This window comes from Lineus longissimus, chromosome 11 (genome assembly GCF_910592395.1).
Source record: "Lineus longissimus chromosome 11, tnLinLong1.2, whole genome shotgun sequence".
NCBI classification, from domain to species: Eukaryota; Metazoa; Nemertea; class Pilidiophora; order Heteronemertea; family Lineidae; genus Lineus; species Lineus longissimus.
In genome coordinates this window covers 10,814,260-11,029,205 of record NC_088318.1, presented here as the reverse complement: position 1 = coordinate 11,029,205, position 214,946 = coordinate 10,814,260, and the positions used below count along the sequence as shown (strand labels likewise).

Sequence of the window (214,946 nt, the reverse complement as noted above, 5' to 3'; positions counted from 1 at the left end):
TCTTGGTCTACATGTAGACGGCATTAAACAGGTGGGGACGATGCATTGGAACAAAATAACTGAAACAGTCAAACTATTAAGCTAGGTAGTATATAGCATTATTTCTCCAAGGGAATTTTTCGCTGCCCAGCCCCAGGACTCGGTGCAAAAGCCCAGCTTTCTGACGACTGCTACAATTAAATGCTGGCTTCCGAAATCTACCCTGTACATGTATATGGTACATCACTTTCAGTATTTCCAAAACACAATCTGGCACGTTGGAACAAGACAACTGCTTCCAAGTAAGTTAGTAAGTATGAAGTAAGTAAGTTTATTCACTCCAAGCATGCATGCTCGAGATGCGACGCCCTCTATAATGACGATGTCATGTTTGGGAGACCGTTGTATTATGTAGATATGATGATATAAAAAGCAACATGTACATGCGTGGCGTATCAGGTTTTCATGGAAACTTCATTCACAGACTAGAAAATGTTTTCATAACCTCATTTACATGCCACGTTTTCATTGAAAAACTAGGCACATTAAGGTGGTCGACCCCCTCCTCCAATCCCCTGAGGTCATTCCATCATGGATTCCATGATGGAAATAGGCTTCATCATAGATTCTCTGATAGAAATAGGCTCCATCATAGATTCTATGATTCTATGATGGAAATAGGCTCCATCATAGATTCTATGATGGAAATAGGCTCCATCATAGATTCTCTGATAGAAATAGGCTCCATCATAGATTCTATGATTCTATGATGGAAATAGGCTCCATCATAGATTCCATGATGGAAATAGGCTTCATCATAGATTCTCTGATAGAAATAGGCTCCATCATAGATTCTATGATTCTATGATGGAAATAGGCTCCATCATAGATTCTATGGTGGAAATAGGCTCCATCATAGATTCCATGATGGAAATAGGCTTCATCATAGATTCTCTGATAGAAATAGGCTCCATCATAGATTCTATGATTCTATGATGGAAATAGGCTCCATCATAGATTCTATGATGGAAATAGGCTCCATCATAGATTCTATGATAGAAATAGGCTCCATCATAGATTCTATGATGGGCCATCATAGATTCTATGATGATCATCCATAGTAATAGCAGGACTCTGGTCATAGGTTCTATACCGGAAGCTTGCCTGTGTATATTGTAAGTACATGTGCATTAACTACCCTGCGACTGGCATGAAAGTAGCCCAAGCCGCCACTGACCAGCTGACTCCTGCCTTTATCATTGCGCAGAAAAATCTGAGCCCTTGTTCTGAAGAGTCTGCCGCGCTCGGCTGCACGAGCCAGTCCATCAACAGAGATGCTCCATTAATCGCTGCCTTCACAACCCTGGCCAAGACACATCCTGTCAGGGGACAGCACGATCTTTCGCCGTGCTCGGCCAACTTGCTATCCAATCAATGTTAATTGCCAGTAAAATGGTGCGTCTATTTGTATTAAAGACACACTAATGGGCCAATCGCTGGTGATTTTCCTCCGCCAAATATGCTCTTCCTATCAGCGTTTTTGCTAATTCCTCTCCGGTTATAGATCAAACGAATGGTGACTCGGTGAAGTTGACGCAACATATCAGTGTTGCGGAGTGCGCGCTGTTTTTCACTCGCCATGGCTACCCTCAGTCAACATAATAGGTCCATTTATCTTGCCGTGCCATCAATATTAATTAAGTCATCTCCCTGAACCGACCTTCCGAGTCTCATCCGCTGGTTGCTTAGTTTATATTCATATAAAGACATGTAAAGTCACTCTGTACATTTCCTGTCGTTGATTTACTAAGATTCTGCCTGGAAGCCTCCTGGAAGTTGTTAAATGTTGTCATTTACTGCGACTGACCTTTGCACGAATCATTAGCCGCTGTCTTAAAGGCGCAGTTCTTTCGTGTACAATGTTTACACGTGTCCCACAGGTAATGGGACGTGCAACCACGAAGAAAATAGCGTGAGCGTTCCCTGAGGAAATCTGGGGTTAAAGTTCGCTTCTGCGGCCCTCCTGTTTGCAGGGCCGGAGAAGCGAACATTAACCCCTGATTTCCGCAGGATGATTTCTATATTCCTGCACACAACACGGGACACAAACGTATACTCAATGCTCATTCATATGTACATCCTTTAAAGTGTCAAATTCAATTCAAATTTCAAGTTTTGCACGCCTATAACCTGGCCTTGATGAAGGTTACGAGGCGCAAGCAAGCACTGACTTTGCGCCCCTTAACCTTAAAACCTGCCGCCGTTACATGATGTCATCTTTCTAGAGAGATCTATCTTTAGATACTCAATATACATGTAGTTTCAATAATTTAGTTGTGCTTTCTACGCTTATGAGGAGATGGTATTTTGATGAGGTCCTGAAATCCTTATAATATGACATATGAGTACCCAATGTCGCGAACCAGCACGGCGTAGAATCACATTTAAAGAACTTCCGATGTATTGTTGAGAATAGCTTTCATTTATCACCATCCAATATTACATAATATTTCTGGAAACTGGCTGTCGGTTGGGGTTCTACATGTATACCTGGCCCGTCGATGTCATTTGACGAGGCCTGGAGTAAATTAACCTGCTCCTGCAGGTTATCTGGATAAAAAAGAATTATATAGCCTACATGTTTTTCTGTAATATGAACATGACCAAAGGGCCAATTGATGCACAAATCGATTTGAACACCGATGTCGTCGCGTGATCTATACAACGTCGTTTTCATCATCACTTCCGTTTCCGTCGCCTGATAGTCGCCGCTTACATCAAAAAACAATCACTGTTTTTTTACTCCCTGCATGGAACTCATCCGCGTTGCTGATGAAAAAGAAGAAAATGTCATTGATGCAGAACGACATTGAGGGCAGATGTTGTTTTCTGTAATAGACACATTCGAATGATCCACATCGAGAGGCGTGTCCGCGCATTGTGCGCAATCAAGTCATGAAGATATTTTGCATTGATCACTGGTAGAAATTGTAAATCAAGAATTAATAAAGACTATATAGTCTTTATGAATTCGTTATATGATAGATGGTTTTGATCGAGGCGATACTTATCGAGACAGTTATTATCGAACTCGGTCCGCGCTAATTGACCTGAAAATGTCCGGACAACCTCTGAAATTCATTACCTTCACAAATGTGTTGGCCAACTGTGGAAAGAGTTTGAAATCGGTGGCGTAATTTTGCTAAACTGATTTAACTATTACTGAAGATGTTAAATTTAAATGAAAAAATGATAAATGGATTTACGGGGAATTGATGCCTTGGCAATAGCTTTACATTATACTTAGTCGGCGCGGCTTTCGCGTAGAGGTTCTTCACGTGATGTTACGACGTGACGTTTTGACGGCCACCTGCCAAATCATTTCCTTTACGTCGTGAACACGTGTGACGGCCAATTATGGCAGTGCAACAGTGAAGAACCTCATTGTGATCCAGAACGATAACGAGGCTACTTTTTCTCTGATTGACGTCTTCAATTCAAGTTGAATGTTTTGTATCATTGTTTCTCTGCATACCAGACATTTAACATGTTTAAAACAGGCTGTTTCCTTGTATTTCTGACAACGGGCAACGTGATATCGGTCGTCAAAATGCCGGCTTGTCCTCTTTCACGTTTTCTGAAAATCTCTGAATATCGATTTGTCGCGGTGTCCTTTTGCTCCACCCCCAGGCTGGGTCAAATATGTTAGCCGTATCATACTCTAATTCCATCGAATGGACACTCACCAAGGCAAGCGTGTTCGTGCTGTCATAATTTGGAGGATGGATAACTTCTTTTGTATAACTCAAAAAACATTTCCTTTTAATGAAAATTAGAACAGAAAACAACTGAATTCATAATCTACTTAACTCAGCTTGATAAATGAACAAGTCGTGTAATGACGTCCGTCGTGATTACGTCCATCAAAAACAAAATTTGAAAAAGGGAGAAAAATGAAGATATTTCTTAGGTGCGCTTTCACCTGGTTAGCGATTCAATAAATGTTTCTTCCTCTAAAAAATATTTCCTTTTTCTACACATTAAAACAGAAAACATTAAATTCGTAATAACAGAGATATCCTGGATAATGCGAGTAATTACGTCCGCCGTGATGTCTCCTCGTTATTTAATGTATCAGGGTTGTAATGGATGATACTGTCAATGTCAGCTTGCGCTAGGACACACCCACCAGTGGCAACGTCATGAGATAATATATTCATTAAGCTGAAGCTTTAACAATCTACCGCCCCGATTTCCGAAATAAAAGGAGGGTTGTGTACACAAGTCGCTTATATCCACCGGCACCGGATTAGGAAGGTCGTTTTGTTGTTTGTCAACAGGAGCTTCCTTAGGACCGAAGATGACGGAAAAGCACCAACTCACTCAGGTAGGCCATGGGGAGGAAGTGTGTAGGGCTAAATTGGGAGGGTCAACATATTAAGGGAAAACTGTTTGCGAGCTGTCAGGGGGCTCAAACTAGGCAAGGATCTCGTGCGTCACGTAGATTGTCTGTACTTGCCGGTATTTGTCTTTGGGTGATTATTTGGCGGGTTGACGGAAAATACCCGGCGAGTGTATATAACTTGGCTAAATGATAGGAGATGGGTTATCTCGCCTGTTAATTATCTTTCCACCAAATGAACGAAGAGTAGGTCACCAACTTATCGGGCAAGATCTTAAGAGGAAACTGTGCTTGATTGTCACAAGTAGGCCTATAGGCATAATTAGGCGTACAACGTCTTATGGAAGAAGTAAATTATGTGAATATTCTCCTTTTGCAATTTAAAGAAAACCTCAGCACCAATATTTGAATATTTTGCATAAAACCTTTAGGCAGGAGTCAGTTACATGTAGTTCAGATTAAGTTACGTTCAGATTAAGTCGCCAATAAGGATCTCACCTATCTCACAGTACATCAAAATTATTCTTGGGTGTACGAGAAATATATTGGATGTTGAATTAAACACGACCCTCTCCTTAAACTGTTCATGAAGTAGTCATCAGCATGAAAACTACCTATTTGACACGAAGTGCTAAAGAATGTAAAATATTTTCTAAGCAGGCGCTGTACAAAAAATATTCACTATAAAATAGTACAATACATCTATTTATATGTTAGTCCGTGATATAAGTTATTGTTTTCATCAGGTTGACACGCGTGGTGACCTGTACATACTGTATATACATGTACAGCGGCAATGTTTATTTCTATTAAAGTCAAATACACGAACGTACATGTATTGGTCTTTAAAATCTATTCCATCTCAACTAGAGCAACGGTTGTCATGTGCTTTGACCAAGATTCATGAACGCAAAACTATACATTGATTCTTACACAGTGTAATTGCACCCCAAGTGATTGAACTGCATCTACATGTGCCTATTAAACTGGCTGAGACATAGGCATGCCCAAGTCACAAACCACGAGACAATTAATGCTAGCAAAAACAATACTAATTGTTCACGAGAGGCCTGCTTAGTGGTAAGTTCCGCAGCAGGCGCATGATTTGTCTTAGTGCCGGATGTTGGTAACAAGTGGCATCTTCCTGCGTCCCTTGTTAAGTCATCTGCACCCAGAAGATAAACCGAGCGACGGCCTGAAAACAACGCAGCAATTAACTGCAAGAATATTGTCAATTAGTCAGAACATCTTCCGTTATCAACAACTATTGCCATACGTTGTGAAGTTTGAACCGGTTTAGGTATTAAAAATAGTGAAAAGTGTGGAGAATTTTATATATCAAAGGACTTTATATTTTTCCGATTTAATCTTCACTGAGATGGTAAGTGTTGGGTAACGAAGGGCAACACCGTGGTTTCGTCGTTTCAGTTTAAATTACCAGTTTGATGTTATGTAATATACATGTTTTCAATATTTCATTCAACTTACATAACTGTATTTGACCAAGGGTTTGCTGGTTTGCTGGTTTGCTGGTTTGTGGTAAAATGCGATTTCTCAGTCTATAGGCCTATATATAAGATGCCGAGTTCCTCTAGCTCAAAGTTCCCTTTTCCTTCATGCTTTCCTGAATCAACATTCCTCGGATGTTGTCGAATCCGGACCGGGACAGCACCATGAACATCACCTCAGCGAATAATAGCGTCTGTCAATGACCTCTTAAGTAGCAAACTTATTAATTGACATATTTTTCTAGAATATATAATGTGACAGGACCATTGAAGGGCTTCTAGGATCATTCAAAAATATGGAAAGTCAAAATTTGGAAATAAACAATGCCGTTGTGAGTGTAGATTGGTATACAAACTCTTTGCTCGCTACAATAGACAATCATAATTTCTGTACAGTGTCACCGATCACAATTCTGTGGAATCTGGCACTTTAAATACTGGTCATTTTCATTTTCATTTTCATACAAATGTTATAAACGCCATGTTTCGGCGAACTCACAGTATACATAAAAGGCTAGGAAAACGATGTGGCAGTCTATAAAGATGCTAGTTGGGAGGCTATAGGCAGGGCTATGAAAGAGGTCAAATTGGTTGTCTTAGGGTGAGCTATCGGATAGTCCCCAGTGGCAAATTTGTGTAACTTAATTTGACTTACGTTGGGACTGCTTTTATAGATGATATAGTCTCCCTTTAAAGCATGATTCGTGTGTGTTGTCAAGTTTCGTTTTCCTAGATATTTTCCTGTATTCATCTCAAACCAACAATACGGATATTGCCGAATCCGGCCCGGGGAAGCACCAACATTGCCTCGGTCAACATAGCTCAATCACTAGCAGTCAATAACGTGGGCGATGGAGTGACTTGGTGATGATATTGCAGAGCGGGATACAGTGTATGGAGAATGGTTTATGATCATGCTATAGCAAGCTCTTAGGTGTCTTTGGCCAAATAGTCCCGAAGCTACATGCAATAAGAAAAGCCTATAAGGCCTAAGTGAAAGCGATGATACTTGTATTTACACAAAATTATATTGATATGTCAGTCCTCAAATTGTAGCCTGTTCAAAATGCATGGGTGATTTTCCTCAGTCACTGATTTTCTAATTTTGATTATAAAACGAATTAATAATGCACGCAGTGTGTTTGTAAATGTCCTTTCGCTGTGATCAAGTTTGATCAAGTGAGAAAATTATACATGTAGAAAGAAGGGCTTTTTCCTGCCAAATCTTCCAAAATGTAATTTTTTCCAGTTATTTTAGTAGTGATTGTACTCTTTGGATACTCACTTTATTCATTAACTCGACGTGCTTTTCTTGGTATTATTAGTTCTTTAGTCACTGTGTAATTGGTCATTGTCCTGACCAAGGCAAGAGGAAGTCAGTGACAATGATGCCATCATTAGATATATCATATCATTTAATTGCACTTTCATGTTTCGTGAAATCATGTCGCAAGACAAAACACACTTTGCACTTCCTTGAATTTTTCCTAGTCCTATGACTGTGCTAATAACGTTATTGGTCAAAAGAAACGCTATACGGCCCAAAAGTATATCTAGATGACCTTGATCTTGCCAAAAGGGCGTCTGAGGTGCAAAAAAAACTATCAGATGAAAACAAATGATGGGCGACATTAAGCTTCAAGGACAATATGCAGAACTCGCAGTTGATTTCGGGGCATCCATATCTGGAAGCTCATGAATAGAGTGTATTTTTCAGAAACCGAGATTTCGAATGATCCTTTAATTACATTGCACAAATAGGCCTAGCGAGTGGAAGATTTCAACTTCTTCCCCTGTCAATCAAGCCAGGCCATCTGCCCCTTCATGATAGTACCACTTAAAATTCTCAACCATTTACAAAATGGAATTTCCAAGTTAAAAGCGTCAAGCTGTCTTCTTTGATTGCGCCTTCCTTACTTCGTTATCGCGTGACACCTGCGCGAGAATTGACGAGACCGGCTATGGCGAGGACTGGAGCCAACCCAGAAGAAAATTGAAATCAAACCAAATTACTCTTGGTTCCACTAAAGTTGGCCTGTATCTAACTGTGCGATAACTGTACATCATTACTGGTGCACAATGATTCTCACCAAGGAGCGTATGGTGAAATAGAAGATTGCTTGAAGCATCTGCTCGGAATGTCGTGATGATTTCGTGTGTGTTGAACGAGTTTGTCAGAAGAAAATACCTATATCAAAGATGTGTATTTTTTCGACGTGACCGGCTTCTCCACTAATGCGTACATATGCTTCTGTATGATTTGCTTTCGTTGAGGGTGACCCGCTTACATTTCAGTTTAAAGGGGTCATTACTGGTGGTCCAGTTAAGTAGAAATCCACAGTAATTCACAATACCGTACTGCAGTTATTATTAAAACAATTTTGTTGAAACTTTGTAGTATTTATAGTACAGTAGTAGGGAACCTCTTTATTAAGGACACTGTTAGGATTGACAAATGCTGTCCTTAATAATAGAGAGATGTCCTGATAAGAGAGGTCAAATTGAATGGAAACAGCCAATTCGGGACCAAAACTGTCCTTAATAGAGAGGTTGTCCTTAATAGAGAGGTATCCGCTAAGAGAGATTTCACTGTATTTGCATATCTGTCAACAGGAAGACATTGCTGAAATTTATATTTAGTATGTATTTACGCAATTGAGAATTTTCAAATTCAATTACAAATTCAAAATTTTTAACGATCGGCGGAGGCATTTAAACTTAGGTCCTCGTTCCCACTGTGTACATAGTACGACTCTCATATGTGGTGGTTCGTTGAAATGTGTTCAGTTAAGTGGCAGCATTATCAGGCCTAAATCAGATAATTACATTGCTGTTTGACACAGATACAAAAACGTATATACATGTACCCTTCTTATTCAAATTGGAAAATAACATACTGTAGACTACACAAATCAATTTTAAGTTAACAGCGCTTTGGTGCTATCCAGGGGAGTAGATATCTGCACGCGACCAACTCGCGAGCGGACAGACAGGATCGGCCAAAATTATTATTATTTTATTGTCTGAGATAACATCCTATTAAAACTCGCACCACGGTCGTCGCGGGCCCCGAAGACGGGAGCACTCCGCACAATCATGCACTAGCGTGATTTCACCAATTACCCCCACGTGCCGATTCCGCCATCCCATAAATGACCGACCATCAGTACCAGTCGGTAAAATCGCGATTAATTTACCCATAACATAAACAAATTACCCCTTAAACGATCTCTTTGGTTCGCAACGGAAACTAAACGGAAGGTTAATGAATAAATTCATTTTCTCCATCGCGTCTCGTCCTGGAACGTGGTCCTATATAAATTTGTATCTGTCCGTGAAGCTAATTAAATCAGTCCAAATCAACTCAACGCGATTCTGACTGCGAGAAGTCATCATTGCTAGTATTAGGCATTCAGAGTCTAAGCGATACATCTCGTGTTTTTATTGTCATGGGACGCACTTTGATTGCGAACAATAGGTTGTTATCGTCACATAGTTAAAACGGTCGCAAATAAGACCATGTCACTCAATGATGGGCCATACCTATTTTAAGACATCTAGAAAATAAGGAATCTGAACGAACGCCAAGTTCATCCTTTTATTTACCAACACTCAATACCATTGTTCGGGTTACACACTAGTAATTCAGTGCGCGAGACTAGGTTGTATAGGTGGTATAGGAAAAATTGAATTTGAATTTCTGATGCATGGTCTCAATCACCAGTATGGATGTGTTTTCATCATAAATACGTAATTCTTTATGAATTGTGAATTTTTTCTCTATAAAAGGAAAATAATGATGAAGTTCTCACGATTTTTATTTTATTGGCGGATTACGAAATTTCTCTCAGTTTTTCCAATAAAAACAAACATTTTATTTTTTGCGAATCGATGTTATTCGCGAAATCCACGAAAACTAGGTGACTTATGTTTAATAACTACATGTGTACGTAGCCTGCTCTAGTTCTGGTTTAAATACAGAAAAATTGACGTGACCAATAACCAAAAGAGAAGCATTGAACTAAGCTGTCCTAATGCATTTTCCATTAACCTCTTTCGTTGTTTTTTTCCTATTCTCTCTAATTATTGCACTTGACCACCTGTTTTTCTAGCATCTTTGATTCCTTGATGCATGTAGCATTGTGACCCGATGGCTGTTTTGGACTAATACTATACAAATGAAAATGAAAATCATTGTTCGATACACATCATGTTCATGTACAAGGTATCGTTCTGTCCCGGTATAAATGAGCGATTAGAATGAGCTGTTCTCGTTTCAATGACGTGAATAGCAGAGCTATATTATAGTTGCCAGTGCACAACAGCCACGTAGACGTCTACACTGGAAGTGTGGTTGGGTCATATGAACAAGCTACACTAAATGTGTGACCATGAAAAGAGTATATGTTGAAATTGATAAAGACAACACTCTCTCATTTTAAACACGCTAAATTCAAATAATGACAAATCTCAGTTACACCTAAATCTTCCCTTAGCAAGCTAACACCTGCTAGGTTAGCTTACGTGCATTAAATTTCCATAAAACTATAGAAATAAAGTGTGCCACACACCGGTAAGTGCAAATATTTAGCATTTCCCATTCGGCTGTGACATGCCTTGATATTGATGAGGGTTTTAGCACCCATTAAAGATATCGTGATCGTAGAGAAGGGAAGATTTGAATTTGTTGAGTTTTTTCATTTGGATGCGTGGTAATGGGGTAGGGTCTTTCATTAAGATGTGTGGTAATGGGGTGAGGTCAGCAAAGATGAAAACGCTGACTACAAACCATTTGTCAGTGATAAAATATTGAAACAGTTTCACGCAATGATATCAAGAAAAAAGTCCGAGCGAACACATCCGGCGGTTATCGACATATCGGTCGGATATTTACCATACGAACATCGGAAGTTTTTTTGTGAATAGTCAGAGTTTTTTTAAACATCTTTTATAAAGAGGGAGGAGGAAGGATGGGCTCGTATCTCAACTATCCAGTATCTTTGATCGTGCTATAGCAAAAATAACATACGGATTAACACATGCTTCAGCAAATGTTCAGTAACATGTTATTGACATCAAGAAGGCTTTCGACTCCATTGTCATCCAACAAAATTACGGAATTCAAGAGAATGCAGTGAATGCCTTTAAAGTTCTCGACATGGACTGAAAGTGCTGTAACAGTCGATGGCGGCATATCTAAGACATTGGGATGTCACAATCGGCGTCCCACAGGGGAGTGTCCTTGATCCATTCCTATTTATCATCAAGATGGAGAACATGCTGAAAAGGCTGCCGAAGATGGGGAGAGTGACGTCACAACGCACCCACCTGTTTCAAGGCGGCATCCTACCAAGCACTTTAATGACCCAGACTTCGCACTCCTCGAGTCCCTAAACCCCTCGTTCTTATGATAGAGAGAAGCGGAGAATAAGTTTAGCGACTGACACATCTCTGATGGATTCTGCTAGCCAAAACTTCAAATGCGAACATCACGTGAGATTTTTCTGATCACGTGGTCAAATCCTTTTCATTAGCCTCGTTCCAGAAGTAATGTCAGTGCACCGCCTTTTAAGACCAGTTCCCGAATGATCATCATTTCCGAACCTGCTGATAGTCAATTCTTCCCAATTATTCAACTTAATGTCCTTGGCCATCTAACGTATCCGTAATTAGTAATATGTTTCCCGGGTGTTTCCGTACAACATCACCGTATAAGCAGAAGTTTCTGCCATAAACCACGACAAAATTAACAGAAATGCGGCAATAAATTTGTTGGTTTTTTTTAGAGTGTTTAAGTGAATTTGATGATGCCTTAAAAGTTAATCAGTATCATTCGTCGTGACATTTGTAAGCCAACGATTCATCTGATGCAAAAGTCGGTAGAAGAAAAAATATCTGATTTCGTGCTGATGAACCATTGTCGTACTTCCCGAGATTCCGTAGTGATCAAACGTCAATTTGGGTATTGCTAGGTCGACGGCCATCTATATTGGACTGGGCTATCGGCCGGCGCTTTTTTCCAGGAATTCCCATGCCGATTAATCAAAGTTGTTCGTTAGTCCGCTCTACTCCTACTAAAATACTTCACAGGACTGACGATCAACGCCGATAAATCGCCAATGGGAATGTGGGATTTGCGATCAGGTACTGGCCTATCAAAAGATGGTATCATGCTTTTTAGGCTAAAAAAGCTTGGACATTCGAGCTTATTGATTGGCCGGAGTAGCTGAGCGGGAGTCCCAAATTCTTGCTAACGAAAGTAGCGAATGAATTTTAAATTGATGTCCCGAGATGATTGGTTATAGATTTCTATTGACTTGCATTTCCTCTCTGTATGTTTATCTGTAAACCTCGAGGTCAGCTTTGCATATACGGCAAAGTGCCATTTCGGATCGTTAGAGAAGATTGGTGCAGTATTGGAGGCTACCGAAATTCAAATCGCGCATTTAAAGCCTGGAAAAAGTGTTCGAATTTATTGAACTTGCTCTACTTCGCTTCATGAGGAAAATCGGTGTAAATTCATAAATTGTGTCAATTTTATCGCAGGACATTGCATGATATAGCGTCATATCATCTATTAATTTTCCAGTAACTCAAATCGGGCTAGGACACGTGCCGGTATCATCTGCTGAATTCACAAAAAGACTGCACCATGTCGCCCACCCGAAACAAAAAGTAAATATACGAGAGTGTGATTCATTTAAAGGTAACGGTGTCTTCAATACTAACCGCGTGCGAGTGTAAAAAAATGGAAAGTTGAAATGAAAATAATCTTCTTCTTCTTCAGCATTCGCTCTGCACTTTGAGGAGATTTTCTCCAGGGGGTATTCACCCTTCAAGGCGGGATGAGCGTTTATTGGGCTTGTGACTCCGACTTCGGCGAGAGGTTGAGTCCACGCAAGCTACTCATGTTTCTCACTTAGTGGAGTCTTTAACCTGGCATGAACACCAAACACAGGGGACCCCGGTTTTAAGTCTCATTCGAAGGACTGTGAAGCGGCAGGAATTTTAGTTCCTTGAAATCCACACCGGTTCATCCAGAAATACAATCCTGGCTTCTCCTCGGGATCGAACCCGTGGTAGCCAGCAGTGTTAGCCACTGTAGGCTGTGACTAGTATGAGACTTAAAAATGTTAATAAGATATACGCAGTGGATACCATCATGGCCATTCCATTACTTTTATTGAATTAAAAAAGAATGCTGTCCTGGATTAAGGATCGATCAACAAAAAAAACTTCCGAAAAACACACATAACCTTGGAAATAGAAGTGTGACGTGTATACTATTTTCTGCGCATGCGCAGTAGTCGAAATAAAATGTTCCTTCCTTGGTAACCTGGTGCAGAGAAACGCCTGCAACTGACAACGGACTTCCCCATGTGAAGAGGACATCGTTATCAGATGTTATCACCTGGCCATGCCCTTATTGGACCTGTGCATTAGCCCAGTTTAAACATATCAATAGTACCACTTAGTGAGCACAACTGGTTGAAAACATTATGCATGTACCGTAATAATGATAATTTACAAATTGCATTGTAAATATTCGCGGTTTCTGTGTGAACGGTTTAAGTGGAGAAAGCTGTTGGCGATGATGATAAAGTTTCGTTTCAATATTAGATTTTCTATATTTGTAAAATGTTCAACATCGTCACACTTACGTTTTACGACGAGTTCAATTTGGTAAGTATAGAATGTCACTGATGCCTTGATTTTGACGACAAAGATCAGATACATTTTTGCTTTTGGTGTATAGGCCTACTACCACATTGATTAATCTATGCTTGCTAACCCAGTTGCCCTTCCCCTTCCCAATCTAATGAAACGTTTTAAGCATTTACACCGTGACAACGCTGGCTACGTACATGTAGATGGACAAGTTACTTTGACCAAAACCGAAAAACCCTGTTCCACTAAAACGTTTTTCCGCTGCTATCGCCGCCCCAGCTAAACTGCTTTCGGCCGCAGAGCGGGATGTAAAAGTAATTTCGTCGGAGCAATACAATGAATGAACCAACCGCACCAGCGCGGTACATTCGGACTTAGCAAATAACCGCTGGGGCCCCGCTCGGGTCGATCGACCTACTTTAAGGTGGAGATCAAAACAATTATCGTAAAGTTTAAAAAGCCCAGTTAAAATGACTGTAGACTTCCGACTTGGTCATACGCTCATTCTCATGAAAATCAAAGAACGCTTGATTAATTATTTTGATAAACAAAGCCCGCAAAAAGTTCAGTATATATAGTGCACACCATGTGTTCAATTTTTTTCCCAACGATTTCGTTGATATTTGGGTTCATACTCTATTTACATTGGACATTGAATACTGGGGGAAAAAACCTTTGGGTTCAGAAACACTGTTCAAAGGTTGGTGAAAGAGTCTTTCTTGATATGCATGTATTGCATTGACGGCTGCCATGAATGTTGAGGGGAGGTACATGTACATCTCCTGATACTCTATAGTCAATGGTAGTAATTGTAATACACAAATGTAGTAGTAGTGTTGACTTGTCCGATCCAGGACCGCCGGACGTCCGAAAAGCTGGCCCGACACCCGGCGGATGCGATCTCGATTCCGCTCTCTGATGGCTTTATCGCGCTGTTCCGCTTCAGACCAGTCGAGAGTTACACATGAAGTGACATTGCAGGGAATTTTATTTTCATTCAGCATGAGAAGACGACTACGGTGTACGTCGTCTTTGGTTGCCATTGTTGGGTATACATGTATATGTTTTTCGAAACATACATTTTCAACCCATGTTCGTCAGCTTGCGACTCGGCCGTTTGCCAATCTGCATTTGGATTCACACCTGTTAAAACTAAGTTTGATTTTCAGCATAATGGCCTCCAACTGACTATATATAGGTTGCCTACTGGCATGATCGGGAATAGTCGTATCGTACCATCCATTACCCCACCCCACCCCCTTAAAACCACCTTAATAACAGACAGTCCCTATAGAAATCGGTCAAGAAACTTTACGATCGCTGTGTTTGGAATAGACAGTGTCTCATTTTTCATGTGTTTAAATACTCGTTATTAATTCTATTTTCTGTAATTTGCTTTCAGGATGCGCTGGCACCCAAATCACCGCAGCTCAGCAACATAGGAGGGCAACAAAATGTTCCCTGGGATGTCCAGTCACGTGGCCAGGTTGGGAACAGTACGCCATTTGCAATCAAATCGGAAGTACAACCAATGCCGCCATCTTGCGACGGGAAGGGAAATGACAGAACCGAAAAGGATTTCCACTGGCCGATGTGGAACCCTGGGAAGGATGATATTAGAAATCAATCTGCTTACATCAATCAAATGATAGACGACAGACCGAATCATTCGACGCCAGAAATTTCCCGCCAAATTGGACCGTCTGCTTTTACGGATCCTATGCCGTCAACTGGCGGGAAAGAAGTTGCTCCTGGCCAAAATGTAAAACAATTTTATCAGCCAGATTCTTACAAAATGTGTAAAAGTGTCAACAATGACGGGAAGCAGCTATTTTGCGACGACTCCGGCAACAAGGAGAAATATTCAGGTGATATGAAATTGGAACCCCTCGGAACGCACGCGTCAATGTCAGGACGGGCGGACGGAGGTCAGACCGGAAATGGAGTAGCGCAGAAGCGAGTGTACGTCCCAGCCGGTAAGAAAACATTTACTTCATAACGTTAATAATGCAGTATTTTTTTGGAACCAACCTTAGTATATAAGTACTTCAAATATTTCAAACCATCTCATTGATTTAGTCTTGGACTGGAGAATTAGTTGTCCGAACAAACCGACGGCGAAATACATTTCGCGTCTCCTTTAATTCACAATCATCATAACAAAAACATATTTGCTCGAACAGAACCGGTGAAGGTATATTGAACAGTTTTAAAGGGAAAACTTGGGCGTGAGATGTAGTTGACCAGGAGGATAATACCCCTCATGCCACCAAGCGCCGGCACGTGTAGCATCTCCACTAAATGGTTTTCGCTTGTATTGCGAGGTGGTTTTGGACATGGCTTGCAAAGTTTAGGTTAGCCTATATGGTTATATTTCGTTCCCGTGTTACTGTTTATTGCAGTTTAAGGAGTTTTCAGTGATCAAGTTTTAAGAAGTCACGGCTCTGCTAGAAGCCATTTTCGTATGGAAAACCAACATATCTCATGCCCAACCTTTCGTTTTAACAAAACCGCCAAATTTATTTTTTCAAAATACAGCAGACAAGCATTGGTCTCATTTACCACGATGAAAAGAAGCTCTTTTGCACCTTTTTGTATTCGTCATCTTCAACTAAACTCGCCTTTATTTCTAAGCCGACCTTGCACCTGCATGTACACCGGCATACACCCAAGGTTGCCACCAGTCTATTATTACTGCTTTCTTCTAATCAAATATTCAACAATGCTGCTATCACTTTCTTCGATGTTAATTGCATCACTGGACCGAGCTAATGACGAATATAATCGAGCCGCGGGGTAGCCAGTCTTTGTTTTACTTGTTCTCCTGGACGAAAGGCTAATTAACGGTGCTTTGAGATTGACACGCAACCTGCGCCGAAACTATGGATATCAACACTGTGGTTAATGGCCCGTGACAGGCGCACGCGAGGCCCCGTAGGTCCCCGTAGTAGCGCGTGCATGTTGACGAAATCTGAAACCGAATGTCCGCTGCCCCCTCAAGCAGATAGATTGGCGGTATGCAGGGTGATATGGCTTGTTGCCACGACGCTTGTCTATATTTATGAGTTTGTCCTGAAGGGGGACTGACCAAACAAATAATTTACAACGCCTTTCGCAAGCGATTGCAGTCATTTTGCGACAACTTTTGATATACATGTACTCTTGTTTCACCGATGTGAGACCATATTTGTATGTTATAAAGCAGGAGATTCCATGTTCAGGATCGGGCGATGGCATTTAAAAACGTCCGATTTGGATGGACAATGGGTTGGTAACACCCCGGGGCGACACAAAGTTGTCCAGTGGTCGTGACGTCATGTTCCGACTTGTTTTGTTTATTTCGCACTAATTACCTCCTGTAATGAAGCTGTCTGGGATCAGTCACGTCGGTGAAACCAGCATATATCATGATATTGGGCAAAATTGACCGACGGGTATTGTGCATTTTTTGGCGGAGTCAGAAGTAAAGTTGGCGGCGAAAGATTCGCCATGACAGCGCCTAAAACCAGCGAAGAACGTCGAGCACTTAATTCTTTGGGCCCACGGCTTCGAAATCCGCTAGACCAGGTAATCTCGAGGTTACGTCGTCCGTCCAGCTAACTACTTTGTAATTGATTAAATGGCAGATACTTTTTAAAGAGTCAACTACGAGCGTCTAGAAGCCATTAATCTGATAGCGGCGCCATCTGCTGGTCGAGCGCCTTATAGATGAGGTGCCCGCGTTGATACGCTGTTGAGGGTATTATATACTTGTGCCGGCGAAAGTTAGTACCATGTTCAATGGAAATCAGACCAGCCCATGCATTAGTGCCAGAAACACATTTCGAAATTGGGCCGGTTGCCATAATGGTCACTTTCCACTGCCCCTAACGCAGATGGGAAATGTCCGTGGCTTCCGCCGAACTGCCCTTGGCTGCTCGGAAGTTAATTTCACAGCCAGACAGGATTTCTGACGTCCGTCGTCTTCCCATCATCGAGGCAGGAACAGGAACAAATGCTTGTCATACCGCGCGCAAAACATCGCATAAAATATTCACGAAACAGTGCTGGATATTCCTTTAATTTTTAATAAATCCGCGCAAGGCAGTAATAGGAATTGTAGCGCGCAGATGACTGTTCAGAGCTAGCAGGTGATTCGGCCACAATTGATGGGATTGCGTGTAGAGCTGGCAGTTAGTTAACAGGCCTATTATCGCACGGGGATGGCGATCATTTTCCATTATATTTCCGAGACCTATGTGTCTTGGAAGCAGCATGCGATCGGAGGAAGAATCCATGAAAATGGAAACAGACTCGTAAATTTTAGGAAATTCCGTTGAAATTAATTATTGATGATAAATATCTGTCGAAATACATATTGGTCGACGCGTCAGCTCTATCGGCTGGCTTTTTTAATTTGCACCTTTAAACATGCGATGAATCATCACGCGGGATCGCATAAATCCTAAACTTCAATTAAGATAAATGAAATACCGGTACTTAAGAAATAATCAACCAAAAAACCGGCATATAACTGGAGTGGTGGACTCGATCCATATTTAGAGACAAGCCAAACCATCTACCGGGACACTCGCTAAAGATAGCCAAGAACAAAATAACAACACGCAATTACGCAAATGATTTTTAAAGAACTTTGGCAAAACGAAACACACGCTTGCAGAACCTCACAAGTTTGCCGGATCAACGACCCGGACAAACGAATGAATCGAACTCTGATTGTGTGACCTCAATAAACATGCATTTTCACGCTCAATCATTGTATCTAAGATGAAAAGTTTTTTCATTTTCGGCGAAACTTTAAATGAGCGCAATGGAATATTGGTGTTGTACAAGTTGATAGAACTATCTTTTTCTAGGGTCCACGCCCAGTGAGTGTTCTTTTTTTGTACAGTTACTGAGTGAAACTCGTCGCCATAAGGCCTTTTTACGTTTACTCGGAATCTTGCGGGTTTTCAACGACTCTGGCATGACTAAAATTCGAAATTCCAATTGGCAGATTCATTTTGTGTGCTACAACAATTGTTATTCGTCAACGGAATTTCAAGAATTCTCGTGATGATTTTATTCAACGACGGTTAAGTCAAATACTTAAGGGACTCTATGGGCAGGAGTTACATGTAGGCAGGCAGGATTAAGTTACCTAAAGTCGCCGATATGTATCTCTCTCACCATACAGTACATCGAAACTATTCACACCGATCTTTAGGTATAAGAAATAGAATTATCGCAAAAACATAAGCCAAGCCCCCTACTGGTCATAGAAAGACTTCCATCTTGACCCCCTAGCTCCTGCCTATAAGTCCCCCTTTAAAAGAGGAATGCGGAGTGCGTCACATCAGGATTCTTGAGTAGTCAAAACATTAGATAGGTTTCGCAAGCGTTACGAAGAGCTACGAATGACGTACATGTGATATAATTTGAAAAACACAACCATGCGTTCTCAACAATGCACTGGTACCTATTGTTGGTAAAGTATATAACGTTTCTTCCAATGACGAACCTGAACATGTTGCACGATAGCTATCAATGTATTTCAAAAAATTCCCCGATTCCTCAATTTTCAAAAAATTCCAAGTACAGTACTTGATGACACCACAGACCTTCGTACTTCGTATGTCTTGCGAAACCTGCCATGTTTTGCCCGTAACCTATTCTCATTATACTATAGGTACAAATATATGACCAAACCATTTCATCGTTGCTTCACCTATCAGGCCTATGATGCATTTTTAAACCCTAAAGTATATGTATATCTTTTGCCCAGTTCATGGTGGTAAATCTGGCATGTTAACGATGCAGTCTCTGTACAGCGCCGTTTGGCGAAATACCGGTCCACCCCATTATACGCTAAACAACCCTTTTATAAGAAATTGCCTCTTACATTCAGCACTATCAAAAATTCCAAATCTCTTTGAAAAGCGTCATTAATTGCCACTGGTTTATGTGGGGGACCAGGTCCCTATGATTATGATCTCAGTCCCAGGCATACCTCTTACGTAAACCCATCCTCCCGCGGGCTCCCTGATTCATTATCGCCCGAAGACTCCGGCCCCACGCCGTCGGGACTGCCCTGCCCCTACCGCACCCAGCCCGCAGCAATATGCTATCGTCGGGCAACAACAATACGGTGCTAAGTGGTCGCCTATGTTGACAGTGCGTACTTTCTAAGGGCACTTAATGATAGTCCTAATGATTCTCACGTTATCATAACCATTCAATTCGGAGTCATGCTATTCTGACAAGTGTCCGCTGAAGAGATTGGCCAGGGAAATCACAATTTTCGTTCTACTCTCACGCGTTATGTAACCGATGGGCTAATTTGGCACAAAGAGTCTCAATGGTTATGGCTCAAATAGATTTTAATTGCTTCGATTGGAAGAAGCTGGTTGTAGTTTTGGTTGGAAATGTCCCTGACCGCATGTCTTACGCTCACGCCGCGCGCCAGGATGGTTTGAAGGAAGGAAGCAGAACTTCCGCCAGAGATGCCATGAGAATTGTGGGTAACAATGACGCATCTGGTCAAAATGAGAAAATGCTAAATGGTTTTAAAGAATTTCTGTTGCTTTGATGCTCTTTTTTACGGTGGCAAACATATTCTCCTTCGGGAAAGGATGATATAATGTCCGTTAGCATCCGCCAAGGAAAATAACTTTACCATGATGAAGTAGTCGTATAGGTGTTGGTTTAGAAAACTGCAGCGCTGGAAAGTTGTATTGCTATACATTCAGCCCCCGCGATGGCGGCACTGAAATATCCAATCACAAAGTTTCTGCCACGTGTAGCTACGCCTATCAACATTTGTTTGATCTCCCTACCTGCACGAGTTTTTGCGCAATAGGCTTTTTTTTAACACTTCTGCACCCGAATTATTTTAACTCAATGACACAAATCGACTCTCAGACCACAATAATGCATGTATAGTGCGTCCATTGGGGTTTGAGGTTCTGTAGGTGGCGTATAATGGAGGTCTTGGTTGATCCGACAAAAAGGGAGGCAAACAGCTATGTTCTACCATCAAAACAATCATGAGGGAATGTTTCTGCGGTGGGAGGGGTCCACTGGCCACCAATGACACCTGAAAACCTGCTCGGGTGCAGAAGAAAATGTGAATGTCTATTGCGCAACTAATTCAGGTAACGGGGCAAACAAACTGGGAAAAGTACATTGTATTGATCTCAGCGCAGTTGTAAAGATCTGACAAATATCGAGTCAGTCAATATTATTTGAGTGTTATTCAAAAATTTCATTTGTGTAACCCAGTATATAGGTCCGTGGTGACACCATATAGACATGCACCGTGTAGCTACGTAATTTGTGCCGTGTACATGCATCTTCACTACTTTACACTCTGTAATATCGCTGCATACAACTAACGCCGATGGTTGTGCCCTTGGGGCCACTCCCAAAAGAAATCTAAATAAGCGCTCTGAGTCCATGTATCATTATTACTCGGAAACGTTTTCGCCGAACACAAATGATACATACCCAATGCCGTTGCATTTCATTTTCATAAAGATTTCAACAGGTTCAACACTTAAAGCAAATAAATCAGCCTCATCGCCGCGGCAGAGAGTTATTCTTTTACAAAAACCCTCAAAGGGAGTAAAACTAGCCATCGTGTAAACGAATCGACACGTGGCCAATGTTTTTATCAGCTATCCATCCAATAATTGACTTTTATTCGCCATAATTAATCAGAACGAACTAATCCGGCAATGGATTGACGCTGCCGTGGCCCCTCGTCTGCGGCAATGCCCCACCTCGCGCAGCGCGTGTTTCTCTCTTTCTACAAGCCCCGGGCCGCGCGAGACACGGCACGAGATCTGCACTTTGACACGCCACGCGTCATCATATTCATTGGGAGAATATCAAATTATTGCCATTAATGCCTCTATTGCCTTTTTCAATCAACCTTTTGAGAATATGAACATCGGTTATGATAATCCTAAAGAAAATGGCGGCCGCACCTGCGTGGATGACATGTCCATTCGGAGGCAAAAATGGCTGATGAATCTATTGGGCAACGTGACGGCTGAAAAGAAAACTCATTACCTAGACGGTGAAAGAAATGAATAGATGGGCAAGTTATGTTTCCCGTGATTCATGTGATGGCCATAAAAGATTTAATGATGCATCGCGCTGGACCTCGTGGGTTTTTTTGGCCAGTTCTGAGCATTATCATGATATGCTGTAGATGAACTCTTACAAGCGTGTTGTCATAATACATGTAGTTTGTGAGTTTTACGTTACGCTACCATAACGTGTATATGGGAACTCAATGAACTGTCCTGCAATGTTACTGCGATGAAATTGTCCAAGGAAATTGTTGACCACATCAATAATCTTTTTGTAACTATTTCTAAGTCAGCAGAATTTCTGATTGGTTATTTTTCCAATCCACATACCATTAAAGGGGCACGCCACTCGTAATTACTGGTGGTCCAGGAAAATTGAAATGCAGTGCTATAGTGCAGTTACAGTGCATACGAATCTGCTGAAACTTGGTATTTAAACATGTAGTATTTGTAGATCTATCTACGCAACAGCATCGTTTAGATTTGTCTCTGGTACGTATTTACACAATTTGTAAGTTTCAAATTCAATGACAAATTTCAAACGAACGGCGTATGCCTTTAAGACACTTGCGAGAGATGACACTGCATGTGTGTTGTGACGACTATCTCTCTATCTTTCTAATGTAACATGATGTCTAGGACATCAATAGAGGAAGATATAGGTGACGACCATCAGACTAGATATATTTCTTAGGACTTTTGGTGATTATGTCAAAGATTTACATCGTCCTGGGGCACCTCAGGTCTCATAGCAACCGGATCGAACGCGTCCGGCGGGTCTAAATGCCCATCGACACCTGCGAAATTCTAGTCGTATGGCCATGGGATCGGTGCCCCCTGATTAATATTACAAGGCCATTGGTAATATTCAAATAAAGAAATGAAAAGTGCAAGTCGTAAACCAACCTTTCGTTTGACCTGGCCCAGGGCCCTCGGTGCAGATGATCAGCCGTTGCACGAGGCGCATTGTGAAGTATGGCTGGCGGCTTTCATGAGATCGTCCTTCGAGAATGCGGTTGAGCACGTACTGTATTGATAAACATATCAAGATTAATAGAGTGCAATGATTGGTGTCAAAATAATGTCTCTGCCTGCCATTTTTTATGGTCAGCAACTTTTCTTAGTAATTTTATGGATGTTATACTTCGGGAATCGAGATTTGAGCAAAACGATGGTCAAGATGGAGTGCATAGTTGGGGGCTAATGTTGGACAAAATGGCCGAATGTTCAAGTGACAAGCATAGGGCGAATCGGAAGTTGACCAGTTCCGGAGCAAATGCATTTTGAGACGCTAATTGGTCGAAACTATTGTTGTGGCACGGTCCAAGCAGATGGACACTGGTCGGTGTTTTGTCAAGTTCCCGAGTTAAGAGTGCTCTATTCTCCCAACCCTGGACAGACGTGCTTTGACCATTTTGTGTTAGTCAGTGATACTTTTAGAAGATCCGAATGGTCAAATATCAACGGTCATTTGTTGGAAGAGATAACTGTTACTGCATACATGCCTTGTATCCCTGGACGTGATTTAATAGGGGATGGCCATGTTCGAAACACCTAGCAGCGAAGATGGAGTATCCCGTCTCATCGAAAACGGTCGTGAAGCAGCAACAATGCGAGCAGAACTTGTGATAAAAAAGATGAAGTGCAACTTCCCAAATGTACTACGAAAAGAGCAGTTGATATTGATGTATTTTATAGTGTGTAGGATCAATTTGGTGAATATGCCCCTAATGTACGACACTATCAGATTAAGATAACTTTTAATACTAATCGGCGAGTCTCAGTTCTGCTACTGTGCTCCATTTCTCCAAGAATTTTGTGTTTTCCAAAATGACAGGCTATATGTAAACGTGTGATGTGTTGGTCGCTGGGGAACCACATCCCCGCCCCATTCCATGTATGAGTTAATGTAACATGTCTCGGAAAGTAATCCAAATTATCAAGTATGTCAACAAGAATAGGATAAGAACCACGACAGATGTCCTGACATGATGAGCCCAATCATCGACCGGCTTGAAGTGCTCATCAGCAGTCGTCGAATTCCAATTCAAACTAAACTTATTGTCTTCTTCCTGCAACAGTGCTCATCGCCATACATTTGCATGTGAAGAGCCGACGGTGGTGACGTAACAGTTAAGGCGGGAGACAATCGCGGATCGTGTCGACCAGCTGGAGATGTCAACTGGGAAGTGAGGTGTTAATAGGGGGATTGGTGTCCTGTGGAAAAAAACTAGTGTGGTGACAGTCATTGCACTGCAGGTGCGACACTTGTCTGGAAACATTGGCCATACATATTGCTCTTTTACGCTCGGGGGTCAGTTCGTTGCATTGCCTTTTTGAGTTGACAATTTTGTTGATCGAGTAGTCAGTTGTGGATGACTAGAGCCCGACGCATGAGACTTTTGACATTCGACAATTGTCAGTTTTAAGAAAGTTACATGTAGACCCATATCTATACTTCATGCAAAAACCTAATATGTTTTGTATGTTTTAGAATATTTACTCAAGATATCCTGATGAATACGCGAATTGGCAATTCTATAGTGATAACCGGTTGATGAATAAATATATTTTTGCTGGTCAGAAAGACGTTTTTAACAAAACCTTACTTTTTTTAAATCGATAGAAATAATACATAAAAAAATACGTAACAATGAATGTCCTCTCCCTCCCTAAAATTACGTGAATGCGTAGTTTATACCGTCTGCAATGAATATGATTGGGCCGAATGATACAATTTGACAAGAACGACAGGCCAATATCAGTAATCTGACTTTGATGTAACGTTCCAACACCAGGACACAGTCAAAGAAGCATAGGCCAAATTTCACGTTTTGCCTCTGGACCATATATTATTGAATTGACCTCACTATGCTTTCACACGTCTGAAGTCAGATGACATCTTGAGCCCTCAATTTCTGGTCACCACGACCCTCATGATCACTGTTGTCGCACCATTTAATATGTTTAATTAATTGTTTGTCTGTAAAAATTAGAAAGGTCAGTATTAATAATTGCTATAATATTTACCATTGTCTCGTGTGTGGACGGAAGATGAACCCCTGTTGTTATTTTTCATGGGTCCTTATGACCCCTCGTTGTTTTAGACGTGAGTTTGATGACACGCCATGAATGGTAACTGATGGGTGTGTTTGTCTGACAATCGGATGTTGAATGTGAAATCATTGTTATGTATACACGCCCAAGATGACTTTTAATTAGAGCATACGGCAGCATGAGATACGAAAATTCCATTCAAAACATGGTCCTTAGAATGGATAAATGCCATTAAATAATCGCCCTATGATGGGAGTGTTCAAGTCAAGTCTCCAATATTATTTCAAAGCAACTGGTTCGCTTCCGTGATACACATACTCAGGCCATCCTGAGATCAGGTTTTTTATACTCCTACCTCGTGTACAAAATGAAATACACAATTTGAAATATCGCGAGGCGGAGTATATTTAAAACCACTGGTTATGTCATCAAAACCGATGCTTCATTTATTACAAATCCCGTAGGTTTGATTAAACTTTAGCAGACAAAACACTGACACGTGATTGTGACGTAAGGTTTTTTTTACAAAAAAATCAACACATGTCTTTTTCTACATGCCCATGCGCACGCACATAGGCCTACAGTTTGTAAAACACGTCATTAGTTTAAGTTTTATCTGCAATACTGTTTGGCCCAGAAAGTTAGCCGGCCAATTTCCTTCAATATCATATTGCCCAGTGTGTTCCCGGGAGTGATCACCCACGGGGTTTCCCTTTGACCCCATGTTGACTTAGTCTTGAGTTTGATGACACGCTATGAATGGCGTGTCCTCAACCAATCTGTTGATTTAATTCCTATACATCTTACGATACAGATTTAAATGTTGTTTGGATGGAAATAACGAACTTGTTCTGTTTTGTTAATATTTGATAAGCGATTGGCGTTGGAGTTTAGGGCCTATGTAACAGGAGACCGGATTTGGCTTTTCACTGGCAAGAAATACTAACCATCCCATGCATCAGACCTGTGGGTATTGCTCAACTTTGTTTTCTTTTAAGTTTAATAGATATGGGGGTAATCCGATGGCAAACGAGAATGATTCGGTGCTGCAGTTTGAAATAGAAACTCCTGATTTTAAAAAAGAAATATTAATCGTATTGCGTATACTTCGGAATGAAAATGCGTTTAGATTCTGTCCGCTGTTACAAAATATTTGGTTTTTTGGTTGAATTGGACAGGATGTACCGTAAGGATCAATCATGTCATATTCTAGTATGAACATTGTTGGCTACAATGTATATACATCGTATAGCCTATTTTCGTCGTTTGCTCATACCGACTAATTAACATTGGAATTGTGTGGCGATCGGGCCCCGCCTCTCCTTTCCCTCGGGTCCGATCTGCGCGGGTAACCTGATATGTAACGGACGAGCGGCGCAAGGAGGAATCTCAGTGACATCGGCGCTATCGGTGACCCGTTGCTGCGGGAGGTCAAATGTCAGGTCTTACTGGTTGCGATGGCATTCGATAAATTACAATTGATCACAGCAAAAATGTAGTTTGAGGAGCGCTGTTTTCAACAGGTGGGTTCACAGTCGAAGGAATTTGATAACTATACCCGGTACATTTGCTGCGATCGGAAACTAATAAGGTTGCGATGCCCTCAGCATTTGTCAAAGAGTAGGTGGGTGAAGTTGTTTGTCAAAAGCTCGAGACCGTAGCACTGCATGGTAACAGGGGAAAACGTAAATAAAGCAAAAAGACAATGCTGGAAGTGTTAGTTATAATGATCCATGCTTCCAAAAATCAAGATATTACGTCAGAAACTTTATGAAATTCAGCAATTACATGCAAAAGCCCATCTTTCTCTCCCAACAAGAGTAGTCTCTTTACGACACAGTGACGCTCACAACCAACACATGTAACTTGAACGAATTTGCAGTTTAGCATGCCGATGCGTATTTTCCATCCTTCTTGAGAGAAGAATTGTCGTTCACCGCCGATAAGTCGGCATGCAATTTATAGAGATAGAAGCACTTGGAAAATGAAATTTCAAAAAGTGTACCAAAATTTCGATTCTCCCTACGCGTTTGTGTGTTACCGTAGCACGCAACATTGCCTCACTGCGGGTCACTATGCTCCCCATTCTCACTCGCCATGGACCTTCATTCCCCGAACGCCTGTCTAATTTGTTAATTGGCTCGCGGGACCTGGTCCGCCGGGGGAGGTCGACACGGAACAGATGGACGGGGACTGAGTCGATGACATCAGGGTTAGAGGTGTTTGTTTGGGTTAGGGTCGTGATTTTGGGAATTTCGGCCCGATGTTCATATATTTGAACAAAAAAAGATAAGCCTTTGGGTGACAGAACAGACCCAATGAATTCTCTTTTCCGCTTCAATATCATCAACCGCGTATTGCTTCCTTCTTGTTGCATGCTGCGGCATGAGTCAAGTCTTTGACTCCCATCTTGAGGGTCAGGTTTTTGATACTCTATGTCGTATGCAAATCGAGAGGCGGAGTAGGCCTATATTGAAAACAACTGGTGCCATGATGTTGACATCGGGATTTGGCTGCATCTTACCCCCCAATTGAATCTGATCCCCACCTTAAAACAGTCCGTACTGAGTGCGTAAGCCGGTTGAGAGTGTCAAGAATATTTGACTGATAATCGGCGAAACTGCCGTTAGAGTGAATCAATCGTCGTCTTTTCCTTGAATTATATTATATATACATATTTGAATTCCCTGTATATGGACGACACGAACGGAGAATGCTAATGCTGAACTAAAATTGACATCGGCGATACAAACTGCTTACATTGCTTCCTGGCTTTCCCGCTAATAACTACATCACTGACTTTTATCACAAGTCCGACCGAGGACATTTTCGAAGCAGCCAGCAATTAGAATTGACTAGTGATATAAATTTATGTGCCTTCAAGTCCCAGTGAACATACATTTCAAAATTCAATCAAAATTGTACCAATAAAAACTGATCAATTAAATTTCGTGGCAACTTTATCAGCAGTTGATAGTAGCGCGATAAGTTTGTTTTAGAACAATTTCTTATCGAAAGCCCGCAATGATCCGAAAATAATTTACCAAGAAGGTCCAGCCCGGCACTCCGGGGGGTGATGTTTGAGTCAGATCGGTCAAAAACACCACCGGCCCACAGATGCGGTCAACCGCACCGGACTCTGATTGGTCAAAAGCCCCAGATCGTTCCGGCACGTGGCCGGTCCATTGCAACAGGTACCTCGGGCGTATTTAACACGTGGGGCTAAGGAAAACTTCGTTAGTTTTCGGAAACGAGCAGTACTTCCGCGTGTGCGACTGAGGAAATTATCTCATCCTGTGTAAACTGTTATATTGACTTATTTTCTACTGTGGACAATTTATCAACGTGCAAATATCGAGGCAAAAGTTAGTTCATTGACAGTGGATACCCAAATGAAAGACTTTTTGACGACAGGATTTCATTTTCATTCTTTCATCATTCCCGCTTTGTTGCTGCTCTTTCCAACCCAGTGATGACATTAGGCGGGGAGCGACAATTGTATTTATCACAAACTCTCGCAAATCGTAACACAGATCCCAGTGCCATGTATAACAAATCGTGTTTTCAAACAGATCCCTCCCTATGGACGCCGGAACATGTGCGCCAGTGGTTGGAGTGGGCAAAGAAGGAGTTCAGCCTGCACGACGTGGACATCAAGAAGTTTCAGCACATGCACGGCCGGGAACTGTGTCACCTGGTCAGGGATGACTTCAATCGGCTCACCAATCCGTACCATGGCGAGATTCTCCTGGCGCATCTCAACTTCCTTCGTCAATGTAAGTATAAAGTAATTTCAGTCGTCTAATCAACTTATTTCCAGCTTACATTTGTGTTTTCTCTTGATGGGTCGCGGACCGGGGTGGATGGCCAAATCAAAATATTGCAATAATATTATAAGAATAATTGCTTTCTTTAGAATTCAATTATTCTTCGGATATTTTCATAATAACCAAACAGTACAATTAAATGTAAGGTAGAATGGGGTAGAATGGGGGTAATTGTAGCCCCTGCCTATAACCAGTCTGGTTACTCTCACCCTCAGGTCTGAACCATTTTCTCACAAAAGTAGTTTCATTGACACCTTTGTGAAATTGATATAAAATTCACTATCTATCATTTTATTGTAACTTGCCGATTTACCAGGGGCATTTATCAGGGACAATTTGTCATAATTTGTCACTCAGATAATACTTTTTCGTTTGATTTGTTTTCCTACGCGAATGTGTAAATAAGATAAAGGGGTTATGCGGTGCATATCATCCAAGGGTAGGGTATACCCAGACTCAAAAGATAGGTCGATACTATGACACGATATTTCAGGCGAATTAGGGAGGGGCGCTTTGTTTTTTCTATGAATAGCAGGTCCCGTTCACTCGATCGACCTTTGGTCGTCATTTCCCCCGAGGCAGACACGAGCCAACAGGATCTCGGACAGGATCTCATCATCGGCATCGTGAGTGGGAGTACACTCACCTCACCTCATCAAATCAATCTCTTTATCTTTTGTTTTGTCAGATCACGATTTTTATATAGCTGGCCTATAAAATACGCAGGATTTGCCTTAGACTCGATGCAGAAACTGACATGAGGCAGAACTTTAAAATTAAATGTCGCTTGATTTAACTTTGAAAAAAAATTTTTTTGCCAAACAAATCATCATTTTGAAGTAATCGTAACCATGATGAAATGATGGTTTTTGTTAGGGTAACCAATGTGTTCATTATACTCATACAGCCTACAAACTTGATGTCAGACTAGCGTTGATCTGTTGATAGGCGCATCAGAAGTGCTTTGTTCAGAAACCCGTCAAAGCATTTTCCTCATTTTCTTGGACTCTAATCCCTCGCCCCCGACCTGTGACGCAATTGGTGATTATACGCAACCAGTAGGGTAGCAACACCTTCCAACGTTATCTGGTTACCATGATGGAACGTTTTCTCAAATTTGCGATATCTGATTTTTGAACTGTTGTCATGTTCGCAGTATGATGCACTTATGACGTAATGGATAATGGTGCATCCGCTAAGTCATTTGATCATTTAGTGAATCAATTACTAGTATCAACAGGGATTCAGATAATGTTTATACATCAACATCTTCCCAATGGACTTAGTCTGTTTATTTTAGGACTGAAGCCAACACGTGCCTTGCAGCGCCATTTACGCATGACATTTGATACTTGTTGAAACTCGTTTTTACACTTGGGCGTGTGCTTTATTAGTTGCCCATGAGGTAAAACCTATGTTCGCCGCCATGCGCCGCCACATGTATAGCAGCATCACACTGACGTTGACCCCTAATACATAACTTTCGCTAGTGTCACGATGGGGATGGCTTGCAAATTTCAGATTAGCCTCACAGTCGGGTTATATTTCGTTCTAGTGCTCTGTGTATTGCTTGATTCTTTAATAATCGTGTGAGGAGACGTCACTGGAAGCTATTTTCGTACGGAAAATCAGCATATGTTAAGTCCAACCCCCCCCCCCCCCCTCCCTCTCAGAACGCTTTGTGCGGACCTTTTGAATAAAAAAAAACCGCGAGAGTATGGATGTGACAACAAGAATAAACCACTAGAAAAAGCAATGAAAATTGAAATGGAAATGATGAAATAGAAATGGTTGTGATCCATTGCTATAGGACGATTTGGTTAAAATTAGAGACTGGTCGACAATCCCGCGGTTTTCTTTTTACAAAGAAAATGTCAATACGTTTTGTACTCACGTTCAAATTCAAGAGGAAATTTTTTGTTCGATAAATGTTTTGCTATTCTTTATCGGCTGGTTGACAAATCTTGCTGGTTGGCCTATTTTCTGATGTCTATACATGTACATTTTTGTCTTTCTCTATTCAATAGTGTTCCCTGTGAACTTTTTGCACTAAACGGTCGTTGTGCATATTCATCATAGATAAATAGACTTTGTTTTCATTCGCCAGTGTGTTTTGTTACCAGACCAATTATACTTGCAATTGTTTCATCTGGCGGTTGTAATTGGTCTTGATGCGTTTCTCGACCGGCAGTTGACTGACTCGAGACAAGTCAACGAGATACATCCGCCACTCGAATCTGAAATTGAAGGACGTTCAAGTTGTAAGAAGTTACGTAAATATAATATGAATTTCAAGGTTTCGGTTCGCAAAAATCTTAAATTTATTGAAAAAAAGACCAATGCTTTTGCCATCAGAGAAATGAAAGATTAACTGTGATAAGAGGGGAATCCTTAGAAAATCTGTCCCCATCGCAAACTACAATCCGTCATGCGCTCATGATCTCAAATATGTCAGTCGTCTAAAGGACTGAACATAATGCTCCGAGATCGCACGTTGGGATTGAGGAAGTAGGCTGAGATGTTGAACAATGTATGCGGTGATACAAAAAAAATGCGAGTCCGGATTCTGATGTGTTTGTTATAATGCGACTTGACTTAAAGAATCTAATTCTAATATGCATTAAATGAAGAATTCCGCACATACCTCACAACCAAAACTATTCCGACAGAACATGCCGCAAGTGCGAAGTTGGCCGCCGTTTTATTTCGACCAAATCAGATTCAACTTTGGCGATGAATAATCATCATCATCGTATCAGGTATCTTATTGCTTCCACATCTTCATCACCGTCTGCCAACATTACCCCTCAAAAATTTGTTCAAAATTGGCGATGACATATCTCAATTCGAAATCGACAGATTTCATGCTATTAGTCGCAGGGACTTTTTCTCGAAATCATGATGATCAGAGTGTCCGACCCAGACGTCAGATATTATCAACTTTTTATCAGATAACTTGAAGTCGAAGTCAAAATAGGCTAATGGTCATCGAAACTGACCATTGCTCCAGGGGTCGACTGGACACTTTGACCAGCGCCCAGGGACCAATTTTGGTGGGTGGCCCTTTGGCAAGAAAGTGTCATGAGGGTTTTATATCCCTGTACATGTATCTGCATGGCTCTACGGTACTCAATAGGGTTCTTTGAAGCTGACGGGTCAAATATATTGCGCATACTTTAACTTTAACTTTAACATTCCCGAGTAAGGCCGAAGCCGAGCTCTCGGGAATGTTCGGTATGTGTATTCGGAAATGCAGGGATGGGATATGATATAATTTCTTTGAAGATATGCGGGTAGTTGCAAGATTAATTTAAACAAATTTCATAGGCAGTGTCATGCAATCCCATATGGTCTAGTGGTTAGGATTTCTGGCTCTCACCCAGGAGGCCCGGGTTCGATTCCCGGTGTGGGAACGCGATATTTTTACATATTGTATAGTATTTAAAATTAATCTCCTCACTGGGAACGCAAAACTTTTTACAAACGATGAGAAAACGCTACAAACACGACACATCGACCACATCAGGCCAGGTCATGATTGAAATCGAGCACTCCAACGGATCCGTATTGCAATCCGGCCGGCGCTGGCGTGTCCGAAAGGGAGCCGTCCTATTGTGAAACCCTGTTAGACCACCCGTGTCAGATCCTGCAAAGTTTGACAAATTAGTCTAAACGCTTTGTCCAGGTCGCTATCAAAATATTTGGAACATTCAGGAAATTCTCATTAGGGTCGCTCACAAATGTAAAACACTTCGTTTTTATCGCGTCAAGAGTGAATTGGAGGCTCCGCCTCAAATTCCACATATTGTGCCGGTGGCCATGTTTGTGACGTAATGACCCCGTGGTCCGACATGCATGCATGCGCACGGCGAACCAGCATGTGAGAAATTAGTGAGAGAGGGTGTTTTATCATTGGGATGAGATGTCCGGGGCGGCGAAAACACCGATTTTTCATGACTCTGCCCAAACAAGCCCTTGGTTCTCTATACAGCCATTTTTTGGTGACATTAAGTTCTAATCCTCTCCTTTTCTCACTACAGCGGTTATATCCAATCCATCCGGTGGTGAAGAATTTGACATGGGTCTCCAAAAGATGACGTCGCGAAAGACAGAAGCCTCGTTGTCGCCATGTTCGTACAGCTGTAGTGTCCCGGATGTTCCAAATATCAGAAATGAACCAAAAATCGGTAAGTTCGATAATACATGTTAATGTTCTTAAAAATGGTACAAACTGATGGGGTTGTACAAGTACAACAGAAAAAATGATGTAAGGGTGGCATCCAATCCATTATAGTGAGGATGAAAATATAGAAGATTTCTCTGTGCGTCCGTGATATTCAATGCCGGGTAGTCGCAATCCGCGTGTAAATGCTGTGGCAGATACGCTACCGAGAAAAAATAACAATAACATTCAGTTGGCCTTCTCAGTCTAATAAATGTTTATTCTTGGTATACACATGAAATTGATATTTTCACGTGGCGCCCCCCCCCCCCCTTCCATTTCTTTGTAATGACGCGCATCGTTGCTACGGCATCAAGCCATCGACCACATAAACACGGCGTTGGCCCCGCCCCTTCCTCCGCCGAGGACAGTGAACGGAGAAACTTTATTGATTTGTGAGGTCTGGCCACATCCCTGGCGATAACATAATTTGTCGAGAGAGCCCTCTGGCAAAGAAAGTTAAAATCATCGTTTGAGCGCAAGCTGTTCTCCAAGTTCTCAGGTCTCAGTTCCGCCTTTGCTTATATTGGGACATAATTCGATATTCAGAGACACAAAAACAGTATATTAGGTCGATAAAATTACATATAATTTCATTGTCAATTGTCAATTGAAATGAGTCCATTGAACCAGCTTCTGTTTTCAGTTCAAAAATCAAGAGTATGCCTAAACCGTGCGCATTTTGGATCATTGTGGCAGCGGTGTAACACCTGTCAGTGTTTCCAATATTTCAGTGTTTCCCTTACTTGTCCCCTAATCGCAGATTAGGCGACTGCTGACCAAACCGCAACTATCTGAGGCCTGATCTTTAGTGTTGGGAAACACTGACACGCAGAAACACGCACATGGGAACCGGCAAACTATCCCAAACAGAGGTATCCAGGCTCGAGATGTTGTAGCGAGCTATATCAATACAAAAGTAACAAACGTGTGCAACGGCCCCAACCAAATAGAAAAAAAATGATTTTATTTGTTGACAACAACCACAAACGCATTAGGAACCGTAGGTAAACATGCGCCAGTCTTATACCACTCGATAAATCGTAATATCATTACTGCCATTGTAAATAATTATAAAAGCATATAAGTCAAATCGAAATCCCAATATTGATAAAATAATGCGTGATAAGTGTTTGTAATCATTCGGAATAAAACGCGAGGTTTTATCCATTTGAGTTATAATCCTCAACAGTTGGCCGTGAAAAAATATGTCCGGCGTGACCCAATGATGTACGTCACGTGAAGTGTGAACGATGATCGTCCGGCCATGTCTTGGCGAATTAATAGATTTTAATTGTCCCTTTTCCAGATTGGAAATGTTACTTTTATTTCGAGTGATACGTTAAAAAAAGTCCATGCCCAGACATTTTCGAAAATCCAGAGTCTGTCGTATCCTCCTCCCAAGGCTCGGTCGATAGTGCCGAGTGTTGGCCTGAGCTTCAGGACGATGCGCAGCGAGATAGAAAATTATGAAGCTTCAGTAATTTTCTTGACCAATGTTAGCTTAGTGTTCGCTTAGACATGGGTTAAATTCGCATCGAGGACACGTATCAGAGATGGATTGAACCAACCTGCCAGCATGTTTTTAGTGCAAAAATAGAAGTTTTAACATCAAAATTAACTTTTTTTAAACATGTATTGACACCCTGGAAACAACACCAAATTTCTATTGTTGTCTCTGTGTCAAAATTGATATACGTAATATCATAAAGGAATACATTTGGAATAGCCTAGTGTCGGACAATTAATATCACCCATGTTTCCCGCTGTTTTTTCCTGATCACAACCTGTCAAACGAACAGCCGGACATTGGGTTTGTGTAAATACATTATTTGTAATCATGCGGTCCTTTGATCTTTCTCATATATATGTTTACACAAATCAGATATATTTAATGCAATTTGAGGGTCAGGAGACATAGAAGAAATTGTCTGAAACATGCACTACCGGTAGTCAAGAGGATACTGTTAAAGGAATAGTGACTTTTATTGGATTACTTAACACCTGATGTTGACCCGTACACATTTCTAAATACGCTAATATATTTATGTGTACTCTTTGCATGAAGCAGTAAATGTGATATAGAGTTGATTATGTATTTAACTTAGTGTTGTGTGGTCAGTCACCGGCATGCTTATTCCCGTGCAGTTCCTTTTCTGGCGGAAACAACCGATTTTATGGTTTCACTTCTGCCGGTTCCCTTGGTTTAAAAATTAACACTAAAAATTATACTGTAATTGCCCATTGTAACTGTGCCAGTTACAAAAGGCAAGTTGCATGTTTATGGCAAGCCAAAGCGGAATTTATTCAAGACTTTAGAATTGCCATTCAAGAAGTTAAATATAAGTTCAAGAAGGAAATATATGTTCAAGACTAAAATATGTTCAACCTTGAATCAAATGTTTTCAACCTTGAATAAAATATGTTCAACCTTGAATAAAATATGTTCAACCTTGAATAAAATATGTCCAACCTTGAACAAAATATATTCAACCTTGAACAAAATATATTCAAGACTCACGTGACCATATTCAAGACGCACGTGACCACAAAATTGATGACGTAGAGCGTAGAATCTGTGGTACTTCTGATGCGTTCTGTTTCACGACATGATTGATTGCCTGTATAGCCTAAACACTCAAACATGGCAAAAGACAACGAGAATCCGATACAGTGGTGTCGGCCTTAAGAATGAAAGGTGAGAGGCATTGCGCATTTTGAACCTATAATTTGCCTGATATGTCTGTGAAACATGTATCGACTCTGACATTCACTCGGCATCCATGTCATGATGTGTAGGATTACAGTACATGTCAGGTGTAGGCGGCTAGGTACGTGTACAACCATGTGTCAAAACCTCGTGCGAACAATTCGAGCTCCGAAACGCAACACAAGTACCATGGGTTCGGGAAAGTCCGGACGCGGGTTCGGGAAAGTCCGTAAAGCATCAAAACATGAGCAACTACGTCATCAATTTTGTGGTCACATGCGTCTTGAATATGGTCACGTGAGTCTTGAATATATTTTGTTCAAGGTTGAATATATTTTGTTCAAGGTTGGACATATTTTATTCAAGGTTGAACATATTTTATTCAAGGTGGAACATATTTTATTCAAGGTTGAAAACATTTGATTCAAGGTTGAACATATTTTAGTCTTGAACATATATTTCCTTCTTGAACTTATATTTAACTTCTTGAATGGTAATTCTAAAGTCTTGAATAAATTCCGCTTTGGCTTGCCATACATGTTGCTAGTGTGAGAAATGCACATTGCGAGTTACTATAGAAGGACGCCGATTTGCGAGTTACATAACTGAGTGCAAGTTGCGAGTTTCGAAATCCGAGATGCGTCGAGTTACAAAATGCAAGTTGTGAACTGCGGTACAAAGCCAAGATGCAAACTCCCTCGCTTATTAGCAAAGAAATACAAGCCCATCGGCGACAGGATTCGCACTACATAATCGCACCCGAGTTCGGCGGGATAAATGTATCACTGTGAATGAGTGGTTTTTTTAATGATTTGACAACATCTTAAAGTCTAACAATCACAGACAGTTTACTAATATTTGTAAATAATGAAAAAATATACAGCTTATCTGATCGATATCCTGATTTAGAACTTGAGGTATGATTACATCAATACATGTAAATGGATGGCTAGTTAATAGTAGGAGTTTTTTTCAGGAGTACTTATCGCTCAAAAACCCCGGATTTTAATTGTCTTCCTCGACCATCAGTCCATCAGTTTAGTTATACACATGATACAGCGTGCAAAAGGCGCATGCGCGTTCACAGATCGTCTGCTAGCTCTGCTGCTACAGAGGTCGCCAAACCACTCAGTCTCAATCAGAAAGTCACCTGATTCGGTTGTTTCCTGGCCGGGACGACATTTCCTGAATCAGCGCCGCCCGGATACAGTTTGCATCCCGATAACGGAAGCGGTATTCAATTTTGCCGTGTCTCTAAGCTCCTTTGCAATAATCACATTAACTACTCTCTTGCTTATCGATTCACCTCAGCCGCTCATTTGCTAAATCATCCTATTTAGAAAACCGAGCTTTATGATGGCGATAACCAATACCCCCGTCCACAGGACTCAATGACATTTCGCCCAATGTCGAAGTGGTATGAGAAGGCGCGTCACAATCCTGGATATGAGGGTCCTTTGACGATTCGGAATCGCATTTGGACTCGTCGCATTCATGTGTGTAATCAAGTTACGCGGTCGCCGCGTACTGAGCAAATGTTCAAAGCGAAAACATCAAAAGCTAGGCGAGGGAGTTTGCGAAAAGTAAATTTGCCTTCTATAAAAGGTGTTCAATTGGCATTTGTTTACAAATGTTTAATATTGTCGAGTCGAAAAAATGTTACTACTATATCAAAAGCAAAAACGCTGCTCCGCAGTTAATCTCACGTCGATATGTTATTGGCAGAAAATCAACAAAGTTCAACCATTTACTCGGTTGACAAAATCAGACTGTAAACTTCATTAGGGCTATTTAAGCCCTCGACAGAAGTCAATCGGCGGAATTTAATTTGAATAACGGGCCGGCGATTGTGCAGCGTGGCATCAGAATCTCAATCGAAGAGCAAAAACTGGCGCAGACGGACGCGAAGCGGCACTAAATTTGATCACCGCTCCGGGAACGCCAAGGGAAGTCGCCTGCTCCGACCGGATATTATCGTCGGCGATATATAGTCGGAAGTAAAGTATTGTCATCAATATTACTCGGGCCCAGGAAGGACCAGACAACTTTCTTCAGGATCCGATTTTTTTCGCGACCGCATCATGGAGAAGGAACTATTAGCAATGCATTGTCTTAAACAGTCGGACTATATTAGAGCAACGTGTTTTGCAGGATTCCAGTCTATGTTTCCTGGTAGGCCGTTTTTATAGTTTAGCACATTATAGTTTTTATTTGGGGTAGTTTGTAGTTAGGAGTTAGGATTTATTGTTGTTGGTCACAGGATAGCTGCGAGAGCCGGAGTCGGTTGTACACCCATTAGCTTAATTATTTACTCGGCTCCTGCCGTAAAATTGGTCAAAACACGAACTGAGCCATAAAAAAGGAAGCTTTGCTGATGTGAATTTACAAAAAGATTGTTGGGATGTAATATTAGTTTCATAAGTTTTATTCTGCGGTAGCTTTATAGTAAATGCAAGTAGCCCTTATCTTTTAAAAAAAACAAACAGATAAAACTATTGTTTTATTATCTGACAGCACAGTTTTTCTAGTCGTTATTATTTTCCTGGTTTTCTCTTGTAGTAACTTCGCGAGCTTCAGACTGGTGATGACATAAAACATTTGGCCATCGTTAACGTCAGAGTCTTTCAAATAAATAATTTGTATTTGAAAGACTCAAATAAAAAATATGGTTTTCAAATGAATTATTTGAGAGACTCTGGTTACGTTCATTTGTGGGTTTCACAGTTTGGTTTTCACCTGTTTTTATAGTGTGTCTTTAAATGGCTCTTGATCATGAACAGTTTATCGTTTGTGTTTTTCTACAACTGTTTCAGCACTGTTGTGATGTCGATCTTGACAACACTGACGTTTTCGTGTTTTCATAACAATGTAGGTCCCTTGCCCTACAGGCCTCTTGGTGATACTGTCGTTCATGAGAACGTGCATGGGTCCCGTGCTTATACTGTCATCGTGACATTTTTTAATTTTGCGAAATTGTTTATGATGTGTTTTAAACAACTGCAGTAGGTGGATCTCATAATGACACACGCTTTGAAAGAAAGGTTTACGAAAAAGTTTAAAAGTTTTCAGCCAACGACAACTACGCAACCCGTAGAGGTTTTTCGGTAGGTTAACGTGATTCTGAAAAACCTCTTTTCTTTCCACTGGAAACATCTATACGGCTGCTTATAATAACAATAATGTAAGGTCATTTTCCTTTCACACTACTTTCATATATTGTTTTTATCACATCCACCGCCTTTACAAATGGGCTGATAACGGACACTTTTAATCTCCCAGCTAATGGGAGTACCGGGGCATAAGCCGCACTTACACCACCTGAAAATGGACCACCAATCTTGGTTCGGGAACCAATGCCGCACCATCGAAAATCCACCAAGCGCTTACACCAGCGCTGCAGCTAGTTATAAAATCCGGCTACAGATGGCGCGCAAACAATAAATTGCATGCGCAGAAAGCGCCATTTCGAAAGCGCCGCCTGGAGCCGAACCATCTAACTAGCTAATTGCCGAACCATTTGCGCTTACACCACGACAAAGCCGAGCTTTTAACAAGCCGGGCGAATTTGGACCATCAAGCTTGGTGGGACAAATTCGCTCGGCAATTTGTATCGGCAATGGATTGCCGAACCAATTTGTCGCGGCAATGTGGTGGTGTAAGTGCAATTGGTCCACCAATATTTCGTGGTGTAAGCGCAGCTATAGATATCAATCTTACTTTTTTCCATTTCCTAACTATAACATAATACTGCAATGAGGAAGTACTTTGAACAAGTATAATCTGGTAGGAAATACATAAGAAGTGGTAACACCATCCCTGGACGTTTACATCGGCATTTTATCATCTCGTAACCGGTGGCTTTCAGTATACTCCGAATTCGGTCATTCGTTTCTCTTTTTTAAGAAGCAAGAATAAAAAATCTTAGACTGTTTATTCTTGTCGTTAGCGACCTCTTATTTCTCTAAAATTACTAAGTCTTGACGTCACAAAGACGTGCCATTTAGTCATGGCGGTAATGGGCAGGCACTTGTATGAAACCAATCAAATCGCGGTTTAGTTGCACGGAAAATAGTTCAGTTTGAAATCAATGCGTGGTTTCACTATACCAGTTGAATGGTAATTTCCGTTTGAAATATAGTTCTTCTTACATTGTGAATTAGGTGTGTTAAAAATGAAGAAAATGTTGAAGTTTCTGTCTTACGTGGTTTTGGGGCTCAAAATAAACCGTCGTGGACAAAAAGCTGATTCGCGGGTTAAAAGCCGTCAAAAATACCCCCCCCCCCCTAACTTCAGACCCCCCCCCCAAACCCTGAAATCATCATGCATAACGTACAGCACAAATTTCTTGTTTCACAGGGTAGGATAGACCAATTTAGCTCTGAATGTGTTGTCTCGGAAAAGAATTTGAGCATGTAGTTTGATGTTTACCAATTCAACTGGAAAACGGCTTAAAACTTTATTACAGGTGCGTGACCTGATGGAAACGTTCGTGGGAAGGATGCAGGACGCGCGGAGAGCGAAAGTGAAAGCTGCTGCGCGGAATCGCCCCGCGCATTATCTCAGTCCGATGTCTTTCAGCAATCACTCTATGAAGTCTGCTCATATAAAGAAATGAATGTAACTCTCTGACCCATGTATTTATTTTTATGTTTTCAGACCCTCTGCACGCGAAAACAGTTTGGTCATCACCCCCTCCGCCAACACATCAGAGTCAAGGTAAATAGCGTTCTCTTTTGTCATGATTTTCTTAACGGACCTCCGGAGTTATTAAAGGCATGACTACCAAGCTGTTGGCTGCCCAGTCACTTTACACACTACACTTACTGTAGTATTTTAGTGTCAAGGGGGTCATATCGATTACAATCATGTATCTTTGATACCATACACAGACGGAACTCCAATAGAGTTATCATTTCAAGAGCATACTATTCTGAAAGTGGATGTCCATCGCAATATGACATAATTTCTTTGAAGAAATGCGGGTAGTTAAAAGAATATTGAAATAATTTTCACAGTTTTCGGCATGCAATCCCATATGGTCTAGTGGTTAGGATTTCTGGCTCTCACCCAGGAGGCCCGGGTGCGAAATTTTTTTCTGCAGGATACTTCTGCCATAGTGTACATCTGACAGCCAATCAGAATTCAAGGCAAGCACGTGTCTTTGTTGACATCATCTTTCCACATGGCGCAATAATGTCAACAATGCCACGTCTTCTGATAATCTTGGAAAGAACAAGTTAGCAAATGGTTAGAGGAGTATATTAGCTAAAATATATTTATTTGCAGTATCTTAACATGTATTTTCATTGTCGAGTGGACTGTATTTATTGGACTTGTCTGTTAAAGGCGCACTGTGCTCGGCAAAATAGCCGAGGTTGAATGTTTATCTGTCAACCGTGTAACTAGTTCTGCTGTATATGCATAGGTGGCGCCACCATTCAATTTATTTTGTTTGCTTGTCAAAATGTGTTTTATACAATGGCCCTTCAACAATGTTCAAACTACCAAAATAGGCCTGATACCTTCAACAGCAGACATCGGATACACTGTCCCTTTAATAATTATCAACATTGGCAACACTGTCAGTGTCACTGCCCCTTAAAATTTCACAAATCGCGAGACATCGGATACACTGTCCCTTTAATAATTATCAACATTGGCAACACTGCAGTGTCACTGCCCCTTAAAATTTCACAAATCAATGCATGCACTGCAATGTAGCGATCAGATCAGCTGATGCCTCTTTTGTACGCATAATATCATCAATTTTACAATGAATCTGCGCAATTCATTCCTAAACACTACGACACAAACCTTGAGTTGAGCATAATTGGGGTCAGACAATGAACTATTGTCACATTCACAGTTGAAGTGGCACTCGGCATGCGACTCAGTATCGTCCATTGTATTTGCATTATCATGCATAAATAAACAGTGTGACGTCAAAGATCGCGCCAATTGTGATTGGCTGTCAGATGTACACTGTGGCAGAAGTATCCTGCAGAAAAAAATTTCGCGGCCCGGGTTCGATTCCCGGTGTGGGAACGCAATATTTTTTACACATATTGTATAGTCAGAGTCAAGGTAAAAGTTATCTTGGTCATAATTTTTCAACGTCGAATCAAGGGAGTTATTAAAGGCATAATTACCGAGCTGTTGGCTGCCATTCATCTTCCACTCCATACTATTAGTTTCCATCATCAAGTTGAATATAAAGTGGGAAAAAATCTAACTCTTACCAAATTACCAGGGTGTTCTGATTTTTATTCAGAGTGAGCCCTCGGTGCAGCTATCTTTTTTGTGCGAATCGATGCATTGAGGACGCGCGGCGCGAAATGCATGGAACAATATCATGACGTCATTGTGATGTCCTCGATTGTCGATTACCCCGATAATACGCATACAACGACACTGGTAATTGATGCGACCATTAGTTGCAATCAAGGTCTACGGTGCTCCGATTTTTGACAAGTCCACCATTGATTTTTTAAGCCTTTTAGCAATTAAATTGTCACAATGTTTGACCGCGTCGCATCAAATACTGCGTGGGGTTGTGAATCTGAAATTTTGATATGATATTCCGGACAGTCGGGCAAGTAAATGGTGAAAAGTAAACTGGTAGTTGACCACGGAAATTTTTTGATAATCGACAAATTGGACAGACGTTGATATTTCCACTCTTTTCAGCCAACTGGCAGAAAAATCTCAAAACTTGCCCCCTATTGCCAAATTAGCAAAATTCAAAATTAATTTTTTTCAACAAATAATTTCTTCATATCTTTAGACTTGCCACACCAAATATCTTTTCAACACCTCTCCAAATATGCACTTGACAGTTAAAAACATACTCGCGTCTAATTGATAGGTCAGTATCATCTCCAACCTATGAATATTCAATGGTGGTCTTGTCTCATGGTGTCATGTTGGTACATTATCCTCCTTGCCAGGTAAATCACACGCCAAAGTTGTCCCTTTAACTACTTAAGGGGTTAACCATCACAAAGCAGCTACATTTATTTCCATCAAGTCATCAACTGATGTTTTCCCGGGATTAGATGATGCCCTGGCAAACGCTGATAGATATTACCCATACTCCCACACGCACACCGGAACTCAGAACCGACAGTGCGTGCTGACGAAAATTTCACGACAAATTAAACACAGCGGCAAATTACGAGAATTATCGCCGCGACAGGAGGAATATGCAGTCATTGTAGTCGGCGGTTAATTTTATGGCCTGCTAGACATCCAAGCATGTGTAAAGTGTGATAAACCCCATGTTTATTTTTAGCACATGCAAACAATACATGAATCTCATCCTCTATCTTGTGGAAATCCCGAGCGGTCCTCGCTTCTCGTGTTTACCCGTCAAGCTATCATGTCTATTCCGCCTGGATCCCGCCGTGGCCTCAGCCAACACCACACGGGACGAAAGTCAATAGGATTTTCTATTTACCGGTGACAAATACTGGTGTAGTGATCCGAAAGATTGACACTGTCCACAGTGGCTCACCATTGTGTGGTGGATGAACAAGATAAACGGATCCTGGACGCACTGGGTCCGTGTCATCTTAAAAATGAAATTAGTATATACATGTATACCATTGGTGAACAGTACCTATATGCTCAGGTGTTACTGGCAAAATTCACGGCAGCGAAATTAGTGAAACAATCGCCCGGGCCGACATTGAGCCGAAAGTACATGTATGGTCCATTTTACAATCAGAAAGTGCTGAACGACTTTCTTCCAATAAATATTAATGTGGCTCTTTTTCTTTTTCTTTTGTCGGTGATCGGTTGAAATTCGGCAAGGTTGAGGCATGGATATCAACACGTCACCAGTTGAAACCACTCCCGCCACGTGGCTTGTTATATGTTTATGTTTATAAATGTATATAATCTCAAAAAATTGGCCATTTGTCGATCGATCTAGTGACACTCTTCAGCTGAATTAATGCGGACGAGCCGGATGATTCATGTCAAATCATATAACATTCAGGGCGTTAGGCATGTTAGATACAGGATAATTCTTTCAGCTCACTCTATTGGTTTACCGGAATGGTTATCAAATTATTTGTCGATTCCCTGGATGATATTTTCATGGCATCGTCACGGCCAGAATGTCATGAAAGGATTCGCGATTCAGTTTTCTTGCTGGGTCGTTTTCAGTGATTCATGAGAGAAGCGAGGCAAATTCATTCCTTTCCTGAAGCAATCACGTGCGCTAAGTTTCACTGAAAGAATCTTCGTGATTGGTTCCGTTCTAGTCACTAACTCGGTGCAGCAGGATTGCGTGCTCTTGATTGGTTGATTGGTCACTATTAACTCGGATGAGGAATCTTGAACGCTTTCGATTGGACAAAAAGTCGCCATGAATAGTGCTGCTCCAGAATTTGGACATCACCACCTTCCCATATCTTTTAGTTTAGAGAATTTTAAGAATTCTTGCAGGAACAATATAAAAAGTACCACAATATTTCCGTCCTAAATGGTGACTATTCTTTTCTCGTTTCAGCTGGTTATTTCCACAGTTGTATGACCCAACAGAACAGAGATATTGTACACCAACACTGGCGAACACAAGGTAAGACATCGATCTGTGTGACATTTCGAATAAAATCGAAGCAACGTGGTTATATAAAAAAGTACTCAGAAGAAAATAACATCACTTTTGGGGGTACATGTAATTTACATTTTGATGTGCAATTTATTTGAGGCCTACATGTAGGTTAATATTGTAAAGGGGGGTCTTAAAAAACCCTCGCCGTCCATGGGACATAATGCAATTTGCTATTGGCTTTAAGGAGGGAAAGGTTGAAAGAAACTATTATAGAAAACCTTTTTTGCTAACTTTTTCTTTCGAGGGTTAACGCAGAACTATTCAAAATGAATAGTCACGATTTAGTTGACTTCTGCCTTAACAAAGTGACCGTGATCACCACGTATTACGGATTTGAAACACGATTTTCAAACAGCGTCCATTGGATTAATGTCGGCGTGAGTCCCATGGCAAGCGCCAACGCCAAACCCGAGGCGAGCCAGGCGAGAATGATTTAATCAGTTTTGCGTTTACACTCGGTAGGATTCCCACGTCTAATTGAAGATTTAAATTGCCAGTGTTTGTTCAAATAAAGCGTTTTACCTTCCTCGATATTTGATTTAAATGTTTGAACAACTTTGAGTTTCGAAGGAGATTTCCTCTAAAGGAAAACAGGGAAGTTGCAGATGGATTTTATATTGACTTCAGTATCCGAGAAAAGATTGCAATATTTCCTCTGCCTTTCCTGTAGTCACCTGATTTAGTATTCGTCTTAAAGGGACAACTTGGGCGACGAGTTTTGGTGCATATTGTTGGAGGATAATACCACTGATCGCCACCATGCGCCGACATACACACACGATAATGTTCATGCGGAGCAGATTAAAGCATAGATTCTTCAAGTACATGCGCTTCCCCTTCTAGTGCGCTGTTTATTTTAAATTTTCACTTAAAAAGATTAACAATCCAGTTTGAAGAAGTTGCGGTCCTGATGGAAGCCATTTTTACGAAAGAAAAAATTACATACACATCATTATAAGCCTATACCTCGCACTATTTGTCCCTTAAATCCTTCAGGAATTGGGGGTCATCTATTTATACATGTAGAAACAATCATGACGTAAAAGCCGAAAATGTTGGCAGTCTGTTTTTACGGCAGCACGCGTGGTCATCAGTAACATCTAAACCAAAAGAACGGATGCGGTTGTAACTTTTTCATCATAAATGGCATCAGTATCAACCAAACACTCCTAAAAATCATTTCTTTTCTTTTGTTATATCTCCAAAAATTCGCATGACCTTTCTGGCTCATTCATAATATCATGAATCAAATTCGTCATTTCCACTAAGCACGAAACTAGATTAACCCGTTAACCAGTGATTTGGTTCGTTGCTCACGTGGTGTCCTCAGGGAAGTGCTTCGAATGGATGTATGCCCCAGCATTTGGTCGGTTTTCACAACAAATAAGTCCATTTAATCGTTTCTTGTAAGCTTCATGTCCATCTGCTACGCCCTAGAGTTAGAATGATCGGAAACTAACATTTACTTCACGGGGAAAGACCACAACACTTTTTTGCGTTGATCCAAAACGTTTTTTTTCGTATTTTGTACCCAAAAATAAAAGAAATTCTCAAGTGTACACCAGTAAAAAACGTCCGCTTCGTGTATAAGGGGCCTATTATCAAAAAGAGAATTTATCATTCTTCTTGACCGCTGGAAAGGATCGATATTGCCGTGTTGCAGACGGAAAATGCCTGCATTTGTTTGCTACGCGGCTTGATACGCATACTTATGTGATGAAGTCCTATTAGGCACTGCCATTTTACTTGTGTACACTCGACGTGGATATCGTCACTTGCGAGCATTGCAACTGATCCATTGAGACCAGGGTTCCTTCTCGTCAGAAACCCCAGAGAAATCAACAGGAAAGCCCCCTTGTTAACCTGCCAATAGAGAAATCGGAAGCAGTCGTGTGAGGTGTTGTCGGAAAGTCATTTTACGCCGTATATCGCGATTCAATAATCATACATGTCGGCCAAATCGGGCAGGTTAATCTGCAAATGCGTGGCATATCAATGGGGATGGAGATGCATTTTTCAATGGGATATCTGTCCAGTTCATTTTAGTGTTGCAAATATGGTATACACCTTACTCGATTGTATTCCAAAAAGGAAAATAATAGAGTTCCCGATTTACGAGTATATATGCAGTTTCTGCTTTCACGAATATCTTTTTAGCGCCGAATTTAGGAATATTGCTGGGTGCGGTCATAACGTTCGCGACAGAAACCCGCCGATCATATCATTGATCTGCGCCATGGGACTCGTCCAATCATCATCACAATGGCAAGCAGACGATATCTCAATGAATTATCTCCTGTCATTGTCAGCGCTCCTTCTGCGGTGAGAGGTCTCCCGCCCCGGGCACTCTCCATGCCTAACGCATCCCCACTTCTCTCACAGCTCATTTGCCAGTCTTTGCAAGCCACCCCGGCTTTTAATTTACCGAGCAAATCGGATTATCGGATATCCTGATGGCAAGGTTTTGTTTGAGCTTCCGAAATTTAAGGTCAAATAGCGTTGATCGTCCTGCGTAATTTTGAAAGTATTCGATTATCTGATCTTGACTGTCGACTATTGACATGAAAGTGGCGCTCAATCATTGGCACATGCCGCCGTGATTGAATCAAGCCTTTAAGGTAATTACCTGCAGGATAGCGGCCGGCAGCAAAAGTCGCCGGAGAAATCACTTAGAACATTTTCTTCGTCGCCGAAGTTACGGGGATGCGATCTGATTTAACGATATTTACCGCGAGTATTTGTCGGTTTTTAATTCGCCGCCGCTGGTAATGAACTTTGTTATTCTGTCGACGACGGGTTGACTGACTGACGACAAATGGCCAGGGATGATGATGGGAAATCGAGAAATGGATGTCAATCGCATGAGGAAGCAGGGACAAATACCTCCTCCCCACAGACGGTACTGAAAAATATTGCCCGCATATCCTTATACCCCCCCCCCCCGAAAAAGGATCGCAATACCCCGTACGTCCGTGCCACTTTTTTCAGGGCCGATGACAGCGCTCCCGGTGGCGAAAAATCGAGTTTCCGGCACTTAAATTTCGGCACCAGACAAATCGACTGTTGCATGACATCAGACTCGTGTCTGACGTCAGCTTTTGCACCTCTGACCAAGGAATGTAACACCCTTTCATCCAAAACATGCAACATGCCTCTTTTTTCAATGAAAAATTATTTGCTATTTTGCTCACCATTTTCCTGTGTTTTTCATTGCAGATCCATATCAGTTGTTTGGGCCTATATCAAGTCGGCTATCGAATTCAGGTAAGGCTACTTTCCAAAACAAAACTCAGGCTTACCTCGCAGCATAACATCTCCACATTTAGTACACGGGAACTTACATGTAGCGGGGAAAGTCGGCGGGTCAATTGCACATAACCATGCGGCGGTGTGTTTTTCTTGAAAAGTTTGCCGGTTACAGCTTTTCAGATTTTTTAAACGTTTGGGTTCCTGACACTTCCTATGCAGTAACCTAAAAAAGAATGCAGTTGACGCAGTTGACATCCGGATCGCTGCACTTGCGCTGAAGTTGATTTTCGTTCAGCGACAGCAGTTTAAAAATCAATTGATCTTATGCCATAAATATTCCAACAGGTATGGCAAGTTGTTGTTAGAACAAGTGGCGGTTTAATTTTTCTTTGCAAATCGACATGGATAAAAAAATTCGAAGTGAAAACAATGTGGCCACATTTTTGTTCAGATGGTCGATTTACATGTATGCTCTTTTACAAACACATCCGTGATGCTCCTGGCCATCGACATTCCGACTCGTCGGCGACGAGAAATCGCATCAGGCCTTGGCGACGACCCTGTTGGAAGGGTATAGTGACTCTTGTGATGGCGATAGTGTCGCTTTTTGAAGTTTGTTCAAAGTTATTGCTCTTCTTATTTCAGGAAGTGGACAGATCCAACTGTGGCAGTTCCTCCTCGAGTTACTCAGTGACAGTGCCAACGCAAGCTGCATCACGTGGGAAGGAACGAACGGGGAATTCAAGTTAGTCGACCCGGATGAAACAGCAAGGAGGTGGGGCGAACGCAAAAGCAAACCGAATATGAATTACGACAAACTCAGTCGAGCGCTCCGGTATTACTATGACAAGAACATCATGACGAAAGTGCACGGGAAACGATACGCCTATAAATTTGACTTTGCTGGCCTTGCTCAAGCCCTGCAGCCTTCTCCAGCCGACCCAATGTCGTACAAGTACCAACAGGATCTTTTCATGTCTAGCTACCCCTACAATCAATCGTTGAATTTCATGAGCGCGCATGCGTCGATGCCGACCACGCGCTCGGACTTTTTCGGAAACCCAAGCTCAACTTGGACCAATGCCAGTGCCAACTTGTACCCGAATCTTCCCAATCACACGATGCTGCCCCAACCTCGGCATATATCACCACACTTAGGTTCCTACTATGCCTGAGGTTGAACCGAATATCAGGCCAAGACTTTGTACATAAATAGAAATATTCGTGGCATGTGAAAATTGTGTCGTCCGCGATTTCATCAGACGCCACCTAACGATGAGTCAAGATAGCGTCTTCAAGGAAGGCGTTCGACATATATTCTCAGGCGAATAACTTTCTGAAAATGTGCCTTAACATCTGAACATTGTTAAATTCTCCGTCACATAAAGACAGTGAAAACCAACTGACACTTCACCAAAATGTTCTTGGTGTCCGTTGATACCCGCCAGTTTCCGAGATTCGGCAAGCATACGAAAGCCCAGAAGGCTCATTCCAAATTCGAATTTGGAATGAGACTCGAATTTCGAAATTGGAATGAGCCTTCTTGGCTTTCGTACAACAATGTTTGAACGGTCAACAGGACATACTCACGTATGGATGATATTGACCAATCAGATTTCTTTACTTAAGAGTTGGGTGCTCATACACATGTTGACACTCAAGGGCGGGGCCGCACAGACTTTTTACCGAACATTTCCGAAAAATGAGGGATTAGTGGAAATGTGCCCATGTTCACCAACAAGTTTTGACTTTCGAAATATTGGATACACAACAGCTGAGCTTCAGCACCTCTGAAAACATAGGTTTGTCCAGGCATGCCTGTGGATGGTCCAAGTATTTGACCTAAAAGCCTACGCCGTTCGTTCAAATTTGAAATTGAATTTGATTTTTTTTTTAATTGTGTCAACACACACTAAATATAAATCTCAACATTACTGTTGCGTACACATACTGTACTCTATGAGTTAGTATTTTATCACATTGACATGACTGTCTGGTTACTGTAGGGAGGCAATGTTGTTGTTTTTTTACTTGTGCACGAGAAAAAACAATGAGCACGAACAGTTTTGGCCTTTAGGTAAATCAGGCTCGTTGATTGACCAATAATACCGAGTTTCCGCAAATCTCACGAATATTAATTACGAATTACGAACTTATAATCAAAAAAGGAACTTGCGTTCCATTTTGCAGTCAGTCGTATCTGGTGTTATGAATTAGAAGTTAATGTTTTCATCCAGGTCCGGTCTTATTTAAAAAACGGACGCTGCGACAATTTATACTAATTCGTAAAGACTCGACCAGTTCGTCACAAGAATTCAAAACTCGCTGCGTCTAAGAAATTACAGTGGATTGGTGAGAGAACATTGGATCCTGAGTCACGGACCCTTCCAATGGTAACAGACGTTGACCAGCTTAGAAACCCATGATCTTATGGTTTCTTCCGCGGATAAATAGCAATTCGTAATTGATGAGATTTGCGGAATCTCGCTATTCTTGGTGGACCAACCAGCTTGAGAACTGATCCAAAAGTATACTTCTCAGAATGAAGGCTGATCCGCAGTTGACCAACGAAAATTAGTGATTTGATGAACATTTATCAGTTGACACGTATTAGTCGTATACATGTAGTTAAATCTCCCAGTTTTCAGAAACTCTCTTTATTCTACTGTTGATTGAAAATCCAAGAGGGTCCATCAGGGTTGGGCACTGATCTAATTGATATCTATATTCATGATCATGACTTTGTACATAAATTGATTACCGCCGGTTAATTGTTATAGTGATCTACTGAGAAAGAAGCACGTGAACGAAACCGGAGTACACAATATTGCAAAACGTTCTCTGTTTCTCGTGGGCAGTTTTTCAATGCGAATCGACAGTGAGTTTCCGCATCACTGACAAAATACGATCCACGAAGACGAATTCCTTGTATTAGCGGTTGTAACCGGTTCCTGAATGAAGAAATCGTAATTCGTAATCGTTGTTCGTTTAGCGACGCGGAAGCTTCTTAATGCCGCATAAGGTAGCGTGTATGAATGAGACCTCCTCGTCCAGAAAAGGCAGTTCTGTTATTTTGGTGAAGGAGCGTCTATCAAACCAAAAGATCGACAAAAGCGAGTGCCGCGCCCCTCCTTTGAAGGAAGTTGGTCTACAATGTTGAAATGACGCATCACTGTATATTTTATCAAATGTTTATTTTCACCAAAAAAAGTTAGGGGGATTCTGGCTTTTTGAATACGTCCTTGACGCAATAAATCACCATCGGTGGGTCAAACAGTGTGCGGGTGATCCTCCACCAACTCCCGGGCTGCACGTTCCCGCTAAAAACGTGTCGGAAAGAAAATTCAACTCAGATTGCGGCTGACCACAAAAAGCGCCCGATATTTTTTGTAGGGAATGTATCGGGACTGGATCCCCGCATCACCCATGTCAGATCCCTTTCAGACTTTCCTTCCTGAAACTTTCCCTGTCAAATAATAATCACTTGAGTATTCAACGAGTTCGTTACATGTACTTTCTAGGGAGTTCTTGAAGACGTCAAATGAAATGACACGTCGGCCCTGCTTAATGTGGCAAAAATGACACTGCCTTGAGTCAAATACAGACTATATTTTCGCAAAGATTTTCGTGAAAGATTTCGTGAGGCAGAGTCGACCGAGGAGTCAACCATATTGCTCCAAAGGCAAGCCCACAGGGGAGCTTACTCATTTTATCCATTCTAGCGGCATCAAAGACAAGATTTGGTTATTTCTTTACAAATATTGTTAAGGTGATGATTTCGCCCGAGCGGAAGAGATTGGATTTCCTCTGGTTAATAGGATATTGAGAAGCGATTGTACAATATAGCAACCTTTCATTCCAAGCGCGACACGATCGGCCCACTGAGCGACGACACCGGGTATTTTAAGTTTCATAGTCGGGAGTATGTTAAAGGGGAAACAGTCGTTATAAATAGGAGTTGACTTGTTTTTCCCCTGAAAATCGGGAAGTTTTGGTCCACGATCTCAGATCAGGTTGTACATGTATGATACTATAACAATATATATGTACATGTAATTTCAAAAAAAGGTCTAGAAGTATCTATCATGTAATTCACGATGAGTCGTTCATGCTCGTCATGTGCGACTAAATGTAAATTAAAGTAAAACGCTCGCTATTTATAGCATATCGTTGTAATAAACATTTCCGTGTAAATATCATAGCAGTGTTGGGTTTTTTTTGTATTAATGCCACCCTGGAGAACCAGTGGCCCAGCTTGCCGAGAATCAGGCAGGCTTTCGAACTTGCCGAGCTGGCCAGTCCTAAGAAAGGAGAAAGTCTTTCAATACATTGTAGCAAGAATAGATAAAGACAAGCCTATCGGCGTCAGGTTCACAATGGGATTGATAAGACCACAGGCTACTGAAACTTATGTAACATCGAGGACCACAGCCAAAGTGAGGTCAAAAGGACAACAAAACAGATCAACTCCCTTCTTAAACCCAATTGTCATGTCATGTCATGGAGTTGTCAGAAAATGGTGCTCTTACTTCGTTTATGGCTACTTAAAGACAAAGTAGATTAGAGCCACACTGCTGTATATAAATGTTGTAGTTTATGATGGGGAAAATGCTGTCGAGTCCCTCCTGAGCTGTTCCGCATCCCTAGCATCCTGGGGAAATCAAGGAGTGGCAGTAGCAACCCCTGATTTTCTCACGATGCATAGTGCTAGTACCAATACATGTATCTTATTACTGAGGAGGAATCGCCATTTTGCAGGTGGCAGCACTTTTAGGGAAAATTAAAAAGCTTTCTCTGAGGCTACCCCGATTAACTGCAAGGACAGGAGCCGCTCCATATTGTCTAGTCCCACAGGACTCATGAGCTGTTCGGTGTTCCAAATCACTACTGGGTAGACATGGTAGCATCCTGAGGAAATCAGGGGTTAATGTTTTCTTCTCCGGCCCTGTACCTGAGCTCAGTAGTGGTGACGCCGGCAAACGCATGAGAGTCAGGATGCAAACGCACGAGAGGGTGTGGATACTGCAGAAACCATTCAATGATGAATCATTCATTGTTTTACGCATGTGTTGATCGAAGTGTGGACCTGGAGTTCGGCGAGACCGCTGCATGTAGGTCTATGTATTGTTTTTATAGCCTATGTCTTATCAGTTGTCATGTATTTATTGTTGGGCCATGGAAAACCCAAAAAGTGGTACCTATTTCTATGCCTATTCAGAAACACGATGAAATGCATCCAATTGGATATCGGGAACGAGGTCTACTACGTACGGTAAGGGAGTGTTCATTATTTGGCTAAATACATTTACCACACAAAATTTGCCATGGATAAACGCACGAGGACGCACCTATAGCTCCGATAGGTATTTTCTATTTGTATAAAAACGCTAATCCTAGAAAAAACTGAAGTAAGGGTACCACAATCAACGACTTTGGCGAGGCAATAACAAACCAGCGTATTGCCTTGGTTCCATAATATGTCGTAGATGGCGGGGTGATCGGTAGACTGATCCCGCAATCAGCACCTGGTCCCGTTGATCGGCGAGACTGTACGTACTTTTCTCCATTCTCCAAGCGTCGTCAATGGTGATCATCGTTGCCAAGCCTCACTCGACCTACTGAGACTAGGTGAGAAATTCAATGGATGTATCTAAAATTTCGACAATACGGGCCGAAGACCGGGAGATTGACTTATCTCTCCTTCTGGGAGCACAGATTCGAAAAAGCATCATGCATTTATTTACTTCAAATGAAGAAATGGAAGTAATGAGTTTTTTATATAGGCCTACTCGAGTTTCGCACGCCTTACGTCCACTGCAGTAAGCCATGTCGGCTACGTGTTCATTTTGGTAGGCCCACGACGGCAGTAAGTTTATTTCTTGATTGACCAGTGTCAACATGCCGATCGACTTATCGGCGGTGAATATCAGTCCTTTCACCGCCGATAACTCCCGCCAGGTAATCTGTCGGACGCACCATCATAAACGGGTGGCCAATCAAATTGCTCGACACAAAGTAATTGAATGACTGCCTGAATTGATAGTGCCAACCTCACCCTGAACACCTGGTCTTCAATTCTGATGGCTTTCAGCGCGTGTCTCGTGCGACAACCACTACAAACTCGCCCCAGTGCCGAAATTTAAAAATTTCGTTGTAAGGAACGAAATCAGCGCCTCTAGTGTCAAGATTGTAACCACGAGTGAGTGTAATGTTGTGTTGTCGCGACATAGGACGCGTTGGAAAGGAAATGAATGCAGGGAGACTACCGATAAAGTAACAGCCCTTCTGACGGCCGATCAGGGGGAGTTATCGGCGGTGAAGGATGGATATACACACAACGACGCAAACTCGCCCCAGTGCCGAAATTTAAAAAAATCAGTAAGGAACGAAATCAGCGCCTCTAGTGTCAAGATTGACAACGACGGTGGATCGACATGAACCTCCCTAGCCAGTGGTGATCAGGTCGAGATTGCACTAAAATAAACTATAGTTCTTCAATCTCGAGTGATTACCATGGATACAGATGGGCCCACTCTATCCCTATTGCTACTTGTTCAAATGTAAATGTAGCCTATTTTTGTATAAAAGATTGAAACAGTCGTCAGTTGGCTTTCTAAAGGTGATGAGTAGATGTGTATGAATTTTTTTTTTCACCATCCTTGTAAATCTTGAAGTTATAAGGCATAAAGGTGAAATTTTTCAAATTTACCTTAAAGCGAACTGGAACCGCCGAGCCAGTTCGTATGACCTCGTTTTCATTTCCCGCGTATCGGGTGATCAGAACGAGGCATGAATGAAACATGGCGCCTAGCTGTCAATCATTGAGTGACGTCACTACTATGGAATTTACTACGAAAACTCATGAATGAAAGATCGCATGACTCACGTGATTCTCACATGATTTTCAATGATAACAAATTGAACTGCGCATGCTCGGGCACTGGGGGCGGAGCTACAAATTTGAACTCGAATATGAAGTTGGAAGTTCGACTTTCTCGGGCGGTGAAAGTCGAAAAGTTGAATAAATCGCTCGGCGGTTCCAGTTCCCTTTAACATACAGGGTGTCTCATGCATTGTGCTGTATCAGTCTATGCATGACTATATGTCTAGACGAAGTAGAAACTTGGCCAGATGTATTCTACAAGTGACAAGCTATTCAGAACTGTATAGGTTTGTGTCGAGTAAGGTACTGCCAAGTCTACAGCCCTTGGAACAGGCATGAAATGACGTCGCGTCATTTTTGGAGGCAGGTAGGCCTGGCCTCCTCACCGGCTAGTGAGACCTGACCTTCAGTAAATTCTAATTTCCCGCCAAAACTTTGCCACTACCAAAATTTCCCGATACAAAATAACATCCACAAGTAAACATTTTTCCAGCTAGCATTATGTCAATACTATTGACTTGTAAGAGTAATATTTTTCTTTTGACTGTCTTTTAAATTTTGATGAGGAATTTATTCACTCCGTTGCACGTTTGTTTGAAAATGGCGGTGTTCGAAATTTTTGCGCAGCCGGAGCTAAGAAGATACAAAACACATGCCTGTTCTAAGGCTGTGGTGTTTCAAATTTTTGTTATACTGTTGACTTACATTCCCCCTTTACTGGTCGCATATCGTAGCAGAGGTAAAACACCTTATATGGTTGTTTTCAGTCAGTTTTAGCTGGTCGAAAATTAGGTGGTAATGGTTGCCAACCAAATGCATACAAAAATGTACAGCCCAGCATGCAGTGCACAGTGAACTCGAAATATTGGCACTGACTGAGGCCATGCGTACATACATCCATGGTGGAGGCAGTGCGCCTAGTCTTATGTTAAATTCTTTGAAGGGTTGACCATAGGTACCGCGATTTTGGTAAAACTTTTCCAAAACGTGGTGTAAGTGATTGCTAATACTACAATCAAGATGTACAGACCGGGGGAGCTGGCGGTACGTACCCATAAGTCTTTGCGGTAGTCTCGCGTGTACCGGATATAACCTATCAAGCTTTTCTCCTTCAGAGAAATACTGCGTTGCGCTCAACTGCCAATTATGTATTAGTCTGGTGGACACGAGGTTGGCCTTAAACTTGCTTGAAATCGAAAATTTGGACAACACTCGTGTACTACAGCGCAAACGGCAGCATTCTGACATATAGAAACATGTGGTCTGATTCTATTTTTACTTGTCACTAAGTGATCACGCGTCCAACCTCGTATGCAGGGTAATATGGCTTTCTCATTGGTCGAACGTTAATTTTGTTCACAGCCTTTTAAGGCACTTGAGCGCAACGCAGTATTTCTCTGAAGGAGAAAAGCTTGATGGGTTATATCCGGTACGCGCGAGACTACCGCAAAGACTTATGGGTACATACCGCCAGCTCCCCGGTCTGTACATCTTGATTGTAGTATAATACTATAACTATAGGCAAAACTGTTAATAATAGGCGCCCTTTAGGCCTTTTCCAGATAGGCCTACGCCTTCTTTGACTTTACAATAGATCTTCACGGTCAATGATGCTCGAGCCATTGTCTGGCATCTTTTACTGTGAAGATCTATTATAAAGATGGTTTGTTGGTCCGACCCTACTATAGATTGTTGCACTTGATTGGGAACAACGTTTACAAAGACGTCGCATCATGTCACGTTACTGTAATGTAAAACCATCAGAGTTGCGATACGTCGTTACGTGATGTTGTTCCCAATCAAGTGCATGAATCTATAGGTGGTACCGCTGTATCTGGAAAACGCCCATTTCAAGGGCGGGAGTCTGTTCTTTGTCTTCCAGAGAACGGCCTCCCATGATTAAAATGAGCATTCACTACGTTTTGAAGGAGTTCTAATTGTAGGATTCGGAGGTCTAGCCAAAATGGTGGTACCTATGGTCGACCCGTAAGTGGACTATCTGCAAATGATTTGCAGCCGTTAGATAGGTGACCATCCTGAGGAAATTGAGGGTTATTTTAATGCCAAAAGTGGTAGGTGACGGGACTGCACTGGGAACTAGCCAGCCAGCCCAAGGCCAAGGGCAATACCAAGGCCACCATCAATTGAACATTAAAAAATCAATAGACGACAATAAAGTGGTCAATCATGCATCAAGCTCACGATGGCGATATTCTATTTCCATGTCGTGCATTTTATCGCAATTTACATCATGTCCTGACGTGAATTCACAGCAAAAAAGGCGATATTAATGCACAGTCTTCCCACGATGTAACGATATAACAATATAGTGCAAGGTTTCAGCCACTCTATTCACTGTAACTCGGCCCATTTCTGATTGGCTCATTTTTTACAAGCCATGGACTCATTTTGGTCATGGACGCATGTTCATTTATCTTACCATTGTCTAGGGTTCTGGAGAAAAACTGACAACTACCGGGAACAGATTCAAGGCCGGTTTGAGCACCAAATGCTTCTGGTGCTGGACACCGGTGTGAATGGGGAATATGTGACATGGAGTACTTATCAGAACTACAACCAGATGCAGCAAGCTCATCTCAGGGTTCCACTCATCAAGGTATACTAATTTAGGCTAGTTTTAGTGGGATTCTCTACCGCAAGGTATTCCTCAGATCTGCTTATTGCTCGTTATGATGTAAGGGTTGAGAGATGATCAGGCTCTAACTTGTGGATTACAGCTCTGAGCTGTTATGACGAAAACAAATTCTTCCACAGATTTTCAATTGATGCACTAATTATTGTCTCTCATGCAAATGGAATGCGACCAGATTGGAGATCAAACTTGCATGTACCGAGTATTGCCCTGTACTGTGTGAGTAATTTTAATTGCTCAACTCTTTTACTAGTATTCAACAAGAACCAGGTATAATGCATGTCGTTTGGGACTTTGCCTGTCATTCATAAAATTTAGTACTAAATATTACCTAGACACATTGAATTACAGTAGAACCTCTCTATTAAGGACACCCATGGGACTTGCAAATGCTGTTCTTATTTGAGAGGTGTCCTGATTAGAGATGTCAAATTGATTGGAAACAACCAATTTGGGACCAAAACTAGTGTCCTTAATAGAGAGGTGTCTGTTAAGGGAGGTTCCACTGTACTTTGAAGTAATGTCTTTTTAATAGTTCAAGTAAACAGTATTATTTTAGGATAAAATCAAGTAGGGAGTTCCTATCAAGTTGGCAGTGTTCTCCACAAGGCCATTAGTCAGGGTGGCCCACCCTACCTTGGCAATGGCAGCTCATGTCCTTGTGGAAAACCCACACTACCTTGTGTTGCACACTGGTAAAACTTTTTGAATATCAAAGGTACCACCACCCGACCTTACGAAAACCCTGCCTGACAATACTACAGTGTCATAGCCTGGCATTTCATCGAATCATACTGACAATGTGTTGATTTTCAGTCCAGGGAAGTTGATGTGAATGGTGATGGTAACCGAGACTTGTTGGAAATGAATGTGGAGGTCCCTCTAAAGGACACTGAGAAGGTCTATGGAGTGAAACTGATGCTCTTCTTCTTTGTACATCTCAGTGTAAGTATGGCACAATGCTGATATTCAAATTAGATGCTCAATTTTACCTGCCAGCCCTGGGTCCCTCTCTTCTATTAGAGCAGACTAGGTATTGGCCCGTGCTTGTCCCTGGATTATGGAAATCACCCAGTGACAATAGTTAGGTAGCATGCGCCTTATCCCAGTCTCTTTAGATGGGTCCCTGAAGACTGGAAGACACCATTTTGGAAACAGGCTGGCCACCTTTATAACCTTGGCAACCAACCAGTCAAGGGTGAGGAGAGGTAAAACTGATGTAAAACCTGTGCGGTAAAAAAACAAGTCATATCCACTGAATTTGGCAGGGCTAAAGTTGGAACAGTATGCCATATCACCCTCACCTCAGCTTCAGGAGTGCAGATTTTACATTCGCTGCAGTGTAGCTGATTATCATCGGGAAGTTTTGGAGCTGCAGGATGTTTTCGCGCTTAGGGTCAAGTTCTCTGCTGTTTTGTGAGGGTCAGACAGGCTGCTGGCAACGCCATAGTCCTTCATATTTCAGTTAAAACTTGACTATCATCTGCAGCAAAGGAAAATAACTAAACAAATACATGTATGTATATTGATGATGCAGAAGACTGAATTGAATTGCCTTTTTCAGACTTACTCACAAATCGATATCAAGTCAATGGGTTTGATAAACTATGATGCGTCACGACCAGGGGCCGAGTTGCGCTATATAGGAGACCTCAAGTTCAAGCAGAAAGAGCCAGTTATGGTCAGGGGGACGGACAGAAGATACGACGTAAGTACAGTGGAACGTTCCTTAGCGGACACCTCTCTATTAAGGACAACCTCTCTATTAAGGACAGTAGTTTCGGTCCCAAATTGGTTGTTTCCATTGAATTTGACCTCTAATCAGGACACCTCGCTATTAAAGACAGCGTTTGTCAGTCCAGAGGGTGTCCTTAATAGGGAGGTTGTACTGTATTATCGTCCCCTCAGTAACATGCTCCTCACATAGTTGAACCAATGTAGTCACCTTCCACTCTACGGAAGTTGTTTTCATCATCAAATTTGACATTAAATGGAAAGATTTAAAATGTAACTGAATTATTCCACTGTTTTGATTTTGTGATCCCCACAACTCCTTCGCAAGTACAGTGGAGCCTCCCGTAGCGAACACCTCTCTATCAGGGACAACCTCTCTATCAAGGACACTAGTTTTTGTCCCAAATTTGTTGTTTCCGTTCATATTGACCTGTCTAATCAGGACACCTCTCCCTTATAAGGACAGCACTTGTCAGTCCCAAGGAGCTCCTTAATAGAGAGGTTCTACAGTACATGCAAGTGATTTAAAGGGAACTAAAACCACCAAGCCAGTTCGTATGACCTCGTTTTCATTTCCCGCGTATCGGGTGATCAGAACGAGGCATGAAATTTACTACGCAAACTAATGAATGAAAGATCGCATGACTCACGTGATTCTCACATGATTCTCAATAATAACAAATTGAACTGCGCATGCTCGGGCACTGGGGGCGGAGCTACAAATCTGAACTCGAATAGGAAGTTGGAAGTTTGACTTTCTCGGGCGGTGAAAGTCGAAAAGTTGAATAAATCGCTCGGCGGTTCCAGTTCCCTTTAAAATTTAATTCTGCTTTGTCTTCTTTTCTTTCAGGGTGCAATTCTGTCGAATAGTATCCATGCTGAAGCCTATGACTTCTACCGGATTATTAGAGATTATCAGAAGAGGAATTGTAAGTTGAATAAAATAGTGACTGTAAGAATCAGCATGGCCAATGTAGGAAATTTTGGCAGCAATAGTAAAATAATTCTTTAGGTCACTACAAAAGTATGTGAAAAGCTTCATTTCTACCTGTTCTACCAGTGTTCAATAGGCAGATTGAAATAACTGTGGGGCTCAAATTTCTGTTCAACATAAGTTTTGATCCTATTGGCATGTTGCTGTTGCAAACATTTATGCATATTTCAAGCTAAATAATTCTGCCTCTCACTAATCTCTGGGCCTGATCTTCAAGTAATTTATTCCTCTCCAGTGACTGCCAACTTAGAGAATGCCTACCCACTCTGGGTGACTGGTCGTGCAGCTGGACAACCTTTCGTGATCAACGCTACTATCAACTATGTCGACTCAATAGTGGAGTATCCTTTTCATGAACAAAACATCACGTACATTAACTTAGATTTAGAAATGTCATCAGTGGCCGGGTAAAGAGAGATAATCATTGCTGCTGGGATATAGGTTATTAGGGCAGCGGGAATGATATGTGTTGAATTCACCTTTCCGCTCAACGTGACTAATCTGTATTATTCCAATTCAAATGGCAGCATCGAAACTTTACTTAGATTTTAGTGTCTGGTTTACTTCCCTTTAAGGACACAAGACTATAATTTGCTGCTGAAATCAATGTGAAATCAAGGCCACTTAGCCCATTTGTGTTTTAATTGTCCACAGTTTGTGTAATATCGAAGATAATCATTGATAATGTTCACATTGGCCAGCAGGACCGTTTTCATGGGACCGAGCCAATCTAGATCGATCCAGATTGGTCTGCCGTGTAAACGTGCACAAATGTGCTCTGGTCTGGTCTGGTCTGGTTCGATGTACACAATTACGTCAATACGAGATTTCATGAGCAATGAGATCTGATCTGGTCTATTCTAGTTCGGTGTGGTCCCGTGTAAACGGCCCTCATGTGACTGTTGATTGTTAAGTGGTTAGATGTTATACAATCATTATCGAAGGTCAGGGCTCCCGTAGCTGTAAATCCACTCTTCCTTTTTCCTTAACCTGTCTCAGATACCACCCAGGACTCTGGCAACTCTTGAAATGGGCGTGGATCCAATACCTGGCTATTATGATCATCTTCTGGTGGGTGTTCCGCCGAATCAAACTCGTCGTCTTCGAGAATAAACTTGTGAACACCGTCGTGGAGAGGCCATGGAATGACAAGAAACATCCGTTCTAGGAATCTTGGACTAGCACTGTTATCGGTATCAAATATTTATCCTTTTCTGAAAGGACGAGGCTTTCATCTTGTAAGGATGAATTTCACACGCATGTAAACTGTCATGGCAACTGATTTTGTTAACAAGTTGAATTAAATCTGCAACCCACCCAAAGAATTTGATAATTTGCCGACGGTCAGAAAAATTTAATTCTAAGTTTTTTGCTATTATTTATTAAATATGCACACAAACATCTTTAAAAAAACTGAGAACCGACAAACGTCATTGACATTTCATCCTGACATCATTCCGCAAATTTCAAGGTGATACATGTATCTCGCAATGGCAATGCAGAGTTCTCCACAGGGTTTTCTCAAGGTAGGGTGTTACCCTCGATTTTCATGAAGGTTTACCAGTGTGCTACACAAGGTAGGGTGGCCAGCAATTAAGGGTAGAGTGGCACTATAGAAACCCTTTACCTATTCTAGAGCAACGGTAGGGTGGCTCTTCCAACATAGGGTGGTAAGCTGCCAAGGTAGGGTGGGCCACCCTGACAAATGGCCTCGTGGAGAACACTGCAATGGAATGCCATCCATCCTCTTGCAAACAGAGCCAACAACACGACTTCTCCTTCCGCATGAGTGAAATGGCCTGATACTGCCTGGAACACTATCTTACATCAGGATGAATGCCATCAGGATGATCTCACAATGATGCCGGCCCGACAGTTGAATATTTTGCTTGTGCAGGCAAAACATGTAAAAGCCTGAAGATGTATTTCATTGTAAATAGATGTATGTTGATGAACTTAGTGAGGTACGAATGCTGTACCTAAATGAGATTTACTTAGCGAGTTAGATTAATTTACTGATTGGTGCTTGGCACGTAGTTGAGATCCATAGGAAATATATGTTATGGCTAGGAAGTTTTTATAAAATAAAATGTACTCTTTGTTAAGGCTTTATGGCACAAGTGAGCTGTAGGGAAATTCCAACGTGTGCTTAGCTGACAAGGGATTTGACCTTCGCCGAATTCGTCTAGACAACTGCCTGTAGTTCAGTCAAGAGTAACCTGGGCAAAGTCTCCGTAACCCACACACCAAATGTTTACAGGTGGCTTTATTGGGACAAAAACAATAATGCTACATATACATGTACATGTATCTCTTTTCTGGGGTGGAGGAATGGTTTATTCGAATTCTCGGCCAGTCCTTTGTATTTAAACAGTGGTGTCTTTAGCTCTGTCCTTTATCCTCAGAACATTTTAGACCTAGGCATAGCTTTTGTAATATTGTTGTAATTGTTGTGCAGTTGTCCAAGGTTGTTTAAGGGTCATGCTGGTCATTACCTGTTCTGTCAATATGAAGTCTTCAGTGCAGTGATTCAAACTATTATACAGATATGGGGCTGCCAGAAATTGACTACAGAGTGCCGAAATCCTGGGCTGGTGAAATTGAGGGACGCTTTCACGCCTTAATGTCCACAAAGCACTCCACCTAGTTTCAGTTTCCAGCGGTTGCAACCATTTATTATTTTTGAATCACCACTCTAGTTTTGATTGTTCTAGACTTCAGAATTAGATCAACTGCAACCCTGCAGTCTCATTACTCACCCACCGTCCCCTGAATGTCATATCCATCCAGTTTTATGCACTGTGGCTTAGTATACAGTAGTGATTTCATGAAACCTTTTCTTAATGCAACTTCATTGTCATCATATCAATAGCATTCCGCGAAGTTACTATTTATAGCTCACAAGGTCATTTGCATAAGATATTGATGACGTTTTAGTCACGTGACAGTCGGACGTCGACACTTATTTCTGCGCATTTCGCTTATTTCAAAGTCAATTATCTTTGACCCCTGCATTGTTTTTTAGCATGAATGATACCATAGAGTCGGAGAGAGAAATATTCAGAACAATTATGTAGTATTTCCAACACTCGGACATGTGCCAGTTGAATCCAACTGCCCTAGTTAGAAAGCCTGAATCCACTACGAAATGGCATGTTTGTCCGACATTGCCTGTAATTCAGCGATGGGGAAATAGAGGGCAGCAGCTGCAGTGACGTCATCTTCGCGGAATGCTATTCACAAGTACTGGGTGTAAAAAGATAGTTTCAAAGTTGATTTTTTTTCTTTGAAAACTAGTTGGTTAATCAACTTTAAAACTACCAAGACTATTTTGAAACACCCCATACTTGTTTATACTGCAAGCAAGCAGTAAGATAAGAAGAAGAAAACGGTTTCTAGTAGATTTGGTAATCATGTATTGTATTTGTATTGTAGATAAATAGGAACTGTGAATAAATTTCTTATTTATATTTTCATTAAAAAATTTTGCTTATTCAATCCGATGAACAGTACCAACCTCTCTACAGGGTGGCCCAGAATTATTTTCCTTTGACCATAGAATTCTACTGTGTATCCATTGTGTGAGGGAAAATAATTCTGGGCCACCCTGTAGTGCGGATGTACCCATGGAACTGGAAGTTGGTGTCTGTAATAGAGGTGTCCTTAAATAGGGAGGTTATGCCATCATTGTCCAAAGTGGATTCTTGTGCATGAACATAGGAGTTGTCAATCCTACATATTACATATTCAGATTAGGAGGGGGACTGGAGTTTTGATGAAAACTTATCAGTGTTACCATTATTCAAATGATTTGATATCATTTACATGCGCATGCGAAATAACTTCATTATAATACCTTATAATCTTTCTAGTGGAGGTTGTAATTTTAATTGGCCAACCGTGACGAACAGATATGTCCCTAGTGCGGTGGTGTCCGCCTGGCAGAGGTGTGCGGAAGGGAAGGTTCTGTATTCATCCAGGGCAATAGGGAAAGACCACCATTTCTTTTTTCTTTTTTTTTCCGGGGGGAGGGGGAATGGTCAACTTCATTCCAGTTGAAGTGAACTCCTTCCAAAACAACCAATGATTGTGAATGAATATGCATATTCAGATAACGACTGTTGTAACAACGATGATGAAATTCTAAGAATAGGATGTTTGGGATGCTCTGAGATTGCTTTTAACCAGGTTTTAAAATACCGAGAGGTGGAGTATATTGCAGCCACTGGTTCGGCTGTACCAGGATAATGAGTATTGCATGATGACATTTTGATCTGACGCTGGCAACTGATGACAGCAGGCTGTACGTGAACGTCAACCAGCTTATCAACAGAACAAACATCATCTCAAAGATGGACTTTGATGTTTTCCAAGCTCTCAATAGATGATTTTGCTGGATGATTTCGAGAAAGAAATTATGATTTGCTACCTGAGAAGTGGGGCCACGTAGTGACCAATGTTTGTATCTCATGATGCCCATCACATAACTTGGATTCTATAGACGTGATGAAGACCTACTTCACGCCACTACTGGTTAGGGTCTTTGCAAGGCAGGGCCATATTGAACTTTGGGGGGGGGGCATGACATGGATGGACACCCAAAGGGCCCCAATCGGCATCAAACGGCGAGCAGTGATTGAATGGCTGATATCTTTAATTTCTTCGATCTCTCCAAGGATTTAAATAAATGGAGGTATTTTGTGGCTGTGTTGGCCCAAACCGAAAACTACCGTGGTCAAAATTAATGGTCGCTCCCCCATTTCTTTTGTTTCGTTGCGTTGCGCAAACTCCAGTAAGCCATTGAGAAGTACTGAAACAACGTAAGGGAAATGGGAGTTGATGTCCCCAGAAAAACGCACAAAACTTGCAAATTAGTGAAGTTTTTTCAATTTATTTTGTTGCAGATTGTTTTTTCATCTTATCATTTGTTCACCACGAAAAAATTGAAGTTCAGCAATTTTACGAACGTATTGGCTGTGAATGTGGATGTGAACAACGACTCTCCTTTTGTGTCCCTTATTGCAAAATTGGTACTTCATTTTCCTTGCCACCACTTCTCATTGAAAGTCAAGAACTTGTTACGAACAAAAAATACATTCTCTTTGCTACGATTTGTGATTCAGTGTAAGAATTCAATAATGAAATTAAGGCAGAACCTGTTATGAAACATTTATCGATAGTGTTTGTCCTGGTACTTCCAAAAAAGTTATTGCCCAATACATATGTCAGTATGGTACAGTCCATGTACAGTAGGCTGTAGCGTAGGTTGTGCATGTTATACGTGCATAATTACTGCATTGTCATGGTCATCACGCTAATGGCTGTATTGAGGTTACAATGGCCTTTTTCATCAATTCAAAGCCCAAAAAATAAATGCACACACTCTCAAGGACGAAGTAACTGTGAAGTTCCAGGTGAAACACATGACTTGCCAACGCCCAAACAAACTTCTTCGGAAATGTCCATAGACACTAGACAGGTTTCAACGAGAACCTGACTCTGAGCCTGAGGCAGAAGGCAGCCTGAATAGGAACTAAGAACACATCAGACAAATGCTGCAAACTCCCGACTTGTCGGATGGTCGAAGCCAGCCTGGGAAGACATACTAAATTTGCTTTGAACAATGCAATGTCTCAGTCCTCCTTCGCTTCATTTCATGACTCAAGACTGGTCAGAGCAAAAAAACTTTGTCGAACTCGTCTCCTTAAATTACACAAAGAAAAATAGTAGGGACCTCGCAGACCATCTTGAGGTTTCTACACTTTATCGACAATACTATCATGTGATGTTTCTTCTTTCACTTTCAGTCTGAAGATGCCACTTGCACCCGGTCAGAGCGTACTACTGCTCTGGGGATCATCTTCACCACCAGAGAATGTCCAGGATATTGTTGCCAACCTTCAAAAAGAAGTGACTGACACTGGCGCCATTCAGCTTGAACACAAAGACAGATTACTATTGTGTAAGTTACCCCCATAACGTTTAGTTCAAGAATGTCATACTTGCGTAAACATTTTTTGTATTTATCCAGAATTCTGAGTCAATCGGAAAAAATGTTGTCAGACCGTTTAACATTAGCAGGATTTAAAGAGCTAATGAATGGTTTAGAAATTCAAAAATGGTTCCAATGCCAGTACATGTATCATTATCATAATTGCAAAAACACAATAGAACCTCTCAAATAAGGACACCATTGGGGTGACAGATGATGTCCAAAGATGAGACATGTACTGATTAAAGAAGTCAAAATAAATAGAAAATTGCCAATTCGGACCTCAAGATTGATATAAAAAACAACACTACAACGTTTTATGAAATAGACGACGTTTCGGATATTTTGATTCCTTTTTCAAAGTCTAATGTACAGACAGGAAATATATGTTTATATACAAGTACATGTACAACAGAAAACGTGAGGTGATGACGGACGTCATTAAAAACCGGGACTCCCCGTCCACGTGTCCATTTGTTGACATCTAAAATAAACAAAGTCATTGATTGGCCGGAGGGCAGGGGTCAAAGATGATGGCACTGTTGAGTTTACGCTTTGGGAGTTTCCGGAATCCGGACCTCAAATCAGTTTTTACAATAAGACCAGTCTACTGCCGATAGCGATGAAGAGCTTCAACTATAATGCTATTAGCTTTAAAAAAGTGTTCATTCAAAGATTTGTTTCAAATCGTATTTCAGCTTCTCACAGTGGTTCGAGTTTTGATGTAATCCAGTCCGGTGTTCTCCCACCAGCTTGCGTGGTTCACACAGATGAAGTTCTTGCCGAACTGATACGCATCCTTAAACCAGATGGGGAGCTACTGGTACGAGAGGCCGTTGGAATTGGCGAAAAGATCCAAACAGCAGATAAATTAATGCGTGTGTTGAAATTGTCTGGATTTGTCGATATTTCATCCGTAAGTATTGCAAGCTGAGTTCTCAGAATCAGATGCGGTAGATCATGACAGTGCGAGTCAACTGCCAATTTTCACAACCTGGCTTGTTTTGGTTGTTGATTTCAAATTGGTATCAAAGTCATACCGACCCTTGGTATAGCTATAGCTATTCCTTAGAGCAGGGAGGCTGTAGGCAGAATGTAGGCAGTCTAACTTATGTTCTCTTCTGGTGACTGTTGCTCTGTTACTGCTCTGAAAACATTGTCTGATTTGATTCGTGTGGTAACAATAGTGTTCGTATAAGTTCAAATAGTGATGTGCATTGTGAGACAGTGGAGGCAACTATTAGTGTCTCGGTGTAACTTAAGCTGCCCCACTTCGTTCACACCTATTGCCTGCGTTTAAGAGCGACTTGATTCAGTTTGTATGGATTTGATGCGACCAGCACTCTTGTCTTTATCATTATAATAGTGTGGTACACCAATCAGTAAGACCTCAAATTTTCAAATGGTTACTTCATGTTCATTCAAGAGGGCCTAACAATACACTCAGATAAGTCCATGATCCATTCTCATGATTGCAGCCATCTACTGTACAGCTCAGTGAGAGTGAAGTCCCTGGTCTGAAGAGTGCTTTGGGAGTAGACACTGATGTCAAACTTGTAGAAGTCACATCACGGAAGCCTGACTATGAACTTGGAGCGTCAACGCAGCTGAAAATTTCATTTGCCAAGAAAGCTGCAGGTACAGTGGAGCCTTTTTTAGCGGACACCTCTCTGTTAAAGAACTACTCATTGTTAAGGACAACCTCTCTATCACTAGTTTTGGTCCCAAATCGATATTCGGTGTACAAAGTACAAGCAGTTGTTGCAGGTTATTGAATGTGATATGGCAAACTACAGTGGAACCTCTGTTAGTGGACAGCTCCTCATCAAGGACAACCTCACTATTAAGGACACTAGTTTTGGTCCAAAATTGGTTGTTTCCATTCAATATGACCTCTCTAATCAGGACACCTCTCTATTAAGGACATCCTCACCATCAAGGACACTAGTTTGGACCCGACTTGGTTTTTTCCATTCAATTTGACCTCCTGATCAGGACACCTCTCTATCAAGGACAGCACTTGTCAGTCCTAAGGATGTCCTTAATAATAGAGATGTTCTACTCTTTTTGGACTTTTTGATGTTGTGTTTTTTTGGTTTCGAATAGTTCCCGTAACGTGTTGAATGTCCAGGTGTCCTGCTCGAAGACTCTTTGATATACAAGTAAAAGGCTCACCTGACTGCTTCAGTTCATTGGCACACAGACAGTAATTTACAGGGAAATTTTCATTGCGTGTATTTTTGTTGCAGCGCCACCAAAAGTAGAAGCAAATGCTGCTGCAGTGTGGACCCTGTCTGCCAATGATATGGGAGATGATGACATAGACCTTGTTGATGAGGAGGAACTACTGGATGAAGATGACCTGAAAAAGCCAGATCCTGCTTCACTTAGAGGTGAGGAAACTATGTTGGTCATGATACAGTAGAACCTCTCTATTAAGGACACTCTTGAGACTAACAAGTACTGTCCATAATAGAGAGTTGTCCCGATTAGAGAGGTCGAATTGAATGGAAAGACCCAATTTGGGACCAAAACTAGTGTCCTTAATAGAGAGGGTGTCCTTAATAGCGAGGTGTCCATTAAGGTAGGTTCTACTGTACATCAATCTTAGTACCAACAATTGACATACTGGATCATAATCAGGAGTTCATTGCGTTGACTCTGGGAAAAGTTGGTTTTGTCTGTGTGTCCTTGGGTAAGATGCCAAACCCTACATTGCTAATTCTTTGAAAGGAGACTTAAACCCAGTGTTCGTTGTACACAAAAAGCTAGCGATAATAACCGAACCACTATAGAGATTAAACGAATCCTTGTCTTAGGGTATGGTACAGTTGTATTGGAAAATTGTCGAATTCTATTACAAAGCAGGGCAATAATTCAAATTCTCTTACACCTGATCCCGAAAGGCTAGCGGTTAAGATGTCGACCTCGTGAACAGAAGGCCGGAGATTCAAGGCCCGCAAGTAACCTCTTTCCGATGCAGCCAGTTGGTAAGCTGCCACCTGGTTAGATACAGGGTACAAACTGCCTTCTCGCCAGGCGTCTGGCATTACAGAGAGGAGTTTGGAAGTAAAGAGTGTCTCATAAGCAAAAAGCTGGCTGGCCGTTTCATTCAGGGGTGACACTAGAATAAACAAACTTTCCTTTTACAGCTGAATGTGGACCTAACTCCGAGAAGAAAAAGGCCTGTAAGAATTGCACTTGTGGTTTTGCTGATGAGCTGGAAGCTGGGAAAACACCAAAACAAAAGACTCAGGCTGCAGCCTCTGCTTGTGGTAGTGTAAGTATCAACTGTATCAAATGTTCTTTCAGTGACTGGACTGAAAACCAATACATGTACATACAGTTACAATGAAAAGTCCCTCCCAGTTCCAGCAAAACTAATCGAATAGTGACTGAACTGAAAACCAATACATGTACATGCAGTTACAGTGAAAAGTCCCTCCCAGTTCCAGCAAAACTAATCAAGCAGTGACTGGACTGAAAATCAATGCATGTACATGCAGTTACAGTGAAAAGTCCCTCCCAGTTCCAGCAAAACTAATCTAGCAGTGACTGGACTGAAAATCAATGCATGTACATGCAGTTACAGTGAAAAGTCCCTCCCAGTTCCAGCAAAACTAATCGAATAGTGACTGGACTGAAAACCAATACATGTACATGCAGTTACAGTGAAAAGTCCCTCCCAGTTCCAGCAAAACTAATCGATCATCATTCTAAAATACCTTGGTACCGTAAAGTCAACTTTTAAATGGAAAATGCATAAGCCTCGTTCTGAGAGTGGAGTGTTTTGGACACGCAACCAAGATGCTCTACCAAAGTTCCCTCGGGTTGCACTAAAATGTGGAACCATGCACACAGCTCACTTCAGAAGTTTGAGGCTCTCAAAACACTGCTTCAAACACAAATCAGCCAAGGAAGCATCAACCACCCTAAGTTTTTTAATGAGCACTACACATATTTGCTGAGAAAAACGCTCCAAATAGCCCATTTGCGCGGATTTTAGCGTCACTTGAGCGAGCCGATCCGGACTTCCTATACGGGCTGCCGTAACATAATGTAAACAACGGCGCTACCGGCGCTCCGGGCAGGCGATGGATGGAATTTGCCAAATTCGCACATATTCAAGTTATTTCGTGGCCTATCTTTTTAAGTTTGAGGTATTTTAGAATAGAAATTGAACCCTCGGCTTCGGACCTTGGTTGAGTTACCAAGACACTCTCGGGTGGAGCTAAAATTTCGTCCAAACCCTCGCCTGTCGGCTCGGGTTTGGACTGTATTTTAGCTCCACCCTCGAGTGTCTTGGTAACTCAACCAAGGTCCTCCGCCTCGGGTTCAATTCCTTAAACATACAAATATTGTCCAATTGTCTCATTAGAACTGTCTCATGTAGTTATGGAATGAGCTACCAATTGGACTGACATCTTGCACTGACCTCAATATCTTCAAGGCCCTTCTCAAAACCCATCTTTTTTGGAGGGCCTTCAGTTTATAACTGTACAGCGCTTTGAACATACAGACTGTCTGGAGATTGCGCTGTATAAATATAATTATGTACAGTGGAACCCCGGTCGGCGACCACCTCAGTAACGCGACCACCCCGCGAACACGACCAAAATTCTCCGGTCCCGAATGGTTTTCTCTCTAATTCTCATTAACTGGCCCTCGCTAACACGACCACCCCGGTACCCAGACCGCGACCACCAGCTTGGTCGGTCCCAAACTGCAAATTAACCCCGCTAACGCGACCATGAGGCCTAATTGCCGTAATCAACCATGACCGCATCGTATCAATTGGCACCTTCTCGCAAATCCGTGTTGATAGTTAGCACCTCGAACACAATGACCATGGGAATCCATATGAAAATAAATGATGTGTAAGTGAGTTTGATCAAATGTAAGCGCAAATAAAATGAAGAATAAACTTTCTTTTCGACTCACGGTTTGTTTTTCATCATTTAGTATTAAATGATGTCAAGAGGCATGCACACGTAGTTTTTAGGACAAATAAATTATGTTGATTAGTAAGAGTACCGATACTCAAAGTAAAGAATGCTTACTACGTCGTAATATTGATAAAATACGTTTTTAAAAAGATGATTTAATCAGTACCAGTTCAAATTGGCTGAAGTTAAAGCAGGAAGACATCAGGAAGAATTCTCAACATCTTCTCACATCACCTCTCTCAATGTTAGCGGGAATATTAGCTTGACATCAAGAAGGGCAGCTGCCGATGGTGTGAATGACATGCTTGCTCTAATTAGCATGCTCAAGTTTTAATGTAATGTTTGGTCTAATTAGCTCTCGTCAGTTTATTTACTCATTTACATAAGTTGTAAATTAAACGCAAAACACTCAAGAAAATGATTTTTTATTCGTGATATACACACAAATTATCGAATCACCCGGTGGCGTAGTCATTAATGCATGTCAATGTACACACAGCATATCTGCTAGGACGATGTTTTGGCGGGAAAACCTACTTATGATTCTTAAATTCACTAACGCGACCACCCCGGTAACACGACCACTTCGGCTTAGTCCCTTGGGAGGTCGTGTTACCGGGGTTCCACTGTATGTAATTATGTATAAGTTTATAGCTTTTGCCTTAGATAATCATGTAGCTACTGTTTAGCAAGGACGTCTCTTGCCTAACCTATGTGTGGAGGCCAAGTTCATGTACATCTCCATGCATGTCTCAGATATGAGTGTGGTAATTAGATCCGTGGATGTCACTGCAATGATATAATCTTCCCATTGGTTTCGTACCAACTGGTTCCAGCTGCTATTCCTGGTCAATTTATCCTGCAGCCTAATTGGCCTCATTCCTGTTTTGACTTGCGTAAAACTTTCATTGTCCTCTCTTGCAGTGTTATCTTGGTGATGCATTCCGCTGCGCTAGTTGTCCATACCTGGGGATGCCAGCATTCAAACCAGGAGAAAAGGTTTCACTATCCAATAGACAGTTAAAGGCGGACGCTTGATCGACAGGATTAATTTGATACCAACAGCATCTTTGTGAGTCGCATGTCGCTCCGAGCTTGACAGGTTGAGACGGACTGGTTGTTCATTTCACTATTGACTGCCTTATGTGAAATCTTAGTAACGTTGCACGGAATTGTATCCCAACTTCTGCATTGTATCGCCATTTACGTAATAGTCTTGATTCCAATTAAAAAGTTGCGATATAACGCTGACTCTCACGACCTGGCGATACAATATCGCGCAATGTTACACGAATTTCTTCTATCATGTCCTGGTGTCATTTTAGGCTCATCTTCTGAACGACATGCGACTCATTTTGCCGTGGTGCGCCACATTTTTCATGGACTCGTATAAAGGAATGTAATATGAGAGTGTATCTAACACCATTCTCTGGTGTAGTACTTGTACATAGGGAGCATCATACTCCCTGAGGGGGAGGGGGTCTATGAAAAACCGTACACTGTGCGTACAGGGGGGGAGGGGGTATATAGTCTTGCGTACGTATGTGACCCAAGAACCGTTTTCTGAACAAAATCAAGGGAATCATTTTAGTATTGCACATGAGGCCAGAACTTACACGCAATAAACTTGACTGGGCTCTGATGACACCCCACTACGAGGTTTATAATTGCTGTTTCTCGCGCTGTTTTCCCACGTGTGTGCCATGTCAGTGTTAATGCGCAGTCCGCCCACCTGTGGCGCCGCAGGAAGGAAAATAGGCAATTCATCGCGTAATAAAGTGGTCTCTAGGCGTACGCTCGAACATGGGGAGGGAGGTTTGAGGCAATGTGTACAAGGTGCACACAGGTCAGAGGGGGTCTAAAAATCTGCGTTTTCGTGCGTACGTACTTAATGGATGCTTCCATACGGTACTGTGTTGAAGCAGTTACGGTAAGCCATCGGAAGGACGCCAGTACAAAAGGTCCTACTTTGCAAGAATTAGGCCAATATGCGACAGGTGCGCCAGAATCATGGATGGACTGGAAGCATTTACTGGTTCTAATATTGTGCAAACTATGATTATTGCTTGTAAATGTAGTGCTTTGTCATGGATGTATTTAAAGAATATAAATGTGTCGGATATTTCAAAATTCTGTTGCAGTTCTTTTCTTCAGTTAAATGCTTTTCACTACAACATTACTTGATGATAATGTTGTCCTGACTTCAATCACCCATGAGTTTTAAACCTTTAGACCCTAGAACATTTTGATGTGTTTCCTTGATTTCCCTGGAGGATTTCAGCAATTTTCACCCAAAAAGACCCCCAAAAGCACCCATGTACAAGCCAGCTACTAAATGTCAATAATATTTCATTAAAAGAGCCCTTAAACCAGTCTTGGTAAAGATGGCAATGGTGTCGCTTGAGAATAGGTATGAACTGATGGGCGTTTGGTGGCCGGTTTGGGATTTATGGATGAAACTCTCTCTGGCAGAATATGAGCCGGTTCGCATATTCCTTGAGCAATGAAGAACATAATGTCTTCAAGGTAGCTTTGGCACATCCAAGGCACAATTGTAAGAGATTTTGAAAAGTTGCCTTCAATGTGGGTATGACATCTGAAGATATTGAAGAGACGTCTTCAGGATGACCAAGGCATATTTGCTACTGAAGGACATCAAAAAGATGTCTTTGGATGGCCAAGGCTCATCCAATTTTCATTTTCGACAGACTAAAAAGTTGTCTTCCGCACAATTGGGACACATCTTAGTCCCACTTGCTCATGGGATATTGGAAACTTGTCTTCAGAATGGCTAGGCGCACCCAGGTCGCCGCCATCCCTGGGGATACTGAGAGGTCATCTTTAGCTTGGTTGGGGCATATCTGTGTTGCATGAGCTAGGGATATTGAAAGCTGTCTACTGGATGGCTGGGACACACGTTAGTCTGCACATTGGCTGTGGATATTGAAAGGATGCCTTCACAGTGGCTGAGGGACATCCAAGTCGCATTTGCCGGTGATATAGAAAGGTTGTCCTAAACAGCTTGGGCACATTCAATGCAAATTTGTTATAGAGATATTGAGCGATCTCAAAAGCTGTCTAAATTTCTGGGGCACATCCAAGTCACATCGGATATTGAAAGGTTATATAAATGAGGCTGATGCACATCTAAATCAAGGCAAGCATTTGCCAGGGATATTGAAAAGAGGTCTACAGCATGGCTGATGCACATCCAAGTCGCATTTGCTACCAGAGCAGACACAGAAAGATTGCATTCGCTGAGGCTGATGCACATCATCTAAGTCATATTGACCGAAAGATTGGCTTCAGGGTAACAGCAGAGCCACAGTCACGCTGGAAGACCACCTTTCAATATCCCCAGTTTAAAATCCACCTTGGATGTACCGCAGCCATCCGGAGAACAACCTTTCAATAGCCCAGGCAAATGCGAGTTGGATGAACCACAGCTCTCCTGACGAGGGACAAATCACGTGCGACTAGGGTGTGCGTCCGAGCAAACCTGACGACTGCTTTTCAATCCCTAGAAATACAAGTTGGATGTGCCTTTGCACTCCTGAAGACAACCTTTCATCATCCAATGTGCATCCGCCGAGGCTATTGAAAGAGCGTCTTCATAGTGGCAGGGGTACATGCACATCCATAGAGCACTGGATAGAGAAGGGTAAAGGTTGTCTTCTGAATGGCCGTGGGACATCTTGCAGCATTTGTTAGGGGTGTTGAAAGGTTGTCTTCGGGGGTAGCTTGGGCACAACTATGTCACATTACCTGATGATGTTGAAAAGTTGTCTTCAGGATGGCCAGGGTACATCCGAGGTACAATTGGCTAGTGACAACGTTGTCTTCAGTGTGGCAGTGCCTGTCGAGGACCATATTTCAGAATTATCGTCATGGGTACTGAAAGGCTGTCTTCAGGTAGCCTACTGGTGCACAACCATGTCTTATGCCCAGTGATACCAATAGGGTGTCTTCAGAATGGCTTGGGTACATCCACGGTACATTGGTTGGGATATTGAAAGTTTGTCTACAGCATACATTGAGCATCCTTTATGGATTAGCAAGGGATAATGAAAGGTTGTCTTCGGGATGACCAGGCACATCTGAGTTGCACTGCCAGCCGGCCGGCTAGGAATATTGAACGGTTGTCCTCAGGGAGGTCGGAGGGGACACATCCATGCCATATTTGCCAGTGATGAAATGGAAGATCGTCTTCGGGATGTATTTTCCAGTGATTGAAAAGTAGTCGACAGGTTTGCTGGAATCCATGCACAGGGACGTAGAAATAAGAGCTCAACATTCCCAAATCGACTGACAAACGAGCTTTTATTTCGACGTGCCTGTGATCCAAGTCGAACTTGGCCAGGGATATGGCAGATAAAACTAGCAATTGCTGGGGATATTGAAAGATTGTTCTCAGGGTTGCTGGGATACATCCAATGTACATTGACTAGGGATATTCATTGGGAGGTTGTCTTCAAACCGGGACGGGGCACATCCAAGTCAAAATCCCGGTGATGACGAAAATCGTCTTCAGGATGGCGCAGCACATCCATGTTATATTTCCGAGCACTGAGAGTAATCATCAGGTTTACTGGGACACGAATCCGAGTCGCACCTGCTGGATGATAAAAACCTGTCGTCAGGATAACCGTGGCACATCCTACTCGCATTTGCCATGGATATTTATCTCAGGGTGGCTGGGGTACATGCAAGGTGTATTTGCTTGAGATATTGGTTGTCTTCAGAATAGCCGAGATCCATCCCTGTCGCATTGGCTAATGAAATTGAAAATTGTCTTCGTGGTGGCTACTGTGCACCCGAGGTGCAGGGGCTGGTGGTATTGAAAAATTGTCTTCAGAGTGACAGGAGAACACACCAAAGGTACATTTGCCTAGGGATATTGAACACTTGGTCGCAGCGCATCCGATTTTTGGATTCTCTCAAGAAAATGGAAAAGTAGCAGGGGCACAACCATGTCTCAGTGCCTAGTGATAGTGAAAGGTTTCTTCAATGTTGTCATGGTAAATCCAAGGTACATTTAGGGATGTTGAAAATGGACAATAAAATGTTGTCTTCTGACTTGCCATGGCAAGAAAACATTATGCAGCATGTGCTTGGGATGCTGAAAGGTTTTCGTCAGGTTAGCTTATTCACAGCCATGTCACATTGCATAGACTATCTTCATGGATGATAGGGTACATCCTGGTTGCATTGACTCACAATATTGAAAGAGTTTGTCTTCAGAGTCCCTGGGGTACATCAATGGTGCACTGGCTGGTGATATTGAAATGTTGTCCCCAGGACCGGGGCCAAAGGACATGAAATTGTTGGTATGTATTGAAGAAATGAGACTGAAGACTGTCTTCAAGATGGCTCGGCACATGGAAGTCTTACTGGCTAGGGATATTGAAAGGTTGACTTCGGTGTGGCCAGGGACATTCAAGTCGCCTTGGCATGGGATATTGAGAAGTTAACTTTAGGATGGCTGGGTCACATCCAAGTCCCATTTGGTAGGAATAGTGAGAGGTTGTCTTGAGGACGACTAGTTCACATCAAAGACACATTTATGGGAAATCGTCTTCAAGATTGCTGTGGCACATACAAGTCACATTGGCCAGTTACACCGAAGAATTGTCTTCACTATTATCAGACCACTTAAAAATTGCATTGTCTGGGAATATCGAGAAGTTCCACCTCTGAGGTGCGTTTGCTGGTGATATTGAACACCTGCCTTAAATATGGCTGGGTTATTTACAAGACACATTTGCTAAGCTATCAAGGAGTAATCACCACCTTGGGTAAAGGTATTGGTTTACCTTTGCAGCACAATAGAAACAAGGCCCTCCCATTACAGTGTTGGAGGGGTACAATCGGATAAAGAGAATAACTCTGGGCCTTACGCCCCTCAAAATGTACTAATCTTTTGTAGGTTTCTTCTGCGTGGTGATTTCCTCTCCAGGTAAACACGTATTCTTCTTAAGCAAACCAATACCTTTAGTCACCCAGGGCCCGGTTTCACAAAGAATCTTAAGTCTGTTTTGGTGACTTAAGTATGAGAATTTCTTAAGTTTTGTCTTAATTTGATTCACAAAGAATCTTAACTCACCTAGCCGACTTAAGTACCCCAAAAACTTAAGCACGGTAGCTACCGTACTTAAGTCGGAATGAAGGACACAAGATGCTTTGAGATTCGTACTTAAGTTTTTGACTTGGCTTAGTCAAAATATTATGACTTAAGACAAACACTTAAGATTCTTTGAGAAACCGGGCCCTGATCACATAATTCCGAATAAACTTGACAGTACAATAAAAGTTACTCGAAGCATTTTTCTTTTTATTAAATAGAGTTTGATCAATATGTACACACAAATGTATTATCCATGTGAAACGGCCTTGGCAAGTCGATTCACACAATTCTCATTATCACTTATCAAAACAATTTTAATACCTTCATGAACATTTTATGATGGATGATTGAACCATGCAACTATTTAAAGGGGTACGCCATTCGTAATGTTGTCCAGTCAAATAGAAATCCACTAATACACAATGCCGTAGTGCATTTATTATGAATACAAATTTGTTTAAACTTGGTATTCATAGTATTTGTATATCAGTCTACACAACAGCAATGTTGAAATTTATATTTAGTACGTATTTCCGCAATTGGACATTTTAAATTCAATTAAAAAATTCAAAGTTTTTAACGAACGGCGTAGGCCTAAAATAATGTGATGCCATGAACCATTATGTAAATGACATGAATTGCAAACTGATCACAGGATGTCTCACACATCAACTTTCAAGTTCAGTCCCATATCCCTGAATACTTCACAGTGGCCGAATGCTCCGCCAGTTCCTTGAACCACTACAAAATAAGAAGCCCTGCACCCATTGTCAAAATGTCCTGGGGACATTGTGCTCACCTGGGAATGATTAAGTGCCAGATGAAATGAGACATGGAGGTTAAATAAACATTATAATATGACAAATTGTGGCACTATCTATGACACTTTTAGAGTTTGACCTGCCAGCCACTGTTGTCATAAGACATCCACACACCAAGTTTCAACTTCCTAGACTCAACAGTGAGCAAACGTGCTACCATTGTTGTCGGACGACAGACAAGAGGTGATGACATAAGCACCCCAGGTGAGCTAAACACCCCAAAAACTGTCGCGACATCATCACACTGTCGAAAGACACATACAGTAAACTCAAAAATAATTCTGGCCATCATACTTTTGCACTTTCATGAAATCACATCTTTGGTGTACTGGTGACTTTAAAGGGACAACTTGGGTGCAGGATTCACCAAGCCAGGAGGATAATACCCCTTCTGGCCACCATGCGCCGCCACCTGTGGCATCACACCAATGCTGATCTCCAATAATGATTTTCGCAAGTGTTACGAGGCAGTTTTGGACTTGGCTTGTGAATTTCACCCCGTTCTAGTGCATTGTTTATTGCAGTTCCACTATTTTTTAATGATCCTGTCTGGTGATGTCACGGTCCTGCTGGAAGCCATTTTTCTATGAAAAACCAACATATCTCATACCCAAGTTGTCCCTTTAAGTTGACATTCAGACAACCCTCTAAGCGTTTTTTTTTCGGCCATATATTTTTGTGATCATTTATTCAAAGGCGAAAATAAATGCACACATTTTGGCGTTTACCATATTGCCTTATTATAAGAAATTCAAACGAAACTACCAAATCTCAAGCAACCAGCCGACAAGCATTTTGAGAGTAGAATCAGTGTCTACTGAGACATGATTTTGAAATGGACTCAACCCACACCACAAATTTAACATACATGCGTTTTCATGTATATCGAGATCATTTTTCACAACAACGGTGGTAAATACTATTCTAGCAAGGGATGCAATTCTTCACGCAATCTTTATTTCCAAATGGTAAGGTGAAGTGGTACAATTATCCCTGCTACAATTAAAGCACTGACAGTGCAGAAAACAGTTGGCAGTAAACATCATATATACACAAATGCTATAATTGTAATATGGTTGTAACTGTACCACCTTACCAAATAAGGAAAATACAAGATTCATGATCATTTTATCTCATCTGACACCAGGGCCAAGTAGTTTAAAAGTAGTTACTGCCAGTCACTAGCCTGGTGTAAACTCCAACACCAAACAGGAAGTCACTAACAAGATGTTAACTTTGACACCAAACCGGAAATCACTTACAAGGTTTTAACTTTAACACCAAACCGGAAGTCACTAACCAGACGTTAACTTTAACACCAAACCAGAGGTCACTAACCAGACGTTAACTTTAACACCAAACCGGAAGTCACTAACCAGACGTTAACTTTAACACCCAACTGGAAGTCACTAACCAGGTGCTAATTTTAACACCAAACGGGAAGTCACTAACCAGACGTTAACTTTAACACCAAACGGGAAGTCACTAACCAAACATTAACTTTAACACCCAACCGGAAGTCACTAACCAGATGTTAATTTTAACACTATGCAAGATACTTGAGTCATTCATCAGGGAGGCGTTCCTAGAATTCATGGTATCATCTGGTCACCTGAAGCCATCAACACGGCTTCCTGCCGAGGAAGGGGTGTCAGACAAACCTCATTGAGACATTTGATGACATCACTCAGCGACTAGACAACAAGGAGCCTGTCGATGTGATCTACGTCGACTTCAGCAAGGCGTTCGAAACAGTGCCACATCGTCGCTTGTTAATCAAACTGCAGGCCATGGGTGTATGCGAACAGTTGTTAAAATGGACACGGAGCTTCCTCACGGACCGTACTATGTACATAACAGTACAGGGTGTAGCGTCGGAAATGAGTCCAGTGATGAGTGGGATCCCCCAAGGCAGTGTCCTGGGGCCCATCCTATTCGTCCTGTATGTCAACGACATACCACAGATGTTCGACTCAAGTGGAAAGCTTCTGGCAGATGATTTGAAAATCTATAGGAGTATCAGGAGGATCCTGGACAGTCTTATCCTACAGGAGGACATTGACAGGCTGAGTCGCTGGTGCCTGAAATGGCTACTTACCCCGAACCCCGTCAAATGTAGTTGCCTACATATCGGGTGTAATAACCCATGTGTGGATTACTCAATCGGACTAGGCCATGCGAGGACGAACCTAAGAGCTAGCGATGCCGAGAAAGACCTTGGGTATAAAGTCACTCCAAATCTCTCTTTTTCCCAACACGTCACGGACACTGCAGCAAAGGCAAACCGGATCCTATGGACAATTAAACGTAACGTGTCATCGAGGAGTGTGCCTGTGATAAAGACGCTTTACTCTACGCTAGTGCGCCCTCACCTTGAATTCTGCAACCAGGCCCTGTTCTTAAAGCATAAGAAAGATAAGAGCACCCTAGAGTCTGTCCAAAGGAGGGCAACTAAACTGGCCACAGCGATAAGAACCCAGCCGTATCATCAAAGGTTAGAAACGCTGAACCTCCACTCTCTGGCCTACAGGAGAGCTAGAGGAGATATGATTCAGACCTTCAAGTATATCCAAGGACTTAGTGGTGGGGATGTCGAGAAACTGCTCCCCCCTGCCCCAGTGAACTTACGGCGGACCAGGGGCCACGACCACAAGCTTCAAAAAATGAAACGGCCAGGGGCCATTGTGCTCACCGTAAGTATTTTTAGTAGACAGTTACAGAAAGTGCTACAGTATGACAATGGTGAATATATTTTTAACTTTGACCTCAGTGACCCTGACAGGTAGGTCAAATAACAAACCAGGGTGATATGTGATGTAGACACATCCACCTGACCATAACAATTTCATCACTCGTTACACTACAGCAATCGGCAAAAAACGATTTCCAAGATGGCCGCCTAATTAAATCTATGGCACCAAATAAATCAAATAATGAAGAAAATGTAAGATAGAACTCAGAAAAGAAAAAAGGAAAAGATGAAAAATAAAAATATTTTTGGCTGTCCTTGACCGGGGTTTGAACTCACGACCTTTGGATTGCCACAATACGAGGAAAAACCCACAAAACATGAAATTTCGGCCATATTTGAATTCCGATCTGGCTGAAACTTGGCATACAAATAGTGGCTTCTTAGATGCATCATTACACAAAATTAAAACCCTTTACATTGAACAACAACAAAACGTACCAAGAACGGTAAAGTTTTCAACTTTGACCTCTGTGAACTTGAAAGGTGGGTCAAATCAAAAACCCATAAGATATGTGATGTATCCTTGCTAGGAGTACCTAACATGAAACTTTTATCAAAAACAAATCAGTAATAAGCGAGAAATCACACTTTTTGAGTTTTGAGTTTGGGCCCCCTGGTGGCCAAGTCAATAATCAGACCGAACCAAAATTCAGTGTAAAAGGTCAACTGACCTAGGGGGTCATTTGTTCAAAGTTTCAAGTTCATTACTGTTGCGGTTGAGAAACGTGCCATAGTTACACTCAAACGGCAAATTTACGCCATTTGACCTCTGCGACCTTAAAAAGTAGGTCAAATCCGAAAAATCGTGCAACATCTGAGGTAACCTTGCTAGGGGTCCCTGCCATAAAAATTTCATCAAAAACAATTTGCTAATAAACAGGCTATTGCACTTCTTACTTTTTCTGTTTTGGCCCCCTGGTGGCAAAGTCAAGAATCAGATCAGGCTGAAATTCAGCACCAGAGGTTATCTGATATAGGGGGTTATATGTACCAAGTTTCAAGCTAATAGCTTTGGTGGTTGAGAAACGTGCCATAGTTACACTCAAACGGCCAATTCACGCCATTTGACCTCTGCGACCTTGAAAAGTAGATCAAATTAAAAACCCGTAAGATATATGATGTATCCTTGCTATGAGTACCTACCACAAAAATTTTATCGAAAACAAGTCACTAATAAGCGAGATATCACACTTTTTAGATATCCACATTTGGCCCCCTGGTGGCCAAGTAGAGAATCAGATCGGACAGAAATTTAGTGTCACGGGTCATCTGACCTAGGGGGTCATGTGTTCAAAGTTTTAAGTTCATAGGCCTAGCGGTTAAAAAACGTGCCACTGTTTTTGAACTAGGATACGACGGACAACGACGACGACGACGACGACGACGGACGACGGACACTGCGGTGTTGTATAGACTCCCCTACGGTGAGCCAAAAAGGCGAGTGAACACCGAACTGAGGCGACTGAGTTTCTGTGAGCGGGTCGTGAACCCATGGAATAACCTGCCAGGTGATGTTGTCGCAGTCAAGACAGTACAGGGCTTCAAGGCCGCCCTGGACAAAACTTGGCGAGACCTTAGATTTGACTTTTAAGGGAATTAACGTTGGCTAGGCACCTCATTTTTAAAACTGCCTAGCGAGAGAGTCAAAGGACAATGTTTTAAGTTGTGATCTCACTGCAATGAAACATACTGTAGAACAAGCTCAACACCAATCACACCTGCGCGGCTCGCGTTTCAAAAGCATTTGCAAACCGTCAATATCCATATCCACAGGACACTGCCTTAGATATTATTGATGATGATGATGAACACCAAATGGGAAGTCACTAACCAGGTGTTAAGTTTAACACCGAACCAGGTGCCAATAACCGGACGTTAACTTTAATTCCACACAAGTCACTAACCAGGTGTTAAACTTAACTCGTGCCTATTTTTTTCCGTTATTTTTTTTCTTCACAAAAATCACTCTTTGAACTAACGCTCATGCCACATGGTCATTATCTTACAATGGCACCTAAATCACAAATACGGTACAGTTATTCACCACAGCTCAGTCACCATCTTGAAAACTATCGATTTAGTAATGTTTAAATAACCGTTTATATGCAAATACAGCATTTGCAAACATTACCAAATTAATCTGGTGTTTGCCTCCCAAATTTGAGAGGCAAACACCGACTTGAAATGTGCAAATTTCAACTCTAATGCATTATCATTAGATTAAGGCAGCGAACATAAAATTTTGTCTTAAAAACAAAATTTCATCAACCAATTTCATCTCCGATGATATGTCAAAGCAAAGACCAAATCAAGGCCCTGACTTTATTGATATGTTTAAATCACAAAACGGTTTCTCAAATTAACTCCAGCCAAAACGATACTGTAAACCCCCTTTATTTCCTGGCCCTCAAGTTTTAGAATCATGACTTGGAGATTTCACAGTGATGAATTTCCATGATTTGGATTTATACGAAGAGAAAACTATTACAAAACTAGTTCTTGCACCATTCGCATTTCGACCCCTTAGATGAACATATAAGGCGTACACAGATTAAAAATTTAACACAGAAATGAATTTGATTCGCTAATGCTAGAGATCAGGTCGGAATCAAAATCAGACCTCTACACCCTAATCAAGGGCCAGTGTTCTAGGAATATTTCATCCCGATTTTGACCAGTGGAAAATAACGTCTCCTATCGAGACAGCAAATGCTATAATCCTTCAGTTTCGTCTGTAGTTCTCTGCTTTAGTGATTGATATTTTCCATTCAGCACAACATCCGTGTCATGGATAGGACATTCCTCCACGTTACTATTGGCAAAGTTCACTTCACCTGAATTTGAGGACGCGTCTTGGTCAGTCAGAACGACTTGTGATTGGTTGGTTGGAATAACCTGCAAGAACCAAGAAAAGATTGAGACCTTTCGAAAAAATGGTCATGACAATAGGTTTCGACCATTTTTTACTTTCCAAAAACCTGTGATGAGTTCCTGTGTCCAATTACTTGCTACAACTGACACAATCACTCCTCACATAGTTCACTGGAAATTCACGCACAATAAATTCATTCACGCACAATAAATTAGAGTTCGCTGCAAGATCATTCAATATGGCATCACGCAGCACTTCTTCCCTCAATATTCAAGGTGCACAATCTTAAAGGGAGACTATAGGCAGGAGCAGCAGGGTTAATTTGGCCATCTTCGGGTGACTAATATGCACAGTAAAGACACTGGGTCATGTTAGATTCAGCTCTTAATATATTCCTCGTACAAACGTGAATAGTTTTGACGTAATGTGAGATTGGAAAGACCCCTATTAGCGATATTGTGTAACTTTATCTTGCCTACTTAGCAGCTGCCTATAGTGTCCCTTTAAACCAAAAGGTGTAAAATTGCAACAAAAGTGTACAGTTTAGTTATTTTTTAAAACACTGCACGATTTTCAAACATTTTGATCTAATTTAAGTGCACTCAGATCTCAACTCAATATTTTAATTTAACAATGTTTTCAAAAATTCTTTAGCATAATCTGTCAGATTTAAATGAAATTCGTCATTTGAACTGATGCAATCTTTGTGTACGATGGCCAAAAAAAGTCGACATTGTAACAGCTCTGGGCATGCCACAGGAGGATTCTCGTGATCTAGCCAGCCAAGACAAACGACAAACCAAGAAGATAAATCTAGGCTACCAAAGAGTTAGGATGTTATGTATACTAGGATGTTATTGAGACATTTCCACACATGGCTCAAGTCCAACGGGTGACAAAGATTGTCTGGATAAGGCCCGAGTCCAATCAGTGACAAAGACTGATCTGGTAAGGCCCAAGTCATTGCGTGAAAAAAAGTGTTGGGCTGAAGGTTCCACTCACAACAGAGTAATAAAATTTACACGAACGTCAATGGAATACAAAGTGCAGGATCGCAACACAAAGTACAGGATCGCAACAAAAAGTGCAGGATCGCAACACAAAGTGCAGGATCGCAACACAAAGTGCAGGATCGCAACACAAAGTGCAGGATCCCAACACAAAGTGCAGGATCGCAACACAAAGTGCAGGATCCCAACACAAAGTGCAGGATCCCAACACAAAGTGCAGGATCGCAACACAAAGTGCAGGATCGCAACACAAAGTGCAGGATCCCAACACAAAGTACAGGATCCCAACACAAAGTGCAGGATCCCAACACAAAGTGCAGGATCGCAACACAAAGTGCTGGATCGCAACACAAAGTACAGGATCCCAACACAAAGTGCAGGATCGCAACACAAAGTGCAGGATCCCAACACAAAGTGCAGGATCCCAACACAAAGTGCAGGATCGCAACACAAAGTGCAGGATCGCAACACAAAGTGCTGGATCGCAACACAAAGTGCAGGATCGCAACACAAAGTGCAGGATCGCAACACAAAGTGCAGGATCGCAACACAAAATGCAGGATCGCAACACAAAGTGCAGGATGACAACGCACAACAATCACCACTATGATCCCAGATTGGTTTTAGTATTTGCAGAAAAGGGAAGACAGACATACCACACAATATTCAGTGTACAAAGTACTAGTAGTTGTTAGAGGTTATTGAATGTGATATGGCAAACTACAATGGAACATCCGTTAGCAGACACCTCTCTATTAAGGACAACCTCTCTAAGGACACTAGTTTTGGTCCCAAATTGGTTGTTTCCATTCAATTTGACATCTCTAATCAGGACACCTCTCTATTAAGGACATCCTCATTATTAAGGACACTAGTTTTGGTCCCAAATTGGTTGTTTCCATTCAATTTAACCTCTCTAATCAGGACACCTCTCTAATAAGGACAGCAGTTGTCAGTCCCGAGGGTGTCCTTAATAGAAAGTTTCTACTGTACAAATACATGTATGTCACTAGTCTAGAATCGGTAAAGATTTATGTGGTGCAGCCAGTCAATGGTGTGAATGTCAAAGAGAGACCAAATTCCAATCCATATCTTGCAGGAATTGCACATCGTGCAGGCCAAGCGAGAGGCCACCTTGCCAGGTGAAGAGACATGGGCCAGCAAGATACGAGTTAGCGAGCCCCAGCTGATGAAGACGCGCTATCACAGGCTGAGTTCGTGACCCAATTGTCATAAACCAGATACAGTGGAACCTCCCTTAGCGAACACCTCTCTATTAAGGACAACCTCTCTATTAAGGACACTAGTTTTGGTCCCAAATAGGTTGTTTCCATTCAATTTGACCTGTCTAATCAGGACACCTCTATATTAAGCACAGCAGTTGTCAGTCCTGTGGGCGTCCTTAATAGAGAGGTTGTACTGCTGGAACACTGAAGAAGGTTTGATAAACACAAAGTGAGAAACTATGTGTTTCTTTTCAAATCAAAACCTCGTCTCAAGTTTCTACTGGTTTAGAATATGTCATACGTTAGTGCTAAAAATATCACAGTCTACGCTAGGTGGGGACAGTTGGAGAGTTAGCACATAAGTCTTACCTGTCCGTTGGACCCCAGTTCTATGGGCTTTTCAACTGGGTCATATGTCTAAACAAAAAATCATTTGTATCAGACATTGCATTCCAGTAAGAAATTTCCCCTAAATGTCAGTTGGGCACCCACAACCACCATTTGACTCCGAGAGAAGAGTATTTTTTGACAGGAATGGAATTCATTTCATAATTATCAAAGGAATTCAAGCGCGGCACAGATGATTTAGAAGAGACAAGAGAACATCGCAGGAGTGGTTGTCTTGGTTGGGAAACCAACAAGACTGTAGGTCAAGTGGGTTTACAGGGTGCAAGACAACCACATATGTGACCTGCCACAGCAAAACCAGGCGCATGTCGCACAGAAGATGAGCCTAAATGACACCAGGAGTTAATGAAAGAAATTGATGTGCTCATATTTCACAAAAGGCAGACAATAGAGAAATGAACAAACAGTCCGTCTCAACCTGCCAAGCTCAGAGCAACATGCGCCTGGTTTTGCTGTGACGGATCACATATAGGACATTGCCCATAAAAATCCTTTGCAATGATGTTCAACCAACAGACCATCAAATAATCTCATGTTTGGTATGAAGGAGACGCTGTGGTCTAGACTAGCGCTCAAGAGATCCCGAGTTTGATCCTCACGGTTGGCGTGAGACTTCAGGCAGGTCTCTTCGTTTTACTTGCCTCTCCACACCCAGGTAAACAAATGGGTACCGGTCAGAAGGCACAGATTATAGCGCTGATTGAGCAGCTCATCTAAGGTCTACTGAAAGGTTTCTGGACAGACTGGGGTTAAACTGACAGTCGGATGATAACCTATATCGTAGTTGAAATCAGACTATAAGCCCTAAACTTGGACTTTATTTTCTGCCACTCTTTTGTCACACGAGGCTTAGAGGTTTTGAGACAGCTTTTTGGAACTCCTCGATAGAGTCTTGGCATGGGACTGTGAAGAACCCCCTCCCCCCACTCTAATTCCAAGTCCTTCCAACAAGGATGCTTTAGCATAACTGCCAAGCCAAAAATCGATCAATTTGTCAAATTAACCAAATGTCATTAAAAGTAGTGCTTTTCAAAGAACTTTCGGTATTCAGAAGTAATTATCTAAAATCTGAATAGTATTATCAGTTAGTACAGTTTACATAGCTTATATATACAATATTTTACACTTATACCAACTTTGACGAATTTTTCAACAAAATTAGAAGAGACATGTGGAAATGGTTGGCAGGTATGCTCTGGAAGTTTCATGTAGATCTTAAAGTCACTTTACATACCGATTCAGCAATTACAAAAGTTTGAGTTTCACAACGGAGAAATCGTCGCACCCTTTCCGGCAAACAACAGCAAATGCGATCACAGAGGGGGTAGATTAACCTCCTATCGACCTTTTTTCTTCTATTGAAACCTGAAAAAGAAAACAAACTTTAGTGAACAAGTCACATATTCAGAGAGAAATTGATTTCATCATTGTTCGATGAAGCGGGGGCTGATCATATCATCCATGATTAGAATGGCATTCAATCACATCATACCTTCATAAACCCGAGTGCTGACCACATCATAGCATTTACCCTATAGGGAGACCAGTGGACCAGTGGCATGGCCGTTAGAGCACTAGGCTCATACCGTAGGCCATTGTGCTCACCGTATAGATATTTGGTGGTTAGGAATTCATCCTGGTTAAGAAACATGTACATGACTGTATAGCACATACGTCAAATCAAAGTCGGTATGACATGTGATGCATCCTTCCTTGGGAGTACCTACCTTCTTACCTTTACCTTTTTACCTTTACCTTTTTAGGAGTACCTACCGTTAAGATATTATTGAAAACTAGTCACTGATAATAAAATGAGATATTGCACTTTTTTACCTTTTCCGTTTTGGCCCCCTAGTGGCCATCATAGCGAATCATAGTGAAATTTTGCCACATGAAAAATAAACACTTTTCACTTCTGAGAGCATAACTCAACTTTGGGAAAAAGAGGAACTTGGCACCTTTCTATGTAAGACCTTCGACAATTCTGGGTCAATCCTATATTACCAAAAAAAGATTCTGGACAAATGAAAGTAATTCCATCTTACCTGTCATCCAACTAACAAGAGGAGCCACCAAAAACATCACAATGATACAGATAGGACTGTAGTATAAATAGGAGATTTTGTAGATATCACTATACCTGAAGTGAAAGAATTAATAACTTTGACACACAGAAAATCCTTCTTTATTTCATTAACACCTTCAGCGCCGAACCACGTAGACCTACGTGGTCCAAATCCCCTCTCTTTGAGCTGGTTATCGGAGTCTCACGGACTTCATGAGGGAACTACGCCATCGCCATCTTCAGGGCAGGGAAGGAACTGAAGACCAAACCACTGCATAACCAACTAAAGCTGTTCCGACACCGGGAATTTTTAGGGGGGTCAGGGGGTGTTGGAAAAGGGGGTCATTTTAGTCATTTTTGGTCATTTTTCAACCAAAAAATAAAATATAGTAAAGGAGCGTAGCTAACATTACTCTATTGATTCAAGAAGACCTCGTCTTGGAGAAGTTACTGCAAAAGACCTTATGCAGCCATCTCTTATACTTTTTTTTTCTGGGGGTCTGAAAAGGGGGTGTTTGGGGGTGAAACACCGGCACTGAAGTTCCGAGCATCTCGTACTCTTGAATCCGAGGTAATTTATACATACCCTGTGGAGGTCGTTGTTGGCAGGACAGAGATTGTCGGACTTTCTGTGGACATGGTTGTCAAAATAGTTGTCATGTTTTCGAACCCATTCTCAGTAAACGAGGTGTTGACAATGGCACATGAATTGGTTGATACTGGAAGAACCGGCAGGGGATGCTTGACTACGACAGCTCCGATGCCCAACCAGAATGATGTGACAATGCTTAGGAAGAAACCGACCCCGGCACCCTGGAACATAATAAAAGACACCCTGGTAAGCTTATGCGACAGTTTTCTTCTTTAGAATTCACTCTGCACCCGGACGAAATATTCTTCAGGGAGTATTTCTCCTCAAAAAGGAAATGAGCATTAGGAATGAACCTTTTTGCATGCCACTATGGTTACAAACCAACCAAGTCCTAGGCCTGGTGGTTCCTACTTGGCTTTGGCCAGAGGACAGAGTATCCATCACAAGACCCCTCACTATCCAACATGCCATCCATTTGGATGGGATCCTTTACTTGCTTCCACCTCAACCAGCAGAAAAACAGCAGTTATCCGTCTGGGATTGAACCCACATACAACATCTTAAAGGGGCATGCCAGGCAGGAGCAGTGGGGTTGAATTGGCCATCTTCAGGTGACTAATATGCACAATTAGGACAATGGGTCATTTTGGTTCAGCACTGAATAGATTCCGCGTACGAGCATGAATAATTTCGACTAACTGTGAGATGGGAGAGACCCATATTGGCGACTTTGTGTAACTTTATCTTGCCTACCTAGCTGCTGCCTATAGAATCCCTTTAATCAAGTGAACAACTTATCACCACTCAAGATCATTCACCTTGAGATCATTTTAAAATTGGCCAGAACTTTTTTCAAAACACTAAACTTAAAAAACATTTTTCAAAATTGTCAGACTACTTTTCGCCATATCTCTAGTCTAAAGTAAAACTTGACTTTATTATTTCATGGAATCCCTGCCACTGCACCATCACACGTTGACACTTACCCAAGAATTAACGAAAGGAAGAAACATGCCCACCGTGAAGACAGCGAGTATCGGCCCGCCAGCCATGCCGAATATACTCAGTGAGATCTGTACAAGAGTGGAAGGCATCAACTTTGCGAGGAAAGCGAGACCCAGCGTGGTGAACCCAAGGACAACAGCTGGAAAAAAACAATCAAACATTTTACTCTGACACACAAATGACACATGATTGGTTAGTTTCGGAAGAAGCGTACACTTTCAAATTTTCTCAATTTTCTCAACACCAACCAGTCACTGATGGATTTAAAGAGAAGCTGATCACCTTTAAAAATCTCAGCACTTTTTAGATTAAACACAGGCACCTCCTTGTGGTCTTATTAAAAAAAGAAATGGTCAAGGCCATTGTGCTCACCTCCCTCACAGACAGTTCAATATATACAGTGAAACCTCCCTTAGCGGACACCTCTCTATTAAGGACAACCTCTCTATTAAGGACACTAGTTTTGGTCCAAAATTGGTAGTTTCTATTCAATATGACCTCTCTAATCAGGACACCTCTCTATTAAGGACAGCTTTTGCCAGTCCCGAAGGTGTCCTTGATAGAGAAGTTCTACTGTGTATGATAAAAATTCACCAATGATCAAGCCCTTAGTTTCGATTTTGGTGACCATACCAGGAATCGAACCGGACCGAAATTTAGTCTGCAACGTTTCATAACATAGGGCTATATATGTACCAAGAAATGTTAAGTCAATAGCTTCAGTAAACCTGCCTCTGCTAACGGACGACGACAACGGACGCTGCGTCATAAGATAAGCTCACCTCTCTGGAGATGAGCTTACCAGTCAACAGACATACCTCCAAGCCCTGAACCACGGTCCCAGGGTCATTAAATACATCTGAACAGTATAGGTCTCAGTGTTTACATGCATTACACATATATGGAAATTACATGGGCACAGGATTTTACTCATTGAATATAAAGAAGGTATCAAAAACAATGGCATCATAGGATTTCGCTCTATATCACCCTGCAGTAGCAATCTGTCGAAAGATAATAATCACAGTACCCAGGGTAGGCCTGGGTGATCTGTCTATGATCTAAATGCGCTAGAATCCTACCTAGAATCTTTGATATAACTGTTGCCATTCCCTCCTCCATGTTGAGTTCTTTTACCCTGTAGTATATTGGCTTGATGAGATCTTCGAGAAAGACAGTGGCCAGTGAGTTCACCCCCGAAGACACAGTGCTGCAAGAGACGGGGGAGAATTTGTCACAACCAAAGTCAAAGGCGCTTGCAGCTAATGCAAAAGTCAATGTAGACCCTGTACCCCCCCCCCAGCAGTCAGGTTTCACCATTAATTTAGTGTACAGTTAGTGTGAGTGTGAAAAATGTGGTGTACTCCAGAGAACTTTCTTTTTAAGTCCTACATGTACAACTGTACACTATCGTGTCACATCCTGGCCTGAGAACTCTCAACTACATGTGGATCGCCTGACTAGTGGGGATACAGGGTTTACACTGACAGTTGCATAGTTAGGCATTCGAAGATACATACTTTTTGTATCATCACCGACCGTACCACCCCGGGTCGACTCCCAGCACTTCAAGCACCATTAATGGAAGGAGCTGGTCCCCTCGCATCACAAAAACCTGTTTAATTTGATCACAATCGTGAAAAATATGTGTTCATGATGATAAAGTTCCATTAGACACTTACCTTAATGCAGCACTGAAGACACATGACATCACCAATCCAGCCAACCCGGGGTAAACTCCGAGCACTTCTAGCACCATTAATGGAAGAAGCTGGTCACCTCGCGTCACCAAACCCTGTTTAATCGGATCACAACCGTGATAATACGCGTACATGACGACTCCCGTCAAACACAACAGGACCAAAAAGAGGAATGTCGCAATCATGGCAATGTACACCGCTCTGAAAATAAAACAATTACCAATATCAGTAACAACAGATTCATGCCTCAAAGATGCAGACAAAACATTTATGAAATCGACTGTATGGGTACATTTCCCTCTGGACAGCATGCGGGAAAGGTTCACGGGACTTTTATTTTGGTGTTTACAGGTGATCTTCAAGGGACAATATGAATATATGCAGCAGCTAGGCAGGCAAGATAGTGTTACATGAAGTTGCAGATAGGGGTCTCTCACATCTCACAGTATGTTGAAGTGATTGACGCTTGCACGAGGACCTATAAACATGTTCCAATTAAGGTGAATTAACCCCAGTTACAGATATTACTACTCTACCAGTGTGCATCCTATATCTTCAGTACTTCTGGAATTCACACAGTATATGATTGCTATCATACTTAAACAATCTAGGTTATACTGTGCCACAGTTTATTTTCTGCAATTTCTGTAAACTGAGATATGTTCATCAAGTCAAAAGTTGAAAAACTTTCGCAAGTTTATTTGGCAGAAGACTTAATTTTTCGAAATTTTCTCGAAGACGATCAGAGATAACTATCTACAGGGTGGCCCAGAATTATTTTCCCTTGCACAATAGAGTTCTATTGTGTATCCATTGTGTGAGGGAAAATAATTCTGGGCCACCCTGAAGTCTAATCCTTTATACTGTCACAAATCATACATGTAACTCGGGGCACTTCTAGTGATGAGGAAAGCATAGTAGAAACAATTCAGTGCACGAAGGGTGATATTTTTCATGCAAATTACCCTCATGAAATGCAAATTAGGCGAGAAAGGTATTTTGGGAGACTGACAGCATTAACCTAAGCTTTCTAATGATACCTTGATCGTTTTCACAGGTGCAAGCAAAGAGTAGACCTAGCAAGGGCCGCATGGAGGTTTGTTTCTCCATAGCGAATCACATATTTCAAAGCCACTTACTTTTGAGCATCTTCTAGCTTGCGCATACTAAGGTATCGTTGGATCATGGCTTGGTTGGAGCCATATATTGACAGGACTGTGAACGTGCCACCAAACACCAAGGTCCACAGAGTATGGCGCTCGTATGGACTCGGGTTGAAGCTAAAAATGGAAAGGATCTCTCCTGATATGATCTGCACAGGGCTTTCCTACTAAGGAGGTTGTTGGGGCGACATGCTGAGAGTGCAGGGGACACCAGAAAACCGACAGGCTCCCCCAAGGGCTGAGTTTTTTTCTCAAATATTTTTTCTTGGTTTTTGACTCCCCAATCACATTTTAACCAACGGACACAGGGCATATTGCAATAAGTAGAAACAAGTTTATTTCAGCGTCAAATTTTTTCTTATTAGGACAAAGTAATGCATGCATGCAATCAATCCCCAAAAGTGTGTTCTGGGTCATCGCACGTTTTTCACAGCATTATCTCGACATCAGAGACAACCCGCCCTACAGAGAAGTTGGAAAGCCATGGATCAATAGGATTATTCAGCATATTTCACAGCCTTGAGTTTAGACTTTAAGAGGAGGCATTCTCCGGTGACATCAAAGCCAAATCGAATATTCACGTCTAAAGACATCTCTGAGTTACATCAATCATGCTTCCATCTAATCACGGCCGGTACAGAGCCAAATCCAATATCAAGGCCTGTATACTACGTCTGAGCACACATCTCTGATTTACATCAATCATGCTTCCATGTAATAGCAATGATGTTGTCATGATTGATTTGGAATTGGTTACCAACTTTTAAATCAATATCTACAAAAAGCTGACAACATTTAAGCTCTGTACACACTGACAGCATTTTCGGGAACATTTTCGGAAACATCTCGGCAACACATTGGTGGCAACTCACCACACCAAATTAGGCAGAAGATGCCTTAAATCTGGTTAATATTCTGGGTGTAAAGTATAAGAGTTTTGAGAAATAAATTACAGATTTGTTTATTCTATCTTGACCAAAAATAACTTCAATTATAAGTTATTAAAGTACAAACAACAATTTGATTTATACACAACAGAAAAACCTGTACAACAAGGATGCAACACCAATTACAATCATGTGAAATATGAAATCTTTATGAAAACAATACATTTATGGTTAACAACTTGAGCAATTTCTATCATGTTGACAGCAGTAATGTTGTTTTCGATTAAGAATTCGGCACCATAAAACTGACAGGCTCCCCCAGGGGCCAACTGGCTTCCTGAGGGGAAACCCTTGTAAATAGGATGACACACCCAGGAAGGACACTGGTTTGGGAGTGTGGTAAGTCATTTCCATCAAATCTGACCTTTATTATCATGACACCTCACTAACTCAAACTGTCATGTTCAACAAGATTATAGGATTTGTAAAAAAAAACAAACTAATTTTTCCAAGCTGTAGCGGCTGACGATGTCGTGATGAATGGGACATGCCGGAGTGATCACAAGTGACGACCTGAATATAAACTGACTTCATACTCAAACACTTTCAATAAATCAATACTTGGCGGCCGTACATGGAAGAGATTAGAAAATGTCAAATGGGATTACAAACGTCATCAAAAGAGATTTATAAACTGGATACTGGTACATGAACATCCATATCATGAGAGCAACAGTAAAATGCTAGATTTGACATGTTTTAGGGGTGAATATGGCGAAGAAACGATGAAGGGCATTGGTGAAGAACTTAGACTCTCAAAAATAAAGACATTTGGGCTGTTTTCAACACAAATATGCATCCAGTAGAAGGTTTTCAGCATAATGAAAAACCCTAAAAAGGTCTATCAGAATCTCAAAACCTTTAGGAGTTTCTAATTTTACCAAAAAGCTTTAGAGGATGCACATTCGTCCTGCCCAAAAAATATTTGAGGTGGCTATCAGGACACAGTACTTCCAAGGAATTGGCCCCGTACACCAACAAAACCACCTATGATGATCACTCCCTGGATGACAACAACAAGCAGGCCCGTCCCCCCATGCAACACCACCACTCCGAGTACAACTGAAGATTACTCACTCTATGAATTTGATTCGCCCACCCTCCAGGGCTCGGTCCCACACCTCACCAAAGCCACCTATCATGATCACTCCCTGGATGACAACAGCAAGTAGGCCCGTACCCCCCATGCAACACCACCGCTTCGAGTACAACTCGAGATTACTCACTCTATGAACTTGATTCGCCCACCCTCCAGAGCTCGGTCCCACACCTCGCCAAAGCCAGCTATCATGATCTCTCCCTGGATGACAACAGCAAGTAGGCCCGTACCCCCCTTTTAACACCACCACTTCGAGTTCAACTCAAGATTACTCACTCTATGAACTTGATTCGCCCACCCTCCAGGGCTCGGTCCCACACCTCACCAAAGCCACCTATGATGATCCCTCCCTGAATGACAACAGCAAGTAGGCCCGTACCCCCCCTTTTAACACCACCACTTCGAGTTCAACTCAAGATTACTCACTCTATGAACTTGATTCGCCCACCCTCCAGGGCTCGGTCCCACACCTCACCAAAGCCACCTATCATGATTACTCCTTGGATGACAACAGCAAGCAGGCCAGCATAGACAATCAACATTTGGAAGACATCGGTCCACATCACAGCCTTCATGCCTCCCTAAAATCATCAGAAGATTTTCAATTCTTAATTTCTGATAAACGAATCTACATAAATTTCTGATAAACCAGGGTCCATTGGAACCTGACCATCTCGCTTGTTCATGTTGATATGTGACCCGCCATGACAAAATGAGTCGCATGTCGCTCTGAGCTTGACAGGTTGAGACAGACTGGTTGTTCATTTCACCATTGTCTGCCTTTTGTAAAATCGAAGCATATCAATTTCTTCTATTATGTCCTGGTGTCATTTTAGGCTCATCTTCTGTGCGACATGCGACTCATTTTGTCGTGGTGGGTCACATATATTGTTTTTGTTCAGATTGTCATAAAAGGGCCGACCATCATTGAATATTTCCTTGAATATTTTACGTGAAGTAGTATGCCCATGACAACAAAATCTTCTTTTTTTTGACTGACAATTACACCCTGTATAGTAGATCAATTTTATATTGTTATTACAGGTATGCTGCAGAACAAAGATCTTGTTAAGTGTCCTTTAAAGTACATCTATACTTTTAAAGTACACCTATACTTTTAAAGTAAGTTGCACAACAATTAAGACAATTTACATTCTTTTATTCGGAAGTAATTCTTACTTATTCGTACATGCACACCAAAATATTGCATAATCATCTCCTTGTCATGAAAAATGATACATGTTGTGGCTGTTAAATGATGATATAAACTAAAAATTTCAAGAAAATATTAATTATTACCTACCAGCGCTGTATAAAATGTACAGACGAGCCCTATGCTTAAGACGGACACCCACATCGGCAGGCCACTCACTGCAAATAACACCCAACATTATATGAAGTTTGAAACTGATTATTTGGTATTACCAAAAGTGGACAAGCTTCAGTCGAGTATTACAAGTTTACAAATATTTTCTTACGGTACATACACACTCAGTGCCCTGCACAAAATTTCATTAAGAAGAGAGTAGCGCGCACCATCCAAAAATAATTTTCAAAGGGACATTATAGGCAGCAGCTAGGCAGGCAAGATAAAGTTACATGAAGTCGCCAATAGGGGTCTCTCACATCTCATAGTATGTCAAAAAATTGATTTACACTTTTACGAGGAATATATTTAGTGCTGAATCTGACATAACCAAGGGCCCTTACTGTTTATATAATTCACCTGAAGATGGCCAAATAACCCCCTCTGCTCCTGCCTATAGTCCCCCTTTAAGACTTTTTCCTCCCCTCAAAAGTTTTTACATGGTTTATCTATAAGGACAGACTCTCTCAGTAATTCCGCTTTGTTGCACAGCAAAATTTGAAAATTGTCCAAAAATTGCCAGTTTATGATTTCAACGCCAATGAGAAATCAGCCAAAATTCAATTGGGAACACTGGCTGCCCGTACCATTTTGCATTGTATGGTAATTTTATTCATGAGCTCTAAGTCTGACTGATATGCAAATGTGTTTAAAACATCTGCATTCAATACCAAACCTGCATCATTACCTCACAATCAATTGTGTGTATATTCGAATGTAAATTTCTTAGAATTGTGTATTTTACTATTTGTTTCTTTGAAGCCGATTGCTAATACCTACCCTGACTAAATGCTAAAGCTGGAGCATATATCACTATTGCCATGTACAGAAGCTGAAAGGAGAAATGAATACAATATATGGCACAAGTCTGAAAAGATGATAATAAATCACTCATCCATAACTTGAATTTTTTTAAGAGGAATCACTTCACCCAAGAATTTTAGAATAAATACTTGTCCAACTGCAATCCCTGTCCTCATCCTTCACCACAGCAGTGACAGTCTAGTTCAGTTTAAAATACATTCAAAAATCACTCAAACAGAACCAGTGTGTTCACATGTATGCCCCCCCCCCCCACCATCCCCGCCCCAGCATACACCAACACTAACTAGTACCTTTAATAGCAGAATAACTGCATATGTACACGGATGCAGGTTTTTAAACAGAACTGCTGGTAGAAGAATATAAAAACTATAAACTTATCAATTTAACATAAAACCTCAATTACACTGCCCACGTACATGTTAAGTATGTAAATATTTGTCAGACAATACATGTTGCCCAACTGCAGACAAAACCATGCTATCCAATTTTTTATGATTCTGAAGGATTTGACAAAAAGTTCAAAGAGCTCCATTTCCCCAGTTGATTGAATCATCTAGCCACAAAATAAAGTGGCTGTGCTTACCATTTGGAGAATAAACACGGCAGAGACAAGAATTCTTATGACTCGGTTGAACCTCAGCTCAAGATACTGAAAATGAAAAGAAGGCTATATCATGGGGGATTATGTACGTCATGGCGTTGAAAAGCCCAGGAACCACAAAAACGAGGTTGGAATTGGAAACATATGTACACTAAATGTCAACAGTGTAGTCTGTACTGGAGACCTTTCTTTGTACCCTTTACTGCCGCTTGTCCAATTTGAAATTTTAACACAGAATGTCGCATCTAGTGACTACCACAAATAGTCTCACTGAAAGTCCTGCTAAGTTGTAATTTTCTAGGAGATAGTCCACATAGGCCCCTTGCCAGATACACATAAACCACCTATTGGGCCAAAATAAAATATCTTTGCAATAGAGATCTATGGTCAAATATGCCAGCCAATGGCTCTAGAGGCAAAGTAGTCAAGAAATTCTTTACTCTTGATGAATGGTTTTCCTAAGATTTGAACATGGAAATCTTGGAAAACCATAAGCGTGGTCAGTTTATCATTCAGTTTAGCTTGCTGGCAGTGATGTAATCTAAGCTAAATACATTGGGTGACCAGAGGCAAAGAAGCCTGACATGGGTTAGGGTTATCATCATGCAATTTCATACTCAGCAATACATGGATTTGGCCATAACAATCAACATTTCCCACCAAGCTCACCCTCACTGGCCTCAGGTGGAAGCTAAATGATATGTACATGATTTGGTAAACAGCCTCCATGTCCTGGACACCAGGCCAGATGAACAAAGGATGTAATTTTACAGGCTGGTGGTATTCTATTATACCAATCAGTGTTCGCCTTCATTCACCTTCCACCTGGGTGCGAACTTTTGGGTAATGTTTGATTGTTATGGTAAAATCCATGATCCAAGTAGGCCTATGTTCTCAATATAAAACATGTTTATGTCTGTAAGACGGTGTATGACCAACTCGGCCTATTACCAACTCGACCTACCAACTCGGCCTGGGTTATAAATCATTGGTTTATTGGCATAAGTTTTTCTTATATTTTTTTGTTTTTTGTTGGTATATATAGGCCTACTATGTATTCATTCCTGTTGGAAATTTGAAGAAAATTTATTGGGATTTGAAGGAGAAATCCATGAAATAACGGCGGCGAGTGTGGAAAAGTCGCGGTAGCACTCCAAATGCACATTCATGACTGTGATTTCATGGATTTATCCTCCAAATCTTGATGAATTCTCTTCAAATTTCCAACAGGAATGAATAAATAGTAGGCCTATATATATAGCAACAAAAAAAAACAATATAAGGAAAACTTATGCCAATAAACCGATGATTTATAACCCAGGCCGAGTTGGTGGGCCGAGCTGGTAATAGGCCGAGTTGCCCCGTAATCTGTAAGACATCCCTCTTAACAGCTACCTCAAACCCCAACAGGGACGACATGAACTACAAAAAATTGCCCCCATATTAGCAAATTGGCACAATGCTAAACACGTGACATATAAGTATAAAGGGTATCAGGCTGTTTCGCTACATTGCCAGTTCGCTACCAGTCGTTTCGCTACATGTGGCAGTCGTTTCGCTACATGGTAGGTCGTTTCGCTACATGGGTGGAGTCGTTTCGCTACATGTTGGGTACGGTCGTTTCGCTACATGGAGGACGTTTCGCTACATGGGTGGAGTCGTTTCGCTACAGGGATGTAGGTCATTTCGCTACATCGTAGGTCGTTTCGCGACATGGGTGGAGTCATTATTTTTACTCTATTTTACCCTACTATAAATTCCCGGTGGTGACTACAAATTTATTATAGCACAGTTTGCCGGTAAAAAAACTTATACGGTTTGATGGCGCGCAAGGGGTTCTTGTCGTCCTGGCCTGGGTTAGGCCACATAAAAAAAAGAGTTGGTGATCGTCCCCGCCCGCCCCTACGAAAAACGCCCGGCCCCATTTTTTATTAAAATCCTAAAAAAGTTGGTATATTGTTCTATAGGGTCAGAATTGCACGATTTATTTCTTTATTTTTATTACTTGCTTAGAAATATCTGTAGGCCATGCACATTTGTCTCTTTTACTTTTTTGAGGGCCCTGAAAAGGGCCGTATATCAATGCTGCACCAAAGGCCTAGCGCCTCCTAAGGATACCGCCCCCGGATTTCTCGTGCCAGTCTATGTTGTCCGTCGTCGTTGAGATGCACACCATCACTCTTCATCTGCGACTGCCGGTGGATAGACTTAAGTTCGATTAAGTCGATTCTCTTATCTTTTCTCAATAACGCGTTGATCTTGGCGACACATTTGTTGTACTTCTCTGGGACTCTGTAGCGACTCTTGCTTGTGTTGAATCTTTCCATAAGCGAAGTTATGCTTGCTCGTGGCCCCTGCTTCTGGCACTTGCCGACCAGGTTCTTCAGTCGCTTGAAGACTTGTATCGGCTGGGGGCACATAGATAAATCGTTCCCGCCGATCGCAAACAGCTTCAAGCTTTTCTCCTTCAGAGAAATACTGCGTTGCGCTCAACTGCCAATTATGCATTAGTCTGGTGGACACGAGGTTGGCCTTAAACTTGCTTGAAATCGAAAATTTGGACAACACACGTGTACTACAGCGCAAACGGCAGCATTCTGACATATAGAAACATGTGGTCTGATTCTATTTTTACTTGTCATTTAGTGATCACGCGTCCAACCTCGTATGCAGGGTAATGTGGCTTTCTCATTGGTCGAACGTTAATTTTGTTCACAGCCTTATAAGGCACTTGAGCGCAACGCAGTATTTCTCTGAAGGAGAAAAGCTTGATGGGTTATATCCGGTACGCGCGAGACTACCGCAAAGACTTATGGGTACGTACCGCCAGCTCCCCCGGTCTGTACATCTTGATTGTAGTATACTCGAGCATTTTTTCCCTAAATTCACAACAAATATTTAGCCCGGAGTTTAGCACAAACTTGAAAAAATAATGACTCCACCCATGGAGCGAAACGACCTACGATGTAGTGAAATGACCTACATCCATGTAGCGAAACGACTCCACCCATGTAGCGAAACGTCCTCCATGTAGCGAAACGACCGTACCCATCATGTAGCGAAACGACTCCACCCATGTAGCGAAACGACCTACCATGTAGCGAAACGACCGCCACATGTAGCGAAACGACTGGTAGCGAACTGGCAATGTAGCGAAACGACAGTAAACCGTATAAAGTACCTCATGAGCACTGGTCAACTGTAATTTGTGGAACATCGGTAGATAGATCTGGGCTGCTATCGGAAATGTTATGAAGTATGATATGAAGAGCATGACGTATAGTGTCCCGAACGAATATATCTCAGACGGTGTCCCCAGAACCGACACTGCTGACATGAAACTGGCTAAAATAGACAAGGTCACTGGCAAAAGTTTCATGTTTCTGCCACCAAGAAAAAAATCTTTGGTGGTTTGTTGTTGTTTTGAGCCAATAATGCCATAGTAAATTCCGATTGCGGCGCTCACTAGAAGCACTAGACCGAACAGAAGGTAATCGGCCCAGTGAAATCGGATTATACGGTCACTTTCCATCATGAAAATAGGTTTTTATCGGAGAAATTTTCGACGAGGTAATCTTCCCCACGACATGCCCGCAGATGCACATGCTGCGATTGCAAAATATATGGAGTGCCACCGTGGTCAAAAATATAGTTTTGACCCCAGAAAAACCCTAAAGAAACCACTGATTTGCAATTTTTTGGCGCACAGATGCCAAAATCTGAGGCATGATTGTGTAAAATTCATTTCATATCAGTTTGCCTAGTCCAAATTAAGAAAGAATGTTTGCCAAAGATTTTGGTAAAATTGGCTACCCATAGAAATGAAGCCCCAGAACGAATTGGTCTGCAGTCGAATAATAATTTCAAGATGGTGGACAACATTTCCGAATTATCAATTTTGCATTAGAAAAACCACTTATAAGTCAACATTTGTCGAATCATCTTTATTGAAAATCAGTTGAGAACATACAACTAGTTACCATGTATGCAGAAAACCTCTCTTACACGTTGTTTGCGAATGCAGCAATGGCTGTGGTGGGGTTTTTGGTGACTTTTCACCTGATCCCAAGTCTGGGCAACATGTTCATCAAGGCTAACATGTTTGGCATGGATCTGAATAAGGCCACAAGGCTGAAGGTGTAAGTAAAAATGAAAAAAAGTGAATTTAACCATTGTGTAGCCTAAGGTATTGCAATACTGGGGGCGGGGGGGGGAGTGATACTACTGCACTGCCACTTGGCTGACTGGCACTGGAAACAGAAACCACAGCGCTTTGCCCAGCAAATTTAGCGTGGTAGGGTAGGCAGCAGATTGCATCATCCCACCATCTACTTATGTGCCAAGAATGAACGAGAAATATCCAGAAATAAAATATCATACTTCGCTAAAGAATTTTTTTTATTTCTGCCATAAAAAGAATACTTTAGGCCTACCCCTGAAATCTTGTTTGGTTTTTAGGCTAGGTCTAGGATCAATAAAAACCAAACGTCAAAGAAATCTGACCAGTAGTTTTCCCTTCAGAGCCCCAAAGGATGCGGGCATAACATTTATGAATGAATGGACTACAGCAGAAATACTTCCGCTGGCCCTTGCTGAAATGACCTACTCTGTTGCAACCGAAGCCTACTCACTGGTCTACTGTGGGATGTCTTGTCCTGCATTCACCATTTCTTCCAAATAAAGCCAAAGACATCTAGTTAATGACCTCTGTACAGTTGTTCTGGCCAATGCTGGTATGCTGTATGCGATAGCTGCCTCAGTGAAATGGTTTATGGGATACATTGACATTTTTTTTAATGTTTTTTTTAAAACAAAACAAATCTAGGCTGTCCTTTTAATGCCCAATAAAGTTACGCACTGCCTATATTTATGCTGAATATCCTCCAGGTCTCCTTTGTTAAATTACTTATTTTGCCTTATGAATGCTTTCAGCCCAGAAGCCCAAGGAGTGGTGTGTGGAGCTGTCTTCCTCATCATCATGTTCCTGTTCATCCCAGTGGTATTCATGAGGCAGCTTGCTGAAACGTCTACACAAGGATTTCCACATGATAGAGTGAGATTCTTCTTCTTCTTCAGCATTCGCTCTGCACTTTGAGGAGATTTTCTCCAGGGAGAATTCCTTTTCCAAGGCGGGATGAGCATTTATGCTCATAGAGTGAGCATTTGTAGAAGACGATTAACTCTATGTTGCTTATGCATATTGTTCAAACTTCTAGGCCCTTGTTGAGTTCAAAGGATCTTCATGTCAAAAGGTGTAGGCCACATCACCAAGCCCTGAATTAGTAGGCATGTTATGGTATGTCCCTTATGATTTTGTTAATTCAAAATCACACATCAAAGTCTGGTGTCTACATTTAGTCCTACTGGAGGACAGTACATAAAGATTTCTTCATCACTTTTTGTTGACTCCTTTTACCGCGAGCCATGTTTGTGAAATTTACAGAGTTGCCCTCTTCACTCTGCCTTGTCTCCGTAGAGTTGGTCCTGTTGGGTGACACCATTTGGCCAGATTTCTAGTCTGAGGGCTTTGTGCAGCGGGGTCAGTCCTCTATTGCCTAGTACCTAGAGAGCCACCTATCGGCCGTGATCACGCACTAAATTTCTAGGTAGCCACGCCTCCGTCGAACCTGAGCCAATGAAATTACAGATAAACAACAAACCCGAACACGATGAGAAGTCGCGGCTGACTTCTGTTAAGACGTAGCGTAAACTATAATCTCCGTTCACAGCAGTATATTACCTGGTTGATCAAATTTGTAAAGTCATTCATTGAAAAGTACCAATTAAACGAAACGTCTGAATAGACTAAGACTGGAGATCGTAGCATTTGTTTATTTCTCCCCAAACTCTAGTACCTAGAAGGACATTTTTAACTCATTCACAATTCATGTCAATCTGATTTTCTCTTTACAGTTAGTGGAATTCATCGGGGCACTTCTTTCAATTTGTTGCATGATCCTGCTCGGCTTTGCTGATGACGTCCTTGACCTGAGATGGCGCCACAAGCTACTCCTTCCTACCATAGCCTCCCTTCCATTACTGATGGTCTACTATGTCAATTTCGGCTCCACTGTCATCATCGTTCCAAAACCTTTGAGGCCTTTTTTTGGCCTTGATGTAAACCTAGGTAATTTTTCAAAAGATTTATAGCCATTTCATAGTAGAGTAAATATGAAGGGATAGAAAAACTTCAAGTCCTGAAGTCAGACAGGACCTCGAAAAAGACAACATGTGGACTGTCCAATGATGTCCATAATTGAGAGGTGGCCTTACTAGAGGTTGTATCAAAATGAAAAGATCAACTTAGGAGTGATCTTTGATGTGCGGAATGGATGTGTCTTCCTGTCATCAGAAGGTGTCCATGGTGAGAGCTGATTCCTGTTGCTGATTTCTCTGGAACATGAAGTAACATGGCATTGGTCCGCCATCACGAATCCCAAACTTACAAAATCTTTTAATTGTATAATTTCGTCCTTTCAGGGGTGTTATACTATGTCTACATGGGGATGCTGGCTGTTTTCTGTACCAATGCCATCAACATCTTGTCCGGTATAAACGGACTGGAGTCTGGTCAGAGTGTAATCATCGCTGCCTCTGTCATCATTTTCAACACCTTAGAATTAAATGGTAAGTAGCAGGTAACTTTGGCAGGTTCACCCTTGACCTATGTTCACTTAGTAGATGATCAGATATTTGATTTATATCTCAAACTTTAAAGGCCTGAAGTGTGTTATCTGTCATAGTTTGCGTCCCTCGCACACCTATGCAGATGGGCTGGACAAAGGCCGCTACGTGTCAAAGTCAAATATCCGGTCAACCACCAAGTGTATCTATGGCCAGTGTGATGACGATGCCCAACAGGAAAGGCAAGTGGTTCACAACTCCCATAGGAAACCAGTATTCTCGGATTAGCTATTCTGCTGACCCACCACCTCCGATGCCCAACAGGAAAGGCAAGTGGTTCACAACTCCCATAGGAATCCAGTATTCTCGGATTAGCTATTCTGCTGACCCGCCACCTCCGATGCTCAACAGGAAAGGCAAGTGGCTCACAACTCCCAAAGGAAACCAGTGTTCTCGGATTAGCTATTTTGCTGACCCACCCCCTCTGGAGGTTGGAGGCGATCAGCTGACATGGATATCTGTCTTATTTTCTGTGTGTCAGTCCATTATGTATAACAAAGTTCTCCTTGCTTTGATTACAGGCCCAAACAAGACCGATCATGCATTTTCTCTTCACTTTATGGTTCCGTATGCAGCAGTCAGTTTAGCATTACTATACCATAACTGGTAAGTGTTTACTAGGTGTGAATAATGGAGATGTGATTTCAATGTTAAATTTGGATATTCTTTCAGTGTGTCCACTAGGATGTTGTAGTACATCTCAAAAACAATTGAAAACGCCAGCCAGCAGTACCATATGATAATATGAGGCTGGTGCGAAAGTTTCAAAGTGTTAAGTTTGTCAAGTTGCCACATTGAACATGTGCTGTAGGTCTTTATTGCTTCAAATCTGACTCGATATCTTTTGTATTCAAATGAGAGTAAAGTTTAAGTCGGATCATACCCTGAGCCAGAAAGCTCAGCCGACTGGAGCTTATCTTTTATCATAGACCATAAGTGAAGTGGTCCGGCAGACAAGGCCGTGAAAACCTCCCAAAATGCCCAAAAAATCCATTCAAATTCGACCAAAATTACGGACAGTTCTCCAGGGACCGGCTTTGATAAGACAATGCGGCTTATCTTGCACAAAGTGACTTTTGGTTCGTGTATTAATAATCAATCTTAGCTTATTCACAAACATATTTCTTTATCATTTTTCAGGTACCCATCTTCTGTGTTCGTCGGCGACACGTTCTGTTACTTCTCCGGGATGACATTTGCCGTAGTCGCCATCCTTGGACACTTCAGTAAAACGATGTTACTGTTCTTCATACCGCAAATTGCAAACTTCATTTATTCCGTCCCACAACTGTTTCATCTGGTGCCGTGTCCTCGACACAGATTACCGAAGTAAGTACAGTAGAACCTCTCTATCATGGACACCCTCGGGACCGACAAGTGCTGTCCTTAATGGAGAGGTGTCCTAATAAGAGAGGTCAAATTGAATGGAAACAACCAATTGGGGACCAAAACTAGTGTCCGAAATAGAGAGGTTGTCCTTAATAGAGAGGTGTCCGCTAACAGAGGTTCCACTGTAAACTAAAGACTCTTCCATTGTTCATAACACTATCACAAAATTCATAGCAAGTATAAAGTCCCTTGGTTCCATGATTAGCAGCAGTTAGATAAATTGAGGAGTCAGAGTATCATACAGGGGGGGAATGGGGAGGACATATCCCCCATTATTTGGGCATGGGGGTATATCCCCCCCCCCCCCATGATTGACACGATTAGACACCTTTTCTATAAATCATCAGATAGTTTATGAGTAAAAAAACAACGAAGATGTTTACTTTTACTTTAAAGTACCTCGAATATGTCCAACCTCATAAGGCGGAGATGACAGATCTGGTGCTTTGTTTTGATGCCCACTGTTGGTGTGAGCGTCTGGGCAGGCCTCTTTGCCTTGCATACCTTACTCCAAACAGATGCATCAATAGGAAAGGTACCAGACTACCAACCCCAAATCTTTAAACTTTAAATGTAACTTTAAGGTACGGGAGCCCTGATGCATAGGTTCACATGAACAACACAGTTCATGTGTATCAATGTGAGGTAAGGTGGTACAATTACTGACCTGGTGCAATTGTATCCTCCGTGTGCATAATTGTATATTGCCGTACCACTTTTACCTGTCGACACGAATTCACGCATGCCTTCTTTTTGTTTTTCCAGATATAATCCAAAAACTGATAAAGTGGGAATGAGTAGGTCAAGATTCAAATATTCCGATTTGAACATCTTGGGAAAATTAGCTATCAACATTTTCCGATTATTCAAAATTATCGACGTCAGAGACTCAGTCGGCGAAGATGGAGAGTACATGGAGTGCAATAATCTGACGCTCAATAATTTTGTACTCAAATTATTCGGATCAATGCACGAGAGGCGGCTGTGCATGGTGATGTTGTTTATACAGGTAAGATGAAGAATAAATACAGACTCATGTAACTTTTTTGGTGCCGAAACCATTTTTGGCCAACGCTAGCCCATGCAGACCAGTGAAAAGCAATGCTGAACAGTGCTTTTTATCAAAATGGCCAAATAATTTTCAAAAGTGTTGCCATCTTTAGTATTCGGATCTAATAATGCTTCCTGTGTGCGTTTTGCATGTTTAGATAGAAAATAATGCACTTATAAGACATACATGTACGGTAGAACCTCTCTATTAAGGACAACCTCAGGACCGACAAGTGCTGTCCTTATTAGAGAGGTGTCCTGATTAGAGAAGTCAAATTGAATGGAAACAACCAATTTGGGACCAAAACTAGTCTCCTTAATAGAGAGGTTGTCCTCAATAGAGAGGTTGTCCTTAATAGAGAGGTTGTCCTTAATAGAGATGTTGTCCATAATAGAGATGTTGTCCTTAATATAGAGGTTGTCCTTAATAGAGAGGTTCTTCTGTACCTCACTTATCCATCTTCTTCATTACAGATTTTATGCAGTGTGGTTGCCTTCCTCATACGATACCAAATTGCAAGAATCTTCTACGACGTTTGATTTGTTAAAGGGAGACGCATTGTCGGCAGGACTATGAACACTGCATACTGGTCACATGAAGACTGCCAATTTGACCCACTAGCTCCTGCCTATAGTCCCCCTTTAAAGGGCCACTTTCACCAAGGAGATTTTGTCAGAGAGATTAACATAACCAAGAGAGATGACTGCTTTTACTTAAAGGAATTCTATAGCGAAATGCTTATAGAGATGGGGAGTTTTGAACAGCCCGGTTAAAACCTAAGGCGGGAGTAAGCTTCCATTGATAAGTCCAAAGAGATTCCTCACTTAGTGTTTTAGAGTGATAAAAGTTTTTTTAACACAAGCAGAGGTATTTACCTCGTAAATATTTCGTCCTTACACTAACTGACTGACAGCGGTAGCTCTGCTGACGTCAGCTGACCTCCATTGATGAGTGTTAAAAGTTTCAAGTTCCCCTCAGGTTGTTGATTATATAGCCAATGAGCTGCATAAGAAGTAATCACCAATTCAGTTATTTTTACCATGTTCAGCTAGTCTAAATAAACACTTGTACCAAGACTGGATCTCTTTAACCTTGGAATATATTTTCAGTCACCCCATGTCGCAAAATCAAACGGTTGTAATCATGATGGGAGCTATTTGATGCTCCATCATTACATAGCTAGTCAAAGAGAATGAAGCCCTCTCTAGTCATTCAAGTTATGCAAAACATCATTCTAATTTCTGTAGCGAAGTTTATATCAATTATCATCAGCCTAAAATATTGCTTATCCTACAACTTGACAAACTATTTGTCAAATCCGTCTTCCTTGTGCAGTAGAACCTCTCTATTAAGGACACCCTTGGGACCGACAAAGGCTGTTCTCAATAGAGTGGTGTGAATCTTTTTTTTTTCTTCCTTCTTATTCATGGAAGGTTCCTTTTCGGGGGGATTTCCTTTGAAACCAAGTCTGAGACGAAATATGTCACACGCATCCCACAACCAGCACCTACTGATGGGTGAGTGTCATGCCCAAAAAGTCCTGGCTAGAACCTTGGTGACTGTTGGTCAAGAGGCTTTGAGTCTGACCAGTACATAAATGTAAAAAGTGCAAAAAAATCCCAGAAATATCAATTTTTCAACAAAGCGTGTAATTCTGACGTATTATAAGTAACTTGACTATGGTAATATTTTGCTTAATATATATGAATATTTGTGTAATATAGCATTGCTTTTGCTCGAGACATGCTGTTCAAGAATGTTTTAGCGTGGTAAATCATGTAACGTACTTATGCAGTCCAGCAATAACTACAGTGATGTATTTGTTGATTAAGCCATATTAATTGAATATTGTCCAGTGCTGTGTGTAGTTTGATCTTGTGATTGAAGAGAGTAATGTCCATTGTGATGTCTCATATAATAGATATATCATTGTGCTATCAATTTGTATTAGTTTAGTTATTCAACTTACCCAGTGCAGACTTTATTAGTGTTTACATTAGCCCTTAGAACCCTGGGTTCCCCAGAGGTACCCACCTTTGTACCCTGGGTTCCTGGGGTATTGAGAGGGTATTTGAAAAGAATCTAGAATAAAAACTACAAGAGAAAAACCTTCCAAGTAACATTTGAGATGTTCCTCTAGTTCTCCTCTATCTATTAAAAAAGAGTCCTGAATGAAAGAAGACGCCCCCATTTCTTTAAAACGGACGCGAAACTGCAAGTGGTGGCCACTTTTTGACGTTTTTACTAAAATCGGCTCTTTCCCAGTCCTAGGCACCCTGCTGGGCGGCCTATGAAAAGATCGTCTGGGGTCAGCAACACATTGAGGTATCCCGTAGTAGGTGGCTGAACTAATACTCGTTCATTAACTGATAGCAATGGGCCTAACCGTTCGATACCAAAACCGGCCACTCGGGTATGTGTGCCTCTTGTCAGTGGCGCAGAAACCGGCTGCTCGGGTTCTAGGGGTTAGGACTCTGTTTACCGATATCGGATGACAAACTTGGTCTTCAGACATTCCATTAGTGTCCTAGTGTCACAACGTAGCAAGGATTTTGCTGGTGCCAGGACAACAGCCTAGCCATGGCGGTTGGACTGCCCCTCGGTGTCACATCTGTACAACCATGACTGTGTCTGTTGGTGGGAAATATCACAAGGTTGACAAAAATACAAAGCTATATTGCAGTACAGGGCCCGGCTGTTCCAAAGTACAAAAGTCACGTTATTTCAAATTAATGGCTACGTTAAGTATCCTCGAGGATGTTAAACCAGTTGAACCCATTAAAATGTTCACATTAGGACTTAACGCTTCCGTTAAAGCCGACATTGTTTTTAACAACTCTGCCCAGGTTTCCACGCTTCTGATTCTTTTGTCCGATGAGATGAATGAAGACACATACTGCATGTGGCAGATTGATTTCTACTTGTCAAACTCTAGTATGGAATGGTCTATACACCTTTCCAGAAATGGGGCGCTGAGTGTCCGAAATAGTGATGTCATAAGGGGAAATTAGGCCTTATGGTGGAGGGACAAAGGAGATAGTCATGGTTGACCAACACACTTGAATGCCTTTGATGACAGACAAGGGGAAAAAAGTTAGTTCCAATGCAAGCCACCAATTTCGGGAAGCATGTATACAAGGTAGCTTTGTTCACTTGTCCACTTGACGCAAACAAGCCAAGGGTAGGATTTGTGCCTTGGAGTTACAAGTGAGCAACCATGTATCGGTAAGTCTGGGAGCTGGAAGGACCCGGCCTAACCAGGAGTTGCCCTGGTGTAGACTGTGGACGGGGGAGACAGTGCTCCGGGGTCACATTCAAGGAACCATGCATGTCGGGCAGCGAGAGGGACACATCTTTGTCCAGGGGTATACTCTATCCCAGTGTCACATCCAAAGGATGATTGTCTTGCATTGATTGGGACACATCTTTGCCTAGAGTCCAACTGCGACCCAGTTTTGCATCAGGAGGATCATTTATTTTTGGCAAGGTACATAACTTTGCCTAAGGGTTGAACTGTACAAAAGTGTTTCACCGGAAAGACCATTGATGTCTGGCAGCAAATGAACCACATTATAGCAGAGGGGTTGAAATGTACCAAAGTCTCTCATCTGAAAGACAATTAATGTCTGACAGCTGAAGGTACACATCATGGGGCGGGACTGTACCCCAGTGTCACATCCGAAAGACGATTTATATCTGGCAGTGAGAGGGACACATCTTTGCCTAGGGGTTGGACTGTGCCCCTGTGTACCCCTGTGTAACAAGACCATTAACCACCAGACCTGAAAGACCATTAATATTTAACAGCGAAAGGGACACATCACTTCCAGGGGATGGGCTGTACTCCTGTGTAAAATCTGAAGGTTCATTAATGTCTAACAGTTGAAGGGACATATCATTGGCTGGGGGTTGGACTGTACCTCTGTGTAACATCTGAAAGACCATTAATATCTAACAGCAAGAGGGACACATCATTTCCAAGGATTCAAATGTGCCCCTGTGTAATTTCTAAAAGACCATTTATATCTAACTGAAAGAGGGACACATCATTTCCAAGGATTCAAATGTGCCCCTGTGTAACATCTGAAAGACCATTAATATCTAACTGCAAGAGGGACACATCATTTCCAAGGGTTGGACTGTACCCCAGTTTCACATCCGAAAGACAATTTATATCTTGCAGTGAAAGGGACACATCTTTGCCTTGAGGTTGGACTGTGACCCTGTGTAACACCTAAAAGACCATTTATATCTAACTGAAAGAGGAACACATCATTTCCAAGGGTTGGGCTGTACCCCAGTGTCACATCCGAAAGACAACTTATATCTGGCAGTGAGAGGGACACATCTTTGCCTTTGGGTTAGACTGTGCCCCTGTGTAACATCTGAAAGACCATTAATATCTAACTGCAAGAGGGACACATCATTTCCAAGGGTTGGGCTGTACCCCAGTGTCACATCCGAAAGACAACTTATATCTGGCAGTGAGAGGGACACATCTTTGCCTTTGGGTTAGACTGTGCCCCTGTGTAACATCTGAAAGACCATTAATATCTAACACCAAGAGGGACACATCATTTCCAAGGGTTGGGCTGTACCCCAGTGTCACATCCGAAAGACAACTTATATCTGGCAGTGAGAGGGACACATCTTTGCCTTTGGGTTAGACTGTGCCCCTGTGTAACATCTGAAAGACCATTAATATCTAACAGCAAGAGGGACACATCATTTCCTAGGGGCGGACTGTACCCCAGTGTCACATCCGAAAGACAATTTATATCTTGCAGTGAAAGGGACACATCTTTGCCTTGAGGTTGGACTGTGACCCTGTGTAACATCTGAAACGTCATTAAAATCTAACAGCAAGAGGGACACATCATTTTCAAGGGTTCGGACTGTACCCCTGTGTAACATATGAAAGACCATTAATATCGAACAGCAAGAGGGACACATCATTTCCGAGGGTTGGACTGTGACCCTGTGTAACATCTGAAAGACCATTAGTATCTAACAGCCAGAGGGACACATCATTCCCAAGGGTTAGGCTGTACCCCAGTGTCTCATCCGAAAGACAATTTATGTCTTGCAGTGAGAGGGACACATCTTTGCCTTTGGGTTAGACTGTGCCCCTGTGTAACATCTGAAACGCCATTAATATCTAACACCAAGAGGGACACATCATTCCCAAAGGTTGGGCTGTACCCCAGTGTCTCATCCGAAAGACAATTTATGTCTTGCAGTGAGAGGGACACATCTTTGCCTAGTGGTTGGACAGTACCCCTGTGTAACATCTGAAACGCCATTAATATCTTACAGCAAGAGGGACACATCATTCCCAAGGGTTGGGCTGTACCCCAGTGTCACATCCGAAAGACAATTTATGTCTTGCAGTGAGAGGGACACATCTTTGCCTAGTTGTTGGACTGTGCCCCTGTGTAACATCTGAAAGACAATTTATATCTTGCAGTGAGAGGGACACATCTTTACCTATGGGTTGGAGTGTGCCCCTTGGTAACATCTGAAAGACAATTAATATCTAACAGCAAGAGGGACACATCATTTCCAAGGGTTGGGCTGTACCCCTGGGTAAGATCTGAAAGACAATTTATATCTTGCAGTGAGAGGGACACATCTTTGCCTAGTGGTTGGATTGTACTCCTGTGTAACATCTGAAATACCATTTATATCTAACAGCAAGAGGGACACATCATTTCCAAGGGTTCGGCTGTACCCCAATGTGAAATCCAAGAGACAATTTATATCTGGAAGTGAGAGGGACACATCATTTCCAAGGGTCGGACTGTACCCCTATGTAATATATGAAAGACCATTTATATCTAACAGCAAGAGGGACACATCATTTCCAAGGATTGGACTTTGCCCGTGTAACATCTATGATCTTTAATATCTAACTGCAAGAGGGACACATCAATTTCAAGGGTTGGGCTGTACCCAAGTGTCACATCCGAGAGACAATTTATATCTAGCAGTGGGAGGGTCACATCTTTGCCTCAGGGTCCGACTGTACCCCAGTGTAACATCTGGTCTATTAATGTCCAACAGCTGAAGGGACACATTATTGGCTGGGGGTTGCACTGCACCCGTGTAACATCTGAAGGTCCATTCATGTCCAACAGCTGAAGGTACACATTATTGGCTGGGGGTTGGACTGCACCCCTGTGTACCTGAAGAATCATGTATGCCTACCAGCCACATCCAACAATTTAGTCATTGGTTATGTCAATGTGCCTCTCCACCACAGTGGATCTTGGCAGAGACTATGATACAATGTCACAACCAACAAACCAAGATGTCTACATACTCAAAAGACACACTCTTGACAAGAGCATCTTAAAGAATGTCACAACTTCAGTCTCTGGCCATTCTTCATCAACTTACATCCCTTTCATAGATGGTAAACAACCACAGTGAAAACAAGTGTAACAAAGAGGATTATTCAATGTTGTTTTATTTTTCACAAAAGATCACAGATGGACAATAAGGCAGTGAGGAATATATGACAAAACCAGGAGAAATCTTTCTCAAAATAGATCTGCATCTATTAACAATTTTGTGGACATCAAAAAAAGAAAACGACAAGAAAAAAACCGCTGTGAAGCGCTGTCATGTTGAGGCACTGATCAATGGTTTAGCCAACACCCCCAAAAAAACCCGGCAGCTTATTTGCACAGAGTATCGAAAGAAAGGTGTTTGCTTGGAGCAATTGAGCTCAAGTTACAACTCACTCTTGCTTTTTGAAATTCAACATGGAATAAATGCCATGTTTCCACGGCAGAACCTTGTGAAATAGGGAATAGACCTCATACCCTTTGTGTGCTCCAGGCCAATTTGCTGCGTTTTTGCATATCTCATGGATAGCAAAAACTCTGGCAATTCAGGGACCAGAGATGTGGCTTAGTTCAGCCAATTTTATTTGTTTCCGCCTGATTCTCATAAATTCTCATGACTGTTACAAAACTTTCTGTGGCAATGCATAAGAATACTTGTAAACTGCTTACAAAACAATATCAGTATAACAACAAATGCAAAAATATATATCACGTATAGATGGGTACAAGAGTACGTAGAAATTGAGGTCGATCATAAGTTGACATAAGTGACTATGATCTTGGGCAAATGTAGCAATATTTTGAGTGAATATTTAAAGAAAGTTTCATTTTGGACAAAAATTGTAGACTTATCCATGTTTGATTTGAAAAACATCAGGAAAGCAAAGTCAGGGGCCTTGTCAAAGACCTCTAAAGACTGTAATATTTCGAAAGAATTTTAGAAAATACTTAATTTACTGAACATAATGCGACTGAGGTGAATCACAATGAATGCCCCCGCTCCGTGGGCACCAGTGTCCAAAGGCCTGTCACCAAACTGGTTCTGAAGCTATGGGGTGAAAAAGAAAGATGGCAGCCTGGCAGCCATATTGGATTTTGTCTCAGGTCATAAATTGATAGGTAAGCTTCCCTACGCTAGGCCATCACATCATAGAAGCTTCAGGTCTGTCACTCACTCAGTTCTCGAGTTATAGGGTTGAATGCGAAAACCAAATGTGGCGGCCTGGTGGCCATCTTAGATTTTGGGTCAGGCCCAAAATCGATAGAGAACTTCCCCCACACTTGGTCATTACATCACAGAAGTTTTAGGTCTGTCACACACTCGGTTATCAGGTTATGAGGCGAGAATGCGAAAAACAAAGATGGTGGCCATCTTGGATTTTGGGTCAGGCCCAAAATCGATAGGGAACTTCCCCTACACTAGGTCATCACACCACAGAAGTTGCAGGTCTGTCACTCAATCGGTTCTCAAGTTATGGGGCAGAATGCGAAAAACCAATATGGCTGCCTGGCGGCTTGGATTTGGGTTCAGGACCAAAATCAACAGGTTACTTTTGAGACACTAGGCCTTTATGCCACAAATATTGTAAGTCGACCAGATGAGGGGTTCTTAAGTTACTGAGCGGAATAGAGTGTGGATGAGAACATAATGACCCCATCTCAACTTCGTTGAGCGGGAACATGCTAAAGGCTATTAGCCTTAAAGGGAACTGACACCGCCCAGTGGTTTAGCCAACTTTTCGACTGTCACTGCCCGAGAAAGTCAAACTTCCAACTTCCTGTTCGAGTTCAGATTTATAGCTCTGCCCCCAGTGCCCGAGCATGCGCAGTTCAATTTGTTATTATTGAGAATCATGTCGAAAGTTCGCGTAATGGGGCGACCAAAAAAGGTCTCAAAAGCCGATCATCGGCTACGGATTTCGCGTGAGACGCTGGTGATATGGAAAGTAATACGGAAGGAGTTGTATTTGAAGACAAATGATGAAGTTGCCCAACAATTGGCCGACTTGTACTCCGAGAAAACAGCCGCGAGTCATGCGATCTTTCATTCATGAGTTTTCGTAGTATATTCCATAGTAGTGACGTCACTCAATGATTGACAGCTAGGTGCCAGGTTTCATTCATGCCTTGTTCTGATCACCCGATACGTGGGAAATGAAAACGAGGTCATACGAACTGGCTGGGTGGTGTCAGTTCCCTTTAATCCATTCTTGGTGAAACTAGTACCAAAATCGTCAAAAATAGCTACATTTGACCAAACTAAAGTGGGAATGTTACAACAAGTGATTGTCCATTTTCGTACAAAACACACAACACCAGCAAAATGTGAAAGACAGTTAAAGGCACGATAAACTTTAGTGGAGAAAAAAAAATACCCCCGAGTATTGTAGAAACTATACTAACGTCATAAATTCTTATACATTTTTGTATTAAGGATTGACTCAATTACCTTAAAGGCCTCCTGTCTGCTAAAAAATTTGAAAACTGAACTTGAATATTTTCCAATAGAGTAGAAATGTACTGAATGAAACATTTCAACAATGCCATTGCACAGTCTCACAAGGTCTGTCTCATAACAGAACGTAAGGGACGGACGGGAACCAAAATCAACGTCCATGGACGCGTAGTAGGATTAATCTAATAGGCCTTCACATGTCACGTGGAGTACGTTTGCGTTCCAAGTTCTGAATGGAGGCCGACCATATAACAATGATCTTTGCACTGAATAATTGCATTCAATGGCAATAGACCGCCCATATGGGAAGGTTCATGTAATTTTCCTTTATTGTGCGTCTAGCCTTATCCCGGTGGTGACATGATTAGACACGCATTGAAAATGGTCAATAAAATATCATTCCTTTGTCCGAAATTGAATTGATTATTGATAACATTTAATTGCCATGGTTTGTGTTGGCCAGCAGTCGCTTGGCCTCAAGCTACTTTCACCATGGAGAGAATTAGGATGTTTTTGTTCGCTGCTCCGCCGCCCATACCACCGCCACCAGTTTTGCTTACACCAGCATTTCATAATTTAGAAGTGCGTCCGCCTCCGTTGCCTCCAAGACTTGATGAAGTTCTCACCAATCAACCAAATGGTCCATACGTTGGTAACGACGTCTTTACCAGGATTAGAAACCACCAGATGGACTTTTGGTATCTATCAGGTGAGACAGTGGCCTCTTTCAAGCACCTCGTAGAGGACATTACTCCCCTTCTGGAAAACAGGCCAGGACGGTACCGAGATCATTATTGCTGTCGGTGGAGAACCGTTTACTACTTTTTTTCTATTGGATCAAGAAATATCCGGACATTGTTGCGATGAGTGCAATGTTTGATATCAGCAAGCAATCTGTTTGCAGGGAACTTTATTTTATGACAGATGTTTTGTGGACTTATTTTCAAGACGGTATAACATGGCCGACCGATGAAGAGTGGGAACAACTGCGGGGCAACTGGTATACTATTCCAGATGCTGTTGGGGCGATAGATGGAACGGTACACGCAATCGAGATCCCAAAGACCGAGGATCCCCACCTTATCATAGTCATAACTTGTTACTGTTACTCAGCCACAGTCCAACAATGAACCGCTTTCTTTTGCATAGTAACTACTTAGATAAAAAAAGACACTCAATTTGGTTAATACGAGCCAACCAGGCTTTTATCAATAATTGACCGCTTGTCTATAACAAGGCCTATTCGGTAACATCGGTAACATCGATTTCCCTTCATTGACAGTTAACCAACGCACGTTGTCAAAAAGCTATTGTATGTATAGGTGGGCGTTCCTAATGTGCTTTGGTGACCACCAATCAGAAGAAGGACCTTACATATGTATTCATCACAGCAGCGCAGCCCTGGTGGTAATGCTCGTGTAACCAATAGCATCAAAGTTAACAAGCATGGTACGTTGAATTAGGTACTTCTTAGGTTCCCGTCTGTCCCTAACGTTCTATAATGAGACAGACCTACAGAAACATTAGAACTACCAAGTTACAGTGAAATTGTGTGCATAATAACTGCATGATGACAATTTCTATTTACCGGGAAAATGGTGTAGACCTTTAATGAACAAGTCAGCGAGTGTACTCTCAGTTCTGGGTGGAAGCCAACTGTGGTCTCACATTGCCCCCATCTGGCTCGTAAAGTCTATGTTATTGAAAGTTTAAAAGGACACTGTAGGCAGGAACTAGGGGGTCAAATTGGTAGTCATCAGGTGACTGCAGAAAAGATTACAGAAGAATATATTTACAATGTCATATGTATACCTGATAAAAAGTCACATTAGAGCAAAATACAGCAAGAAATATAGAGCAAATTTTGGACAACAAAAAATTTCCACAACGCAGTCGACTTCTGGCTCTCACAACAGGACGAACACCACAAATAAACAATTTTTCTTCTGTTAACCGTGAAATCTTTGCAACGCAAAAAGTTGGCGAATTTGCTCATTTTTACTTGAAGATAGACAAAATATCGCATTTCCTGCCGAAATTCGATGGTTAATGGATTAGGGCTAAAATCTTCACGCTTTTAAACTTCACATTTGATGATGCATTCACGAGAATAAACTGCTCACAAAAATTTCCCGGCTTACAGTAATAGACGTGTGGTCAATTCTAGGACCAATAATTCATTCAAAATGCAAAAAGGTGTGGTGTACCACAAGTTGAAGCATCATGCCAGCAGGGCAGGGCGGACTGCCAGTCAAAACTGACCTCACTGCACAAGCTCTAAAGAACCTGCAGAGATCCTCCAGCCGTTCTCGACACACTTGTTCTGTCTGCTTTACTGAACTCTTAAGTCCCAGTGCTCCTTTGAACTGAACACTAACTACAATCATTCGACTTTACCTACAGTCCTTCAGCACCAAAGTCCTTGGCACAAGATCCATCATTCTCAACAACTTGCTCACAACAATAAATCAACAAATGATAACATTCTTGCATCCTTCTCCTCGAACTCGCATGTCCTCGTCTTGACGTCATCTCTCAGAACAATTTTAACCACCTTGCCACCGAATCCTCAAACTTGACTAGTCCTCTCTTCGATATATTCTCTCTCTCTCGGAATGGTTGGGTACGACTTCTTCCTGGGCTGGCTGCAATCAGAAACAAAAAGTTAACGAAAAACTTGATTGAAATGTGTAATCATGAGAAGTTGTTGTTCTTTTGACTTAAGGTCTACAGGGATCAACAGTAACTTCACCATCTTGATGTCTTGATCTTGAACTTAACCCTTTTGCTACGGGTGACGTGTGTAGCACGTCATGTACATGGTCCCATATTGTGCGGATGATGTGCATAGCACGTCATGCCATCTAAAACACAAATTTACCAGTACATAGTTGTACCCTCTCTCTCAACACGCCAAACACACTCAGAGATAATTAGTTTCAGCCTGATTGTACAGATGACGACACTTTTGAATAGTTTCTATCGTTCTGATAAAAGTAAGCTCCACTGTTCATCACTGGTATCGGCCATCAGCACATGGTGGCGGCAGTCGAAAAATGGCTGCCGCAGTGAAAGGGTTAATCTTGCAGTGATGTAAACAGAAATGAACAATTCGAGGTCTATACTGTCTACTGCAGTTTTCACACTCAAGTGGTAGCAGGTCAGAATTATATCAATATAATACACAATGTACTTGTAAGGCACTATCATTTTATTGTTCTTCTGCATGCTCAGATGGAGAGTTCTGTCAGAGTGTACAAATGTCATAAACTGTCATAGTTTATCCTCAAGTGGTCCTCCTTTATTTAGCTTGTCACGGACAAAGGTCACCGATGAAAAGAGCAAATTTAAAAAGAGCACATTTAATCAGCCGAGGCACCTCCACAGAACCTGATGCCTAATGCAACACTGAGAAAGTACCACCTGGTCTTAGAAGATCCAAACACTTTTCCTGCAAGAAGTTGCTCTTGATGTTTAATGGTACTCACTCGAAATGTATAATCATACTTACTCTAAATGTTTTATCCAAACTCCATCTTGCATCTTCCCACTAGTCGGTGATACCAATTTAGTCGACGGTGCTTCGGGGGCCGATTTTGTCCTCGTAATCAAAATCGGTGTTGGCGTTGTCGAAATGGATGTTTTTGAGGATGTTGGAGATACCAATTTCGTTGGTTGTGTTCCCACAGATGTCTCTGTTTTCGGAGGGTTGGACTCATTCATACGCTGGCCATAAGATGGCGCAACCGCCATGGTGGATTTCATGGGCATCGGCGTAGCAGATATAGGACTCTTCTCACCTATCTGTGACAACAAGATTGGAGAGTCACCCTTACCGTCACCTACGCGTATCCCATTCGTTGGTGCAACTACTATCGAAGATTTCCCCTTTGTCATCAATATAGTCGAAGTCGGTACAACTGATGCTGATGACTTGGCCAATGTTGAGGAAACCCCTTTAGGAGACTCCCTTTCCGGGTCAGGCATGCTTTTTATTGGCGCCACCATGATGGGACTCCTTCCTCTCATGTTCAAGATAGAAGTTGGTGCAACTGACGTCAACGTATTTCCAGAAGTATTTGCTTGTGTCAGTTCTATAGAAGTTGGTGCTATTGACATTGCAGCATTTCCAGAATTATTCGCCGATCGGCCTTCTTCGGCGGCATCCGAATCCGAATCCTCTTCACTTGACGATGAGTCTGAAGGCGGTGCTAATGTCACAGGAGTATTTACAGGCGACGGCGATTCAGGTATGGGAGAGAACTGGTCACAAACGCGGGTTCCATAAATCTGTGATGAAGAGACTGGCGGTTTGGTTTGTATTGGTGGAATTAGAATTGGTGGGTCACCATAACTCCCTGTACGCATCCCGTAAATTGTCCCATATATCTGTGAGGGGGAGACTAGTGGTTTTGTCTGGCCCGAGAATGGACCATCACCATAAGTCCCCATACGTATCCCATGAGTGGTCCCATAAATCTGTGATGAGAAGACTTGCGGTTTCATATGTACCGGCGGTATCAAGATTTGAGCATCATCGTAATTGCCCATACGCATATCATGAGCCATTCCAACCGTTATTGGTGGCGATTTCGACCGTGCAGGTAAAACAAAACCCGAAGAAGTACTAACTGGTGATTTTGCAGTAGACTGTACCTGCCACTGAGGCAGGTTTTCATCATGATCTGATGCGTCGTTCTGGGGCGACCTCACAGATGATGGTGTCCGCCGCCCTGGGTGGTTTTCATCAAGAAGACGTATCTGCATGTCATGATTTGATGCAACGTCCTGGGGCGACCTCACAGATGATGGTGTCCGCCGCCCTGGGTGGTTTTCATCAAGAAGACGTATCTGCATGTCATGATTTGATGCAACGTCCTGGGGCGACCTCACAGATGATGGTGTCCGCCGCCCTTGGTGGTTTTCATCAAGAAGACGTATCTGCGCGTCATAATTTGATGCAACGTCCTGGGGCGACCTCACAGATGATGGTGTCCACCGCCCTTGGTGGTTTTCATCAAGAAGACGTATCTGCGCGTCATAATTTGATGCAACGTCCTGGGGCGACCTCACAGATGATGGTGTCCACCGCCCTGGGTGGTTTTCATCAAGAAGACGTATCTGCGCGTCATAATTTGATGCAACGTCCTGGGGCGACCTCACAGATGATGGTGTCCGCCGCCCCGGGTGGTTTTCATCAAGAAGACCGATTTGTAACTCGTGATTTGATGCTACGTCAATAGGCGACATTGCACCAGGGAGCGACCTCATAGACTCGTCCTTATCAATGAAACGACTCTCCACCTCGTAATCTTCATCCGAGGACGCTTGTGCAGAAGATGGTAATGGCCTTCCTGGGTGGTTTTTATCAAGAAGACGTATTTGCATCCCATGATTTGGTGACCTCGCAGATGGAACAGGTGATCTGTCGGGGGGTACAGGTGACCTTGAAGGGGGTACAGGCGACCTAGGAGGAACAGGCGACCTTGAAGGAGGAACAGGTGACCTTGAAGGAGGAACAGGCGACCTTGAAGGTGGCACAGGAGATCTCGCACGTGGCAGCGACCTCACATGAGGATCATCATCAAGAAGGCGCATTTGTATTCCGTGAGCTGATGCCATTGTCATGGGTGATTTTGTAGAAGAAGTTGATGGTACAACTCGGGATGTATTTTCATCCAGCAGACGAATTCGCATTCCGTAATTAGACATTCCGCTTGAAGATGCTGCGAACATCATGGCGGGGTTATCTTCAAGAACACGTATTCGCATTCCATGACTAGAGGATGCCGCTTGGTGGGATTTCACGGAAGTCGAAGGGCCCAACATGATGGGCGAATCATCGGCACTACTGGCGCTAGCACCGACACGCTTTCCATAAGTTGGTGACATCACGACTGGCGACTTAGCAGGTGCCATCATGATGGGCGACTGTCCATCTCCTAGATCTATAGTCCTTGCACCGTTCGGCGAACTGAATTGTCGGACTTTTGTCAAAAGTGGCACCAACGAATCTGGTCGATCGCCAGTTATATTCGTTGTGAACACAAAGTGTCCATGATCTGGTGGCGAATTGACACTCGTCGCTGAACCCGCGGCACTGAGTATTTTAACGTCATCGTCATCAAAGGGGCACATGACTTTCTCCTCCTGGAAATGTGCCCCGGCCACATCGTATTTAATGTGCTTCTTGCCCTTGTGGTAACACCAGTAGAACACAAGCAGGATTAGCAGTATAGCCAGCGAAGCAGCGCACACTGCCGAGATAGCACCTGAAGAAAAGAGGATTGTGTGAGTCGGCACTGCTGCCCAAACAAGCAATTTCAACAGCTGTGACTAGCAACATTACCATATACGGCAAACATACCCAGAAGTTAAACCCAGGCCAGGAATTTTGGAGGGACAGTTAAATCTTCCTTAGCAGACACCTTTGTTGGAAGGACATCTTCTCTGTCCTGCGCCATTTACTCATTTTTTTACAGAATGTGCCATTTCGATCCAAAGTGGCCTTTGTAAATGTGTAATGAGGTAGCATTTGTCATTCCTAAGGATTCCTTGATACAGTAGTTCTACTATCCTACGAGAGGTGAACTGGGTGAAGTCTAAAACTTAAAGGAAACCTATCACGAAACGCTTATAAAAATGGAGAGTTTTGAACGGCCCGGTTAAAACCTAAGGCAGGAATAAGCTGCCATTGATGACTCTTAGAAGTTTCGAGTTCCCCTCAGGTAGTTTATTATGTGAGCTGGAGAAGAGACCGGCCTACAGTCTCACGCCGACAGTGGGGATCGAACCCGGGACCTCTTGACCGCTACACCACAGCGGCTCCATGTGACACATACCTGGTCTCAGTGGGCAATCCCTTTCATCGGACCAATCAGCACACGAGTTGTATCCGTCACATCTCTCCCAGGGTGAGTAACAGTTCCCATTGTCACAAGTCTCTTTGTTGAAACATTTCTCTGAAACAGAGTGACGATATTGGTTAGTTGGTGACTATCTTCAGGTCACATGCCGATAAATCATGTAATGCTTTAAAGGGGTACGCCGTTGGTAATTACTTGTGGTCCAGTTAAATAGAAATCCACTAATACACAATGCCGCAGTGCAGTTATTGTGAATACAAATAAACTTGGTATTCATAGTATTTGTATATCAGTCTACACAACGGCAATGTTGAAATTTATATCTGGGATGTATTTTCGCAATAGGACATTTTTCAATTCAATTACAAATTCAAAATTTTTAACGAACGACGTAGGACTTTAAATATGGTTTTAATCATAATAATATTAGTGATAACTATAGCAACAGTAATAACGATAATATTAACGATAGCAATATTATTACAAAGGATTGCTGGGCGATTTCGCATAGTGGCTGTTAAGTCATTTTTTCAAAATATCAAGGTAAACTCACCACATTCCCTGTAATCATCGACACATCGGCCATCAGAGCAGGTATATTCTCGACAAAGAACAGCTGAAACAAAGAACAAAATACATATATGACAAAAATAGCCAATAACACAACACAGAAATTGATCCCAAAGTAACTATAAGAATAGAGAAAACCTATCAACATGACTTATCTGCTCAATGAGCACTAGGTCTACATCTAGTTATGCATCCAGAGGAAATCAAGGTTTAACCTCTTGAATCCCGGTGACCGACCAGTTGGTCATTTTGAAATAATGTTTTTTTCCCAACGACCGACAGGTCGGTCTCAGTGATATTTTTATTCCCTTCAGCTGGGACGCTAGTTTATTGCTTGTTTTAGTGTGTTTGATGTACAGTAGTGTCAGTTAGAGCATGCCTGGGTTGATGGCGCCGCGATACCGGACTTTGGTGGTTGTAGGCGGGCGTTACACATCATGAAAGTCAGACCCAATGTCGCAACCACGTGACCACCCTGGGACCCCGGGATTTTCAAGTTTTGGGATTCAAGACGTCAATGTTTGCTTCTCTGGCTCTGCACACAAACCCCTCAGACATTCGCCCTCATTTGGTGAAGGCGTACATCACCTTTAAGTCAGCACCGAGATTAAACTCAACCTCGGTTCTAGTACCGTACTTCTAATGATATGTATGAATGGAAACTGCACTCAGAAATCTTAGAATGAGGTTGCAGTGCGTACCTCGGAGGAGACAGTGCTCTGTATTTGTCAGCATGATCAAACGACCAATGAAAATGCGAGTTTGGATAACGTTGCTGCTACTTTCTTGAAATTCCTCAACTCAAATGTAAGCGACGCTCTGATTGGGCGCACTTACTTCTGCGCTGGCTTCTTCACCAAATGACGGCGAATGTCTCAGGGGTTTGTGTGCAGGGCCGGGGAAGCGAACATTACCCCCGATTTCCTCAGGATGCTAGATATGGGGCCGGTTCAGTTACTAGTAAGTACGCACAATTTTCCCATTTTTCCGGACTCCCTCCCGAGGGTCTGGTACAATGCCAGAGCCCAGACCACCACCTGCATACATTGGTACACTAAAAAACTTCAGTCAATACTGGTGTATGTAGTCAATGGCATAGTTGATGTCACCGTGCTGCATAATAAATGAAACCCATTTTTGTACAAATGTAAGGTTGTACAGAGAAAATCAATAAACCGTTATAACTTCCAATCTGAAATTCTCATCTTTTTCACTCTTAGTGTTTGCAAGTATAGATTTGCGATTAAAAGTGTTCAAATTTTATTTTTAATCATCCCACACCTGCGTACAGGCGTATTCAAATAGGACCTTAAATCTACAAATGCCCTCAGTCATGTGTGTACCAAGTGAACTATTCTGTGAACATAATTTACAATGTCACATGAATCATACATTTTCTGATGGTTTCTCTAAGTAGCAATTCAACTGTTCATTATTTCTGGAGCAACCTTTGTACATTTAACACCATTCCAGTGATCTATTTCTCGTCTAAAGTCACTGTAAGGCCACTGAAAGTGCATTCACGGTTCGCGTCACCGCCCTCACCTAATATTTAGCCTGAACTGAACCCATATTCACCACTTTTACTCATTTTTTTACAGAAGTGAATGGTATTTTTAAGTATCAATCAATATTTCCTCAACCAATTCTTGAAAGTGTCTGACGAGAGAATGATGATATCAAATTTCATTAGCCTGGGGGGATATGTCATGTCTGTTTCCATCACCTGCACGCAAGATGAAAACAAATGATATGCCGTATTCACAACATTCGTCCTCGAGTAAGAGACAGAAAAAGCTCGACATTTGAATCACCTCATATGTCAAGGACACTCAAATTTCCTGGAAATGCTGACAAAGACGGCGTTTTGAATGACTATGTTGTGACCCTGGGGATAAATGCCTGCAGTGGGAGGATGTATATCAACAGATAATATCATGGGCTGTGAAAGTAATTATTTTAACAGCTCATCATTTTCCAGTGATTTGATGCGTCAACGAAAAATAATATGATCCTTCTACCCACAGCACAGTTGTAAGAAAACACAGTTTTGGTCCTAAATTGGATATTTCCATTCAATTTGACCTCTCTAATCCGGACACTTCTTTATCAAGGATAGCACTTATTGGTCCATAGGGTGTTCTCATTAAAGAGATTCTATACACTTTTTCGTCCGGTGGGTGTCCGTATAAGAGAGGTTCTATGTACTTACGACAATGAAACGTCTGCTCCATTGATTTGATTACACATTTGCCTCGGTAGTCCGGACAAGTCTCTTCATATCTGTCTCCCATACTGTTGACGTAGCCACATGGTCGAACTGCGGAGAGAAAAGGATCATGAAAGAGCGTGCGGAGAGATTAATGATCTCAGAAGGCAATGGCCGGTGTTGATAAGACCCTAGTCCCATCAGAGAAAGTCCAGGGAATAAAATATTTCATTGTAAAAGAGTAAATATAAAGGTCTCCGAAAAAAGGACAAATTCTTCAGGGACTAAATTTAAATATTTTTACACTGGCTATCACATAGAACTGCCAACCCTCACGCATGTTAAGGACTATCGGAACTATTCACAATTTTGTTTCAACTTAATATTAGGAAACTTTTAACACGATTGAAAATAGTCTGATCAAACTCGATGTTGGGTGTGACAGAGAATCTTTTCAAAATACCGTTAATTGAACAGATTCCTCATTTACTTTATTGTGTAGAGAGGGAAATAAAATCAGGAATGTTGCAGCATGCCTATATATGGCATAATAGTAGTAATGCAAGTAACTATATACTACAAACACAATTATGACTAATGACACAATCGCTGATAAAAACCCCATCTCAAACAGTACCGACATCACAGAACCTTCAACCTTTTCATTTGAGAAAAAAAAGAACAGCCTAAAGGCCGATTCATCTGGTGTCATTGACAGTAGTCTCATTTACAAGTGACAGTGTACGTCTGTGTGAATGAGTCAAGGTGAATGCAGGATGGATCTCGCCTTCTCATCATCCAAAAGACCCTGTACTCCATGTCATGAAAAATTGGTATTCTGAAATTTGGTGATTTCGCACAGAAAAACGCATTATCTGAACAAAAGGTTAACTTCAAAGTTCCAAAGGATCTAAGAGAACTGACATGTACTTTGCCGGAATCGGAAATAGCGTGACCAAGACTGGCCATTTGAAGCAAATACTGACAATTGTCCCCAGCCATTCCAGGCTTTTTATGGAGGCAGTGAAATTTTTCGTGAATTGAAAAAGAAAATTGTTTGTGAAATGGACAGTCCCGAGCATGGCTACTTGGATACATGTTGGACCGAACCCTCCACGACTCATGCCCATGGGTGTTCCATGTGAGGGAAACATTGATCCATAGAGGTACTCGGACCAATCCTACTGATATCATCTTACAAGATGTCAACAGTGATGGATTGAGCAACTTCCTATTTAAGCAGTAACGAGTGGAAAACCCCCTCATGTATACTCAGAGCTCCTCAAGCCAATCCTACTGAAATCATCTTTCAAGAAGTTATCAGAGATGGCCATGGCAGTGACTTCCTATTCAAGCAATGCGAGTGGGAGACCCAAACCATACTCTCATGTTTACTCGACCACAGAGCTCCTTAAGCCAATCCTACTGAAATCATCTTTCAAGAAATCAACAGAGATGGCCATGCCAGTGACTTCCTATTCAAGCAATGCGAGTGGGAGACCCAAACGATGACTTGTGCGACATACATTGATTTTTTTAATTGTAAAGGTCGCAGCTCTCCCTGCAAATAGAATAGGAGGACGTACAGGAATTGACGCATGTAATCCTGAACGACTAAAGTTCACCCTCTGAAGCAAAGTGATACACCATTAAGAATAGTGACACAATGAACGATAAAAGTATGATCATCTTCATGCACTTTCACCCACATTACTTCTGAAGTTTTCATTTCATCAAGATCTGAAAATATCCACACTGATATACCGGCACTGTACACGAGAAGTGTACCACCAGCCGGATTCAATTGGCTTATGAGACACACTTTACTTCCAAACTCCTATCTGTAATGTCAGGTGCTGCTGGGCAAGCGGTTCAAACCCTACATCTTAAACTGACCGACAGCCAAACAACCAGCTGCATAGACCCGAGGCAAGACCACCATTGATTTTTTAAGCCTTTTAGCAGTTGAATTGTCAATGTTTGACCGCAACGCATCAAATACTGCGTGGGGTTGTGAATCTGATATTTTGTAATGATATTCCGGACAGTCGGGCAAGTAAATGGTGAAAGTAAACTGGTAGTTGACCACGGAAATTTTTTGATAACCGACAAATTGGACAGACATTGATATTTCCACTCTTTTCAGCCAACTGGCAGGAAAATCTCAAAACACCCCCTATTACCAAATTAGCAAAATTCAAAATTTTTTCATCAAATAATTTCTTTATATCTGTAGATTTGCCACAGCAAATATTTTTTCAATACCTCTCCAAATATGTACTTGAGAGTTGAAAACATACTCGCGTCTAATTGATAGGTCCCGACCCTCCAACCTATGAATATTCATTGGTGGTGTTGTCTCACCCTTTCACAACAGGCGGAGGAAGCCACTGCTGGCCCAAACAAACCTTGATATAGGCACAACAAACAAAAGAACAGGTCTTTCATTTGCTGCTTGTTTGTTGTGGCCAGCAGTGGCTTTTCCTCCACCTGGCGTAAGGGCCTCTATTAAGAAGTGCTACCAATGGGACTCAAACCTTCGACCTACCACTCACAAGGCAGACACCTTGACCACTTTGTTATTGAGATTCATACAAGCAGTATTACATTGAGACACACTCAGATTTCAAAGTGTTTGCGTCAAACATATATCTTTCCCACTAAAACAGGTCTTTTTTGTATAATCTTGATACTAACTTGATCATTCATGCATGAAGAAAGTCGTTCTCCAGTGGATACCAGCCCACTGCAACATCAAGGGGAACGAGAAGGCCGACCATCTGGCCAAGGAAGGAAGCCAACTACGCCAGAGCGACCTGTCCCTAACATATAAGGAGGCAAAAACCAATATCAAAGCTGCCTACTGGACCAAGTGGAAGGAAGAGCACGAGGGATATGATGCTAATGACAATTACAACAAACTCACCAGAAGAGGCCAGGCCATCATATTCCGACTGCGAACCGGCCACAGCAGGTTACGCCATCACCTGTTTACATAGTTACGGATCGGAGACAACGACTTGTGCCCATGTGTCACAGAACCGATGACCGTGGCACACATCCTGACAAGATGTGCGAGATTGGCAGCTCTGAGAAAAGACATCTGGCCAGAAGGTACCAGCCTACAAGACCAGCTCTATGGAGACCTCCAACAGCTGCGAAACACCACAGAATATATCAGAAGATCAGACCTGACTGTCTAGAGCGAACGAGAAGAAGAAGAAGAAGACTTGATCATATATTCTAAAACACCCGAGAGAGTATATTTCATTTTCATGATGTATAATGTAAGGAAGAATGGGGTAATTGTAGCCCCGGCTAAATTGTAGCCCCTGTCTATGATATTGATTGATATCCCCATGCATCAAACAATGCAGGGGCTTTAAATAAACAGGGGCTACAATTACCCCATTCTACCTCATATAGCCTCATTTTCACCACAGAGGTTTGGGTGAGACATTCTAAAATACCTTGGTACCGTAAAGTCAACTTTTAAATGGAAAATGCATAAGCCTCGTTCTGAGAGTAGAGTGTTTTGGACACGCAACCAAGATGCTCTACCAAAGTTCCCTCGGGTTGCACTAAAATGTGGAAACCATGCACACAGCTCACTTCAGAAGTTTGAGGCTCTCAAAACACAGCTTCAAACACAAATCAGCCAAGGAAGCATCAACCACCCTAAGTTTTTTAATGAGCACTACACATATTTGCTGAGAAAAACGCTCCAAATAGCCCATTTGCACGGATTTTAGCATCACTTGAGCGAGCCGATGCGGACTTCCTATGCACGCTGCCGTAACATAATGTAAACAACGGCGCTACCGGCGCTCCGGGCAGGCGATGGATGGAATTTGCCAAATTCGCACATATTCAAGTTATTTTCGTGGCCTATCTTTTTAAGTTTGAGGTATTTTAGAATAGAAATTGAACCCGAGGCGGAGGACCTTGGTTGAGTTACCAAGACACTCGAGGGTGGAGCTAAAATACAGTCCAAACCCGAGCCGTGGTGCAAAATGTGGAAGCATTCAAAAGTATTTAAAACCACATTATTCGATCTTTAATTTGAGATATTTTAGCTCCACCCTCGCGGTTTGGGTGAGACAACCAATACCTCCAGTTCGATATCAATTCCTTTGACGACATTTAACCATTTTTGACCACCAGGAAGCGCTTCAGATCAACCCCTCACACACCAAAACATCCTATTTGATTATTTTTGGCAATTTCAATGACCCCCCTCACGCCCAACTTGGACACCCTTAATTTTAAGCCCCCACACCAACTGGTGTTATTGGAAGGCTTTGAGTGTTTTGTTGATTTGATGACAGCTCCATGAGAAATCAACTGCTCTTCTTGAGAAAACCGAATAATAACCCTTTCAGGACAAGTCTCGCGAAATTGCGAGCACTGCAATACCTCCGTTCTGGACGAGTCTCGCAGAAATGCGCGATCGACGATCTTTTCTATACATCGGTTTTCCAGTTATTTCTAATGCCAATCCGCATTTTTTAACTGCTCCGAGGGGATTCCCGACATCCTGGGGAATACCTTTTCTATTCATGCCAACTTCATAGCGCTTCTTGCAAAGCCGATATTTTGCTTTCAAAAACTTTCGATTTTGGACGAAAAAACTTGAAAAATATCAAGTCCAGAGCGGAGGTTTAGGAAAAAATATTCAGTCCTGACAGGGTTAAGCTAGCACAAACCCACTAGTCTCTCCCTTACTTAGTGCTTCGAAGAGTCGTTGACATCATAGTTAGTCAAAGTGTCCTCAAAATGACTGCCTATACATCCAAAGAAGACTTTCCTATTCTTCTTCACGTTCACTGCTTAAAGTTTCCCATGAATAAATGAGCATCCATGAAAACCCAGGTTATCGAGAATAACTGCCCACACGCACACATATTCAAACAAGAGAAAAAGAACTCCATGACAGAATCACATGATGTCATATGTGTGGGCAGCATCTGGGCAAGGTAAGCGACCCATGAGGTGGGTTAATCTTACGTTTGGAAACCTGGATTTCCGGGAAGTCTTTCAGGGCAAAAACCTGATATTCCTCATGTCTTCCCAGAAGGAGAAGCTCATCAGAAGTGGATCCGAGACTCTGTGCACCTGACTTTTCAGAATTTCATTGTAAAATTCTTAAATCCTTTCGAAAAGTTTAAATTTGTAGTCAACCATGAAAATATTTTTCTTAAATCACGGGACACTGGTATTGCCCCCCCCCCCCTTCAACCTTGGATATTCGTGCCTGCTCAAGTTACAGCCACTGTGAAAAGAAAGTGAGAGCCTTTGACTACAAGCAGAATGTTCCGTTGTGGGCCAGTGCCTTCACAGTATTTCAAAACTTCAAACCCTACACAATGACAACACATTGATAGAGGACAGTGTTTGAAATCCGTTTATTTGACGTTTGATTTTTTCTTATTGTATGCCTTTAATCCTAGGTATTAAACTGGCCCCAGTCTTTTCCATGACTTTGATTTGAACACGTCAGATCTATCTCAGGTAACTGGCCCCAGTCTTTTCCCTGACTTTGATTTGAACACATCAGATCTATCTCAGGTAACTGGCCCCAGTCTTTTCCCTGACTTTGATTTGAACACGTCAGATCTATCTCAGGTAACTGGCCCCAGTCAATTCCCTGACTTTGATTTGAACAAGTCAGATCTATCGGCGTTATATCCAGTTTTTGGCACCAATACCAATTTTGCTGTTGGATACTTTTTTAGAATTGGTTTCATGGACTTTAAATGCGTAATAAAAGGTTTCCGAGTCATAACGGTGCATTGTGTAATGATTGAAATTACTCAGGGAGGTCTTAGGAATGATTTCTGAAGAAAATAAAGTCAATTGCAGAAGTACATCGACTCTCCCCCCCCCTAAATTTGGGCCAACTTGGGGTAATTGAGAAGCCAGCCAGACTCTTGGATCCGCCCACATGCAACCTCTCCTTATCCATCTGAAACTTGTAGTCTTTGTAGGCAAGGGCAGTCAGTGCATGCATAAGGGTTGACAATATGTACCGCCATTTTGGCTGGACCTCCAAATCCTAAAGCAATTAGAACTCTTTCAAAACATAGTGAATGCTCATTTCAAGGGCTGGAGTCTGTTCTTTGTTTTCCAGAGAACAGCCTCCAGGGTTTTAAATGAGCATTCACTACGTTTTGAAGGAGTTCTAGTTGCTTTAGGATTTCAAGTTCTAGACAAAATGGTGGTACCTATGGTCAACCCTTAAAGTTGACATTGCCAAGTAGGGACGAAGTCGAACTTATGATAATGTCTCGCTTTCAATACGTGCACTGGGGGTAATGGGTATATTCAGTAGAAGATCCAAATGCACATCACAAACATTCCCAAGAGCTCAGCTTTGGTCTTATTTGACCCGACAGCTTTAAGCCTTTGCTGATCAAGACCTGCCACTGTAAAAAAAGCCATTAATCTTTGCAGTGGGCGGCAATCATTATCAGATCAGTGACAGCCAGAAATTCCCTCCAGCCATGCTCAGCCATTTAGGCATCAATGTAATTGGGAGTTATTCTTTGAACAGACACCGCAATGTGGATACAGCCATTTCTTCCCACATGTGAGCCAATAGGAAATAAAGATCTAAAGTAATCAAGAGACTAAGGCCTCAAACCATGTGCTAATGCAGGCTGACACATTAGGAGGTGTGATCATGGTTTCATATGGGGGGGGGGGACATATCCCCCCATTATTTTGACATGGGGGGGGGGGGTATATCCCCCATCATCAATTTAGTTTTCAAGATTCATTAATTTTCTGAAACTTATGTTTTAAAGTCTAAAGTGGCATTTGAAGATACTAAGAAGCAGATTAAAGCATTTTCAGATGAAATAAATGCTTAGTCCCCCCATGAAAAAAGTCCTGGTGGAAGCCCTGGTAATCTGAGGCACTCCAGCCCCATCCTGCCCCTAAAATATCCTGCAAGAGAGCTGTATTTCACTGCCAATGTTATCATGGTTTTAAGGACATTCTTCAGGTTTATACAGATTGTTGTGGTACGGAGAGAGTTTTGATTCTCCAAATCAAACTCATGGGAGTGAAAAACAGCTCTCCAGCTACTTTCAAATACGAAAGCCTACTTATGCATCACTTTCTTCGACGAGACAGACGGTTCAGAAAAGATCAAGGGTCACTCGCAGGTGTTATTGTAACATGATCTAAATATAAAGTGACAAGGTGTCAGTATCTTATTTCAATGTGACTCGATCCAAAGAAGGATTGTCCACCCCCAAAAGCAATATCTCGTCTAACTGATTTTATTTTATTCCTAAAGTGAAAACTGACAAGGATGTAGGCCTTCTCTGCCTCTACACCCTTAGTGTGCCCTATTCCGATTCCATACCTATTTGAATAATATTTCTGTAGGTCTACTAAGCCGCATCTCATTCCTGATAGTCTTGGCAAGAACTTCCATTTGAAAGGAAAAACCCTGGTTAAAACATCCACCCACAGCTGATGTTGGAATTCAATTTCCATTTGTAGTTTCTTTATGGTTTACTCTTCTCAGCAAAATAATTCTATTGCCTTTCAGGCCTAGCTAGGTGTTCGGAAAATATTCATCTTGACATACAAGGCTTTAAGGGGTACACCGTTCGTAATTACTTGAGGTCCAGTTAAATAGAAATCCACTGATACACAATGCTGTAGTGCAGTTATTATGAATACGAATTTGTTGAAACTATGTATTTATAGTATTTTTCTACCTGTCCACACAAAGGCATGCTGAAATTTATATCTAGTATGTATTTACACAATTGAAAATTTTCAACAACAATTTTTAACCAACGGCGTAGGCCTTTAAGATTGCAATGTTTACCCTTAAGTTACAGCTGCCCGCTTTAAAGGCATAAGGTGGGGATTGGACTTACTGCAGTAAGAAGAAAACATTTGGCCCTCCTGCAGCTTTGGTACGGGACCTATGCCTTCACGATTTGTCTTTGCATTTCAATGTTTTAGTGATGAATTTTAGGGAATGTAAAGAAAGCAGTTATGTCACGTATAAAATCCAAGATTCTTGTTCAACATTCTCTCTGCGCTTTGGGTTAGTCTCGCGAAAGAGAAAATATGCTGTTAATTTCGGATGTGCTGTACCGTGTTGTATGCCACTATATTTATGCTCCAATTAGGATCAACATGGCCTATAATAACATACATCTCCAAAAACCTCAGGGTAGATTTTGAATATTGAAGAAAAAATGCAAAGAATTGGAAGAAATAAACTTCCATTAAGTTTTCTTCAAAGGAGGACTCCAAATTTTGAGAGTAGGGAGCATTTCCTATTGGTCTGGAGGTTCACATCAGACGAACATGTTTTTAAGCACAGCCTAATCTCCATTCTGCAACAGCATTCTTCACGATTTCCTTTATAGCCTTGCAAAGAATTGTAAAGACATTCGAGCTAAGCTAACGATATCATTCGATACTGTATTGCTAATGTACTGCATTCTCAAGAGACTAATTATTCCCAAATATCAGAGGTCAATCGACATGATACTGATAGCATCCCAGCAGGACGCTGGTTTCACTATCGTGAAGCTCTTTTAGCACGTATGCATTGCAATATAACATGTACTTTCTACCGACGAGAATGAGGGAATTTTTTTTGACAAATCCATAGACATTGATTTTTGATGAACCACCGAAAGGCAAAGTTAAATAATACACTCATTGCTACATGTATAATGACATAATACTATTCAGGCCTTCTAATTGTATTGTATTTTTTTCACGATTCAACCAAACAAGGGACATTATGTCACATAAGTCTGAACAAAAATCATTTTTTCAATCTCTGTTTTCTGTCCTAATTTGGGAATTGATGTTCATCTGCCGCCAACTTAAATGGTCAAACATTGTGAAAACAAGGCAACTAAAAGAGATGGGCTATCAACCAACACAGTTAGCAAAAGAGAAAACAATCGACTTTAAATTCACCAAAGGGGCTGGTCACACCAAATGCACTGTGCATGCCACACTTTGCCGAAACCGAATTTACAAGGGCGTTTTAACCTCATTCATTGATTTTGGATGTACAGTGGAACATCGGTTAGCGAACACCTCTCTATTAAGGACAACCTCTCTATTAAGAACACTAGTTTTGGTTCCAAATTGGTTGTTTCCATTCATTCAATTAGACGTCCCTAATCAGGACACCTCTCTATTAGGGTCAGTCCCGAGGGTGTCCTTAATAGAGAGGTTCTACTGTATTCCTGAGTATATTGATCAACTCTCACTGCATGGGAAAGATATGTGGCAGTCTTGAATTTCAATTTTGGTGTGACCGCCCCGCCACTTTAACACACTGTACTGCTACCTGGGCGTGAAGAACACTTACACCAATATAATCAAAACCACGACAAGTGACAAATCGTGAAATTGACACGTGACATCACTGACACGGCACAAATCTTCGTGAAATCCACCACATGACGGACAGCGACCACACTGATGTACATCACTAGACGGCGATCTTGTAGTATGCTTACTGCAACTCCTGTCACTGAACACGCAGTTCCCTTCCGGGCACTCGTACCCATTGGGACCCTGACACTTTTTTGTGACCATTTCTGAAAAGAGAATTTATTATATTCATTCAAAACGCCAAAAAACCCGATTGAATACAGTATACCAGGTAATATTTGACTATTTTTGCTGATTTTAAGGATTTGGGTACCCACTCACCCAGCATTTCTAACCACTGGCACAACGGGGGCCAATTTTGAAGTATCGTCAAAAGAAGGCACTGACGGCCCGTTTTCTTGGATCGACCAATCAAGCCGCAGTATGCGGTTAAGCTTTCGCCCCTGCAAGAAGTTTTTCAATTGGCTACTGGTTCGCAGACACTTAAAAAGAACCACTTGTTGGAAAGCTTCTTTATTGATTCCTGATAAAGCAAGATACCCCACTAAGAAAGGGTAAATGTTAGTTATTCAAATAGCGAGTTTCCGCAAATCTCATGAATTACAAGTTACAAACTACGAATTGCCATTTATCCGAGAAAGAGACCACAAGATATTTGGTTTCGAAGCTGATCCACTGTAATTTCTTAGACGCAGCGAGTTTTGAATTCTTGGTGAAGAACTGGCCGAGTCGTTACGAATTAGTCTACATGGTCACAGCGTCCATTTTTCAATAAGACCGGAACTGAATAAAAGAATTTACTTCTAATACACAACACCAGATAGATACAGCTGACTGCAAAATGGAACGCGAGTTCCATTGTAATTATAAGTTCGTAATTCGTGAGATTTGCCGAAACTCGGTAATGACACACGAGGTCACAGTTAAAGGGTAACTCGTGTCAAATTTCACCATGATTATAATGTTTTAGCTGTTTTTGACAAATGACTACGTCACTTTCTCATAAATCGGTACGGTTTTCAAATCGAAATGCACATTTTCTAGAAATTGATGGTTTTATCCCGCCCGGATGGCTCGCCTCGATGCCGTTTTCGTTGATGACGTCACAACATGAACATTTTCGCGGTCGCGGTGGTTTACATTCAGCGATTTTATAATAAATCTAATCAAAAATGGAAAATTTGAGCTTTACATTTGTGATCAACAATTAAAAACGGACGTATTTCCGCAAGGTTGTAAATCACATCATAGTATCACTTTAAGATAGAAGTTTATGAATGTAAAGGAGTCGACAGCATTTTTCCTCACATTCATAATGAAGTCATTGGGGAAAGTTTGATCTCAAGCATCATGTCCCCTTTCTCATAATGGAAGGGAGTTTTTGTGTGCACGCAGGAGACATAATCCATTATCAGAGTTTAAACAGGTTACACCGCCCACGCGTGAGTCTTTTATCATCAAGGGGGTGACTTAGCTATTCAGGGTGCGTAGGCTACACGTATTGATCTTCCCTTTGCACACAAACATGGAGTCATTGTTAATCACGTTCACCATGTCATCATGTCACAACCTTACATACGAAATTCTGCCTCTTGTCTTTTCATTGACTGTTGTCTGTGTCAGATGTCCCTAAGTAGTCCCTGCACATCTCTTTTTTTATCACTTCCAAGTTAAACTTCATACCTTTTTTCAAGTTTTAAAAATCATGAAGATTATTCTGATAATATTTTAAGTTCATATATAGTGCTTTTCCATGTTTCCCTGTTCAAAGCACTTTGGGATACCATATTTTATTACCCTGGTCTCCTCAGAAATCAATCATGGGTTTTAAGAAGTAGCATGACAGCACTCACTGGAACTCATCCAGTAGGGGAACCAAGCAGTGATTTGACCGGGAGTCAAACCCACAACTTCTCGATCATGAGGCCGAGTCTCTTCTACTCTGCTACCACTGCCGCATACATGTAGATCCTTTATCCATTGTCCATTATAAGAGTTACCCGCTATAAAACTGCCTTTCACTTTCTTCATTTACCTCCCCTAAAGAACATTTCAGTGCACAAAAAATAGGGCACCAACGACAAAAACAAGATGATTTTTTGCCTACCTGGACATCTGGTATAATAGGTGACACAGGAGCCATAGACACAGTGGTAATCCGTTTCTCCACTGCAAATCATCTTGATAGCTGTTTCAAATCAGAATCTGGAAAGATAAGAATCAATGCAAGCTTAGTCATCATTGAGCAAAAACATAAAAGGTGCAAACAGTTTCAAGGACTTTCCATCACATTGGACATGGTCAAGGGGACACAGGTCCAGGGGAGGTGTCCCAGGCAAGGTAAACAGCTGGCGTATCTAGAAATCAGGCCAAGAAAAACAAGATGCCATTTAAGAATCAAATATGTATTTTCCATGCATCTGAGAGAGCATCTGAAAATTAGAAGTACAGCAGAACCTCTCTATCAAGGACACCCTCGGGACTGACAAGGGCTGTCCTTAAAAGAGAGGTGTCCTGATTAGGGAGGTCAAATTGAATGGAAACACCCAATTTGGGACCAAAACTAGTGTCCTTAGTAGAGAGGGTGTCCTTAATAGAGAGGTGTCCGCTAAGGGAGGTTCTTCTGTACAGCAGAATATCTCTCTAAAGGACAACCTAAGGGCAGAGAAGTGCTCTCCTTATAGAGAGCATTCATGATTAGAGAGGTCTAATTGAATTGAATCAAACATTTCCAAATGACACAATGTCTCAGTATCAAAAAACAACTGAAACAGTGAAAGGTAGCAAAAACCAGAAAACAAATGCCCATTAGAGGTAGCTTGGAAACACTAGCTCTGGCATAATTGGGTGGGTGTTGACTTAATTGAAGGGAATGCTGAGGGGGCAGCACCCATGAGAAATTCAAAAGCCGATAAAAAATGTGTTTTAAATGCGACTAGGATTAGATATAGTGAATTGATGATCAATATCGAGATTGCTGAACTCATTATATCCTCATGGCTAAAAATAGACCATTGTTCACTGACTGTATCATCAATGGCAATTTTACTACACTTGCTTGACGATAGATTTATCGATAGGTTTGTCAGACTCAGAGTATCTCCAGTTCAGCAGGAAAGGCCTGACACGCAACTTCCAGGATGCACCAAGCTGACAAATACAGATGTAGATGAAACGATCCTCTCTCGACTGAGCTACCGCCTCCGACTTGGTGGACACTTGAGAACACATCTCCAGGCCAGTGAAAGAGTTGTGTGTTTCCCCTGTGCTGGTTCACCTCCACTGGCTACCAATCAAGTGCACATTTCAGCACAAGCTTCTGCTCTTTGTGTTCAAGTCAATCAATGGCTTGACTGGGGAGGCTCGGCATTCTCAGATCCATGATTCAATTAGGAAGGATTGATCGCCAAGGCCTTGGATCTGGATCTGTGATGTTCCTTGAGGTACCTCACGTCAAGTGCTAAGCTCTCATTCCTCCGTGGCAGCTACTCCAAAATTGTGGAACCAGCTACCATCGGTGATCAAGGTTTTCGAAACACCGATTAGTGATTCCCTCCAGACTTTCAAGTCCCTCCTTAAGCCCCATCTATTCGCAGAGCTCTGCCTTCGGGAAAGAAAGCGCTCTAGAACCCACCTGCTGAGTAATGAGTGCTAATATTGATTGATTGATTGAATGATTGAGGACACCAGGACTGCAAACCAAGAAATATTTGCTGCCATTTCATTTTGTCATTTTTTTAATTGCAACTTGCATCAATCTTTAACATTTTAAAAGTGTTTTGACAACCCCATGACACTCATTTCAATCAGAGTTTCTTTTTCAAAGCCATATTTTCGCGTTTATCTGTTAAGGCGAAAAATCCCAAAAAATAAAAGGAAATATTTTCACTTGAGATCCGATGCCAGCAAATCATTTTTTCAGCAGTAGCTGGACATGCAAGTTCTGACTCTACCTGAGCAGTGCCAATTTATGGCATCACCATAATATAGGATTTGTTAATGTCTTTTTTGCATGTTTTGACTTATTCTGTTACGCCATTTAGTCAATGTGAAAGCTTATTGATCAAAAGAAATATTTTTGCAGATCATCCTCCGACAGCATAGCTGGTTAGGTTTCCCTGACAACTAAAGATCTTCCAAGTGACTGAAAGCACTTTGGACCTGAAATAATGTTTCTGCCATTAAACAAGCCCTCAGGAGGCTCACTACTATCATTGTTGTCTAGAAAACCACAAACCCCAATGTGACCCACCACAGCAAAATGAGTCGCATGTCGCACCGAAGATGAGCCTAAAATTACACCTGGACATAATAGAAGAAATTGATATACACTGTACTCAGATTTCACAACGGGCAGACAATAGTGAAATGAACAACCAGTCCGTCTCAACCTGTCAAGCTCGGAGTGACATGCAACTCATTTTGCCATGGCGGGTCACAAATAAAATAAACTTATAAAATAAAAAGTTATATTCTGACCCTGAGGAGCCTCATGGCCTTTTGGTTACTTCTGCCTGGCTACACCGCAAAAGAGCCCAGGTTCGATCGCAGGGAAAACCCAAGGCTCTATTTCTGGTTGAACCGGCTAGGCTTTCAAGGAAGTAAAATTCCTGGTTCTTCACAGTCCTCCAAATGAGATTTAAAACCGAGGTTCCTTGTATCAGGTGACTATGCCAGGGCAGGTTGAAGATCCCGCCAAATGAGAAACATGATGAGCTTGCACGGACTCTGCCTCTGGCCAATGTCAGAGTTACTAGGCCCATAAACCCAACAGGGGCCTTAAACATAGTGGTGCACAAAAAAACGCTCATCCTGCTTCAGCTTTGGAGGAGGAACACTCCCTGGAGAAAATCACTTTCCAGTGCAGAGCGAACACTGAAGAAGAAATTCTGACCCTCAGTTTTTGAGAGGAGCTGGGATGGGAGAAAAAAATGTTCATCTAGTTTGACCATAGCATTAGCATAGCAATGGGTAGATAATGGTACGCCACTCAACCTCTTGTAGTACTCCACACAAGGATGATACCCACATTGTTCCCTATTGCAATGCAGTGGTGATCTGGTCTTACTCCTATCCTAGATTCGAAGTCTGACATCATTGTCACTGCTCTTTAGTTTCAGCTCACAATTCTGTACATGTACAGCTGTTCTCAGAACAAAAAAGTGTCTAGCTCAAACAGTTAAACCCAAGAGTCAAGAGGTTACTTAAAAATGGTTCTAACTTGTCTTATTTCACCCAGGTTAAATGGGTACTTGTTGGATGCTCAGGTTGTATACAACAAAGTTGGTCCAGATTTTCCCAACTTCACACAAGTCACAACGAGGACAGGAGTATGTGATTATTTCCTTTTTTTAGGCTTGAGAACGATATACCAAGAATTAGTATAAATACAGCACTGAGATCAACCCACACAACACAAAGAAATGGGAAAGTTGCATAAGAAGCCTTTCATCTGGAAAAGAAGCAGCATCAATGCATTCTTCCTACAGAGACACCCACACAAAAATAGAACGCCCACTCGACAAACAAGAGACTCAATGATACACTGTATACACATACTGATAACTCATACTGTATAATGTACTGGAATATTGAAGATGGAAACCTGTCAAAATAACATCCACCAGAAAATCGCTTTCAGGGAAAATTGGCACAAGATATGAACGGGAAATTGGTACCACCTATATAAAATGTCTCTTACCTTCAATAATACCCCATTTGTCAAACAATAAGAGAGATTTTCAGCTCACGAATCGAGGAAGATTGGACAAGATGATAAAACTTCTTCACTTTTTTGCAACGTTGTTACCGACTTATTTGATTGATTCTGTGACGACCGTGAAAACTCCTGAGCGCCATCTGCGCGTAGTACGTATCACTAATTCGCCAGTCTGCAGACAAAAATCATGCCGGTGTAACATCTGTGGTTGTTTCCCATGTGTCAGTGTTTCCAAACAATAGGCAGCTAGAGAGACCACGACTTTTCAATAGGGGGGATACACAGAAAAACTTGTCAATCTATTTTTGAGCGTTCCCAAACAATGAGGGGAAACACTAAAAAACAGAAACACTCAAAAACATTACACCGGGAAAACAACAAGAGGGCCAAGTTCTCCGCTGAACGTTGTTGGTTCATCGCCACGACACTTCGAGTCTGATATTGCAGTGAGTTCGCAAACCCCCCGAAACGTCAACGCGAACGCCTGTCCGATTGTTCGACCTCCAACCACGGGGTAGGCGTTCGCGCTCACTGGCGTTTCAGGGGCATTGCGAAAACTCCCTGAATAGCTATCCTGGATAAATAGTTCCTTGAATCGCCCCCGTTTACCAGGAGGGCTGACCACAGGCATGTGGAAATAAGCGCTCAATAGCCCCCCCCCCCCCATCGACTTACAAGCACACCCAGACTGACAATCACAGGTATGTCAGTGGAGATGTGTTTGAAAATCGATTGGGGGGGGGGGGAGGGGGCTATTGAGCTCTTATTTACACGGGCCTGCGGGCTGTCAAGATATCATCCTGGGTCGCCGGCGCAGTCATCCTCGAAAATCCCGAGTCCGATCGAGTGTTGGTCTCAGGTTCAGTATGCGGCGCAGTATGCAATGTCGCCGGGATTGGTATTGAGATGACGCCCTCAGAATCAGGGGAGGTTATAACTTAATTCATGCCAGGTACCGTAAGAAATATGACATAACGTGATTTCTTCATGCCTCCGAGCTTCAATCCTGCCGAGCTTCAGGGCACTCGGTTTGTGCCGGCGAGGGCATGCAACTGATCCTAGAGGTATTAAAAGCGAGGATGCAAGGTCTTCTTCTAAAGTTCTCGTCCGAAAGCAGTCTTGTGCTGTTCGCTCTACCTAAGAATAGTTCTGTGTACAGTACATCAATGGCACGGGAATATATACAATAGCATGAAAGATTTCCTTTGCCATTAATCAGCCTCCCGAGGCAGTCCATTTTACCTCTTCCTATGGGGAGGAAGGTGGCCGATCCCACTGCGTCCGGAGCACCATTAATGGGCGAAGTGCAATTACTGAATTCGATTTCTCAATTAATGAGCCAGGGCCGTATTTAACTTTTTTGTCCAGGGGGGGCAGTGGGATGGATCGCCGAAGGCGATCTGCATGCGCCGCAGGCGCATCCGAAAGGGGGGGTCTGGGGGGCCTCCCCCAGAAAAATTTGAAAATAAAAGGTCTGAAATGGCATTTTCCTGGCATTTGGAAGTGTGAATCAATAGTATTTTTACTCTAAAAAAGGACCACTTGGCACTTTTATGAAGACTAGGGTCAGGGCACTGGACTGGTCAGATTATAAGGGTTGCACCTGAGTTGATAACATCTGCTATCCATATGCTGCTATCATGCTGGTAAAGCTATGGCTAAGATTAGTTTGTCTTTTTATGACTGTCTGAAAATTTTTTTTTCAACATTTATTGCACAGGGGGGGCAGCTGCCCCCCCTGCCCCCCCTCTAAATACGGCCCTGTGAGCGCCAAGAAAGAAAAACGCAAGCGAATTCTTTGACCGGGCAACAATTTCCTGTTGGTATTGCCTGAGAAGCGTCGCCATGGATTTAACATTGCGTTGCATTAGCAAGTCACAATCGATTATGAATGCATGACATGTTTCGAGCAGTTGCGATTTTCATCCACTGACATGCATGATAGATCCGTAGACCTACTCCCTGATGAAGAATACAGAAGAATACTGGCCAAAGGATCACCACCCGCCCACAAATCTCTGGTTGAGTAATGTACATCTCAGTGAATGGCGGATTATATTGGGCATCGACTTTCTGACCGCCACCGTCTGCTCGTGTAAGATCTCAAATTTCAGCAGAGAATTGTCTGAGTGTAGACCAATCCAAAGGCCTGCTATGGGAGGATGGTTGACATGGGAACTGGTTAGGATTTCTTCCGTTCTTACAATAATTGATTAATAGAAGTTGGCTCCCAACATAGTTTTGCAATGACCTAATAGGCGGGTTAAACAATGCCAATTATGCTGTTCCATGTAAGGGGCAAAATATTGACTTCCAGTTTCTCTACTGGGGTATATTTGGTTCAAGTGTGTTAAAATATTGTGATTGCTCATTGGGCTGTGGTTTTGTTTGACTGTTGGATCAACGTTCGTCCGGGCATCGGAATCAGCGTTCGTCCGGGCATCGGAATCAGCGTTCGTCCGGGCCACCGTTGCTACATCCTGAGATCGAGTTCTTGCTGCACTCCTATACCTCGTTTGACATAACAGTCTCAGTTCAACTTATCCAAATCCCCGGGTTTTTCGACACCCGTGTCTTCACCGTGTGTATGAAAAACCCGGCGAGCGTAATTCCACCTATAAAATCAGCATAAGATATTAGCTATTAGCCCCATCGAGCTCGATGGGGCCAATAGACGCGGGGTTTTCACACACGGGTCTCTTTAAGCACGGCAATTCAAAGGTGGAAGCGCAAAAACACGGGGATTTACTAGGTGTGGAAGCGCAACTATCGAGAGGGGAGTATTGAAAATATCTGGTTACGTCAAGATGCCGTTGCTGGTAAAAAGCCAATTCAGTTTGAGTGCCCTTTCCAAGACTTTTAAAAAATCGATATGTATCCAATGAGTTGCCATTTCAGACAATTTTCGACAAAATTCGATGGTTCTTACTACATGTATTACCTTCGGAAAGGAAATTTTTTAAATCTTGATACGCTGGTGCAGATGCGTTTCCTGGTAATTTTCGATGGGCATGCGGTCGGCTGCATGGGCAGTTTTGCCCGAACCGCTCCAATGTATCCGCCCTCCTGAACAATAAGCAAATAATGAGCACCAAATGACGATACGGTCTAGCTACCTTATAGATACTGATTCAAACAATCAAATTTGATAATTCAAGGTGGTCTTACACCTTTGCAAATGACTGTACTGATCTGGCGAAAATATCACTAAGTAATGGGTGATCATGCCCAGCTTCACTCAGTCATTCACTCAATTACCGCAGACACAATAAATGATTAATGTTCCTATTAATCATACAAATTCTGATTGACTAATAAGTCAAAATCTCATTCTATTGTAGAAGCTAGCGAGAAAAACAACAGTCTGAGAGTAGGCAGGATTTACCGTCCTGATATAACCAGTGATCAGTTTCAATATACTCCGCCTCTCGATAGTTTTTGTATGTACGAGGTAGGAGATCTCGGGATGAGGATTCACGTAAGAACGAGCTCTTACTGATAGTCCGAGTTGACTTTCCTCCCGCCAGGAAACTTCCTAAAGGCTTTTGCACAATGATCTGTCCTGGATAGTGAAACACATTCGTGCTCGTCTTCTGACAAACACTATAGATGTGCAGAGACCAAAAGTGGAGTAAATCATTGTCTATAAGCTATACAATGCTTTTTTTATTCCAAAATGTCCACAGTAAGGAAAATCTGATGTTGATATAATTTTGCAAAACTACGCCAGAAACAAAACAACTAAGCAAGCCACTTTTGCTTAAACTGGTACTGGTAGAACAAGCGCCCTCACTCGGCACCAAAAGGCTCTAACCACCCTAATGAGAAGACCATTATCAATCATGTGAAGTACTAATCTGTCCACAATTTCCTGGGGAATTGCGATTTCATCCAAAATGCAGTAGATCTGGGTGAAACCTTTATTCCGTAGGCATGACGTATTTATGGTAGCAAGCTAAATATTTCTATGCAGACGGCAATGCCGAAAGGAATTGATACAGAAATGGAGGTTGGTGACACCGTGATGGTGAAGCTAAGATGTAGGTAAAAACCGAAGCGTCAGCCGAGGTTTGTTAGGAATTGGCAGCTTCACCCGAGCGGCGTTTGGTGAGACAACTATATATCGACAGTGGAGTATCAATTTCTATTCAAAAACACCTCCAACTTAGCATTGAAATGTAATTTTAGCTACTTTTTGACTACTTCGCTATTTTATACCAACACGAGCGGTAATGGTTGCGACTAACCATAACCGCTGCCACGAAAACGAGGCACAGTGCTTTATCACCCGGTAAAAATGCCATGCTGTATAACCAAGGTGTTTTAGAATGATAAACCGGATGAGCTTGTTTGGTAAGACGGTAGCCAATTATAACCTGATTAATGAGGTTCACTGGGATGGACACATAATAAGAGACACTTGTAATTGCCTTACATAACGCTGACGACACTAATTAAGGTGTCAAGCAGGTTGCCAAAGTAGTTCTTAATGATGTTAGGTGTAACGATTGATATCGAACTGCGAGTGTAGGACAGAATCGAGCGTCTCTCCGTCGGGCGAAATGGCAACACCACCCGAATAGGGTTTGGTGTACCGACAATACCGAGAGAATACTTCAAACTACGGTAAACTTGAAATTTTGATTTTAGCTACTTTTTGATAATATGTTGTCTACAAGCGGTTATGGTTGCGACACCAAGCGCTGCAGCGAAAATGAGGCACAGTGTAACTGTAAAATACATAGAAAACAATAAATAAAAGTTGGAATCAAGTTGTTTTAGATTTACATCCATTCTGATGCCTGGCAAGTTAGCTTTTTGACAATTTCTATCGAAAATTTGATCAAATTGTTGTCTCTTCTAAATGTTCCCAATCAATGCATGTCCTTAAATGAACATAGAGGTCGCCACTGTCGATGGCACATCCGCAATTGTGGCGACATCCAATCATCGGTGAACAATCTCTGTCGTTTTGCACGTGATTTCCGGTGCGCGTGCAAACGTGACGACAATTTCCTGCTCCGGTTCGATTTGTGGACCGGATGTAAGTTGTCCTATGGCGTTTGACCATCGGTTGGGTTGAGATGTCAGCCTGATCATGAACTTGGATTGGGCCAATGGTTTTAACGGTGATCTTTCTGCTTAAGAATCTAAATGAACCCCTGAAAGGCACACACGAGAACACACTATCATGTTCGCTGTACATTGACGTTTTGACCGGGGAAGCGTTAATGCTTTCATCGGCAACAGTATCCCTGCGTCGGAAACAACAGCAGAAAGTTTTCCGGAATGTCTTTCTAAAGTCACCGCTCAAAGCACTGTAGAGAAGAAGGTTTATAGAAGAGTCAAATAGACTCAAGCAATTGACTATGAGAAAATATGCTCGGAAACCTGTCTCATTCTTTGCTTCAACTGTCCCCATTCCTAAGTAAACTTCACCGAGGCATTTTGGGAAGACTGTGAGGAAGTAGTTGAGAATGATCAGGCATACCATGACGCTCAGCTTGAGATCCCGTCGTCTGCGTCTTGATACCTCCCTCGGGTCTAATCTCTGCCTGCTGACTGATTTATGGATACAATGAACGAGAAGAATGTTAGAGATCAACATCACGGTGAACGGCATGACAAAGAAAAGCGCTGCGGAGATGAATGGGTAGATGGAAAGGAAGGATTCGTTCTTGCCAAGCTTTGTATAATCCAGGACGAATATTTTACTAATACTGTAGGCGCACGTGCTGCTGATTTCGGTGATTTTGATGGACAGGTATTCTGGGGTGCAGAAGAAGACCGTGAGCATTAGTGTCACAATGATCCCGATGAGAATTCCGCCACGTTTCGTCCAGCGGTAGGAATGGAAAGGATCAGCAATCGCAAGGAATCTGACTGTAGCTAACATTGCTGCCAACCACAGGAGGAACCGTCGGAGCGTCGTTATCGTTTCGTGCGATATCAACTTATAATACAGCATCCATGTGGTAAACATGGAATGGGAACTGATTGCCCCGAGGTCGCCCAAGATGGTGGGGATTTTTAACACAAGGATTGTCAAATCACACACGGCAAGAATAATCATAATGAAGTCCACGGCGTTTCTGTGCTTAGATTTCACTTTCCCGAGGACCAGTATGGTCAGAATATTTGCTAATAATCCGAATGAGACTAAAACAGGTGTCACTAACACATTGGTAATGAAATAAATCCTTCTGTTTTCTTCCGTAAGCGACAGGAAGGAATGATTCCTGATACAGCGCTGGATGTCCGCCTCCTCCATGTCGTCCGCCACCGTAAAATCCGTGGTTAGTCCGATCGGCGTCCCTAACGCGTCTGCCAAGTTGAAAAGTCTGATCAAACGTTGCCGTTCTCCATCCATATCTCTTGTATCAGGAGAAAAATGAAAGGAACAACCGAAGCAATCTGTCATGCACAATGTAAACAAATATCGTCTGCTATTTCTCAAGGTAACCGTGGAGTTCTAGAAACCCTGACCGCAATTTCTTTCCTCCTCTATACTCGAAGTGACCCATTTGAACGAAAGCAAACATACAATCAGACCAGGCCAGTTCAATAATTCCATCTCTGGTTTTCAAATTTACGTCACTGTGATCTCAGTCCGAATTCACAACATATTTAAATCCTTTTCTCATTTAGAACAGACGTTTTTGAGACGTATTTTCTCACGTAACAACTGCTAACTTGTTTTTTTTTGTTTCAATACTACTCAAGTTAATCCAAGATGAGGAGAGATGTTACACTTTTCGATTTACCGCTAATTCCATTTCAACCATCCTGAAATTCAATATTCCGCTTTGTAGTGATACCACCAATAAGCTGAATGGTCCTTTAAATGTGGGTCCTGTCGTACTATATTCTTTTTTGTCGTTGGTACATATGAGAAAGCTAATGACGCTATACAGCAGACTTTACGAGATGATGACTTTTTGTGAATTCTAATTAGATTTAACGCCTCGGCTGATACATGAACGCTCCAAAGTGATACTCTGTGAGTTTCATAATGAGCATAGTTTACTGTGTGGATCCAACGGTCTTTGGTTTTCTACGATGCTGCATATAAAGTCGATTTAACTTACGCAAAATATATACCGGTACGTCTGTACGTCTGTCGGATTTAAATTGATTATGTACGAAAAATCGCATCAGTGTCTCTGGAGTGGCTGGCTCGAGTGCGTCAGTTTCAGACTACAAGTCCACATTGACATCAATTCGGACTCGGATCCAAATCGGTTAACATCATCTACTTCCAACTGTCAAAGCTCTGTGATTGGCTTTCCCTTCAAAAGCTCATGTTACTGTTTAAGTTACTTGAAATGAAACGGGTCACCCAAATTATGTTTTGTGGTACTCATCCAGGGAAGGAGGACTGGTGCCTTTCGTTCAAATCAATCTTTCTGACATGGATCATCACTTCAAACCGTAAAAGCTGCCCTAGAGATTCATAGTTGTCAACACTTGTTCGCAATATGGTTCGCTGGGATTGTCTAACAGCATCTGAAATGAAATAAGAATTCCAATCATTCCCATCATTCTAATCCCTCTAGCTGATTCATCATCAGAATCTCTCTACAGTCATTAGGCAGGTTTCGGAATCCGTATACGAAAGACGAAGTATGTAGTAGGTATCAAGTGGTGTCGTCTATAGAACTGCGTGCTTATACTCGCAAATAGGTTGTACGACAAATCGGTTATTTATTTCAAAAAAATTCGTCTATCTTTAATGAATACCTTCACATACTTCGTACTTCGTCGTTCGTATAGCTTTTCGTGCGTTGCGAAACCTGCCGAGTGCTATCGTCGAAGAAACATGTCAGATAACACATAACATCCCAACTGTCATGAATAATTCCTTTGAATGGGACTCTCGTAATTATAATGTACTCCAAGCTTTAAATATCATTCTTTTGATAAAATGCATTTTGTGGCACATACTTGTAGTTTATCAACTGAAATAAGGTTCTTCCAACGGCAGGATTACGAGTACCTGATCACCGGCACACGTAAGATACTCATCATCACCAGGTGAGGTGCACACAATCTAAGGCAGACATAGCTGGTCCTAGCTTTGTTTATTCAACCAAGTATCAACTAACATCCTTCCTTGTCCCAAGAAATAGTTTATATAGTATTCCGGAGTATGACAAACCGGAACATGTCATCCTTTTTGCTTGACGAACTCCATACCTGGTATAATTTCAAAAAGAAGTAGTCTATTCCTCGTCACTCGAATGATGATGATACACCCCGGCGAGTCGCGGCTGCATGCAGCTCCGATCGATTTTGCCTCGCTACTGGTAAGACGAAACTCGCGATGTATCCAGCCTGGGACTTATACAATTCTATACTAGGCGCTGCAAAAAAGATCATATACTTTTGAGTTTGAATAACTCCCCAAGTGTCATTGATAAACTTACCAAACTTCGCCCAAATGCAGTTGAGATCAATACTTTTTGTTTCCAAGTTTGTTTGATCTTATTACCTCCATTAGTAATTGCTGAATTATCGGCTCGCATCTTTCGACACGACTTGTGTTGATGTTCTGATTGGTGGAATGTGGAAGGTTTCTCCTCAAGATCTCGATGTTGCCCCACCAACAATAAGGGATGTATAAGTGGTACGTCCACTACATTGAAAACACCGGAGCTTTTAAACCCCTGGGATACTCTGAACCAGGGAAAGCCCGGAGAAGACACGGCGAGGACTTCCACTACATAAAGCTCAGTTACATTACACGGCGACAGATGGCGTGGTAGATATTAAAATCCTGTAGAACTCTCCGGTTTTCTCTTATGTAACAACGCCAGGGATTCGTCCTCCTCCCAATGGTTTCGTTCAGGATTAAACATGATGAACTAAAAACACACTTTAGGACCAAGAAAAGTGTGAATTTATAGCGGAATGACAATCTACGAAATTCTCGCGATTTTTCTGCAGTCTGTTTACCTTTTTGACGTATGTGCAGATGAACCACGCCGCCTGTCGCCGGGTGTGGAACTAACCTTTTTGTGATTGCTGGTCTGAGAGAGTTCGATTGTTAACCAATTACACCTCAGTTAATCCTGATAGTGATAATACTGTTGAAGAATCTGAGTATGTTGCTCAACTTATATGGGTGGGGTGCGATCGGACAAACTGGAAACAAAATATATCCGCAGTTATACTTGTGGCCGAAATTCGATAAAATCATTATTTATTTTATGGGAGTTAATCAAAATCAAAAGTATGCTATATTTTTCGTGGTACCTAGTACCATTATATATACCAACACTTGGCAGAAAGCAACTGTGAGGTAATAAATTACCATATATCGTTCAGTGGAAGAGAAATGGTCAATATAATTTCTGCGGTATTTCTATATCACGATCACGCAATCGTCAACAAAGGTAACCAAGAGGAAATCGATTGATTATACAATCCGAAGGACTGACCAGAATTTTAAAATATGTTGATGCTGGTTGCCTATATTTAACAGTTTATGCAACTTTTATTTGATACGAGGCCAAAGCAACTAGTTAAGAGGGATACGCCGTTCGTAATTACTTGTCGTCAGGCAAATAGAAATGCAGTTATACACAATGCCGTAGTGCAGTTATTATGCATACGACTTGACTGAAACTTAGTACTTGCAGTATTTGTATACATTGTGTCTGTCTACACAACGTTAAAATACACAATTTCAAATTTCAAATTCAATTAAAGATTTTAAATATTTAACGAACGGCGTTGGCCTTTATTACATGCCTACATGTATACTCTTACCATCTGAAACTGTCGTTCTGAACAGTTGTATGAAAAACATATACAGTCATCGGCAAGCGTAATTGACCACGTTTTTTCGTCATATATCATGAATTCGTTTCATGCATGCAGACGAAATTGTTGATTTACCTATGGCAAAGACTGTAGCCTATTAATTACGTCGGAAGTAACTGAAAGCTGCAGTCGCTGATAAACTACCCATTACGAAAACTCACAACTATCTTTCTATGCTGTCACGGGATACAACGGAACCACTCGGATGCATGACGTCCCAACAAGCTTTTCAAAGATTTATCAAAACTTATCTCAGTTATTTAGTTCTGGCAATGGCTGTACATCAGAGTAGTCGAAATATCTGAAAGCGACATGTTCTGATAAAAAACCTATTTGATATGAGAAACGTACATCTATGAGTATCATGTCTTTGTCTGAATCCAAGGCCACATGTGCAAGTGTATACAAGGTATATACGTAAGGGGGACTATAGGGGGACCACAGACAGGAGCAGAGGGGCTAATTTGGCCATCTTCAGGTGACTAATATACACAGTAAGAGCCCGGGGTCATGTCAGATTCATCACTAAATATATTCCTCGTACAAGCGTGAATCATTTGGACATACTGTGAGATTTGAGAGGCCCCTTTTGGCGACTTTGTGTAACATTATCTCGCTTGCCTAGCTGCTCCTATATTGTCCCTTTAATATATTTCGTGCCAACACATTTCGGCAGATTTATCGAAACTTGTCATAGTCATTTAGTTCTGGCGAAGGCTGTACATCATAGTAATCCTGGTGGAAATATCTAAAAGCTATTCTGATAAAGAACCTATATTTGATATGAGAAAGGAACATACATGTATCTTGGTATTTCTATATGCTCTAGGACACCAGCATATACAACGTATACCCGTAGAGGCTTACAGAAGATGAAAAAAACTACTTTTTTAGATCCGGAAAAATCACAGTGGTTGCGCTGAAACCTCTCCAAGGTGCATGTGTGTTGGTGAAAAACGATTAAAAAGTTTTTCAAAAGCTCAAACACCTTTATTTCTAAGAGTATAATATAATGTATGACGTACCAACAAGCAATTCACACACAGATTGCAAAAACTAATCCCGCCGGTCATTTAGTTCTGGCAGATACTGTACATGTACATCAGAGTAATCTTGGTCGAACTAAGAGCTCCAAGCACTGATAAAGTCTCTATTTGTAATGAAAAATATGCGGCTATCATTCTATGCTATCGTGGGACACAAGTACACGCTGAACAAACATTTCGAAAGGAAGTGCGAACCAATTGGATATATGCATACACCATCAGACAAGAACGACACTAAAAGATATTTCATTTTATTACATGTGCAAATGCGATAGAATTACAAATGAAAGTAATGTGTACAATTGATCTTCTAAGCTGTCAAATCTCATATTCGTATTAACGATCATAAGACGCTCATAGTTGCTTCAAGTACACTCCGGACGCAGTGGACCGACCTCGTTCCTCACCATAAGGAGACACAATTAGGATGACGCAATGGACTGCCCACGGAGTGTAGCTTAGAGGATTGTATAGAAAGATAACCCTTGGCGACATAAACTTTTAAAAAGTACGGCTTTTGAATGTTTTTGACTCATAATCCATACCGCAACTTTTTCAGCTTCCTGGCAATATATATTACTACAATAAGTGCGGACGAGAGCACGAACTGAAGGATGGGCTTCACCTCTTGCCAACAGCTGGCTCCAACACAAATTGCAGTTGAACCTCTCTATTGCATCCTGGTACACCAGTGGTTTTCAATATACTCCGCCTCTCGGTATCACTGAATCTCAGGATACTCCTTATAGTGTCACCCTTGGGACTGACATATTCTGTACTTAATTGAGAAGTACATGTATATCCTAATAACAGAGGTCAAATTCAATGGACATGATCAATTTTAAGACTGTCGTCCTTAAAGACGGTGTCCACGATAGAGAGGTGCACGCTACGGTAAAAATATATAGTACACCGTACTTTGCACCAAATTCTGGTTCGTGCCGGTGATTGTGGTACAGCATACATAAAGAAACGCAATTTTTAGCCCAAATTGGATTAAATAAAACCAATTGGCAAGATAATCTGCTTACAATTACCCAAGAGAATTGCGCACAGTTTTCAGAATGCACGTAACCTGAACCTTGCTAGTTTAAATGCGAGTTTTCTCAATCTCATTTTGAGCTATTTATTCAGGATCAATTCGCTCAGCATCCGCAATATTATTCATAATTATATTCATCCGATTACACTCTTGTACAGACAGCATCGCGCGTATCAATTACGCACGGAAGCAAATGTTATGTCTATTCTTAAATAATTCATAAAGTGTGAATTGCGTTTAAAATCGTTGAAATTAATGAAGTTAGCATTGACGAATTCTCGTAATCACATTCATGTATGCGACCATTGCCTCCCTCCGTTTAACTTAGAGCGCGTCTCTCAAAACGCGGATCAATGGCCCCCAACTTTTGACCAATTTTCCAGAATCGCTTAGCTAAATGTGGTGTTGTTGATACAATATGTAGATTTTACATGTATTAATTCGAAGTCGTGTTAAATAATTTCCTTTGCGGATCGATAGGAATGTTGACCAAAACAATAATAACGTACACTCGTATTATAGACTGGAATGATGAAAACCATAGGCCAACAACAGCCTCCTACTGTTGACCTTGACCACGCTTTATCAGGGTTTTAGAATTCCAATATATTTGAGCTACACTTGACGTTAATTGGGGCACGAAAACCGAGCTAAATGTATTTGCATGCGAGTGGGCACCATCCAAATGGGAGTTTCCATCCACATTGGCTTTACATGTATCCGAATGGGCGCGGCGCAGTCGAATTCTTAGCGTGCATAACCAGAGACTGGTAATGTACTAGTCCACAACTTTCCGTGCAGACGGCGACATCGCGCGTCCCACCTACCGGTATATATTTGCCGATATAATGAGCTTCAGGGCTACCGAACTAATGATGTGTGCCAGGGGATGAGCATACAACTGACCCTGGTATTCGAGGATGATATGCTGATTGTACATTAAAGAATTCAGTATAGGCCTAGCCTACTCGGATCAAGCTTTCTTCCTCTTCTATAGGTTCGAAAGAGAAGCCTCTAAAAGCAAAATAATTTAATTTTTGTATAACTTATATCCACGAAAGCTGCATTGTGTGGTAAATTCATAGTATCTTCCAAACACTGTTCATTCACTACTCAAAAAGAGTTTTTGTAGGAGAAATCTACCAACGCTTTCGCTGCCAAAGCTTAGGCAGTGACCTTGACCAGGACAGAATGAGAGGTCACGTGACGTTGTCCCAGTGGCGGCCAGCGTCGCGGTTGCGGTCAGATGGAGAACACGCCTATTTCAACCCCACGAACGGCTTGAGACAATTTGGTGGCTTTCCCAAGGAACCGATTGACCAAGAAAGAGGTCTCAAAACACATGCCCAGGCCAGGGACTGATGTCTGGGTATATAGTTGAGTTGGAGGACGTCCCGACGGTGGTTTTGTGAGGCGTGAAAGAGTCGATTTACCTTCGAATCAAACGCCCTGACATCAACCGCGACGATATGGATGCGCAACCTCCCCTGAATCTGGGACAACATCCTTGAGTCACGTGTGCTTTCAACATGTGACGTCCCTCCTAATCAAGATTGTTGGAGTGAACTGCCAGTTTCTCCTTCTCAAACTCTTTTTGTGAGGTGAATGAAGAAGTTAAATTCGTTTGGAAGTTTGGCACACCTGTTTGACATTTTAGAAACTGACCATCGTCTTTTCAAGATTCGCCAATAATAATCATTATCACTGAGCAGTAGCAAGCAAGCGCCGTAAAATAAACTTAAATCAGTTGCTTTTTGGTCATCATTCAAGGTATCCAGTCTCTTTTCCACTTGGCGTAGGCTTCACCATCGGTTGGCTTTTTGTGCTAAGTACTGCTATCGCAAAGTCTTCGTACTGATCGTACCTGTAACCTCGATGATGATAGGAGGCAAGCATCCTTGCTCCGTCTGGTGATTCCTATACCGGCCGAACGCACTGAGTTATCTTCTTCGGGAGTACCAGTAGGCCTGACTTCCAAGCCCCATACCAATTGCAGGGTCCTGTGCGCTTGGAATAGGGTGAAATTGACGAAGGTAGGGTGTAAGCACTTTAAATTCTTTGAATGTTATCATTCTGTTAGAAAACCAAGGCCTTTGGCCGACCTCTGCTTTTTAAACCGTCTGGCAGACCGGTGTGGTATCCTGTCTGAGACTCCCCGTGCTGTGTGTTGTGCGGTTACTGATGAGTTAGCCGGTTCGGTTGCGGCACTTAGGCCTGCATACGCCTATAGTCTTGTCCGACTCGCTGAAGCATCTTTCCACATTAATCCCATCCCGTACTGGGCCATTTTTGTCGAATAACCACTTTGCCGCTTATAATTGGCAGCCGAGGGCGTTGCCTATTTCTTGCGTCTGCAGCCATCATGCTCCTACTAATCCGCTCAAGGCTACCCAGCAGCAGAGGAATTCATTGCAATTTACCGGACGTACGTTTCTAATGCTAGGCCTACTGAGACCGTTGGGACGACAGACTTCGCCAGGATCACTTAAAATAAGTAAGAATGTGTTTTTGCCAACTCTTAGTCTGACAAATTAGGTCAAGCGGTCAAGGTCGTATACATACGAGATCCAAGGCCAAGGTCAGCAACATACATATGTAGGCCTGGTCTTGCCGTAGCGATGTTTTCAAAAAGGTAGTCTCAAACAAGACCAAGGCGGGCAAAAATGCACAAAAAAATGTTTACCACAGGTAAAAACCATGAAAAAAAGTATGAAATACTGCGTTTGCCAAATACCACTGTTGCGTTTTTTTATAACACGGTGAAACATGGCATTCTGGCTTTTGTGACTTTCGTAAACAATGAGAGGAACGCTCAAAACATCACGCCAGTAGGACTACGGCATTTTTCGGTTTTTGATGACCGGATTTTAAGGTTTCTTGCAATAAGCATGATGGTGAAACGTCTTCTCTCTTTCCAATCAAGTATGTATACTTGATGCAATTAATATACATGTATATACATATACAGCAGCACTCTCCTGGAATAGCTGCCATTCCCCAAACTTCTACAGAAGCTACCATGATTGATAAAGATGACGGCTCAGCACGCAGATTACACCACCATGGACCAGACGCGCATAGGTGTTCCTCATCGATACGTTTCGCTTGGTGAATTTTTTATCCCATTCTCATCAATTACCATTTTACAGTACGGGTTAAGGAGATTACTTCGGAGTCTACCTGCAGGCGTGCAATATCGTTCTGCCCACTCAAAGCGATCCTTACCACTTTAGCCAGCTGCTATTTAGAATTTGGTGGTGCTTTAAGACTGTAAATAATGGTAAACAAGCACGTGAAACTAAGTACATGTATATCTCCTTTGGTATTTCGAGGACCGTCAGAACCAATTTGGTGCTTATATATTATGAATGCGAAACTGACCTCTGAAGTCAGCTGTTAGGGTACGACTACGACATTGCCTTCCAGAATCAGATGGCTTGGCCAGTGTTGATGAAGCAGGCTCGCACATCGATATCAACAAACAAGAGCCCATTGCGATTACTATGGAAGATAATCTACATTTAAATAGGCAGCTACAGCTCGGAAATGGAAATGGAATGGCAAAATCATGGTGATCAAGTAAAATCAGTTACGTTTGTCTCGATGACATGTTGTTGACTGCATACTGTAACATAGACATTGTTAACGGCCACCAAATCTCCGTGATTATCATGGGGTAATTCCAACTCACTAACGCTCACAGGCGTAGCCAGTCGTTTTGTGTAAAAGATAGTTGTTTTCTAAAACTTAACGGATTTTTGCGGTCGGTGTTTCGGCCTTGGGGACTTTCAAATTCAAATATTTAAGAAATACAACGAAAATTGGGGTCATTCGCATCACCCTATCCCCTCGCCTATACAAACCTTTGACGCTCGATTAGATTCTCAAATCTTAGAGTATAGTCTGGTTACTCTAAGCTTAAATTCAACAATATGAATGAGTAAAATTGTACATTACTCCTGACCTATAATTGTTTTACTTGATTATAACCTCTGCATCGTTTAGTCTACAGCCAATACAGTGAGATACTGTGTTGTCTTAATTCATTCCAGCGAAGTGTTGGCAGGTACCAGTAAGTGCAACCTTCAGTCCAAGCGTGTTTTACCTCGACGGCATTCATCTTTTACGTTCCAGGTATACAAATTGCTCGTGCTATATACGATCTCTTCAGAATGCAACATGCCGCTGGTGTACAAACCTGCAAAGCGATGGTAGTTTATTCGAGAGGCTCTGGTTCTGGTATATACTGATATATTGACTATCCCCATATCTGAATTCATGTTCGAACATACTTAAAGACCCGCATTTTCTGCTCTCTTTGCAGATTTCGTGGTGCCATAACGGGTTGACGCATAGAAAAGAAGGTATCACTGGGAACATGGCCGACCCCGGAGTAGATACGTTCCCGCCTGATAGTAAGTCAATGGAGTCTTTAATTCTTCGAGTTATTACTGATAACAGCATATTTCGTGATGCCCCTTCTATGCACAATGAGATGGCAAGTATTCGTGAATGTTTGGGCTGAGAGCGTGATATGTTGTTGTAGGACCTTGCGTGGTACAATGAATTAACGATTGGACTAGTTTCTTTACTTTCAGTATAGGGGGCACATGTTTAATAGATCTCACTCCATCAAGTAAAAGATGATGAACAAAAGCATCTTCAATACTCATTATCTTAGTGCGGGATTGTTTCAGTGAAGAAACAAAATCGTATGAATCTGGAATGTATTACATGTATCTTGAAGTACCTACCTCTACCTGTGAATATACTATAGTATTACTATAGCAGTTAGTGCTGATATTTGTTGGATCAAACCGGGGTGATTGAATGGTAGGGGCCAGGAAATGCAGGTTAGATTAAAACAATCAGTGGTTCACATCACACGTACGACTACGTGAACCATTCCCGCCGGCAGGCTTGTAATGCAATTATCTCTTCTTGGAGTGAGTGTATCTCGTCTGGAATACGCCAGAATCAACTAAGATGGTTTTTTTAAGAAACGTATGATTTTTCACCTTCCCAATGTGTCTGCCCCAGCAGGTAGAAACTCAAACGAAATATGTCATAGAAGTCTACAGGCAACTAGGCCAAGTGTGTTATGGCCTTTATGTTCTGCAGGTTGATTTTTAATGCTATTTTCAGATTTTTAGCTGCAGAAGTTTACACTTATTCAACTTTTTGTCATGTTGCCCAAGGCTTGTTGTTTGGATGTACTGTACATGTATGTAGTTCTTCTTTCACAGCAACTGCAGTAATACTTCAGAGCCAGTGTTCCAAGTAGGGCACTCATATTTTTCTGCAGCTTTTTCATCCAGTAATTAGAGCCAACGCGATATAAATTATGGTATCTGGCACCTGCTTTCAAAATAACGTGCCTCAATGACTTCAACGCTGAGATGCCATTGGAGCAGTGGAGGTATTCATTGAGATAGACATGTATTTACTGGTAGTCGAAGAGAAACGTATTCACATACCACATTTTCCTCTAGGCTGAGTTGTCGAGGCTGCCTATCTCATCAATGTAACAATCAAACTCTTTAGGTATAGATTAGAACTATACTATTACGCTAAAGGGTTAAAAAAAACAATGAATACGGATAAGAGAACTGCCTCTCTCGAAGGTCACCATGATAAAAAGTAACGAATGCAAAAGGAGACGCCCAACGTGGGGCTCGAACCCACGACCCTGGGATTAAGAGTCCCATGCTCTACCGACTGAGCTAGCCGGGCTGTTGACAAGAATAAGGCGCGGTTTTTAATTGATTTTGAATAATATGACCCATGATTTGACAACACATTGAGCCCAGGTATTGCCAACGTTGATTCTTTCCACGTGACATAGTAATGTCTTCGTGATCATCGGCTCAAACTGACTTCTCCGAATCGACGCGAGGCATTCTGGCGAGGTTAAGCAAAATTCCAACTCCCACTCCGACGGAAACTTCGAGACCGAATAGTAGGCGCATATGGGCAACCATGATAAAATAATTTGATGGACACTTTTCACTGGTGAAAACACAATCACCTGGTAGAAATGTTCGGTGTCTTTTTAATCTTTACTGCTTATCAATCGTACAAATACGCCATTGCTCTCATTGGCAGATCCAGGGGGGGGGGGGTACGTGTGGGGACGCGTATCAGACGCTCCTTTCCCCCAATCAATGAAAAAGCTTTGAAACCGACAATGAAATTTTGGAACACACCAGGAATTGTGTTAGTGAGAAATGCAGTGCACAACCCTTTTCTTACGGCTCCTGCAGATCCGCCCATGTTTAAATTTTCATTATCATCGTTATCAGCTGATGTGAAGCTCTATAAGAGATTGGAACCAATGGAAAAGCGCTATAGAAGTGTTGTCTCTATTATTTTTGTCACTTTTCAGGTCCGTTTCGGTTTTTCTACAACACAGTGACATCAGATGACATCAACAAGGCCATGCTGACGGACCATGACGGCTCGAAACGCGGCAAGTGCAAGATCGGCTTCCTGACACATTTCGTCTGCGAAGACTACCATCAGTTGGTGGTCGTGGGGTCCATTCCAGGTCGGTTCAATATCACAATCAGCAAAGAGATTGGATATCCATTCAAACCGAAATGTTACAATGGTACAATGAAAGCAGCGATGTTTGGAATTCACGACGGGTTAAGACGGGTTAGAGCAGAGTGTGCCGTTATTGTTGCCGAAAAAAGCCATAGTGGGGTAAAAAGCAAGCTTCGTTATGGCGAAAGTTGTTTTTTTCTTTTTCTTTTTCTTTACTTTTATTTATCAACAAAATATACTCAGCGACCATGCCGGTCTGGTAACTTCCAAGTTGCTTGTCGTCTGCACCAGTTGTCTGCGGACGGTTTGCGCGTTGCAGGTTGCTATACATGTACTTCTGCCTGACATCATACAGCGATTAGTTTTCCCTTTCGTGAAACACCGCGGTTTTGCCTTGGTTTCAGCCTTTCATTGTTGGTCACCTGTTTCTATTTGCAGAGCTCGGTGAGTGGGACCCCGCAGCAGGGGTGGTGGCCCATCGCCTTGACGCAGGAGGCTGGTGGTTGGCAACAGTCGACATCCCAAAAACAAATACCTTTGTAATAATGTGGAAATGGATAGTACGGTCACCAGACGGAAGTTACGTCATCAGATGGGAGGAACGTAGCAATAGGATCCTGTATCCCCAAAAACGTCATCATTTCATTGTTGCACCTTGGTTTGAAGATGGCCTATTATTGCAGCCAGATTGTCCAGTGACGAAGGGTAGGCTTCGAAACGTAACTCCTTGGCACGGCATGAAACAACATTGAATGAAGAAATAGACAGCGGAATAGGTATTCCAATAAACAAAGCCAAAAGGAAGCATTTGACTTCGATACCAATCGGTTTCCTGTTGAGACTAAAATTCAGCACTCGGAAAATATTTTGCACATGGCATGCACTGAGAGCATGGAGAGAAAACAATTTATAGTACAACGCCTCTTCACGCACAGGCTATAACACCAATTTATAAAGACTATAATTCATGGTAATAGGGGTATATAATGAGACCATCAACTTTATGGTAGTTTTTTGTCATGTTGTTTTTTAACCAAGGTCTGTCGGTACATGTCAAAGGTTATTATTTTGATTTTATCTTGAAAAGGCTTCACACGCCGAGTATACCAGTATGCCACAACGCTCAACGTCTCTATTCTTTGAATACGCCGAGGCCCAGGATACTATAGTGTTCCAAAACGAGAAGCTTTGTCGAATGCCCCTCCATGCACTTGACGGAAATGTTCATCGTTCGAATTTTCACTTTGTTTGCATCGCCCTCAAGCGACAATTGAACATTTGCCAATTAAGCCTTACTTTCCTTGTCATGTGCAGGTGCCATGGGTGGAAGGGCCGACAGAACCTCAAGACTTCTCCATCCATTTTCGTCCGACTCCCGTGAAAGTACCCTGGACCGTGATGGTGACAGCGCTAAGTTAGGTAGGTACATCTCTAGTATGCACCATTCCCTCTCGCTCTCTTAATCAATCAGCGTGTTCGATTACTAGAGTGGCGCTTGTGCGAGTAAGCGCCAGTGCGTTCTTTTTGGTACTGGCGCCTTATCTCGCGCCTCATCTCAGTGAGCGACCCTGCGAGCGTGTTACTTAGACAGAAAATGGCCGCCGCAAATGACTTTTGAGAAAAGAAGGCAGACGATCCTGTAAATGCCGGCTTTGCGATATGTACAGATGTGTTTATTGCATCAGACTGCAGGTTTTTTTGGCAAAAATAGAATAAAGAGCTGTATTAGAATGTGAAAAATTGGTTAATCAGGTTAGTGAGGAGATTTTGTAGTTTACGCACACCCGGTCGTGTGTCCGGTGATTCATATTTACGCTACTTTATACCCTAAAGTACTCGGGCCTGGCGCGAAAGCGTTCGGGCTCAATTCATACTGGGCATGCGCTTCAATGCGCGAGATCCGGTGCATACCGAAGCGCGGCGCTAGAAATCGAACACGCTAAATGAGCAACGAGCTCATCCCGAGATCAAGCTCGTATACGAAGGGTTTGAAATATCGAGAGGCGGCGGAGTGTATTGAAAACAACTGGTGCCAGGATGAAACGAGCTCAGCGATATCTCAGGGACTATTAAAAGAATACCGTCTGCTTATAATGGTCTTGTATTTCTTTTCGTTATCTGTCCGAGGTCCGAGACGTTCGTCACGGCCGTCACAATGACGGCTCTCGCATTAAAGTGGCAAGTGCCTTTTTGTAAATCTGTCCTGCGTGATACTTCAGTTCAATCACCCAGTCCTTTCATGGTGTTAAGTCATGTTATGTTATCAGGACATAGGCCTATAGCAGGCGGTGATCTTTATTAGCTAAAGATATGAATTTCTCAAGCACCCTTGCACATTTCTGCACTTCGTACTCTGACGCACTCAGTCTCCGTTTCGTTATAATGCCGCTAATTATTACCAGGAAGTCCTTTAATCTAATTTAATCCCCTCTTCAGTGGGAGGCCGCCGTGGCAGTCTCAAGAACAGGATCAGGGGTTTCTTCAAGAAACACAGGAGCAAAGACCGGGGAGGAAATCAAGACAGTACTCAAAGTGCTCCTGATTACAGCAAGATCGGTACAATGTAAACACAAGCAGCAGCCAAAGTTCATAGCATGCATGCGGACTGTATGGTATATAGGCCTATATACTCATATTTTAATGTGCAATGTATCTTTTATTTATGACAATGTATTTTAATAACAAGACTTTCGCAATGGCACCCAGAAGGAATGACACCCATTGCTTCCGTTTCGATATGTTAATGAGAAAGTGCGGACATGAGAATGACGAATCGACCTTGTGACTCACGACTGTGGGACGGACGGAACAACATCCAGCTTCGATTTCAAATGTTTAGGAAAGTTACATGAAGGCATGAAAGCAATTTCTCCCAAAAAAAAATTATCAGAAAACTGAAATCATCTGGCACATGTTCGTTTTCTTCGAAGTATTCATTTGTAAAGATAACTGGAATAAACATTCTGTGTCGGATACAGGTGGTCTTGCGTTTTATTCCTACACTAGGGAGTTTCCGCATCGCTTACGATTACGATTTCAAAGTCGTAATCGTAATACTCTCAAAACCGGCATGAACCAGAAATTTTGTTTCCGCATTCACACCAACGACTTGGTGTACTGTAGTATAGGCCCTATACTCTGCTCTCATGCTCTGGGTGCACTTTTCTCGGCGCTAAAACATGATCAAAATCGCCGCTGATCAAATTAAATGCAGTTCCTATGTTTGACAGATATGTTCTAAAGTATTATTCAATGAATATTTCACCTTGGATTTGATATGTAGCGTGGAAAATGGGCTTTTCGCTAATCCATGTAATCGTTTTTCGACTTACGAAGATCAGCCGGAATCCTCGTAAGAACGACACGAAAGTACCATCGACGATTTCGCTGGGGACGACGTAGCACCAAAAATCGATGACGTCAAACACAAATCGTAATCGTAATCGTAAGCGATGCGGAAACTCGCTACTGTCGACGAACATGCGTCCTCTTTGTGGAACAGCTCATGTTGGAAATGGTATGGTCTCTTCGACAGAAGGCTATCAGGAGATGAAGAGATCGTAATGCGACCCACGGACGGTCCAGGTCCAGTGGGAAATTTTGTCCGTATCTGGTATGATAAAATATCCATGGACTAAGTATTAAATACAAAAGAACCTCTCAGGATCTATTAAGGACACCCTTGGGACAGACAAATGCTGTCTTTAATACAGAGGTGTCTGTATGTTGACAGATGGAAGGAGATACGCCATTCTGAATACAGTGGAACCTCCCTCTAGCAGACACCTCTCTATTAAGGACACTAGTTTTGGTCCCAAATTGGTTTCATCCCCTCAATTTGACCTCTCTTATCAGAACACCACTCTATTAAAGGCCTACACCGTTCTTTAAAAATGTTGAATTTGTAATTGAATTTGAATACTTACAATTGCGTCAATACATACTGAATATAATTTTCAGCATTGCCGCTGTGCAGACAGATATACAAATACTATAAATACCAAATTTCAGCAAAATCGTATTCATAATAACTGCACTACAGCATTGTGTATTAGTGGATTTCTATTTAACTGGACCACAGGTAATAACGAATTGTGTACCCCTTTAAGGACAGCACTTGTCAGTCCCGAGGGTGTCCTTCATACAGAGGTTCTACTGTGGTTATATTACCAGCTCTGCTGACATTCGTCAGCTGAGGTAAAAAAACGAATCAAGTACATTGATTGTAACTTCATATATTTATAGAACTATTTACATTGGTTTGAAATCATAATTGCGACATCTAGTATGTGAAACATGTAATGTATGAAGCAAGATGAAAATACAGCAAAATGAATTAAAATTGGTAATTAAATCTCATTAATAATGGTTACGATAATGAAACACCCTGATTCAGGCTGCAAAGGTTTTGTTTATTATTTGTTTTTGGGAAACAAGCCACATACCACAGGTTGAACAATAGGGCAGTTTAGACATTCAGAGAAAACCCCAATGTTATTCGATCGAATTTGAATGTGGTCAAAATTTCCTTGTGTAAATGCAAACTAATCAGTAATCATGTGGATGACTTTGGATTCAAAGTCAACCTTCCATCTGACTTTGTTGTGTACTCAAATGTCCAAGAAGGCATGTACATGTACAATTAAGCACATTTCTTGTTTCAAAACTACATTGAGAGCATCTGCTTTCATTAATATGCATTACAATTAGACCGCTTGTGGGCCAGATAGAAGTTGAACGTGTAAAGGCACACAGGATTGGGAACCTTGATGTGGGTTGTATATGGTCGAATCGATTGTGGCTTTTTACCTGGGCATCTAAATGGCCCTTATGTGAAAGGTCACTTGCATGTACAAATACAAGAACTCAAAAACAGCACCCCACAGCAACAGCAAATTCGTTATTTCAACATTTTGGAACCACCCCATTTCTTCATCGGTTTTTACCTTTCCTAATTTCCTTTTTCATTACGAGAACATGACAATGTTTTATTTTTCAAAGCATAAGCATTCGAAAGCTCAACAGAAATAATTATTTCATTACAAGTACAGCCTGCCGTCACCCTGTATAATAAAGGAAGCTTTGAGAAATATTAGAATATAGCTATAGATTTTCTTGTTATTGTTATTAACACCTTCATGGCCGAACCATGTAGATCCATGTGCCCCCAACACCCTATTTGAGTTGGTTGTCAGAGACAGGAACTACACTATCGCCATCTTCAGGGCGGGGCAGAAACTGAAAAGACAAACCCATTTTAATGTCAGGATAAATTTGTTCAGACTTCTGGAATTTTTTTTTGGGGGGGGGGGGGGGGGGTGTTGGAAAGGAGGGTCATTTTTCAACCAGAAAATAAAATATAGTTAAGGAGTGACGCTAGCATAATTGATTCAAGAAGACCGTCACCTTGTCTTGGAGAAGCTGCTGCAGAAGACCTTATGCAGCAACCTTTTGTACTTTTTTTTTTCTGGAGGTCTGAAAAGGGGGTGTTGGGGGGGTGAAACATCAGCCACGAAGGTGCTAATAAAGCATGATGAATTTCAGACATGGCGTAGTCAGAGTTTTAATACATTCAGATGGTTGGTTTTGTGTGACCAGCAACAATGCATGAAAGAAAAGTTTCTTGTTTGCAATGGTCGTTGCAGGTACCTTCCACATGATCGGTGATAAATATATCTATTCTAAACCAGCAGTACCCTGGAGAATGAGTTCTCCAAATTGCCGAGCATCTTATCAGGCCTTCCAACTTAATGAGCAGACTGCCCTGGATAGTGCTTCCTGAGGCCTGGGAGAATGGTTTCCTCACAAGCATAACATCCTAAATCTTGTTGGTAAATGTTTTTGAAATAAATTGTGTCCATCTGGTAACATGGACAATATGTCATAATATCCACTAATCTCGAGGTAAATTAACAAGCGGGTTACTCTGTGGTACACGCACAAAATCAATCCATGCATAATTCACAATTTGTTCGCTTTCCATAGGACAAACCAGCAGTGCATTTGTCTCTATATTTGATGCAAATCATGCTTGAAGAACCTTATTACCAGTTGAACACAACAATGTTTCGTTGAAAGACCCAACAACACAGTTTTTCTAACTTTATGAAATAAAATTTCCTTTCCTGCAGGACAGGCAAGCTCGGCTAACTGGAAGGCCTGATAAGATGCTCAGCAACGTGGGGAATTCATTCTCCAGGCTGAGCAGACAACCTGTTATTTGCCGCTTATTGCAATAATTATCATAGCCCCCAGCATTTGCAGGCACAATCTCCTCATCAAAAGGAACCAGAAACAGACATCAGCGGTAAGTTTGTCCTCTGAACATGATTAAATAAAGCAAACTCTTCTCTCTTGACTGGTTGCTTGCACCAGTTCCGTCCAAGGAGGTGCCAGGTTATAAACTACAGCCAAAGATGGCGCTGACCCACAAACAGGATAAAAATACTTTGACGCTAGTTGCGTTGTGAAAGATGTCATTCAGTGCCCAACAGCAAGGATAAATTCACAGAGCATGACCTTGCCTACTGTTCTGTCATACAGTGTTTGAGAAAACCCCCTTCAAAGTGTCTCTTGAATGATGAAACTTGGCCCAGGACCATCCACTTGTTCCATCCCTTCAGATGTCTAGCACATTGTTGGCCCGGTTACAGAATGCACAAGATAGAAACAATCCTTGAAATAAACTATTGCAAAAATCCATGCAAAATCAAAGTCCACTTACTAGAATTGAGTACTGTCGTTTTACACATAATTTTTCATTCTGTAGTAAAAATTGCACACAGCACGTAGGCAGTGATATGTCCTGTACTGAATGAACTTTATACCAAGCCAAACAAACTAACGGTGTAGAAGGATTAGGCCTGCTAAGCCGTTGCTGAATCCTCACGTGTGAATAATTGCGTACTTCCCGATGACATCCACGAAAGCCCGGACGTCTGAGCATTCTCGCTCCCAGTACCATCAGTGCTCAACTTCATCTGGAAAGACGAGATACAGATGTTGGATACAGAGAAGAATACATGACACATATCTAAGGAGGAAAGGAATACTGCCTCTCTATCATGGACCAAGGCAGAGGCGGGTGGAGGGTGTTGTACATGTACATTCCCATGTTCGGGAAAAATTGCCAAAACTGAGGAGAAAATTTCTTAAGATGTCAAAATTGCCCATGATTTCCCTGTTGTATTTTTTGAAAATCACCTCTTCTGAGGAATTTTCATATCATCAAATTGACTGTTGACAGTCTCCGAACAGAAACCCATTCCGTGTCTGCCAACACAGGCCACCATCTTGTAAGTCACACGACTACTCAAAATTCTTAGAGTGTATCATAGTTGCCCATCAGTCCAGAATTAATTGATACACACAAGCTATGAACAGAAAATTCATGCATTACTATTTTCTGCTTGTAGGTTGTGTATCAACAGATTGGGGGCTGAATAATCGCTAATTGATAAGTGCTCTCAAGTGCCTGTGGTTAATTACATGCAGTAATGGAAGTCTGTATGGACCTGTAATTAAGAATATTCATCACTATGCTTTATTGATTAGAATGATGACGTTCCCAGCGAATTTATTTACTCGATTTCATGCATTCATTTGTAATATTTAAGGAATATTTCCTTTAAAGGGGTACGCCGTTCGTAATTACTAGTGGTCCAGTTAAATAGAAATCCACCAATACACAATGCCGTAGTGCAGTTATTATGAATACAAATTTGTTTAAGCTTTGTATTTATAGTATTTGTATATCAGTCTACACAACGGCAATGTTGAAATTTATATCTGGTATGTAATTACGCAATTGGACATTTTTAAATTCAATTACAAATTCAAAATTGTTAACGAACGGCGTGGGCCTTTAAACAGAATCGTATTTATCAATAACCAAAGAGATGCAACATTACTTCAATTTGTTGCACGTCAACAATGATGAGTTTAGAGTAAAAAGAAAATCGTATTCAATGATATCACCGAAAACAACAACAAAGAATACAGTCACGTACAAATGTACATAACAACTGTACAAAAATACACTGATGAATGATTATGACCATGATAAGTGTAAGGTATAAAGTGGTACAATTATCAGCCCAACAGTGTTGAAAAGAGCTGGTAGCTCACATCGATGCAAACAGAGGCACCGGGGCAAAAATTTGTCACCGTTTTCATGAACTGTCTAATCAACATGTTTTTGGTTTTGAGTAATCAACATACTCAAGTTATCACATTTTTGTTGATTCGCCAAACTTAATTAGTTGTATGTTCTTAACGATTTCATGTACATGTCTACAAATTTGAGTGAAGAACCATTGACCTATATGATGAGGTCGGGTAGCAAAACCTCAAAATAAAAAATTTATTGATTCATCACTTCGTGAAAACAGTGACGAATTGTACCACCATACCTAACCTTACTCCCAAGGAATACTGCACAAAATTCCCAAAATCAGTGTCCAAAATGATATAAATGCGAGGATAGACCACCGAGATCTATGAGAAACATGTTCGCAAAAAAAGTGCAAACACAGGAAGCGGGTTGACAACCAACATCCAAAATAAAAGATGATGAGACTTAAGCAAACGATTTTTGTTGCAGCAAAAAAACAGCGATGATATCCCAGCTATGAGTGATAAACAGATAGCTCTGCACTTAAAACCAGTCATCACTGGCTTTGAAACTCATAGGGTGCATCGATGATTGATACTTGTTGCATGTACCAAAGAGGGGGAATTGAACAGGAGTCTTTTGCCTGGGAATTTGCGCCATAGAAACTGATAAGATGACCACAACAAATGAAATATTTTTGTCTCTGGCACCAATTATCGCCCACCGCTGCAACAAAAATGTCTCATCTTGGGAGTACTTTAAGCTGGGTATCCACCATAGCGATTTTTTTCTTCAGGTTGCGATGTAATGGTGATGTGATTGTTACATGTATTTCCAGCAGCCGTCAGGGAGTGATTTGGCAGCCCCAAGTCAACTAGTGGTGACCTGAAACAGCACTCAGGACTTTCCAACTACTACAAGGAGGTCATTGGAGCGACATGCGACTCATTTTGCCATGGCGGGTCACATATCATTAAAGGGATGTGGTGACACAGTTGACATAGAAATGTCAAGTCACTGGAGTGGAGTGAGTCAAAAAAATGGCCTTGGAGTTTTTATGGGCTGTTTTGTGTATTTGATGGCTGTTGACCATGTCAAACCCTTCACCACTTCACCTCTGCCACCGTCAGACTCGAGGAGAGATCGGAGAATGCCCAGCACACCTTGAGCAACCTCTAACAGAAGAGGGCAGAGTCATGACGGTGTGACATCCTTGTTATTACAATGAGTACAGGATGCAAGGTTTTCGACGACATTCATGTTGGAACATCACTGCACCCGAGGAACAAAAACATTGGAACAAAAATAATGTGACACAGGCTGATGCGGGTACATAAGACACAGACTGATGCAGATACATAAGACACAGCCAATATATATTCCACCAACATGCATTCAATAAAAGACAAAACATTGGCCTTACAGATTTCTTTGTAGAACTTCGCTAAAAGTCAATTGGTGTGAAATAGAAATTTTTTAGAATTAAGAGTGAAAATTTGTGATGCAAATCATGAAGCTGGTTGCAAACACTTTTAAACCATTAGCTATAGGTACATGCCAAAACTCTGATACGTTAGCATGGGGGTAGCAAGCCTTTTGATCATGGGGGGGGGGGGGGTAAAAGGGGCTCTTGGGGAGCAAAATGACACTTTTTGAAATTTTTCTGCCAAAATCATGGCCAAAAACTCATTTTTGGTGACCCCCCTCCTGCTAGCTAAGCTAATGGTTAGCCAGTTAGCACACAGCGTGCATGCAAATTGACTCTATAAATCGTAACATCAGTTTCAACACATCACCGATTTGAGATAACAATATTTGCTAGCAATGCCTGCACAGCAAATCTCACTGGATGCTGTTAAAATTGTACAAGTTTCTAGGTGTTGGCACGTTACCTTATTACATTACCCCTGTCTACCTTTACGAACATGAACATGTCTAACAATGCTGTGTAGAGCTCTAAGAGGGGCCATTTATAAGTATCAAACCAACTAGGTGCATTGAGGGAGAGTGTACTGGATTGTTCAGTCATTAGCAGCAGCAGTGACAGAAGCACCAATCAAATTACTCAACCAACAAACCAATCATCCCTTTAGTCATACATTCACTGATGGAATGAGGAGGGCTACCAACTTCTAAACCCCGGTGGTGATTGAGGGAAGCATATAAACATCAAATGCCCAGATGCCTTAGTCTTCACACATGAACATTTTTAAGAGACTAGCTGTGGTTAAAGAACTTCAGAGGACAAATATCTACTCAGTAGAATTCAATCAAAGGAACCGCTTGCCCCTCCGAGACTTTTCTCCCTCAATGCGGCATACATGTACAGTTGAACCTCCCTTAGCGGACACCTCTCTATTAAGGACACCCTCTCTATCAAAGACACTAGTTTTGGTGCCAAATTGGCTGTTTCCATTAAATTTGACATCTCTAATTAGGACACCTCTCTATTAAGGACAGCACTTGTCAGTACCGAGGGTGTCCTTAATAGAGAGGTTCTACTACACTTTATAAATGGCCCCCACGGAGGGTGGACATGCTCAAAAGTAGGAAGCAGAAGACAGGGGAACGATGAACGGCTTAGCGGACTTTACCTTTATTTACCTTTGGTTGAAGCTGGCGCTTGGCCTCGTCATGGACGGCGGGATCCAATTGACTGAATCTGAATCACAAAATAATATGGCGTTAGTCGCAAAATAAATCTGAAATCGACTTATTGGTAATAATCACTATTTTATCACGTTTAACTCAAACATTGGCCTTTCGTGGCAAAATTTGTCTTTTGGCATTATTGTGCAACGTCATTTGTGATGTCATCAAAGGAGCAATTTCACCATTTTAACAGCAAGACGAATCCACAGATGTTTCAAGGCGTCCGAATTTAAAAATAAACCAAAAAAACCCCAATTTTTAGGTGAACAAGCTAAAATGCCTTGACCTCATTAACATACTCTAAACTCGGCTCTATAAGACCAGGTTGATAATACCGCCCAATACCACATTTACGACGTTTATTTATAAGGATATTCATCCAGGTTGGGGGTGTTAGGCCTATAAAAATTCTCGTCAGACCTCATTGGTTGGAATTGTGATTTGAGGTAATCCTACATGCATGATTAACATGTAATGGGCTGGCGAGAAATATATGATCGGATCTTATACAGCCGAGTAGAGAGTATTTTACCTTATTGCATGAGGGTCATCATTGTTCGGAGGATCATACAACTTTTCCTTTGATATCTGGATGGATTCATACACTTTTTGTTTGTAGAGTTCCAGGTCACGATCATATCTGAAAGCAAAGATATTCATACTTTGTAAGGTCCTTATTCAGGAAACATGCCAAATTTTCAACCTCATTTAAAGGCCAAATTCAAAATTACTTGAAATTTAAAATGGATGACAAAAACTGTCTTGTATTCGCATGACCGTAGTCATTAAAGAGATCCAGTCGCGGCACAAGTCTTTCTTTAGACTAGCCGAATGTCGTAAAAATAACTAAATTGGTGATTACTTCTTATGCAGCCGACTCATTGGCTACCTACCTGAGGGGAACTCCAAAATGCTAACATTTATCAATGGAAGCTTATTCCACCTTGTGGTGTTAACCGGGCCATTCAAAACTCCCCATTTTTATAAGCGTTTCGCGATAGGTTTCCTTTAAAATAAATCTCATCCGTTCATTCAAGGTAAGTTCCAGCATTAACGCACTTCAACAAGTAGCGATGACATTGCGCACTTTACTCCTAGCTAATGCTTCGCCAGAGCTCCCTGTATTAACCTCACTTGAGACCTACAGTCATAATCACAACTGACATCTGTCCTGCTTCGCGTCGGTGACATGCCATGTATGTGGAGTTGCACACGGAGTTGCGTGTCAATGATGCACCAGTGACAAGCTCATCTCTTTAAGTTTCGCGTAAATTACACGCAACCTACGCGCTGGGTAGCGCGTCAATGACGTGAATTTAGGGACCATTACAATCGTAATTTCGACTGTAACCCTTCACATTCACCTCATTCTCGCAGGTTTGGCTTAACCTTCCTAATGTCTACTTACAATACTGCTGCTTCTGGGTTGAGTGGTGTTTTAGTATCGATCTTGTAGAACACACGTCTTGCATAAAGTAGCACCTGCCAGAGGTGGTTCACGTTGCGCCTGAAATAGCACATTTCAAACAAATACAGTGGAACCTCACTTAGCGAACACCTCTCTATTAGGGACAACCTCTCTATTAGGGACAACCTCTCTATTAGGGACAACCTCTCTATTAGGGACAACCTCTCTATTAGGGACAACCTCTCTATTAGGGACAACCTCTCTATTAGGGACAACCTCTCTATTAGGGACAACCTCTCTATTAGGGACAACCTCTCTATTAGGGACAACCTCTCTATTAGGGACAACCTCTCTATTAGGGACAACCTCTCTATTGAGGAACAACCTCCCTATCAGGGACACTAGTTTTGGTCCCAAGTTGGTAGTTTCTATTCAATTTGACCTCTCTAATCAGGACACCTCTCTATTAAGGACAGCACCTGCCAGTCCCGAAGGTGTCCTTAATAGAGAGGTTCTTCTGTATTAGGAAACGCACAGCCAGCATTTTATTGGTTCAAACAGAAGACTCCTTTCATGTTTCATGCAGACGTTAACCATCTTTGTGTACAAATCATACTATTGTATCCTAGCAACTGGAGAATACAATGCCCTGCTTTGAAGATAACGAAATCAGTTGGCATGAAACGTGAAATCGGAGTTGATAAATTAGTTTTTCAACAAAAGTTTAAATCCCAGAACGAGGAATTTGATGGAGAGTTCAGATATTAGCAACTGGATACATATGAGATAATCTACAGCACGTTTGAAGATTGTAGGAACTATCAGAACTCTTATTTTCTATCTGATCACTTTGGTGCCTACCTCCATTTTTGGAATGCTCTCTTGCAGTCAAGTTCACCCGTGTCTGGATGCACAACAGGATGGAACACAGGAGGGTCGAATATCAATCGCTGGAAGATAGAAAGTGATTTGAAATTAAAATGATGGTTTCTCAAGAGATAAATGAATTTAGTGCATTTTGGTAAAATAATACCGACTCCATTTGGCCAATCTTAGGAACACCAGAATTCATATCGAAACACCAAAAATCAGACAAGATATTGTTCAGAGGCCGTGCAGACCAAAGGTGCCAATGTCCTCCAAGTACAGTAGAATCTCTCTATTAAGGACACCCTCGGGACTGACAAGTGCTGTCCTTAATAGAGAGGTGTCCTGATCAGAGATGTCAAATTGAATGGAAACAACCATTTTGGGACCAAAACTAGTGTCCTTAATAGAGAGGTGTCCACTAAAAGAGGTTCTGCTGTAATATTTTTACCATCTTGTGGGATTTGGATGAATCTTTGTGTTTCTTAGATTGGCAAAATAGAGCCTTTATAGTTTCACCCTTGAAGTAAAGATCCCCAGGCTTTTTCTTTACCATTTACTCTGCACTTGGAGGTGGTAATTGTCCAGGGAGTACTCTTCCTCAAAGGCGGTATGAGCGCCTTTACATGCCACTACAGTTAGGTGCCAATTGGATTCATTGGCCCATTGACTTACGTCTTTGCAAGAGGTAGAATCCTTCGCAAGCTACTCATGACCTTAATTGGTAGGGTCGCTTGTTTGCCCTGGCTTGGACACTAGATACAAGGATCCAGGGTAGAGAACTGTGGAGAGCCAGGAATTTTAGTTTTTTGAAAGCCACACTACGGTTCATCGGGAAGTCTTGGTTCTCCCCGGGATTAAACCCAGGCCCTATTGCGAGGTAGCCAGCAGCATAAGCCACTGAGATATGAGGCTCCCATCCCCAGATAGTCACTGGTAAATTACTATACATGTGTAGAAAACTGTTGGTTTATTTTTCACTCACCGGACAATCACCATCGGGATAATTTTCTGGTATGACCACGTTGAATTTGAACACGCCTTCCTGGTACAGGCCCTGTCTTATAAACAACACACCGTTCCAAACTGAAACAAGATGGTATACAATACAAGATCAGTTTCCTGCTCACTGCTTTCTGGGGACATGTGCCATACCCTTTGGCAGTTAAATGGTACTGCACAACAAACATAAAGCAAGTTTTTAGAAATCTGCCCTCCTTACAGACCCAAGGGAAGAAAACTTCTCAGAAATAGATATTTTAAGTATAACGTATTTTGCAACAGCTTTCTGAAGACCAAGATCTTGCTGAATCGATAGAGAATTGATTCTTATCCTCCAAACTTCATTTTATCAGTAGAAACCTTAAGAGCACAGATGTGCAGCCAGAGGAGGTATATTTTTGCCTGGAAAACCCAAACAGATCTAGGTTGCCTGGTGCTGAGGAGTTCAGATGTTCTTGAACCATGTTGTTTACCTACCTAGTGTTGACTTAGCAGAAGGAATCACGTAGACTCCTGGCAGTTTTTGTGATTGAAGCTGATGACTGAAATACAGGAAAGATTGCACATTACTTTTTGTTTCATTCAAGTAAAAGTTGCCTTCAAAGAACCATTTATCGCTTAGGGTGGTCGCAAAGTTTTAGCGCACTTACTGGTACATACAATGGTGGAATCAAATAAGAACACACAATATTTCATGATCAATGCAGCGGAAACTTCTCATTTTCATTTGGCAGTAGACCAAATCCAACATTGACTGCCAACTTAAAAATTCTTAATGCATCCTTGGATTTTTTATGCGCGTTTGATCTGCGTACCTGCCACCAAAATCGCAAAAATAAAATGGTCTCACTTCTGGTAATCTACTTACTACTCCGCCAATAATGAATACTCTAAGAAGAACGGCCCATAACTATGATTTCCCTTCGGTGTGCTGGTTTTCCTGTCAATCATCTTTGTAGCTAACTGTAACTGGGTAGCTGGATCGGGGACGGACGGCAGGATTTTTCTTCCTGCTGGTGTAGCTGTAGTTGACCTCTGGGGGACAGAATAAGTCGATTCATCACCATTTGCAGTCACCTGAATAAGTAGAGAAGTGCACTAAAAAGACAAAATTCTGTTTTTCAGAAAAATTGCGGTTCATAAGAAAGCAGGAACGGACCGAAACGAACCAAAACAGGCCGGAACGGAGTTAAAATTTGCCGAAACGGAGCTTCTAGTGGTTTTAAATGGCATCTATAGGCAAGATAGGGCCCCTGAATTATAAATTATGTTCATATAATGAAGATCAGACTTCTTTTCCATCGTGATATTGATGATATTGCCTGATTTGGTCGAGGCGGATTCCAGTAGCAGACAGCGCTTATACTGCACAAGAACTGATGACGTCACTTCAGCTCTGTGTGAAAGTAAATTTAGTCCTCATTAAATATTTAGGGGCTATCATGGAAAAGAAGTCTAATCTTCATTATATGAACATAATTTATAATTCAGGGGCCCTATCTTGCCTACAGATGCCATTTAAAACCACTAGATGCTCCGTTTCGGCAAATTTTAACGCCGTTCCGGCCCGTTTTGGTCCGTTCCTGCTTTCTTATGCACCCGAAAAATTGGAGCAAGTTCTACAAAGGCATGTATATGTAGCACCTACCCCAAACTTTGATGCCAAAAACATTCGCAAGTATTAAAGGGACGCTATAGACAGCAGCCAAGTACATTAAGTAGGCAAGGTAAAGTTATCAAAAGTTGCCAAAAGGGTTCTGTCTCATCTCTCAGTACATCAGAACTAGTCACGCTTGGATAAGGGATATATTAAGAGGTGAATCAACATGACATTGCGCCCTTATCTGTCAACAAAAGATGGCTAATTTAACCCCCCTGCCCCGGCCTATAGTCCGCCTTTAACTCTTTACATACGCTAGACCCGCGTGCGTCATAGCGTCAAAGTCCTGAATACACAGCGTCATTATTCTGATATAGTTTCCCGGGAGCGCGTCACTGAGGCGGCCGTATTTCAGGTAGTGTTTACATAAGTGATATTATCTCCGTTGCTGTTCATAGTACAGGACTAAAATTTTGGGGAGTAACTAAGAATTAAATTCCGCATAAACTCATGTAATTTATTTTGAATTCTAACGAAAAGTAACCGAGAACAAGGCCTGCAAACTTGGAGAGAAAAAATTTTCTACAAATCGCCGTAAACACAAAATGTTTATAATAAAAATCTAAGTCCCAGTCACTATCATCACTTCCTACCGAAACATTGATATCTGAATCTGCAAAACCTTCAAATTCTGATCCGGAGCTCGAATCAAATAAATCTATCATAAATAAACCCAGCTGGTCCCGAACAATGCGCACGTCAATCAAAAAAAAGATTAAAGAAACGTTTAAAAATGGCCGACGAGGTCAACTTCCTGGGGAATCCCGCCAATACATCGTTATTATTCATGCCTCATGAATACTAAATTAGAACGGAGTGACCTGAATAGAAAATAGAAGCTTATCTCTTATTGGCCATTCAAATAGGGTCACCATGGAGCCAGCCAATAAGAAATTACGATACATTAAAGTTGGAGTAGCTTGTAGTCGGCTTGCCGGAGTTTCGCACTGTTTGAATGGAGCCGAGTAATGGCGGCTCCTGGGAGAACAGCGTAAGTTCTTTGCGCCGACCAGCGGCGGCTAGTGTATGTAAAGAGTTAAGAGCCAATTGTGGCTTTTGGTAGGTGTGAGCAGTCGTTGGTAACACTACTTCAACAAATGACGGGTTGCATTCAATTTACCTTGCTGGGTTTTGATGCCATATTCAGGTGTTGAACACCACATGCTAAATGATTTCTAATGATATCTGTCAACAAAAGATGGCTAATTTAACCCCCCTGCTCCCGCCTATAGTCCGCCTTTAAGAGCCAATTGTGGCTTTTGGTAGGTGTGAGCAGTCGTTGGTAACACTACTTCAACAAATGACAGGTTGCATTCAATTTACCTTGCTGGGTTTTGATGCCATATTCAGGTGTTGAACACCACATGCTAAATGATTTCTTTGAGTGCCAGGAGTTCATCTAAATTACAAGACACGTGTAGAAGAGAAGAAACCACCTGAAAAGAAAAGCAACTTTGTCAGTGTCAGTGCCATCGAATATTACCATATTCAGGTGTTGAACACCACATGCTAAATGATTTCTTTGAGTGCCAGGAGTTCATCTAAATTACAAGACACGTGTAGAAGAGAAGAAACCACCTGAAAAGAAAAGCAACTTTGTCAGTGTCAGTGCCATCGAATATTACCGACAACCTATTCGAACATGTTCATGGTTTGACCTTCGATGTCATGTGGATATTACCCCACACGCCAGCAGGACAGGACAGGACAGGACAGTACAGTCCTGATCCAGTGACCTGTGTGCAAAAGCCAGAACTCGGTAAAATCTCTCTTAAGATCAGATGTCCATTAGTGCCAGTGTATAGATATCATGGCAATCCCCCAGTTTAGGCCATACCCTCGTTGATCAACAAATTCTTGGTTCCAGGTGGAAGTGTAATGAAATGTACATTGCTTGGCATGGTCGGATTTCTCTTCATGACCTGGACACAAAGCATGTTGAAAATTGACCTACTTTCCATACCATGTGGGACCTTGTGTCCATATCAGGCACTGTACATTAGATTGAATGTTTACCTGGAGACAAGAATTTGTTTATCAAGAAGGGTATGGCCTGAACCAACTTGGGATCAAATCAATCAGAATTGAAGTCAACAACAAAAAAAGCAGTTTCATTTCATGCTTGTAAATCCTAAAGGCATTGTCAAATAGATATAATTCGAGGTTTTCCGATTTTTTAGTTTGTTAATCATTGATGTTAACGTACTGTTCTAGTTTTAAATGAGCTTACAAAGACTTAAACAAGAGAAACAGATCAAGAGTTTTTCGCAAAATAGTGAGGATTTTTCGTTGTGTTTATTTGCATTTTTAGATAAACCTTTGAGAACTAATTCCGCATCGACCGTGGTTGTGCCCATCGATGTCTCTGACGCGGTCACCGAACGGATGAGAGGCGGAGAAGAGAGCTCACCAAGTCAGGGATCCATCCACGCTGGTCAGCGCGGGTTGGGTATCTTTCATGGAGAAGGAGGAGGCGTTTGATGCAAAAGGACGCAGCATGTCGATGTTTCTTATTCTTCTGCAGCACATTTAGCGATATTTATTTCCGGTGCACCATAAAGATGCAAATGTGCGATATTCACCCCAATCCTACCACATTCATTTCACCATGGTGAATTCAGCGTTCCACCATGGTAAAGTCAGAGTTTACCAAGTTCACCATGGTGAATGCAGATTTTACCATGCTCACCATGGTGAAATAGTGCTGTCAGCTTACCATGGTGAACTGTGGATTTACCATGGTGAAATTGAGACAAATTTTTCCTGAGGGTGTGCTCCTCGAGATGGACCCAAACTGACCACTGTGACAACATCAATACCCTCCTGCCGTGGGTAGAGCTGCTACCTGACTGTGCTCTTGAAGATAGGCACAACTTGACCAAGGAGACAACATCAGGACCCTGCTGAGGCGCCACCAGGACCCTTTCCCTTGGATAGAGCTTTTACCTCATTGTGTTCTTGAAGATAGGGACACCTAACCACGGAGACAACATCAATACACTTCTGCCTCTGGTAGACAGCTCAAATAAGGTACTTATACTTGGGACCAAGTGGGGTACTTTAGACAACACCAGGACCCTTCTGCCTTGGATAGAGCTTCTTCACTGTGCTCTTGAGGAGGGTACAAAGGTAGGGAAGGGTGCGTTACAAGGAGGTCCAGCATAACCATCGAGACAACTCAACCTTATCTCAATTCGGGTAGGAGACAACATCAGGCCCCTTCTGCATTGGGTATTGCTGCTACCTGAAGGTGCTCAAGGATCATGGTGTTGTCTCAGTGGTCGGGTTGTGCCTGTCTCCAAGAGCACAGTCAAATAGAACCTCTATCGACGGCAAAAGGGTCCACAAATTTGCTCAGTCGTCAGGTTGTGTCGGTCTTGAAGGCACAGTCACGTAGCAGCTCTACCCAAGGCAGAAGGTTCAAGATGTTGTCTCAGTGGTCAGGTTGTGTCTGTTTTTAAGAGCAGAGTCAGAAAGAAACTATCCAAGGGAGAAGGGCCCTAATGATGTCTCAGTGATCAGGTTGTGTCTGTCTTCAAGAGCCTCTTCCTGACTGGCCTCGTGAAGACAGACGGAACCAGACCACGGAGACAACATCAGGACCCTTTTGTGGTAGAGCTTTTATCTGACTGTGCTATTGAAGACAGACACAACCAGACCACGGAGACAACATCCGGACCCTCCTGCCTTCGGTAGAGCCTCTACCTGACTGTGCTCTTAAAGACAGACGGAACCAGACCACGGAGACAACATTAGGACCTTTCTGTCTTTGTAGAGCTTTTATCTGACTGTGCTATTGAAGGCAGACACAATCTGAGACCATCAAGTCCCTTCTGCCGTAGGTAGAGCTGCTACATGACTATGCTCTTGGAAATACGCCCAACCTGACCACTCCGACAACATCAGATCCCGTCTGCCTGGGTAGAGCTTCTACCTCACTGTGCTCTTGTAGACATGCACAACCTGACCACGGAGACAACTCAAGTAAGGTACTTGAGGTACAAAATCGGGACCCTTCTTCCTTGAGTTGAGCTTGTACCACACTTCCCTCTTGATTGACTTGAAGGGGTCAACACCAGGACACTTTTGCTGTGGGTGGAGCTTCTATCTGATTGTGCACTTGAAGACAGGTACAACCTGACCACTTAGACAACATCGTGACCCTTTGCCTTGGGACGAGCTTCTATCTGACTGTGCACTTGAAGACAGGCACAACCTGACCACTGATATAATATCAGAACTCTCCTGCCTAGGCAGAGCTTCTATCATACTCTGCTATTGGAAGACCGGCACAACCTGACCACTGAGACAACATCATGACCCTTTGCCTTGGGACGAGCTTCTATCTGACTTTGCTCTTGAAGACAGGCACAACCTGACCACTGGGGTGATATGAATAAAGACTAGCAATTGCTTTATCTAAAACTCCATGTACATTTACACCAGGCCTTTCTGTACAAAATTGAAGTAAAAGAATTTTCTAGACTTTATTCATATCAGCCATTATCAGAAATCTCCTGCCTGGGCAGAGCTTCTATCATACTCTGCTATTGGAAGAACGGCACAACCTGACCACTGAGACAACATCATGACCCTTTGCCTTGGGACGAGCTTCTATCTGACTGTGCTCTTGAAGACAGGCACAACCTGACCACTGAGACAACATCATGACCCTTTGCCTTGGGACGAGCTTCTATCTGACTGTGCTCTTGAAGACAGGCACAACCTGACCACTGGGATAATATCAGAACTCTTCTGCCTAGGCAGAGCTTCTATCATACTCTGCTATTGGAAGACCGGCACAATCGCACCACTGAGACATCATCAGAAACCTTCTGCCTGGATAGAGCTTCTATCTGACTACACTCTTGGAGACAGGGACAACTTGACCACTGAGGCGTCACCAGGACCCTTCTCCTTTGGATAGAGCTTCTACACTGTGCTCTTAAGGATGGGTACAAGGGTAGGGTAGGGTGCGTTACAAGGAGGCCCAAAATAACAATCGAGACAACTCAACCTCATCTCAATTCGGGTAGGAGACAACATCAGGCCCCTTCTGCCTTGGGTATAGCTGCTACCTGAAGGTGCTCAAGGGTACTGATGTTGTCTCCGTGGTCGGGTTGTGCCTGTCTCCAAGAGCACAGTCAAATTGAACCTCTACCCACGACAGGAAGGTCCCGGTGTTCTCTCATTGGTCTTCAAGAGCTCATTAAGATAGAATCTCTACCCTATGTGGAAGGGTTCTGATATTGTTTAAGTGGTTAGGTTGTGTCTGTGTTCAAGAACACAGACAGATAGAAGCTCTACCGACGGCAGAAGGGTCCTCATACTGGCTCAGTGGTCAGGTTGTGTCGCTCTTCAAGAGTACAGTCAGATAGAAGCTCTACCGACGGCAGAAGGCTCCTCATATTGGCTCAGTGGTCAGATTGTGTCGCTCTTCAAGAGCACAGACAGATAGAAGCTCTACCGACGGCAGAAGGGTCCTCATATTGGCTCAGTGGTCAGATTGTGTCGCTCTTCAAGAGCACAGTCAGATAGAAGCTCTACCGACGGCAGAAGGGTCCTCATATTGGCTCAGTGGTCAGGTTGTGTCGCTCTTCAAGAGCACAGTCAGATAGAAGCTCTACCGACGGCAGAAGGGTCCTCATATTGGCTCAGTGGTCAGGTTGTGTCGGTCTTGAAGAGCACAGACAGATAGAACCTCTGCCGACGGCAGAAGGGTCCTCATACTGGCTCAGTGGTCAGGTTGTGTCGCTCTTCAAGAGCACAGACAGATAGAACCTCTGCCGACGGCAGAAGGGTCCTCATACTGGCTCAGTGGTCAGGTTGTGTCGCTCTTCAAGAGCACAGTCAGATAGAAGCTCTACCGACGGCAGAAGGGTCCTCATACTGGCTCAGTGGTCAGGTTGTGTCGCTCTTCAAGAGTACAGACAGATAGAAGCTCTACCGACGGCAGAAGGGTCCTCATATTGGCTCAGTGGTCAGGTTGTGTCGCTCTTCAAGAGCACAGTCAGATAGAAGCTCTACCGACGGCAGAAGGGTCCTCATATTGGCTCAGTGGTCAGGTTGTGTCCGTCTTCAAGAGCACAGGTAGATAGAACCTCTACCGACGGCAGAAGGGTCCTCATATTGGCTCAGTGGTCAGGTTGTGTCGCTCTTCAAGAGCACAGTCAGATAGAAGCTCTGCCGACGGCAGAAGGGTCCTCATTTTGGCTCAGTGGTCAGGTTGTGTCGGTCTCCAAGAGCACAATCACGTAGCAGCTCTACCAAAGGCCGAATGTTCATGATGTTGTCTCAGTGGTCAGGTTGTGCCCGTTTTTAAGAGAAGTCAGAAAGAAACTCTATTCAAGGGAGAAGGGCCCTGATGATGTCCCAGTGATCAGGTTGTGTCTGTCTCCAAGAGCTGCTACCCGACTGTGCTCTTGAAGACAGACACAACTAGACCACGGAGGCAACATCCGGACCCTTTTGTGGTAGTGCTTTCATCAGACTGAATAGCTCTTATCTGACTGTGCTCTTAAAAGACAAGAGCACAGTCAAATAGAACATCTACCCACGGCAGGAAGGTCCTGATGTTGTCTCAGTGGTCTTCAAGAGCTCATTAAGATAGAATCTCTACCCTATGTGGAAGTGTTCTGATATTCTTTAAGTGGTTAGATTGTGTCTGTCTTCAAGAGCACAGTCAGGTAGCAGCTCTACCCAAGCCAGAAGGATCCTGATATTGTCTCAGTGGTCAGGACTGGTTGTGTCGGTCTTGAAGAGCATAGTCTGATAGAAGGAAGCTACAGCCAAGACAGAAGGGTCCGATGTTGTCTCAGTGGTCTGGTTGTCCCCGCCATCAAGAGAACAGTGAGGTAGCAGCTCTATACAAGAGAGAAGCGTCCTGATGTTGTCTCAGTGGTCAGGTAGCAGCTCCTTCTGCTTTGGGTGGAGCTGCTGCTACTCGACTGTGCTCTTGCAGACACAACCTGACCACAGAGACAACAGCAAGACCCAGTTTTGTACAGAAAGACTTGGTATAAATGTACATGGAGATTTAAATGATAGCTTTTGCTAATCTTTATTCATATCACGATCCTTCTGCCTTTTGTAGAGCTTCTATCTTAATATGCTCTTGGAGACAGGCCACCTGACCACGGAGACAATATCGGGGCCATTCTGCCTGGGTAGAGCATCTTTCTGGCTGTGCTCTTAAAGACAGGCACAACCCAATCACTAAAACCATCAGAACCCTTCTACTTTCGGTGGAGATTCAATCTGACTGTGCTCTAGAAGACAGGTACAACCTGACCACTGAGACAACATCAGGCCCCTTTGCCTTGAGACGAGCTTCTATCTGACTGAGCTCTTGAAGACAGGCACAACCTGACCACTGAGACAACATCAGGCCCCTTTGCCTTGAGACGAGCTTCTATCTGACTGAGCTCTTGAAGACAGGTACAACCTGGCCACCGAGACAACATCAGGCCCCTTTGCCTTGAGAGCTTCAATCTGACTGTGCTCTTGAAGACAGGTACAACCTGATCACCGAGACAACATCAGGCCCCTTTGCCTTGAGAGCTTCAATCTGACTGTGCTCTTGAAAACAGGCACAAACTGATCACCGTGACAACATCAGGACCCTTCTGCTTTGGATAGAGCTATTATCCGACTGTGCTCTTAGAGACAGGCACAACCTGACCACAGAGACAATATCAATCCCTTTCTGCCTTGGGTAGCTTCTATCTGACTGTGCTCTTGAAGACAGGCACAACCTAAGCTGATCATTAAGACAAGCCTTGGGTGGAGCTTCTGACTTTTCTGTACTGACTTGAGTCTGTGACGACTGGCACAACCTGTCAAATGTTCCAATACAAGAGGTACGAACATCAGGTCCCCTCTGCACTGGGAAGAGCCAACTCCAGCAACTGATCACCTGGGACCAAGTGGGGTACTTGTTAACAAGTTCAAATACGAAGCCATCATCATGTATATTTTGAAAGTTTTTACTAAAATTGGAGGACAGGACATTTTATTGACATCAGTAGAAAGAATTCATTCATATACAGGCACTTTTTATATTTTCATTGTAGCTGTTAGTTACATTGAAATTTACCAGGTCGATGATTTTGGGAGGTGTGACAACGTCAGGTCATGGTTGACTCAAAAGTTGTCCAAAAGTCGCGTCACGAGAAATTTTAGGCTACACGATGACAAAAGTCGCCTTATTATAAGCGCCATTTTCTTGATATTTTTTTCGATGTGCAAATAGCTACCGTTATGTATTTTTGTTTCGGTCAACACCCGATCTAGGTCACCAGTCGACCCCTACACTTTGGCAGTGTTGTTAAAGCCCTTCGCAAGGCACATACGAATTCATAAAGATAAACCTACTGATGACACACTCCCACCCAAACACCAACAGAAATGCTGGCCCAAAAGTGCCCATAGACGGAGGTCAGTTTCCCTAACCGGTAGAAGATTCTCATTTGACGGCCATTTTTATTTATTGAATGTCCAGTTCTCCAAAACTACGTGAACACGGTACCACCTGGGTTCACCAATCTCTAACGATACATTGAATAAGCCCCAGCCACCTTGAACAGGGTAAAAAATTGGGGAAATCTTGCCTAGCTGTGCCAGGAGTCTCCTCCAAACCCTAAATACGGAGTCTAAATACTCATCTTCACAAAAATACAGTGAGATTCTACGATTCTACAATGACAATGAATGATGAGATTGAGAATGTTCGAGAATCCCACTCCAAAGATTCTGATTTCCTTGGTTGGCTTTTTTTTAAAGGATGTGATGACAGCTCTTCATGAACATCCGAAGTTTCTGAAAATGCTTATAAACACAATGTATGCATCTCCCAAAAAGTTATTCATAACCACGAGAGATACATGGTGGTTTTCTAAATCTAACAATGTCTGATGCAAGTCGTAACTCAGCTTTGCGCTTCCCTTTCCTTCTTGAACTTCTGCCGAGACGACCGACAAAACCACCAAAGGTATACCGGATGGATGAAAGACAGCACCATCAACACCAGCAGGATCACGTTCATCTGTGGGAAAGAAAGCAAACAACGATTTCATAACACAGAATAAAAGAACGATTTCATAACGCAGAATTTTTTAAGTAATATTTCAATTTTAAGTGTGTTTTCTATCGCAAATGTTACAATGCCAATACTCTGGCCAAGTGTAAACCTCTGGTTCCAGTAGTTTCGACGACAAAATAATACCCAAAATAATCGTATCAAAAATATATATTCTACCCACAATAAGTGGGTCTCCTTTGAGTGGTCCTTGCACCAGGATAAACATCGGGAACTGCAGCAAACTAAACACGGATGAGACTGTCATGTACATTCCGAACAGCTTTCCAAAATGCTTCAATGGAAACCTACAAACGAAAGCAGAGAGTTTGTATGTTCAGGTGAGAAGATGAATGTGGCATCTGCTCTTGGAAGAAAAAGACACTGGAAATATTTGCTGGCCTTTTTTGCTTTTAAACGCTGTAGAACAGAACATTTTAGCGACATAAGATTTTCACGAAAGGCGAGCTTTTAAAATTGGAACAAGACTAGGCCTACTATAGTAGCATGCCAGACAATTGCTCACATGGTCATTTTTGGAAAGGGCCGCATGACATTTCGCCTTGGCTAATGTTTAATGAATTGATACCAAACTGGAGCTGTTGGTTGTCTCACCAAAACCATAGCGCTAAAATGTAGAGCAAAACCGAGGCAGAGCCGAGGTTATGGCAAACATTTTAGCTCCACCCAAAACGAGGGTGAACAAATATCTAGCCCTGGGCCTACACCAGGTAACTTACACTTGAGCTATAAATGCCGAGTTGGGTCCATTCATGAAAGCTCTCTGGACGACCGATAAGGCACAAGTGACGTACTGGACCTCAAGGATGGGAATGCAGGCTGCTATAGACATCAGGACACTTATCAAACTTTCCAAGGCAAACGACAGTACGCACACTTCCACTTGAGCTAAAAACAGATCAACAAATATGAAAATGAAATGAATTTTTTCACATTGATTCTAAGTCTATCACTATTGTCGGACTGAATTCACTTATCTGAAACTCACCCATAACAAGCTCCCCTTCGGTAGTGTAGCCGTGACACGACTACTCATGATTTTCATTGCACAGATGGATTAAACTGTCATAAACATAAAATTCTGCGTCTATCACAGGATTAACTTTCTATCAAACTTTTCAAAAGAGACTCAATTATGTTATCTAATAAAGAATCTTCACCACCCACCACTTCTTACCTATTTTCAGTAAACGAGGATCCCCCTCGGTTTTCCTTTTCTTTCGATCCATCAGTCTACCACTGATGGGAGCAAATATGAATCCAAAGAACTGCATGATGGCGAACACTGAAGTATAGTGACTGACTGTAAGAGAAAACACAAAACTGCTAAGGGAAAATGTAAGGGACCGTTGATGTATCCCAATCTTGATTAGGTCTACACGGCTTTTGACCAATGTACAAGCAGTTTAAAAGTCTCGCGGCTTGCAGATAGTGGCTAATTGTTCGATACTGACTGGCAGGAAGCAATTATCATCACATGCGATATCAATTGCATATTGCAGCAATTCAAATTGCTCCTCTGCAGAGTGCTTTTGTAGAGAAGGTCTTATGAACTCACCAATTGCATCGTCGCCCTTGGCCATGAAAGTGATCTGAAGATTGAACGTCCCCATGAAAAACCAACACCTCAATCGTAAGACGGATATCCAAAACAGGTCCAACATGTAGATGGCACTTAGTAGGACTTCCTTGAACTTCGGTTCTTTTACATCATCACCACACTTACTCTTGGATCCCGCCCCAAGGGTATCGACATGATTTTTTGCCAAGTTGTCATGACTTCCGACAAATAACGTCAATTCCTCAGACCTGCGCCTCTCTACAGGCACGTCTGCAAAATCTTGCAACGACTGTAACGACAGTGCCTTTTCAAAGTTAGTGTCTCGTAAATCATGAAGTCTGTCCATGGAACGCACCATAAAATTCCTATCATCACCAGCAGGTTTTAGAAATTTATTCTTTGGACACGAATCCTGATTTCGAACATTTTCGGCCGAGTTGTAATCTTTATCAGTAGAGATGGAAACAGCTGGAACAGTTATTGCTGGAGCTCTCTCCTCTTCATCTTTTGAGAGTTTCTCGACAGCATCTGTTGATGTTTTCTTTTCACGTCTGCGCCGGATGAATCTCGATATCGACAGGGGTTCGTAGTCGGGAGGGAGAGGATTCTTAATGTGGTACTTCGGGTGCAACAGAATGGTGCTAGTACCGACCATCGTCATGAACATTGCAAACATACAGAGGAAGTAACTTCGCAATGAAAATCCAGCGGCGTAAGAAATCTGTATATAGGAAATAGCAGAAGAATTTAAGAATTATAAGGAGAGCCATTTTGACTTTTGGCGCTGTGAAATTCAAATAGATATATCAGAGTTTCACTTCTAAATAGGAAGTTAATACGACTTTTTCTGCGGAAATTATCATTGTAAAGAAGAAAAAAAGCTAAAGAACTCTCTGTCCATGTACATGTACGACAGCCTCACTGCGGGATCTCGAGATATTCTGATTGTCAATCCCTCATAAATATAACTACAACCCAACCTTGCATCAGAAATTGGTGTACAATCACTGGGAAGAGGTGACAATTTTGGGAGAGGAGGTCGCAACGTTTCTCACCTTAAGAATAAAAAATACAGCCGACCCTGCATCAAACGACCCATACATCACACACATAAATGTTGACTTCTTCGCAGGAATAAGACCGGCGACTTGAAGATTGCTCAGCAACAAGATGAAGGAGCCAAAACTTAACAGGATCATGCCAGGGTAGAGCAGGACAGACGTTTCTGAATGTAAAAGGCAAAGATTTCTTAGACTATCAATTTTAATACTTGTATACCGTCTTCAAAGCTCGCTTTCTGTTCTTCGAAACATCAATGCCACCAGGAAATCACTTTCAAACAATTCTTTCCTTTTTACGACAGAACCTCTCCCATCTCGTGGCTGTGGGTTCAAAAGTTTTACTCCTAGAACGGCACCTGTGCTCTTCTTAATTCCAGACAAGATTACCCAAAATCCCAGAAGACAATGGAGGCAAATGTCTTGAAGCCCTCCTCCTTTTGCCTCGGTGCCCTCCTTATTTCTCCCCAACATGTCTTACACTAAATATCATTTGAAAATGCAATGTGGCGGTATGCCCTTCTGACAAGTTTCAAGCCCTGTGGTCTATGTTCTTCATTTAGAAAAGATTACTCCAGTGTCCCGGGCTAAATCGTGTATTCACTTTATTCTTACCGGGAGTTGAAAATGCAATCAAAGGGAAGGAGATGATGGCACAAGTTCTGGAAAAGCAAACATAATTTCAAAATTTTAAAATATTTATAGATGCCAACTCTCTATGGATGCACAGCCTACGAGGTTGTTTTTTATACCAGAAAAACAACAGAAGAGGCACAAAAACCAAGGTGAAACCAATCACAATCATAGCTCACGAGATCCGTAAGACACTTTGGAACTTTGGTTCCAGAAATGCAGTGGTATGGTTTGCGCACAACTGACATGACATAACGCATCCTTCCAAGACAACACTGCGCTGGGCACCTGCTTTGTTTTATTTCTTCCATATATTAGTTGGTGAGTTTATTGTGAGTCAATTGAGCTATGTAATCTAAGATCAGAATCATGTGACCATAACCATGGTCATAATGTTATCCAACATCATAGTCATGTAATATGTAATCATGGTCATAATGTTATCCAAGATCATAGTCATGTAATATGGAATCAGGAATGAACATTCATGTAGGACTGGACAATAGTGCTTATCAATGACTTTACAATGACTTAACAATGACTTGACAATGGCGAGTGGTTGGGTGATCTGAGGCAAAGGCTTAGGCCTTCTGAGGCATGGTTGTTGGTGTGTGCTTTTGGGAGTACTCAGAAAGACTCCAAGGAAAGCAGTTGGTTATGCTTGCCTTGTGCTTTGAATTGATTGGAGCTCCAGAATCCCTTTTCGGGAAAGCTGCTTATCGAATCCGGACTTTTCGGTTCGGGAATTATGATCGCCTGGCGTTGGTGCCGAATGTGTCGAATGGAGTCGTCCTGCAGCTGTGAAACGCACACATATACGTATTCGAATTGGAACGCCTAAATTCCGTATTATTGGGAACAGATAGCCTAATTCCGTATTCTCATAATTGCCTCTTAACCCTTTACACCTCTGTGTCGCCATATCTGGGTCTTACTCGGAACTGGACATTTTCTCAGTTATACTTGGAATTCATCTTTGGAACTGGACCTTTTTCTCAGTTACCCTGTGAACATTGCCGTGTGAACTTTGCCCTTGTGAACTGAAGGGACTGAACTGAACATTGCTACATTTTGCTACACAAACTCTCATAACTAATATATGCTTTATTTCAGCAGCTGCCTGTATAAATATTGTACATAATTTTCTCTTATAATAAACTCTTTGTTATTTTGATACAGGTGTTCAGCTGTTTTTACATCTGTTAATCACTCAAACGGTAGCCAAACGACCTACAATCTAGACAGACAGTCAGCGTTAACGTTCAACTTCCCGGGCTTGTGCATAATTTCAATGTCAATCAAACAAAGTAGAGAACAATGTCAAAACGGCTAATGGTACTTTGCGGAACGGAACGGAACGGAACAGACCTCGCCACTAGGTCGTTTCCTAGAAGCCCTGAAACTTACCCAAAATATCAAAATCGGACCTTGTCTGAGATGCTATCATACCTTAGTACAGTTAGCTTTCCATATTAAAGCTTTTTGGTGGATTTCGTGCGATAATCTATACATGTTCCGTTCCGTTCCGCAAAGTACCATTATCCTGCTTATTACTCCTCAGAAGCGCACCTCTTCTCGTTTAAGTGATGACACAACACTGTGACAATGCGTTCGACTACCTTTCATTCTCCGTCACTCCATCCTCAGCCTATTGTGCTGCCATAGTAGGACCAGATCGTCCATTATGTATGTTCCGTTCTGTTCCGCAAAGTACCATTATCCTGCTGGATATTGGTACTTTGCGGAACGGAACGGAACACGAGATGTTGGCCTCATATCAAGGTTGATTGTATTCAACTTGATTATTATTTGAAGATCTCCTCAGAAGCACACTGATACTCATTAATTTTAGTTACGATGTAATAAACAAAACATGCTGCATTCAATTACGACCTTTACATTCTCCGTCACTTCATACTCACATCGTCGGAACATGGTTCTCATTCTCTAGTTACAAGGCAAGAGATGATGACATACTGCGTGGAACTACCTGTCATTCTCCGTCACCACATCATGTATTCAACATATTACTATCATCAAGCTCGATATTGGAACACTGCGGAACGGAATCCCACCTCTACTCATTTTAGATACGAAGTAAATAAAACATGCTTACCTTTCATTTTCTGTCACTCCCGCCTGACCGTAATGTCGTAGCAGGGCTACATCTTCGCATATATTTTAAGGCATTCTATGTGTTTAATGCATGGTCACACGAGATTTTTTAGAGGAAATCAATCAAACTCTCCGGGTCTCATTTCAAGTTCCGCAGAAGCCCATGCACCTCTTCTCATTTTAGCGACGACACAAGACAATGCCTTCAATTACCTTTCATTCCCCGTCACTCTATCATTAGCCTATTGTGCTGTATGGCCAAATCTTCGTATGTATTAACACGTTTAAGGCATTCTGTGGGCTCTCCCCGTTCCGTTCCGTTCCGCAAAGTACCATTATCCTGCTGGATATTGGTACTTTAACCCTTTCAGTGCGTATACCCGGTAGTACCGGGTATACGTTCAGGAATCAACCCAAGTGTCTATTTTTGCCTGTAACTCTCTTAATATCGGTCGTATTGCCTGAGAGCAAATGCATTCGATAGAGAATTAAATTCTAGACAAAGTGAGCCCACTTTGGTAAGCTCCGCACCCCTCTCTCAACCGCGACTCTAACGACTTTTCACTTCATTTGGCCACCAATCGACTCTCAGATAACACAGCAAGTCCAGACCAGCATCAGAAGAAAGGCCTTTCGCAGCACTATCGATCCACAGACCTGGAGTGCGCCTTGGGTTACACTGGATATAACCACAGGCCCAGGGAGGTAACCTCGACCCTCCGCCGCGCCAGTTAACTTTTGTTTGAAGACTGCTACTCATTTTTGTTACATTCTCCGTCCCTTCATTCTCACATCATCGTAAACATGGTTCTCATTCTCTAGTTACGAAGCAAGAGATGATGCGACCATTGCGTAGGGCTACATTTTTGCACAGGATTTCAACAACAGAAAACGTGCCCAATACTGGCATATTTCCGCAAAATTATCTTAAGAAACTGACCCTAGTAGCTCAATAGATTTAAAGCAGGAAGATGCAAACGTCGCCGAATATCGTTTTCGGGCTCAGAAATAATATGATAATGAATTGGAAATGCCGGAGAGTTTTGGTATGATCGATTGCAGCGCCGCGCTGCGGATAACTCGCGCCGGTTCCTCATTACCTTTCATTCTCCATCACTCCATTTGACTCAATCCTTACTGTTTAAATTTCATGTGCTTTTGTATTATGTTCCGTTCCGTTCCGCAAAGTACCATTATCCTGCTGGATATTGGTACTTTGCGGAACGGAACCGGAACATCTGTATTACTGGTGACGTCTGGAGAGTATTTTGGTCTATCTCCTCTGAAACCACTGAAGGAATTGGCCATGTTGAGGGTTATTCATGGGTATTGGATGTCCCAAAGACGATCCGCTATATCTCGAAACCAAATTTTTATCGGCCGAATATGCTGTTTTTCGTGATTTTTGCCTATGAATGGGCCAACTTTATTATCGTCACGTGCTGCCACCTGTGAGGATAATGTGTAAGTTACTTGACCTGCCAGGCAGCTTCAGAGCGGACTTCAGCAGTTTAGAAACATAACACACTTAAACGAGAAGAGGTGCGCTTCTGAGGAGTAATAATCGTGTTCCGTTCCGTTCCGCAAAGTACCAATATCCAGGAGGATAATGGTACTTTGCGGAAAAGTACCAATATCCAGGAGGATAATGGTACTTTGCGGAACGGAACGGAACATGTATAGATTATCGCACGAAATCCACCAAAAAGCTTTAATAATTATGGAAAGCTAACTGTACTAAGGTATGATAGCATCTCAGACAAGGTCCGATTTTGATATTTTGGGTAAGTTTCAGGGCTTCTAGGAAACGACCTAGTGGCGAGGTCTGTTCCGTTCCGTTCCGTTCCGCAAAGTACCATTAGCCTGTCAAAACCACTGTCAAGCTAAATTTTGCCAAGTACCTAAAACTAGAAGAAGGATGGATAAAAAACCCTTCGCCTGACGCTTTCTCGTCAATTTTCTTTTGTCTTTACAAAGAGGTACCCCACTTCTGGTACCAGTGCCTTAAAAGCCGCTACGTCACACTGGTACCAGAAGTGGGGTACCTCTTTGTAAAGACAAAAGAAAATTGACGAGAAAGCGTCATCCGAAGGGTTTTTTATCCATCCTTCCTCTAGTTTAAGGTACGTACTTGGCAAAATTTAGCTTGACAGTGGTTTTGACATTGTTCTCTACTTCGTTTGATTGACATTGAAATTATGCACAAGCCCGGGAAGTTGAACGTGAACGCTGACTGTCTGTCTAGATTGTAGGTCGTTTGGCTACCGTTTGAGTGATTGACAGATGTTGCTGTGTGAATGCTGGACTTGAGACTATTGGTGAGTCAAAGTTAGAGCAATTGTCTATAAACTAACTGTCATTTTCTTTGTTTCAGGAAAAACTTGTTTGAAGAATTGTTAAACTAGTTTTTTCTTAGGGGAAAGGAATGTGATGAATCCTATGTTTTGTTTTATTTCTTCCCTATATTAATTGGCGAGTTTATTGTGAATCAATTGAGCTATGTTATCTAAGATCAGAATCATGTAACCATAACCATGGTCATAATGTTATCCAAGATCAGAGTCATGTAATATGGAATCATGGTCATAATGTTATCCAAGATCATAGTCATGTAATATGGAATCAGTTAGAATCAGGAATGAACATTCATGTAGGACTGGATATAGGTGTTCAGCTGTTTTTACAGAGAGGTGCCAGTGCCTTAAAAGCCGCTACGTCACAACCTGATTATCGATGATTTGCAGTTGAGCGCAACACAGTGATTTTCTTCGAAGGAGATATGTGTTAGAGGTCATGACGGTTATGCAAACCTTACCAAAGTGTCCTATTCCATCATTGCGACACAGGCCTTGAAAAGGTACACCCCTCACTTTGCCACTTACAGGGATTAAAAATAAAACTACGCTAACCCCATCATTTTTATAACACAATAGCAAATTTGACCGGGATGCTGGCCAAAGACTTCAATTCACATAGAGACAAGTAAACTTACAAACTGATGTAACGGCAGAATCTTGTCCCACACTTGTCAAAGAGGAATCCGCAGAAAAACACTGATCCACCAGTAATGCAGACGGCGAGCGTGAAGATCAAGTTGAAGGCAGAATCCTGCGGATCACAGATAATGATCTTGTCAACATCCGTTCTGTTCCGTGCAGCATCTGTTAACTCGGTCCGCAAAGACGCCGTTGTTGTAACAGCCGAGTAGTTTGAGTATTTTTGATAGGCAGACAACGTCCCATTCTCCAAATCGCGGCAAAGGTACGCAAAATATCCTTCCTTCTTTAGAACATAATTCAGCGAATGCCAGCCGAAGATTGTCCCCGCAAATAGCAGTATCTCGACAGAACAGTACAGCACGAAGAATAAGCTTATCTGGTTCTTTGAGCATGCCATAGTCTTTTTCGATGATGGCTGACCAGGATTACTGCATGTACTATGTTGAAACGAGTGGACCCTTCTAAAAATCAAGTTGTACCGGAAGTCTCACTGGGGCATTTTGACAGGGTAGCGATCGGCATGTTGAAAATTCGTCCTCGAGGAACATTGTCCCTGGAAAATTTATCCCTGGAAGATTTGGCCCAAAAGAAAATTTGTCCCCAGTAAGTTTGTCCTCAAAGAAAGACTTGTAAATTGTGTTATTTGTGCTGGCCTTTCCAGTGAATTGATTTAGCCGTTTTCCGTGAATTGAAATTTTCAGCAAGTTCCATCAAGCCAATCTTGTCGTAAATTACTTTTTGTGAACAAAATATGGTAACATACGCAATTGGCAGCTGCAGAGGCCTTGAGTGATATCCAGGTCATATGCACAGTAAAAATATTCATGTTTCCATCATGTACTGTCAGTTCAAAGTCTGTTGGTAATGATAGAGAACTTGTAATGAAAGGGGCCTTCTGGTATAAGCCTAGCTAGCTTTCGTCGAATGACATGAAGAATGAAGTGAAACCCACTTCTCCACGAACAGCTGTGAAGTGAAGTAATTTGCACTCCCAATTATGCAAAATACAATTGTGACCCGCTCTACCAAAACTAGGCGCTTGTCGCATCTGAACTTGACAGGTTGATACGGACTTGTTGTTCATTTCCCTATTGTAGACCTTTTGTGAAATGTGACCAAATCAGTTTGTAATAGATTTCACAAAAGGTCTACAATAGGGAAATGAACAACAAGTCCGTATCAACCTGTCGAAGGGAAATGAACAACAAGTCCGTATCAACCTGTCGAGTTCAGATGCGACAAGCGCCTAGTTTTGGTAGAGCGAGTCACAATTATGCATTAGATATTGACAACCCGCGGAAAGTAATCGAACAGAAGCAAATTGGACTTTTAAGAAGGATTCTCTCCATCGATTGTAAAGCAAGAGATGTCGTCATTGGCACGAGAAAAATTAAGGGTACCCCGTGTAACCGAGTGTTTAGTTCGTCAGGCCTCTCTGTCGCCAATGTCCTGTTTGTAAATCCAACATGTAGGCCTAGACATATCACCAGGGAGGAGAATGGAATTGTTGATTCGGTAAAAACCTTATGTGCCAATCTAAACCGGAAAAACCATAAACTATTGAAGCTTTTACTTTCACCCTTTTGATTGCTTTTTTTTATTCGTTCTCTGTGTATGATTTTTATTGCATATTTGTGTTGTCTGCTCCTTATTTGGAGGTTTTTTACAATAAATTATTATTATTATTATTATTATTATTATGCCGAATAATAATGCTCTCTGATTAACGGTGCAGCAAGCCCGACTGGCTGGGGACTGGTTACCCAACATTGGTTTGGGAGCATCCATTAAGTACGTATGCACGAAAATGCTGATTTTTGGAACCCCCTCCCGCCTGTATGCACCTTGTACGCAGTGCTTCAAACCCCCGTCCTCTGTTCGAGCATACTCGATTTATTACTCGATGAATTGCTTATTTTCCTTCCTGTGGCGCCACAGTCGGATCGGCGGGCGGACTGCGCATTAACCAAGGACGTTAGACAACAATGCCCCTTTTCAATTTATTTGATCACAGGATTCATGTGGAGCTGATTGGTTGATCTGCGACCTTATGCTATCGTGGTAAATTACATAATTTATATAGTGACAAACTTTAAATCCATTAATTAGGATAATTCATGCGAGTGACTGGCTCAACCGACTTGAGGATGGGGACTCGGTTGACATTTTCTTCCTAGATTATGCTAAAGCGTTTGATAGAGTGGCACATCAACGGCTGCTGTCCAAACTTGAGAGTTACGGCTTCTCGGCGAACACGATTGGCTGGATCAAGAGTTTCTTAGAGGAGAGAACGCAGAGGGCAAGACTAGCAGCATGTACGTCCTCATCGAGACCAGTACTGAGTGGTGTCCCTCAAGGGAGTGTGATAGGACCACTTCTTTTCCTGATATACGTAAATGACCTCCCGAACGAAGTGGCAAATGAATTACAAATGTTTGCAGATGATGCAACGGCGTATGGGGGTCGCAATTTCAGTAGAAACGGAGGCGGTATGCAGACTTGGGATCATGTGGTCAGGGATATGGCAGATGAGTTACAATCTGGACACGTGTAAACATATGAGATTGGGTAACAGGCCTCTTCAAAGTCAGTATCACTTAAGGAACCCGGATGGCTCACCACATTACCTAGAATCGGTCGAGATGGAGAAGAACCTAGGAATAATTGTAGACTTGAATCTGTCATTTGAACAACACATTGATAAAATCGTAAAGACTGCAAACGCAGCACTTGGAACTATGAAAAGGACGTTCAGCTACATGAATCACAGTATTTTCACCCTCCTATATAAAGAGCTTGTAAGAACTCATCTGGAGTATGGACAGGAAGTATGGAGCCCGGTAAAGAAAGGCTGTATAGACAAACTAGAGAAGGTCCAGCGTAGGGCAACGAAGCTTGTTAGAAACCTAAAAAACTTGCCTTATAAAGAACGATTAAGACGCCTCAAGTTGCCGAGTCTTCGACATAGGAGATTGAGGGGCGACATGATTATCTTGTTCAAAATAACACATGGATACTTAGAGACGAGGCTCGAAATACCATACAGCACAAACAGAAACCTCCGGGGCCATCCGCTCAAGCTGGAGCCAACCTGTTTCACAACCAGGGCAAGGTCTCACTTCATCACAAACAGGTCGGTGTCAGAGTGGAATAAGCTGTCAGAAGAGGTAGTCATGGCGCCATCCATCGAATGCTTCAAAAGCCGACTAGATAGCCACTGGGCAGCGAAGGACATCGTACTGATGATGGAAAGGTTGTTCTTAGTTCTAGCTATTATGTAATATGGAAACTGACTTAAATGTGTTGACGGTGTAAATATGTACATAAGTTTATTGGACACTTTACCCGCACTAGCATGCGTACTCCACCCAAAAAGATATGTTTTACTTGAGACAACTAACAGGAGGCAAAGACCCAGGAGGACCACGAAGCCGCTATTGATAATAATGATGATGACGATGATGATGATGAGTCACCCAAATAAGAAGTTAATAATAATTAGGTCATGATCCAGGGATGATGGCCTTTGCGTCGTTAATGAATGGGTATTTTGTCCTCTGACGGAGAAATTCGATGATGCGTCCAAATCCGAGCAATTTCTCAAGAGATTTCTTCGATATTTCGCTATTTTATCAATTTTAAAGTAGGTAAGCTAGTTTTGTTTGCAAACAATTCTTACGCGTGCCTGAAGAACCCATATCGAGGGAATCTTATGACCAAAAATTACCACCTAACAAGGTTCTACTTCCGTAAATGGAATGTTTTAAAGTTAAAAATCGCGGGTCCGGGCTCCTGGTAGTTTGTATTGTACATATATTACCCTACAGTTTGGTTATTCAACCGGTCGCTGGCGGGTGTATTCCTGTTTCGCCTATTCCTGTTCCGCCTATTCCTGTTTCGCCTATTCCTGTTTCGCCTAATTCCTGTTTCGCCTAATTCCTGTTTCGCCTATTCCTGTTTCGCCTAATTCCTGTTTAGCCTATTCCTGTTTAGCCTATTCAAATGTATTGCTAACCTCCCCACAGACGTAGGAATATGAACCGTCCCTTACTGACCGACCAAACCCGAGGAGAGCCACATATGTACGCATTGACGAACGCATGTTACGCCTCAAAGAACAATACGTCAATGGAGAGAGGGACATAATGAGTTACGTTGATGCCATCAGTTACCTTGTCTGACATAATATCATGATATGTATTTTCCACCTTGTTTGACTTTAAATGTGCTGTACCTACATGTATATTATAACATGGGTTTTACAGCTGATTTTGATCAAATAATTATGAGAATGTACAATATTATGTATTTTTATCAAAAACTCATGAATTCAGTTTTCATAAAATAAACGACTGCTTTACTCTACTTTATCTATTAGTTTTTACTGTGTGTCAGTATGGTCCTATGGTCCTATGGTCAAATAAGTCCCGGACTGTCCCCGCTTTCAAGGTGACTCTTTCAAAACAGTCATGGCATGGTTTGTTAACAAAGTTGATGGCATTTGATTAGTCAAATTGTCATCACATCGTTAACATCATCCAATTGTCCCCTCACATTTTCCCCATAAAATGGACATGCATCCCTAAGGTTCCCCGTGGGAGAGTCGATTTATTGTAGGGGTACTGGAAAGTAGGCGAAACAGGAATAGGCGAAACAGGAAATAGGCCAAACAGGAAATAGGCGAAAAAGGAATAGGCGGAACAGGAATAGGCGAATCAGGAATAGGCGAAACAGGAATTTTGTAGGCGAAACAGGAATAGGCGAAACAGGAATAGGCGAAACAGGCATAAACCCGCTGGCGCGGTGACCGGCAAGCTATTTATAGTAATGGCGAAAGTGGTTTCCCCAAAAGTAAAAATCGCCAAGCTAATGTCCATGTAACGCTGACAATGGCACACACGTGGGAAAACGGGGGGGGGGAAGGAGGGGGTCTATTTAGGCCTATTAGGCTATATATACCATGATACAGAACTGGACCAGGAGATCTATAGCTTGTATGACAGTCTGCTGTTAAGCCTGAAGTACTGTGGACCCAAATAAAAATCACATACTAGTATATAGATCAGTCATACCACACGTATGCCTATTTTGGCCAAAACCAAATACTTCAGTTATTACATCCAAGTTAAAGGGCTCCGCCATTCGTAATTAGTCTACTGGTGGTGCAGTTAAATAGAAACCCACTTATACACAATGCCGTAGTGCAGTTATTGTAAATGCCCGTCCCTTTCCCGCAAAACTCCTAATTTATTCCGGATACGGAACTACAAACATTTCTGTGCATGCGCTGTGAAGTGGTTCTCCATGCACGCTTTTGCCACTGCGTGATTTTTATGGCTGTCTGAGCCCTTCGACTTCCGCCAATTTACGTATCATAAAATGAGAACCAAAGAGGTTAGTATAGCCAGAAAGGCTTTAAAAGATGCATAAGAAACCCCTCCTCCCATGCAACTCGTATATTTCCAGTGACAACTTGGTCATAAGTGCCTTTGAAGCCTCTTTTGTGACGGCCTTCCGACGGTCCCTCATCGCTAGTGGATGCTGGATTGCGTCAAATCGCAGTCCGTGAGATGCGGCTCTTAAAATAAGCTTGTTATCGGTTCCTTGGCCTACTGTAGGGCCTTTTATTAACTACGGGGCATCGTACAACATGTTGATCATATTTAGTGGGATCTGGCTCCCTTTGGAGGCCTATTTTGCAGAGATTTTCCAAGCCAGTGTGGCTGTTTTAGTTTCATTTCGTATTGCGAGGAGGCAGCACTAGTCGGCCGTCCCAGTGCGCGACCATGTGCTTCGTCTGTGACGTCACTGTCTTCGTCCTGTCACAACCAGCTGGTTGTGCCTTGGTTGTGCCTGTCTTTCTGGCACCAAGACAAGTCTTTGACAAGGAATAATCAACAATCACATGTAAAATAATATAATTAAGGAGTCTTCTCTGCATATTTTAGATTTATTTAGTTTTTATTGTCAGTTTCTTATGTCCGCACATTTTTGTATCTTTTCAGATTTTACGCATTAGTATTACAGTCTCAATGTTGTAAACTCCAGTTCTCGTTCGTTATTTTGTCGAAGGGCCAGAGGCAGCTACAGTTATTATGAATAGGAATTTGATGAAACTTTATATTTATAGTACATATTTTTATATATGTCTCCGATTCTGTCTACAGAAAGGCAATGATGAAATTTATATAATGTACAGTAGAACCTCTCTATTAAGGACACCTTCGGGACCGGTGTGACATATTGTCCTACATGGACGTTTAGGTTGTAAAGTTGCCACAAGGTGGCTCCACTGGTATGAGTATCTGAAAAACATGGCTGTTCCTTGTTTATATCACGAGTGTGTCGTTCTTGTATGAATCTCCCCATCGTAAAAGGATCCCTGCCTCCCAAGACGTTACATGGTGTCAGGTGGTAAGACTAGAACCTAAAGATAGATGTCAACCAGTTATTTGATAGAATTACTAGGTTTGAAACATGCTTGATACTCATGAAATATGTTGAGGGTTAAAAAAACAAGATCCAAGACATTAAAAAAATTCTTATAATAAAGTCATTATTTAGTTATTTCAATTTTCAATTTAAACTATTTGAATTTCCCACCACACACAACTTTAGATTAGTTCCACATGTGGCCGCTAGGGATTTTTTGATGACGTAGATCAGGCTAGTCAGAACAAAGCAAGATGGCTTCCGCATACAGTTCAGAGAGTGAGAGCAGTGAATTTGAGGATGTTTTGGTCGATACAGAAGGATATTTAAACGTTGAGCCGTACATGTTCGAGCCATTAATATCACTAGATCATAATGAGAGTGATCATTCGGACGAAAGTGATGAGGAAGTGGAGGATGAACGTATAAATTTGTCTGTATTACCTTACTTTATTAAAAGGTATATCGTAGCTTTGAATTAGAAATACATTATGATAGTTTAAGTATTGTATAAATTGATGTATTTGATGCAATTTTCTGTAAAAAGAATTGAATTTGAAAAATTAATTAAGTTCTATAAATTTGCCTAAATTGTCTAGAAAACCTAATTGGACCATATTTGTGGGGTCTATGTTTTTAGCTCACCTCTTAGCAGAGGTGAGCTTATCCCATACCGTGGCGTCCGTCGTCCGTCGTCGTCGTCGTCCGTCGTCCGTTAGCAGGGCACGTTTCGTAACTGTTAGAGCTATTGAGTTGAAACTTGGTACACATGTACCCTTATGTAATGACACCTTGGAGACCAAGTTTTGGTCCGATTCGTTTCATGGTTTGGCCACCAGGGGGCCAAACGTTAAAAGTGAAAATATGCAATATCTCCCTTAATAGTAGTCGGGAAATTTTGAAAAAAATATGGTAGGTACTTCTAGCAAAGGTGCATCATATATCCTCCGGGTTTTTGATTTGACCTCCTTTTCAAGGTCACAGAGGTCAAATGGTGTAAATTGGCCGTTAGGATGTAACGATGGCACGTTTCTAAACTGCAATGACTATTGATACCAAATTTGGTACACATTTACCCCTTAGTCAGGTGATCTCAGGGACTGAAGTTTGGTCCAATATGATTCACCACTTGACCACCAGGGGGCAAAATCCAAAAACCTTAAAAATGTGATTATTCCTTAACTTCTTGCCCGATTGCCACCAATTTGATATCATGGGTACATCTAACCACCATACAGTATATGTCGCACAGGTTTTTAATTTGACCTTCTTGTCAAGGTCACAGAGGTCAAATGGCGTAAATTCGCCGTCAGGCCGTAACTATGGCACGTTTCTTAACTGCAATGACTATTGATCACAAATTAAGTACACATGTACCCCTTGGTCAGGTGATCTCAGGTACCGAAGTTTGGTGCGATCTGATTTGCCGTTTGGCCTCCAGGGAGGGGGCCAAATCCTAAATTCTTCAAAATGCCATTATTCCTAGTAATGACTTGCCCGATTGGCACCAATTTTATATCATAGGTACATCTAATTCTAACAACCATTCAATGTGTCATCCGGGTCTTCTTTGATTTGACCTACTTTTCAAGGTCACAGAGGTCGAATGTACTGTAAATTGGCCATTTTGGGGAAATTGTAATTGCTTGGACCTACATCAAACCTAACACTACATGACACAATACAATGCTCTTTAGCCATCTTTCCTCCACATGAGGTGAGCACAATGGCCCTGGCCATTTCATTATTTTTGGCATTGATCCTGTTTCCCCACTTCATGAATAAGCTGAAATAACACTTTCTAGATGTGAGATTTGACTTCTAAAATAAATGTAACCGGTTTTCCCAAAAAATTAAAATATTTAATCAAAATATTTTTTGGAATACAATTAACTCATTTATCATGGGCAAAAGTATGCTTTCATACTTGAACATTAAAAATGTCATTGAAAAACAGACTTCATATATCAATTTTAAGAGCATTATATGTGTCCTCCCAAGTAGGGCAATAGCCTGAACTACATCACAACTTTGGTGAACCCGCCGCCTGGCTCTAACAAGCCAGTTGCAAGCCTGATTAGGTGATCTAGTTGTCAAACACCTGAAAGGCTATATCTTCAAAATGGATAGAGCAAATTGCATGGGGTTTTCTGTATTATATAAATTGTTAGGTGCACTTTTATAATCGTCTTACAGCAGGAAATGGCAAAATACCTTGAGTTATGGCCTTTAAGGCTTGTCAGGATATTACAATAAAGAATAAGTCAGTTCCCGTTCTACGTTGAATGCAAACACATGTTCCCTTCTTTTATTCCTTTCTCTAATGTTACCATCATGCCGGACTCTGCTGACTCTGCTAGCTCTACCACGAATCCAACAGGTTATGGACAGCAGCACGCTCCCACTGCGCAAGGGAGATTTAACCGGTTAATTTTTGACGGAGATGAGAGGAGATACGAACGAATGGGAGGTGAAGTTTTTGGGTTACATGAAGATACAAAAACTGAAGGATGCAATAACTGCGGATCCCACGGACGCGGAAGGCCAAGCTAAAAATGAACTTACATATGCGGAATTAATTCAATTCCTAGACGACAAAAGTTTGAGCCTGGTAATGAGGGATGCTGCGGACAACGGACGGAAGGCTCTCAGGATTCTGCGAGAGCACTATGCGGGCACGGGAAAGCCCAGGGTGATTGCGCTCTACACGGAGTTGACTTCGTTGGTAAAGGTTTCCGGGAAGACAATCACAGACTATGTGATTCGGCGGAAAATGCAGCGTGCGCATTGAAAAATGCAGGAGAGACTGTCCAGGACAGTTTACTGATCGCTATGGTTCTGAAGGGACTACCAGAATCGTACAAACCGTTCGTTGTGTGTGTCACACAGACTGACAAAAAGCAGTCATTCACGGAGTTCAAGGGGGCACTCCGTAGTTTCGAGGACACGGAAAAGGCCAGAAGTTCGGGTAGTGAAGACACCGTGATGAGAGTGTTCCATGGTGCGCCTCATTCAAACCCAGGATGGAATCCGAATATCGAATGTTTCTCGTGTGGGAAAACAGGACATATTTCACGGAAATGTCCGACCAAGAAACCGAATGCGCAGAGCGGATTTTCGGCGGGAAAATGGTGCTCGCAATGCAAGTCATCGTCGCATAACGAAAGCAACTGCAGAAAAAAGAAAAGGAATGCTAAGGAATCGGTAAAAGTCGTATCGGACATGGAGGACAGGAATGCCCATGATCAAGGTAACGAACACTCATTTCATTCTTTTGCCTTCAAAGCAGCTGACCAAAGCTGTGAGCTGAAAAGAGACGCTTTGCTGGTCGATTGCGGTGCGACAACGCACATCCTGACTGATGAATCAAGGTTCAAGACGTTTGATTCGAGATTTGTGCCTGAGAGACACTACATCGAGTTGGCGAATGGCACAAAGTCCAATAATGTGGCTAAGAAGCGAGGTGACGCTACGGTCACACTGATGGACAGATCCGGGAAGAAATCCGAAATTTTGTTGAGAAACGCGTTGTTCATACCCTCGTACCCACAGGATATCTTTTCTGTGGATGCCGCTACTCGGGGAGGTGCCAAGATTCTGTTCCATGACGACAGGGCGGAATTGGTACACAAAAGTGGAACGATCTTTGATATCAAGAAACACGAAAGACTATACTACCTTGATATGCATGACTACCGCAGGGACGAAATCGCATCGATCACAGATAACGTGTGTGTCACACGTGATATTAAGGCGTGACACGAGATTTTAGGACACTGCAATCTTGAAGATGTGCAGAAACTTCCGGACTTGGTCGATGGCATGAACATCATTAATGTAAAATCAGGACCTGGGGACTGTGATGTATGTGTTATGGGTAAAATGTGTAAAACAAGAAGTAGGGTCCCCAGGACACGTGCGACTGTCCCATTAGAAATGGTGCACACAGATCTTACTGGGCCCATTGAGCAAGAGTCGTCCGAGGGTTTTAGGTATGCGATGGTCTTCACAGATGACTACTCAGGATTCGTGTTTGTATATTTCCTGAAGAGCAAGAGTGATGCAGTCAAAGCTACTGAGAGATTTCTGGCTGACTCTGCTTTTCTTGGAAATGTCAAATGCATGCGTAGTGACAATGGTACAGAGTACACCTGTGAAGCCTTCGCATCACTCCTCAGAAGGAACAAAATAAGGCATGAGAAAAGTGCGCCTTATTCCCCGCACCAGAATGGGACCGCCGAACGCTACTGGAGGGTGTTATTTGAAATGGGTCGATGCTTATTGATCCAAGCAAAACTTGGTAAAGAAATGTGGCCATATGCAGTGATGGCGGCTGCATATATTCGTAACAGGTGTTACAAAAAACGGGTAGAACAGACCCCGTATTTCGCCTTGACGGGTAGAAAGCCAAATTTGGCTCACATGAGAGTGTTTGGCTCAGAATGCTACGCTTACAGGCAAGACAAGAAGAAGCTGGACCCCAGGTGCACAAAAGGTATCTTTGTTGGGTATGATCGTGCGAGTCCAGCATACTTGGTGTATTTCCCAGAAACAGGAAAGGTCATGAAGCATCGTGTGGTGAAGTTTGTTTCCACCACACCCACTCCTGAGAGTTCCAGTGATGAGTCATCAACTGAAGTGTCGTATGAGGATGACGACATGTTCTTTGGGCGAGGCGGTGATGTTGGCTCAGAGCCCTCCGCCGAAAATGTATCAGTTGCAGATGAGGTTGAGAATGTACCTGATGAATCATCAGATGAAACTATGCCTGAAACTGATGACATACGTGTTGAAAATGCCACACCCATTTTGAGAGAGTCCAACCCTGAGTTAGGTTGTGAAATCCCTAAAATCAGGAAACCCCCTAGTAGGGAGAGGAAGCCTCCCCCCGTACCTCCAGGAAAATTATGTAACAGGCATGGATTCTTCTGATGATGATGATCAGGTCAAGATGAATGTTGATCAGGTGTACAAGGTCGTTTCATCAATTCCACAGAGCTATAGAGAGGCCACGAGGTCTCCAGATGCCGGTAGTTGGCAGGAAGCTATGAAAGATGAGATGAATTCTTTGGAAGTAAATGACACTTTCATTTTGACCCCATTGCCAAAAGGCAGGAAAGCAGTGGGGGGTAGGTGGGTGTATGCAATCAAAGAAGATGCATTGGGCGCGAAAACCTACAAGGCCAGGTTTGTTGCCAAAGGTTAGTCAGGTAGAAGGCGTTGACTACCAAGAAACTTTTGCTCCAACAGCAAGTTTCACTGCAGTTCGTACCCTCATGCAGATGGCAGCTCAGGAAGGGCTAATCTCACATCAGATGGATGTAAAAACAGCTTACCTTGATGCTCCCATTGATTGTGAGGTATATGTTGACCAGGCTGAGGGATTTGAGGTCCCAGCTGATCCTGCTAAGCCGGTAGGAAGATTAGTGTATAAGCTGAACAAATCCCTGTATGGTCTGAAGCAATCAGGCAGAAACTGGAACAGCTTGTTGCATGGTTACCTCATTGAGGATAAATTCGCTCAGAGTCAAGTTGATCCATGTGTGTATGTTAGAAAAACTGAGCAAGATTTGGTGATTATCATTGTGTGGGTAGATGATCTGATTATCGCGGCAAGCAGCGATACTGTAATGACGAGTGTGAAAGATCAGCTGAAACAGAAATTTGTTCTGAAGGACCTGGGGAAACTTGCATATTTCCTTGGCATCGATTTCGAGCAAGGAAATGGGTGTGTCAAGATGAATCAGAAGAGGTACTTGACCAAACTACTTGAAAGGTTTGGGATGTCAGATTGTAAGCCTAGATGTACTCCGTCAGAACAGAAATTAACTGTGGATGAAAATGATGAAAGGGCTGACCCTCGTTTGTACAGGGAGATCATTGGCAGTCTCATCTACCTCATGACATACACCAGACCAGATATATGCTGGGTGGTCACCAAACTGTCCCAGTATGCATCCAAGCCCCTACAAGGGCACATGACTGCGGCAAAACATGTCTTAAGGTATTTGAAGGGTACCATTGACTATGAACTTTGCAACAGTAGATGTGAGAATGGTCTTTCTCTCACTGGGTATAGTGATGCTGATTGGGCATCGTCCCCTGAGGACAGGAGGAGTACAACTGGGTACTGTTTCGCACTGACTAAAGAAGGTGCGCCAATTTCTTGGAAGTCAAGAAAACAACCGACAGTAGCATTGTCGTCGTGTGAGGCCGAGTATATTGCCTTATCTGCTACTGTCCAGGAGAGTCAATTTCTGACTCCAATGTTGCGGGATGTTGATGTTGATGGTGAATATGAGCCAGCGTTGATATATGAGGATAACCAAGGTACAATTGCCCTGGCGCGCAATCCTGTAAACCGCCAACGCTCCAAGCACATAGACATCCGTTATCACTACATCCGATCTGCTTTAAGCGGTGGAAAAATCCAGAAGTATTAAGGTAGCAGGAAGGGTTGGGCGTTTGTGGTTTCTGAGTCTGAGGGGGTTGGTGTCTGTTGACTGTGCTTTAAGAGAGACTAGGCATGGTGCCAGTCTCTCTTAAAGCACAGTCAACAGGCATTTGGTCTCAGTATTTGGGTTTTGATTGCCATGACTGTACCCCTGTAAAAGTCAGAGGAGGAGAAGTTTGGAATGATGAAAGCATTGAAGAAGAAGAAATGTTATTATTGAGGAAAGCAAAATTTATTATGAGACTAGGAGGCAGTGTCCTGACTTGATTATTTTGAAAATGGCGGTCTGAACACATTAAAAGGTGGAACATGGCATTTTATCGACTTTGAAGTGTTCCGCAGTTAAAGGGAGACTATAGGCAGCAGCTAGGTAGGCAAGATAAAGTCATACAAATTTGCCAATAGGGGTCAGTCATATCTCTAGGCATGGCGCCAGTCTCTCTTAAAGCACAGTCAACAGGCATTTGGTCTAAGTATTTGGGTAAGTACAGAATCAAGGCAGCTCAGAGAGCAATGATTGAACGATGCTGTGGACAAGTCCAAGGATACTGCATCAGTCACGACCAACTTCTCATCAGAAAGCGTCACCACCAGCATATTCAATGTTCAGTTCCAACCTGTACCAGTCCAATGCACGCCTGTCATGGTCAGCAGTGGTCAGCTTAGCGCGATATGGAACATTCTTCCGAAACTCAAGCGAGGGAAGTCTGCTCATTAGCCTATCTCGCGCACTGCTCCTTCTTGTCAAACATCGTAGTGAAATCGTGGTACAGTGGGGCGTCCTCGAGGATTGCAGCTGGTCGGACAGACGTGAGGTGGAATGTGGGCGGCTGCACTTCTTCGTTGATGTGCGATGGCAGATAGCACAGTTGTTGCGTTGCATGACAGCTGAAAGTGAATGTGATATCATAGAACTGAGGCATTTGCAATGAGACTATAGGTGAAGTAGAAGCAAGGAGTGAAATGGGCCATCTTCCAGTGACTAATATACAGAGTAAGGGCACTGGGTGTTGTTAGATTCAGCATTGAATGTATTCCTCATACAAGCGTGAATAGTGTGGACATACAGTGAGAGGTGAGAGACCCCTATTGACTACTTCTTGTAACTTTATCTTGGATATTATATTAGTATTGAACTTCTAGCCATGGAATATGAAGAAATTGAAGTTGTAGGCATGGAATATGAAAAATTATTCAACGGTGAAAGACATTATTCCATGAGGCTTTGCCGTGATCGCAAAGGACGCGACGCGATTGGTTCACATGCTAATGAGGTATGAATGATAATGATAATTACCTCTATAATGCTACTTGGATAGCGACTGTGTCGTTGATTGCAACAGTGGTCTATGTCAATGTGTGCCTGTAATGTCAATGAAGAATGATGAGGTGATGACGATAGTGCAATTATTAAATATTGGCAAGAGATCATACTACAACATAGGTCTTGTTTTTGACAGATGACTGTGCGACATTCCCATTGGGTCTTGTTAGAGTCGGCGCTGCATGTATTCCTTGTACAAGCTTGAATAGTTGTGACGGACTTTGAGGGGTGAGAGACCCCTATCGGCTACTTCGGCTAACTTTATCTTGCCTACCTAGCTGCTAGCAATAGTGCCCCTTTATCAAGACTGAAACCCACTGTGCGGGGCTAAGAAATTACCTTTATAATCCTAGTTGGATAACCACTGTGTAGATGATTTGAAGAGTGCTCTGTGGATGTGTGCCTGTAATGTCAATGAAAGTATGATGAGGTGATGACGATAGTGGAATGACGAAATATTGGAAAGAGATCTATTCCTAGAAGAACATATGTCCTGTTTTGACTAGGTGGCGCATTTTAGAATCAGCAGTGAGCACTGTGTGTAACATGGTGGAGGCAGCGGAGATAATAACTGTGTCGAAAGTATTGTTATAGGGCCTTCCCTAGACCCATGGGGTTAAATTTACAATCCACGATTGAAAAGACGTAGTTTGATCGCATTCAACTATAAATCCATTGAACAGTTGTGTTCCTTTAGTCAACCGATGACCTTTTGTTGGGCCATGATCGGGGATTGTAAACTGTAAATGTATTATGGACTGGGAGACGGGGGAAACACAAGTGAAATAGACCAAAACAAGTGATTTTGGGGCTTTGGTTTAGACGTATGCCCCACATGCGCCATGCGGGATTATACGGTTCATGTGAACTTGTTGACATCTACATGATCTAGTGCTGTTATTGGTCATGGCACATGGTAGGCCTAATCATCATGGCTATATGTTTCAGGAAAAGCTCGGAGTAAAATGAACTGCCGATGAATAATGATGTTGTTCATGTTTACCATGTTTACTAGTACATAGCCATAGGGTATGCACTGGCCAGTGCACTTTCTGCACGTCGTCATGGTCATGTACGTGATACCGTAACCTTGCATATTTTGTTTTTTGAATGCGCATGCTTTTTGGGCAAAATCACTTGTACCAACACTAATGAATAATGTCTTCTTATCCCTATGACTCCATACACAGTGAGGGCATTGTCCCATTCCCATCAAATGGTAACTTATTGTACCGTATTCGGGTGGAAGTTGGGGAGCAGATACCTACCGTTGCACGCCTGTCATAATCAGTAGTGATGAGCTTAGCGCGATATGGAACATTCTTCAGAAACTCAAGCGAGGGAAGTCTGCTCATTAGCATATCTCGCGCACTGCTCCTTCTTGTCAAACATCGTAGTGAAATCGTAATGGAAAACATCTGGCTTTGCGCCAGACGTTGAGACTAATAAGTGAAGAACTAATAGGTAAAGAACTTCTACTTGCGCGAGACTGCTCTGATAAAATTATCATTGCAGAGACTACGGTGACGTACACATATATTTTTTACAATCAAAAATGCCCTCAAAAGACGACATGGAATGATTATTTTATTGATATTTCCTACTATATACCTTCCAATTATCACTTTATACAAATAGATCGGCGTTAGGTCGCATGCTTTTCTTTCCTGGTGACCCTATAAAGCAAAATAGTTGCAACCCCGTAAATGCGCTATAAGTCCAATAATAAGTGACGGTGACCCGTTATAAATGTTTCGCCAGCTTCGCTTTTTTGCCGCTACGCGGCGCGTTGGGCCCTTGCGTCAAGCTTAAGTATTGTCCCACTGCCAGTATGATCGCAGATGTCATGACAAAGCCAGCCACAAGATTCAAGTTAGAAGGTTTTAAGAAATTCCTGTTTGATTAGGAATAAGATGGTTTGGCGCTTTAATAGAGACTTGAAATAATCCCAGCTCAAACCATGGAGCTCAAACTAAGTCTTAGATAGATGATTAGGACCGCAATGGAGCCTAATTACGTGTGTAGTAGGATGTTTAGTTAGAAAATCTTTAATAGCATTTGAACAGATTTACTTAGTACTTTGATGTTTTGTTTCCAAGGGTTTTTGAAGTTAAAGACACAAGTGCATTATTTAGAGATTATTCCTAGAAAGTTTCGATCAAGTGGGGGTGTTAGAATATGGTGATCTCCTTCCTATACTGTAAGGTGCTGCCACCTATGTTTGCTCATTATATATTCATGTATGCAAGTGATTACCGTTGAGGCTTGTCAGGATATTACAATAAAGAATGAGTCAGTTCCCGTTCTACGTTCAATGCAAACACATGTTCCCTTCTTTTATTCCTTTCTCTAATGTTACCATCATGCCGGACTCTGCTGACTCTGCTAGCTCTACCACGAATCCAACAGAGCGTTTCGTGGCTGAGGTGGAAATGGGCCCAAGAAACCTCAACAAGTGACGCTTTCGCCGTTTTGTTTTTCTCGAAACCGGTGCGGTTTCTGAGTGTCCAACCCTGTTTGCGGGTTTTGTTGGCGCACCAAGCGTGCCTGACTATAGCATTTGCGTGGACAATCATGTGATGTAAGTATAGATGCCATAGCAAGCATCTTTTTAGTGTTCTGATCGAAGTGGATCAGGTATTTTGGGTGCTAACTGCCACGCCTCCTCCACCCCGGGCATATTTTCCCGCTATCTTGGTTACGTGACCCTTTGTTCTCTTTAAAGTAAAAATAAGTCCCTTTCTGCCTTGTCTAAAGACATAAGATGTATGTTAAGATGTTGAGAAGACAGTTCTGTAGTTCCTGGGACCAACTTGCTGTTCCCAGTGGTTAATTTAAACATTTGCAGTGGCTGTATGGGGCTGCCACCTGCCATCTATTGAACTGAATGTCCTGTCCGGCTTGTCCTGCTTTACAGTAGTGTCACAACCTTGTCTTCCATGTGGATGTTTTTAGAGAAGTTTTTCCTAGTTTGTTTTGGTAACTTTGATGATATGTATGACAATATTACTGGCCCTTTTGTTAGGTCAAGTGGATCTCCTGGCCCTGTTTTGATAGTTGTATTATTTGACTAGTGTTAAGACATTGTTTGTCGCTTGTTTTTACAGTTGAATCCTCATCATCATCATCATCATCATCATCATTATCATCATCATCATTATCATCATTATCATCATCATCATCATCATCATCATCATCATCATCATCATCATCTTCATCATCTTCATCGTTATGTTCGTCATCAAGTTTGTACGAATAAAGATCAAAGGAAGAAGACGGATAGTTTCTACACTTTTATTCACGCAAATTGCACTGGGGTTGAAGACCCCCCACTACAAGTTTACCATTTGGTTAGATGCTGCTGAGAAACCAAAGAAAGTCAATACACTGCTGCATGTGATGGGAGATGAGGGAATAGAGATATACAATAACTTCGAATGGGCAGCTGATCCCCGTGAGGACAAAACAGACTTTGACACTGTAGTTAAAAAATTTGAGACTCACTGCCAAGTGAGGGACCCCCAGCTTATGCTCCGGGAAGAATTCTGGTTCAATTTCAATCGTCCAGAGGGAGAACCTTTCGATAATTTCCTGAATGACGTCAAGTCACGTGCAGCAGAATGCAAGTTTGCTGACCAGAATCAAGCCATTCGAGATAAATTGGTGTTCTCATGCCTGTCACAAGAAGTGAAGAAACGTCTCTATCGGGATGGTGCAAAACTGACACTGGAGGATGCAATACGCGTTTGTAGGCTTCACGAAAGCAGAAAAAAAGAAATGAACGTGGTAAAACGATCAGCGACCCCCAGGCAAAAGTCGGTTGAAGTAGATGCTGTTAAAACATCGGTAAATCGCCAGAGACAACAGACTGCGAATAAAACAAGGCCCAACAACCCAGATTGCACACGGCAAAAAGTGTCGTAATTGCACATTGCCAAATCACTTCTCAGCTTTTTGTCACACTTCACGAGGACAAGGATAAGGCCGAGGCAAGCGCGGACATGGTCGAGGATTCGGGAGAGGTCGCGGAGTGCATGAAGTGCAACTAGGTCATGATGATGATCAACTTTATTCGCACACAGACTCTTTTTATATAGAAGCAGTAAACCTAGGTGGCATCACTGGTAGGTCTAATGATCATGATGATACTGAATCCCAGAATGCATGGTACACTGAGGTCAAGATTGGAAATGCGCGTGTACGGGCAAAACTTGACACGGGTGCCGAGGCATGCGTTATGCCAAGTTAAAAAATGTGAGGGACGTACCAAAACTCGAACATTCCAAAATAAAGCTACGTGGTTATGGTGGCGCCACAGTGCAACACAATGGTAAACTTGCGCTTACATGTGAAGTAGCAAACAAGAAAGGAACTTTTGACTTTTATGTAGCTAATGTGAACTCGCCAACTGTGCTAAGCCTGCAGGCCTGCAAAGAACTCGGTTTAGTCCAGCAAGGACCCGCTTTCAACATAGCAACTGTTGAATGTTCGGATGTAAACGCGAAGCGCATAGTAGAACAATGTGCGAATGTATTCACTGGGCTTGGAAAGTTTTCTGAGCCATATCACATCGAGTTGGACCCTAATGCTCAACCAGTTGTCCATGCCCCGCGGAAAGTGCCCATAAGCCTGCTTCCAAAGCTGAAAGCAACTCTGAGCCGTCTTGAAAAAATGAGGTCATCGAAAAAGTGAGCGAACCTACCGATTGGGTGAACAGTTTAGTAATTGTGGAAAAAAAAGATGGGTCTCTGCGTCTGTGTCTAGACCCAAAAGACTTAAATCGTGCCATTAAGCGCGAACGGTTTCACATAAGCGCTCCACAGGATGTGATCGATAGAATAGGCGCGAAGAAATTCTACACAGTGCTTGATATGAAAGATGCGTACTGGCACGTGCCGCTAGACGAGGAAAGTTGTCGTCTTACTACGTTTAACACGCCATTTGGCAGGTTTTGCTTAAAACGCATGCCATTTGGCATATCGCCAGCCAGTGAGATCCTGCAAAAACGTAATCAGCAAACATTCGGAGACATAGAAGGTGTTCACTTCATTGCCGACGACATGATAATTGGCGCAGATGACGATCATGACATTCTCCTAAGAAAGGTTCTCCAACGCGCTAAGGAGAACAACGTTAAGTTCAATTTACCAAAGCTACAGCTGAAAAGGCCGTCTGTATCGTATGCCGGCCAAGTAGTTAGCCGCGAGGGACTAAAGCCCGACGTAACCAAAATCCGTGCGATATCTGAGATGCCAGCACCAACTGATGTTGAAGGAGTTAGACGATTCCTTGGAATTCTGAACTATTTGTCGTCATTCATTCCGGATATGGCGACATTGACTGCCCCGATTTGTGTATTGCTCAGAAAGGACACACCCTTTGTGTGGGGTCCAGAACAGGAAGAGGCAATGACTGTTCTAAAAACTGTGCTTATGAACAAACCAGTGCTGAAATTCTTTGATCCAAGTAAACAGTCAATCATTCAGTGCGATAGTTCATCTTCAGGGCTTGGAGCCTGCCTGCTCCAAGATGGCCACCCAATAGCTTATGCATTGCGCTCCCTAAGCGAAGCTGAAACAAACTATGCGCAGATAGAAAAAGAGATGTGCGCAATACTCTTTGCCGCTGAGAAATTCCACCATCTGATTCACGGTCGCTCAGTTATAGTACACTCGGATCATAAACCGCTTGAGCACATCGCCAAGAAACCGCTCCACAAAGCGCCACCTCGACTACAACTTATGCTACTCCGAGCCATGAAATATGATCTGACAATCAAATATACTCCGGGAAAAGAAATGCATGTCGCCGATGCATTGAGTAGAGCGTATAAACAAGTGAACTGTGACCCTGAAAGTGAACAACAGCATGCCGAATATGAGAAACGTGTACATGATCTTGTAACCAGCCTGCCGGTCTCTGACACCAGGAGAAAGGAGTTAGTCACAGCGACAGCTAGTGACCCAGTGTTGAAAGAAATAACGCGCTATATTAAAAATGGTTGGCCAAAATATCGCGGAAGTGCATCTCCAGAAGTTCGCCAGTTCAGGAATCTCCAGTCAGACATTCATCTGGCTGAAGGATTGCTACTGTTTGGTCAGAGAATTGTAGTTCCAGGCAGCATGAGAGACGATATGCTAGACAAGATACTTTCCAGTCATCTGGGAATCGTGAAATGCAAAGCACAGGCTAGGGAAGTACTCTTCTGGCCGGGCATGAGTCGCCAAGTTGAGGACACTGTCGCTAATTGTTCCATCTGCCAGAAATTCCAGCGGAACAACAGAAGAGAGCCGCTAAAGCCGCATGAAGTGCCGCTTCGCCCGTGGTCGAAATTAGGTTCTGACATTTTCCAGTTTGATAAGGATTATTTGGTAGTAGTCGACTATCGCACCAAATATCCGGAAGTCTATGCGCTCAAAAACAAGACCGCCTCTCACATCATACAAAAACTGAAAGACTGTTTTGCTAGACATGGTGTGCCTGATGAACTTGTAGCTGACAATATGCCGTACAATAGCAGAGAAATGATTGAATTTGCTAATAAGTGGGGATTCAAAATCACCACATCAAGTCCGCGATACCCCCAGAGCAACGGGATGAGTGAGAAGTACGTCGAAATTGTGAAACAATTATTCCGCAAAGCGCTGGCAGAAGGGAAGGATCCCTATCTTGCCTTGTTAGATTATCGTAGCATACCCATTGCTGGTATTGGATATTCTCCAGCACAAATGCTCATGAACCGAAGGATAAAAACTCTCCTCCCAACTGCAAATGAACTGTTGGAACCAATGTTAACTCCGGATATTACGTCAGTCCTAAGGACATCCCAAGACAGGCAAAAATCGTATTATGATCGTGGGACTCGACCGCTCCCAAAGTTAAAAGTGGGAGACAGTGTCCGCTTGAAAAAGAATGTCTCGGTCAAAGAATGGCAGCCAGCAGTCACAACTGAGGAACACTCGTCGCCGAGGTCCTATGTGGTTACCTCGGACACCGGAATGCAATATCGGAGAAATCGGCGCCACCTTACGCAAACTTCAGAAAACCGCTTTGGACTAAAGACTATGTAATGTAAGCGTACGCATTGTGTGTTGTGAAAATCCGCGGTAACTAACTATATGCGCATAGGTGTGGTGGCGAACACTTCACCTGGGAACTAAGTGCTGGTAACCTCTGGTTCCCCCTCTCTGTCAAACTGGTACCATATTCATACTCTGTGCAGCTGCTTGCCTTTTGCATTCAAATCCCGAATCGGCGTATAATCGATATTTGAGTTTCTGTCTATATTGTGATGTTTTGAAATGTGTGTTCGTGACTTCTATACCTGTGGTCAAGTGATTACCACAAGGACTCAAACATTTGGACTTGTGTGCTTATGCCCACAGAGACTTAAGAGCACACAGTAATTACAGTATTATGCTTTATTTCTTAGCCACAGAAAATGTGCTGTTCTGTCTTTGTTGGAAATTCATAGCTTGAGTTCCATCTTAATCTTATAAGACATGTGGTGAGAAAAGGGTTAAACAGACCAATAGCAATTACAATCAGGTCTAGAGTGATAAGTGATTTTATTAATTGAATAAGTCATCCAGACTTTTGTGATTTCATTACTTTTTTATTACAAGTCACTGAAATTGGTGTTTTTAGAGTATTCCACCAATCATGTTATTTCTAGTGTTTAATGAGTTTTAGTTTATAGTTCTGGAAGAAAATTCAACAGCACAGCATCCATTAGTTTTGTAAAGTGACTTGGACTTTTCAAAAACATTGAAGAAAAAGGGATGTGACATATTGTCCTACATGGACGTTTAGGTTGTAAAGTTGCCACAAGATGGCTCCACTGGTATGAGTATCTGAAAAACATGGCTGTTGCTTGTTTACATCACGAGTGTGTCGTTCTTGTATGAATCTCCCCATCGTAAAGGATCCCTGCCTCCCAAGACGTTACAACCGACAAGTGCTGTCCTTAATAGAGAGGTGTCCTGATTAGAGAGGTCAAATTGAATAGAAACTACCAATTTGGGGCCAAAACTTGTGTCCTTAAAAGAGAGGTGTCCGCTAAGGGAGGTTCCACTATATGTATTTAGGCAATTGAAAATTTTCAAATTCAATTACAGATTCAAAATTTTTAACGAACGGCGTAGGCCTTTAAGTTTCAAGGCAACTTTATACTACATGCGGTTTAATATTTTTATGGATGGCCTACTGGCTCAAAAGGAATTCTATGTCTTTGTTCACCAGAAGTTTTATGTAGGCCTATGATTCTCCGGCCCAGTCATCTGGATTTGCTTACAGAATATTTAACTACATTGTACTGGCTGCAGAGTAGGCCTAAAGGGCATTCCCAATGGACCGTGTTGTTGGATTTGGGCTCTCGGCTGCTGGGGTTGCCGAGGGTGGAATGCCAAAGGTGAAATTGGGTGTCCGGCGCAATGGCGCAGATGAGTTAGCGGACACTCTCGTCCTGCTCCATTGTGATGACTACCGCATCTGGGTTGGACTCTCACCGCATGGCGTGTCGGCTGCTGAGATTCGATTTCGGTTGACATCTATTGTGATCAACTTGAAATGCTATGTTATATGTGAATGTTTTAAGTGAACTGCTATGTTTTATGTAAATGTTTATGTTTAAGAAAATGTTTCTGTGCAAGAGTTTGGAGGAGCAGGTTTTGCCGCGGCGCTGTATGTTTGTCAGCTGTGGCACGTCTGCTCTTTCAATCTTCTTCCTTATACACATACACGATAAATTACACGATAAATACAGGACAAATTTTTGGGGCAGGATAGTCCCTAGATACATGTCCTCACAAGTCTAGAACCTTCTAGCTCAAATAGAAACGAAACGCGCCTCCTATTGGTGATTTAGTGAACTTTGACCTCTGTGACCTTGAAAAGAAGGTCAAATTAAAAACCCGGGTGATGTCATTTCACCTTATTAGATACACCCACCATAAAAATTTCGTCACTCTACGTACAACTATTAGCTTCAAAAATGCAAAATACAATTTCCAAGATGGCCGCCTGGAGGCATGAAAGTAGGTCATATCGCGAAAAAGAAAAACACGTCTGGGCATATTGCCGAATGTCTTAAGGATATGATGAACGCGTTGTCAAACAAAACGATTCTTGGGGGACGTCTTTCCATCATCTGGAAGCTTGACAACGGAAAGCTTGAGGAAGGTGTTGGAAATGGGGTTTACCTGGATTGCTTAACCCAGTTCTGGAGTGAATTTTATGCTCAGTGCACGCTGGGGTGGAATTACAAGGTTCCATTTCTAAGACATGATTTCGGTGCTGAGCTGTGGCGATCAGTAACCAGGATTTACCTAGTAGG

At 42.1% G+C, this 214,946-nt stretch overlaps 10 protein-coding genes and 2 non-coding genes across 18 annotated transcripts; 6 read left to right on the top strand and 6 right to left on the bottom strand.

Moving 5' to 3' along the window:
* The first annotated feature begins 4,302 nt into the window (after window positions 1-4,302).
* LOC135495887 (Friend leukemia integration 1 transcription factor-like) lies at window positions 4,303-51,516 on the top strand. The gene is made up of 8 exons (XM_064784891.1): window positions 4,303-4,366; window positions 14,960-15,533; window positions 28,262-28,465; window positions 32,557-32,703; window positions 40,105-40,164; window positions 43,964-44,032; window positions 47,285-47,332; window positions 47,963-51,516. Exons 1-8 carry the CDS (start codon window positions 4,340-4,342, stop codon window positions 48,490-48,492), a joined length of 1,659 nt encoding a protein of 552 aa, XP_064640961.1. The 5' UTR covers window positions 4,303-4,339; the 3' UTR covers window positions 48,493-51,516.
* On the top strand, window positions 31,858-31,929 carry Trnae-cuc (transfer RNA glutamic acid (anticodon CUC)). The gene has a single exon. It is a non-coding gene; the product is annotated as a tRNA-Glu (tRNA).
* Window positions 51,517-54,791: 3,275 nt separating the features above from the next.
* Window positions 54,792-63,027, top strand: LOC135496161 (transmembrane protein 231-like). The gene is made up of 7 exons (XM_064785314.1): window positions 54,792-54,939; window positions 56,651-56,817; window positions 57,670-57,798; window positions 58,418-58,561; window positions 59,438-59,516; window positions 59,817-59,922; window positions 60,581-63,027. The coding sequence occupies exons 1-7, from the start codon at window positions 54,801-54,803 to the stop codon at window positions 60,747-60,749; spliced, it is 933 nt and encodes a 310-aa protein (XP_064641384.1). The 5' UTR covers window positions 54,792-54,800; the 3' UTR covers window positions 60,750-63,027.
* Window positions 63,028-64,620: 1,593 nt separating this feature from the next.
* On the top strand, window positions 64,621-72,617 carry LOC135495783 (anamorsin homolog). The gene is made up of 7 exons (XM_064784702.1): window positions 64,621-64,705; window positions 65,389-65,543; window positions 66,272-66,489; window positions 67,052-67,211; window positions 67,823-67,966; window positions 68,726-68,853; window positions 71,444-72,617. Exons 2-7 carry the CDS (start codon window positions 65,396-65,398, stop codon window positions 71,555-71,557), a joined length of 912 nt encoding a protein of 303 aa, XP_064640772.1. The 5' UTR covers window positions 64,621-64,705; window positions 65,389-65,395; the 3' UTR covers window positions 71,558-72,617.
* Window positions 72,618-76,838: 4,221 nt separating this feature from the next.
* On the bottom strand, window positions 76,839-100,676 carry LOC135495638 (sodium-coupled monocarboxylate transporter 1-like). 2 transcript variants are annotated; one of them, XM_064784453.1, is made up of 14 exons: window positions 100,277-100,676; window positions 97,078-97,143; window positions 96,450-96,501; window positions 95,607-95,674; window positions 94,730-94,884; window positions 92,234-92,374; window positions 91,077-91,295; window positions 90,477-90,604; window positions 89,376-89,533; window positions 88,384-88,610; window positions 87,778-87,872; window positions 86,967-87,097; window positions 85,694-85,741; window positions 76,839-83,111 (listed from the first exon to the last, which is right to left on the bottom strand). In XM_064784453.1, the coding sequence occupies exons 1-14, from the start codon at window positions 100,628-100,630 to the stop codon at window positions 82,929-82,931; spliced, it is 2,025 nt and encodes a 674-aa protein (XP_064640523.1). In that variant the 5' UTR covers window positions 100,631-100,676; the 3' UTR covers window positions 76,839-82,928. The 2 variants fall into 2 exon arrangements, with proteins under 2 accessions (XP_064640523.1, XP_064640524.1); XM_064784454.1 differs by lacking the exon at window positions 85,694-85,741.
* A 282-nt stretch (window positions 100,677-100,958) lies between these two features.
* LOC135495516 (UDP-N-acetylglucosamine--dolichyl-phosphate N-acetylglucosaminephosphotransferase-like) lies at window positions 100,959-108,160 on the top strand. The gene is made up of 8 exons (XM_064784239.1): window positions 100,959-101,234; window positions 102,028-102,148; window positions 103,009-103,222; window positions 103,576-103,722; window positions 104,301-104,385; window positions 104,920-105,108; window positions 105,934-106,177; window positions 106,693-108,160. Exons 1-8 carry the CDS (start codon window positions 101,077-101,079, stop codon window positions 106,756-106,758), a joined length of 1,224 nt encoding a protein of 407 aa, XP_064640309.1. The 5' UTR covers window positions 100,959-101,076; the 3' UTR covers window positions 106,759-108,160.
* An 8,003-nt stretch (window positions 108,161-116,163) lies between these two features.
* On the bottom strand, window positions 116,164-139,861 carry LOC135495663 (mucin-4-like). The gene is made up of 8 exons (XM_064784494.1): window positions 139,761-139,861; window positions 136,167-136,264; window positions 134,034-134,265; window positions 124,673-124,780; window positions 122,444-122,506; window positions 121,867-121,986; window positions 118,536-121,296; window positions 116,164-117,669 (listed from the first exon to the last, which is right to left on the bottom strand). Exons 4-8 carry the CDS (start codon window positions 124,752-124,754, stop codon window positions 117,594-117,596), a joined length of 3,102 nt encoding a protein of 1,033 aa, XP_064640564.1. The 5' UTR covers window positions 124,755-124,780; window positions 134,034-134,265; window positions 136,167-136,264; window positions 139,761-139,861; the 3' UTR covers window positions 116,164-117,593.
* Window positions 139,862-143,474: 3,613 nt separating this feature from the next.
* LOC135495958 (histamine H2 receptor-like) lies at window positions 143,475-146,809 on the bottom strand. The gene has a single exon (XM_064785008.1). The coding sequence runs from the start codon at window positions 146,146-146,148 to the stop codon at window positions 144,622-144,624; it is 1,527 nt and encodes a 508-aa protein (XP_064641078.1). The 5' UTR covers window positions 146,149-146,809; the 3' UTR covers window positions 143,475-144,621.
* Window positions 146,810-153,476: 6,667 nt separating this feature from the next.
* Window positions 153,477-161,212, top strand: LOC135495667 (uncharacterized). The gene is made up of 6 exons (XM_064784504.1): window positions 153,477-153,724; window positions 156,016-156,106; window positions 158,077-158,238; window positions 158,676-158,942; window positions 159,552-159,656; window positions 160,674-161,212. The coding sequence occupies exons 2-6, from the start codon at window positions 156,070-156,072 to the stop codon at window positions 160,802-160,804; spliced, it is 702 nt and encodes a 233-aa protein (XP_064640574.1). The 5' UTR covers window positions 153,477-153,724; window positions 156,016-156,069; the 3' UTR covers window positions 160,805-161,212.
* Trnak-cuu (transfer RNA lysine (anticodon CUU)) lies at window positions 157,352-157,424 on the bottom strand. The gene has a single exon. It is a non-coding gene; the product is annotated as a tRNA-Lys (tRNA).
* A 1,244-nt stretch (window positions 161,213-162,456) lies between the features above and the next one.
* LOC135495666 (AKT-interacting protein-like) lies at window positions 162,457-175,375 on the bottom strand. 5 transcript variants are annotated; one of them, XM_064784500.1, is made up of 10 exons: window positions 175,263-175,375; window positions 173,148-173,356; window positions 172,757-172,821; window positions 172,263-172,363; window positions 171,272-171,360; window positions 170,411-170,509; window positions 169,535-169,642; window positions 168,955-169,012; window positions 167,774-167,794; window positions 162,457-165,217 (listed from the first exon to the last, which is right to left on the bottom strand). In XM_064784500.1, exons 1-10 carry the CDS (start codon window positions 175,281-175,283, stop codon window positions 165,104-165,106), a joined length of 885 nt encoding a protein of 294 aa, XP_064640570.1. In that variant the 5' UTR covers window positions 175,284-175,375; the 3' UTR covers window positions 162,457-165,103. The 5 variants fall into 5 exon arrangements, with proteins under 5 accessions (XP_064640570.1, XP_064640572.1, XP_064640569.1 ...); XM_064784502.1 differs by lacking the exon at window positions 175,263-175,375 and adding an exon at window positions 175,060-175,110 and having other exon boundaries at window positions 168,945-169,012; XM_064784499.1 differs by lacking the exon at window positions 175,263-175,375 and adding an exon at window positions 175,060-175,110.
* A 6,585-nt stretch (window positions 175,376-181,960) lies between these two features.
* LOC135495909 (equilibrative nucleobase transporter 1-like) lies at window positions 181,961-191,871 on the bottom strand. Of its 2 annotated transcripts, XM_064784930.1 has the most exons (8): window positions 191,396-191,871; window positions 186,271-186,317; window positions 185,653-185,822; window positions 184,595-185,318; window positions 184,214-184,339; window positions 183,756-183,924; window positions 183,200-183,323; window positions 181,961-182,982 (listed from the first exon to the last, which is right to left on the bottom strand). In XM_064784930.1, exons 1-8 carry the CDS (start codon window positions 191,797-191,799, stop codon window positions 182,866-182,868), a joined length of 1,881 nt encoding a protein of 626 aa, XP_064641000.1. In that variant the 5' UTR covers window positions 191,800-191,871; the 3' UTR covers window positions 181,961-182,865. The 2 variants fall into 2 exon arrangements, with proteins under 2 accessions (XP_064641000.1, XP_064640999.1); XM_064784929.1 differs by having other exon boundaries at window positions 182,866-183,323.
* Window positions 191,872-214,946: the final 23,075 nt, after the last annotated feature.

Coding starts and splice junctions, on each gene's coding strand:
- LOC135495887 (XM_064784891.1), top strand. CDS start 4,340: ATGACGGAAAAGCACCAACTCACTCAG. Junction 28,466..32,556: donor TCTCAACTTCCTTCGTCAAT/GTAAGTATAAAG, acceptor TTCTCACTACAG/CGGTTATATCCAATCCATCC. Junction 32,704..40,104: donor CAGAAATGAACCAAAAATCG/GTAAGTTCGATA, acceptor TTATGTTTTCAG/ACCCTCTGCACGCGAAAACA.
- LOC135496161 (XM_064785314.1), top strand. CDS start 54,801: ATGGCGGTGTTCGAAATTTTTGCGCAGCCGGAGCTAAGAAGATACAAA. Junction 54,940..56,650: donor GGTCGCATATCGTAGCAGAG/GTAAAACACCTT, acceptor ACCATTGTCTAG/GGTTCTGGAGAAAAACTGAC. Junction 59,517..59,816: donor AGATTATCAGAAGAGGAATT/GTAAGTTGAATA, acceptor ATTCCTCTCCAG/TGACTGCCAACTTAGAGAAT.
- LOC135495783 (XM_064784702.1), top strand. CDS start 65,396: ATGCCACTTGCACCCGGTCAGAGCGTACTACTGCTCTGGGGATCATCT. Junction 65,544..66,271: donor CAAAGACAGATTACTATTGT/GTAAGTTACCCC, acceptor ATCGTATTTCAG/CTTCTCACAGTGGTTCGAGT. Junction 68,854..71,443: donor CAGCCTCTGCTTGTGGTAGT/GTAAGTATCAAC, acceptor CCTCTCTTGCAG/TGTTATCTTGGTGATGCATT.
- LOC135495638 (XM_064784453.1), bottom strand. CDS start 100,630: ATGATGGAAAGTGACCGTATAATCCGATTTCACTGGGCCGATTACCTT. Junction 95,675..96,449: donor AGCTTTAGCATTTAGTCAGG/GTAGGTATTAGC, acceptor TGTTATTTGCAG/TGAGTGGCCTGCCGATGTGG. Junction 89,534..90,476: donor AGTTATATCAAAGATTCTAG/GTAGGATTCTAG, acceptor GTTTTTTTCCAG/CTGTTGTCCTTGGGTTCACC.
- LOC135495516 (XM_064784239.1), top strand. CDS start 101,077: ATGTATGCAGAAAACCTCTCTTACACGTTGTTTGCGAATGCAGCAATG. Junction 103,723..104,300: donor CAACACCTTAGAATTAAATG/GTAAGTAGCAGG, acceptor CTTTGATTACAG/GCCCAAACAAGACCGATCAT. Junction 105,109..105,933: donor CCTCGACACAGATTACCGAA/GTAAGTACAGTA, acceptor TTGTTTTTCCAG/ATATAATCCAAAAACTGATA.
- LOC135495663 (XM_064784494.1), bottom strand. CDS start 124,754: ATGGGAGACAGATATGAAGAGACTTGTCCGGACTACCGAGGCAAATGT. Junction 121,987..122,443: donor CGATGATTACAGGGAATGTG/GTGAGTTTACCT, acceptor ACTCTGTTTCAG/AGAAATGTTTCAACAAAGAG. Junction 121,297..121,866: donor GGATTGCCCACTGAGACCAG/GTATGTGTCACA, acceptor TCTTTTCTTCAG/GTGCTATCTCGGCAGTGTGC.
- LOC135495958 (XM_064785008.1), bottom strand. CDS start 146,148: ATGGATGGAGAACGGCAACGTTTGATCAGACTTTTCAACTTGGCAGAC.
- LOC135495667 (XM_064784504.1), top strand. CDS start 156,070: ATGGCCGACCCCGGAGTAGATACGTTCCCGCCTGATA. Junction 158,943..159,551: donor AGATTGTCCAGTGACGAAGG/GTAGGCTTCGAA, acceptor TGTCATGTGCAG/GTGCCATGGGTGGAAGGGCC. Junction 159,657..160,673: donor TGGTGACAGCGCTAAGTTAG/GTAGGTACATCT, acceptor TCCCCTCTTCAG/TGGGAGGCCGCCGTGGCAGT.
- LOC135495666 (XM_064784500.1), bottom strand. CDS start 175,283: ATGGCATCAAAACCCAGCAAG. Junction 171,361..172,262: donor ATCCCGATGGTGATTGTCCG/GTGAGTGAAAAA, acceptor TCTATCTTCCAG/CGATTGATATTCGACCCTCC. Junction 169,013..169,534: donor GATGACCCTCATGCAATAAG/GTAAAATACTCT, acceptor TTTGTGATTCAG/ATTCAGTCAATTGGATCCCG.
- LOC135495909 (XM_064784929.1), bottom strand. CDS start 191,799: ATGGCATGCTCAAAGAACCAGATAAGCTTATTCTTCGTGCTGTACTGT. Junction 183,925..184,213: donor TCCTCGTTTACTGAAAATAG/GTAAGAAGTGGT, acceptor ATCTGTTTTTAG/CTCAAGTGGAAGTGTGCGTA. Junction 183,324..183,755: donor TCGGCATTTATAGCTCAAGT/GTAAGTTACCTG, acceptor TTTCGTTTGTAG/GTTTCCATTGAAGCATTTTG.